This window comes from Poeciliopsis prolifica, unplaced genomic scaffold (genome assembly GCF_027474105.1).
Source record: "Poeciliopsis prolifica strain line A6 unplaced genomic scaffold, Auburn_PproV2 SCAFFOLD001, whole genome shotgun sequence".
Taxonomy (NCBI): Eukaryota; Metazoa; Chordata; class Actinopteri; order Cyprinodontiformes; family Poeciliidae; genus Poeciliopsis; species Poeciliopsis prolifica.
In genome coordinates, this window is record NW_026562376.1 from 18,710,549 (window position 1) to 18,998,906 (window position 288,358).

The following is a 288,358-nucleotide window of genomic DNA, read 5'->3' on the forward strand; positions in this document are numbered from 1 at the left end:
ACAACCGTTATGTCTTCCCTTGCAAAGCTGAAAGACCTCGCTGTCAGCAGCCTCCACTGGCAACTGGTTTATATCCATCCAAAGCAATACACACTAGAAAGCTGTCCAGAGTGATTCCTGTTGATTATCCCAGAGTACCATGAGATTGTCACTGGATAGACACAGGCTGACTCTGGAGTGTATTTTTCTATGCTAGTTATGAGAGGCTGTAAGCACGTGCAGCAAAATATCCGAGGTCATGACCTCAAGCTTGCAAGTGGAGAAAGTAGCACAAGGACCTGACATGGGGCTTTTACTCTGTTACTCCACGATCCAATAATAATCTTGACTAACCTATTGTATTCTAATGGGAACAAAAATGCATAATGATCATCAGGCTGTGAATAAAATCTTAGCTTATTCAAAAAGCTTTGTCTGCAGGCAAAACGTGAGGAATGGAAATAACTATATGTCAGTGGAACAGTATTTCATATGCACAATTCAATACCTGCATTAACCTTTTTTTATGCATCCAACATTTTGACATGAGGACAAAAAACATGTAGGATAAGTACAGTTATGAGAGCTCAATTTAAATCAACCTCTTTGGATTTGTTACAAAGCTTTGTGCTTATGCACACTGCTAACTGTAAAATTTACTGCTATGCTTACGTCTGTGAAGTTTGTATATATGTATCAGTATCTACAGCTTTCACATTTCCCTGTACTTGATAAGACTTCATTGGAGACGCTCTGAACAGGGAACAAAGTGGTGTAATGAAAGGGTTCGCAATAAGCAAAGCTTATGTCAAATGACATCAAACTACCTGGAAGGCAGCACTTTCAAACCTTTAATTTTCTCATACATTGAGTCGTCCAGCTCAGAATACAAAATACACACAAAAACTCACCCACACACGCACACATATAGCGCATAAATAATCATTTCCGAACAGACGAGCCTTCTGAACTTGCATAAGGCAGATCCTGGTCAGGAAAAACCCAAAAGGACAACACCCAGTGTAACAGATTGTAAATTTAGCTTGCTCGTTTTCTGTACACAGAGTGAAGAGTGAAGGTTCAGTTCCTATGGGATCCAAACAAGGTTTGTCCGAAACATATGGATCAACGCAATCTCTCAGTTTTAATTTGTCACACCAGATATTTATTTGTCTTGAATATCGTTCGCAGTTTTTTATTGTTTTCTAAATTCATCAAGCTTTCACACTGGATAGAGGAAAAATAAATATTTATATATATATTTACCGGACGCTGGCACCGCCAGCTGAATTGTGGAGGTTAAGTAAAAGCTATTACTTTTCATAATGAACGCGAGGCTTTATTGCTTGAAGTGACCTGGAAACGCCCCCACAGAAAGCTGAATCCGCTGTAGCACTTTGGGAGCCACAGCGCGGGGCTTGCCTTGCCTGCCTCCGTACCGCTGCCTTTCCCTACCCGCGGAACTATTTTCTATGTGCGCGTGTGTCGGCGAGCAGGAGACACAACTTGTAGCCTTCTCCCCGTTTCCTCCGCACACCATGCGGATTCGCCTTCAGCGTGCGTTGGAGTAAGTGAGAGGGAGGGGGGGGACACTTCTTTCCCCCGTTGTCGCCGTCGTCTGTTCTCGACCCCCCTGCGCGCGCTCCTCTCCAACCCTCCCAACCAACCAGCCTGTCCGCTTGGCTTCCTCCTCGTCCTCCCTCCGCTCTGTAGACCGCAAACCTCCCGGGCTCCGGAACGCGATGAGGGTCAGGACGAATGCGTGAGAGTCACATCCCACAGGTGTGTTGCCGCCTCTGCGAACCGTGCCTCTAGGCTCTGGTCCGAGGCGCGCGCGCGCATACCTGGAAATTACCATGTGACTCTGCACCTGGGCGTGGAGAAAGTCCTCTTATTCCAACCGGAGACTCTTTTGTTGAGGAGTTGACCGCGCCGTCTCCAAACGCAGCGACTGTTTGGTCAAACGGCTTGACCCGGGTTTTGGCTGCTCTTTCCCCCCACCTCTCCATTCCAGCGGAATAGTGCCTTTCCCCCCCCAGACCCACTCACAGGACGCGAGACGAGATGTAAAACTTCCTTTACGGACATTTCTCTAAATAAAAGTCGCCAGATTTCGTCGGAGGGATTCTTCGCTTGGCTCTCTGGACTGTTTGTGGAACTCCTCCGCTCTTTCACCTTCAAGGTGAGTTCCGAGAAAAGCTCGCCAGCGCTGTTGTTTTCATCCCCTCTTTGACTTCGTATGGATTTCGGTCTCTGTTAAGTGAGAGCGTGAACACAACTTCAATGCCAGTGAGCGTTAGGAGACAGGGAAGCCCAGGAATGTCGCTACACTTCAATGACCCCTTCGTTTTAGTGCTGTCTCAAAAGTGGCTGCGGATCAGTTCGCTCCTTCGCTGTTTCGTACCAGTGTGCGAACCGTGTTCTTGATCATTGCGTATCAATTACTTCTTATTGCTGGTAGTGTTTCTATTTATTCTTTTTGTGGAAATAAGTATTCACAAGTACTCAACTGTCTCATATAGTGAAATTAAATGCATGTTAGTTTCTGAAGATACTATCTCGGCATGATTCAAAAATAAAGAATCCCACCTTTCTCAAAGACCATAATTACAGGCTATAACAACATTAATGCGTTCCTACAACTATATTGCATCCATCTTCGCTGTCAGTCCCCAGAGTCTACCCCAAATGCTCTCTTGCAATTGACAGCTTTGGTCAGTGTTGCAAAAGTTTTAAAAGTAAGTTAGTTTATTGAGTCTTGTGGATTCTTTGCCAACTCTTGTCAGCCGAAATAAATGTTTTGATGAAGACGGGCAGCTGTGGGTAAGGGTTTGAAAAACAAAAAGTTGCAGATGCACACATATTCAGAGGATACATTCCAGACCTCAGCTCAGAAACTTCTTGACACAAAGGTTGAAGTCGCCAATAACTCTCTGAGGACATGTGCTGCTGCAGACAGGACTATATTGTGTCATGTACCCAGGGTTAAATAAGTTCAGTGAATGTTGTTCTGATGAATTTGCAGACAAAATAGAACGTAGAAAGCCAATAAAGCATTTTCAAAGATTGTTTTCCAGTCTACTGCTTACATCTGGGAGGTCTTTGATCAGGTCACTGGTTATGCTTCTAGCGCCGTTTTAGACCTTATGAAATACGAGATTACGACCTCTGAGCAAACTAAAATGACCCCCTGCATAGTATCCGTCATAGTCAAATAACTCCAGTTCTGTCCTGTTGATTATAAACAGATTATAAAGATTTATGAGCAATCACCAGTTGTCAAAGAGTGTATAAAATAGAACTGGGGTCTCACAAATTAGATATACCCACAAGCTGTCAAAAACTAAGGTATGAAAAGACCAAATCTGTAAGTGTGAAACAACTAAATGGGCAATATGACTATCATCCCTTCAAGGCTCAAATCCTACAGGCAGTAGTCTGTTTGATGAAGGCAAAAAACCTTGTGAAAACAAGCATGCCTTGTTCCCAACCTGAACACAATCCTTACCATGAAACACACCAGTAACGCTGTGCTGCATACCTAAATGTTTTTTTTTTTAAAAAGTCCTTTTGTACACAAGTAATGAGCTGTGTCATTGTAGTTCTTCACAGTTGCACTCATGACTGTCTGGGTGAAAACTTGTTCGACTGTTCTCAGACTCAACAGCTGATTGATGGTACAAGGGGAGGGAATAAAGGTCCCTGAAGACATGTGCTTCCCTAAAACCATTCATTTAACGTCAGATGCACTACAGCCACGGCATCTGCCCAGTCACCTCACAAGGGGCCATCTGTCCCTGCGCGATCGGCAATTTCGGTGAGAAATGGGCACGTGAGCCGCGTTCCTCACCTCTGGACAGGCGAGCCGTACATCAGCATCCGAGAGCACAGACGTAGTAGAGAGCCATGCCTCATGTTTGCTTTTTCTCTTTACTCTGTATCCGCTCTGTCTTGTCTCTCTTGTGGAGTACAAGGGAACAGAGGCACTATTGATGTCCCTGTTGAATCTCAAATGCTGTTCTTGCCAGTCTGTATCTCTCAGTCCCTGGTGCAGCCCTCAGAAAACCACTGTACTGCCTTGTTGCCCTGTTTAAATCGTCTTTTTTTTAATATCATCATCCAGACGTGCCGACTGTACGCGGGGTGATCTACCTCCTGGAGATTGTTCCAATTAAATAACTTCATGCAAACAGACTCATAGTGGGAATGGATTAGCGCAGGAAGGGGTTGTGTGGAAGCCGGAAAGGTGGCTGCCGGTGTCTGGAAGGGGGTTCAAGCAGGGGGTCAGCCTCCAGTTTCTTCCTCGCACCGGGAGAGACACCATCTGGTCACACAGAGATGAACGCAAGCAGTTTTGAAAAGTAACCCCCTCTTCCTCCTCCCCACCTCTGTTTAGTGTGTCTTTCTCTTTCTCCGTGCCCCACAATGCTTCATTCAGTGTTTATCTCTTCTGCTCTGAATAAATAGAGACACCTTATCTGTGCAGAGGAGAGTGTGATAAATGTCTTCTCCCGCTTCCCCACAAGGGTGAAGAAGACGGGCGTACCACACTGCTTCATCATAGATGCTCTTTTCAGGACAGGGGGATGAGAGACGTTTTTCATTCAGGTCATGCAAGGGGTTTCAGGAGTCTGCAAAACAATTCCCAAAGCACAGACTCATACCCTTTTAATGCAAGGGAAACGGGAAAACAAATCGAGCATTTCTGAGTTTTCTTCGCCTTCAACCTCTCTCCCTTTGGGTAAAAGGCTGCTGGATCTGGAATTAAACTTTCAGGTGAAATGTAGCATGGAGTAGCTTACAAAAGTTCTCGTGCCAGGTGTACATTTTCAGATTTGCTGCATTTTTATACTTTAGTGTGATGTAATGTAATGTTAAAGATCAAAGGAAAATGTTGCTTTATTTTGAAGCAACATTGTGTCTTTTGCCCATTTTTCCTCGCAAAGCATCTCCTGGTCAGTCAAATAAGGTCTGCAAATTGCAATTATCCCTTGACACAGATTCTGTGTTGCCACTCTTGAAAACAGCCCAGATTTGAGGAGAGCAGAACTAATAGTTGTAATATTAAGATATTGTCCTGATTTAGCAGTGGGTCCCTGCAGCTCCTCCAGAGTTACTAAGGGCCTCCTTGTTTGGCCCATCAGTATGCTATAGAGAGAGAGGTCTGGTCTAGGAAGGTTTGTTTTTTTGCCGCACTCCTCTTGTATTTCAGATGATAATGTTTACAAACCAATATTCAGTTACAAACCTCTTCGGATTCACAGAACAGCTGTATTTATACTGATTATGTGAGACACTGGAATCTACTCATAGGTGATTTAGAAAAAATATGAGGAGCATTCAGTTATGTTCAGTTTTATTTAGGATATCTGAGTAAAGAAGGCTCAGTGCAAATCACATCATACTGTTCAAGTTTTATTGTGAATAATCAGGAATATTATACATCCCCATGTATAATATTCCTTTCACTTGATTATCAAATGCTGCTCTGCGTTGAAGATTGTGGTTGTAATATGAGCAAAGTGTAAAATGTTTCAGGGGGTATGAAGACTTTTTTCCTAAGGCACTGTAACTACCTCTGGACTACTTATGAACAGATTTATTTATTTCTTTACATCAAAGGTTGCTTAGATGCTGTCTTTTCTTACGGGATTTGGAGTGGGCTAAAGTTTTAAATTCTTTCGTCTCTGTTTTTTCACAGAGCGTTGACTGTCTCCTGAATGCATGCGGCCTATTCTGGGACTTGGTAGCATTTTTTTTTGAGGTCAGATGCATTCATATTCATCCACTGTCTCTTTTGTTTCCTTTGCCACGGATTACAGACTCCTGTCATTTTCATTTGGAAAATAAAGCCTTAATCCTCATAAACAACGAGCAATCCCTTCTCTCTTGTCCATTGCACACAGGCAGGAACAAAGCACTGGACAAGCAGAGACATGACAAGCGTTTCCATCATTGTTGAGGGCCACTGGTTCTTTTTCAACTGGCAAATAAGCCTCCCTTTATGGTCCTTTCTAGACATCATAATCTAAATTATTACTGCATTGCTTTACCTCTTCAGATCTAATTCACGATATTGTGTGGTATTTCTCCCCTTTGTCGAGTCGACTTTCTACATTTACTGAGCATAAAACAGGTGTGGTGCAAACGGGATGTGCATGTGTGCTACATTGTTCCTCTTGCTTTCCTTATGTACACATTGCTTTCAGGGGAGTGTGGGCTGATGCTTGAAGGGTGTGTCAGCCTGGCATTAGGCTGCTGAAAGATGGGGGGGACTTCAGATTTCCTTTAAATTGGAGATAGACCTGTCTTTTCATGTTAAAGGATTATCCGGTGGTGAAGGAGGCGCCACGCTAAGGTGGATTTCTGATCTTATCTCCACTGGATTTTACTGCTGCCACCCTTGCCCTTGGAAATGAAGGTCTTGTCCTGAACTGTCCCTTAGGGTTTTTTTGTTTTTTTTTTTTTTACAGCTGCCTCTCATTCTGATGTGATGCATGCACTTCACACAACTAAACACCCGCTACCCTTTCCACTCAGCACGTTTCCTGTCCTCTCATGCACTTGAGATCAGAGTAAACAAAGCAGATGTACGACAGATCTAGGAGTTGTGATTGTGTTAATTCTCATCTCAAGTCCCCTAGCGCCAGACTGTGAATTTGGCATTGTGTCAGAGGAGCCTGGCACTTCTTTGCAACGTCAAACATCAGCAGCAGATGAAGTTCGCTTTAAGGCCCAGTAGCCTTTGCAGCTGAAGGGTCAAACGCAGCTCAATGTGTTTTACTTTTGCTGCTAAAACTACCAAGGCACTTTCACAATTCAAGCTGTTTTATCCCCATGTCTACCAGAAACCGCACAGCTCAGTCAACCCGTCATAGTTGTCAACTCACAGTGGTTTTTCTTGCTTCCCTGTTCCCCACCTTTGAGCTACAGTTACTCCCCCTTCCTCTGCTGGAGCATGAGTAAGAGAAACATAATGAATCTTGAAAATACCTTTCTGAAAAAGCCAAATGAATCACCTGGGGAAAGAGCTGCCTTAATTGCTGTTAGAGGGGAAAAAAACAAACTTCTTTAAAATGAAAGACTGAACAGGAGCATTTGTTTGGTGTGTTTATGACAAAATAATCTTAGAGACTTTTGAGTCGGGCTGTTTGTGGCTGATGCAGAGTTTTCCCTTTTGTGACGTCTGACCTGGCTCAATCACCAATTATTAAAAGAAAAATTGTCCAATTTGGGTCGCTGGCCAGTTGTTTGGGGCATCAGTCATTGTCATGGCTGTGAGAAGGACTCTTTGTGAACAGCAGTATGGACCGTCGCCAGCAGTGAAGACTGAAACCCAATGATAGAAACAGTAAACAAACATTTGCCTCAGTGCGCCTCCTCTGAGCCACTTTCCTTTGGCTGAAACAGACACTGGCTTTTGATGGTGCCTGTTTACTGGAGGCATGTCATCCAGCCCACCAACTCAGGCCATAAGCAACATTTCACACACACACACATAGTAAGCCATTTTGCCTGCTGCCACACATGGGTTTAAATGAAAACTCCTCTGCAAATGCAACCCAGTTCAGATCACCTCGTTTCCCCTATACGGAGACGGTTTCTTGTTTCGATTCCAGAAAAGACAAGAGCAGAAAGTTAATTTATCTGCTGCTTTTATAATTAAGCCTAGCATGATTCACTATCAAAACACTACCTGCTTAAACACTTCACAGGAAAGTCGGTTGCTTCATCTAGTCTAATGTGGCAGGCGATGTTTAGTCACCCTCTCTCCTTGGTTAGGATGAGAAGACGGTTCAGATCTCTCGAACTGAAACATACTGAAAATGAGTCAACGCTTCATTTCTGGGCAAATTGAGGGTGCTTGTGAAGGATTTGGCCGCTTGCTGATACATCTGCCTCAGAAGGCTTTGGGGCTGAAATGGACTTAGGCTTACACTCGCTGCAGAATAATGGAAACTGTGTAGAGCTACTTATTCCACCTGTAATGCTTTATCACTGCACTTTTTAAGTCTTCAACTAAGGGTTTCTCCACACTGAGTGACATTTAATCCCAGCAATGGCACCAGAGGATGCAATTCATTTTCATTCATGTGAGTCATTTCACAGTTAATCCTCCAAACTGACCAATTTACTCCCACCAAGATCATTTTTAATTATCACCTCTGCTTTACAGCTAATATGATGTCCAGCTGGTTGATGTTAATAGGCTAGTGGCTGTCGACTGTTGGCCCTCTGTTGCCTTTTCTCTCTTTTTCTTTCATGTACACTTGCTGATTAATTATGAACCACTGAAAATGAGGCTCAGCCAGAAATGGTAAGTGACAGATGCACGAAGGGGTCAGTTCAGTGGCAGCAGCTGGAGACGAAGGTCAAAATGTCAGATAGCAAAGAGATACGATAACATAAACTGTGGAAGAGAGACGGGGATGTCTTGTGCAAGTGAGTCTTTGAGAGCAAGCTTGTACAATAAAATTAGTGGTGCTGCAAAATAGTGACTGCTGTTGATTTTTAGTCCAATTCAGATTCTGGTTTCTAAGGATCGATACGCATAAAAGAGAAGAAAGATGTTGCAGAATGTTTAAAGTCTAATAGAGAATGAATTATTACCATCTTCATTTATGTATCAAAGCATTTTTTTGTTTGTTTTCCTTGTGTTTTTGTATTAAAAATGCATCAAGGTACTTACTATTGGCTCAGGTCTTTCATATAGACTGACTATTTTGTCATGTACACTGAATCTTAGTTTTAATACATTATAACAGTTTCTTTATTTGTATTGTTTGACCTTCCTCTCCCCAGGGAGAGCTGGTTAAGAGAATAAAATTGCTATTTGTAGTTTTTAGCTAAGTGTTTGGCATATCTTCATAATAAAATTAACCAATGCAGATCAATACTATCTTAGAGAATTTAGACACTATTTTTTGTCCTCTTGTCATGATTGTCTAAGGTTTTAATTTCAAATTGAAAAGATTCACCTGAAACAGAATTTTATATTTAGCGACATTTATTCTCCATGTATAGCTGTAGACGTCATGTTATTTTTGACAGACTTGGATGATCAGTTCAGAACTTTAGTTTGTAATTGTCCACATTCTGACTAAACTAGATTTTTTTTTTAGATTGCTAGTATTCAATTTTATTGACTGATGGTACGAATGGCATACACTGTGCAGTCCCCTGCAAAATCTATACATTTTGGAATTTTTATGTTTTCAATATTTAAACATAAAACTAATATTGGAACCGTGTAGCTATGTCTTTTTTGGCAAAAATCTGGATTATTTAAAAAAGTATTTTTACTTTTTGCTGAAATATCCTAGTAAAACTTCCGTAACACTATCAAAATTAAATATACAAAGGCAGTAATTGATTTAAAATAAAACTGGGTGAAACAGCAATTTTGCTGACCCGAGCTGTAGAAAAGCATCAGCAGTGTTGGATCATGAGACCATATGCTGTCCTTATTATTTCTGGCATGCACTTCTACCTGCTGGCAGGTGGAAGTGGTCATGGGGGAGGCGGGCAGCACTGCTGCAGGTTGGATGTCTGTCCCTTAGTCACTTCAGTCAAATTGTGAAGTTTGCTAAGGCTGCAGAAAGATGTTTTGTTCCACTTACTTGTGCTTATTTGTGCAAAACATGAAGTCTCCAGACCTTTCTGCCGTGCATCTCAATAGGATCTAATAATGAATACTAATATAGACAAGACAACACAGGGTTTCTAAGCATAGCACGGTCAGCAGCACTTTACACAAATCCAGGCTGTTTGGTAAATCTAATCTTTCCCTGAAATAAATCTACATCCTTTTATTATCAAGCTGGGATAATGGAGTATATAGATAAGGTTATGCTTTATTACATTTTATAATGAAATAGAATGAGGATTCTTTTTTTTTTTTTCCAGTATCATGTCCTTGTCTCTGTTAAATGAGGTGGGTATAGTGGCCTTTCGCTAGCCTGTGATCCAAGAGGGACCCATTAAAATCTGTTCATACAGCCATTGTTAAAGTTGCTGAGAATCTAGTTAAATGCCACTGGCTCTGTTGCTTCTCATCTGTAAACTGACAGACCGTTTTACTGTGGCTGCAGTCTCAGCAGCAGTAATAATACTGCCTAAGAAATAGCCTCAGCCTCAGAGACTGACATTTTGCCAGTGACCTGTCGGTCGCAAAAAATTAACTAGACTTTGCAATAATTTTTTAAGGGAATCTCTTTTTATTGATCCCCATGGAGAAATTGGCTCCTGGGAGCAGCCGGAGAGTGATTCAGCAGAAAAAAGTCGAGTACAATGCAAGCATAAATATAAATAAAAATGCACCAAAACAGCAAAACGTGGCCTGTGCGGAGGCCAGCTTTGTAGTATTTCATTGTGCATTTCATTTCACTGTGCAGATTTATAGCAGGCATTAGAGTGAGTCACATATTTTACCTCTGCATTGACCTTGACGTGTTGGGGCATGCCGGTGGGTTAAGAGCCCTGTTGGAGTGTATATAGTTGTAGTTTAATGATCATTAAATTACAGATCTACACAACAAATAACTACAAAGAGCAGCATTATTTGCAATGGCATTCAAAAGAACTGGCACTCTTTGTCATAATAGAACTACATATTTCATTCTTTACATTGAGATCTTTTTAAACTAGGACGTGGTAGTGCATCATTCTCAATAGAAGGAGAAGGATTCAGGTATTTGAAATTTTAACAAATAAAATATATATATACATCTATGTTCAGTTCTCTAGAATATAAACTTTTTAAAACAACTTCAACTACAGCTGCAAGTTTACAAGCTTCACAGTTCAAACTTTAGTGCTTCTTCTTTGCAAAGTTACTCCAGAATGTCAAGCAGACTGGACGGCGAGAGTGCCATTCTACATAAATATATTTTAAAAAAACTATTCTGTTATAGTTCTGACTGTTTGTTTAAGGTCAGTGACCTGAACATCTGCTCCAGTGTATTGAGTCTATCTTCCATTATCTGTTTAATGTCCCTGCTGAAGAAAACATGTCCCTTAGATAATGTGCTGCTTGTGGCAAACTGCAGATGGGACTTCGTATTGCTTTCTTTTTGCCATCACAGGCAGATTAGAGGAGTTGACGTCAACACTAGATTCCTCCAGATTTATTTCAAGTCTTTCTGTGAGTTCTACTGAAATTTGCAAAGATGGGGGAAAATGTTTTCTTTTTCATTCTATTTCTGTCATGCTCTTTTTTTGTGTTGGTCTATTTAAAAAAAATTGGTGGTTGTAACTCATAAAAAAAAAAAACGGGAAAAAATTCAAAGTACTGTTGGTGTTATCAGCCAACCATGAGTCTTGTGCTAAAACAGGGTGGAAGTATCCAAACAAATTTATGTCTAGAACTTCCCTGTAACATCGCCAACGCAGAATTCACCTGGCATTTCTTTATGAGACTTTCCTCTTTTGCTCCATTACTTTTTTTTTCTAAACTATTCTTCTTACTCAGTGTGTCTGTGCTCTAGGTGGACATCTTTCCTTGCGTTCTGAACCTGCCTGGAGCGTGAGGCTGTCTACTGAAATGTAGATCTGTGGAGGTGTCATCATTGCTCTATGTCTTAGGTGTCCGCGCTTGCCCCATAGCCTCACTACTCTATTCATGCAGCCATAACGACATGCATTATTCCTCACTGACTCATCTGGGCAGCCTTAAAGCTACCCAGTTTAGTTCCCCTCTCTCAACTTCTTTCAGCTGGAAAAAGGAAGCTTGTTCTGTGTTTCTGGTGGTGTCTGCATATTATCTAGACACAGATCTGTTTTTTTTTTCTTCTTCTGCTTTTCTTCTAAATGGTCTGATTTGCAAAGGTTATTATTCAGACTTGTTTAGTGTACTTTATTTTTATCCCGTAGCACATTGTTTCCAACTGTTCCCCTTTTTCACAGATCTGTTTACAGTTGCGCTGCCGTGGCTGTTCAGTCTCCAACTAAAGCAAATGGTAGTCTTGGGAGAAATGACATCAGAGTTGCAGCCACATGCCCTTGTAGGAATGCCTAAATATTTACAAGCTCTCATAACACATGCTACCCAGCACTCAGTCTTGGATATGTTCCGCCTGTTAGTTTTTTAAAACTCAGCCTTGTGGTCACTTCAATCTGGTGCGACTGCGTCTATCCTGCTTCTCGTCTGGGCCGAACCCACGTCACGTCCTTCTTTGAAGCCTAACTCTTTAATCACTGTCATTAGCCACAGTGGATGTGCTGCTGGGCTTACAGAACCTTATTACCAAGACTTTGTCTTGTTCTCTCTCTCTTTTTTTTTTTTGTGCCACACAGCAAATAGCCTGATGCCTTCTCTCTAGTGACTCCTTTGAAAACAAGTTGCTGTTACATTGTTTACGGAATACATTCTGCCAATTGCATCCCCAAATCACGCACAAGTCTCTCCAGGAGACATCCCCCCCCCAATCTACCCTCATCCTCTTTCAAATGGATATGGACAAGTGTGCAGTGTGCAGCAGCTTAATAACAGACTGTAGCAAACCCAGGGATGTTAGACAGCATGTTCACTTTAGCTTGTTTACTTGTTGACTGGTGCCAATTGGTGTTCCAACCAGACCCCGATAGCCATTTATCTTGCACTCTGGACCTCCATTAAGGTCTCTTTGTTGTTGTTCTTGTTGAGATCAACAGTACACTTACACTAACGTGTCAGTGCTTCTTCCTTAGCCAGCTTTTTTTTGTATTTTTTTTTTTTTATGTTTAACCAGGTTCTGCTCTACTTCATCTCAAGTCCCTGTCTTTGTCTGCTGTCAGGAATTCATCACACATTCCTCTGTGTCTGTTGTTTAATTAGTAATACAGAGTCACTTGCCTCTTTTGGGTAATGGAAAAAAACTTAGTCACATCTTGTTCCCAATAGGTTTCTATGCGTCTCTCCACCTTCCGACTTGAAAACAAAACATTATCCCCCTTGTGCAGCGTGCTAAAACCACACATCTGTTCTCCACAGAAGATGTAAACAAAGCAAATTCTAATTACTGAAAACCGGTGGGATTATTAAATATCGTCTAATTCTGTGCATAAAGTGTATTTTCTTCCTCTGTAGGAAATCTGATTAGACTAGATTGAGGCAGTGCACTTTTGCTACGACCTGGTCAGCACATTATGACAGGTGGTGTGAAGCTCAGCAGATTACAACATCCTGGCACCTTTTAGTGGGTGGGGTCTAGTTTGGCAGCAGCAGGTCAACACTTTGTGGGTGAAATGAATGTGGTTAGAAGGAGGAATGGCTAACCCACAAATATTCTATGGTCTGCAAGTCAAGTTTATTTGTGTAGCACATTTCAGCCATCAGGTGGTTCAAAGTGCTTACTTCATAAAAACATCACACAGCCAAGATTGATCTTTTCAAAAGTGTTTGAGGAATACACAAACGAGTGAAGGCTGGCCCATGTGGTTCTGATCCGATTGATGGGCGACTGTTGGTCTGGTAGGTTGTGAGGGAAAATTGCAGCAACACAGCGCATTTCAGTTTGCTTATCATCTGCCCCATATGGTTTTGGTCTCTTTGAGTGGGATAATGACTCTGCCATGTGCCAGAAATAGTTCTGGAGTGGTTTGAGGTGTTTACTTGTTATCCAGAATTCCCTGAGATCAATCCAGCGAGCTTCTATTGGATACACAAACATGTGACTCAATAGCGCCACCTCAAACTTTACATTGAAGCAATCCAGGCTTCAACGGGACAGGGTTATGTTTTTTCTCTAGCCAAGATTTTTATACTGTGGTCAGGAAGCATTAATCATTTAGGTTTTTAAGAACAATAAGATTTAATGTCTTTTTTTATGTGAAGAAATGTGGCAGTGTAGCAAAAATGTTTACTAGCTCAGAAGCACAATGCTGCCCCATCTTCTGCAATGACTTTGTTATACTGGAAAACACTTGATGACTTCATTTAGCAATTATTATATTTGCGCTTTGCTTTATGTATTAAGACTAAAATAAAAACTACAGAGGACCTTATTAATTCGCAGTAATCGACATCCTGCTGAATTTAAAATAATTTTCTTACTTTAAAATAAGTTGGATCGTTCTATTTATTATTGTGCTAAAATTGGTGTGAATTTTGTAAAACCAGTTTAGTTTTTGAGTGCTGGTATTGAGAAGCCAGTATTAGTCACATGTTTCTGGGTTCAAAGGCCCACATGACACGGTTCAGGAAATAATTGGTCACACTGTCCTCTTTTGTCATCCTGTCCAGGCTTTAGTAACTGTTGAAAGGCTAGGAGTGAGTGCCAGGTTTTAGACGCAGCATCCCTGTGAGAAACACAGCCCTACTTCAGTCTGGTGTTGCTGTGAACACCACAGTACTCGCTTAGCAGACTTTTTTTGTGTGTGTTTTTGCATTATCAGCAGCAACAGACTCAAATGCCGCTCCAAAATCATGCTTCTTCCATTTCAGTTGGTGGAATTAGGAGCTGAAGGTTGTGCTGTTGCCTGAGTGCTCAGGAAGAAGGAACTATTTGTGAGAAGTTAAAGCTCTTCCGTTACGGTTGAGTGAGACTGAGGCCTTCCTTCTGAATGAATCGCCTTAATCGGCCTGATCAATTCATGGTTTACTCCAAGTCGTCTAAGTGTGAGCTCATTCTGGCCTCTGGAAATAATTTGGACATTGACCGGGGCAGACTGCTTCCCCTGGCTACAGCCATGTGGACAAACACAGAATATATACATGGATAGAGATTCCAAACACGGCCTCGGAGCCTGAGGGAACTGGGTGGTCAAGACATGAATCCATGAATTTCTCATAACACAATCTGTTGGCTGATCAATAATTCAATTCTATCTGTGAGCAAGCATGTCTGGATCCAATCTCACCTGCACCTACTCTGGCCTTCTCTTAACAAGGTGGGTGTTGTCTCCTTGAGCTCTGCTCAGCTTATGCCGAGCAGTGTGGGTTTTTCTGTCCTTGTGTGAACTGATTAGTTGACTTCAGCTAGTTCGCAAGCAGTTGGTCCATCGCTGTTGGTACACTTTCCCTGTGCCTGTCTGAGCACACATGAGAGTCCTTGGTCACTCTGGATTTCGGTGTGTTCATTATTTCAACTGTATATGTCCCACTTTTTTTTTTGACTCCAACTTTGAAAGCCGTGGATGGACACATGTCGCTTTGAAGTAATTCTGATGTGTGTGTGTGACGAGGCTTATGCATGATCTGTCTCCCGCTGCAAGCGCTAAGACAAATCAAAGACAGAGAACTCATTAAAAGGTACAGAGCCTGTGGAGAGGTCACTGGCTAAGTTCTCTGATTTAGCCGGATCCAGCAGGGTATCAGGCTGCTGTGCATGCTTCGTTGGGGTAGGGAGGGGTATCCTCATCGACATGCCTCTCATCCCTCTCCAACCCACACCTGGCGGGTGTTGCGGCCAACAATCTTTTTCACTGCATGCCCTGGTCTTTTCTGACGAGGTCAAGGACGGCACACAGGGGTACGGATTTACCCCCAGCTGCCATGCGGCCTCCCCTTCCATCTCTTCTAATTTTTTGCTTCAGTCTTAATAGTTTTCTTACTTACAGTTCTGTTTTTAGCCCTCTTTGAGTGTTTTATCTGAAGCCACTATGAGTTTCCGTCCTCCTGCTGCACATCGAGCTACACCCGTCGCCTGATGAGCAGCTTTCTGGGTCGTTAGCAGCTTGTTCCAGGGCTCGGACTCCTATCAAAGCCAGTGACCATGAACCAGGGATGACTTTGAGCCAAGGGTAAACTGTGTATGTATGCTGGTGCATGCGTGTTACTGACTTGGTGAGATAGGATACATCTAAAGGCTCCCTGGCTTTGGACAGTTTCTCTTTCCTTTCCTCTGAATGGTCTTTTTCTTTACTCTGGCAGTCACGTCCCCTGTGTGCCTCTCGGTTTAATGCCCTACCAGATAAAACAACGCCAGTAAACTTCCTTTTTGTTTCCCTCCCTCTTTCTCTTACTGATAACCGCACTATCTGAGAGAAGGTCCGGGCAACATTCTGTCTATTCACTCCCCCTGCTCCACCTCCCTATCCTCTGTCTCAGTATGGTGGGATGCATTGTATGTAATCAGTAGATGGGATGGGGGTATTTTTTTTTTCTTCTTTTCTTTTCCTGGCTGCCAGAGAAGGCGGTGGGAGAAATTGCGGATTGAGCGGACTGGTGCGTATCTGCTGACTGTCACTTCCATTAAGTGCGCTGTCTCCGACTGCCTCCCTCATATGCCCAGCACCCTGTCTCGGAGTGCGCCTTTTGTTCCCTGTCTAGCCTCGCTAATTCACAAACCCTTCAACCTAAAACTTTCATACATAAGGATTTAAGTTACTTTCAAGATTTAATTTTGTTGTTGCAAAATCTGTTGGAGGTGCCACAAAGCCATAAAAATGTTATTGCCTTTTTGGCGGGAAGAGTAGGACTCTAAGAAATACTATTTGCTTGTAATCATCATTTTTTTTCTGGATTATCCTGTGGTTCGAGCCAGTAGGATCCAGTGGAACCTTAAAAAAAACATTTCTTAACATCAGTAAATGCATCTCGCCTGCAACTTGTTAATAATGGATAGACCCATATGGTGTGTGTGCAAGGTCACCAGTTTGGCCAAAGGTTTCTATAAATGCTTCTTTTTCCTTTGAAATCACTTTTTTTTCCTATCAAATAACATTTAAAAGTCCTCAGGATTCTGCCCTATTACTGTGTTGCCCCTAAATAAAATGTAATGCTTAGAGGAGAGAATATGTCAACAGAAAGCAATAGCAAGTCCTGACTTGTTCTGTCTGACCTGTACAACTAGAAAAATCAGCTCTGCATTTTACCTAAACACAATGTCTGTACAGCCAAATGTGGTGGCGGTACCATCATCATGCAGCTATACTGTACTGAACTTGAATAAAGGACAGGGAAGGTTGTCAAAGTTTGGGGGGAGTGAAATACAGGACATTCCTGAAAAAGAAATTGTTATATATAGTCAGATTGAGAGCATCTGTGAACATTGACTTGTAAAAGTATTGCCACAGATCCTATATTATATTTAGGTCTGAACTCAGTCATTCTAAAATATAAAATAGGTTTTTTTAAACCAGAGGACTCTAACAAAGTTATCTAAAAAATTATATATGTGTGTATATATATATATATATATATATATATATATATATATATATATATATATATATATATATATATATATATGTATAAATATATATATATATGTGTATATATATATATATAAATATATATATATGTGTGTGTGTGTAAAATGTGTTTATGAATGATCAGTGTGTCACCCTAAAGTGAAGGGATAATGAATGTCTACCTTTGTCGAGCTCTTGGTCCAAGTCGGTTAATGAAATTGGACAGTTGTTGCACGTACCAAATTGAAGTGCCTATTTTTAGCATTGATGGTATGAAATCCCCTGTCGTGTTTTTGTTTTCTGTTTACATGTCAGAGAATTCCCCGGACAACAACTCGCTCCCTAAACAATGTCTGTGAAGAAATTTAGTTCATCACCGTGCAAAGCATCTTCTCTAAAGGGCAGCGCTGCGCTTCTGGTTGTCAATGTCTGTTAAGCAGAATAATCAGTGCCTTAATTAACAAAAGTCAGTTCAGAATATCAATTATAGCATTACTTTATCTGCAGTCTTGTCACACCAACAAGCAATTATGACTGCTTGCGAGTTTCCATTGTCTCTCGCTGGTGATAATTGGTAATTTTTTTTGCTCATAAATAACTTTTTGTCCTCTTCGTACACAAGTTCCAGACGTGAGGATGAAGAGACATTGGTGTTACTCTGGAAGCCCAAGAGATTTACCAGCGTTCTCTCCGTCTCATCCAGGTCCAGTCACACTCTCTTCCTCTGGTATTACAAAGATTGCCAAGATGCTAGCTCAAAGCAGAACTGATCCTCAGTAGAACACATTCACCTCTGCTCCCATACACATTCAAATCCATTTTTTTCCCTTTTCTCTCTGTTTGTCTTTCTGTCACGTCACAGAAACACTCTCCTATCTGTCATGTTTTCTGAGCATTCTTAGCCATGGTGTTGCTCTTTGCCTCTGGCTGAGGTAATAACATGGTTGTGGGTCTCACTGTGGTGGTGTTGAAACAAGAGATCTGCTTCACTGTTGCACCTCTGTCCGCTTGTGTGACTTGATGAAGTGTGTGTTCTTATCGCAAAGCTTTCCATTGGTCCACAGTCAAGCTGTCATCACCTCCAGCCTTCCATAACAAATAAACATTGTTTTGGTTTCACCTCATGTTTTTTTTTCCTTTTTTTCGTTTCATACCTTATTCCTGTTGTCTGATTGAAAACAAAGCGTCTGTTTTCACTTCTGTGTTTGGAAATAATTTGCCATGCTTGATTGTCTCTGAGACATGACTGGGATATGGTTCTTTTCCAGTTTCTGTGGAATAGTTTGCATTTGCAGCCTGGGCTGTTCGGAGTCGGTGCAGGGTGCAGTGGAACCAATTATAGCAATGGGTTTTGTGAGCAGTAAGCGTAGCATGGTTGTAGTGGTTGTGATGGGTTTTTAATGGGACTGGGCCAGAGTCACAGATGTAAGGCCTTGTTGTTTTTGGTGATTGCAATGGTCAGCGTGCCATAGGTGAGCCAGCACAGCGCCACACACTCTACTTGAAACTGTGACTGATTTTTAGGCTCAAATTGCTCTCAAAGCCAGATGGTTTCTCAGTGGTATTTTACTTGTTTGTTCCACTAATTTTTAATTGAAATGTGACTCAACTTGCCAAGAAATCTTGCAAAAACTAAAAATGGAACAAAAGTCCTGTGATGCTGGGGTCATGTGGTTGTTCCTACCATCTGTTCATGATGTTTACTTTCGGCTTGCGCTTGGTAGTTTTTGTTGAGCAGTGAAGGACTAGTATGAAGTTTTTCAGTATTGATGAGGTGTAGCAAGATCAACTTGTAGAATAAATTTGATGTTAAAACATCACAATGTTTCTCATTGAGGTGAATAAATTCAGCTGTCAGAGAGGTTCTATTTTAATAGTTTTTTTATATATACAGGTCAGTTTAATAATGGATTTGTTTTCTGAAGTTGAGTTCAGCTTTCTAAAAAACCCCTCTAATCTCAGTTAATTCATCACATTTTATAATATATGCGCTGCTAAGATGTCTGATTGTTGTACCCTCAGACAGCATAATTTGGCATAATAACAAACATTGTTTGCCTGAGAAAATCTTAACAAACTTGCTGAAGCATAAACATGTAATATAGCTTTCCCTCTTCCTTGGATATGATCTTATTCAATTTGTGCTAAAATAGTGTCCCATATCTAAAATGTTGTTTGCTCTCTAACTCTAAGATTAACATTTCTGAAAGTTTGCTGGGATATGGCATCTGCCGACTGCAGGTGAGCAGAACTAAAACTGATATCTTCACAGATTCTTCCTTTAACAAACCTAACCTTTCTCTTTAGGTAGAGAAGGAGAATTAAATTGCCTAAATCTTTATTGCTTAAAGTCATAATCGATGTGCCAATTGTGTGCTTATTCAGAAAGGTAGTTTAACACAAAAACTCATCCCATTTAAAGTATCCCTAGGATGTTATCTTGTGAATAATGAAAGTGTTGCTTCATCCCCGTCGTTGGAGCCGCAGCGTGATCCTGTATCTGCAAAGGCCTGTGTGGTTAATGATATGGCCAAGGCCATTAGCTAGATCTTTGTCTTTTCATCCTGCTGGCTCTTCCTGATAGCTGAAGTGTTTCTCTTATTAACCATACTATCATAAGCTCTTTTGTAAGGATGCACATTAATCTAAATGCAGACTTCTACATTGAAATTCTTTCCACGCATTGATCCACCAGAGGTTTGATCAGCTAAGAAATGAGCGAGCGTGTGCCAGTTCACCAGTTTTTGCTTAGCTCAGTGTGGACCATCAAAGAAGTGATTTGTATTCGTGCTGCCTTACATTAGCCAGTCTGGACAGGGGGTTGTTATCAGAAGACCTGAATGAAACAGCTGCCTAGCACTGCTCACCGCCATACACTTGAGGTTCTTTTATGCTTTTGAAAATGCCATGTTCTGCCTGTTGTGTCAGGCACATTGCTTGCTAATGATTTCTGGCTCTTATCCAACCGTATCCCGCATTCTCATCCACAACACGGTCTTAGCGTTTGCATCGGGGCCTAGGCTCTGACAGCTAGAAGACTTACCTGGGAAATGTTTTTTTGCAGTGGTGGAGACATTTTGGCATAAACTCTAACCCACCGTCTCCTTTTGGAGCGGATGGCCAGCACCCGACTGTGCCAGCAGTCTAATATTTTTCAACGGAAGGGTTTTAGCAAAGCCCTTTGGGGAAGCCACAGTGAATTTTTCACTTCACAAACAAGCCCAGTTATATTGACATGGTTTCACCTGTTGGTTTTGGTCATGACCTCTTATCGCCCTTGATTCTGTGAGTTGCTATTAAAACCAAGAGCACGTACAAGGTTGTCAGCGCCATGCAACTACTACCTGCAATGTCTGTCACATCGCTTTTATTCGTGGTGCCACGTGTTGGCACTTTTTTCCCTCCCCTGTCCATGCTTGTCTGATCCAGGTCATAATCGCCCTCCCCTCCCCAACTGTAGACTTGTCTGTTTTGTTGTAATGCAGCCTGAGCCTTTGGTTGAGAAGGGCATTAGCCTACATTTGTAGGCACAAGCCCCTTTTTTTCCACAGATGAGACTAGCTGCACCAAATTAGTGATTTGTTTTTGTTTTTCACTACTTTTTGCTTATGCATCTTATGAAAGAACCGTGGTTGATGTGACCCTACATAGGTATGATTATGGCTGGATGCAACCAGCAGATGAAATGAAGATGGAACATAGAGGTTTGTGTTTTTTCTCCTGCTCTGCATCTCTGTACTTGTTTGTGTGCATCACCTAAAAGCACCATCACTTCCCCCCCACCCTTCCCAAAACGCATCCCCAGTGCAATCTCATCTCCAGCTTTGACTCTGCTAGGGGGGCTTCCATCAGCAATTTTGAGTTCAGCGCTCGTGCCTGTAGGCTGGTGTAATGATAGCTTTTGCAAAATAAAAATAAAAAACACAGGTGTTTGCTCACAACGTTTGAAGCTGAAAAGTAGGAAAAGGAAAGAGAGGAGGTTGATGAAAGCTCCATGAGCCCTCTATTGTAGGCTGCAGTGCCTCTCAGTACATGACAGACTCCCTTAACAAAAGCAACAACACGTGCATCTTGAAAGATTACTTGGCTGCTGTTAGCTCTACCTCATCACCTGCAGGATGGAAGGTCGGAAATCAAAAATGTCTGCTGGTTTTAGTGGGATAAGTAATTGGGGAGGGGAAAAAGGCAACTGCGCCAAGTTTCTGAAGTCAAATACTGCAACGTTGGAAACAGAGGCTGAGATCCTGTTGATTTTATGTTCTCCTTGTTGAGTTACCTGGGTGATGTCTCATCAGGTTGCAGTGATTACTTTGTGGTCGGGGTTAACAGCCCATCTAAAGGCTCCTTTTGTGAGTATGTGTGTGCAAGCATGCATAAAAGGGAACAATTGTGTAACATAGTGAGTGTGCAGTGTACCACTGTCCAGACGCATCTGCTTGGCTTTAATTAGTTTTGGCTGGCACAAGCACCCACCAGTCTCTCTTGTGTTTAATAACAGCCAAGACAGTGGGCATTTATCAAGGTCTGAATCCAGCTGAGGGGTTGCGTGTTCATTTGGTAAAATCGCTTTAAACTAATCGAGCTCTCTTTATTTTCTCGAGTCTGTTGCAAAAGAGGTTCCTGTCTTCTTGCCTCCATGCAAGTTCATCTGCGCCGTGCGTGTTTTGGCTGTCTTTCAGTCTTCTCTTCTCACCCTCCACCCCTCTCACCAGTCATTTTTATTAATGCGTTGTGCATCTGACCCAATTAATAAAGGCTCTGGAGTTCTTCCCGCGTTCTCCTTGGCCTTGCTTACTATTGTGATAGGAGTCATTATTTCTGCAGATACTGGTCACAGTGAGAGCGAATTGAAGGCTTTGTTTTGTTATTTCTCAGTCTAAATCAGTAGGCCGGACTCATTGGTTTCTGTCTTCTGAAAACAGTAATTTTTAATCAGGGTTAGGAATGTTTGTTGATAAACTGATGTAAGCTGACACACACTCTTCTCTCACCCTCCCCACCTCCTGCCTCTTCCTCCCTTGCCATCCCTTCACATCTGTGAATCTTACCTGACGGGACTCATTTGTCAGCCCTCCTCCCAGGTCTTCTCTTTCGTCTGCTTGCCTGAGCCACCTGATCCCTCCCTCCTGTTGTTCCGCCAGCGCCAACAGAGCCGAACAGGCTATTGCTTCTGAGAGTCGGAGGAGATGGAAACTAAACTGAGCAGAGATGAAGGGCACACAGGTGCAGCTCCTCTCGCTGCCTAAGGGAAATCTGTCAAAGTCTCTTCATTTTGTCCTTCTCTCTTAGTCGTTTTACCCACTAAGGGCTATGGCTTATTTTCCCCTGAAATCAAGCTCTGGTCTGGGTTGGTACACTTTGAGGACAGGGTGGTCCCAAGAGCCACAGTCCCTGCAGGGAACATCCCGACAGGCTGCCTGAAGAAACAGGAGGAGGAGGAGGAGGCAGGGGCTTGAGTGAGATTGTCACTGGAGGATAACCTGGAGTCAGAACACCACAGTATCACTTTGTCAACACACAAAAATGAAACCAAAATATCTGTTGTATTTAAAACAGAAAAACAACATTTCCTTGTTGCTTCTCAAATAAAATCAAACATTGGTTATTACCCTGCTCATGAGACGACACCAAATATGCGCTACGTAGTTGAGATTTCAATAATATTTCAAGTAAACCTGAAAATTTATCAATCTGCTTTATTTTCACAAATTTCTTGGAAAAGTTCTCAAATCAGTGTTTTACAGAATTGATGCTAATTCTAGTAATGCTAATTTTAGCATCAGAAGCTGCTAACGAGTGGCATTCTGAGTTTTCAGAAATTATTTGCATATTGTCTATCACAGTTTCTTTGTACTTCAGAGCAATCACACTGCTGCCTAACCAAAGATTTATATGTGATTTAGGATTTATCAGTACTTCTGCTAGGTGTTGGAGCCTTCTTATTTTGCTGGCAGTCCACAGCAGTAGGTGGGGGAAGGGCAGTTCTACACTTGTACATTCTCAGTAGTTTATAAGGACACATTAGCAAATACATTATGAACATTTTTAGTTGTTTTGAAACTGTTAACTATTTAAAACCCTAGCATGCTTCAGTTAATTGGCCAAAACTCATTATCCAGATCTTGATATTGATCAGTCTGAAATGTTTTTCCTCTGGTACTCAGAGATGCTTGAGATGCTTATATAAAAAGAGTAATGAAAATGTAATTATTTCATAATTGTCAACAGGGGTTGGTGCATCCATCATCCACGTCTATTTAAGAGGAAATATGACCACATTTTTAAAGTCATGCACCACCATGGAGCTGACTTTTTACTTTTCGTGAATGACTTTAGATTTCACCAGAAATAGGTTAGAACATCTAATTTTGCTCTGTATGTTTTGTAGTCAAGAGAAAATTGTGTTTTTTTTCTTTCAACAGCTGACCAGCAGAGTTCAGCAATAGGTGGGGGAGGAACAGTACTCCATTACTAAATGCAAGTAAGAGTAAGTGTAAAAGTGGGGGGGAAATACATTTGTAATGATGTGATAAAAGTTTAAAAGGTTTTAAGCTCCTAGTATTCTTTAACAGCAACAACCACCTTACGCTCATATGCAGGTGCTGAAATTGAGTAGCCTCAATCTTTCCCTCTGCCTTGCATAAGTCACATTATAAATGTTTTATTTGCTTTTTTTCTCATTTTGTGCAAAGAACAGTTCTAATAAAAATGGATTGATAAAAATGTCCACCACCACTTTGATATGTTGTGTACCTGAGGGCACCTAAGAAGGTAAAGTTGGAAAGAATCTGAAGTAAGGCTCAGTTTGGCTTCAATTTCTTCTAGCCTATTGAGATGAAGTTGTCTTGGGTTTCCCAGCTGTAATATTGCGCACGTTTTTACATAATGCTGTATGAACACAAATTGTCTCACTCAGCTCACCGGCTAAGTTCCTCTTAGCATGGAGTTGTCTAATTCTACTCAGCAGGGAGGAGGGTCCTCTGATTTCTTTTTTTTTTTTTTTTTTTTTGTGCGCAAACTTGACCAGATTAAATGGAGCCGGTCCAGGCCGGGTGGACGGGTGGCTGCCAGCCATCGTCTCATTTGTGTTTCTCATTGTCGGTTGCAACTCTCCTCCATTTTTGTTCTCTCCCCTCCCCTTTGTTTGCCTCGCGCTTCTGCTCAGGAGCTGGCCAACGATTGATAAGACCCAATCCCTGACAATGCCTGGCACACGGCACGGGATCAGTGGCTGCGGCGCTCGAGCATTGTGGAGCCCATGTGTCTGTTCTGGCTTTAGGAGAGAGGTGGAATGCAGCTCACGTCATTGTTTATCTACCTTTCCACTTCCAGATGGCACTCAGCAGAAAGAATGTGCTTCTTGACAAGCGCCGTCTTTATCTCTAGCTTTCCTCCATCCACCCATCCCTTTCTCCATCTCTCCTGTGGTTCTCTCTGGTCTGCGGATCTGCTTTCAGGTCCAGAATGTGCAGCATGAGGCGAGGCACAGGGAGCCAAGAAGGCAGATTGGAACGTGAGAGGGGAGCCCTTGAAAGTCAGGTGGTACTTTCTGATTGTTTGGAAAAAGTTGGTGGGGGAAAAATATATATCTGATATCCCCCTATAAAATTACGGCATTTGTTTAGTATCTAACGAATGTATGTACCTTTTTCACTTTTTTTCCCATCACAACCACAATTCTCTGTATATTTATCTTTGATAGGTTTTATGTGGAAAGAGGGGAAAAAAAGATGAATATTAAAATTTTTATAAATAAAAATATGAACATTTTGGCATTCCAACCTGTGAGATGTCAGCTAACATGTTTAGACTCTGATTTATTCTTATAAGTTGCAAATGCTGGCATTGAACTCATACAAAGTATCAGAAACACCTCTACTTGTTTTCTTTTGTCTCAGGTCAGTAAATCATAAAAATTGTGCCTCAGATAACAATCAAGCCGCCCAGCCCTAGTTGTCTTGGTCGCCTGGATTGATGGACGGTCAATTCCAGCAGCCAGAGATAATCACAGCGTGTCAGCCGCCACCGATCCAAACTCTTATCTGTGTCTGCCCACTGCCGGCATGCCACAAATGACCACAGGAACGTGCGTTTTCACGTCATTGTTTTAAATCCCCTGGGGAAGGAAGGGAACATCTTTGTGTGTGCTAAACTTTGTGGAAGTTTAGCACACTGTTTAAGTCTGATTCTCCTTCCTACAATGGAAAATCAACCCCTCTCCTTTTACATTGTAGGATATTCTCTTATCTGCATTATCTGGTGATTAGCTGTTTGCAGTGTCAATACCCTCAAATTGGATTGGAGCAATGTCCCATGGTACCGTGTGAGGCTTTTTAGCCCCTCTGCATTTACCATCAGGAATTGTAACAAATCAGATTATTTCTCTTGAATGTCTGTCTCAAAAGTGGACTTTGACGAAAAGTCTTGCTTCTCGCTTCCACTCTGCAGCCCAAAGGGCTTCGAAGGGCCTGCTTCCCCCCCCAAATGAGCTGCACTAATTGTGGCCTAATGGCGAGCTGTTATAGCGCAGAGTGGTAAAAAGCAGTCGGTCGGTGAGGCTCGCTGCTTTTCCTGTGCGGGCTGATTACGCTGTCCAGTTAATGCACCCTCCTCAGATACAAATGGAGGGTGGTTATTGCATGAGCAGAGACAGTCAGCCTGTCAAAATCACCCTCTCTGCCAGACAAGAGAGAGATAAAGAGAGAGGGAATATATTCTGGAGAGCCAATTTCACTGAGGGGACACAAGCACGGTGGTGCAATTATGAAATATAGCTTTTTGTCCCTATAATAACCTTCTATCCACAGTCCATATATATAACCAGTATAAATGGTCTGGTTACTGGTCCGGTGTCCAGCATAAATCTGAACCCATGAAAGAAGTCTACTGTGAAAGTTTGTGTCTTGCTGGCTCTGAAAATGTTGATTCTGACTATTTGAAACAGTAAAACACGTCGTCTTTGAGTTGTTTTTGCTCCTGTTAGCCATTTCCAGTTTGTGTGGGAGTACGCGCCTGTGTGCCTCCGCTCCAGTTCTTCAGAAGCAAATGGGGGGACTCTCATACAGGCTGTTTTTCCTCTTGCTATAATTAATCACCAGAGAACCACATGATTGTTTCAGCTTTAGATGCATTTTCTTTAAAAATATGTCCCCTCCTCAGCACAACATTTGTTGCAAGTCACAGACGAATGCCCTGCGAAACATGGCCTCAGCACTGCTGCCAGTTGTGTACAACACCCACAGTCGCTGCTGTACTGCTTACTATGCATCCGTCTGGGTAAACACTCTGAGACGCGTTGCCAGCCAGCTGTGTTATCAGCTCTTGAGCAAAAGTTTGAGGTGAAGTAAAAATACAGGGTCAGAAACTGATGAACTCCTGTCTTTGTGCTCTTGATTTTTGAAACAGATTTTTGTTGGAAGACCAACACCTCTAAACTTTGAAACATCCTGGAGCTAAATGCAAACAATTGTTTGAATTTCTTTCTTAGACAAGAATCCAGTTCCTCCATTATTATTATTATTATTATTATTATTATTATTATTATTATTATTATTATTATATCGTCATCATCGTCACAGTTCTGATTACAGACACTCTCAGTGAGTGCCGGTTGGAGACTTCCTCAAAGGAAGCGGATCCAAGTGGAAAACCATTTGGCCCGACCCATCTATATAATCTGCATCAGAGGAAGGCCTCAGGCTCCCTCTGTTTGCGTAAACGGCAAACTGGCTGCTGCTGTCGGCTTCTGAATTACAACTTTTGGCTAAATAAATAAATAAATAATCCTACTAGCTAAGTTTTTTTCTGCCTTTTTAAGTTATGTTTTTTCACCATCAGTGTTTAAAAGATTTTATTTTATTTGGTTTCTATCATAGAAACCATACCTGTAATTATGAAATGATAGTTTGGTAAAAGTGTGTTTTTAATCCAGTTGATGGCATCTGGGTTTTGTTTGCTTATAGGAGTTTTGATGTTAACAGGCTCCTTTGATTTTATTTAAAGGTATCGGATTTAAGGGAGCAGAGTAGAAATGGACTCTAGATGTTTTTTTTTTAATAACTTGCATTAATTAAAAAAGAAAATTTAATTCTTTCACTACACAAATATTCACATTTTGTAAAATCAGATAAGCACATTAAGTTTGTAGTTATTGTTTAAACTAAGGGGCAAAAAGGTTCAAATGTTATTTTACAAAATGTTGTATTTATGCAGAATCACTTGACATCTATTTCTCGTGCGAGTATAAATGACTAGACATCAAAACCACAAGTTATTACATGATTTTTGGAAATGTTCTGCATCCAGCAGAAATCCAGTTATAAGCAATCAATCTAAATTTGTGTAAAGTACGGTGGAACTCTTCTTTGCCCCACTGCACATGCAAACTCTGCAAATCTTGCATCATTAAATCTGAATGTAGCTAGCATCAAATTGCCCTGAATAATTCCATTATAAATCAATGCTTTAATTGCCAACTCGTATTTTATTGGCCATCTTTGCGGAAATGAGGCTTTTTCCGAGTCATTTCGCAGAAACCTGTTGTATTAAACTCAAGTACCGGGTTCCATTCTGTCCAATGTTAACTGTTTTTTTTTCTTTGTTCTTTTCTTAGTTGGTTTTCACACAAAGCAAATATGTTTTAATTACAAAGTTACAGAATTGTGTAACTGAAACATAATGAGCAGTAGGCTGGCAGTTTTATACCAAGAGTTGCAAAAGTGTTTACACAAGGTTTCCCACAGTGTATTATAAGCCTGGCAGGCCACCAGGCTTTACTTGTGCCCCCACTAGGCTTAGCATTGCTTATTTAAGCTTTTTAAATGTTTGCATTTTATCAGACTTTCTAGTTGGTGTTCAGATATTATTCCAATCTTCTAATAACACATAATTATCAAGTTATATTTTCAAATTTCCTGTGAACGTTAAAATTTTTTATCTCAAAAGCACGACGGGCCGCTGGATGAATGACGGTCACCAGGCTCAGCAAGTTTTCTGGGGGACATCTTTCTCCCACTGAGCATTTTCAAATCATCATGTTCCAAACACAAACTTCAATGTGCTTTTTACTGGGGGTTTGCCTGATGGACAAACACAACGTGGAGCTCAACAATGAAGGAGAAAAAGGAGGGTACATAGAACTATTTTTGTTAAGTATATATATAGTGGGCTACCTCTACTCTGATGCCCTTAAAAATGTCTATTATCTAATTAGTAAAGAGTGATTCTGTGTAAATTAATTTCAGGATAAATACTTTTGCAATGGTCTAACAGAGTGACCCAATTACTTACTTCTGTCAGAGATGTTCCCATATTTATCATTTGGAGCAAGTGCATCTCCAGGGTAAAACGGCTTTTATTTTAAGTTTGGATGAAGGAAGTCATTGAGCACACTGTGGCATCCAGCAGTTGGCGAAGGGAAGCCCTCATCCCTTTGGTACCGGCTCACAGCAATGCCTCAGTCCACTTCCCTATAAGCGTGATTGCCTGCAAAAAAAGAATAATTTTTTAAAAAGTGGCGGGACGCTGAGCGCATTCACTCTGCCAGACAGCTTCATAAAACGGCAACTGATGATTCCCGGCGGGGCCCTCATCAGCGGCAGAGCGCGGTGAAGCGCCCGAGCACTCAGCTCTCGGAAGTCGCTACATTGCTCCTGCCTACAGAGGTGCGATAGTGAGAGGGGAGGGTAGGAAAACAAGATGGCTGCTAAGCAATTGCATCTCTTCAATGGCTCGTGGGGAGGTCATCCAGGAAGTAATGAGGTGAAGCGCCGCAGTCGAGCAGGAACTGTCAATCACCTCGGAGATCGTTGGGTTATAATGAGCGCCTGTTGTGAGTAAGCACCTACATAACTTGGCAGCTCAGTTGAATGTAGACCACCTTTTAGCCTCTTTCAGCATCTGCCTCTCTTACTCTAATCCCTTTCATCCTTCATCCTCACCTCCCCCCCATCCCCCTGTCTTCACTGCTCATTGAGAACTAGACAAGTAAAGCTAGCCGTGGACCATTTCCCAAGCATAATCCAACATCTGTCTTCCTCATGTCTCCTACTTTGGCGTGAAAACATTCCCTCCCTCCCTGCATCTCATCTCCCTCCTCGCTCCCTCCCCTCTCGCTGGTAGCCGTCACAGCCTCTGAACGATTTCCTCTCACAGGGAGCTTTCTCAGAGTCATTGTGGCAGTGTCAAACCAGCCTCCTATTTAAGCTCATTAAATCTTTCCAAGAGAATGGGGAATCAATGGTCCGTACCGGTGCGCAAGAACTTTTCTCTTAATTTAATTTCTCCTCCCCCACATATCTTTTTGCATATCTTCTCTCGTTCTCCCGTCATTTATGTCTGCTCTCCCCATCTTGTCATTCTCTTTTAAGTGGTGGAGTGGAGAAGGCCAAAAATGGTTGCCTTCAGAAGCTATTTCAGAGCCCTGTTTGTGACGGGCACCATGGTGAGAGGCTGTCCAGACTGTTCACTGTTGTTTAGCGCCCACCAGACGCAGCAGAATTCACTTGAAAGTTTTCGGCATGTGGACCAGAGCCTTGGAGTTTGGTCTTTTGTTTCAGCCCGTGGTGTTAGGAAGCAGCTTCAGAGCAGCACAGAATGTACCGGGACAAACATGTGCGGCATGTAGCAGATTTCACACTTGAAAATATTCCCTCCTGCTTCCTTCCTTCCCATTTTGGGTTTTCACCCCATCTCTGTTGTTCCTATGGCTTCTAAAAGCTTTTTTTTTGTTTGTATTTCTTTCTTTCTTTTTTTTATTTTATTCCTTTATTTAACCTGGAAAACCCCGTTGAGATCTGGATCTCATTTTCAAGAGGGACCTGGGTCTGCAATACACAGCAACCTGATTACAAAATAAAGCCAATTAATACATATACACAAGTGTAAAACAATTTAAAAGCAGTGACACTCTTGTTGCCTAGTTTTAAGAACCGCTTGACATAAATCCAATGAAATAATTTCTGACATCTTGAGTTCACACTGGAGCTGATTCCAGGCTGCAGGAGCCAACACACTGAATGCTTGCTTCCCTTTTTCAGTTCGAACACGTGGAACATGCAGAAGAAAAATGTTGTCAGAGCGTAAAGAATGAGAACTAACGTTAGTTCTCATATGCTGGAAGAGCTTAAATATGCTGGAGTTAGGCCGAGTAGAGATTTATAAATCGGGCTCATCAGATGATTGTTTCTCTGAACGCTTAAAGGAGGCCATTCAACTTTTGCATACAACTCACAATGATGTTACCGGTTATAAATCTTAAAGCACAATGATACATTGATACATATTTGATTTGTATTTTAAGACTTTATGCCCTGTATCATTGCTTAAATGATCTTTTAGTACGTTTGGCTGGCCATCGGTATGTTCAGCAATCCATTTTTTTGTCACAATAACAAATTTTGCTGGACAATAAATTGTTCTAGAGCTTATTGCGAAAAACAATATTGTTTTGAGACCATTTTCAAGTAATAGTTAAAGTGGCAAGAACACATTCTCAGAGATCAATAAAATGTTAATTTTAATGAACATTTAAACACTGGAACTGGAAGACAAATAAAAAATTTATTTTCATTTATCATGCAATTGGTCGGTGCATTTCTTCCGAAATTGTACAAAACAACAATCATCAACAAAACATATAAGGAAATAATTTTGTTTACAGAGAATTCATTTGAAAAATGAATTCAAAAAACAACAAAATGAATTATGAAGTGTCTGCATACAAATTATCTTTCAAAAAAATTGACCTTTGAGATCAGAGGACCAGACTGACAACGTTTGTCATGCAGTTTTTGGTAAAAAGAGAAAAATGATCAGTCAAGCAAATAAAAATTGTTCCGTTTATTTTAACCTAACATGTAATTAATTGATTTGTTGTTTATTGTGACAGGCCTGCTACTCACACATCCAACTATTTGTTTGTCCATGTATCCTACCATGAGACCATCAATTTCAATCAATCAGTTCTTGCCTGTCTGTCCGTTCGTCTTTCAAATTGTTTGTCCATCCATTCATTCATTCATCTGATGGTCTGTGTTTAATGCACTTGATCACCATCTATCCATCCTTTCTGTTTTTTTCTTTCCTTAATACCCTTATTTAAACTCTGGCCTTTGTAGAGAAGGACACCTTAGCGTCATAGTAAACTTCTGTATATAAACTATAGGATTTTGGCATAAGAACGGTATATAAAGCCAGTATACATGTGTCTGTGTGTGTTTGCCTGTGAGTACATGTCTGGCAGGGCTTTGTGCTGTTTGAAACCATGCCTTGGGACGAGGCCCACACCTTCTCTGGAGCTCCTGTAATTGCTCTTTTGGGGCCCTGTCTCTGGCTCTGAGCCTGTCGCCATCACTCCTCCTGTCATCTTTTTTTTCCTGCCCTCCCTTTCTGTCTTCTTTCCCTGCATGGCTCATTATGGCTGATCCCCACCTGCCCAGTTGGGGAATTCTCCTTTATGCACATACACACTCGCGTTCACACATACATACAGTCAGAGCCACTCAGCGGTTTTCTGATCTGCCTGTCGCTCAGCTAGTTTATGTACTATCTGGTACAAAACAGCTTTGCTAATAGTGGAATGGAAACAATAGGGCCATAAAAAAAGTTCCCACCTCCTGCTGGTGCAAACGGAGAGTTTTTCATTTCGTTTGTGGCTGTTGGGGCACGATTTTTCATCAAACTCCAGCGCTTTAACTGCAGCTTTTGCCTTTGTAGGCATTAGCCTCAGCCACAAGCTTTTAACCACTGGCTTCTTTTCTATTTTGAATCCAGCCCTCCTTCTGCCATGTCACCCGGCAGCCCTTTCCATGCCTATTCCCAGGATAGTGGGAATAGGCATATGCATTATAAGCCTGGGGGGGAGGCATGATACTCCCCCTGTAGCTCTTCGTTTGAGCGATAATGGATGTGGCCAGTTGCAGCTGCTCAGCAAGCAGACACTATCACAGGACTTATCTAAGGACCTGAGAGTGGCCTGTGATGAATGGCTCGGAGCTGTGTGTCTTCTCCGATCAATAAGCCACTAGCACCCAGATGAGCTAGATCCCTCTTCGTTGGCGCTCTCTCCACTCCCCCCACCTCATCTACTCATACAGCCCCCCACCTCATAATCTTCCACCATGTTTGCAAACTTTTCCCTCCAATTCTTGCTCTGACTTGGACCATTGATCTATTATCCCTGGTTTGTTTTAAATAAAAGCCTGGTATCTCCTTCTCCAGAGCATAAAAACGTTCTGACAGTAGTTGCTATTGTGGTAGCCCACCTTATAAACATTTTTCTTTGGCTCGGTCGAAGCCCTGTAATCAGAAGGAACACTGGTAAGAAGCACCCCACTCCTCTCCGGCACCTCTGAGGTTTCCACAGTAAATGTGACGCAGGCACAAGTCCCATGTGGATTTCTGCTTTTATAAGGGAGAAAAACATTTGTATATGACTAACTGTTGCCAAGCCTTGCGTGTCCCATATAGCCACAAACTGCTCCACCTACTTTGAAATGACGCAAGATGTTTTGGCTTTTTATAAGTGTCGTGCAAACATGTGTTTGAGGTCTCCTCAGACCACTACCCTGTGTAAATTGATTCCTACTGCAGAAGGCCAAAGTGTACAATGTTGGTAAACTCACTTATTATTATTGATTTAAATGGGATATTAATGTGCTTTTCCGATCAATAAGCCACTAGCACCCATTTTACCTGTTTTGATTATGAAGAAATTATATGACTTGAACCATAAAATGTGTGTTGTCTGTTCCAACACAGGTTTGAAATCCCACAAAAAGGGGCAATAGTATGTGAAATCAATTTTTTTGAGCTTTAAATTGTGTTATGTTATTACCTCCTTAAAAACATAGCTGGAGTGTTGCCTTGATTCTTTAACATGTGTTTGAGAAATCCTTAAATCTCCTGTAGCAACCATTCAGATGTGCAAAACGTTTGGTGGAACGAAACTCCTCCTTGGTGCTGCAGCTTCTGAGCTTCCACCTCACAGAGCAGCATCCGTCACCCCACTGCTCCTAACTCAGCTCCTTCAGACTAACCAGAAGCAATTAGCACGCAGCTGGTGGAACTGTGCATCAGCAATATATGAGCTACATCTCAGTGCAAAGCTGGTACAAACGTTGTTAAAGGGTTAACAAAGGAGCCATGTTGTGATGTCTTCCTGAAAACAGAGTGTCGGAAAAGCAGGAGTTTCTTAAAAGGACTCAGTTTCAAGAGGTAAACTTATGAAATAAACTTTTTTTTTAAGTCCTATTCAGAATTTCTATTACTAAAATTAGATAACACTGCCCTTTAATAAATATATACACACAGATTATATTTCTAAGTAAACATAAGAGCTTGCTTATGGCTAGCTATAGCCATAAGCAAGATACTGATATACATGACTACTCTTTTAATCATAATTGGTGGAGCACATTTATATTTGCTTCATGTTCTGGCACTAAGCTTTTAAGCAAAGTCCATAAATTGTCAATACAGTTGAAGCTGGAGCCATTCCAGGAGTTTATCTGTATTCAATCCAAAACCAGTTTTAATGTGTGTTTGGCATTGTTGTCCTGATGGTGCCTATAATAATCTGGAAGATGCATCTGTCTGGTCGATGCACAGGAAAGTGACGATTAAATCATCATAGACTTGAGAGGTTGCTGACCATTACTCTAAAACTTACTCTAAAAGGCCAAATAAGAGAAAATGGTGACCAATTTGATCATAATAAGAGTCTTTGAAGATCAAAGTGAAGCTGTAAAACAGGGGTCCACAAAGTCGGTCCTAGAGGGCCGGCATCCTGCATGTTTTAGTTCCCTCCCTGATTTAATGCACCTGGATCAAACGATGGCTTGTTAGAGGCCTAAGAAAAACATTCCTGAAAAGGTTGTCACTACCACCGAGGAGAGAACCAAAACATGCAGGATGCTGGCCCTCGAGGACCGACTTTGGAGACTCCTGCTGTAACACATGAGCTCATTGTAGCAACTCTCAAACATGATGGTGGTGGTAGCATCATACTGCGCTGCTGTTTGCTTCCAGGGGTAAAAGTGAATTGCAATAGTGAAGTGGATGAGTTGAAGGCACCTAAAGTCAACAAACGAAAGGTTGATCCAAGTTGGCGTTTGCACAAGACGATGATCCTGAGGTCTGCTCCATGTTGGCCTCGACTGTAACTGTTCTGAAAATGCATGCCCAATGTTTAAAAGCCAAATATCTGGCAGGAATCCAACCGGTGTGATTGAGCTCTTCTATTTTGAAGTAAAACTATAGGCAGATATACAACGAGAATTGAGCCAGAGCCCAACTAAATATCAGTGAGCTGTAATTTATTTTAGTTTTTTATAATCGAGGAAAAAATAATTGAAAGTCCTCTAAAGGTCCAAACTAATCACCTTCATGCTGATGTGTGAAAGTGAACTTGTGATTGACAGCGTGGGGCTGGCTTTTGATCTGTATATTCTTCAGTTTCTGAGGACTTGCCGATCAAAAGAGCAGAACAGAAAGTCTTTTTCCTTCCATCCTCTAGGGACTCGTAGTAGAGCATCCCCCCCTCTTCCCTCTCATCTCGGTCTCCTCCCGTCCCGCTCCTCTTCTCTCCCCCTGTAGCTCTAATCTTCCCTCTGATCTGCTGTTGTCTCTGTCACAAAGAGCAGAATCTCAGCCTGATAATTGCATGTCTGCCGGCCACCACACCTGTTGCTGTCACTGCAGCTGTGTTTTAAGGTGGGGGTGTAGCGTTGCCCTCTGGCCTCTGTAGCTCCAACTCTCACCTCCACCACCTTTGCTACAGGTATAAACCCTCAGGGATGTGGAGATTATGATTTTTGGGGATGGTGGTACATGCAGAGCCGAGTGTTTCCACACTTGATTGTGTTCATTTGTAACCTTCAGTCCCACCTTAAGCACAAGGTGTAGACGCATCTTCTCAAACCGTCGCCAGTAATGACAGTCTCCCCTCTCACCTTCTAATCCTCCCCTCTTTCTTCCCCCTCCAGAGACCGAGCCCTTAATGAAGCCGGGGGTCAGCGGCAGTGTGTGGCTAATTGGCCAAGTTCGCCCGGGGCTGGGGCTACCTGTGATTGAAGTGTCCAGTGAGCACACACTGTGCAGCCGCCGCTGCACCCTACTCTGTTCCACTCCAGCAGCCAAGACGCACCCAGCACCCCCGTCGGCCTCTCTCTAGTGAGTAGCAACCCAAGGTCGTTTTATTTTCACTTATCCTCTCATTTACTTGCACCACTTTGCTGTGTTCCTTTATTATTTTTTCTGTACAAAGAAAAATTCATCGGGGCTTAGCTATTTTCTGAACCACCTGCTCTCTGAGTCACACTGTTTTTTCTTTCTTGTTTTTTGCTTTTTAATTTTTTTGTTCATAAAAACTTGTCACAATTTGTATACTCTTTCTTAAGCTGCATTTTTGCCGCTAGACTCTGTAGACGCGGTCCCTGCATTTCCTCACTTTCTCTGGCTCACACTCTGCTCACTCCCTTTGTCCGCACTAAACACAGTTGGATTTAAGTAATTTTTTATGGTCTCCCATTGGGTAGCAGCCAAGGTGGGAGGGAGAAGGAAAAAAAAGCATTTCAGCTCCTGTTTTGCTCCTGATGGGTGAATCAGTTTCAGGCCAGGCCTCGGTGTATCAAACTGCTTTGAGTAAACAGCAGGGTGTGGAGCTAATGGTGTGTAGGTGGTATAATTACAGGGTTCCTATGCTGTCTGAAAAGGTATTGAATTGGAAATGGCGATTTATTTTTTCTTTCTTTCGGGTCTGAATAAGGACGAAGAAAGAAAACTGAATTAAAAAATAGCACGTTCAGTACTTCATTTTATATCCCACAGTTTCAGGGGGAAAAGCTCCCCAGTTTTAGATGTTAAATTATAATTCTACATCAATACAACTTGAAAATGGTGACCATTAAACTAATACGTTTTAGCTGCCTTTATCCCTTTTCATGCCATTCTCAAGCTAAGCTGTACACCTTCCTTCCTTTCTTTAAAAAGAGCTTAACAGACAGAACTGTTGGAGTATGGTTATGTCTCTTGAAATGTGTATAGGATCCCAGTAATCAGTCGAGCCTCTTCTTTTCACTTCATAACTGTTTTACTCCCTGCTGTTTATCTGTATTAAAAGTTCTGGAGGAAAGAAACTGAACAGTGTCAAGAAGAGGAAGTAGTTCTGTTACACAGTGCTCTGTTTCAGGAAACTATGCCCCAATTACCAGCCACCCCTTGTCCTACAAGTTGAGGGAAGTTCTCAAAGTATTAACTCGGTCCGTTCTAGTGAAACTTTTCATGCGCTCTATTAAGATCTGTTTGTTTATTAAGGGATATGAGTAATTAAATCTGCTCTGATGCTCATTAGCTGAAGATCCCCAGTAATTAACTGCTGCTGTAATGGTTTTTATGGAGAGCGTTGTTAAAACTTTTACTTTACGCGTTTAATTGAAGAGGAGAAACGCTGCTCCACTCATCCAGTCAAAGAGATGAATTAAGGTGAAGAACGTCGCAACATAATTGTGACTGATGTATCAAGGTTTGTCAGATATTTCTCACTTTGTCACAAACAGTTTCTGTGGTGTTTAAGTCCCAAAGCTGTCAGAAAGCTTGAGGAGTTGCTGATTTCTCTGGATGCCTCTTACTCATATGTGGAGTGCTTAGCTTGACAGATGACTCCTTCTCCCCCCACTATGCATCTTCCTCATTATCAGCTGTTTGCTTTGGTCATTACTGTTGTGCTTCACTTTCCATCACATTTCCTGCAGTCCTCTGTGCCCACCAGCCAGCCCTCTGTTGTTACAGATAAATAAAATGCTGGATAATTTGAAATCTTGGCTTCCCCAGGTGCCAGCGCGCAGGCATCTCTCCATCCCCGTTCTATTAAGTGAGCACAGCCAGAGTGAAATATTTAAACTACACGTGTGACCCAAAAATGCATCCCATAAACATTCACACTCCTTATTTATGGAGTTTTCACTGTTTATCCCTTTTGTTGTTTACGCGCTTCATCTCATGTCCCAGAAGATGGTATAAATGTCATGGTAATGACATGCTTTTTGCTATCCATGAGGATTAAGAAGTGTCAATCATTTTTCCCAGGAGGTTTTGCATCAGTGCTACCCCAGAGCAAAGAGCTACATTGGGATGAATGAATTAGCATGCACTAAATCAAACAAATGTTTTTTGACCCTGGGGACAGGGTGGAGCCTGTAGCTTTCTATTGTCTTGTGCAACAGAATGTTGTACATTTTAGATAGATTTTTTTGATTAAAAAAAAAATCTTAATTTTCCCTGCTATTCGGTATAGCAAATGGTAATCAAAGCTGTTCATGGCGCAGTGTTGTCTAGTGAAACTTCACATTGAGCTGCACAGATCAAAATTATTTTGTCTGATTTTCCGATTGCTGGTTCTTTTTCTTTCTTTGACTTGGCTTGATACTCAGTTTAATTGATTTTGCTTTCTCTTTAGCCATAGTAACTTCAGTGATAGAAACAAATCTATTTATTTTAGGAGCCGTGTGTGTTTGATAGTGCAATCTGTGTAAAATAGGGATTTATGTATTAATGATTTTTGATTTGACCTTTTAAACTGCTGTTTCAAGTTAGTGTTGCACATAGTGCTAAAACAACACTCTGTCTTTTCCTCAAGGGAAGAGCCTTACCTCAATATTGAGATATATCAAAGGCTGCCAGCATGACGGACAGGTTTATAGTTTGAAGAGATGGAACAAAGCTCCTTTTCTGCTCTCCGTTCACCTTTTCTGTTATCTGCTTAACAAACTTCAGACGTGTCTCTATGTCCTACAAAAAGGTTTGCTTTTAAATATCTCTTTGCGTCTCTTTGTCCACTTTTTTTTTCTTCTTTGACTTTGATCCAAAAAACACTAAATTTTGAGTCTTCAGTCAGTAACATCAACCACACTAAGATGTTTGATTTTCTTGTTGGTGGTCAAAGCAGGTAAAACTGAAAATATTCCAATAACAAGCAGGTTTCTCATTGCATCACTTTTTAAAATTACATTTGGTTGTGAAAACCTCCTGCATGTCTTTAGGTTTAAGGGAAATCCCAAACTCTGACTCTTTGGAAGTGATGATGGATGATGATGATGGAAACAAGATAAGATTAAAAAAATTTGTCATGCTAAAAAAGTAATTGTTTTTCTTTGCAAGGCTACTCGTCATGCCTTTTAACTTTTATTCTTAGTTTTGTTATTCCTCCCATGAGCTACATGACCTCAGACCTGTTTATTTTTTTGTCTCAAGGATAATTACATAAACTAACTCCAGGCTTTAAAGATGCATCATCACCATGCAGGTTTTGACCATTGTAGCATATACAGACGCCTAATAAATGTCTGGAAATGGTTAAAAATGCTCATATGTCCTCCAGACACATGTGCTTTTGGATAAACTTGGCCCCCACAGAAATGGCACCTCCTTCACCCACCGCGGTTCGGTCTTGCTCATCAGACTTTGGAAATGTCATGTCCTTGTGGACCTAAAACAATAGAAACCACCTTGTTCCTGACTCATCACCGCCGGCCCACCTCCACCACCTCCAACACGGTGCTGTTCCAGTTTTCCATCGCCCCCTGCAAATATCCAAGCTGTCAAGTCGGACCGGGCTGATCGTTTTTGTGCCAGGGCACAGTTGGAACGGATACGGCCTCCAGGCCACATATACTGCTCCTCTCCAGGCCGTGCAAACAAGGCCTGCCCTGCGCAGCTGTCATCTACATGCTAAGAGCTTTGGATTTCTACAGTGCGCTCCTTTTTCGTAATTATGTTTCCATTTTTTATGCTTTTTTTTGTGATAGGTTATCTCTTTGGAACGTGTTAGCGCTGCATGCTTTACAGCTTTCTGAGCACGAATTTCCGTTTCAGCTCATTGTGTGAATCACTGAATTTGCACTGAATCATAGAGATCAACAAGGTGTGCAATTGCAGATGTCTGAATAGCTTGTGCAGATGCTTTTTTTTCTTTTTGTTTGCTCTGCCTCTTTTGCAGCTTCAACACACACGTGTTTTTTTTTTTTTTTTTAATCAGCAGGTGTAATAACGGTCGTCTTTCAGTGGATCGTACGAGCCATAAAATACCCCAAGATAATCGCCACATCTGCAGCTTTTGTTAGGCTGGGAACTGTGGCCTTCAGGAATTATAGGAACATAACATGAGCAGCGAGGGGAGGGTGAAGGGATGGCTGGTTGAAAGACGGATTCCAGACGAGCCTCTCAAACAGTTTCATGTCAAATCCACAGACATACAAATCTCCACAATGATCTGCCAAGTTTCCGGAGAAATCACTGGAGCAGGAATAGCCAAATTTCACACCCCCGCCCCGAGCCCTCTCCTTGCCTCCCTCCTGTCAGCCATCTCTGGACGCCGCTTGGCAGTCGGGGGTGATGGGGAACATCTGTGCAAATCAGTGTGGTTGAATACACTTAACCGATAAGAAGCTTATGTTTATTTCAATATTTTTGGAGACTGGTTTAAAATAGAAGCAGTTTCGTCACTTAATTTCTGCACATATCTAGTCGTGGAATGATTGAAATTTTAACTTCTAGTGGAGGAGTAGATAACGCACTTCCTATGTAGCTAAATTACTTCCTGTGGCTGACAAAAACAAACTCCCTGCAGTTTCCTTCTGGAACTGCAGGTTTTTGCATATATGTGCACCATCAGTTCACTGTTCGCCTGGTTACTAGCTTATCATCAGAAAAAAACAAAACAAAACAGTGAGAGTGATTCAGCAGGTCTCTGGACGCTCCTGCAGCTGCCAGAGATGTGAGCGCTCGGAGTAACTGAAGTCTCTTTTATTTGGTCGCTCCGTAGAATATAAATAATGAAATGAAGCTCGTAATTGGTGGTTCTCGGTAATTAGGACCAAGCTGTCAGCTAGTGAAGTTGCCTCAGTCTGATGGCGCAGCAGCCAGGGCAGTAATTACTATTATCTATGGGGGTTTGTTGACACAACAATAATCCCGTTCTCAACCAGGATAGTGGGGCTTATGTTTACTGTCGCAAGTGTTAAAAGGTTTGGGCAGAAAACTGTGATAAAGACGCGCCTATTTTTTTATGTATGAATCTGTCAAGTGGGCAACATCAACTCTCCGCTGTAAATGGAGCAAGAGGCTCCTGTCCTTGAATTTTACGCTCAATAACTGAGAAGAAGCTTGTCCATATTTTCATTAGTAAAACATTTTTTATTTATTTTTCTCTTTTGCCAGCGTGACTGCCAACCATAAACAGCATTATCAACCATTTCAGCAGGTTCCTGATGCCCCTGTAATCCTGTCATTTCACTCTTGGATACTGCAGGGGTTATCCTCGGTTTGGGGCATATCTGCCCACCTGTCTCTGCTCCTCAGTGTGAGAGATTGGATTTCCCCAACTTCTCATCTGCCTCCATCTCTATACATCTACACACACATTCAGACACACACACACACACACACACACACACACACACACACACCACACACACACACACACACACACACACACACACACACACACACACACACACACACACACACACACACACACACACACACCCCCCCACACACACACACATCCCATCACCTCTAGGATTTTGCTCGTCTCGTCCGCCTCATAGTGTAAATAGCCTGATCTGACCTTAGGATATATGTGTGTACATAAAAATATATGTGTATGGGATAATGGTGCTACAGTCCTTGTGTAGTTCAGGATTATTTGTTGTTGGTGGTATAAGTTCTTCTCTAAATGGAGATTTTGTCATTTTATTTCACAGATTTTAGTTGATACAAGCTTTCCTTCTTTCTGCATAAATTAGACATGTGAATTACCTGATATGACAATGAATATTCAAAAAGTTCAAAGTTGTTGAGCTTTTTCCGTATCCTCAAAAATCCACAAATGAAGTAAAAGCCTCCATGTTCTACTGTATTAGCATTTATAAATAACTTTATGGTAACTACACAGCTGTCTTGGGAAACCTTTTTTTTTTTGTTGCACAATTCCATTTTTAAAAGACTAGGGTTTCCCTATACACTGAACTTCAATCATAATCTCAGTAACAGAGTCTGCAAAATTATTATTGCAGAAAGAATGCTTGGATGCAGTTATTGATGGGGTGTTATATATTGAGCGACATGCATTCAAACTGCATACCAATGATAAATTTGGCCAGTCGCAGGGACTCTTGCTGCCCTTTATGTTCTCGTCAGATGCATATCTTACTGGATGAGAAGCTTGCAGAAAATATGAGAACATTGCAACGATGAAAAATAAAGAGAGGAGTCAAGAAAATGTAGATCAGTTGTAATTGTTATCACAAATATCAGCAATACTCTTGCTGCTACAGACTAGGGAGATGCCACTTTATGTATAGACTTGAATGTGATTTCATTTCAAATAAAGACAAAATGATAGTTGACCTTTTCAAAATGCTGTATATTTGTTTGCTATATCTACTTTTGCACTATTGGCACATTTAACATGAATAAAACTGCATTTTCTTTATATATTTTCTGTTGAGTTTGTGGTCCTTTACTTTTATTGAGATTTCCAAAAGGCTGCAAACATTTGTTTTTCCAGCGTGCTTCCTAGCAGGTGGAGTCAGACTGTCAAAATGTACAAAAACAGAGCAACTCTGCTGTAAGATGTTCGGCTTCCTGTTATCTGCTGATGTCTCGTTCCTTGTTGTAACAGCTTGACTGAACATCAGAGAACTGTTTTCTTTCTTGAAGCTGCTAAAGGTTCTTTCTGTTTCTCTAGTTTCAGTTTTCAACAAACCTTTGATAATAAAAATGTTTTCACACAGTAACAACTTCATCACTGAAGACTGACAATATTGGTGCAGCTTGTTTGGGCTTATGCTTTCTGCATTTGCAGATTAGAACATTTTTGCCAGACTTAAAGGGGTTTTAGCAGTCGATATTTTTCTAAAAGTTGCAAGACACTGGCCCTCGAGGACTGGATGTTGACACCCCTGCAGTACAGGAAGAAAATAGAGCCACTGCACGTGAGCTCGGCGTGAACGAATCCATGGTTCGGCGTTGGAGACGCAGGGCTTAATAAATCCATCAGATTCATTAAGGACGGAGCCCTCTGCTTCGTCTTTGTGGAAAACCGAGAGCGGTGGAGATACCAGCGGCTTATCTATGTACGTTTCCAATTTGTAGATGCGGCCTATAGTAAGGTGCGCTCTATAGTCTGGAAAATATGGTAGTCCTTTTAAACATTTATTTTCTGCTACTTTTAAAAGATTTATTTTGAAGTTTCCGTTTAAACTGACTTTAGTATTCTGTATTACTTTACTAAATGTAAACCTACCTTCCTGTGTATATTGGCTAAAGAAAGTAGATCTTTAGTTCTGGTTCCAAAAAAGCTGCCAACAAATTCCAAATCCAGCATATGTCCATGCCAAAGGCTGAAAACTCAAAAGGACTCTGCTACTTGGTTGTACTTTGGTCAAGCTTTCCTGTTATGTTAGTCTTTCTTTCTCTCACTTTCCTGCACCCGTAAGGAACTGCAGACATATTAAACTATTGTAAACAATCTCTGACCGGCTGCTGCTGAGATGTAAAATCACCTGAATTTGCACACCAGCTGATTTCTCATCACATGTCTATGTCTAACCCAGAAGATGAAGAAAATGAATGGGCAGAAAACCCAGGCGATAATTCTTTCCTCTGCTTTCAACCGAAGTAATGAGTCTCCGTGACCTCTTGTTAGAAGGTGCACTGGGATATTATTGGGTGAATAGAACGGAAAGTCAAAGGCGAGCAAAGGTTGGACGTGTTACTGTTTTCATCTATACAGTGACACACAAGCCGCAACTAGCTGTGACTCTGAATTAAACATGTAGCGCCTGATAGCCTGAGGCATGATGGACATCCAGACATATTGGGAGGCAGAGAAAATGTCTTTTTAAGTACGCTATTTATGGCGAAGATATTGTATTCATTTTATTATAATAAAACATCCATTACTTTTTGAGTGAATGGCATGGGGAGTGTGAGGCCGGCAGAGTGCAGCTCAGAGTAATAACAACAGCGCGTCTACTCTAAATGAGCCAAGGAAAAGAGCAGCTTCCTGTAGATATTAGTTTCCTTTGAAGGGGTGCTCAGGTCTGGTGATATGCTTTGTGAGGAGTAATAAAGAAATATATCTGTTTTTATTGTGCCTTGGCGACACAGTTATGTTTAGATCTGGCATAAGGAGCTGGAACATGGCGTAAAATGATATTATGGCCCATTAGGTGGGGGCCCGGGCTAAGCATCGCGAGCAGTAAGCGGGTATTGGGGGTAATGGGGCCGCGGCGCATTGTCTGTGATCTGCTCTTTCACTTCTCTCTGATTGAATCGTCTACATCACTGGCACTCCATCTCCTGGGGAACCGCAGCAGACAGGGTGATTTTGGCTGAAGACATCACTCTGTCAAACATGGGAGATAAGAGAATAGGGTGGGGGAATTGGAACAAGCACAACCTGAAATGTAAAGGAAGGATGACGTTTGGGGCTTTATAACCAGCTTGTTGTGCAAAAAGAGCCGACCTAAAATTGTGTAGATCTATTTGTCTTGAAATCAAAAGCAGCTTTCTCTGGGCTCTCTCAACAAAATGCAGAACACAGCATGGTTTACTGCAGTTGAAAAATAAAAAGCACATCTTCCAACTACTACTTTGTGGTTCGATTTTTTTTTTCCTGCGATAGCAGCAGTGGTGTCCAGTGCCAGTCGTCCCTAATGGCTCTTCTGCCCGTTAGTTTTTTTTTTCCTAGTTCAACACAACTTCAAAAAATAAATGGTTCATTATTACAGACCTTGGTGAGATGCTGCGAAAATAATTCACAGCATCGTGTGTTGGACAGATCTGAAACAGGCAGGACTCTGCCCCTTGAGTACTGTTCTGCTCTCCTACCTGAAAGGGATGCTTAATTGTTTTAAGTGAGGTTTTGTTAAGCTATCGGTAGCTGCTTTGTTACGTGTAATAATATAGATATAGTTAAGTGCAGCTCTGTTATCTCAGTCAAACAACTGTTATGAAATTACAGTGACTAAGGGTGACGTTGTGTAATTTCACTTTGTCAGCTGCAGCTCTAGGAAGAACACCTTTTAATATTTGGATGTAGCTTTTTTTTTTCTTCCTAATAGCGAGTTGGAAATACAAAAAAAACATCCTACAAATTGAAATTTGCGCAGTGAGAGTTGTTGACTAGTGCCAAATTTAGTAATCAATATGGCTCCCATGTCTATAAAATATGGTAAAAGTTGTAAATATAAATTTATTAGTACCACTCACAGCTTGTAAGTCATAAAACCAGTTATAAACTCTGCAGTGTACAATATCCATCAGCTGTTTCTCTCTATTTTAATGTGTCTGTTCACCAAGTCTGACTCGAGAGACATCTGGAAGGCAGCACAGTCACCAGAAACTGAGTAAAGTTTTTCATTTTGAACCAAGTGATCATTTCTGCAGTAGCATCAAAGACATTCTTTAAGTCTTCCTGGGCTTTTATTTCGAAAGTATCATGACAAGAGTCATACAGCCAGAAGACTCAGACAAAGTAATTTTTAATTGGTCAGATGGGCATTCAATGGTTGATAAAATAATGTCTCTTGCCATAATGTAGACGTTAATTACCTTCTCACTTACAGTTACATCCCACAGATTTGAACACTTTTTGTTTGAGTCTATTTGCATTCCTGGGATCAACTAACTTACTGACTGTTGGTTCTTTACAATTTAGATATTTCTCCTTTTTTTGTTTTTTCTTTTTCCTTTTCTACAAATCCACTGTGACATAACATCTTTCTACTAGTAAGAGAACTATAAATAACCTCATTTTAAAAACTGAATACTCTCTTTAGCCACTTGATGCCTTCCAGCTTATTTGTCCTTTGACTTGTGCATTTCAATCTCGCTGGTCTCAGTCTTCTCGCTGCTGCCCCTCTGCTGGTGGGAATTTCCTTAGTGGAAATAAGTGGGAGGGGTAAAGGTTTTTGCCCTGGCAAAATCTCAAACATGGCCTTTCTTTGGGATCTGCTCATGCAGCAGGTATGAAGGCATAAATCAGAGCGGCTTCCTGCTTACGGCTCATCCACACTGAGTGTAAACTCTGCGTAAACCCCTATCACTTGTCAGATTACACCTCCTCGGTTACACGCTGAAAAGCCAAGGCATTGTGTTTGGGGGGCATAGTTTATCTGTTGACCTGCACAGCCAGCATTCGAGCTCAGGAAGTAATATGAACCAAGCAGCAGAAGAATTCCTGGCATTTTGAACACAACCAGATGTTTCTGTGTTTTTGTTCTCACTGAGCCACACAATGTGAGCCATTACATTTTTTTTTTTAACCAGCATGTAAGGCTAAAAGGACCTGCATGGATTTGTTTCTAAATGAAAACTGGCACACATGCAGTACATACCATGAAAAAACCTGCAGGGAATACTGACTTTCATAACGGAACGAGATGATGCGATAAGAAATGCAATAAGCCAGAAATGGCTGCTGCTGGCTTGTTTATGGCTGCGTCGCATGCTGTCCAAGCCGCCCTCTGTCCAAGCCGCCCTCTGTCCTGACATAGATTACCATTCAGACTGCGAAGATGAGATGAGCAACATGCATATCTCCACATTTTTCCGCACTTTTGGTTGCCAAATCTTCTAAATCTCTCTTTCCGTTGATTTTGACAGCCTAAGAAAAGTTCTGCCAGAAGGACACTGCTTATTTTCTGAATAAATCAGACTTTTTAAACTCCAGTTCTTGAGGCTATGGTAAACTCATCCGTGCCAAGAGTTCTGAAATTAGAATAACTTAATGAAACATGATTAATTATACCTGAGTTTTAGTGCTGCTGTTTTTGTCTGCCAAGAAAATGTCTGGAGTTTGGCAGATGGAATAACAAAAACTGAGTATATGTTTGTCTTCTAATGCCTTTTGAGTAGAAACTGTTCTTTGCAGTGTAAAATGTCAGCCTTGTTTCTGGCATTACACCCACATTGCGTAAGAGCTGACCCCAAGGCGACAACTGAAAGACTTGGATGATTCTGCCGGGGCCACACAAAGGCTTTTCAAATTTATTCATTGTCCGAAAGCCTTGTTCCTCCTCCTCTTTTGGACCAACTGTACCATCAAAGGAAGTGGTGTTCACCGTCTGAGGATTTGCTAACAGGAATGTGTGACTAAGTGTGTGCGTGCAGGTTGCCTGAACATGCAGGCCAGTATCAGCCATCACCACAGGAAATGACCAGCCGTTTGCTTTGAAGTCCCAGCAGAGAGTTTTTCATTATTCCTGCTATCTCCAGAGACACGAGGCGACAGATTCTTCCTCCTCCTCCTCAACCCACAGATACGCTGTGCGCTCACCCCTCCGCTGTTCCGCGCTTCGAGCGGTGCCACCAAATGTCTGTTAAAACGCAGAACAAGCGTCTATTAGCATAGAAAATGGCAATGCAGGTTGCCATCGGGCACAATCCCCACCACTAACCTCTTGCGTCTACACACCATACTTGCCTGAAAAGCATGAGAGGGCATGTGTAATTGCATTTTCTTCACCTCTTGCAAGAAACGGGGAATTCTAAGATTCCCCAACCTTGGCTCATCCTTTCCTCTTCCTCTTTATTTTGCATTCCCACTTGCCTCACTGCACACCTCCACCTTATTGAAACCTCCACCTCCTCTCCTTAACGCTCCTAGCATGTTGAAATGTGTTGTGTGTGGAGATGAAATTAATTGGATCCAACCGTAAAAATGTTCAGCTTCCCCATGGTGTGCTGCTGTGTGAGGCAGGATTGGCACACTCATACCAGATCCTTTTGCAAAAGCCTGCTCTGCTGCCGCTTTGTGCCAATCTGAAGCCTTGCTTCCTACACACAGTCTTGCATGGTATCAAATGGTTTAGCATGACACCCCTCCAGAAAGTCTTTCCCTTGTTCCCATATAACAGATGCCTTTTAGCAGTGTCTTATAGAAGTTGTGTGTACAACTTTGAGAGCAGAGAAGCAGATGTTACTCTGCCAGCAGGGTGTATGCCAAGGCATCATGCCTGTGTTGGGTGTGGTTGAAATCTGGGTCAGGAAATCCCCGTTGACATTATTACATGAAGAAATGGTAATTGTTCCACCAACATCCGCGATAATGAAAACGCTGGTCTTCGTCTTCTGAATGTACATTGTAAATTAGAGTGACAGTCATAATGACAAAATAGCTAATCTGCTAATATTAGTGTAATCTAGATTGTTTGTATGATAATGGAGGCTTTTTAATTAGGAAGCATAACAGAAACCAGGGGCTTAAATTTGTGTTTAGGAGCTTTTTCCTTTTTTTTCCCCTTGAATTCTGGTTAATTTGTGTCACAAATGGCCATTTAAGGTATACAACTTAACATAGATTTTTATGTGACTAACCAGCCAGTAACCACCAAGTAGGGAAGAGCCACAAAATCAATAACATGATCAATATCAATAGAAAATACTTGGGATAGAATGTTTGATCATTTCACTGGATTTTAATCCAGAACAGCAGAGCATTCTGGGGGATGTAGGCAAATAAAAAGGCTGCCTTGAACAACATGTTGAGTAACTTGCGCAGCAGCAGTTTCAGGTGTTTCTTTAGACAAACAGTGTTGTGAAGTGACAAGAGAAAATAATTACAACAGATCAAGAGGACATTGTGGATAAAATAGGAAAAGTTACGTCACCAAGTTGATAGTGTTTTGGACATTTAAAGAAAAAATAAATCAATAATCAAGTCTTTGATTATTTAAAAATCAACAGATCAATGCTTTGAAGCAACTAAATTGTAGCGTCAATATATTTTAGTAAATCACACAGTCCGTAGGCACTCTATTGAACACAAGGTGCCGCTGTTGAGAAAATGATGCCACTGCACAACATAAATTGCAGGAGAAAACGAATAAACAAGAAGTATTCGTTGTATACAAAAACAAATGGCACACATTTAAACGTATATGTGTGTGATCAACACAAACAGAAGTGAACATACTAAAATAAACTCCACCCGCTAACTTGGACGATGTTTAGTTTGCATAAGAAATACAAACCAAATATAAACAGTTAAGGCTGTAATAGATTATAGGTTTAATATCCAGGTTTAATGTGTTGAGCTGTCGAAGTTTGCAGGTGCTCATTATTAATGCTTCATCTGTCCAGAGGTTGCTGTTTGTTTCTCCTCCCTGACACATCAGTGATGGGCGTCTGTTGTTTTTTTGGCCTTCTCGCTCGTCCTGCTGGCTGGCTTTGTCTGATTTATGACAGTCTGGAGCTAATGGCACAGAACCGGGATTTGTGTCCGTGGTGTTGTGACTGGGCTGGTGCCGGCTCATTGGCCTCCTTGCTTTGCTCTGTCCCTCTTCGTCTCTCTTCTTTTTTTCCTTTCCCGTTCCCTCTAGGTGTTGAGAGAAACAGAGGGAGATAGGCAATGAGTGACTGTGCTGCTGATCAGCATCCCCATTCGCCAGCCCATTCGTCTTCATTCCCTCCACATCTTTACGCCAGATGAGCCAGGATGAAGGCTGGCAGGGGAGCTGAGCTGACTCACCTTCAGACAAGGCCACCAGACCTTACCTCACCTTTCAACCCTTTTCATTTCTCTCACTCCCCCTGCGCTTCCCCCTCACACGACAACACAGCCTTCACTCTGTCCCTTCTTGTAGGAGCACAAGGCAGGGGCCAGCCTGTGAGGCCAGCAGGGGGCCTTGTATGTGGAACTGTGTTAATTAGCACAGCAGTCTGGAGACGGAAGCTACGTTATCTACTGCTACCACCCCCCTTCCTTCATACCTCCCGTTCCTCACTTCCTCTCCCTCTCTCTGAGCGTCTCTCGAGGTTGCTGCCATCATGCCGCTTGCGCCGCCAGGTTTATGAAGGGTGTCGCTGCCAGCTGTCATTTTATGGACGAGTGCCAACTTCTCTTGGTGTCTACCGTTTGCTGTCAGTTGTTCGTTTATTCCCATTTCTCATTCTGTTTTTCCTTACTACCCTCCGTTGTGTATCGGCTAATAAACTCTTTTGTCTTCAGTCTATTTTTGAATTTTCCTGCATCACCTTGGGGGGAAAGGGTGTTTGTGGAGCTCTCACAGCACATTTGTTTAGCTCTGGAAAGGTCGGGTAGGCCAGAGGTCACTCAGGTCGGCAGACTGTCTGCATCCACTGCTCCACACCGGCTATGCAATCTGTGAGCAGTGTGTTGAGAGCAAAATGGACTCAATTTCCTTCACACCCCAGTGCTGTTGGCTTTCTACAACATCAACGGTCAAGATGGCTCAAACAAACAACCAGGGCTTTTACACTCACCTGTCAGATATGCCTTTATTAATGTTTTTACAAATCAACCAATCACATGAGAGTAATTCAACTCTTTGTCATTCTGGGTAAATGCAACCAAAACAAACCCAAGAGTCTAATTCTTAATGGCTCTTGACCTTTCATCAAAGACAAAAGAAAAATTCCTACAATCACAAAAATCTGATGTCACTCCATTTTTGTTGAAGGAAGATGTCTTCTTCAGAGTTTTTTGTGCCGTTTACTTCAGTGGTTCTTGCTGCAGCACCACCACAGACAAGGGATTGAACAGGTTTTCCAATTGATCTGAAGCGTTGGACACAGTGCAGTGTGGAAGTGAACCACAGGTGAAAATATAACAAATGTTGCAATTTGTGTCACCAGTCAGTCAAACTCTACCAGATGATCAGGTATAAAAAGATCCTTAGAGGCTCCCTATGTACTGGGATGTTCTAGCACCATCTTCCAGTTTTACAGAGAAATATCCTCCACGAAATATCCTGGAGTGGCTGATGTGTGGATAGAAGTACCTTATTTATTTCATGTCATAGAGCTATGCTTATATTAAACTGGTGTCCCAAACATGACAAGTTCATTATGCTCCCAATGATCCTACATAGTCACCAGACTTTAGTCCAATAGAGCAGTGCTGCGATGTGACGGACCTGGAGATTCTCGTTGTGGACGTGCAGCTGACAAATAAGCAGCAACTATGAGATGCCATCATGTAAATATGAATCAAAATCTCTGAGGAATGTTTCAGACACCTAGTTGCATTTGTCACAAAGAATTAATGCAGTTCTGAAGGTAAAAGAAGATGTAGCCCGTAAACTGCCCCATGAGAGTGCATATCCGATCAGGACAATGAGATTCCCAGTAAGCTGGCTGCCTCTTTCCATGACCTTCCTCTCTTCCCAGCAGGCCGAGCAGGTCATTTTCTCCGTGCAAACGCTTCTTCCACTGTGTCTTCATTCCTGATTCAATTTTTTGCTCCATGGGTGAATTGTAGCAAATTTCATTCCTGAGTTTTAGACGGAGCGAGAGAGACAGAAGCAGGAGGTGAGTCGGTCCACTATTATACACGTGACTTATGAAAGTGAGCATTTGTTGCTCACACAGACCAGCTTCATTCAGTTAAAGAAAAGCAGGGTCTTCTGTCTGTCTTGAGACTTTGAGCTTGACTGTCTGTGGGAATTTTGGTGTGTCTGAGGGTGAAAGGGATTTGATTTATATAAATATTTGGGCTTTAGTTGTTGAGAATCCCAGTCTGGCATGTTGTGGGGGAGCTCTGAAGCACTGCACTTTGTTTGACCCTGGACTACTTATGAAGTGGTGTCTTGAGCCAATTTTAGCATACATCTATTCCAAATAAAGACATAAAACCCACCCTCTTGTGGAATTGAAGCCATGTCTTCTCCATCCACAAACACACATCGCTCACACAGGGATTTCAGCATTTGCTCCTGAGTATTTTAGCTTTGTAAATAAAGCTCTTTTTGTCTGTGATTGTTTCGAATAATCTGTTGGCTGTCTTTTTAAAGGACGCACTGGACGATGCTAATTACGCCTTTAAATAAGAACTTCTTTGTTTGAAGTAGCCTCCTTCCAAATCAGTTCTCTGTAAAACCACTTCCATTCATCTTTGTTGTTTTGTCTTTTTATTTTATCTGTCTGTTTCTCCGTCATCCACGCACAGAGAGCTTTCCGCTGTATTCCACACACGGTTCGGTTGGGCTTTTGAGATATTAAATTTTAAAATTCTCTCACTTATGAAGTACTTTGATACCCTTGCTAAAGTAAACCAATTCCACTGTCGGGGGAATTAGGCCCGCTTTTGTACCCTTAAACCCCCCTGGTGCTGTGCAGTACTGTGATATGGCTTTCTCTCAGAAAAATAGTGGAACAAGGACAGAGCTGGTGGGAGGGAGACTGTCTCTGATCTTCTGACTCTTTCTGAACCTTTTTGTGGTGCCGACCCAATGCATCAACACTCACAAACATATACATTTCTCACATCCAGAGCTTGACAGAAGTTGCACTGCTTTTTGAAAGAGAGGCTTATGAGTAGGAAAAGCAGACTGGAGCTGAAAAGAGGTCTGGGGATGATGCATTGTCCCCTCATTGGTAGCAGAGGTAAGAAGTCTGTGACCTCTGACCTATCGATCTCTTCAGTTCATCCAGAGAAAACATGGGGCTGTCTAGCTGCTTCTCTGATTGCTCAGCCTGTTAATTTAAATGGACGTCCATTGCTTGGTAGGTCTTTGGAAGATCATTTTTTCCACATTTTCAAGTCTTGAACAGACCTTGTTGAGATGCTGATGGTGCTATTAATTCAGCTTTATCTCTCCAAGGCCTTATGCCTAATCTGTTGTGTTTTATGTTCTTCACATTGCTGTTTGTTCCCCAATGTTCTCTAGTAAACCGCTTTTGAAAAGTTGAAGGGTTTAAGTGCTTTAAGATGGTACTGTATGTTTTGTTTCCTGTAGCTTATCGTATCATGCAACAGTCCATCCTAACACTGCCTGCATGGATATCAGTCTTACGCCTTTGCTGTTGGTCCCCTAAACCAAGGATTAGCAACAGGTTTTATCCTCTACCACTTAAGCTCTCTTGTAAAAACAAAGACTTTATTACCCAGCGTGAGCGTGCATAATAATGGTTTTTATTTTGATTCATCCCTTGTTTGTAAGATTGTTGCACCAAAAAATATGGTGTTGCTCTGTTGGTTGCAGATAGAGGTTTAAGAAGGTTTAGTTGGAAAGCAAAGTAGTATTCACGAATGCTAATAAGCTACATACAGTGTGAAGCTCTCGGTGTTGACTGTCAGCTAGGTAAGCCTCAGAGACGTACAGCAGGATGATTCGGTGTTAAGTCTGTCTTCTGCTTTTCCTTTTTTTTATTTTTATTTTTTTTTTTTTACTTTTTTTCCTGTTTCTGGAGATATCTTAGGGTGAGCAGCTTTTATCCATGGCTTCTATGTCTCCTTAGAAGCCAGTGACTGACTCCCCCGCCCCTCCTCCTCGGTTCCTCGCTGCTGTGAAATGGAATTGCTTTCTCGTTCGTTAAAGATTTTCTTGTCGCTGCCTCATACTACTTCAGGAGTGAGATCACTTGAAGTGGGTGAAAGTTCTCCAAAACCCCCTGGAAAATTATGGTGTGGTAGTAGGGGTGTGTGTTTGGGTGGGGAGTGTGGGTGTGGAAGCCCACATGAATAGGAAAATTGCTTTCTGCTTTTTCTTCTGCTTTTTTTTTTCTTCTTTTTTTTTAAGAATTGAATCTGTTCAGGGGATCTCTTTTTTTTTTTTTTTTACTGACAATGCACAAATTAATTCAGGCATGTTGTCGCTTTACATTAAAGCATGAAGCGGCCTGTTGGTGCAAGGGGAAAGCAATCCGTCTTCTGGTTGCCATGGAAGCAGGTGCGCTGTAGGATTTGGTACCAAGCATGCTCGTTCTGCCAAAAACTGCTGCCCACCTATATCACATAGGCTTTTCCAGGAAGTGAATGGGTTTCCTTTCAGACCATGAAGTGTTCTTTCTGAAAATCATTTGGATGCTGCTTGTATTTACTGCTCCCATGTGCGGCTTCCTTTAGTCTTTTCATGTGATCTCTTCCTCTCACTCCAAGAATGAAATGGGAGAGGATAATCTGCAAGCGTTTGAAATAATTCCACTTTTCTTACATGATGTTTCGCTAAACAGTTGTGTGCAGCAAATAGGCTTTGTGATCGTTCTCATAACTCGCCTCCCTCTTTCTCCTCCATTTGCTCCGTCCTCTTTCACTCAAACTCTCATCATCGTTTCCATCTGCCCCTTAACAACACAACTGTTCCCAGTGCCTCGCAGTCATGCCCCAGCACCCATGGTGTTGCCGTACCAGCGCGGCGTCACTCGGTGGGTGTGTAGCGCCAATCTTAATCACACTGGGCGAGCACACCTGTGAAAACAGATGTCCACCGGGGCTGGCGTGCTGTTCCTCTTTAGGTGGAGCGTCTGCGTGTGGCTCCGAGCCACTCGTCCTCCTCCCCTGCACACTTCTGTGCACAGATTTTCTCAGGTTTGCAATGAGCTGATCTGGATCCAAAATACCCAGACAGGAGGATGCCACAGCGGCATCAGGCGGGGAACAGGAAACCCCAGTCCTCAGGCTCTTATCACGAGTCCTGCTCAAAGATGATAATGAGGATCTGATCCAAAGCCGCAGACTTTCTCTGTTTACGAACAGGCAGACGTATTGATGTAATGCAAAATCAAATTTTGAGAATTTTGATGCCACTATAATCCAAAATCAATGTTTCAGCCGGTTTTTTATGAGAAAAATGAACAAACATCAGACATTGACCTTTTAGAAATGAATCTTGCTGATTTATGAAAAGATTTTCCATAAGAGCGGGTTTACACGGACTCTTGGCATATAGAAAGACATTAGCAAGAGCATGCTAATACCTCCTTTCATTTAAGCTGTTTAACTCTCCAGCAGTCAATACAATATTTAGCTTTGTATAATTAAATCCTTATCTGATAGAAGGCATCTTTTAATGCCAGAGCCACACAGCACTACTGTTGCCTACGGGTGTTTAGAATAATGTATGCTCTTAATTTGGTTTGCCAGATAGCGGCTGATGTTAATGAGTTACTGCTGAGTAGTCTATATTAGTGAATTCTAAAGAGCCAATAAACCCAATGTTAGCCTAAAAAAAAGATTATGTGATTTCTATCCACCAAAAGCATTGGCTGTTTTCCTTTGCTGAAACCTCAATCCATTTTTCTGCTGTCAAGTCTTCCTGTCTGAGCTTCATTTTATTGAGGTTCTCCTCTCATGCACTCGACCTATAGAGAAGCTGCCCATGCACATCTGAGCTAATGCTTTAAGCGGCCACTTCATCCATATTGCGTAAATATGGCAGATTAGGTTTCAAGTTAATAGTTTTTAGCCCTGTTCGTAAAATGTTTGCATTTTGAAATGCCAACCTTTTTAACGTCAATACTATGACATTGCAGCTTCTGAACATACAGTGGCTCTCAACACCTCTGTGTAAAACTCCAGGATTTGAAATAAATCATTTCAAAACCTTTTTCTCATATATTCTGACCTTTATTTTACACTGACCACGATGAAGCTATTTAGAGATATAAACAAACAGCTACAATAACTTGGTTGCACACATGAATCCCCTTAACTAATATCTTGCTAAAGCATCTTCTGACCAGTTTTTAGCATTCAGGCTTGTGGAGTTTTCACCTCGTGCAAATTATATCTAATCTAAAATTATGTTTAACTGTCCTTGTTAGATATAAAAAGCCCTGACTTTTTATATTTTTAACATTTATGTTAAAAAAATTGTTTGCAGATAGATGAGAAATGGATCTTATCATATAAAAGTATCAGTCAGGAGAAAGATTAAATTCCACATCATTATTTATACACCGTGGTACACTGAAGGTCATTAATGTTGGTAGAAAATTTTGGGATAACTATAACATTATAAAAGCTGGATGTTTCTCCAAAATTATATGTATAAAAATAAGGTAGACATTGGTCAGGGAGAGTGATAAGAGGCCAGAGGTACAACTAAGTGAGGTGAAGGAATTTCCAACAAAGACTGGTTGTGTTCTCCATGTGATAACAAGCTCCAGTATTGTTCGTGCGTCTGGAATAAGGAGTAGGCTTACAAGATTGAAGTCGTTTGCTCTGAAGAGCCAGGCCTGGCTTAAAGCTCTCACAAATTTATGGAAGAATGTCTTACAGTTTTGGGAAGGGATTTCAAGGCGCTTTCACAAAGTTTTAGTTCAAAGGTTCACACACACATTTGCAGGCAGGTTATTCCACCTTTCTTTGCAAACTGATTTTTCAGTTGAATTGTACGGGACAAACGTTATGTTTTTTGTTTTTTCTTTCAAAGATTAATCATTGGGGCACCGGGAGGCTCAGTTGTAAGAACAGGAGCAGAGACAGTAGTCCTCAGTGTGACTGTCCTGGGTTCGATTTCCGATCTTGGGGCATTTGCTTCATGTCTTCCCCTTGTCTCTCCTCTCTTTACTGTCTTAATTACTTTTCAATAAAGTTCACTGGGGCCCAAAAAAAAAAAAATACCTTCAAGATTTATCACAAGCTTATTTTTCTTTTAAAAGTCACAAACCCAGGATTTTAACACGTGTCTGTCTGACTTTTCAGGAATACTGTATCAAATCCACAGATTTCACTTTATATACTTACTGCTTGTACTTTCCATTATAAAAGTGAGTCCTGTATTTCAGCATTTGTGAGGAAGATTTATATCTCAGCCGACAGGTAGTACAATTTCAGAATTGCCAGCGCCGGGTTGTGATTTAATCCAGTCTGGAATCTATATGTCTGTGATATTTCTGTTCTGCCCCCATCTGAGAAAAGATTACAGAACGAGCTATTCTATCATAATTTAAATTATTTCCAGAGAACGAATTTGAACGTAGAGTCAGGTTTCCTTGGGTAGTGCTACCTTTGCTGTTAATGAGTTTCATCAGGTTTTTGTACATCAGGTTAGCTGAGGAAACTTAATAACTCTGCTGACCTTTTCGCTCTGGGTGTAGCAAGCTTGGCACAAGATTTTGTGATATTTAAATTTGATCGTCCTCATCACAAAGTCAAGTTCACCTCCCAAAGCACAATCTAGCTGATGTCAGTGTGACTTTTTAGCTGGTTGGCAAAAGAAGCAGTGGCAGTGACAAAAAGCAACTTTATCTCAAACTTGAGGTGGTTAACTGTAATATGACCAATGACATGTTTACTAGTGGTTATTATATCATGACAAATATGTCATTTTTTTATACATCAATATTTAAATCAGATAAATTCCAATTGCACTTCTGATTCCCTACCATGCAATCCACATAATGCATGGTAGCTTTAGCAAAATGCTCTGTCAGGCTCTCCAAAATAGGCTCAGTGTAAGATTTGTAATACAACCTTGAATAAAAAATTATCTCACAGTAGAGATGTGAAAAAGTGCCCACAAAAGACCTTCATTTATTCATATTATGAGAAATAATAGATCTCAATACTACTACTCCAATCTGAGGTATTGCCCTACTGCATTAAAAATATCAAACATGGAGTCTGTTAAATCTTAACAGCTTTGCTCAGATATGTCTTGATTGGGCTCCATCCTTTGCTCCACACAAAATGTAGGTAAAGTGGTCACTCCAAAACTTAGTCTGGCATCCAATTAAAACGACTGTAAAGTGGAGAACACGATCTGACACCTTAGTATGCTTTGGTCCTGGTAACCAGCTCATTGTTACCCCACAGCAGGAATGAGGGGGAGGCTCGGGATGGCTACTTGTTTAATTTCATATTTTCACTTTCACAATGGAATCAAAATATTTAATGACTGAACAGAATGAATGGCTTTTGGTTGCATCATTTCCTGCAGCTTGTCATTACCTACCCTCATTAATTTACCATTTGCTTAAATACTGTCTGGAGCTGTAGCTCTTAGTTGAGGAGAGAGTGGGGACTTTTTTTTTTTTTTATCACCCACAGTTCTACTTAACTGTCCTTACTAAACTGGCCTCATGGAGGCTTTCAACACCACAATTAATTGAAAGTGAAAAGTTCATTTTCCCATTAGGGATGTGGAAATTATTTCTGGTCAGCTTTAACCTGTAGCAGAAAGTGTCAGTGCTTTGTTTGGAGAAGCTTTGAGTGTTTTCTTGACACATGGACTAATTTACAGGATGTGTACGACATACCAAACGTCTGGTTTTAAATTAAAAAAAAGAATTTGAGCTGCACTGTGGTTCAAGCAAACACTATATAGTGTGGCTTTTTCCACTGTGCCAGCTTTGCATCATGGAGTCGCATGGGTCAAGTTTACAAATCATGGTTCACATCTTCATGCGATTTTGCACAGAGATTATATTGCAACACATACATTTTTCTGCGTAATTAACTTTCTGATACAAAAGTAATGGGGTGGAAAAATCCCCACGGTTTTGTTTGCTCAAACTGCTCTGAAATTTGTGAAGGTTGGAGTCGTTTTGGATTGCAGCAATTTGCTCCACGTCATCCAGCATGAGTCAGACGTCTCAAACCTTTAACCTGCTTCTGTCAGGGTATCGTAGATGTACAACTACATCTATTTAAAAGATAAAAAGGTGAATTTTATGCTATGTTAAACTTGGCTTAATTTCCAAGATGCTGCTGTGAGTTCACCATGCTCACATGCTCCATATGCCCCATTCTTGTTCTAGCATTGCATCCAAACGGCATCGATCCAACCTCTTATCTCCACTCTGATCCCTGTGTTATTTCAGGAGCATAGGGATAGCTTAATGATCTATTGACCTAATCTATCGATCTGTACAGTCGACCACAATGGACCATCTACTGAAGAGCAGCCTGTAGGGCACGAACTCCTCTCTGGCCTGCCTCCACTCAACTCACACCCTCCCACCTCTTCTGCTAACAATCTACACCACCCTGCGTTCACTGTGTAGCTCCATAGAGATTGGGTCTTAATGTGCTTTAAGCACGAGGCTGTAAAGTGGTTTACATATCTCGGCTCTGAAACCAGTGCAGTTTCTCACGTGACTGTAGATCTGTTGGCTCAAATAGCTGCTGGCTCTGTACGTTTGGTGCTTGAGGGATTTTGTGAGACACAAGGTAATGTGTTATGTTGATGCATAGTATCGATACAGAATGTAATGTGTAATACCCAAGATATTTCACAGAATTTCATCACATAGAAATCTGGAAAGTGTGACATTCAATTGCATTCAATATGATTCACCTAAGTGAAATCCAGTGTCAGCAGTTATTTGATCATTTATGGACATGTGGAAGAAGAGACTCAAAGTTTTTGGTGTAGATTGAAAACTGACATTGTAACTCAACCTAAATACAATTTTAATCAATGCTAAAACATAGTAGTGGCAGATTCATGCTGTGTGAGGCTTGTTTTTTCAGCAGATGTAGGAAAATTAATTACAGTTGATGGGAGAATGGAAAGAAGTCCCTACAATTGAATACAGAAAGAAACCAAATAAAATGGATACAAATACATTTAAATGCCACTCTTTTCAAAATCATTTGTCATTTTCCTTCCTTTTACTTTCTATAGCCAAGTTTGCGGTCATTGAATAAAATCCTACAGGTTGTGTTTGTAACCTTACGTAATTATAGGGATTCAAAGGAAAAGGAAAACACTTTGTCAGCCGCATATCTAGTTTGTTTTAAAGAGAATAAATTAGAAGATGGAGGTGGCCTTCAAATACAGCCCAGTTTGTATTTGAAACCAGTTTTACTTGCAGATAGTTGGAAATATACAATAAATATCATTGTATGTTTACCTTCAATTTGACAGGTTGAAGGTATCCTTTTCATAGAGCGCCAGGTGTGTATGCAAGTTAGCTTGGTGTAAGCTAACAATTGGGAAGAAACTAGTTGCACACCAGCAACACATCTGATTGGCTCCTGCTTTGTGTCTTGTTTGCACTGTGGCACCTTTGAGTGTGACTGCAGTTGTCGAGGTTGTCATGGGTGAGATCCTCTGGGATTTGCAAGATTCCTCTAAATGACTTTCCTGTGTTTAATACATTTCTGCCAGTGCTTTTGTGGGTTTATTTTTCCTCGCCGCCGATCCGCTTAAGGACGACGAGCCTTGTTGGTCAGTGTGCCCGCGAGCCCGTGACAGCTTCAGGCAATTTCCATTAAGTTTGATGGTGTTTTTATGCTGTTAAAAAAGAATAATTTATGAAATACCAGTCATGTTGTGCTGCCTGCTGGCAAGGATATATATATATATATATATATATATATATATATATATATATATATATATATATATATATATATATATATATATATATATATAATTTCAGTTTTGATACACTTTGTTTTTGAGACTGGCCATGCAAATTGTCCCCACAATGGGTACAACTAATAAATTTATTGATCATTCAAAAAATTGTGATAATAGGATTATTTGGCTTCCTTCAAGACATGCCCAATGGCATTACTTCATTCTAATTTTTTTTAACCTTTAATAATGAATCACTTGCTGTTGGACTGTAAGTGTTGGTTGTAAAATGACTTAAGAATCTGGTTCAGAGTAAACATACTCCAATCAAATTGGCTATTTTTTGCTTTATTGGCTCTGATCAGTGGTTGGTTATAGTTTGTTTTTCCTCATTCATTAAATAAATTTACCTTTTATTGAAGAGTACTTCCTCCATCAACAGATATGAAACACCTTTTCGCTATTAAGTGTTGTGGTGCCGCCCCTAGTTTTATTTATAATGACAAAACCTGTTACTCAAACCATTAACAGTTCCAAGAGGATATCACACTTCCACATCAGACTTGCTTGGTTAGATTGCTGAAATAAAAAGTTAAACTAATTTACTTGTCAGGTGTGAACAACACATTCTGCTATATTTTGATCTTTGATGATGCTGCTATCCTCCCAATTAGCAACTGCGACACACAAAAAGCACCAAATATGTTGCGTGCGACTCTCACATCAGACGCCCAAACATCACAAGCCAATAGGAAGTCAGTCACACTGATTGCAAGTCATGAACGGTGGCACAAGCAGTTGCACAGATTCCGTGATGCGATTGTGAACGGTGACCCACTGTATGTGACATTATGAAATTAATGTGGCTGCGATCGATATCGGATGACTTTCAAGCAGCTCAATTTTACACTTGCGGCAGGGAACAGATGGTACTCGCTGATAGTGTTTGCTGGAGGTGGATCTGTGGCGGAGGAGCTGCAGAGGGAGAGATAGAGTGAGGAGAGAATAGATCCTCCGGAGCTCAGGGGAAAAGAGTGGGGGGAAGAGGTTATGGTGCTATGTCGAAACATAAACTTGTAACCTGTGTGGAAGAATGATTCCCTAATCAGTTTTCTGTAATGAATTGTTAATTTCACATCATCTCCTACTGGTTGTGTACACAACACAGAACCCCTCGTAGATTCATTTACCCTCAAACAGCAGCAGCACAGTTGAACTGATGTCTGTACTTCTTGGATGTTGTCATTAACATCAGCGCTTCATATAGCCACAGGGTACAAATTTGCATTCCCACTGTCTTTTGCAGTCAAAAACATTCCAGAGGAAGTCAAATATTAACATGCACCCACATGGCACAGTTCTGTATTTCTGCTTTTTAGGGCTGCAACGTTTACCTGCTGGAGATTTTGTGGGTATAGAAGGTTCTGCCTTTGCATAATTGATAGGAGCAGGTATCTATGGAGAACACCTCTACCTTCTTCTTGTAAATCTGTTCTGTCATGTCCAATCTCCTAGAACTGCAGAGACATCCTGTGGGAAAGGGTGAATAAAACAAGCGTCCACTGTTGAAAAGCATGTTATTGAAACCCAGTCTGGCTGCGGCATTCCTTTTAGACCCTTGTGATTACAGGGCTTCGGTGAAAGTATGTTTTTGTGCGTCGTTATGTGTGTGTATGCTTGTGCGTTTCCTCGGCCTACTAAATTTGTTGTGCATCTGTTGTAACTCATGTGGCTCTCCTGCAGCTGAAAACAGGACGGAGTGAGGAGTCAAAATTCTTAAAACCAGTCTGGGCACATCTGGTTGTGATTGGCAGGAGAAAAAAGGGCTCTTGTGTTCTGGGAAACGAGAGCAAAAAAAAGAAAAAGCCTGACTGACCCAACCCAGCTCAGTACAGTACAGAACCAGCCAACACAGGGGTCGGGGGGAGAAATGGCACGGCTGATCTCCTTCACCCCTCCCTCCTATTCCTGACTCTGGGCCAATTCTCATAATCCCACAGTAAAGCCGCTGGCAGCATTTTTTTTTTATATAAACAGTGTTCAGGGTTCTCCCATTCCTTCCATTTCAATTTAAGAAAGTAAAAGCTGCCATGAGCCAGGTGGACCCAGAGCTCCATTACTTTTGGCGGCAACTCTTGTGTCTGGGATAATGATACCCTGGGGGGTGAGTGTGTGCTTGAATGTCTGTTTGCTCATCTTGCCACCTTACTCGACGAAGGAGGGAGGAAAATTACTATGGGCGGCCGGTATATTGAAAAGCTTTTCATGATGGAAGCTGAAGTGGGTTTATAGTTCCATTTGTTTGATTCTTCCACTCCAAGGTCTGTATGTCTCCTTTTTTAAGGCAAACAGAAAGCACAGCTGCATCCCCATCAACCAAGAGAACATTGACAATTAGAAATTGATGCTGGAGTTTACAATCGCTGCCTGAAGCTGTTGTTTGCCCTGCTGACTCTGATCAGGCTCATTATCTCGAGGGGCATTTTACCTGTGGAAAGTCACAGTGGTGCTGGTTTAGGAGATGGCCAGACTGGTTCTCCCCAGCAGCCAAGTCTGAAAACAAGACCCGTCCCCTCATGAATCCAGCTCTGACTCGAGTGAAGTGTTTGCATTAAGCTGTCTGAAACTGCAGCTCTGCACTTGGACACAGAGACAGTTAAACTCTTGTCTACGGGGAGAATATTATGGCTTGTGTTATTGTGCCGTTGGTGCTGAAGGGACCATTTGCAGTCCTTATTAAGCAGTCTGATTGGTGACTGGGCAACGAGCCTGAGTGTGTGGGCTTCCACAATGTTCATGACAATGTTCACTTAGGGATGTGCATGTATTTACTGCAGGCAAAGTAAGTTATCAAAAATGTCAACGTTTTTCTCTGTAAATGTATTGCTAAAGGGGCTACGGCTATGAAATTCACACCAGCTGTCAATAACGACCAAAGAAATCCACACGTGAAGACATCAAAACAATAAAAGCCATAAATATGTTATCTGTCTTGAAGAGGGGGAAGTATTGAACACATTAAAGAAGTTATAAGAAGCCCAGAAAGTAGTTTGGAGGATTCCTTTCTAAATACTGACATAATACAGATGATCAGTATTAAATATAACTCACTATTTCAGTCCCAACTCATTACATATTGAAAAGTTTCTCAATACCAAGATATCCTGCAAGAAAAATCTCATTAAGGGTAAAAGCAAAGAGCTGAAAATAATTTTGGGCGTAGATGCATTTTAAAACTTTTACGATTCCACGGAGAGTCATCAGGGCATTTATTCAATGGGGTCATACTTGGGAGCTCCTTGCAGAATTTCTAAAAGAGAGTTCAAAACAATGATTAGAGAAGCGATCCAAGGCAAAGAGTCTTGGTGTTAGCAGGGACAGATTTTCCGTGAAAGCAACAAGTAATGCTCTCAACCATCATGACCTCAATTCACACCCGCTGCCAGAGAATGACTAAAAGGCATCTTAAAGCCTGTTACTAAAGCTTCAAGACGCCTTGTAGAAGTTCAAGAAGCTCTTACTACTGATTGCAGCAGATTTTGGGCCAGACTACCATGTACTGGAAAAGAGTTTGGTCAGATGGGACAAAAGTTTGACTATTGGATTTGTTTTGCACAATTTTTAGAGGAGAAAAATTGTCAAGCTGCACATGACTCTTAAAACGCCATATGAACAGCATATGACAGATTTCATATGGTTGGAGAATTTCTTGAGAATCTTGATGAATGACAACGATCTCGAACACAGACAAAAAAAAGTCACTTTTAGTTTTAGAAAAGCAAAATAATGTCTGCTCCCAATCAGTCGTCAATCCAATCCAAAAGCAACTGAGATAAACCTTTTGTCGTATGTCATTCCACTTTATTAAACATGATGATTTATGGACCACCTTACGGAGGTTTCTTTGTATGTATAATGAAGTTGCATTGTTACCAATATGAATTTCATGTTAGTATCTGGATTATAAACTATATTTACTGATTAGGCTGCTGTGTGTGTTATGTGGCCTATTTAGGACCTTCTCTGGTAATTTCACTAACCTTCTAAGGACTGATGGGCCTTATGGGGGAAGAAAACCTGATTCTAGTGTGGTGGACTCCCTTTTTAGGGGTTAGGGGTTGAAACGAATGGTGGGTATTAAGTTTTGGTTAGGGATGGGGTGAATATGTGTTAACACAAAGTCCTAATATGGGTTGAAATCTGAGCTTGTGCCTGAGTAAAGGCATGCAGACAGGATGCCTGAAGCTGACAACTAAAGTCAGAGAACTGCTGGCGTTTCTACACATGCCATAGATTCACTGACCCTTAGCGGCATAATGACTGCGAGGTTAATTCCCCAGGAGCGTCTAGCACTCAGGGGGAAGAGAGGAGAAGAAATGCAGTGAGGGCTCAGCAGTGGGTCGCTCTCAACTATAGAATGTGCAGCAGCTCTTACACGTTATGCAATGCAGAGTAGCATGTCTTAACCCCATCATTCATGATGGGATTTAGCAAATCACCAATAATCCACTGCCATTGCAACAGACATTTTTCTTTCCCGCCTCTTTCTCTGTCTTTCAGTTCCTCATTTAGCATTTTTAAATCTAAAAATAATAGCAGCACAAATGGGTGAAAAGGTAGAATTTGGAAGAGACTGGTGAGCTTTTTTTTTTTCTTCTAATCCCTAAATCATGTCAGAAATGTTTTAAGGGAGGGCTGTGCTGCCAGAGAGCAAAACTGGAATTACACCCTGACAATCTTCTACTCCATCGCTAAAGAGCCGTTAGACCAGACAAAACCACCCATTTTCCCCACGGCATTAAGTGATTTGCTGGGCAGTGTTTGAGGAGCAATCATCCATTTGCATGGCATTTTGCCTCTCAGAAGGGAGGGTAATGGCTATTTTCCTCAACACAGTGATGTAAAAATGGTATATAGTGAGTAGATGTTTTGGGATGACACAGCAGTTACTATTTACCCAACAATGTTTCAGGAACACACCTACAAGACCCATTTGCCTTGCTGCTAGTTTAGTGTATTCACTTATTATTTCTGCTAATGTAGCCTGTCTGCGCTAACATTCCCCATTTGTATTCAGCGTGTACAATGATGAGATCGAAGTGGTTGAATTTATGGTTTGCGTGAGAGCCGTTTTGAGGATTTGTAGATCCTATTTATTGTACAGTTTCCAAAATACCAACTTCTCAGACGTGGCTTCAGTATACTTTGACGATGACAATTCCGGAAATTGATGAGGGTTGTCAGTTTTGACTGTAATCTGGCACAGAAATAGTTTCTTGTGCGAGTGTGGAGAGCAGTGGCTGCACTCCCTGTTGTTACATAATGATAAGATATTGACTGTGTGACCCGGTACCGCTTTATCGCGCTCTGCACAGATTGCATTCCATAATCTAATGAGACAGATATTCTTTAATGGAAATCCTCGACAGGGTCATGATTGCAGTGATAAAGCTTAAGGTCACACTTCACATTATACAAGGCTGCTGTGCATGTATGCGCAATAAGTAGGCGCTGATATTGCAATGGAGACCATATTGTAATCATGTCTTTTCATATTATTTTCTTTGCTTGTTAAAAAGCAAGCTGAGATTGTTTGTGTTGTGGTGCAATGTCACAAACTCTGACGCTGAGTAATTACCAATAAATCAGAGATCCGCAAATACGTCGCAGGAACGGCGAAGCGGGAATGTGCGATAACAAGAGTGATCTCCACAAAGTGGACGAGAGAGTATTAAAAATGGTCATGCAAATTTGGTCATTACAATGTCTGGCAGTGTCTGGTGTTACTTTTGAAATATGGGCAACAAATAAGTCAGATGATACACAGTCAACATACAAGCTGTGTTTGTGCACTGAACTGAAGACAAGAAGAAGCAACCATATGGAAAGTCTTGATAGACACAATTTTAAAGAAAAAAATCATCTTAATTTTAGACAATAACAATTATTGATAGTGGTTTTCTACAGTATATCAGAAACGTTTATTTAGTTGGGGGTTAATTTGTATTTTTATTCATTCATTTCCACTTAAATGTTTTGGTTGTATTCATTTATTCTGTATTTTGTAGTTCTGGCTGAGGAATTTGGGTGTCATTACATTCTGACACCCAAATTTTCCCATCATGCATTACGCAATAAGCTTGGTTAAATGGACATCCCCTTTCCCTGCAAACATGCAATGTTTTGCCAATTTAAATTAAAAAATGATGTTCTTTGGCTACTTCCAGCTCCTGAATCATGAGAAAGTGTGTATTTATTGATGATTTTGCTTTATTGTCAGGAAATGCTTAGACTGCTACTGTTTATTTGGGATTTACAAATACATACGTGCTCTGTTTTAAAAGAAACGTCTGACTGGTCCAATTTTGGAGCCTCATTGAAAAGAAAAATGCTACGTTAAAGCAAATTCAATTTGTACCAGGAGAAATGGACAAATTCAATTTGGTATAATAATAGGAACTACAACTGACAGATGTCATGTTCTACACATGACACTGAACTAGTTTGTAAAGGTAAGCTTTACAAAGATTAAGTTTGAATGCATTTATACAAAATAACTTTTTTGTCTGACTTTAATTCCCTTAAAATGTTAATATTTATACAAACCGAGCAATTACTTCGCAAAGCAAAAAACAATTAATCACCAGCATAAAGAGAAACTTGAACCTTTCTTTTATTGTAACTTTCTGAATAAAGTCTCGTCGCATTGTGCTAAATCTTTAAAGTGTGCTGATTGCTACAGAATGGAAGTGTCGTTGAGAAGCAGAGATCTATGGAGCAGAAGAGAAAAAACAGCATCATATGTTAAGTAAATGTCAGCGCAAACTGCTGCGTCAGTGCCGAATAAATTCCTCCAGCCTGAGCTGACACAACAGAGCCATCGAACAATAAAAAGTCATCTCGCCAGACGTTGACTTGTCTCAATTTATGATCACCATCAAAAAATAGAGGGCTTTAATTACGCCTGAATGAAAATGAATAGAGCACATGCAAGCGTTGCAGCTGGAGAAACAAAAGAGCAGGATTACCACAGAAATTTGCCTCGAATTCCTTTGGTGAATTGAGCGTGTTTGGTTTCAGATCGTTGTCGTTGACGCTGAGGGCAAGAGAAAGTTTGGATTTCCAAATATAGAGTCAGAAGCCGGAGTTGCCCCCACAAACATTCCTCTGTTTCATCTTTCTCTAACTAGTTCCCTCAGTCATTTTATTTCTCTGAACTTGTCTATCGGCCTCTAAACTTACGAGCTCCTCTTCGCTGAGGGGTTTCTCTGCATGATGCCACAGAGAGAGCCCAGCTGCACAGATGTGTTGCCTGGCTCACAGCTTTTTTTAGCATTTGCCTGGAGCGTCCAACCCTTCAGGACCCCCAGCCCTGATGAAGAAGCTCTATTTGGCAGCTTCTCATTCGAGATGGGGTTTCTGTCCCCAGACGTTCACCCTCCCTCGCACTGTTTCTCATCCTGACTGTTCTTTTGAAAACAAGGGAAGCTACCGGAATAGGGAATCCATCATTGTGTTTGGCCCAGGGCGCTACATTTAACGTTGGCGCCCAAATGGAAAAATGTGTATTGCACGACAAGCGTGCTATGATGTTGGGACCATCTCTTTCCTTTGTCAGCCACTGGAAAATCGGGAGCACTCAGCCCACCTTTTCGTTTTGATTATCCATCACCCCGGAGCTTGTTGAAAAAATCATTTACTGTACATGAAGGTGATTGACGACTCAAAAGGTGGCTATGCCTTAGTTCACCCCCACAGACATAATACTCTCTCTGAGGACAAAGGCACGTGCAAACATGTCACAGCAACAATCTCTGATTGTTTCCAGAGATGTGAAACTTAAAGTTCAAAGGAGGCCAGAGGGGTTTTGCTTGCAGAGAGCATCTCACTTCTCAACAGTTAACACCCCCAGCGAAATGTTTCACTCGTCTCTCTTCGCCGGCTTCTCTCTCAAAGTCACACTAACATGCAGAAGAAAAGTTGACCTGCTCGGTTCACTGTGAGAGTATCCATCACAGGAGAAGCAATGGAAACGAAGCTAAAGATAAATGGTTTATTTCTGTGTTTTTCAGAAGAGACGACCATTCTGTCCAGTGTTCAGTGACCTAATGGTGTGGAGTGATTTGGTGTTGGGTAGAAAAGCTTCTGCTTGATGTAGTGAGGGGCCTTAGCTCTGCTGAAGTCTAATCTGACCTTGGCACGGGGCTTCAGTTTGCTGTAACGTTTACTGGCGGGTTTTCTAAAAACGTTTTGGGGATTAACTAGAAACTTCTTCAGAATCCTTTCTAATCCACCATTCCTTCTGATCAAAGGAAGCCAGATAGCTCTGACTTAAGCTTAGTTTTCCTTCCCACCTTTTTTTTTCTTAGTGTCACAGCTCCTGTGTAGAGTCTTTCAAATATGTAGTTCACCCTTCCCTTGTCTGATTGCATTCTGAGGGAGCCAGAAAATGTGACTGGAAACATATTTTGTGTGGTAGGCGGCTTGTCTGTACCTCCAGCTCGCTGGTTATTAACCTGAATTGCTTAGTTGTAAGAGTGAGGTGGTAACCGATGATATTTTTGTTTGCACAGATATCTTTCAAAATTACACGGAGTATCAAAAATTACAAATAAATCTTAAAACGTTTAAACCTGAGACCATTCAGCGGTCTGTCAACCAGAAGCAACCACAACAAAGAGAAATGCAGTTTCTATCCATACTTCTTTACTTGGTAAGTCTATGGAAACAACAGTGTGGATAAGATCCAGCTTCTTAATTCATTTTCCCTTAAACGAGCTCTGAAAATGTACCATTACAGCAACCTGACCAGTTAAAAGATTTCTAGTCAATCAGTGTTTTGCTCTTCAAAGAAGCATGCTATTTTTTCAATCCATCTGAGATGGTGTTAGGCTAACTTAGTAATGAATGTTTATTTGATTAAATAAGTATATCTAAGTTTCTTGCACACGCTGCCGTCTTTAGCTGTCAAGATAAGAGCTGATCTCAAACTTTTTCTGGATTAAGCTACAGGAAGTTCTAATGAACTTCCTGTTCCTGTTCTGATGAACAGAAAGTCTTGATGATTGTGGTGAGAATCTAAATTTGTCAACTCAAGTATGTAGAAGGAAGTATAAATTCAAATAATTTACATGGCTTTATAAGCTTGTTTCGATTGGGTTGTTTTCTTAACATATTTCAAGATGACTTGTTTTGTGATATTTGTAAACTGTAGTTTTGCTTTAGCATCTCCTAAACTTAATAGTTCTGAGTACTTCTCCCATCGCAGCTGTTAAAAATTAATTACAGAGATTAATTCAAACTAAACACAGAAATCTGTTTGAGTTCTTTCTCCAAATGTGGTAACAAAGCCAAAAAAAAAAAACCATTACGTCCAACAAAAATGAAACAAACCCAGCCTATTTGAAGTGTGATATGTTGTTAGTTGGCCTACCATCTGCTTGTACTGATCAAAACAATTGACATGTTCATTATTTCTGTGATGTTTTAGTCAATGGGTTCAGTCTCTCAGCTTAGCAAACAGAAGGCACTGTGTTGCAATCGGCTTCTTGAGAAGCCCAGTCTTGCTTATTTCAAAACTGGAATGTGCTTTTTCGTCTGTGCCAGAAAGGAAGAGAGAGAGAAAGATAAATCCACAACAGTAGGATCTGTTGTGGATGAGAATGGGCCCGAGAAGCCCTCTTATTGTGATATGCTATCTTATGTGTGATAGGAGAACTGTTGCTGTGTTCAGGCTGAGTGAATGATTTCCTAAAAAAAACAAACAAACAAAAAAAAAGATGTCAGTACATTTTTGGACAGATAAAGTTGAGAAACTGAGATGTTCAAATGTTCGATCTGGTTGACCTTTGATATTAAATTCTTTAAAGATTTCAAAGGCCATTTTATGAGTTGAGGAAGCTTAAATTCTTTTCTAATTTAGTAAAAAATCCTCTTGTGTCAGGATGGGATGTTTTTCCAAGTCTTCCTTTTTGGGAAATGATATCAGAAATTGCCTGCACCACCTGTTAAGATATCACACCACATTTGGGTTGTGCCATAGGACCTTTGAGCTGCTCGTAGAGTATTTCTATTAAATTTTGATGAGAAATTGACATGAAGACAGAAGCTGAAATCTTGCTTGATTACACATTAAAGTATGATGTGACTTTGAGCAATATATTAGCTGCTGTTACTCGACAAAGCTGTTTGTTTTAAAACAAAAACATTACATGTATTACTGCTGTCACATTACACATTTTGTCAATATTTGTATGGAAAATAATTGTGTTTTATAGTTCTCAAGGGCTGAAATGCAGCAAAGATAACAGGATAAATAAAAAGCTAATCTACAATCTATTACAAAACTTCTGCAATTGTTTCTGCTGAAAACACATCATATATTGTTGCAAGTTTTAAATGCAGTAATGGGTCTTTCTAGTTGTTTTGCTTGATTAAAAACTCATAAGTGTGCAAAAGAAAATCAAGTTTATTGATATTTTAGCTTCAAAATTGACTGTAGAGCCAAATAGATGGTTCATAAGATCCTTTTCTCATCAATCTGAACTGTGGTAGAATCCTAAGAACCCTGTATCCTGCCATAAACCACCAAATACTACAAGTGGTTTGGATTCTTTGTTTTTCATTTTTGCCTTTAAGTTTAGTATAATGAAAAATGTGATGGCTCTCTAGCCAGCAACTTGAATCATTGATCCAAAGGAGGGTTGATTGTTGCCTTCATGTTTCATGATTGGACCAGAGTGGTCTTCTGCTGCTGTAGCACATCTGCTTCAATGTCATGCGTGCTGAGGTCGCATTCATGTGTTGCTTTTAACAAATGATTTATTTAAGCTATTGTTGACGCTCTATCTTGTCAAACCAGTTTGCCCACTCTTCTGACATCAACAAGGTGTTCCTGTTTCACAACTACAACGACATTAATTTCTTTTCACCACATTGTCCAAACCAGAATGAATGATGGCTGTGTAAAGATCCCAGTAGATGAGTAGTGTTTGGAATACTGACGCTGGAACCAACAAGGTAATTCTCCTTTATTCCCCCTCCACCCTGATGCTCGGTTTGAGCTTCAGCGGCTCGTCTTGTCTAGATGCTTAAATGCATTCAGTTGCTTCCATGTATTTAGCTGTCAATATTTGTGTTGGCAAACAATTGAAGAGGAAAGAGATGGCACGCTCCTTTCTGCTGTTTTCCCTTTTGTAATGTTATGTCGGAAGGCTGATAAACTGAGAGCTTATTTTTGTTTTGCCCAGCAATATGTCGTAGCAGTTAGCCCGGGGTATTTCTTTTATTTCACTGGTGCTAAACTTGCCAACTGTCATAATCACTGCCGTTTAGAGAGAAATAAATTACCTTTAAAATGAGCAGTGCATAACAATCCTCAGCAAACCTTGTGTTTTTAAACAGGCACACATTCAGGGGTTTTTCCCACTTTCACAAACAGAACTGGCTGCCAGCTTCCAGCAGAAGGTGGGTAGAGTGCATACTATAAAGCTTTATGACATGCACATCTAAAACCCTGCACTACTGTTTGCAATAAGTCCTAAGATTAGCTCAGACTGCCAAAGAACTGTATGGCAAAAAACCTTGGTGGTTTTGAAACATGACTTGTTAAAACTGTGGTGTAGACTTTAACGGAAAACCAGTCATAACTTAAACTTCAGCGATTGCTAAAAATAAATGAAGTGCATTAAAACAGTACCTTGTTTGTGCTATTTCTCAAATCAATTTCTCAACTATTTTTGTGCCGAAATTGCAACGATTGCATGTTAAGGTTCGACCTTTGACATGTTTCTTTGAATGATTTGTACAGCACAGCTTTGCCCGCCTCTAATTCTCAGTGCACTGCAGCAGAGCTATCTGGTTTATCAACATAACCTCTGGATCGCTAAGCCACGACTAAAATAGCAGAATGATCACAATCTCCTTCTGATTAGAAACCCATACGCCTACAATTTTGCTGATAAAGCCAAGTAAAGCAAGAAGATAATTGGATGTTGCTTTACAGTGGAACAACAACAGCGCTGCTTCACTTTCAGGCTGCTATGACTTGAGCTTTTGCTTTGAAGCAGAAATCCAGTCCAATGTTTGCTGCTGGAGCGAATGTGCAAATCAAAATGCTAACAGAATGAGTCAGAAGAACAAATTTTAAAGTTCACGCTTTTTCAGAATGCCACTTTATTGCATTTTAATAGGATTGGGCTATATTTAAGCAGTTATAGTTTACTTTTAAAGCTCTATGTTTGAAAATAGGGTAATTTATATGGATTTTATTTTCCCAGTCCCATCTTCTGAACCTGCATTGTAAGTGCTGATGATAAATGGTCCATGGAAACTGTCATTCCTCCTTTCATACTGCTGAAACTGGATAATTTATTTTCTCACAAGCAAATGTCTCCCACGCTGGCTGCACTGATAGGTCATTGAGAGCCACTAAATTCATTATAAATAACAGGAAAGTACAAAAACATTTTCTTTTTCTTTTTTAAAACAAGCCAAAAGCTATGCATCCTATAAGGTGCTTCTGTCTGCAGTGATTAATTTAAGAGAAATTCAGGCCACTAATATCAATTGTACTTTATTTGAAACCTTAGTTTTTTCTTTTTTGTATTTTCCCCTCTGAGAACGATTCCTATTATTATTTTTTTTTTTATAACGATGTGATTTTTTGCTTATTTCTTTTTTTCTAAGTGTTTTGTAGTGTTGCTTAGGTTGAAACATGCAGTTCAATAAAATAGTAATTTTCTATTGTAATCAAATGATGCTGATGCCTGTAATGTTGTTTTAGCACATTTAGCTAAGTTAACAATGCAAACTTAGCTTCAAGTATCTTTTGCAACAGTTTGAGATGGCTTTCACTGCTCTTTACTTGCTTACAGTATTGTTAAGCCATTTATTTTATACATTTGAGATCAATATGTTGTGGCTGGTGTTTAATTGGATCAACATTTTCTCCTGACAAATGGCCGACTGAGCCAGTTTCCCCACTGAAGAGTGTTCTTGCTCATGCAACCTAAACTAGACGACGAGACTCGAGTCTTGCCATCATCTGATTTCTCATTGTGTCTGTAAGGTTGGATAAATATCACAACGATGAATAAATTAAACATCTGGAACTCCATTTATCTGATTATTCTTTTCCTCTGGCAGTAGTAGAAGCAAAATTTTTACTTTCAGTGAACTCCTTCCCTCTGCCCCCCATTGTTTTCCTGTCTGACTTAAAAATCAAGGAAATGAATTTGTCTGTCTTGTGTTATCTCAGCGTTTCTACAGCAGTAGCTCTCCCAGGCAGCCATGACAGGATATTGATGGGTGGGAAATCTCTTCAATTTCCCACCCTTTGCTAAACTGCAGCCCCCCCACCCCCACCTCTCTCTCTCTCTCTCTATGCTATATCCCAGCTGACACGCCCATCGCTCCCCGCGGGACAAAAAGTTGAAATCTCTGACAGAGCGGAATCGTCTGGCTCAATGTCAACTGTCGTCTTCCCCCCACAGGAATGCAGAGTTCAGATGTTAGACGGGCTGATTGAAAATAAAACCAAACTCAAGCAGAGGGATGCTGCTCCGCTGTGTGCGCTGGCTGTTAACATAAGTGAGTGGCTGTCATGCATTTTGTTAGCATCAACACTTTTCTTTGGGCAGCCCTGCGGAGAAGGATTGCCTGTCGCAGGGAGGAGATGGTTGTCAGGGCCAGCTCCCAGAATGGAGAGTAGCAGAGGCCCCTTCCGCCTGCCTGCCTCATTTCTAAGAGCAAGATAGCAGGAGCTTGGAGAGTAGATGTTAGAGGAGGAGGATTGGGGTAGTGGGAGATACTGGAGCAGACTGGTTCCTGAAGATCTGAGCAGTGAAGTGGAAAAAAAAGAGGTGCTCGTTTTATCAAAGCTTGACTTCAAACGCTGCTTGGTGACCTGTTGGTTCTACAGAAGACCCTGTGGCCCCAGCAAGGGGAAAAAAAGGCACCATCAGTGTTCAGGCGCAGCAGAGTCAACCACCCCAGTGGGAAAACGGGACAAAGTAGAGTCTATCAGCTCTTTAGAAGATGTCTGTGTGTGCAGATGCATCCGAGCAGGACTCTTGCTCTAATTTGGCCGAAGGAAGAGAGTTTCTTTATTCAATTAATGCAGAGGGCAGTTTTTTTTTGTCAAAATACTGAATGTATTTTTTGATTTAGCATATTTGCACTGCCACGTTACAATAGGTTGTTCCTGACTGTTAACTTTAACAGAAAATATTTCCTACGATCCAAAAAGAAATTCAGCAACCCCCACCCACCCTCTCCTTTCAGCACAGGAAATATCCGCCTTAGGCTCAGACAGAATACCAACGGTGGGAGTTTGAGGAACGTTGGGACAGTAGCTGCAGAACCACCACCTGCAGAATGACTGGAGACTTTATGACTGCCTCTAAGTAGAGTTTAGAGTGGACGTGAAATTGTTTTGAAAATCAAATTTTGCAGTCGGTCAGTGGAAGCACACTTTTGCTAAGGATTGTTTCAGTATTTTCAGAGAAAATTGATCTTAAATTACTTGACTACACATGTACTCTAGGATTGTAAGGAGAAACATTCAAGGTGATGAACTGCATCATCACACTACAGATATTTGCTTCATGAATAGACCAGTTTAATATCTGTTTAGTAACAGAAAACACTGACACCTTTATCCACAGTGAGTACAGTCTTTGGTTTATGTTGTGGATAAGGAGTTTTAAAGGAGATCTTTAACAGTAAAAACAAGCTTCCATTTTTTTCTAATCGTATTATATAGATACTACTGATTTGAAAAACACCTGTAGGTTAATTTTAGAAATTAAAATTAACCTACAGGTGTTTTTTTCAAATGTTTTTCTCCATAAACTGATTGTTGTAGTTCTATCAATCACATTGCTGACAAAATTGCTTGAAAAACCAGACAGGATTCGACCCGCTGATCAGTGATGGAGGAAAAGAAAAAAATCTAACTTTGCCAATTTCCTCCTTGTATTAAAACCACAAAGACTAAAATTTCACACCATTTACCTTAAAAAACGCTTTAAACAGCATATACTTAGATGCACTTTTCCTATTGTCACAAGTTAGATTAACTTTACGGGATGTACTATTGACCATATGTATGGCAATATTTTGTAATATTTAACTATGTTTTTCTATTTTATGTGTTATTGTCTCATATTGGCCTGTGTGTGCAAATTCAACATGCAGCTGAATCTTCAAATAGCTATAAATAAATCCATTTCGTAGTCGTTTTAGAAATAATTGTTTTTAAAATCAAACTGAAACTAGGAAAACATCATGAATATCTTAAAGTACATAATTTCATTATAAAAACCTTATTCAGCATTTGCAGTGGCTGGTATCATAATGCATCTTGTGACACTTTTGGTATCGATTGGGAAATATCCTCTCGGCCTGCAGACTGAGTGTCAGCAAATCAGACTCTACTCAGAGTAAAAAAAGTAATCGTATGAACATTAACTTTTTTTTAACGTCTGCTCGCTTTCAAAGCCTAAAGTATGCGGCAATATATCATGTATAACATTATACAGTCTGCTTAGGCATACTTAAGTTTTTGATCTCTGTGGTCCTTTTCCAATGTTTTCTCTCAGAATTACAATTTTATTGACATTTTATATAACTGCACATTTCCTTCTGTTCACCTAATATCTTTATCTCTTGCATTTTGCGATGCTTCTCTCGTTATTTTTATGTCCCCTCTGCCTCGGTCCTTCATCTGTCTGAACTCTGTCCATTTCTGCTGCTGACCTCATCCAGATGAAAGTAAGAGGATTTCGGTGCTCCGCAGTGTCAGGCAAAAAAAATCACACTGCAGCCTTGTATAGGATAAAGAGCTTATATATTAACCATATTTCTGCTATAAAAAGCCCCCTCTGTGATGTCCACCCTGCACTCATACGCTGCCTCTTGATTTATGCTTTCCCAATACGTTGTCAGTGCGACTCTCAGCGAACACATAAAAGCTCATGCATCTCTGTCATATCAGTCTGTCAGATCATTTGTTTATTCATGAGGAATTACCGTACTTGTATGTGTCCTGCTTACCAAATCTTTAACATCTAAAAGGAGGACGCGGAGGTTTAAGATATTTGTCTTTTGTTTATGTTTTCTGATTTTCTTTAATGAAAACCAAAGGACCAGATCTGTAATTCCTTGAATTTTCCTCTCTACCCCTGGTTTGGGGTGTTGAGAATGCAAAGGCTGTAAAGAGATCTCGAGTGATCCACCATGGTAGCAAAATGTTAAACAATCTCTTTGAGTTGTGCAAGGTCATGGCCCTTCACAAAACGCAGTTGTACGAAGCATCGAAGTTCTCAACACTTCAGAGATTTTATCTGTTTTTGCATTTTTAGTGGTAGAAGTCAAAACAGGTTTTGTAGTATCTTGTATCTCTGATACCAAAACTTCAGATGATTACATTTACTCTGGGATAAAACTATTGTCCAAACCAGCCTCACCATTTATTTGTTCTCTTGACCTAATGGCAGCAGCTGCTATCGAGCTTCAGAAAAGACTCCCTTTAGTCTTTTAATTGCTGTGGAGTTTTTTGTTTCTTTTTTCTTTGTTGAGCTATTTAAATTCAGGAAGGTATTCAAACATGAACTGTCTGTTTAAGAGAAGTTCTGCAATGTAGACCAATTGCAAAACTTTTGTTGTTTAGAAGTGGGCTTACTGGTGTGCTTCGGTTCGTTTTTCACCCTGAAATGGACGTGTTTTCTTTTTATTTGACGGAGCTTTTCACCTCTACAGAATTATGTAATTCTGACATAATTAACATTTTTACCCTGTGTTTCTTGTTGTTGAATAATGAGGTTTTTGAGACTCTTATATGAATCAGTAATACACACTCTTGCAATAATTTTGGTAACTAGGCTATCAAAATTAGCCCAGCTGCATGCGGAAAGCCGGCATGTTTTGTGGCTTTCAGTTCCTCACTTTGGTTCACTGGAGTCTCAAAACCTGAGAAAGAGCGTTGTTACACTTTGCAGACTGAGTTGTGAGTAATTGCTTTTGAGATCTTTTATCCTAAATGATTTCATGATTTATTTTTGAAGCTTTCTTCACATGTCTGACGGTAACCAAGCACTGATTTGTCTAATGAAGTTGAATTCAGCTTTTCCCAACGTTAATCACAGTAAATGTGTCATTTGACAGGGGTAATTATTTTTCTCATATTGTGCTATGGAAATTCACATTATCTTTTGAAAACTTTATTTCATAATTAGTGAGGCTACCTTGGTCTGATATTATAATTTGCTTGAGGGGAAGCTGCTACTTCACCGCTCTGTGGTTCTTGCTCCCTCTTGTAAAGGCTAACCTTTCATTTACTTAGCAAGTGATCTAAATGGAAAAGTAATTTGGATCAGCATGAGAAGCTAAATTTGATAAGAGGGCACTTTTTCCCCCAGTTATCGATTTGAAGCGAAAACAAAATGTCTAATTTGTGCAGAGTGAAAGTGTAAGTCTGGTATTTTCTCTGATGTCGGGGAGTCATTGTAGCAGCGCGGAACTAGATTTAGCAGAAAACAATTCCTCTCTCTGCTAATGTGACCCTCGGGTGAACTGTGTCAGCTTTAAAAAAACTGCTTCTTCACAACAAGTGAACAGCAGAGATTATTTTCAGCGGCAGCAAATTCGTCGCAAGTTGGGTTTGATTTTGTTTCGCTAATGTTTCCCCTCAGCCCAGGAAACGTGACCTGCTGCCTCTCTTCTCTCTGCAATCTTAAAGGCTCGCTGTGCATCTGTCTCCCCAGAGGAGCACTATGTTGTCTGTTAGCGCTCTGCCACTCTGACTCTCTGGGAATCTGATACCCTTTAAGGATTGGCCTCAGCTACTCTGTCCACACTCCTGCATCCCTCACACACATTTACTCAGAGACAATCTCTCTCAGGCTGTCTTACATATAAATGAATCCCAGCCAATCTGCAATAACTGATTTCATGCAGTCTTGTCACCTGTCGACCCTATCCTCCCTTTGCACCTTAATTTCAACACTCTTCCTTTATCGCTCCTAATTGTTGATAGTTATTGTACTAGGGATTAACCGAGCTTAATCGACACAACCCGCTCACTCAAAGAAATTCTAAACAAATTAGGGTTGAAGAGTTAATCGTGATTAATCTGTTATTAAAATGATCAAATAATGTAATCAATGATTAATCCTTAACTGGAGCAAACAGGCTCTAAAAATGGCCATTTGCTGAAAGTACGAAACAAGTAATAAACCAAAACTGTGCAGAAAATGTACATACATTTTGCAACTAAGATGAAAACGCTTTCTTAAAATCTGCTTCATTAGGACTCCTCAAGTGAGGAGCAGATCAATTACTGCGAAAAATAAAACAACAAAAGAACTTCTATTAAGCACCTTTTGCTCTCCAAAAAAATAATCAACATGTTGGTGAAGATGCAGATAAGTCCTTTGAATTATTTACTTACTTCCATCTTCTAATGTATTTTTTAATATTGTGAAAAACGTATAAGTGGTTAAGTAACAAAATCTGCAGAATGTGCCAATTTATTAATCGATTAATCATCTTTGGTAGAATAACCAATTGCTTAAATAATTGATAGTTTAACAGTCAGACATGCCTGACTCTGCTAAGTGGCTTTTTATGAAAATTCACTCCGTAACGTTGATGAGGCAAGAGGCAACATGGGCAGAGAAATGAGACTTTATTTTAAAGCTGGCTGGCATTGATTTCATCCCAAATGCATGTTTACATAACTCTGGGAGCTACTGCCAGTTTACGTACCAGTTATTGATCGGGAAAGACAAAAACATAAGCAATGTCGGATTAACTGCGTGGCGGGTTGTGAAGATTCTCTTGTTAGATTCACACAAGCTGCTTTCTATAAGTTTCTCTCTCCTTTTTTTTTCTCCTGCTGAAAGTAGGAATCCACAGGATGTAGTGAAAGAAGATTGTCACTCATGGCAAAGATGCGGGAAGGATTTTAGGATTTCGCCGCCAGTTGGAAGCTTAGGCCAGATGAGTTTCCGAGACAGATTGGAGAAAATTCTTCTGAGCGCACACTTGCTTACTTGTGAATACTTGCATGTAAATACCCATGTGTGCACAGACCACTTGAGCTGCTGGTCGACGGTGATTATGAACCGCAGAAAATAACTCGGATGCACGCCCTCATGTAGCTGTCGCGGGCTGCTCGCCATGCAATCTAACCTTCTGATCCTTGGTCTGCAATTGCCATGGTAACAATCAGTTTTCCTGCCACCCAGCCACCACCGCTGCTGCCCCATCCCTCGCTCCAATCAGATGTGACTTGTCGGGTGCTATTCAGGATGTGGATTGCCAGGCCACAAGCCCAGCAGGTCCTCTGCAGAGCTAGAATAGAACCAATCAAGGAAATGGACCGGCCCGACCAGGTGCCACTTATGAACATTACCCCCTTTGCACACTCTCATGTTCATCTGTACGGCTACTTATTTATTTGTACCTGTTGTTATCGGTGCGCAAGTCTCGTTTTCGTCAAGTAAGATGCACAAGGTTGTCGTTCTTCCTATGGTTTCGACGATCGATGATGAGTCTCTTCTTTATGTTCTGTAAAATGTCGTGATGTTCTGAGACAGAAAGAGGAAATCATTTAAGTTCTCTTTTCAGATTATCTGGAAGAACTTATTTGTGGATTTGACAAGTCAGCGTTTCTCTCTCACTCTCTTTTTTTTCTCCATCTTCCTCAGAGTTTACATGGGTTTTCATGTTGTGACCGCAAAATCTTACAAGAAGAGGTTATTGTCCTGAATCATCAATGTGGTGGCAAAGTTGTGCAAGTTGATTTGACATCCAGCAGGGATCAGCGTTATTACCACAAGCAGAGAAATATATGGCTGGGAAAGAGTACATATATTTACATAAATCTACAAACGCATTAAAAAAAATCTTCTTTTTTGTGCTTTTACAAACTTAGTACTTAGTTCACTACAGACCTAGCCTATGTTGTCATTGTTTTTAAAAGTGAAAAGTTTCAATCTGAATGAGTAAAATGAAAAATGCGATCTGGTTAATGTATCAGAAGTAACACAAATTTGACTAATTTAAGAGGGGGGAACATAGTTTGGTTTGCATCCATGCCTGGAGCCAAGAACCGCCTGAAGAAATCAGCTGTGACCTGAAGTTCGCTTTGGACCAGACGACAGGAGTATGATTGCTGAGTATTTGGCTCACACTCTACATGCTAAACACATACCATTAAAAGCAATCACGGCAAAGCAATAAAATTGTTGCTGATTTGGTGTGCAGGTGCAAGTAGAGGGACCTGTGCTAACATTAATATCAGACAGCGAAAAGCACTGCAGGACTCCATTTAGTGGCAGCTAATTCAGTGATTCGCTCTACTTACTTTCTTTTATATGGATGAGAGTGATTGTGAAGAACAGTAGACCTGCAGTTGTTAACGACTAATAGAGAAACACGCTGATATGAAGCAAAAGATGCCTGTTCCTTTTACCTTAGAACCTCCCTGGAGACATTCATGAGCTCAAGTGTTTCAAGTTCGCACAGTAGACAGGAATAATCACAGCATAAATGCTTAAGTTTTTTTATGGGTCAAATGCCAAAGTTCTTTTTTTTTTGTTTTTATCTTTTATCCCAAGGCATAAGTACCTTCGGGTTTGAGAAATAGTTTTTTATGCTACAGTTTTTGCTGTGGACCTGGTTATTCAATTTCACCCACCGAGTTTAATGTTCAATCATTTCTTTGAGGAAAAAAAAAATCACTTGAACTCCTCCTTTTTTTAATCTGGTATCTTGACTCCCTTGGGCAACATGTTATCAGTTTATTAATATAGCTGCAACCAAAAGAGCAAACTCATGGTGTCGTTGGAACCCTTCAGACTAAAGGCTGCTGCTTTCCCCTCATCTCTTCCTCTTCCTTTAAGAGACAGCTGGTGGATCAGGCTCCATAGGCCATACTTTGCCAGCTTTAATCCACAAACTGTTTCATGAAGGCCACAGTTATTGGCAGTGTTTTTGAGCTGTTGTGATTGCATCAACATTTTTTTTTCTCCAAGCAATCATCATCAGCTAGCGAGCCAGAGAGATGGAGACACTGACAAGTCAAGCAGCCACTCACTCAAGCACTCACACAAGGAAATATATTTAATTAGTTTAAAGATGGCCGGCTGATCTCGGCACCAGCAGCTTAGGGAAGCTGAGTGCTGCCTTTACTTTTCTCTGTTGTTTGATGAATTCTGGGCAGGAACAAAGAGGGACAGATTCCTTCGTCTGAAAGTACCGTCCTTTTGATTTGGGTCTAATTGCGTGCATGTTAGCCTCTGGTATAACAGATACAACTAATTAGGCTCTTGTGTGTGTAATTAAAAGAGTCTTCCATGGCCAGGCTTCCAGCAGGGTGTGTGCTCTATAAAAACAATTAGGGAATTTATCACCTCGAAAGATCCTTTATCTATTTTTATCTGCATATCGGGCCCATCGCTCTCTCTCTCTCTTTGGACAACAAAGGGAAGCCTGTCCTTTGTGACAATCCTCTGCTGCTAATTGAGACAGTAAAGGTGTGGAGAGTTAGGTTTGGTTGCCTTAAAGGGACAGTTCAGGATTTTTGAAGGGCAGTTTTGTTCAAATATTGTATGACCATAAATCTATATTATTTATTTGCAGAGGTCAAAAAGTCAAAAAGTGCCTAACCTTCAAAGGTGTGTGAAGGTAAGGCACTCTGAAGAATTTAGGTTCCCACACTAAAATAAATACATGAAATAAATAAAAATCTCTAGTTTTTAGCATAATGCCTTTTATTGGCCAGTTAAATTGTCTACTACAACCAGAAGTAGATGAAACTCGTTTTGCCGATCGAGGACAACAGGAACAGCTGTTTATCTGACCATGTGGGAAAAATCTCTGCCCACCTCTAGTGTACAGGTTCATAAATTGGTGCTCTCATTCAACACAACAATTTAGAGATTGGAGCCGTTTTAAGATGGAAGAAGTCCACTTTAATCTTTTCCCCTCTCAGGCTATTTCGTCCTGAGCCTCCAGGACGAAATACTAAATGAACTAAAAGAAACCAAGAGAATTATCTGCTGCAAAAGTTCAGAACTATCCCTTTAATGTCTGCTGATATACAAGGAGTTCAGTAACTTCCTCTGAGATTCTTCTTTTTCCTATCGCTCCCCATATTCTTCTTTATTCCCATCTTCCCTCCCAAACCATTAGGCTCCATATTAAAGATTCATATGGCACCTAGACTGTATTCAGAATACACCACTCCCCTGCTGCTCGCTTCCTCCTTACTCATTCTACTCTCCGCTTTATCCACTCAACCTTTACCCCACCACCCACCCCAGCTCCCCTCATATCTGTACGTCCCTACTAATAAGGATACTTAGAGCAAATCCTCCCAGCTCTGGTTTCCACAGCGGATTAGCCGTCTCACCCTCTGTGAAGCCAACAATCAGCTGAAAGAAGCAAAAACAAAAGGCCTCCTTGTTGGTGATGTGCTGTTTTGGCTCCTTGAGCTTGTTTTCCCTTTTTCTCACTCTTTTTTATCCTTCCCATGACTTAGACTGAGGGTTACTCATCCGCTCTATTTCCTTTACCTCTTTTCCCTTTGCCTTGAGCTCCCATTTCTCATTAATACTTTCGCCATCGGCGCACATGTGCCTCGACGACTGTTTATGGATTTGTTTTCCAGTAGCTAATTCTGACCAAAGCCAGTGTCCTCCTTTTGGAAGATGGACTCAATCTAGCAACTGATACCCGTAATTTCTGATGGGTTAAACACAAGCTCCTTGGCGAAAGGGTATCTGAGCGAAGCTCTTGACACTTGGATTTTCCTCATTGCAAACCAGCAGATGAGACAACAGAGTTCACATAAATAATCCGGTGGTTTATCCCTCGCTGTCTCCAGCCGCTCTGTCACATATAGAGACGAGGCTTCTTACTCCTGCCCCACCGGAGTCTTCCAGCAATTAGGCAAGTGCCAGAAAAACACATTAATCTAGCTGTTATATCTAGCCTTGTTAATTTATGGTAGGGTTGGGGAAGCTTACTCATTAATTGGCTGTGTTGGATGACACACAGAGAAATTACATTTGCATAGATCATTTTTAAATTGCCACACAGCATCCTGCTGGGAGCAATGCTGAGAATAAACCTTTCGCTTTTAAAGCGTTTGATGGGAGTCTCGTTGATCAGAAGGAACATGCATGGAGAAAAGGTGTCTGAGAGAACTGTGTGGGAGCTGCAGGGCATTTCTTTTTTCTCTCCTAGACTGGGCGTTGAGGTAGCCATCTCACCCACGTCTCCATACAAGCCGAGAAATTGGCTGTACTCAGCAGACCAGGACAGAGATAGCGACTGGCGGGGGGCAGAAGAGCAGGCACCCAAGCAAAAGTAGAAAAAAACAGGATGGTGCGGGGGGAGGGAGAGTTGATTCCAAAAGGCTTCTTCAGTTTCATTCCAAAAATTTTATCGTCAATTTCTATTCAGCCCACCACTCTGCCAGATTGGAAATGAATGAGTGTCAAAGCGGTGGTTGTCCTGGAAATAAGGGGTTAGCCCTGGAGTGAAATTCAGTGGTGACAGCGTGGGCAGACTCGGAGAGAGAGGAGTGGATAAGTGGTAGAGGAGAAAGAAAGGTGGACTGGAATCAAAAGTGTAATTGAACAGAGGCCCTGACCTTGAGATGCTCCGTTTTGCGATGGCCGGAGATGATAATTTCCCCCTGGCTCAACATTCACAGGCCGAATGCTTTGTGGTGACAGAGTCCAAAAGAAGTTACAGATTTAATTAATTGAGAGTTTCAGGAGGTGTAGATGGAAATCTTGGCTTCAGCTGCAGACCTCAGACTTAAATTTATGTCCCCGCCTCGGCCATTGTGTTTGGCATGTTCACCTACACTGCCGGTCAGACATTTATGTAGAATCATTCTGGGCATGAGCTGATTAAACATAAACATGATAAATTATACAACTAACAATTGGATTTTGGTGTGAATTTTCTGAATCTATTGCCTTCTAAACACCTGAAAATGTGAAAGTCTAAATCATCTATTTAGTAATTTAATTTGTCTTCATTATGTTGACAGTAGCTCTGCTGGCTACCAAACCAACCCTAACTGGTTCTGATTCACATTGACACTGGTGTTCCAACATCTTCCAGTTTATACTGGGCTTCAGCCTTGGTGGTTCCTGCGTTGGTACTAAACATCCTGATGAATTTTATTTAATCTTCCATCACATTTTGGGTCAGAAGCTTTAAATTTGGAGGCAGCTAGGTGGTCTAAATAGACAGTGATCCTGGACATGCTTCATCATAGATTTTGGGAATGGATAGCAATACTGACAAGAAGAGGTTGAATCATGTATGTGTGATTTTCAATCTGCCTACATTGCAAAAAATCCACAACTCCTTCTAGCTTGTGTATCAAGCTCTTGATTTTCATTATATCCCCCTAAAACTCAACTGGTTTCAATGCATCATTAAAATCCCCAGATTAATGACAATCTCGCCCATGATGATTTATCTTCTGGTGGGAGCAGATGCCTGACCTCTGCCAGCAAGAGTCTGCTTCTTCCCTCCTCACCTGAGGGTCTACGTGACAAAATATCAAGACGGTCAAATGAAATGACAGGCACAGTGACCCCTTCAGAGATGAGGTACAGATGCTATCGCTGACGCCTCTCGATGTGCCGCACAAACTGGTCCCAACTGCCACAACGCCGCTTATCACTCAGACCATCTGCAACCTGATTAAAGCAGCTTATTTTTAGATGGTGAGACGCCCTCTGACCTTTGTGCATCTGCATTTGATTAGAAATGGATTGGGCAATTAATCAGAGGGGTGTACAGAAAATAAAACCTAATCATAGCCATTTATCAGCGGGAGAGTGTATACATATGCATGGCATTGTGGTTGAACTTCACCTGTGCATTATGAGGTGTACAGATCCCTTACTTCCACCAGCAGCTCACTACCTTTACATATAAATTAAATGGTAAATGGTCTGCTCCTATTAGTGCCTTCTAAAGCTTATCTGTACTCCCCAAAGCACTTTATAATGTGCTACTCAATTACTTTTGCATTGCCGGTATGTATGCATGCATTGAATTCTTGGATGAAAGTCGGGCTCATGTATTGCCTTTTTCTTTGAAATCTATTAGAAATGAGCAACAACTCCAACTTTTAGGTGGAGAAACAAATCCCTAATTGATTGGTTGTCTAAATTTGAACTAACACTTTCCCATTCCTCGTTTTTTTTCTCTTCTTCGCATATAATAACCTTCTATCTTATTCAGCCTTATGCAAACAAACACCCCCTGTACCTGTCAGACAAGCTGAACACCATGGTATTAACAGAGAGGGAGGATGGCAGCCCAAGTGGCAGCACCAGTGATCATCTTCACGATTTCAAACTTAATTAACCTGGGCATCACGCCACACGTCCTCCGGCCCGTCAGCGGCGAGTGCCGATCTCCTCTGAGATCTGTTGCGATGGCGGCGGGAAAAGAAATAAAAAAGGAAGAGAGGATAAGGGTGAGATGAGACAGATGGAAACTTGCCGCACCACTACCAACACACACCATAGCCTGCTATTATCAAATCATTCCTATTTGCCTCAATGAATTTAGTGAATTTAGTGGGATTTTTAAAAAATATATACCTTTAGAAGCCACTTTTTCTGCATTTAGCAACATTGCATTTCCCCAAATAACCACTGAAAAGGAGTCAGGGTTGGAAACATCGACACAAAACTCCTCACATGGATGTTAAAATGAAGGAAAGGAGAGTAATAATGAGTTATAATCCAGCCTCCTCAACCCCAGCACTGAGGAAGACCCCAGTCTGCAGGTCGGTGCTATCGTTTTAACAGCTTCTTGTTGTTTTCTCCCCAGACTGCTCTGACTAACTCTGATTATCTGAGTGCTCAAGCTTCACTAAATGTTAATTGATGAAAGGCTGTGGTGATATTTGTAGGTCATGTAAATTGCCGATTTCCATCCTTGATTAATCCAGCAGTTATTCTCTGAGTTTCTGAACTGGTCATTATGACTGTACCAGAATATCGTGTAGTTTGTCTCCCCTCAAGAGATTGAATTTGCTCAAGACTAACTAAGCAGGACATTTTTACTAATCACCAATTAATAAATAAGTTAAATGGCTACATATGTAAAGCACCTGTGAACAAAATCACGTACTGGTATGTTTAGCCTTTTTATTGCCTTAACAAATAAATCACAGTTGCTAAAGACACCAATGTTATGTGAAAACTAAAGAAAGCAGAAGAAAAGTATAAAAATCATAATTTTTACAGTGTTAATTATTGCTATAGTTTAAATACATTATGATTTTGATAAAATTTTTGTCTTTTGCATTAGTTAGGTCATGTTATGTCAAATTTCTGTTTAAATCCAGTGAAACTCTCTGAGATGTTCTCTTCAGTCTCATGAAGAAAACATCTCTGCTGGATCCTCAGGTGTTTTTTTTTTTTTTTTTTTTTTAAACTAGGTAAGGTCATTAACGATATATTCTCCAAGGAGTTGATGATATACAGAGTGCTGTGTGTTCACTGAACAACAAGCCTCGGGCAAGTACAGGAGTCCTCTGGAGGCTATTAATTCTGGAGTATTTTGAATACTCTCAAGGATTTTTATAATGGGGGGAACATTGCCCTTAACGGCTGGCGGTTCAGTAAACCTTCAGAGCAAAACTTTCTTGTCCTGTGCTCAACCCTTTCCCCCTGAGTCCTGACTCAGACTGTCTGCCATTCTGTCCTTCTTGAAATCCGGGAATGTGGAAGTGCAGACTCGACTGTCTGGTGTCAGATGGGGAGGTCGGTGTACACACGAAGGCTGTGAAAAAAATTCCCTCAACTCAACAAGGACTTGTAAAAATATCTTTTGCTGTTTCTCATGCAGAGAGGAAGAGAGAGGAGTCTTGACAGCAGATTGATTGGTGAAGGGATTCTTTCCTTCCCTCCTCCTTATGTATGGATGCTACTGTAAACCCCCTCTCATCCAAACAAAACATAATAAATCATGTTCTTACGTTTCCTTATTTTACTTATCCTCAATTGTTTCTTTCCCTTCTCTGCCCTCCCTCCTCCATCATCATCCTGTCTGTCTGGGCATCTCATTTAAGTCTGTGACATTTGATGTGAAGTGGCGCGAGCCCGAGAGCTTACAGCCACTGACTCATAAAAACACATGTGTGTGGAGGACTGGATGTGGAGGGAAAGGTCGGGCCTACTCTCCGAGGGCCTAATCACCCACTCTCATTGAGTGGCTGCTCGCTCAGTCACACTTGATTGAGTGTGTTTGTCTGTGCTTGTGTGCATGTGAAATGTTATGGCGGGTGTGATGGGTTTATGCAGGAAGGCGACGTCGAGTGCGAGTGGGATAGATTGCAAGCCCGAGAGCGCTGATTTGTGGGTGAAAGCATGTTCATCAGTAAATGTGCATTCCTGAGTTGGGGAACATACAATTAGCAAATGACCGCTTTAGGTCAAGTGGCGTCCCCTCTGGAAATGTGCATTCTAACGTACACACCAGCTCTCCTGTTTCCAGACACCTGGTGCAATCAGCCACCCCGTCGGGGGAGGTGTGGGGCTGAAACAGGCTCATTAACTTCTCCCTGAATGTTTTTTAATATATATATAGAGGGGAATTGGTCGAGACGAGTGAGCCACACTCGTCCTTAATACGGCCTTTTCACGCCTTAGTTTTCACACTAAGCGGTTGTGCCTGTGTGAGTCTAAATATGCGGCCCTTCCTTTTTAGTCCCACCTTATCCTTCCTTGCGTTTTCCTGGCTATTTCCTCATTAGGCAGCCTTCCGCGCTGCCCACAACTTTGAACAGCCGTAGCAAAGCAGGGTGGCAGGGATTAAGTATTAAAGAGCCTCAGCTGCTCTGGGGCTCCTGTAGCTCAGCGCTTGGCCACCAAGGCCTGATAATGGTATTTGTTTAGCCATTAGTCAGGCCCTGCTTAGCAGCTCTCTCCCCTCTGGCTACAGCAGCGCTGATAGATGATGGATGAAGATTGCAAGGATCGGCAGACTGAGGGATGAGAGCTGTGCAGGGATTTCACCAACCCACGGAGCTTTATTTATTTATTTATTTTTCTTTTTTATTGCGCTCAATTAAGAAGCAGGTAGTCTAAGCAAATGTGGTTTTTCATTAATATTTTAGAGTGGGTGAAAGTTAGAAGGCGCTCTTCTGTTATGAGTTTTGCATTGAGGCATGCAGACGTTTATCACAGTCCTCCCATCCTGTGATTAGTTTTCTTCGTCCAACTAATTAAAAAGAAGTCCAGTCTATTTCCTTCTGCTGCAGCGGTGGAAGGCACTTCAAGTTTAATTCTGCGAGGTATTTTTGCAGCTATTAGAGATTACCGTCTAAGTTCCGAATGTGACCTTTTCTCCATATGCTGATGAGAGCTGGCTCATTTTAGAGCCATTACTGATAGCTGTTAGTCATTACCAACAGCTGGAGTCTTACTGGGCATCAGTTAATATACCCATCACGACGATACGCTGTCACCAACCACAGTCTGAGTCATGTTGACAAGTGACAGGCAGCTGCCAGCTCGCACAATAAAGTTATTGAATTTCAGTCAGTAAAGTGTGATGGCCCGCCCTCTGCTTCTCTCCTCCCTCCTTCTCTGCTCTGTCCCACCTTTTCCTTGGATGTTTTGCGAAAGTATTCACACACCTTGAAAATGTGTTTTGTTTTATGACAGGCCGATACAGACTGGTGCATAGTTGTGAGGTGTGAAGAATCTGAAAAATAGTATTTGACTCTCCTGAGTGAATATTTTGCTGAAGCATCTTTTGCTGTAGTTTCAGTGACAAGTCTTGGTGTATGTTGGTGTCTCTTTGCTTGGTAACACTCCACCAAAAACTTTTGGTAGAATGTTACTTTTTTCTCACCATTTTTCTTTGCAAAGTAACTCGAGCTATCTCACATTGATGACATCTGACAATCAATTTTTAAAACATGCAAAAGATTCTCAATAATATGACTGTGATTATCACATGTGAATATGTTTTGATCTGATTGCTCAGTGACATTGTTTGGTATTTCTGCTCCCACTACTTTTCACAGTTAGGGCAATTTATTGAGGTAGATGTGCCCGGTCGGTTTTCCACTGCATATACAGTTACATTTTGCCTATGAACAAAAATGTTCATTGGTGGTATTTTACCAGGTGCCTTTTTCTCACTTGTTTGCTGTCCCCTATAATTAGCTTGAGGCAACATGTGTGAGATCCGTGTCTGCCAGTCCTTGTGACAGGTTTCCCACCTGAGCTGTTTCTCTCCACAGCTTTCCCAGAGGTACCATGGAAATCTTGGCTGGTTCTCTGATTAATGTTCTCATTACCTGGTTTGTCGGTTTACGTGGACAGTCATGTCTTGGTGCTTTGGCATACTCTGTACATTTTCAGGTAAGAGATTAAAAATAGCTCAGATAATCATAACCTTACATAACTTTTCTTTGAACCGATCCAAAATTTTCCCCCCAGTCTGTCTGTATGTTCCTTGGTCTTTAAGTAATATTCTCTCACAAATCTTTGAGGCTTTCTTAGAGCACCTGAATTTATACACTAGATTTTATTTTGTTTCAGATGATTAAAGGGGTATTAAAACGTCTATGGAAGTGTATATATGTAGATATTTTTCTAAAATTGTAAACCCTGCATCATTTTAGTTCATAAGTATGCACTGTTGAAGGTCGTAGAGGGACAAAACTAAAAAAAAGTTCACAATTTATAAAACCTGCAGATATTGGTTTGGATATGTTTGAATATTTGTTTTTAATCCTATTTTTAAAGATGACCAGAGTATTACAAACATGCCAAGGGAGGCAACAGAGCACCCTGCTAAAGCTCCAGTACTCCTTTAAGTACACAAATATTTGACTGTTCTCCAAACACCAAAACCAAGTCACGACCAGCAAGGCTTGCCTGATAGAAATATTTCTTGGCAAATGGAAGTGACCATACACAGCCAACTTTCTCCATTGTTTTGTTGTCATAAGCTGCTTTCCCACATACGACGTCCACTCTATCAGGTTCAGCCATTGTCCGAAGTCGCCTTTCGCACACAACAGGAGTTTATCTTTGTTGGACAGCAACTCATTACTGGAAATTTTCCATGTGCCAGTCTGTCACGAGAAGCTGGACCTGATAGAGGGGAAACAAAATTAATTAGCTATTAAAATCTTTTTTTCTTCTTCTAGTAGCATACTGGGAATGATTGACTCATAATGATTTTTCAGTTATGATATCAGCGCTGCCTGTATCTGAACTTGCCTCCATAAAAGTTACAAGCAGCATGGTTTCATGCAGAAGAGAGTTGGAAGTGGTAATTGTTTGGATTATAGCCTACTGTCGTTGGCAGAGCAAAGTCTCCTTAGATGCGGATCAGTCTTGGAACGATATATTTTGTCAAACTCTGCAGAATTATTATGTTCAGATTGTAACCTGTGGATGTGCCTGCGTGAGTTGGGAACTAGAAAGCAGTTTTGTGATAATGGCATTTATTGGAATTGGTTAGCAGAACTGGGTTTCTCTAGCTGAAATTTACAACAATATGTTAATCAGCCTTTTACAACCATCACAAACCTCAGAGAGGGGAAGTAGCAGAGCCCTAATAAAACACAGATCATTTCATAGGGTAATTTTAAATGGCTCCATCTGAAATCTGCCTGAATTTAAAATACCAGATACCTTCTATAAAACAAAAGCAATCCGTTTTCACAGCCCATCATGCGACTGTCAAATTCAGGTACATTAAACACCACAGGGCAAAACGGAGACATCTGACCAATCAGCATGTGTTCTCTACCAGAAAAAGTCTCCAAATACACACACTGAGGTTTTAAGATATTAAAGTTTCTGCTCACATTTTCAGTGTTATCCTCCCTGTGCTTTAAAGTGCTTACAGTAAAATACCACAAAGAGTCAGAGTTGTTGGTTTTCAGTTACTTCCAGTTAAGTAAAGCAGTTTAATGCAGAGCTGCTCCTTCCCCACAGTGGAGGTCAACAGGCTAAAAGAAAGCAAAGTTTTGTCTCGGTTATAGGAAGACAAGTTCATTGTTTGAAGATATTTCAGTCTTCCATTATGTAGGTTTAGAAACTAAAGGAACACCGCTTGCAACTCTTACAAAAGTAATGTTTTACCAATGATTGTTTTTAAAGCCAATCATGCTCCACATTATTGGAGACATTTTGATGTGTTTTCATCATCTCATTTATAACTTAAGATTTTTCTCTTATTTCATGACAAAAAGCAAATTTTTGGTGGCACTTGCATGCCACACGTTCGTCTAGCCCTCACAGCAAAATCTCCAGGCTTGCAATTAAATATAAATGTAAAGACGCCTGGGTGTGTCTGTGCTTCAAAATGTTTGGAGAGGTTGTCATAAGATTATTGTGCAGAGTTGTGGAGCATGAGACAACATCTTTGTTTTGGGGAATGCTGAAAAAAGAGTTTGCATCCCCGGGGCCCTCATTGCAGATGCGATTTTGATGGCTCTGAACATCAGCCTATCTCCACCGTTGCCAGATGACATCATGGCGTACAGAGGAAAAGCAAGGAGAAATGCAATATGGGTGAGTCAGCATGTGTGCTGCGAGTTGGATCACAGTATCTGTAACAAAGGAGAGGGTGGGGGAACAAAAATGTTGGTGATAATATAAAAATGAACAACATTTATAAATTTATGAGATTCAAATTTTTTTGCTGCACAGAATTTCTCCCTATTGTTCAAGCTCCTATGCTTGTGTCGAGAATAAAATGCATTCAAACGTGTTTATATTAGAGCAGCACAATTTATTGAATTGCAATGCTCATTGCAATGTCAGTGTGTGCAGTGTTTCATTTGCAACAGATTCTTGTGTGCAGCATTTGGTGGGGTATTATATTTCAAGTGTCAGGCGTTCACGCTCTGAATATTGATTTGGTCAGATAGATGGACTCTAACTGCCCTCAATCTTTAATGGTTTGGTGCTAAAGGCTCACAGAAAGTGGTGGGAGCATTACATTATGGAAAATGTGAGTGATTGCAGCATTGCAATTGATTTTATAGATATCTTATGCACTTTTCATAGTGTTTATTTGCTGTATGTCTTTGGATGTGTTTGAGTGTCATGTGATAATGTTGGTTTGTAAGTAACATAGATGTATATATGTATGATATGGGTGGGCAATATGTACTTGAAGTGTAATCGCAATATTCTGTGGTAGTATTGTGGTAACACTAAAACTGACTATAAGATCTATGTACTACTACTTTTTTATTAAAGTATCTGGCTATGACTGCATGACGCAACATTCATAGCCTTACAAACAAAATACTGCTCTTGAAAATGACACTACTCGTAAAATGTTTTTTTTATATCCACCCTCAATGTACGTACATGCTTTTGTGTAAATGTATCACCATCGTCAGCAGCAGTGTGGCCATTGAATATTCTCCACATATGATAAAGCCCAAGTTTATATTTCGAGGTTTTGCACTGTTTTTAATCAAGTTTATCGTCAAAACTTCAAAGCACAGCTAGTGGAGGAGACAGCCGATTTACAGATTTGTTTGCGACCCATTTGAAAGCATTTGCCAGATTACTGTATATATTCTGTGTTACATTACACACTTCGACTCCAGCTGTGCACTGACACAAGATTCATTTTGCTCCTCTCATGCTACGCTTGGAAGGAAAGCAAACAGCCATATTACCGAATCCCCTTCAAGTCGGAGCCACTAAAAAGACAGAGCAGTTGTATCTTAATGCCTAACATTGCATAGGTTTCATGTAAATATCTGCTGGAGAGGAGGCGAGCTATCCGTCACCATGAGATCAGTATTCCCCTTGGAACCAAAGGAAAGCTGGCCACTGAGACTAAACCACATTACAAGATACCTTCATGGCTCATTGGCGTTTATGCTCGTGAAGTGAAATCATTATAACCAATAAGGTGTGTAATGGATTCCTTCCCAGCAGTCAGTCTGCCGGCTTGACTTCTTAATTGTCACTGCATGAGTGTTGGAACATGAGTGTGTAGTGTGTAAGAGCAGGGTGATGAGCAGGGCTTCACCTCAGGGTGGTGTATGGATTAAGGGAGCTGCCTTCCGGCCGGTTGAAGCTCACAGTTTCAGTTTCTGTGTACAAGAGGGAACTTACAACTTTCTGAAATGCCCTTTAGCAAGACACTGAGTTATTACCTGTTCTCCTTTCTTTTTGTTTTAACTCTAACATGAGGAAGTGGAAAACGAAATAGCCTGCAGCCATCAGTCTTGTGTCAAATTGAGCTCAGGGAGAACGCATTAGTTGACGATTTGATTAGTGGACAAACAGAGAATTAATAGACACGTATTTTGCTAATCAGAGGTTTAAGTCATTCATCAAACAAAACATTGCAAGCTTGACATTTTGTGAACTAAAAAAACTTAATCCATGTATCAAAAAAAAAAATGAAAGTGTTGATTGATAGTGAAAATATGTATAACCAGACTCTTGGCCTGAGTGACAGTTTTCATATGCTGCTCCAGAGTTGGTTTTTCACATTCAGATCACTGAGTGAGTCAAGGAAATGAGCTTGTGCATGCATGGCCGCCTCCGACAACTGTTTGTGTGTATTACGGCGACCGTCTGGACGCGACGGCTATGTCGGGTGGAGGATGTATTGGCTCCTGAAAGTAGCTCTCCTCTGCCAGGCTGGGCCGTTTAATCAGGTTCCCCACGTCGGCCAGCTGTGTCCACACAGCGAACAGCCACTCTACACCACTGGAGAGCTGCAGCATCCAGCTGGGGAGACGCCGTTAGAGGGAGGAGGGGTGCAGGTGGTTTAGCGACGGGAGATTAACCGAATCTGCCCAGACAGACAGAGGTTGCATTTGCGTGTTTGCCTGAAAGACAAACAGAGATTGAAAAGATTACAAGAGACTGCTGAGAAAAGTATGTGGCTGGAAAAATTCAGGCACCGAAATTTCTGCGTGCATGCGCAGCGGTGCACACAAAGCACATTTAAAGGCGTGTGCGGCTCGAGTGGTTTGTGTGTCTGAGCCTGTGGTTTTGTGCTTTTGCTGCTCAAGTGTCCAGCTGGCAGAGGGGAGATAGCAGGAGCCTTAAAAAAATGGTGACGGAGCAGTAAACAGACACACAAACAGTCTATCAGCCTTAATGAGGAAAAGTGCTGTGCCTAAACGGATGGTGTGTGTGTGTGTGTGTGTGTGTGTGTGTGTGTGTGTGTGGGTGTGTGTGTGTGTGTGTGTGTGTGTGTGTGTGCGCGCACATGTTGGGCTCACACCTTCCTGACTCGTGGTCATACATCACAGCAGACAAATACACAACACACATAAGAGGACACAGAGACAAAGTAAATACTCAGGAAATTTGGGACACAGGCTAAAAAAAGTACCCTGGCGCGATCCACATACTCTTTAGGTCATGGCCCAACTTTAAAGATGTTAGCATATTTAGGCCAGAGCAGCTGGATCCCTCTGAAATGGACGGGGCTCATCAAACCCCCCCCTCTGCTTGGTGCCCTGAATACAATGGCCTGGCTGCCTGCTTTGGTGAGGGAGCTTCTCCCAGTCAGTCAAATTGAAATAAATGAACTGCCAGCCCTGACGGCAGGGTAATTGTTCATATGGAAATTGGATTGCCATCATCACGCAAGCCTCCCCGTTGCAACTTGTGAAACATCGCTGTAAGGATTGGACAAGAGTGTCTGCATGTCAAAATTGTTCTTTTTTTTTTAAAGGGCGAATAGAAGACGTGCAGATAAAGAAAGTGCTCTCCATAGTCTCCCTTTTCATGTGTCTCCTCTTTAACAATGCGTCTTGTTCTGCCCGTCCTGCTGGTAGTGGCAGGGAAATAAAAGATGGACACGCCCATTTTCCCAGTTTGTTGTCTTAGCTCCAGACCCATCTTACGCTCTCTACCTTGTTCATAAACTTGAGATCCTTGAGAAAAGCTGGTTTGCAAAAAAGTGCCATCATACATTGCTTTGAAAAAGTATTTATAATTCTGTCAAAACCAAATTAAATAAATAAAAAAAAAATGGTGCATCTCTCTTGCTGCCGCTGTGCCGTATATAATGAACAGACCCTTTTCACAATATCGATGTGGAAAAGTTGATACGGCAAAGCACTGCTTTTATGCAGAAATTGTTTGCTAATTTCTTCTATATTATTTTTAACCTCACCATTGCCTTCCTACACTTCTGCTAGATTCTAATTTCTTTCACTGCTCCAGCTAGACTTTCTCCCATTAAGCTGGATTACTAATGACATAACCATTATGTGATTTTTCTACTAGGATGCAGCCCACATCTCAACTAGCCTGGCACATTTGGACATTACAAGTTTTACCCACTTTTTGCAAAAATATCTTTAGCTCAGTCAGGTTGGCTTAAGAGTTTCTGAGAACATGTTAGGTTTTTACCCAAACTCTCAATTAGATTTAGCTCTGAACTTTTTGGTCCTGGTACAAGACTGCGTATCTGTGGCTGTATTTTAAGATATGTTGTCCTGCTGGAAGGCTGATCTTCACCTGGGCGTGGCTCCCTTCAGTAGGTTTTCTTTCTGCATTGTTGAATTGTTGCACAATCACATCCAATCACATTAAATGCATTGAAGCTTTATATTGTAGCATGCCAACATGTTCAAGTTGAAGGACTATTAACATTTTTTTAAGGCATAATGTCTAAATCCTCGGAGACCTCCCTTTTTCATCCCTCTCTGCACAAACGGAAACCTCTGGGGACCAGCCAGTAATTTAATTGCTCTCCCCCTTTTCTCTTTTTACATCAGTGAAAGTGCCTTGATTATAAAGATACCCAGCACATCACTGTCGGAGCTGGCATCTGTTGAAACCAGCTCATCTTTATAACTGTTGAATATGAACAATCCCATCATGGAATGATATATCCTATTATGTTTTCAGTGTGGCGCGCCTGTTATTTAGCCATTGCATCCGTTTTCTTTCCGTATCTGTTTTAGTGTGCAAGAGCAGCACTCCTGTCAGGGTAATACTTGCCAGGTCAGCAGTCTGAAGCGGTTTGTGCGGATGATAGAGTCACAACTGATTCTCCCCCTTCGAAGCTTTATCCTTTATGATCTTTGGCTCACTCTCGCAGCCAACGTTGGCATGTTTGCTTCATGGTGAGAGGATTGGACGACAGGCATGAGGGCTTCCATGTTGGGTTTTAGTGCCACTGTGTCAAAGAAACGCAGAATGGCAGTTTGAGGAGAGGAGTGTCTCTGTGTGGTCAGAGGGGGATTACTTCGTCAGCACTTCAGCCTGAGCCGGTGCACGGACGGATGTGTGAACATGTGGTTCAAAGCCTGTGCGAGGTTGTGTGCATGTTGCGTATACACCTACAATTTTTCAATTATCTGTCATTTCCTCTGCTGAGAGCTGCCTCTCTTGTCTAGACTAGCCTTAACTTGTAGCAAGTGACGAAAAGAAATTGTGCTATGTATGCCAACAAAAGGTGTGTGTAGAACTTGGCAAGCCAAGTTCTACACATCGTCTATGAAAGACATACTTTCATAATCCTTGTGCAGGTCTGTAAGTCGTTTCCTAAGAGTTTTTCTTGCAAGACGTATCTTCCCTGCATTCAAATTAATAAGCTTGATGTACAACCAAATGACCTCAAATCTATTGAGGTAATTTGTAAGACGTCAAGTCTTGCAAATTTTATATATACACCACCTTAAGTTATACATTTTTTTGTTGGCTGCTCAGTTGGCCTGGCAAGTGCAGACTTAAAAGCTCTGCTCACGGCTACATGTATTACGAAATTGCCCTGGATACATCAGAACTCAGTCCAAATGGCTGCCATATCTGTGGAACAGTTACAAGCAGAGGCATACATTAGTGGTGGATTTTTGCTCTTAGTATGTGGCCATTCAAATTTCCCTTTAACAACCCCATTTCTAAATTAATTCTAGCTTGTTTCCCATGAAAACTAATCATGGTATTGGAGCAGAGGTGACGTTACATCATATGTGTGAGAGAGGAGTCGCTGTCTAACTGGCTTCTGTCAGTCGAAATAAAACATTTTCTTCAACCTCTAGCAGTTCAAGAGTAAAACAGCTCAACTTTTTTTGCCTTATGTTCAGTTTTATTATTTGCTGGCGTCAGTTCCAGAGCAATTTGACTCAAAACTGGCTCACTGTTGGAACAAATTAATTTCCTGTGGCAAAACTGCCAAAGGGTAAAATGGCAAGCAAGATTACCAGCATTAGCCTTGCTTTCTGATACAGCTGCAAAAGAGCAACCAATAATATGCATCGACAGCAAATGATTCTTTCTCTAACTTAGCTCTATAACTCAGTATTAAAAATGGCAAGCATAGTTTTCTTCCCATTGCAATAGCTCTCGCACTACACATTTTATTGCAGCACTTGTGTACGCTGCATTCACTGAAGAGAAAATATTGAACTTTTGAGTTTCCAACACTCTGTCCAGCGTCAGTCAATCTGAGCTGATTTTTCTGTGCATCTCTGGTTATTGCACACAGTTTGTTTGTCCAGACATGATGTGCTGCTCTGTAAATCATTGAATGTCCTGTTGTGTATGCTACATTAACCCTAAGAAATGGCATATTTTAACACAAACCATCATTAAATCCTTTGCCCAACCAAGGAATTTTGTTGCCTTAGGCAACTGTAGCTCATTAGTAAAGTAGTCATGTCTGAGTGTCCTTGGGCAACCTCTGCAGCCCCGGGTTGCATCCGGATATGCTTATCGGTGTACGAGTGAACTTAAAGGACTGTATATGGTGTAAATACATAATAAAAAACTGTGGGAGTGTGTGGCTGTCTCAAAGAACAAACTATGGAACCCTTTTGAGGTCAAAAAGGCACTGTGCCTGCAATGTTTTCCCAGTGAGCAGGAAGTCAACAGAAACTGCTATTTAAGATGCGAGTCTACATGGGCTTGTCGTTGCCACACTTTCGTAACGCTCTTTCCGTCAAATATTACCACAGCTGGTACACCACAGCTCACACACAGGAACAGCTGGCGCATGGTATCTGAGACCATTTGACAAAATGGTGGTATTAACACCCAGACTATGGAGATTATATGGCAGTACCAAAATTGTACATCTAGCCTGCTGTGCAGCAATTAAATCGACATTCATAAAAATGTGTTTTTAAATCTTGCGTCAGAGAGGGGAGCTCTGCCATACTCCCTGATGAATTAATGATCTCAAGGAGTTTAAAACTAAAGCATTTCTTCTCTAAACTTTCACAATAACGTTGTATTTAACAACAAGTAGTTTGAATAAAGTATTACTTGACTATCTTCCATGTGGCACATGGAAAAACCGCGATGTATTTACATGAGTGGATCAGTTCTGCTTTATGGTCAATGATGGCACCCATGGAGGAAACAAGTCGAGAAATGTGAGCGCAGTGGAGCTGAAAATTTTTTTTGGTACCAATAGTAGTGGTGTGACAAAAAAAACTGTACTTTATTTGGCAACCATATTTAATTTGGCAACCATTTTTTTTATAGTTGTGTCTTTGGTTACGGCGTGAAATTAAATATTTCAGGAACTGGGGTGCTTCAGTTTTTCCTTCATCAGGTTTTCTTGTCTCCAAAGGCTAGAATTAATTTTGGCCAGAGTTTCAGTAAGAGACCACATATCAAGATTGTTTTTCACTTTCAGGTCACATTTCTTGTGTGTACGCCACCTTTTTAAGTGACCTCAGATGTGTTCATTTGTTTTAGTTCAACTGCTCTTCATTTGTAGGTCAAGCTGAAAATCGGCTAATTCTGACCAAAACCTGGTTGTTGATGCATCTTTAGTATTTGTTTAGGCATTGGTAAGGCAAGGCAAAGAGAATAAGAAAGACATTTAGGAGGTCTCGTAGGAATGTATGGATTCAAAAAAAACAAACCCAATGAAATTAGCAACTTATTCTTGAGTTTTTTTCACTAGATTGTGCATCATTAAACTGACCAATTCTCCTTCATCTGGGTTTGCACGTTTTAAGAGGACAGGATCCATTTACTCTGAACCTACGCTGGGGTAGGATTCATTGTTTAATACCGAGTTAGTCGGAAGATAACTGTCTTCTTAATTAAGAGTTTTACCTCTTCAATATGTTCTTTTGAATGTTGTGTAATGCAAAGATAAATTGGATCAGATGCCTTACTCAGGGTCACTTCAACACCCCCGTGAGGTTTGCAAGATTCAGCAACAACTTTTTTTTTTTTTTTTCACAAGATGACATTTTTCATATGTGCCACCTTTATTAGCGCCTGATGTGTTTCATTATATTTATTCCAGACCATTTGAAGCCATCATTAGCAGGAGGCTGATGTGGCACAAGGCCCTGCTAAATTGAACAGCTATTTATTTATCTTGAATGGCCACGTGTTGAATGATATGCCCAGTTGCCACGCTCCCTCATCAAAGCTTTTAAATATGTGGAGAAAAGAGACGTGGGCTCGTCTGAAGAGAAATGGGTCCTAATTCACCTGTACCACCCCTATTACGCAGCGGTCTGTCATCGGCTCTTTAAATCCTCTATAAATCTCATATTCAGAATTAAGCTGATGAAAACACAAGTGGGTTTCTGGAAATGTGTGTGTGGTTTGTGTGTGTGGATGAAATAGTGACCAGGTTGAGCAACAAGGACGCCTGGGTGGTTTGTTCATGAACAAAATCTAATTAGAGGCTTTGAACAACCTTTTTTTTTCTGTTTTTAACAGTTCAGATTAATTTTTTTTTGTTTTTTATAGCTAAAGTTTTATTCGACACAAACATTCTCAAAATATAGACTTTTCAGTATATCCTGCTAATTAATGTCTCAGTCCCGACTTTCTTCCTCATTGTAGTCAATTTCCTTAATTTGTCTTCCCTTTGCCTTATGCCTTTTCCTTCTCATTGATTTCCAGTCAAAATTATGTGGCAATCATTTTTTGTCTTATAAAGCCCAGTTTAATAATGATTGATCTCCGTCAAGTTTCAATCTGTCTTTCTTTCAATTGTTGACAATCTCATTGAGGTTGATTCAGATTTCTGTACAAGAATGGCGAGTAAAATGATGTAACCAGCGGCATTTTTTCTGCACTTTCTGCTGTGTACAGCTAATTATTTGTAGTAGAAGAAGAGGCGATATCGCACTGCGCGTGTGAGGAATCTGACTCTAAAGCCTTTATCAAAACGGACAATTAGAGTTTAGATCTTAAATATTTTAGCTTCTCTTAGCGTTGAGAGATGCTGTCATTGCCAAAGCAAGAAATTCCTCACTGGAACGTGTCCTTAGCATGAAGTATTTGCCTGTACTTGGGTTGTGCTCAATAATCAGAAAAATTAAGAAACATTTTTGCTTGTAGCCACGTGTACCAATCAATTTTTCAAGAAGCTAAACTTAACTGTCTGGTTTATGTCTGTGCCATTTCGATCGCTAATGAGTGCTTTCCAGTTTTGAACAAAACTTGTTGCACATTGCATGTTGAGGTCTACTCATTCAGTCCTATTAAATGTCTTATGGCACGTCAGGACACTTCCATTGCTCTTATGAAAGCAGCTTAAATATCAGCTTGTTGTGGAAGACTGGTGTGTTGTAAGAAAATGCAGCATTGCCAAATGTGTTTTGAATCTGCACTTACTTGCCTTTAAAAGCAAACATTACGCTAGAAGCAGCTCTCCGACATTTTCATTTAATTCTGCAGTCATTTTAAGGTTATTTTTTTAAGATATCTGTTTTTAATAATTTCCTCTATGGCACATCTCTTTGTCGGTACTATGTGCTACGTTTTGCTTATTTGTGGCAGAAACGCTGTTTTGCAGCTCTTGCAGTTTTTGTGGCGTTTCCTTGAAAACCTGAACATTAAAGTTTTCTTGCCATCTCTTCAAACTGAGACAGGCTCGTAATTGCTACTAGAAATGTCTTTGAAATTGAATTTTTGTCACTTTGAAATGAAATTATTGTTCACTTGTTTTTTTTTTTTTTTTTTTTTTTGTTTCCTTCTCGCCCCACTGCAGCATGTGTGTAACCTCAAGAAAGCTCTTTGACAGAACACCGACTGCCCCTTTCTTTTTAATTAAAACTGTAAGAAACAAAACAACCACACACTTTTCTGTACCAAATAAGCAAAGACAGGGATTTTACTGCACCATTTCAATTTCAATGTAAATATTTTAATCTGCGAAATGAAGGGAATGTGGCCAAGGTGGGAAGAAAGATTGTGGCAGTAACTCCAAAGTAAGTTAAAATTATTGAATCGATTTGTGGGCACTTAAATCCAAATGAATGTTTCTGGTGAAATCAACGTGCTTCCCCCACCCCTCTTTAGTCAAGTTTCTAATCAGTGGTCTCCCCACTTAGTGGAGTAAACAACGGCAGGTTAAGGCAATAAAACACAGCTTTGGCAAGTTTCATCTGGGGGCTTTCATTTGACAGAATGTGCCTGTGGATTTGACTGGCAAGGTGAAATAAGAAAGGAGGCTACTACCGAGTGTGAAAGCTCGAAACTGCATTCAGTCGCAGACACACATTTGTTGTGTGGGCAATAGCTGCTGCAAAACCACCTGCAGTTCCATATTTACCACAGCTTGGGCAAACAGCAGTGAGCGAAGGCTCCGCAGGCACCTGCTGTGTCCTGGTACATGATGCTGTCTGTACGCCGCGATGATATTGTGTGATCATGTTTTCCTGAGACAAAACGCTGTTCTTCCTCGGCACATTGTTTTCGGAGGTGTTTGTGTGTTGAGGGGACAAAGTGCATATGAAACTGGCAGAAAGCTAAGTACTTTAAATAAACCTTGTTCTTGGCCTCAATCTTTATTTACCCCCCATCTGAGCAGAACAGTGGTCGTTTTTTGATATTAAGTCAGTTAAATCCAAAATAGCACGGCCTTTTTATAACTGGAACACAGATCTGAGTCACACACAAACACCTACACTGCACATGGTCTTAGCTGGAGGCAGTTTTTTTTATTTTTTATGTTTTACCCCAATAGCTGAACTCCAGAAATACCTTGATATGTCTGAGATTATGAATCACAGTTCACTGTTAGAGTTGCTGATGCAATTGCCAATTTGTGAGCAATAGTGATACATGCAGCTCACAAGACAAAAAGACAATATTAGGTTCTCAATTTTTTGTTAAACATTTCACGATTAAAAGATATTCTTTGAGTAGATATTTTACCGATCATAAATACTTCCAGTAGGATTTGATTAGTGTGTTTACAGATTTTTTTCCCCTTTGAATTTCAGCTTGTCTTCAGATCCAAATGCAGCACAAATGCTCAATGCCATTGTATTCATAAGTAGAATAAAAGCTTAATAAAAATCAAACTGTTTTTCAAACATTCTTCAGTGTTTAATTAGCCAGCTCAGGGTTATCGTTAGATTTTCACTGGAAAATGGCTAAAAAGTCTAAAATGTAAGAATATTCTCAGTGTGGTTAAGTAAACTGAACCAAATATAATTATTTATTTCCTGCCTCATTGTCTTCATCCATTAAAACCCGGATAAAGTGAACTTGGATAAAATTTACATCATCACCACAGGTCAGCTCAGACTTAATTGTTCACACCAAAATAAAGACCTGAACACGTAAACATGGTTGCCAAGCTTACAGTGCTTTCATATTATGGGGTCATAGTTCAAAAATTGCTTCGCCAGATGAAGCATTGCTAATGTAGCCACTGGATCTGATTGTGTGGGAGCATTTTAATACCACAGGATCCCATGCTGGCACAATCATGGAATCACATTGAATAAATAGTTGATATCGCTGTCAGGACTGAGACGGCAGAATGGAAAATCTGAAAACCTGGGTACAATCGGTCATGGCATGTTTTACGCTACATTATAAATGTCTGTTGGCATCGTCTTGAAATGCTTAAACTGTGTTTAGAAGGTGCTGCTCTTTTTAGTGATTTATTCAAGTGTATAAAAGTTCATTTTTGAATGTTAGTTGGTTAGTGTCTGATGAATTTTTGTCAAAAATATAGTTTTTTATGCATATGTTTGAATTTTATACCACTTTTCATAATCACTGTAGAAAACCTTGGTGTTTGGACCCCCTATAGGCCCTGAGGCAACTAACCCAGATGGGGTTCTGGGAGCTGGGTGGGTCCGATTTTATGATTAATATGTAGTCGGGGACCACCAAGCTCCCACAGACATTTTTTCTCCCCAAAAATAATAAAAAGTCATGACATGGAGAGTTAAAATGTGATTCTCTCTGACAGCAGGCTGTGTATTAGAAACGTTCCTGACCCTGACCTTAACATAAATTCCTGGTTTATATGCACTATTGTGTTGGGGTTATGTTAACCACTCAAATGCTGTTGAGCTCCAGTGTTTGTGGCCTTTAGAGTGCACTGCTACATACATTTAACTTCATTAATAATGAAACACGTTCTCCTTTCCTGTTCCCAACAGAGATGGCAAGCTGGGTCTCCCTTCTTCTCGTCCTCTTATGCCGATCGATATCACAAGCCCAGGAGGAGAGCAGCAACGCCCCTCACCCGGTTTTCAACTCTGAGTCCACCATTAATAATGTGGTTCAAGACCCCCAGACGGGCCGTATTTATCTGGGAGCCAACAACTCCATCTACCAGCTCGGCCCTTCCCTCAAGCTGCAGGCCCGGGCCGAGACGGGCCCCAAAGAAGACTCGCCGACCTGCACACCGCCAGCGTCAGCCTGCCAGAAAACGAAGCCAATGCCCAATCTCAACAAGCTTCTGCTAATCCATCCATCTAATCAGTCACTTATAGCCTGTGGCAGTCGCTATCGAGGCATCTGCTCCCTCCTCAACCTGTCCAACGTGGAGCAGGAGATTTACTACTGTGACAGCAAAGGAGAGAGGACTTACGTTGCTAACGTAGAGGATAATGTCAATGTGGTGGGAGTCATGTCCTACTACAAAAAAGATGGCAAAACTTTCAACGTGTTTGTTGTGGGGAAGGACTACAGAAACTCTGACAGTTCAAAACTCATCAGCACCCGAATCCTCGATGAATACAAGGAATGGGTCGTGTTTGAGACCATCATTGAGGCTTCTACAATACAGCCGCCATTTAATATAAAGTACTCTCATGATTTCAGGTACACCTTCAAAGAGGACGGTCACATATTCTTTCTCCTGTCTCGAACTGATGGTGTGGATACCAAAAACCTGACCTTCGTGTCCCGTCTCTGCGAAGACGACCAACATTACTACTCCTACACAGAGCTTCAGCTAAAATGTGGAGCAGAAAATCAATACAACAAAGTCCAAGCGGCTTTTGTGGCTTCTCCTGGAAAAGAACTGGCCCGGGCCATGACTGAGTCCACTGTGTACGGGAAGGTAAGCCCATGGCATAAAGTCCTCTTCATGGTGGCAAGTTCGGATGACCTCGACGGTGAATCAGCTCTGTGCATGTATCCCATGAACTCCATCAATGAGAGGCTGGTGGACATAATCAGCGCTTGTTACAGCGACAACGGGAAGATTTCAGGGGTACCTGCTGTTTACATCCCCTACTCTTCCAAAGCTGGGGAATTTTGCACATCTAACATTGGGGTGAGTTCTCTATAAGCGTAACTTACGTAATGGATAAAATGCATATTTTATCAGTAAAAACAACTATTGAATACTTGTTTGTTTTTTTCTTTTTTTCTTTTTTGAATGTTCCTGGCACACCTACTATTGATGGTAGGCATTTGAAAAGCTTTCCTAGTCAGATACTATACATTAATGTATAAGGCCAGAGTTATTTATAGCCCTGACAGGTTTAGATTAGTGTGAATATGTGTGTGAATGACTGAATGTAGTGTGAGGCGCTGTGGGGTTCTCTGGATTTGATAAGGCGCTTCACAAGTACAGGGCATTTTAGTAACTTCAGGGGACCAAAAAATTTGTTTTTTATAGAAAATGACACCGGCACCTCCCATGCCTGAAGGTTACATACAAAATGAACATTCTCAGATAGCCCTGGTAAAGTGGAAAAGCCTTTATTTTTATTTAAGCAATCAAACCCAGCGGATGATTTTGCATGTCTTCAATGATATATTTGACTATGCAAGTCTTAGCTCCAGGTCTTTGAGGTTCCTCCCCTGTCCTCCAGTCTTTAGCTGCTTTGCCATAACTCCGTTACACCTGAGACATTCCAACATATGGCCCAGCCTCAAACATCTTAAATTCATGTATATAAAAATTAAGGCCTTAAAATTTCTTAAATTCCTTTTTTAAAAAGTAAGTTGGCCTTTCTGTTATTCCCAGGTCTTAAATTTTGTCGAGACTGGACTACTTAACCTCTTATATACTATATATAATTTAACACATGTTGACTGGATGAAGTTTGTGCATTTCTGTTGAGTTGTTGGTCTTAAGTTAAATTCATAAGGGTCTTAAATTTCAGTTGGTGAAACCTCCAGAAACCCTGAAAATAACAAGGTGGGTATTACATGAATTAGTCAACCGTAAGTGAAATATGCAATATTCAACACAAATTGCACATTTAAGTGTCCTTACTAATTTAAAATATCATCCATTCATCCATAAGCTATGTGTTTCTCTTGGCTGGGTGCTGGAGACTGAAAGGATTTCAAAATATACAACTGAAGAAACTCTTTTTTTATTCTTATTTGTCATAGAGGATCAAAATCACATCCAAAGTTGCTCCCAATCAAATTAAAAGTTTTCTATATTTAATTAAATTTTTTTTTTTTCTTGTCAGTTAATTTTTTATGTTATGAAGCCCACACTAAACTAATTCTTACTTGAAATGTCTGGCTTATTGTGCATAACCTGTTTTTTTAGTTTTTATTACTTTTACAATCAAAGAATGAGTTTGTTATATCATTTCACAATGTTGAAGGGGAAAAAGAAAAAGTAATCAGTCATCTCTGTTTACCTTTCACAGAAAGACTTGTTGAAAGACTTCAAGTGCGGTGCAGACTTTTTGCCATCCCCTCTGGCGAGCAGGCCAAAATTTGCCTTACAGGCCAGCGCAGCGTGGACCTCGACAAGCCTTCTGACCGCTGTGGCTGTTGCTGTGGAGAACGATCACACCATTGCGTTCTTGGGCAACAACAAGGGAGAGGTCTTCAAGGTGGTGTTATTTCATCTGTTTCTTCTTTCAGCTTTTCATTTTCTTCAACCTTTTGCCCAGAGGGAGCTTGTGTCAGGTTAATGACGAAGCTCATGTTGCTCTATTTTGTCCAGGTACATCTCACAGCCGCAGCGGATGAGTACGGTAAGGTTCCTGGTGACAACATCGGGGAGAAGGTCAACAAGAACCTCTTCTTTGACCTCCCTCAGAGCCACCTCTACATCACCACTGAGAAAAAGGTACGTTAGGCAGGAAGAGCACAACGTATCCATGCAGGTGAACAGCTTCATGGCAGCGCTTAAAGCCAAATTGAAAAGTACTATTTATAAGTGAAATAATCTGTCAGTGGATCAAGACTTTTTTCTCATATTATAAGTTAAAATGTCTTGTTCCACTGGCAGATTATTTCACTTATCACTTGTACTTTCATAACAAATACTTTTTCACCAATATTAAGGAATTATTCACTTAAAACAAGCTCCTTTGGTCACTTGCAAGTCAGTTTTGTCTCATTCCAAGTGTACTAATATATTTGCACTACAAACTAGACCAAAAACACTTGCTAAGGTTCTATTATTGCAGGACAAATGGAATAATCTGATTATTGAAGAGACAGTTATCTTTTATTTTGATGGAGAATCTCACCCAGACATGGATCTTTTTTTTTCTTTTTTGCAGGTTTTTGTCTCAAGTCATAGTTGTGCGTTTTAATACAAATATAACCTGTTCAGTTGTAAATCTCACCAATAACATTTAGTTTTTTAAGTCAGAACTGACTGTTAACCTATTAGTAACATTACACTGATTTTATACACAAATAATTTTTTCTACTAAGCAAAATGCAAAAAATCCTGATGTGAGCCCCAGGTTGAATACAAACTCACTTTTTAAAGTGAATATATGCAGATATGTTCTTAGTTAACATACAGCTGAATTTAAATCTCAAACGCTTTTGTATTTTGACAAAAACAACTGCACCATATGTAGACAGAAGACTGAAAACTGAACCCAACTTTGATTTTTTTCCCTTCGTTCTGTTTTTTTGAGCCAGTCTAACAGCAGGGAGACGCAGGGTTAAAAGGGTGACTTGTACTTGATCAAAACAGGTTTGAATGACACAATGTTCAGCTGCGTTGGAAGCGGTGAGCGTTCGCGTCTCTGCCAAGCTCAGTCAAAAGCAGAGTTGAGTGCCAACTTTCTTACAGATAGGCGAGATGTGAATCCTTTTAAAACATGAAAAATATTTTTAGACTGATTCTCCTGGAAGACGCTCATAGTGCTAAATAATTGTATCAGGGCTGGGATAAAGGAAGAAAAAATCTGTGCAGCTTTCTCCTAAAAACAGAGAGGCTATTCCAGATACATTTAGGGACTTTGTTTGAAGAATAGTGACAGCAAAATGTGGCGTCTAATGGAAGTGCATAGGGTAATTACATAGGTAGTTACGTTCTATTAGCCCAATACAGTAAACATTTACTGAATGCTCCGAGTAAATTGTTTCAGTAATTGAACATGACCATGTGCTGTGACAGGAGCTCTCCTCCAGCAAACCAGAAGGCGGATCGAGCTGAACACCTCGTTTCAGTGCAACGTCTCCGAGGTGCACTGTTTGATCGTACTCTGTTTTGTAATTCTCAAGATCACCAAGGTGCCGGTGCAGACGTGCCTCCAAAAGACAGACTGCAAATCATGCGTGGAGCTGAGGGATCCTTACTGTGGCTGGTGTGTCCTGGAGGGCAGGTGAGAGTCCTTGTCACAGAGACATGCACGTAGGCACAAAAACACACGAATGCAAACACCCGCGATTGCTATTCCATCTGTATCACACAGTGGGGTATTTGTTTGGTGTGTTTTATTGCACGCACGTTTATTACCCCTTAGTGTTTATATTCAGTCTTGTGCTGTCCACGGAACCGTAAGGAATTAAAGCTGTTTGTCAGCTTCATGCGGCGAAGCCAGACTGCAATTTACTCTGATCAGTCTATATTTATCAAGGTCTGAAAAGCAAAAAGAAAAAAGAAAGATGCAAATGTGTCATGTTTCACAGGGATATGGTCAGGAACTTTCTTTAGAAAGTTAGTATTGCTTTTATTATAAAATGTGTATTTTGGTCATAAGTTGGAGAGATAAACAGTTGTTCATTTTAGTTTAGCTTGTAGAGTCAGAAAATAAAATAATTTATTTTGCTTAAAGTTGTTTTCCCTCAAAAAGTACTTAAGTTCATTTTCCCAGAAATAATTTACCTTAAAAGTTAAAATGTAGTTTTCCAATGCCAAGCTCAAAGCCTCGCTGTTGGTGAAAGATGAATGAAACTTTTCGAATCATTAGTAGACAGGTTGAGTTTAGAAATGACTCGATGATTTTTTTATAATTTTGAGTCAAAATAACATTGTTTTTAAAATGTAATTAAAGTGTGATATAGTCAAATTGCTTTAATTTCAAACAGAAAAGCTGCAGTCCACACTGAGAACATAATGTACAATATAAAATCTGACTGAATAAGAATATGCGCATATATTTAGTATGCATATATAACATATTTATAAGATATTCATTTGTTTTGTTGTATTTATAAAATAACTCAATATAATCTGTTATTCCCTGCCTATTTAGTTTGGCTGTCTGTTCATTTATTACCTAAACTGGACAGCCTCCTTCGGGTTCTGCATGGCTGTCCATGTTTTGCCTGACCAGAAATACTTAAAATTTTTACTTTGCAAGTAAATGTAGCAGATTTCTTTCAACCATATGGTGGGCTGTGGAAAACAAAATGAGGCTTGTTCTTTTGATGATCATAAAAATTACTCTGAGTAATTTTAAAAAGAAAATAATAAATTTGCTTCTGTCAAATCTTAGGTAGAAGTCACTATTTTGGTCTCAAAATTTGGAAAAATTGTCTTTGCATTTCCAGTTTCCTCTTAGAGAGATAAAACATTCAGTTTTATAAAGTAGTTTTATGCATCATAAAGTTAAATAAACCTGCTATAAATGAGCCTGGAACGACTTTGTGCTTATGAAAGTTTGTTTTTTAGGTCACTTTAGTGTCAAACTATTGTTCACAAAGCCTATTGAGGTGCTGCTGGAGTCTGTGGCGTTGGGAGTGTTCACGGGATGTGGAGCAGACGCTGATGGCCGTTGTTCATCCTTCATTTGTAGGTGCACCAGGAGGTCTGAATGCCGCCGGGCAGAGGAGAGGAATGGCTGGCTGTGGAGCCCTGGGCAGCAATGTCTCAAGATTTTATCCTTCTACCCGCCGAACCTTTCCAACAAAAAAACAGATAAGGTAGTCACAGCTCCTCTAATTTGCTCTGGTCTTGTTTTTGTGTTTTTACTCTCTTGCTGGCTTCCAGTGCATGCTAAACTAACGTCTATGATCTGAGCTGTAAACTGTTTACTCTGAGTCAGCGACCGTAGACTCTGGGTCTTCCTGTTCTTTATTGATCCATCCAGAAAGCTCCAAACTTTCTTATTAATATCCAGGTTGGCTGATTGGGCCTTTCACTGTGAAGATTGAGAGCCCCTCTTATGTGCTTTGCTTCTAAAATGGTTTTTCTCATTCCTTTTGCTTTCTATTTTTCTGTCCCTCCCTTTCTGACTCACTGGAATTTCCATCAAAAGCTTGTCTCCTCTTTTCTTGCTCTCAATCAATCTCCTGTCTTTCAAAAGGAAATTGTTTCTTGTTTTCAGAGGTGTTTGTATCATTAACAGAGCAGAGAAATTAACTCAAATCTTTCCTTTTTTCTTTTTAATCAAAGCGTGTGATGAACAACATTGATTTTAGCAAGAATCAATTGGTTTTATATTTTCTGTGTGTGTGTTTTTTATTTTTATTTTCCCCCCAACCAGATCCAGATCAACATCCCGTCACTCCCGTCTATCGGACCCTCTGACCGTCTGAAGTGTAATGTTGGATCGTTCCAGAGTGAAGGCATCATGCTGGACTCCAGCCAGGTCTCCTGTGATCTGCCACAGCCTTCGGATATCCCGAAAACTCCCGAGAATCAAGGTCTGGCCCTTCCTTTTCTTGACCAATCCGATTTCGTTAAGGTGCCTCACTTAAAGCTTTCAAGCTTTTCCACGATGTTGCTATAATTTTCAATATATAGTATTGATATCCCATATGGTGAGCAAATGAAAATAAACATCCAATTTTAAAGTGACATAGCTTTTGAAATATATATACAGAAAGTCTGGATATATAGTCTTATTTCCACCCGTCTTTCTAAAATTGTTGAAATAATTAATGAGCTGCTTTGCATTGATATGTAACATAAAAGTGTAAAGTGTGCAAACAATTTGGCCAAATAATTTACCTCTCCACTTCAGCTAACTCTGTTCCATCAGTGTTTAATTCTGTAATTTGGCTGTTATGATATAACCATTATCTGCAAAGTGTTGGCATTATCTTAGTTGTGGTCACTTTCAAAACACATAAAAAAGTTACCAGCCAAGAAAATCAGCACAAAAAGTTATAGATTGGGTCATGATTTGTAAACAGTTTTGGATTGATTGAACAGAAATTCACTGAATGAATAATTTCTCTGGTCTTGATGAGCACACATAGCATTTGTGCTCGCACTGCCTTGCTTATCATTACAAAATACTTAAACAGTTCGCTCTCTCCTTAGATTTTGTGGCCGTCTCGGTGAGGATTTTTGTCAACGAGACCGTGGAGCTGGCTGAGAGGGAGTTCAAGTTCTACAACTGTGCAGCCACTGTGAGGAAATCAGAAAACACGCCGTGAGTGAGATTGTTACCTATCAGTTCTGCTCTGTCACTCACCAAAATCCACAGTGACACTGAACACAGCATCGCTTTGACAACCTTGATGTAAATTTATCACCACGCATGAATAGATGAGAGATCAAGGCTCTGTTTGTAAATTGTGATGCATGGCGGCTTTGAATGCACCTCTCGCATTTTTCTGTGCCTTTATTACCAAACCGAGGAAATTGCCTGTGTTCCCTTTTCATTAATCAAAAAATGAAAGTCGATCACACCAGTCCCCCCCTCATACCCCCACCCATATTTTCTCTTCATTTCTTTCTCACTGAGGCATTTGTGATGAACGAGCTTTGCTTATGTGAAGTTGCACAAATCCATTTCAATGTCAGCCGCATAGATTTTTGTGCCGGACAGCCTCTGATGAGTTTGCATGTTTTTAAAAAATTCTGTTCTTTACCGGGCTTTTGTTTGTGTGCGATAATGTAAATATGTTTGTCAGAATTCTCTGACATTTGATATTCCCATGTCTTTCAGGTGCACGGCATGCGTGACGAGTCCGTGGGGCTGCCAGTGGAATACGCAGTATCACACATGTAGTGACAAAGACAACAGCATAGTGGGCCCAAACATCATTGGACATCGTAAGGTCAGTCTCAGCAAAGAGATGAGTCGACGTTAAGCCAAGAGACCGTGTGTCTGTTTTACATTTTGCCACAATAGAACCACAGACGTCAATGTATTTTATTGGGATCTTATGCCACATACTTACACTAAAGAGAGGTTTTATTTCTGCATTTTTTGCCCTGAAAAGCATGGTGTGTATTTGTATTGAGCCCTCTTTATTCTGGTACACCAAACTAAAATCCAGTGTAACAAACCACCTTCAGATGTCACCTAAACGGTGTTAGTATAGAGTTCACCTATGTGTATTTTAACCCTATTCTGCAAAAACACAAAATCTTATCAAGAATATTTGATCCAGTTGATAGTGCAAATATCTTTGTACATTTAAAATGAGACAAAACTGACTTACAGGTAACTTTTCATGTTCCTTCAAGTAAATAATTCCTCAATATTGATGGAAAAAGTGCTAAATCCACTGGTAGATTATTTCACTTATGGAAAAAAAAGTCTTATAAGTGGGATAATCTGCCAGTGGAACTAGTACTTCTTGATTGATATTAATTACTTTCTTAAAACCAGCTCCTTTCTTTCTGAAAAGTTGTTAGGTTTTTTCTTGTTGCAAGGTTTTACACTAGAAACTACACCAAAAAGACAACACAAGATTCCGTGTTTTTGCAGTGTACAGACACATCGCCACCCTCCTGAGCGGACAAGACAAGAAAGGGGAAACATGGAAGAATGTGCTCTAGTCAGATGACCCCAAAATGTAACTTTCTGGACTATGTGCAAAATGCTATATATGGCAGAACACTTAACAGTGGATGCTGAAATATATTGTTAGAATTATGATGCTGTAAAAAATCTTCAGGAAAGCTGGTGAACTTAATACTATTATTGAAGAAAACCAAAAAATGACCCTGGTCCATTAGCTGTGTTTGCATGCATGCAGTTAATAATAGTCACACAACTGTTGCAAACTTAAGGTTTCCGTCACTATATTTAGTGAACTTTCAGACAAAAAAAAAACTCGATACTGGCCAAAATCAGAATCGATGGGTCAAGTTTTTTTTAAAGATTTGTGATTGGAAAAAAATTGTGGTGCAACCCAGGACATACAACCAGATCTGCAATGGAATCAAAATGAGAGTTGGAATTTGCTGTTATGCTTTCCCTTCAATCGGACCGAACCTGAACTATGTTGCAAAGACGAATGGGTAAAACATCAGTCTGTAGATGCAAAGCAGACAGAGCCACACTGCATCAAAAAGATATTCATTCAGAGGGATAAGACAATGTAGAAATTTCTTTTTAGAATCAAGAGTGTAAAATTATGCATTTGTCCCCTGTGTTGTAGTTCTGTAAAATGCAATTCCACTAAAATACATTAAGATTTGTGGTCGAAGTTTGATGAAACGTGAGAAGTGTAGGGGGTATGAACACTTTTGTAAGACCTATTTATTAATTATGACGCAGCAACTGACTGTACAGAGCCTTCCTGAAAATGAATAAAAAACACAAATCCCTCAATCATCCGCCAGTGATTGGAAGATTTCAATTTACAAGCCGGCAGATGTTCCAGCGATACACTTATCTGTTGCTGCAGATGAGGGTGTCTGTTTAGTAGCTTCCATGTTTGAAATGCAGATCATTAAAAGTGGGTGTGTCTGACTTGATTTGATGTGTTTTCAGCGACTGGAGTGTCCTCAGTTTGAGAATCCAGACCCAGTTCTGATCCCAGTGGGCTACGAGACCAGTATCAGTTTTGAAGGGATCAATTTGGATAACTACGAGGTAAAGGAGACTGTCTACACACCCAAAACATTCAGTGGTTTATTAGCAAACAAACAGATGTGGTATGTAAGTTGTAAAAGAATAAATGTGCAGCTTTTTCTTGATTAAAAAAAAGAAAAATTACTCCACCTCATAAGAAGGCAAAAAGAGGAAGCAGACGTTGGACGTGCTGAATTCCATTAATCACCTAAATCACAACAGGAAGTCATTACAGCGAAGCGAAATGGGAAATGCACTGTATTTATGTAGCACTCTGATAGTATTATTGACCACACAAAGTGCTTTAAAACACAAGCCACATTCATACAAATTTATGCTGTGTTTTTTTTTCTTCTTCCTGCCTTACATAAAGCACTTCTTCTATCACAGACGCACTTATACATCAGGGGAAACTGGGAGATTTACCAGTGTTGCTAAGAACACGTCGGCATGTGGACTAGACTGGCTGGGGATGAAGCACCTACCTTCTGATTAATGGTGGACTCTGCCTGCCTCTTTAGCCATCACTTCTGATTGAGGCTTTGAGTGTTGAAGCAAGTCTTAATCCAAGTTTTGAGACCAAACTTGCCACTTTTGTGTGCCTTCTTAAGACACTGTCTGAGGCTGACGGATCTATAAAGCTACCTGTAATTTACTAACGTATAATCATCTCAGTGTGAGAAGGCTGGAACAGTCTGCATGTATATTTTCTGCCATGCTAATGGAATAGGAGAACACGGATAAAAATAGCATGTACCTGCATGTGCGTCTGAAAAGAAATAGTCATTTTATTATGAAGTTTATCTCCATAATTAAAACTCATCCTGTAGATTAAACACAGTGCTTTTGTTTCTTTTAAGTTTTCATACAGAGTTGAAAACTTAATCCAAGCATTTTAGTGGATAGTTAAGTGGAAGGAAAAAATATATTAGGAAAAAGAGACATAATCAACAGGGATGAAGCATCCTTGAGAGGATTATGAATCAAGGTCCACTCAAGAGTTTGCAGGTGTCGTCTGTAGCTCTAGTGAGAGCTTAAAGACAAATTTATTGGTTAAAATATTAAAATAGGCAATTCCAAGTTTTTTGGAGGGAGTTTCAGGTATTTGCGGCTTTTAATTTTTTTTGGCTTATGCCTGTGTTGCAGACACTTCTGGACATAAAAGTTTTTTTTGGTCTGAAATTATATTCAAATTAAATAAGAAACTGAATATTAGGTTTTCATTTGCTGCTTTTACTTGGTGATTAGTTTCAATGTAGCTAAACACTTGAAATATGTCAAGATATCACTTAGTGAGTCTTGTCTTTGTTCTAATAGCCATTGCGTTCTGTATCAGTTTACCCGTTTCCCTCCTTGTCGTCATGCAGGATCGTGTTTTTACCATCGGCACCGAACTGATGAAAAACATGGAGGAACCGGTCAGAAAAGAGAGCGGCCGTTTCTACAGTTTTAACGGCTTCAGTGTGAGTACACCATAGCAGTAAATACTGCACTAGACTTTAGATCCTGTCCTCAGTGTTAGCAGAAATTATCCTCCACTGAACTGCAGCTTCTAAGCCACAGCTAAGGTGTTCAGTTATAGAGCTACATAAGTAACAGCATACACCGTAGCACAGCCTCAGTTCTTGTTGCAGCACATCCTTTTTATTGCCAAGCATGTTCTGTATGCTGCGTAATTATGAACGAATTTTCCCTTCAGCAGTTTTTTTTATAATCCTTTGATATTCTCTAGCTCCCTCTAATGGACAGGCTCCACTCGTTTGAGTTATTTTAGCTGCATCTCTCCACATTTTGAATTCCCTGATTGAGAAACTCGAACCGTATCTTGCCCCCAGCTATGTTCTTTCTCCTACATTGATTTCCTCTGCTGAAAATCTGCCAGACTGGGTATAGTTTTTATTTTTCTTCTTTTTTATTTTTTTCCCCCTTGGCACAGGGTGGCAGCAGCAGCCCACACTGTTTGTAGAGAACAGTTTAAATGTAATAAATCTCTGGATTTCATAGTATTTACCCATTCTGTTTTCAATTCCTTAGTTCTCCTACGATAAGTCACCGGAGACCAGCGTCCTGTTTTACATGAAGGACAAGAGGACTGGGAACAAAATGGACAGCACTCTAAATGGTGCATTTCTTAAGCTACCTTTAATTTCCAACCTAAAACAAAAAACAGAGATGGGAATATGGCTAATACTCTATAACTGTTCTTGTAACATCTCTTGCGATCCAGTCACCCTGTACAACTGCTCTGTGGGGAGGGAAGACTGCAGCCTCTGCAAGTACGCCGACTCAAAGTACAACTGTGTGTGGTGCAGCAAGCAGAAAGCGTGTGTGTTCAAAAAGCTCTGTAGTGATTCCCAAAACACAGAGTGCCCCAACCCTCAGATCACCAACGTAAGTACTGGCAAACCTCACATTTACATTTAAGATGTGAAACTGTGTCCGCCTCTAGGACGTTTGAGCAGAGAACACATTGATCTTTGGGATTGGATTATTGATTAGACCAGTGTATTGGCTGCGTATTGTCTGTCTCATCTGTGTGTTGACAGAAGATTTGGAAGTCTCCTTGTGAGCATGCTGCAATGTTCCTCCATTATGTCTAGATTGGATCAATATTTTGTTTGCTTACCTGGTTGTTGGTGTCTTTTTGTCATTGACAAAAGAAACGCCAACCAGTAATTGCGTTGATATAATTCAGACGGAGGATGTCGGCAGCCACAACACCGACAAACAGATATATCGGTTGATGGAAACACGGATAAATGGCATTGGCAGGATTGTTTATGGTGTCAGTGGGTTGATTTATTTTTTTTCCCCACCAATCATTGAGATTTTCAAGGATCCCAGAGGGTGAGTTCAATTTGTCTGCTGAACCTTTATTCTGCTTGTTCACAAAAACAGCCAGACTCTTAAATCTTCACCATCTTTTCTTAAAATCTTAATGTACTAAATTTGGATTTCATGTGACTGGTCAACAAAAAAAATGTTGACATGTTAACATTTATATTTACATTGGCATCCCTGAATAAAGTCCTGCGCAGAACAGTGACTTCACACATCGCTTTGCAGTCAACTTAATCAAAGTATAAATCCAGGTGTTTTTATTGCTTAAAAGCATAAATTTTGATGAATTGATTATGCAATTTTCAAAAAAATCAATCAAAAGATTCCTGCTGGAAGCCGGAAACCTGCAAGTTTTATTATTTCTTGAAAAAATAGTCAATAAGCTCCATATGTAAAGCTGTGAATCTTGCAGCTGTAATTGCAAATGAACAATTGATACAGGGAGGTGGGTTTCAAAGAGACACTACACTTTGAAAGAGGAAAAAATTGATTTTAAAGTTATGCACCGTATGTTAATCTGTCACAGAGTCAAAGTGCTTTATCATATAAATGGCACATTTCAGCCTTGATGCTGAAATGTGCCATACAAAATAAACTCAACTGATTGATCTCTCCAAACTTTCTCCCTCCAGATCGTCCCTCTTTTTGGGCCCATGAAGGGAGGCATCTCCATTACCATCCATGGATCCAACCTTGGTATTTACAAGGAGGACATTAAAAACATCACAGTAGCCGGAGAGCCCTGCATACATCAGGCGGAAAAGTATTCTGTCTCCACCAGGTAAAGTATGCTTGGTGTGAGCTGTACTACAAACACACATTTCATTGTCATTTTCCTAATTGTGTTTTTAAAGTATCTCTGCACATAGGCTTTTCTCTCTCCTCACTGTGTCGTGCCTGCATGCTTATTATACAACCGTATTGATCTGATGGTCTCCAGACACGGGCGGATTTAGTGAAAAGTCTTCTTAAAGGACACAGACACTGCATATTGTTTTTTTGAGTAAATTTAAAACAACAGATCACATTCAGCTCCCTCATTAAAATTCCTCTCAGGTGATCTGTTAGACCTGACCAAGGTGTCTGGAGTCCCAGGTTAAATATTTTTTAGAAAACTCTGACTGAAATGCATATAAAGGAGAACGCAGTCAGAATAGAATATAAGCGCCTCTAAAAATGTATTTCAACTTGAAACTACAATGAATCGCTAACTCTTATTTTCTCTCATCTGCTTTTCTTTTAAACATTTTGTTGGACAAAACTCCATACAACCCAAACCATAAGAGTCTGAAAATACATTTGATTGAACAGGCAAATGTACGGCTTATATAAACGATTATGAAACTGTTATGATTGTGTAGGAGGTATGCCGACTCTTCTTCTGCTTTGTTTTTCTGTAATTGTGTTTTATGTGAAGATTGGGGATGTTTTCAGCTGATCTACATAATCAATGATATCAGCATTGCTGTTTTTGTGAAAATATAAAGTTTAATAGATTTAATTAATTTTCTGAAACTTCACTGTTTTTCCTCAAATTAAACAGAAAAAAATTAATTCAAAGTTATAAAATAATTTCGCAGCTGCAGAAACAATACTCAGTTTCTGCTGATAAGAAGACAGTAAAGAGAGTTGCCGCAATATTATTTTTAATCTGCTGAATGCACTCAATAAAGTCCGCCATGTTGTCCATCTGCTACGTTTTTTCCTGAATAAGTGTTTGTGGAAGCACTTAGATGTCCATGTATATTTGTGCAGATGTTTGTTTTCATAAAGCACTACCACACCTGCAAACATGAAAGTCCAACAATATTCACCAAACTGCTACAAATGAATTGATCACCATGTTCCTTTTTTTTTTTGTTTACTCTGCATTCCCCTGATATTATTAATGATGCTTAAATAAAGTTTAAAATCTAGTCGAGCATTTTTGGTCACATTTTTGATAACATGACTACAAATTAAAAATTCTGCGGTTTCTTGGTTAATTGATCATTAGCTGGATGTTGATTGTTGAGTCTTTAGGGAAGGCTTTAAACTCCCCACTGACTGTGAATATGCACACTAATGTTATTGTAGACAGTGAAAGTCCTTGAATATAAATGGTGCAGGTCTTAATTGCTCCACTTTTAAGCCAAAAAGTAGCACAACCTGAAGCAATGTTTAAAACTTAAAAAAGGTTTTACAGAGGTTTATTCTGATACAGACACCTAGAAAGAATTAAACCCTTAGATTGTTCTGCTTTAAATATCTACAGCATGCAGCTAGATCTCTGACTTTTTTTTTTTACTCGCATAATAAAATATTTTCATTTGCAGTGAATCCCAGGCTGTGCTTACTAACAGCAATTTAAAGATGCTTAAAAATGAGCAGAATAAAAGTATTTAGTTATGTCCTTTGTAATATGGTTAAATAATTTTTAGTATAAGTTGATAATTATTATCTGCATCTAAACATGTGGTTGGAAAAGTCTGAGGAATAAATTATCCTTGTCAAATAATGTAAAGAAATTTAACAAGAAGCAGAAATGGTCATTAGAAAACATTTTTAATTCTGACCTTTGCTTTTTTTTAAACCTTCCTCATACAGGGCAAGTGTTCCCAAGCTAGTCTTAATTATGACATTATTTCAGTCCTGAAAAGATCTTAAATGTTCTGGACAGATTTTCAATGATTTATTCCCTTCATCTTGGAGGCATTTTATTTGGCAGGGCATAGTTAGGAAGATAATTGCATTAACCAAGTCCACCAGATTCACTTCAGTCACAGCTGGGTCTAAAAGAGCTCACTTCATACAAATGGTCTATAAAACAGAAAACAGCCTCTTGCCAGAGCAGTTGACACCTGGCAAGATGGAGCTACATTTACGACAAATCCTCGCCCCACCATCTGCATGATGAGACATAAACTGGGATTTATGTGACCAGATGGAAGTCTTCTGGTCTTAAATCATTCACTTTTGTTCCTACGACCGCACTCCTCTCCTCTTGTTGCTAGCTGCCACACATTTGTTGTTGTTGTTGTTTGTTTTTCAGGTTGAAGTGTGCTTGGTTTGAGCTCCTCATTCTGATATCGGGGCCCGCTCATTTGCCTGAATGAGCCTTGCTGTATTAACTTTAATCAGCTGCAACACGCTTCCTCTAAAATCTGCTGAAGATGTGGACATGGTTTTCCACTAATGTCCAGATGCCAATATAATAAGCAGCCACACATCAAAAGTTGGCTCGTCCAACTAAAGACACTGAAATATTTTTTTTGTAATTATTCAGTGTTACTGAAATATTTACTTGTTGTGTTGAAACAGTCATTTTCCTTTTGCCTTTTTGTTATTTAACTTACAGTTTTTCTCACAATGTGATGGAGGCTTTATTCTATTTTTTTTCTTTTTTACAAACTATTTCTTTATGTATATCTCACATAGGTCAATGCTTAAAATAATTTCTGCCATCTGAACCTTTCTTATTGAATTTGTCCAGTGTCGTGTGTGAGATTGGCCGTATAGGCCCTAATAAAAGCCTCTCGGGTCCAGTGGAGATATGGGTGAATGGGGGAAAGAGAGGAAAGTCCCGCATCAACTTCACCTACAGGGTAAGTACCAAACTTCACTCTGCGTCTGACTATAAACAAGTCTCAAATGTTTTAAGGAAAAGAGATAAAAACTTAAGATTTTTATCTTGATTAATATTTTAGAGATAATGCTTGTACGTTAAGTACTGAAATCTTCACCTCAAAACACACAGTGCCATACAAAAGTTTTAATTCCCATATTTTGTAAATCTCTATAGTTTGGGGATGTTTGTCTGTGAAAGTAGCGGTTCAATGTTGTAATTCAAAAGTGTTGTTTTGTTTGTTTGTTTGTTTGCCATATATTTCAAACTAAACTGGATGCTGAGCACTTGTAAAAAATCAGTTTTGAAGACTTCCTGTATATTGTGGTTTTAAGTCTGGACGTTGACTGGGTCATTTTAACACATGAGATGCACATAATGCATAATTGTTCTATATAATTGTTCCCATCAAGTAAATATTTCATTTGCCCACTGAAAGATAAGTATTCATAAAGCATGTCACTGCTACAACCGTGTGTCAGGGATATGAAAGACAAAAAAAAATTATAAAAACGTTTGAAAACTATATACTTTTTCTTGCCCTTCATAATTTTGCATTTTTTGTGTACGTTGGTTTTTCCCAAAAAGCAGAGAATTTCTGTGGTTGAAATTTGATAAATCAGAAAAAGCCATATGAAAACTTTTGCAAGCCACAACACTCTCCTTAAAACTTAAACTAGGCCATAAATTTTATTTCTAGATATGCATTTCTTTGTTAAAATTTTCTAAATAGGGGTAGAGTTTAATTTTCATGATTGAAGTGCTAAACAGCAGTTTAACTTCAGTAGTAACTTTTTAAATGCTTTATAAGATCACAGCTTATCTTTTTTTTTTCATATCGTCGCCTTTTCCCCCCACAAGGGAATTGCTTCCGCCTAACTGTTTATGCGGCATTTTGAGGCAGATGTGGCGCTTGTATGGGTTTGTGGCACAATGCTTGTGATAGAGCGAGTGGGGGTTGTTCAAGGAGCCTGAGAGAAAGTGTGCATGTTTATGGCACAACACTGTTATCTCTGTGTGTGAAGCTCCTCTGGTTGTATGAGCCTGAGGGTTGACGCTTGTGTGTTTGAGTCCTTGCAAGATAGATACGTGCACTTATTCAAGCAGTACTTGGTGACAAACAACCTGACTGATTTTTTTCCCCTTCTCCTTTCCTCCCCCTTTGCTAGGACCCAGTGCCACAAGGTGTGCACCCTACTAGAGGGCCTAAAGCAGGAGGCACAAACATTACAATAACTGGGCAGTTTCTGAAGACCAGCAGCAAGGAGGATGTCCAGGTTAAAGTTGGAGACGTGAACTGTGCTGTGTAAGGATTGCATCTAGATTTGTATTGATGCCATTAATCTCTCCAATGAAATAGCCAGCTGCTATCCAGTCCTACAACTTGTAGATTTTGCACAAAATGTAAAACTTTAATTGATCTTAGCTGCAGAAATGCATTTCCCCTCTATTTCACTTTTTTGTCTGCCAAATCCGTAGCGATATTTAAAAATAACTACCAAGAGAAGCGGTTGAACCAGGACTGTCGGGTGGCAGCCACCATGCTACCTTTTGTAGCATGGTGGAGATCCGCCGTGCTACACCCACCCACCCTTCAGACAGCCTGTACTGAGCTTTGTCCTTGTCTCGGCAGGAAGGAATTCGGGGAAGCTATTGTCTGCAAGACAGGTGAATATCAACAGGAGAAGTTGCCTCTGGAGAAGCTCCCCGTCACAATTCACTACGGAAAGTCAACCACAACATCCGTCCAAAGTGCCTTCCAGTACATGGAAAACCCAACAGTGTCGGACCATCAGCCCAGAGAAAGCTTTGTCTGGTCAGTTTAACTAAAGCATCCACCTGATATAATCTGGTTCTGTTTGCCATGTTGTTGTTTTTTTGAGCCTGGACAAAATTTCATAGAAAGTTAGGATTTGCATATTGAGCCGTTCTGGTTCTTGATCATGTTAGTGATCTATTCATCTCTTCCAGGGTTTCCCCCAGTGTATTATAAGCCTGGCGGGCCACCAGGCTTTACTTGTGCCCCCATCAGGCTGAGCATTGCTTATTTTTTTGTCATTTTAAAGATGTTTGTATTTTTAAGGCTTTATTGTTGGTGTTCAAATATTAATCTCTCAATCTTTCAATAACACATAATTATCAAGTGATATATTTTCACATTTTCTGTCCACTATAATAAATTTTTAACTCAAAAACAAAATCAGCCGCTGGATGAATGACTTCCCTGAAACCCCAACCAGGGGACTTAGCAAGTTTTGTGGGGGAATCCTTGTCTTCCAGTGGAGAGATATCTAAAATATGTTTTCAAGGGACTTGTATGGACTCGGGAGCAAGTTTCAGTATTTTAACCATAAACTTTGTACAGTTATTGAAGTCCTTTAAATCTGTGGCATTTGCTCTGCTGTGGGCCAAATATCACAAATAGTTGTTTCAGGTTTTCAAATTTCAAATGTTTTCAGTTTACCTTAAAATGGGGAAAAAATGTGTTTCCACCTTTTTTTTACATTATAATCACCGTCTTTACTGTCTTTTATGGAGATTTTATGCGATTGGCTAAGTAAATTTGAGAAAGAACACATTGCTTTACTTTTTTGTTAATAAAAAAGCTCCACCCATTTTTTTTAAAAGTGAAGTTGTAGATTGGAGGAAAAAGCCCAAAGGCAATGGATTTTGATCCAACGATGTTGCTTTACAGAATCTGAGGAAAAAAGCATGAAAAACATAAACTTTCTATAAATTATTTAAAAAGGCTACAGATAACTGCAACAGTTGCCCCTCCACTAGAAACATCTGAAATCAAACATCGAACTGGAGCATAACCCTGAAAGTCATATGAAAAAAAAACGAAGGAATCACAAGAGTCAGACTTCTACACTTTCAGCCCGAGGGCTTGTCTTCGAGCTGAAGGAATTTACCCAGGACAACACGTACTAACATTTTAGATAATTAAAGGACACACTGTCACCCACAGACTGGCAAAACACACACAAGTTGCATTCAGCGCTGTGTACCTGTCAGAGAAAGCCTTGAGCACCTTGTAACTATAAACAGGCTATTGCAGACATCACCCCTGACATCGCTTTTCTCGAAAGGCAAAGAGAACTCAGGCTGCTCATATGGAAACAAATTGTTCTGAAACTGGTTTTAAGTTATACATTTTACAATTGATTTTGTTTGCCTAAGAGGTAAACACACCTATTTTGCTAAGCACTTTGATGTTTTGCAAAAAGATAAACTGCTGCTTATCGGCTTTGTGATCCCCAAGGTGATGAATCCTGAAGACGACCACAAACGATAACAACATTTGTGCTCACTTAGCCCGTAAAGTACATCTGTATATCTGCTGGATGGCAAAGCACATTTTTATGAATAAATACATGCACTTTAACAAATGGCTGCTTTTCTCAGATAGTGAATATCATCTACATTATTTTATAAGCAAAATCAATATGTTGGCGCTCCGCTCCCAGTGCTTTTCTGCAACAACTGACAGCCTCTCTGTAAAGTGTTGTCTTGTTTTGAAGGCTTTAGGAGATCCAATTTTCTGGCCCCAATAGTCATCATCCTGCCAGAGCTGCTGACGTCTAGATCGCTGCAATGGAAGTGGTGTAGAAAATGTCACAAAAGACCATTAGAAGTGAGGAAAAAAATTAGAGAACAGGACTCGGACTCGTTGCACCTTTTGAACTCTAAGAAGTAAAACAGACTTTAAAATGGAATAAGAAAGACTAGAAAATGTGCTGTGAAATAAAGTGTTTGATCATTTCCTAACTGGTTGGTGGGTTTTTTTTTCTCCAATGTCTGTTTTTCCTCTATTATGTATTGAAACAATTCGCTGTAAAATTACGTTAGCTTCTATTGGAAATGCTTGTTTTCTTACAAGTCGCTCTTTTTCTTTAGGTTTAATCTGAACTCTGCGTGTCGAAGGAATTCACATGCCTAATTTCTGTTTGATTTGTGTTTTAGTGGTGGGAGGACCATTGTGGTCACAGGCTCTGGTTTTGATCTAATCCAGACCGCTGTGATGAGGGTCCAGGGAGACAACTCATCATCTGTCGAGGTCTCTACTACATTTCTTCATCACTGTTTCTCTTCTTTGATCTGGTCCGTCATCGAGTGTTTGTCTTTTCCCAATCACTTGTCTTTGGCGGCCCTGCTCTGCTCTGTTCCTTTGTTAATAATTAATTCAAAATTAGCTTTGCTGTTGTTAAAATTAACTGCAGATTTCCATCCCTCTTTTTTCTCTCCCCACTAATTAGGAACACTCTTTAAATCTATTAAACCTGTTAAGCTCAAGGTAAAGCACATATTGTTTCAGTCTCGCCACAAAGTAACTAATTCTTGACCGGCTTCATTAGGTTGATCCGAGCCAGAAGGTTTTCACGCAGCTTGCTGCTGTTTACTAATCTGTGTCCTGGGCAGCGCTTTTCTGGAGAGATTCAGTCCATTTTATCTAAAGACCTCAATGTAATAGCAGATTTAAAGTTTCACAACGGTGCTAAACTTTACCACTTTGTTCTCGAGCCAAGGTTTGGGAAGCACTTCTAGCCGGCAGCCCAGAACGAGATGGAGAGTGTCATCTTAGAGGCTTAAGCTGCTCTATTTGATAAACTCCTCTTGGTTTAACTCCATCCAACTAAGCCCAAATATGCTCACACATTATTGCTGCTGGCGTGTGGTAAACCAATGTTTATATGTAGGTCAGGTTGGTGGTTAGCCACCAAGTGGTTTTCTGTTTTTGAAAGACACTCTGTACTTTTCATTTTGAAACACAGCCCTCTGAAGTCTGCATATCAGTTATCATAAGCATGCATACTTTAAGAGCCAATTTCCTTAATATGATAAAGAGTAGAATGGTTCTTGTGGTTGGCTATAAAGACGTCTATATTACCATGTTGAAATATGAGGGCAATGTTGTACTGCTCTATATTTCCAGATAACCTTATGCTAGATTTAGATAAACTGTAACATGTAAAATTGTTTGATGTGTAATGTTTTTATTGGTAAAATCTAAACATTGCATGTAGTCCTGTTGGTAATAATAGCAGTGCGGTAAAAAAAAAAAATAGGTTAACACTTTATTTGAAAGCATGTGCATAAGATTGACACACCTGTCATGAACATGAAAAGGTCTTTATGAATCTGATCATGAATTGTCATTCGGTAAATAATAACACTTTTAATGCAAAGTTTCATTGAAACATGCATTAAAAGTTCATTAAAAGCATCAGCTTTGCGTTATAGTGCAGTTATTCACCAAATAATGCAAAGTTGACATTTTTATTGGAGTTTTATTGCAGCTTGTAGTACGACTTTAAATTAAAAATGTCATTTTTTACCTAATGACACGTCATGACAGCAGACATAAACATTCATGACAGGTGCTATGTCATGGTTACGACAGTGTCATGCTGGTCTTATGTGCACCCCGACAAATAAAGTGTTACCCAGAAATGTAAGTTAAGCTTGAATTTCATGCTTTTATTTCTGTTTTCTAAATCAAAACGATCTTTAAAACTACATTACATTTTCCCTATCTACAATATTAAGAATAACACTTAATATTGTCTGCATTTATCTTAAACTAATTTACTGAAATATTCTTGGAAGATTTAGCTTCCCTGTAAGCCAGTGAACGAGCATTTAGTTGTTTAGGAGAATTGCTTTAGGAACTCAACGATTCCTTTGCATTTCTTGGTTTTGCCTCAGAAAAGGCATCGCTGTTGTTACTCCTGCTGTCTGACAAACTGTCTGCAGCCCCTAAGACCCTCTAAAAAGAACAACCTTGCTGTCATCAGTCCACAAAATGTTGCATAATTTCTCTTCAGACAAGGAAAATTTTGGTTTTTGGTCAACTTTAGCATCTTTTAATCCTCAGCTTGTTCTTCTGGGGCTCTCATGTATCTTATAAAGACAGATTTAAATATTCTTGCATGTTGTTCTAGTTTGGTTTTCCCTTTGAAAGTATTTGAGGTTATTTTAGCTAAGCAGCTTTATTACCACTGTGTTTTCCCCTTTCCGATTAGCTTCTTAATCAAAACATGCTTCTGTTTTAAAAAGTATGAGGGACAACGTACTTCATTCAGGTTATCATATTGGAATGCACCGTAGCCAACATTTGCTGAATGTCCTTTCTGCTGGATCTGTTTTTTTTTTTAAGTTATTTGTCGTGTCTGCTTAGCTACGCAGGACTGATCTTATTTTAAACAAAAGCTTATGTCATGTCAGCTTTCAAACAAAAGGACTTAGCTGATTAGCATTCTTGAACTAAACATTTTCTCTGCATTTTGTTTCATATCAAACTAGACCTGAATATAAAATATACAGACTTATGTAATGAATAGAAAACATACATGAAAGTTACATGGTGAAAAAAAGATGCTCTGTTTTTTTTTCTTTTCACAAATCAATGCAAAAGTATGAGTTTTTAAAAAAAACTGCAAATGTACTTGTTTTTTGGAAATTAGTCAGACAAATTAACGCTTTAAGGCAAACGACTTATAAGTCACACAAATGAACCTGAAGAAAAATGTAAGTGTTTGAATTCATGTGAATTACAGCACACCTTTGCCTTGTAAAGGTAAACTGTGATGAAGATTGCTGGGGGGTTTTCAGTCTGCTATCAAAACAATCAGTGAGTGACAAAGTATTAAAAAAAAACACAAACTAAAAGAAGTTTAATAAAGCCCTGAAATGCTGTTGGAGGAGTGACTGATTTGTGACTCATCAGAGGGAGATGCTGCTCTCTGTGGCAGATTGGAGTCTGGAAGATTTCAAAGACGTGCATAATTTTATCCTCTTTGTTGTACAAAAAAACTGCAAAAAAAACCCCAGCAACAATAAAACAAAGGCCTTTCAACACCTACTATTTGCTTTTTGAATCTCTAATCCCAGTCGATAGCTTTCTGTGCTCGTACTGGTGTGTTTTCACTCGTGTCTTTTCTTCCTCACTAATTTTGTTCACATCTTTTTTTTTTTTTTTTCAAAAAACTGTCACTCTGACACAACTCAGGAAGCCCACGAGAAGAACGACACGGTCGTCCAGTTTCGTTCTCCAACGGTAAGCGGCTCTCAGAGCCAGGACTTCAGAACCTACATCCAGCTGGACAACTGGGTAAAGGAGCTCAAGTCCTTCAAATACTACGCCAACCCCGTCTTCGAGAACGTGACGAAGAAGGTCATCACCGAGACCAGCATCATCATCGTCAAGGTTAGCACTCGCTGCACCGACTTCCGTTGCTCGAAACAATTAAGAGAAGTTGCTTTATCTGACATGAGAATTAAAATGAAAAGGGGGGGGGGAATTGCTGAGTTGCACTTCTGACACATTAACATTACTTAGCTGCTCATAGCCTTCTCGGCTCTGTTGCGCATAAAAGCTATGCAAATAACAGAGCACTTGTTATCTTTAAGTGTTGGTTGGAAATAATGAATGCAAATTAGTGTTGCAGTTAGCAGACCTTATAGAAATATAAGAGAATAGCTTAGGAAAAAAAAGGTTTGGGCCTCTTTGTGGTATTCTGTTAGGGATTACAATATTAAATAAAAATTAATGTTTTTTGTGGTTTAGATTAAGTCATTCTTTAAATCTACACAAATGTTCATGTCTTCAGATTTTTTCCACATAATTAAAAAGACACTTTGGACCTCCTAGTTGAATATTTCCACATATCTTATTCCAATTTCAAAATTGGAATAAGCCTCACTCTTGTTTACTGTTGAAGTATGACAGAGAAACCAATTGCACTTATTTGTTAACCTGCTTTTTTCCCCCTTAAATTGGAAGTTTGAAACAGAAAAAAAACTGAATTGTCATTGTTGTATTGATTGTGCACATTGTTCAATTTACATTTTCTTACTCCAATAAAATTATGACAAAGCTAACAGTCTGAGTTAATGTTTTGAGCTCAGATCAGAATAAACATGGGAGCTTTTCCGTTATTTTGTTGTGGTTTACGTAAACCTCCCTTGTATTAAAATTATAGGAAGTTTGACTTGTCGACTCCTAAGTGATTTGATTTGACAGAAATGTAAAGTTGATTTTCTTAAGTGAACAACTGCTTGTAATTATGCCTGCAGCAAGTATAATCTTAAGAATTTAAATGACTTCTAATTACTTTTCAACCCTTAAACAGAAAGGGACTGTTAAGCGTTTGCTCTTTTCACCCATTTCTAATTAAAAAGCCTAGAATAATGCTCGCTCTGCTCTTTTCATCATTTATCTCATTTTGTTTTTTTCTTCTCCCATCCTGTTCGGTCTCAACACGGTGAGCGTTTCTGTTGCTCTTCTCATGCAGGGTCGAGGGTTCTCCAGGGCCATGACCGCCAAGGAAGCCCAAGCGTTTGTGGGGGACATTCAGTATCAAGTCAACACGCTTCAGGACGACAAGCTGTTCCTGGACCCACCTTCCAGTAAGCCCCGGCAGCGCCGAGACACCCGCCCTGAGCTGCTGGACCTGATGGTAAGAACAGATAAAGACCAAGAGCTGAAGCATGGAGGAAAAGTCCAGCATAATGTAAAACTACTGTCCAATATTTTAATTTGCAAACAAATATTTAAATAAATAAATGGGACAAATTCAAATTGTTGTTTGAGAGTTAAATATGGTCTGAAACGCTTCTTTTTTGGACTTAAATTATTTGAAGGAATGAACGAGTTAATACGTGAATATAAATATCCAAAATCTAGTTTGGAGGTCAAATAAGCAAAAATGCCCCCAACTGTTTGGTGTGATTATACTTGTAGTATAGTTACAACATAACAAGCAAACAGTTTCTTGCAAAATTACTCATACCACTTGAACTTTTCCATGTTTTTTCACATCACAACCACAAACATCAATATATTTCTGCACAAAAGACCAACACATAGTGGTTATACAATTGTGAAGTAGAAAGAAAATGACACGTTTGACAAATAAAAAACTGAGAGTTGAACTGTATGTACTGTGATCTCTGTAGAAAACAGCTGCTCTGTGACGACATCAGAGGTTGAAGAAAACATAAAGGAACAAAGAGTATCATGAAGCAGACAGGTCAGGGATAAAGTTGTGAAGTTTAAAGCAGGCCATTTTGCCATTTTGCTGTGTACAAATTCACCCTAACTCATACAAAATGACACATTTTCACTTGCTGTGCCGGTTTAATATTTGAACCTGACAATTATTTGAAAACAAATTGAAATGCACTTAAATAAATAAATGTACACTCTTTGTTCCTGTATGAACTTGACACAGGCTCTCTGTGCAGCCTTTGCAGCTACAAACTTTAAAACGGAGAAATGTTCTTGGTCGTGGAGTGGAAGTGTAAATGAGAAGAAAATCAAAAAGTACATGTCCCTCAAATCTGCACTGAGAAACATTATTACTTGAGTAAATGTTCTTTGCAAAACTCCAGACCCTTATGCAGATGTATAGAAGAGAACAGCTATTCGTTATGAGTGTCTGTCGGCTGTGGTTCTCCGCATGTCCTCTATACGTCTTGAGACTTTTTCTTTTTTCCTTTTCTCCAGCTGAAGAATTTCTCTGTTGCTACAGGCCCCTTTAATTACATTTAATTATATCCAACCCACAATTGTGATGAATAGAGTAATCTCTCCCATGGGTAGTACCTAAAAGTGAGCTATTGTTTCATTTCTGCGGCTGTTCTGTGCTGCATAGTTAAGGAACATGACTGGACTATCAATAGTACAAGATGCGCGCAGTAAAGAAAGGAGAGTACACTGGAATCAGGCATAACATTATGATCACTGACAGGTGAAGCTGCACCACTGATCACTTGTTCATAGTGGTACCTGTTACTGAGTGGGACATTTTATCCTCAAAGTTATGTTATAAAGAGAGAAATAGACAAGAGTAAGTATTAGTTATGTTCTCTTCGGAAGGTGTCAGAAGATACTGTGCATCCCAGTTTATAGTGCTGCTGTTTTGGCAGCAAATGGAGACCATAATGTCACCCTGAACAATTTTATGTGTAAACATTTGTCTGCTTTAAAAGGAAACGGTGGCCTCTTCACAGCAGCAGTTTTGCATATGCTTTGTATGTCTGTTGCTGATTGTACAAAGGATGGGCAATATGGACTGAAATTCTCATGTTCTCATGTTTTTTGGCATTTTTTATGATAAAAATTACACTAAAATGTTCTCATGGAAATATATGTTTACAATCATAAGCAACCCCTACTTCTCTAAAAGTAAAACTTACATTATTGGATGGGCCATTTACATTAGAACCACCAAACACCACATAATAATTATGTTCAAGCATCTATTCAAATATATTGATATTAGTTGATGGTCTTCTTGTACCAACAGTAAAGAAAGTTACTTTAACAATCCCAACTGTCAGTTTTTGGGGTTTAAAGTAGGAACTTGCATTTCAACAATATTTTTTGTCTCTTCATTGTAATCAACAAAGCAATAATTGTTTCTTCCCGGTTTGCACTGCAGGCTTTTTACGGATTGGTCACAGCAGTTTTGTGTAATTGCAATTAGATTTTGGAAGAGTCACCTTCAGTTATTAAAATAAAATGTATTAATTTACGTGATGCATTTAGTTAAATATACTTTGTTGAAGGCCAGTATGTAGAACACACTGGCTTTCTGCTGGAGTGAAGCCGATCTTGTTCATTTTTTCACCACTAAAATGGATTTCAGCTGAAGTAGGAGCAGATTCACGTTTGTATATTTGTGTGTTGCTTTGCACGCTTTCCGCCACTGACTGTTTCTGGGTAAAACGTGCGTCATTCTATACATTACAAGAGTTTTCCACTGTGTTTCTCCACAGATCAAGTTTGGAAAGGGAGAGTGGGTAATCGGCTCTGTGCAGTATGAAAAGAAGAACGATTTGTCTCTCTACATAATCATCCCTGCAGTTATTGTGCCCATGCTGCTCATCATCATCATTTCAGTCTACTGCTACAGGTGAATTATTCTCACTCCCATGTGGTAAAATGCAGTGGCTGGGATTCAGACTAATGCTGATTTAATTACAAATCAGAATTTTTAAAAAAACAGTCTCAGTGTTCACACATGCACAAAACGATTCACAAATCCAATGCAAGATTCACAGTTTTAATGGCAAGGCAAATGTATCTTGAGTTTCCAGCTTCTTCTGGTCTGTAAATTTTGCTTCATTCGTGTGCGAGTGAAGAGACTCTCCTGACTTGACTCAACCCACAGATGTCATCTTCTTAACAGCGAATCAGTTATCTTCCTTATTTCAGCCAATCATAAGAACACACCCCACGTGGAGGGTGCAACTTGTGCATAAGCCAATCATATTAACCCATTTCAACAGCGCTTGCAGCCATGTTGAAGTTCAGACAGTTTACAACTCAACATGTCTCAAAGGCAGCAACAGTGAAGCAGCAAGATATTTAGCTATTTATCCACGTTATGAGAAGATTTTAATTATGAATGTTAATTGGTTTAATTGTGCAAACCAGCAAGCTGTGTAAGAGGGGCTACAGTACCAAGCTATGCTAACCACAAAATTGAATTTCTTGAAATGAAGCCAAAGCAAGGTAACAGATTGGGGTTTTGTGAAATTACTGGCCCTAGAGCTTTCCTCAGCCCCAAGATAATAATAGCGTTGGTTTTAAAGTTCTGGTCTTTAGATGATCAGTTATTAGAGCAAGGTAATTATTCATTTAAATTACACTTTTCAAAAACACAAAGTGATTATTTTACCTATCCTACAAGGCTGAGCATGCTGCCTGCCAAAATATGTGCCCCTTCTAAAATACAGGAAGATGTGAACACTGGTGTGAGCATTGGGGTAAAAATTGTACGTTGGTGTTAATGACAAGGTGGCAGCAAGGTGGCAGTGCCGGAGCTCCCACAGTCGCCACGAGTTTGGAATAACGCAGAGCTGCAAGTTGTGTTTGCATCAGAAATACACATATGAATCTTGCTCTGTGCATTTGTGAACACTGACACTGTTTTACCGCCATGGTGCAGCGCAGGTGAAATGTTTTATCGGACCTAATGGTCAATGCATTTACATCTTACCTCTCCTCTTTGTATGCGTTTAGGAGAAAGAGTCAACAGGCCGAAAGAGAATATGAGAAAGTCAAGCATCAGCTGGAGAACCTGGAGGAGAGCGTTAGAGACCGCTGCAAGAAGGAGTTCACAGGTAATACGAAACCAGCTGCTAATTCTCAGCAATGTGATTAATGTCTGACGAAGAGTGTTTCATTGCTGTGATTTTTTTTCCCACTGCAATTAATTCAGCTCTCCCTCTTAGTATTGTTCTGTCATCAGAATGAGAAGTGGTTTAGCAAAAACGGTTATGTAAAGCGGTCTTTTTATGTGGAATTGATTTTTCCTGGAAGGTTTTTTTTTCTGTCTCTAACAACATAATTTAGACAGCTCAGCAGTGCACAAAGGAAACAGAAAACAAATCCAACAGCTTATTAGGTAAAAATACAGTAATTTTCATTTTTTGTTGCATTTTGCAGACCTGATGATTGAAATGGAAGACCACACGAACGAGTTGAGCGAGGGACGAATACCCTTCCTGGACTATAAGACCTACACCGACAGGGTCTTCTTCCTGCCGTCTAAAGATGGAGCCAATGACGTGATGATCACAGGGAAGCTGGACATCCCACAGACTCGGAGGGCGACCGTGTCTCAGGCGCTCAACCAGTTCTCCAACCTTTTGAACTCCAAAACGTTTCTGATTAATGTAATTACACCAAAAATTACTTTCCAACAGGCTTTTTCCATGATATTTTTATACTTAAATAAACTTGGCGAGAAACCGACATGTTAGATGGATCAAGACTAGGAAAATTAGACTTATTACCTTGGATTATTCCAACATTATAATCTCAAACTAAGTTCTCACTCCTGATAATGTTTGCTATGTTGAATATTAAGTCTTTTAGCATTTGTGAAATTTAGGACTAACTCTTTGTTGTTTTTGTGTCGTTCTATCAACACACACTGTCTGCACTGTACACTTTAGAATGTTACAGCACCGTTTGACTCGTGTTCATGAGAAAGGATAAAAATCAACAGTCCATATTTAAATCTGCCTCTCTTGCTCAGTTTCATAAATTTAATTTCAAAGGACAGGCAGTGGTTATGCCACCTCTGTGGCAGTACAAACTTGCAGCAAGCACAGCTGAAGACGTGCATTTATCATGCAGTTGTTTATGCGCAGACAGCTGCAGAAACACTCACCATTTGTTCCTGTGACAGTTTTCATTTGGAAGATCCCTTACGTGCATTTATCTCTGGTGTTATTTTACGGGCGTGTCGGATAATATCTGCAACTTTTTCTTTTCAGTTGTGTTTTCACTTGAAGCCCCTGAACACTTTCAGTTCTGTGTTTGAATTTATGATTTATGACATAGAATGTAAAATTAAAGGCGTTATGTTGCCTGCAGAACACTGAACTTTGGGTTTCAATGTATACAACGATGACAAAATGATTATCGGCAGTGTCAATAGGTGACATCAGAAAGATCAGAGGAAGAAATCAGGATTGTTGTTTGGAGTTTAATGCCCAGGCTCTGTAAATTTCATCACAGTGGTGAATTTCCTCTGGCACCAAAAACTAATTAAAGAGCTTTTTGGTCAATGTTATATATTGCTATTTATAAGCATAAATCATTTAAGTATCACTTTTCACAATACCTTTTGTGCCATGAAGCTAATATTTATATTAAACTTTGATTCAGTTTGGTTTTGAAAATCCAACTTAATTCCTGTCACTGTGTAGAGAGTGAATATAGAGTCTATTTTAAAGTCAGACTGCTGGCCTTTAAATTGAGGCCTGTCATGTTGGTGATGCGGCATCAGAATAGCTGAAGACTGAGCTGGGAGATACGTGTGAAGCTTCCTATTAATCCAATATTGCTGGCACAGGAACAACCTCTGAAGTGTTAATGGTGTGTGTGTGTGTAGGGGGATTCTTCTCCCACTAATTGGGATCATTTCTAAGCCACAATGTTTTTACAGGGCAAAACTAAAATTACCTTGATGATTATAATTTTCACTGGCATTAGTCATTTGATAATTTAAAAGCATATCATGGCAGGATTTGCTTCAGCGTGAGTAAACCTCATCGCGATCGCTAATTCACTTCATCCTCCGCCTGTGTCTGCGTGTTGCAGTTTATCCGCACCTTAGAGCGCAGTCACGACTTCAACGCCAGGGCCAAGGTGTACTTTGCCTCCTTGCTTACCGTGGCCCTGCATGGGAAGCTGGAGTACTACACGGACATTATGAGGACATTGCTGCTGGAGCTGATGGAGGAGTATGTCCACAGTAAGAACCCCAAGCTGATGCTGCGTAGGTGAGTGAGAACCAACTTCACGCGCTGCTTTTCCTCAAATTTCAAAGCTGACTTTTCAATTTGTGCTTCCAGCAGCTCAAATTTTACATAAGTAAGGTATCTTTTTTGTTTGACTAGATTGCTTGCCACCACATTTATTGAATATTTTTTTTGTAGTATTCTCCTGTTTTTTGGCTCTGCAGGGTCAGGAGAAAAGCGAATAGGTGGATATTAGCTGTTCTCCTGCTTAGTCAAACTTTTTCACAGGTCGCTAAAGGTCTTCGTGCTGAAGCTCTGCAAGGCGTCTCTCCATTTCTAGACTTTGGCATTGATCTCACCAGACAGTTGAGGCGGACTGGGAATGGGCTCAAGATGCATCGGACTGTTTCATTCTGGTGCCATATTTTCGGTTGAATTTTGCACTCACTACTGTAGTCCTATTTGAACGAGCCAGACTGCAGCTCAGTCTATTCCAGTCCTCCTCCTTCTGTTCTTCCTTCTGTTTTTTCTTTTTCGTCCTTGGAGCCCACCGCGATCCCCACAGATGACTGCCGTTCATTTTTAGCATCTTTGATAACGTCTAAAATTTTATGTCTGACAGACTCTTAAAACTCGAAATACATCTACAAATAACATTCATCTTTTACCAAGAGTTGTGCTTTAAAATCTTTAATTAGAAAATGAATGATGTATAATTGAAACAGTTTGAAGGTGAGAATACACACAGTTCTGGCCAGAAATTTACTGTAGTCGTCATTGATAGAAATATCTGGTGTAGATTCTCATTCATTAAGGACAGGACAATCCTAAGCGCTTAATTAGAAGTCAGTAGAATTGCTTCTATTTTTATGTTTTTGGAAGATGTTCAGCCGTCATCCAAAAAGTTTCTTCAGTTCTCCAACATGGCTTATGAATTTTTTCAGAACAATCACACTAAAGTAGCAATTTGACCATGTAAGTCACTCGCTCCAGGTTTATGTTGTTGTTTAACGATATAAAAAGATGAGTCAGATTTCATCTTTCTAACACCTACTCTGTAACACTTTCTTTTTCTTCAGTCACTTTTTCTTCTTTAGCAATTTTTCACCTGCGAAAAAAAACAACTCGCATAGTTTGGGATATGTTTCGATGGTTGAACAAAAATGTGAATATTATGCTGAATAAAGGGTCGGACCTGCAGTGACTTGCTTGTCCTAATTGCCCCTTTAGTGACTTAAAAGGCCTTATTAATGTTATTGTTCAAACTACAATTTATTATCTTGATACTTCCAGAATATTCAGAACTGAAGAAGCCTTTTGGATGAGAGGCGAAACATCTGAAAGGATGAAAGGATGTGAAGTCCCCTTGTACTGGAGCACTTGTCAGGGATGACTGAGTATCTACAGCAGACATTTAATGTAAATGTCATGTCAATTACAATAAACTTTGAAAACAATAATAGGCTTTGCAAGAGTGACTTTTTCTCCAGCCTTGAGTCTGTATATATTGGAGAAAAATTCTACAGTAAATACAAACTCTCATTCTTATTTCTGAATTTCACCTTTGCAAAAGGATCATATTAAAATGCTCAAATAAAAAGTAATGTGACGCACTCGCCCGTGATGATTTGACGTAAACCTGGGACCAGAACTATCTCATTTGCATTAAAACATTCCCAAATACTGTTTTTATTTAAAAATTTTGACTTTAAAATCCTAATGTTTTTCCCTTTTTTTGACTTTGCCAACTGGATTAGTCTTTTAAAATATACTGCTCAAAAAAATAAAGGGAACACTCAAACAACTCCAAGTAAATCAAACTTCTGTGAAATCAAACTGTCCACTTAGAAAGCAACACTGATTGACAATCAATATCACCTGCTGTTGTGCAAATGGAATAGACAACAGGTGGAAATTATTTTCATAATTATTTCATTAATTCAGATCTAGGATGTGTTATTTGAGTGTTCCCTTTATTTTTTTGAGCAGTGTATTTCTGTTGTTTCAAAAAAAAAAAAAGGGACCTAACAGATTTCTTTGAAATGCATCATCCTCCCTGCAGTCCAGGCTGTTTGTTTGTTTGGTGTAACGATGCCATCAGTGTCAAATCGTCTCCTGATTACACAACAGTCGCTCATCGCCTCTGAGACGGGGTTATGTGATCCGAACTATCTGCTGTTCTGAGGCAGGCTGCGACTAGCTGCAAGCAGCAAGCACACATCCTAATTATTCCCCAGTGGAGAAGCTCATTATGTTGATTAGGCCATTGTACAAACACAGGCCCCTCTTATACGCGAGACATCTAATTAGGTATGCCACAAGTTAACAATGGGTGTCACCCGCCCGTCAAGTGACCGCTGACACGAGATTTTGATTAAAATATCTTGACGCTGATTAGCTGTTCAGAAAACGCTGAAGGGTTTTGGCATTTCCAGGAGCACATAATGGAGATGTTTGCTGTTCCGTTTTATTTATCCTTGATGTTGCTTTCAGTGGTGGTGATTTATTTATTAATTAATTTTTTTAAGCTGATCCATCTGGAACTCGCATAACATGCAGAATGACCCTTATGTAAATAATTGAATCTGTCCATGAAATTTCTGCTCTGATCTGCCATCCATCCCAATGCATATATTCAGTTGTCTGCTCATGCATTTCAAATTAAAACTGATATTATTTACATGTTTGATGTTTTCATCTCATCTCCTTTTCAGATCAGAGACGGTGGTGGAAAGGATGCTTTGTAACTGGATGTCCATCTGCCTTTACCAGTTTCTGAAGGTAACAGGATTTATTGTTTGGCACCTTAGAATCCATTAAATCGGTTTTGATGACTGAGCAGGTGAAGGCATATTAATTGGTCTTCGCATCATCAGGACAAAAAAAAAAGAAAAACCCACAGTATTAAAAATCAACTTTCAGTCACTCCTCTGCAGCACGACAGGAGCAAAAACAGCAATAAATTAGCACCGCCTGCTGCTATATGAGCAGGAGGGATGGAGGATAAGTTACAACAATTTTTCATATGTGTGCTTATTAAACGAGGCATAGATCTGAGGTTACATCTTTTTCAAGACATAGTGAAGATTTTTGTTATAAATGTTAACCAACATAAGCAACTATGATTAACATGGGATCATTCTGGGGATGTAATTAATACCCTAGGAGCAGTAACTTAGTGATTTTGCTTCAAAATGAAATGTGTTCCTTTTTGATCAGCTTACATGGTGTTTTGCTCTCTTTTTATGAAAATAAAAACACATATTGGTGATGAACTTTCTTACTAAATATTAACAACAAAAAAGATACTCACTTTGACATTTGAAATAAATCTTATGGATTCTCTCAGTGTTGTAGTCAAGACCACCTAACCCGAGATCAAGACAAGACCAAGACCAGCGCCCTGTGCTACATCACCCAATAAAAAGATTGGGTGATAAAAAAGATATGGGCATTTGCCCATATCATTCATGTCAGAAATCAGCAATCATTGAGGCTCCAGTCCAGGGCCGGCCCAAGCCTCCGTGGGCCGGCCCTGGACTAGAAATTTGGTTGTAGGGCCCTCTAATTCTGCTAATAATGTATCAGCAGTGCGATCATTAGCTCATTCACACACCTGCTATAAACTTATTGCATCTCTGACAGTGCTGCTTACATTATATACATGTATAACATAGGATACATTTATCGGCCAACTGATTTATCTACCTGTTGATTTCTGGGCGTCGATTTCCTTAATTTTGGGAGATCGTGATTGGCCGATACTTACACGTGAAGCTTATCTTGTCCCTTAATCTTATTGGTGTCTATTAACTCTTTAGAGAGCCTCTTTGTTGTGACACTACTCATGTACAAAAAAAATTGCAATATGTGTAGCATTTAAGCTTTTTATCGTTATTTTACATGTGAAAATCTGTCATTTAAAAAAGTCTTGTACATTTAAAAATCAGTCTCTGTCTTCTTCTGCTCTATGGTGAGAGGTTTGACTGACAGACTGACCCACTGGGTCAGGTCTGAAAATTTACAGTTAACAATATTAACTCCGCTGTTACCAACTCACCGACTTTCTTGCTATATTCAGCAACATTTCAGACAAAAAAAAAATTTTAATATCAACTAAAAACTGCAGTCGGTGCAGCTGACATTCTTTGATTAAATAAATTTCTCTTAAGCCTTACTCCAATAGCTAAAACTGTAATTTATACCTGGTGAGTCTTTCTCTGCTGAGAATGAAGATCGGTACTGGACTGATTATATGAATTCAAATTATTTAAACAGAAGTTTCACATAACTTAGAAGTTGATGGAAAAATAAAGATTGTTTGAGCCACAAAATGTTTATGCTCAGCAGCAAACCGCATATCCCCAACTATTAATTGAACTAAAGCAGTGACGTAAAACCGGATTCTTTCAAAATAAAACTCATGCTGAAGCTACAAAATGACATTATCAATTTTTTATTGATCGTAAAACGAGGCTCCACATTACTAACGGATCCAAGCCATTCTTGAAAAAATGATTATTAACCTTTCAGTTGAAGTTTCCTGATACTTGTCAAAATAAAAGTCATGCTTTTTCATGTTTGAGTTATTACCAGGGTAAAATCCAGCTTAATAATGAACTTTTTAAAGAAAACAACAAGACATTCTCTGCTTTGATGTTTGTGTGAATGTTGCGAATTAATCTTGAGTCGTCTGACAACGATTAACTTCCTGATAATAACAGAGAAAACCTCCCTTAAGTGTCGTTTTATTCCTGTGCATGTGTGTGTGTGTGTGTGTATGTGTGTGTACTAGGACACCGCAGGCGAACCCTTATACAAACTGTTCCGAGCCATCAAGCACCAGATTGAAAAGGGGCCAGTGGACGCCAGAGTGAAGAAAGCCAAGTACACGCTCAACGACACCGGCCTGTTGGGCGACGATGTCGAGTATTCTGTCCTGGTGAGATAAACTCACACGCACACGTTTCCGCATACATATTCGGAAACCCTGTCACAAAAACTGCACACACACTGCTTTCTGATTACACAGTGTTTTATGCGTGATGGGCTACAGAAACATGCTCACACAAATGCTCTGTGGTGTTGCCATAGTAGCCATACACAGGAAGAAATCTTAAGGCGACAAGCCTGCTTTCATGTGACATCCATTTCCCGTTGCCAGTGTTCTCATTCTTAAAAGAGAGAGGGGAAAAAAAAAACATCACTGGCGACTCATTCCAGGATAGCAGAAAAATGTGTGGTTGAGTACAAGTCGGAACAAGAATGGAGTACAAGCCCCCTCGGCGACCTTTCCTTGACCTTGCCACCTGCGCGTGCTCTGCATCCATTTGGGCAGCTTTCAGGAGTGGGAGGGGGAAGCCTGCACCTTTCATTTTAGTATTGTGTTTCAATAATGGACGCTAATCTGAGCACAGCTGTTTTCTGTTAAAGTCAGCACAAACAAAAAGACCCATGGGTAATGGCGTCGTCGAGGACAATTATCAAATTAGGCTGAATTACACATCTCCCGTTGTGATGGATCGCCTTCTGTGATTAAATTTCATGGGGAAGGGAGAATAGAGGGGGAGCAAAGACGAAACCAGTTGGATTTCGCATGCAGATGCCCACTATCTGCCTGTGAAATCTTTACCTCTGCCTTCCGTCCACAGCATGTTCACGTCAAATACAGATCAGTTATATGAGCTTTCAGCTGTGAATTTCTTTGCTGCCTGTCCACTGAGTGGTCAGTTTTCTCTAATAACTGGCAGAGTATAGTAGGTGACGTGGGTCAGGGTTTTCTCCAGCTGAGTCCTGGTCATTAGCCAGCCAAGGTGACAAAAGTCATGTCAGGTGTCAGTGCAGCATGCATGTGTGTGTGTGTGTGTGTGTGTGTGTGTGTGTGTGTGTGTGTGTGTGTGTGTGTGTGTGTGTGTGTGTGTGTGTGTGTGTGTTGAAATGCCCTGTTGCCATAACGGCAGCCTCCCAATTGGCTCCAGATGTGGACATTTGTCTGCATGCTTTTAATTCTCAGTACTCCATGCTGGTACACATGCTGTCTCCGACTCGGTAACGATGTGCATGTATCTGTGTGTTTACCTGTCAGACCCTGCAGGTGCTGGTTCAAGGTGAGGGTCCAGATGTGACACCCGTCAAGGTGCTGAGTTGTGACACCGTCTCGCAGGTGAAGGAGAAGATCATAGAGCAAGTATACAGGAACCTGCCTTACTCCCAGAGACCCAAGGTTGACAGCGTCACTCTGGGTAAGTATAGAAGAGGCACTAATGAGTCCTGTAACATGGTGAACTCTTGAGCTTTTGCACATTGGTCATGTCACAACCGCAAACCTTGACCAACACACAGTAGCTCATGGCCGTGAAAAAGAAAATGGTTCCTGATTTTCTTTTTTTCTGTAGAAATAAAACTCTCAAGCATTTCAGACATTTATATTCAGCCCCATAAAGAAAATTACAATTACCGTAATGAGTCATCTAAAGAGTCAATAATGTCCACCTGTTGTTTATTAGAGAACATTAGTGAACAAACTTTATCATGCAGACAGGTCACAATTGTGGAGAAATTTAAAGCAGGTTAATAATAACAACTAATAATCCAGGAAATATAATAATAATTCAAAAATTTAAGATTGAGACAGGGGAAAAGGTTCAACAACATGAAAGCCAGAGCAGCAATTTTGTATTTTTAAATCAAATCAAATTTGGTAGAATGGTCTAGTCAAAGCCCAAAGTTTAATTTGAATGAGAATTATGACAAGATTTGAATATTGCAATTCAGGACGTCTTTGTTAAATGTGGTTAAATGTAGACTAGTTTACAAAAAAATGAGCAAAAAACAGTCTCTGGAAGTACAAAGTTTGTGAAGAAAAGAACAAAGTGTTGATTCCCGCGTACAAGTGCGTGCCACATTTTAAAGATCATTTTAGAAAAAAAAAGAAAAAAAAAGACAAGATCAAGTTTGAAAAGCCATCTATGCTTTTCTGTCTACTTCAGTCGTGTGCTGCTTTGTGCTTCCCGCCAGTAAAATCCCAGTGAAGTGTGATCTACTCTGAAGCTGCAATGTGACACCAATTGTAAAGGTTTCAAAGTATGAACACTTTTACCAGGCACTTCAGATAAGTGGTTGCAAAATTATAAAAATCCAAAATATTTTCATTAAGATTAAATAAAGGCTTAATTTGGTGAAGGTCTGACTTTTATTTCCGCAACACGAAGCAATCCTTCATCCTTTAACAGAGTTATCTCTCCAGTGTAGACAGAAACCGTTGGGACCGACTTGAAAGGCTAAAGCTCCACAGATACCACATAACATCAAAGCCACTCGCATCACTCTGTAGATCTAATTTCTCCAGACGTTTTAGATAGAGAGCCATCTTTGTTCACAATTAATAAAAAGATGGCTCCCGAATATTTGCCGAAATCGTAAGTGAATCATCCAGACCATCACGTGTGTTGTCAAGTCTGCAGCGATGCAGAAAATGTTGGGGTGCAAAACACAGATTTTAATTAGTTCTAAATTATTCATAAGACTGATGTCTTTTCTTCACTTCCAACTTCCTCATGTGTGCTCTTAAAACCCCTGCAGAAAGCTGGTTGCCTGCCATGAATAAAATAACTAATTTAAATCTGTGTACTTACCTAAAATAAAAACATACATTTGTGGACATTTTCCAAAGTGTTTCAGTATACCTTCCATCCTCTTGCCGTTGACAGAGTGGCGGCCCGGCTCAACAGGACAGATTTTATCCGATCTGGATCTGACCTCCCAGAAAGAAGGCAGATGGAAGCGCATCAACACTCTGGCACACTACAATGTGAGTACCGGCAAAATATTTAATCCTAACTTTAAATGCGGTATCTTAACAATCACTGCTGCTGCAAAAAAAAAAGAAACACTTTGGATTTGATAAGAATGTAGGGAGATGAGTAGATAAACGTGGGTGTGTAGAAGCAAATGGAGCCTAATATTTTCACTTCATCTCAGTCACTCAGTCTGAGTTGCATATTGGAGCGATTTGCATGAAATCTGTCTGCAGCAGATTTTCTGACCTGAATACATTAGCACATATTGAGTTATTGTTTGTTCTTATCGCAAAACTGCCAAAGGTTTGAATTTTACACCATTTCTTGCTATTGCATGTACGACTGGAAATAATGAAAGAAAAGAAAGAAGAACACATCTGTTCTTCAATTCACAATCTGTCATCTCTAATATGAAGTATTTAGGGCAAAATAAATCTCTCCACCTCTTAGCTAAATAGCTACAAAATCTACATACAAAGTTGACGTGTGACACACAACACAGTGGCTGTGACTCTTTGCCATACTTTATGTCTGTCAAGTCACTTATTGGGGGAAAGGAATTACCATAATGAGGGGAAGAGGGGGATTCATGACAAGGACATTTCTCTTCACTTCTGCTTATGACCCCCACAGAGCATTGTGTTGTAAATTTAATGTAAAAATTCTGCCGCCATGAATATCCTACACATGTATTCAGAATATGCAGGGACTTTTGTGGCATATATAACAGGATGGCAGTCAGTGGATATGATTAATGGTTGAGAAAATGTGTGCATCATCAAGAAGCTTGGGAGTTTTTCTCCATGTACATCGCTCCCTGGCTAACTTACTTTCTAGTTAGGATATTATTATCAAACTCATTCTCAAGTCACCACTTTTCTTTAGACTTTTTCCCTGACCCTGCCTGCTTGCCAGTTTTGGTTCCCAACTGAATGTCACTAAATCTTCTTGCCACTGTATCGATTGTGAGACAATAAAGGTCACGCGGTAATATCCCCTACTTGCCGTGCTTTTCGGCTACTTAAATCCTGATCTTTCAGAGCGGCTTGGCCTCCTTTGAGCCTGCCTGCCTCTCCTTTGTTCTTAGACCTCAGCCTAACCGCCATGGATTCATCGCCCGTGTCAGAGTGCCGCTAATCACAGTGCATGTGCGGTCAATAACGGGGTGTGCCGCAGAAACCGGCCTCTAAATATCACAGTTAAGACCCACTGTTCATGTCTGCTCAGTCGCATTGATTGGAAATAAATTCTGGGGAAAACAAATGGGATTGAGAAACACAGTTGATATACAGCACAGGGCCTTGTTACAACTACCAAATCCAATGTATCTTACTGGGATTTTATGTGACAGACCAGCATAAAGTAGTTCATACGTTTTCTGAAAGAAATAAAATTCTAATTATTTTTCAAAAATATGCATAGACATTGCTGTTCACCAAAACTGTAATTCTGGAGCTCAAGTAGAAGAATCAGTACAACTATTAGTCTTGAATTCTACAAATTTTCTATTGTTTTTCTGGAAATGTGTCAAGAAAAGGAAGCTGTTTCTGCTATTAGCATTTCATAACAAGCCATGTAGGGCCACAGTGGGGGACTTTTTTGTTTGTGTGGACGTGGGCCTAATGGGGCTGAACATAAATATGTATCATATTTTTTATGCTTGATAAAAATGTTTTGTCTATGAAATTGAATCACAATGAAGTGCTGCTATTGGCTGTGTTTGAGTGTTGTTACAAGCCAATGCATTTATCAAATTCAAGTGATATTTTCTGACATCTGTGCCGTCGTAGGTACGAGATAATGCCACGTTGGTTTTGTCCAGAGTGCTTCACACACAGCAAAACTACGACCAGAACCAGGAAAACCACGAAGAACGTAAGTATCCAGCAGCACACATAATGAACATCTACAAGTACAATCCAAAAGATCAAACATAACATGGCATACAGATTATAGTACATTTCTTTGTCTTGTTTTCTTTGGGCTCCTAAAAAATCCCCACTCTCATTAAACATGCTAATATATCTTCTATGTATTCCACGCTCTTATATTATGCTGAAACTGTATGCATTTTTTCTTTATTCTTTTTTTTTGGGACACATTTGATGAGAGCTGTTTATCTTGTGTTTGCTTTCTTTCAAATCTGTCTGAAAATTCCCCCCTCATGTTTACTCATCAGAAATGCACATGGGTAATGAAACTGATCTAAAGTAAAGCCTGAACTTTTTTTGTTGTCTTTCCGCAACAGGAAACGCTCTGTTGGACGACGATAAAGTTTTCCATCTGGTGAGGCCACAAGACGAGCTGGATGAGATCAAATCCAAACGAGGGAGCATAAAGGACAAGTCGATGACCAAAGCCATTACAGAGATCTACCTGACTCGACTTTTGTCTGTAAAGGTAAAACACAAACACAAAACCGTATATATACAGTACCTCCTGACATTGGAGCATTTTGGGGGTCCAAATGGGATTAGGTGACGCCTCAGAAAGAACAGAAACGCTCAAAGCTTAAACCCAATATTTTTCTCCCAGGTTCGTCTCAGAGCTTTAACTTCAATAACTGTCAGCTAAACACTTTCACATTCTGTCTGTTCACTTTCAGGGAACACTGCAGCAGTTTGTGGACGACTTCTTCCGCAGCGTGTTGTGCTCCGGGGCCGTGGTCCCACCAGCTGTCAAATATTTTTTTGACTTCCTGGATGAACAAGCGCTGAAACACAACAATGTTGATGAGGAGACCATCCACATCTGGAAGACTAATAGGTAAAAAGATTGGAAACAGGAAACATATTGTACTTCAACCAGGTTCTATGCTGCTGTTCTGTTCTGATCTGATCAGGTAAAATAACATCAACTGAAAAGAAATGATACATAATTTTTCTAGTTTTTAATAAAACTGTTACTGGAATTTTTGATGCTTCAAATATAGCAGATACTCCAGGCTTATAAGTCTTGATTATGGTTAAGAAAGCATTAACATTGTCAAATTACATTTGATTGCTAAGAGAAAACATATCAGTCAGGCTTTTTTTTCCCACAGACATTCTGTATCCAATAAAAGCCTGTGCTTGCTTTATTGCTCAATACTTACCCGGACTAGAGGCAGACTGACTTGCAATATCAAAAATCATTTTTTCCCCGCATTCCCTGCAACCGAAGATTAAAGCACAAATGAACAATGAGATCCACCGAATACCTGTTGCCTAGATTTTACTGTTCCATCAAATACTTATTTTTGTAGTTTTCCACTCAGTCGTACACTAACAGCATATCCCCAAAGCTGCATCTTCTAAACCAAACGCTTGTTATAATTAGACTCTTTTTCACAGAAAAGAAGCTGGTGTATAAATCACAAAGACCTTTCAAGCTTTTACTTGGCTCATTTATCATCCTTGAAGTTTGCAGAACATTGTCCACTTGACAGTAGAAGAGGGTCCAGCTCCGTTCTGTGAGATTGCTTCAGAAATGTAACTTTACCTTGTAAACCACTGTAGCCACTTTCTCCCACTTATCTCGGCTCAATGTCCATTTCTACCCGGACCTGCTTGGTCTCATAGTGGGACTCCTTGTGAAAAGATTTATTGCAAAGTTTTTCACACATGACATTCGGTTTCCCAGGAGTAATAATATGGCGTGACACAGAGGCCTATTTCATTAAGCCACTGACCCCAGGGTGAACCACGTTGCCATGGCAACCACTAGACAGTACCTATATGTGTTTTGAACTCGTGCCTTTCTTCTCTGACCATCACAAACATAAACATGTGGAGCGGACCTGGATCAGGTTTCTGTCAGCAGTCACTCCAGGTGGAGTTGTACCGCTGCTGATTGCGTGACAAAAAGATGTACTCGGATTGATACGCATCTTTTAATCTTTCTTTAGGCGTGCATGTTTTTTCTCAGTAATAAAATAGCAACTTGCAGCATCACCTAATAAAACACAGTACAGTTCAGGCATTCGCCCACATTTCAGACCTTCTTTGACTAACAAAATCACAGCTTTAAATCTGCCCAGCAGCAATCTGATTTCTTTCTTTTTTTTTTTTTTTACATTTTTTCTTCTCTCTCTCTGATACAATAACTCTCAAAGAAAGAAAACTTACTTGTTCTGGGAAGCGCTGAATGCAAATGCACGATTTCGGCGTACTTGGTTTGCATTTGCAATCTCTGCGCTCCCATGTGCCATTTTAGTGCATAAATTAGTGCCACGTCGGCTGAGGCTCAAGCGCACAAGACGCTGTGTTGCATGTAGATGGTCGTGATTGACGCGCTTGCTGGCTGGAGAGCAGCCGCACAAGGACACGAGATGAGCGATTTAATTACTTACTATACTCTACGCCCAATTCTGCATCGACCCGTTCTGTTTATCAAATCAACCGAGGGGCATGTATTTAATATGAATGTGTGTATGAAGCATAACAAACAAACAAACATGGTAATTATTTCCCAAGCTAAATTAATTCTGTGATTATAGTAACAGCTATTTTTATGCTCCTATTGTGTTCTAACCGAAGCCTTCCCAGAAGATATTACCGAATCAGGATGAATTTTACACGCCGCACGTCTCCTCTCCCAGATGTCGGGGATGTTCGCGGTGATCTGGGAGGGCGGGAGGGGCTGAGGGAACTGCTGTATTTTTGGGCGTTTTTCATGAATTCATAAGCTGAGAGGGAGAGCAGAAAGAAGAGCACTGAGCGTGTTTTTTCCTTTTCAGGAGGGAAATTAGCACAAGCGCCGGGGCGTTACATTATATAGTCTGGTCTTTACGTTAAGCTGCGCAGGAGCTGAAAAGGTCAACGTGCTGCAGCTACTTCGGCTTTCTTAATCTCTGTTTGTTAGCGTGGACGGAGTGTGGACTTACAGGGAGGTCAGCTTTGAGCAAAACGCTGAAATAAACAGCAACGGCTATTGTTCTGAATAACACTAACACATACAAAGCAGGCTTTTCTCTACCCCTGCTATTACCTTCTATTGTAGTCGGTTCAAACCACAGACAAGTGCTCTTTCCCACGGCAAGCCTCCTCGACTTACATCAGTTCACTGTTGAGATTTCCCTCAAGTTTTAAAGCATTAATGGTGATAATCACAGCGATTTTAAAAAAAAAAATTTAATTTGTTGTTGTTGCCTCCTTCCCTTCCAGCCTGCCGCTGAGGTTCTGGGTGAACATCCTCAAGAATCCCCACTTCATCTTCGACGTCCACGTGTCTGAAGTGGTGGATGCGTCTCTGTCAGTCATAGCCCAGACATTCATGGATGCTTGCACCAAGAGCGAGCACAAACTCAGCCGGGTGAGTAGAGCCAAATCAAAGGAGTGGGAATGAGGTGCAAGAGAAGGTGAAGGAATATACAGGAGCGGCTCATTACACCAAGACGAATATTTGAAATACTATTTTCAAATATTCTAATTTGAGATGTAGATGTATGTCCTTTTACTCATGCTTTCATTTTTCTTTTTTCATCTACAGGACTCTCCAAGTAACAAACTACTCTATGCAAAGGAGATCTCCACCTACAAGAAGATGGTGGATGAGTAAGTGTGGTGTCCCATCTGTTTTCATGTCAAGTTTAAAATCCTCCAGATTTCCCTGAGACCATTATTTTTTTTAATAGCTGTTGCATAACTGAGTCTGTTCTTTATGTGTGTGTAGCTACTACAAGGGCATCAGGCAGATGGTCTCTGTCAGCGATCAGGACATGAACACTCATTTGGCGGAAGTGTCACGGGTGAGAGACGCAGCTGTCATTATCTTTGGCTTGTAGTCGACCTTGCTTTAAATGTTTTAAGCCCAGAACGAGGCGGCAATACCACTATGTGCAAAAGAGAAAATGTTATGCGGTGCATAAACGTTATGAAGGAAGGCATTACATTTCTCTATCAATTTAATCTTCAGAGTTTTTTTTTTTCGCAACGGTTGTTGCCTTATTTTAAAGCATACAATTTTCTTGCAAAATGCACCCTGACAGTTTTGTTTAATCCTGTTGTGATGTGTTCACATCCACATCCCTCAAGTTATTTTCAAAATTACTGGTGCAGACAAATTTCTTGGCACCCCTTGAAAGGACGTGTCAAAAGACTTGCGGCATAGTCTTGCAGTGATTTATATTGATAAGTTCAACTTTAAATTTGAGTGAGTTTCTTCAGTGACTGGTTGCTGCCACTAACATTAACTTTGTAATAAATATTACTGAAGTGTTTGTTTCTTACTTAAGCTGTTCAGTTTCTATGAACTTTTTCATTTGACTTAACTTACAAAAATACCACAAAAAATAATTACAAAACAACCTTATTTTTTTTGCTGTTGAGGCCTGAGTTTGTGTTTATGTTGCATTTGCTGCAATAATCACAATCAAGTAGTTTGGTGTAGATTAGCACCCTGATTTTATGACTGCTTCCAGAGAGAAGTTGTGATGTAATATTGGTCAGATGACTTTAACCCATATTCCATGTTGGTTCTTTCCTGTCTCATCCTCTCGTCCACAGAGCATAAAGACTTTTCTTTGCATGGTGTTATGATTTCTCTCTCTTTTTTTTGAAAAGTTGAAATAAAAATCTGGTAGCATTTTAAGCAGGCTCTCATTAATGTCTCCAGGACTTGAGCTGTTCAACAATCTCAATTGAAATTGTTGGTGTTACAAACAGGCACAGATCATTTTCTTTTCAACAGGTTTTCTGCTGATTGCAAATAGTTTTGAAGAAAGCCAGAAAAACATATTGGAATCTGAAAACGTGGTTTTTATGTTGCATTTATTTTAATATTTTGATTGAAACTGTTTGAATCCTCTCTTAAAATAGGAAACATTTTCTTGAGCAATTATGAGTCAATTTATGTCTGATTGTTAAATGGAATCAAGTATTTCAAATTGCTGTGGTTATAGTATCTTGATTCTTGGATTATGTTTTTTTTTTTTGTTGCACAGACCACTTTTTAAGTTGCCTGTACAGGTAGACATTATCTACACTGGGGGGAAGGGTAATTGTTGTGCGCAATTTATTTCTTTCATTTTGTCGAATCTCTTACTTTTAAACTGTCTGTTTATGTTCTGCAGTCTCACACCGACAAACTGAACACCCAAGTGGCTCTCCACCAGCTTTACCAGTACGCCAGCAAATACTACGACGGGGTAAGAACCTCCCAGCTCTCCTATCGCACCCACGGAGGGCTATTCCACTGCATGCACTGCTGCCCACTCTATTTCTTTTTCTCCTCCTTCACTCTTGATATGCCAGAAAAGAGATTGTGTGAAATTTTAATTGAAAGCATTTCTGTGGGATGTGAATTGGAAAATTGCTTTGGGAATTGATTTTTTTTTTTTTTTTACCTTTTTTTTTTTTTTTTTAAAGTGTGTCGCCACTTGAGGTCACAAAAAGGAGGAGATAAACAAAACCTAATGAACAAGTCGGATAAACAAATGGGGCTTTCAGTCTCCCCTAAGAGGGGCTCACAAACAATAACCACTAATGTGACGTGACTGTTGATGGGGAATAACACCCGTCTTCCCTCCACACTTGTCACCCCTTTCCGATTTTTTTTTTTTTTTAACTACTCCAGCGCTACCCTTCCCCTGTCCTTCATCCAAATCCTCCTCCCCTCCCTCTTCTCTTGATATTTGCGACTGCTCCGTCGATCATTTCAATGACCGTCCTTCCGTCGTCCCTTTCAGATCATCGCATCCCTGGATGAGGATCCCGCCGCTCAGAGTAAACAGCTGACCCTGCGGCTGCAGCAGATTGCGGCCGCCCTGGAAAACAAAATGACTGATCTCTAACCCACCAAGAGGGACAAAAGTCAAGACATAGAGGGAGATCGCCAGTGACTACAGGGGCTAATTTCTTTTTCTCCTTTTTTTTTTTGTCAGAGCATAAAGTATGGAAATGCAAAAATCTGAGAGGGGGGATTCGTTTTGATGTGTGCTTCCCCCGGAGCGTGTATTTTTTATTTTTTTTTCTGGTTCTGTGGAGTAAACCAAGACTAATTAATTGCACACAGACATCAAAAAAAAAAAAAAAAAAGAAAGATTGGGGGAAAAATGATGGGTTCCGCTGTCATAGGTACGCCTTAAATCTCACTTGCCAAACCTTAAAGGTCTGAGCCCTTACTCATGCTCCACTGAATATTGCTCCCAGGATGCAGTATGAGAAAAGTCTTTGTGAGAATAAAGCCCCACTGTGGAGCACTGGTACCGCAGATAATCAGATGTTTGAATTTCTCTCTCTGTATGTGTGGAAAAAAGGGTTAAAGAGTTGTATTATATATTTTTTTTATTGTGCAGTCTTTATGCAGAAAGCTTTATAAGAAACAAAAAAAAATATCTTTTTAATTGGAATCACTTTGTGGTGCGGACAGTGTTTTTATCAGCCTGTGTGCGTAGATGCGTGCGTAGATGCGTGAATGGTAGCGTGTGCGTTGTGAGCGAGCGTGGGGGGTTGTGTGGGGGAACATGCGTGCGCACACAGGACGCCTAGGCGTGAGGGCGAAGCGACGCCCGCGTTCTCTCGTTCTTAAGTCCCCACCCCGCCGGAGCCTGTGCTCTCACTGAGCTTTACGACAGAGACCAAAGGGTCCGGACAGGGACGCCGGCTTCGTGTGACTGACGGCTTACCAGAGGTTTTGCAAACATTTCCTTTTGTTTTTTTTTTTTTGCTTTAAGCTTGATTGCCAACTCGTGCTCATGGAAATCGATAACAGCACAGCCTGACTCCCTTTATTGTACAGTGCCATGAAACATTCCACTTTGACTAAAGCACAGAAGGACATTTCTGAGTTTTCTTTAAGACATTTCAGTTGATTCATTTTTTTTTCTTCTTCTTGTATTACTTTTTTCTTTAGCTGTCAGCAAAGAGAAGCAGTTGCATTATGCCATGGCACCATGCGACTCATATTAGCCCTGCAATAACGTTGGTGTACTACGAGCTACAATAAAGTAGATTCTTGCTTTTTCTTACTCAATGTATTTGCCATAGCGTAGCAGTTGAGCAATATGTTAAAAAAAACAATTCAAAATTGATTTATGCATTTTTTTAGTTTGTCTTTTTATTGTGCCATTTCTCTATTACCATAGTAATGTTCCAAATAATCATTAATATCTCTGCCTCTTTTGCTATGAAATAGCCTAATGCTGATGGTAATGATCTGCCAGAGATGCAGTTGGTACTGCAGCGGCTTGTTGCGAACAAAACGTTGTTGTTTTACATTTTCTTTTTGTGGTTGTTGTTTCTTTAATGATGTCAGGGTGCTTGGGTTCAGTCGTGTATATAATTGCTTATGATAACTGAAATCAATGTCAGAGTGTGGCCTGAGTCGCAACGAGGATTTGATATTTCTTTGTCCATTAAACACCGTCCCCAAATTGTAGGTCTGGCCGTCGGCCGACCTTTTTAATTGTCCTCCCTTCGTAATCTGATGGGTGGACGCGCTTGGCCGACACGCGGCAACAAGCTCCAGAGACCCCAGAATGTTAACGATTCCTGCCTTGGCTAGAGTGACGTTTGCACAGACCTCAAGCCTGCCCGCCTGCCGTCTCAGCATGGCGCTCCGGCTTCCTGACTAACAGCATTTGGCACTGCCCACTCAGTGCGATGCGGAGTGGCACTCTGTGTAATGAAATCAGCAGGGGAGGCTTTTGATCTTAATTGCATGCCGACTGCAGACTCTCCATCCTCGTCTCTGCTGTTGTTTACTGGTGACTCCGTTCTCGCTGACTAGAGTCGATGCAAGAAGCTTCTTCTTTCAGAGCCTTTCTTTAACCAAAAATGTGCCTTATCGGATAGGATGACACCTATATATTGTTTCTAAATTATTCTGTTGGTAACGTAGGAATATGATGATAGTACTATAGACACAGCAATGTACTTGGACTTGTGATCTTATGTGTGCTGTCTAAAACCGCTAGATGCGCCGTTGCAGCCGTTGGCGTGCCGTGAGGCTGAGGACATTTCAGTACAACTTCTTTTTCCTGGCTGCAGCTTTGACGTGTGCATTTCATTTGGATGTCTTTGGTGTGTGCTTACTAGGATTTTGGTGGCAAAAAGAGAAAAAAAAAAAAAAAGAAGAAAAAAAGTCAAAGATTAAATGTTGAAGAATGACCAGTTGGGTTTCCCTTGAAAATGTCTCACATTCCAAAATTAGACAAAAAGGGTATCCATGTGTACAATTGAACATCGCGCAAAAATTGTTCCAATGGTGTTGATCCTTTTGACCTGTGTTTCTAAGCTATCCTACAGTGTGTACGATAAATGACTATCTATACTCGACAATTGACTTTTCTTACTGCTGTGCAGTTATTTTTATTTCTCGTTTCCTATACATATGAATCTTTGTAAAACAAGTTGAAATACTGTATTCTATCTGTATACCCCTATGCATTGGATCCTACGATGAAAATAACAAAAGAGTGAAAAAAATTGTTTGTGCTGTTGTCGAGACCTGTTTGGTTTTTTTTGTTGGGTTTTTTTTTTTGTTGTCCCTCACTCCCCATTTTGAAACTTGTGAATGTGCTGTATTGAAAAAGAAACTGGGACACTTCACTTTTGGTACAGGACCAGTAATGGAAGCCAATGTTTTGTTTTTTTTCCTCCCCGTACGAGGCAGCTTCGAATATTCTCGATCTTGTACCTGATCCGGTCGTGCTGGATGAACATAATTTTAAAAAGTCGTATGTGTGGACGGAGCGATTATCCACATGTTTCATCATGCACTCCTCCATGAATAAACTCAGAGACATATATACCCTTCATATTGGCTGTGTTCCTTTCACTTGGACAATATTGATTTGCTTTGACTGAAACCGCTCTCATGCTTTATTCATCAGGAGTAACAATCACCTTGGGTGATAGAGTTGCCACAAGCAACTGATTTTTCTCTTTGGAGTGAATTGTGTGTTCTTCAAAATCTCTGCCACTTACAGCACCTTGCATAAGTATTCAGACACTTTGAACCTTTCCACGTTTTGTCCTGTCACCGCCATGGACTTCAGTGCATTTTAATGGGATTTTATGTGACAAAGTAACACAGTGCAGCAAAATCACAAGGTACAAAGATGGTACTATATGAATATGCTTTTCAACTTGAATATGAACATATTAGCTGTTTTGTGTTAAACAGTGAGTAAGGGAGCAAAGGCTAATGGATATTTTTAAAATTACCTTTAACCTCTGACAATAAATGATTCTAAACCCAATATGTTCCAAATGTAAGTCTGCAAACCAGTGGTATTTGAGTTGGAGTGCTTTATGACCAGGCAATACAAGCTAATAATGTATTACTTTTCATTTTGTAAGCTGCACTACAAAAGGAGGTTGCATAGTGCTATACGTCACTAATTCAATTAGATATAAATCATCTTCCATTTGAAAATCATTAGGCTGCATTTCAAGGCAGCCATGTGTAATTTTCAGGCTAGGGTTGTTGAGAAACCAGATGTTACCACTCATAATTGTTGCTTTAAAGATCCCTTCAACTTTAAATATAGAAAATTTAGATTAATAGAATTAATCATGCAGTGCTAGTTTATATGAAGGTTGTTGTGAGCGACCTTTAAAGGTTCAAGTCCTTTTTAATAAAGACGTAGGTGTCTGGAAATTTCTTTCTCCATTTCTTTTTTGAGTTGGTACTTGAGCTTAGAAGTTTAAGAATTGTGTAAAGTAAATCCAGTTACTTCGTAAAAGAAAATGCTCTCACACAAGTTACGTTTTTCCAACACAAATATTCTGTCATGTTATGATTTGAAAAGTTTTTAAAATCAGTCTCCATATGTGGCTCACCCTATGATGGTCTTCATCTAATTCCCACATCGGGATCCGATCACACTGCGCTGAATACAAACTTAAAGTTCTGCCATGAAATGACTTGTAAATGGCAGTGCAGGATCTCTGTCAGAAGCACAGAAGTGAATAAAATTGTGCTGAAAATATTCAGTGCTACCGACAGCTATAAAAGAAGTTGAGGGAACAAAAAGGAATTGCTGCAGTTGATGCACGTGAGACGGATCGCAGGCCTGCGTTTACTTAGGCTTTGTTGAAAGTGAGCAAATCACTGATTCAGCGAGAGATAAAGTAACTTCCGGGGTTTTCTGAGTAAACTTGATTATTGAAAGTACAGCATCAAGTATAACATCCCCAATCCACTTGCCGTAAATCAAAGACAGAGCTCTTTATACCTCTACCAGGACATGCTGCTTAAATCAACATTATTTGCACTTGTAAGATTAAACTTGGGGAGGGATGGGGACTGTGTCCTTCACACTGTAGAAATCAATACTGCTCGCTGACAATTATTATTTAAAGTCGGCATCTGTGCTGGAAATGCTCAAAGAAAATGGGTTAAAATCTGCATGTTGCTGGCTTCTGTTCTCCTTCCCAGGACGCTTCCCTGCACACAGCTGCCAGCCTCTCCTTCAGCAGGAGATCTTTGTATTTCCCAATAGGTTGCTTTTCACCTCCACGTTTCAAAGTTCCTAATGAGATTTGGCTTTGATTCACACCTCCTCAAGGAGAAGGAGGAGGGGGAGAACTTGGGAGAAATATAAACAATTATTGCGCTGTACAATTTTTTTGCACACTGCTCATGAATAATTGAAAACCACCGAGAGTGATTCTACAACTGCGTAAACACATATATCCAACAGCATTTTACTAGAAGATGCTATCGTGTCTTTTTTCTTGAACGCACGGCTATTATAAAGTCGAGGTGATCTAGAGTAGTCCAGCTAAAAGCTGACAAGACGTTTGAGACAAAACAATATTGTAAATTGCTTAAAATTCCAAGAATAATCCCTCTTCTAAATGTATGTTAACATATTTAAGAAGTAAATCGCAGCAAATAACTTTTACTGAAAATGAGGAGTGGGGGGCATTTCTGCTTCTGATTCCTTCATAGTGATTTGTTTTACGGAGCTGTAAGTACTCATAAATGTTGAACTTTTTCTCAGTTTTGTCGCTGTCCACCACAGCCTTTGAGGAGATACAGAAAACCACAGGTCAGGTGTTGTTGTGGAGTCTTTATTCAGAGGCCTTTTCAGATTCGCTGCAAGTTTGACTGCTACCAGGGGACCTTCCTACCCACTGCATCACCAAACACACTGACTCTGAAGATATGATGGCTACTTTGTTAGCAGGTATGTATGCATTTAGATTAACCCTAGCCAAAGAAAATGTAAGAAAATATTGTGGTTTGAATCCTTTATCCTTACTGGAAGTGGAATCTTCGTTTACCTGCGAAGGTGACATCCTTTCTCTTTTCCCATTGTTCACAAGACAAATCCATTTTTAAAAAATTTGGATGACAAAATGCACAAAGATAATTCTGTCTTGACTTCTTTAAAAGACATAGCTTCAGTAATTCATTGTGATGCCCTCCTCCACTGAAAAAGATTTACAACCACTGTTCTTTATCACCCATGCTGCTTTCAAATTAAAATTGGATATTTTTTCTGTGAGGATACATTCCCAAAATGAACATCTGTGGGCTGCTTTTACTGGGTTTCTGTTTTCTCTTGTGCAGTCCCACAGAGCCATGGGATTAAGTGGTCTGTGTTTTGAGCTTCTGCTTGACATTACAGTTTCTTTGGCTGAGTTATGAAAAATTGACTTAACACACACACAAAAAATCTTTAAAAATAACATTAAAAGAATACATTTTGAAAAGAAAATAGATGTGAGCCGGCTACAAAGAAAACAAAATCCACATGGGGACAGAGCTCACTAAAACCCAAAATGCCATCAAAGGGGTGCAAATCAACAATAAAGAGATTTAAACTGCTAAACAGAGACAAAGGGAACTGCAAAAGGAGGCAAAACCAGGGCCAAGGCAAAAATGAAAATAAACGTAGAGATATTCTGAAAATAGAGCAGACTATAAAAAGAAATGTAAATGACTTTAAAGATATATATTATAGCCAACAGGCAAAAACATGTAGCCAACTATAAATTCTTTGTAACTGGAGATTAAATGTCCAGGGAGGGGCAGAAAACCCATTATAAAATAAATGGGGTGGGCTCTTCACAAGTGTGTCCCCAATGCTTGATGATGCTCTGTGCACGGTTGTAGTGTCTTAGTGCTCCGATTTTATCAGGGTAAAAAAAAAAGACAATTATATGGTTGAAGCAGGTGAGTATATTAATCCATATTCCACATTATGTAAAGCACTATGGGAAAGATTGCTTGTGATTTATCTCATCAGTTGACAGACCATTTAACTATAACATTATACTACCTGGACTAGTTTGTAAAAATAATCATAGCCCTTAAGCTTTGTCACATTCTGAAATGTTACCAGTGCAATTTCAGATTTTAAATGGCAAACCAATACAAAGCTCACCATAGTGGGTGAGCTTTGTATTGGTTGGTGAGGTAGGAAAAAATGGCAAGAAAAAGAGAGAAAAAAATCTGTACCTTTCTTGACACTGTTTAAGAATAACGCCCCAAAGAACTGTACTGTGAAAACTGTAGTAAGAAATGCGACTTTCCTTCCCGTTGGAGAAATCTGGGCTAGTGGCTACTTAGAGCAATGACTGACAATAAACAAGAATTTTAAGTTTGTTTTTCTTTTGGTTGTTTGTTTTTAATAAATGCTACAGTTGTATCAAAACGTGACTACCTATAAATGCTATAGATTTGTAATCCGATTTGAAACTGTGAAATGTGATGCGCATTGCCTTTTTCCGAGCATCAATTGAATGCACCACAGTTGATTGACAGACAGGTCTGGCCAAACATCGTGACTGACAATCTAGCGTAGAGAGACGTTGAGCCAAAATCATCCAATCACGTTGAAGTGGGTGGGTTCCACGGAATTGCTTGTAGCCCGCGTTTGATGCTAGAATATGAATGAGATAGAGAGCTTGAAATTTCGCTACTCAGTGTTACTTTGACAAATATGAGCTGATTTATGCTGAGTAAAATCCGGGGAGAACGGCTAATATAGACATTCTGAGCTGGATCAATTGCCTTTTTGAGTTTTTCATTTTTACCGCATAAAGGACACTGGGAAAGGAAACCAGCGCACCAGCCTTTTGCTAATAAACATTAGCAAAGATGGGGAAACAGTTACTTTGCTTGGATGGGATGTTGAAATTCACAGGAAAATGGTGTAAACGGACCACATGAGGAGGACTAACAACAACCTTTTATCTTGGTAAGGAAACTGGGGTTTACAAAACTAATATGCTGTTCGTAGCAGGAAGCGACGGTTGGCATTGCTAACACGTAGCTAGCAGCGGCTAGCTGCAGCCTGAACTACCAAGAAGCTTTCCATGTATTTACAGTTTTCCTTGTGAGCAAGTTAAACATGTAAGACTGTTTTTGGGTTGTCCTGTGTTTGAACGTAGTGACAATACATTATACTCTTGTTTTTCCATTTTGACCGTCAGAGCAGCATGTGTGAGATGTTGCTGTGCTTAACTCACCTGATTCATACGATTGCAGCTCTGCAAAAGCCTGATAATCAGTATGCAATTAAATTTAGGTGTGCTGAGCCAGGAATAAACATCTGAAACACGCAGGACAGCGTGCCTTTAGCACTAGGATAAATAACCCTCCCCTCACTGCATTGAACAGAGTTTATCAGATGCTTACGTCTACTAATTGTGAATATGAATATCATGCTTGGCTTGACTAAAAATTGTTATGGTCAGAGCTGATTGGCCATGCAAAGTTTAAGGGGACGAGTTAAGATGAGCCTCTTCGATCTAAGAGCAGTCTTAAGCATAGGGTGGCAGCATTATGCTGTGGGTCTGTTTCACTTGCCAATGATATTGACATATTGTACAAAGTGGTCGGAGTACTGAAGACCTAATGTCACCTCAAATAAGCTCTACCAATTCTGATAAGAGTAGTCACACATTCAGACAGATGCATATCGATGGCTGTGAGACACTTTATGTCACTTTTATACAAACAATGGCTCAAATACATCGTTACAAGCCAAACTATTGTGACATGTGACAAGTCTGTAAACTTCCAGTGGCTGACATTACCTGCTATAGAACTTGCATATCCAACAACTTTATGTTAGAAATATTTGGGCCTGTTGCATGTTGTGCTCGTTGCAATTCAGTTATGCTCCTGAAAGTGAGCCAACTGTTCGTCTAAAGTACAAACGACTTGTGAAAGTTTCTATGAACATGCTATGACAAATATAGGTAGTGATCTATTGTGCTTTGCACTTCAAAGATTTATTTTCCACAAAATAACAAATATGTTTTGTTTCCCCCACCCCTCCAAGCGTCTAAGACAGCAGTGCCATCATGTATTCGAGTTCAAACAATCCCTCAAAGGCCAACTCCAGCAGCAGCAGCATCACAGAGCTCCTGAGCGCCCTGTGTGACTGCAGCCTCTCTGGGGTCTCTTGGAAGCGTCGGGCCCTCGGAGGCGTTTCCAGAGAGGGCTTCCACCGAGCCCTTAAAAAGCGGGCCTACGGCGCTTTGCTGTCTAAGCTTTTTCAAGATGGCACCAAAGGGTCTGCCTCAAGACCCAGTGCCGCGGCCAGAACCCCACCCAGGAACAAAGTCCTGATGATGTGCTTTGACTTGCGAGTGGCCGGCTGCCGGGAAGAAGCAGAGGCCCTGGAGGATCTACTGGGGCGGCTGCGTGAAGGAGCGTCCTCCGGGCTGAAAGAAGTAGACTCCGTCCTGGAGCTCCTAGTGTGCCTCGCCGGCTCCGCGCCGCCGCCTCCCACCTCTTTCAGCAGGGACTACATGAGACGAGAGAGGGCTGTGCTACGGAGGCCGCAACCCTGGAGCTACCAGAGCGAGGAGCTGCAGCGGCTGGAGGCCAGGGCGTGGGGTCTGATGTGCGCGGAGGAGTGGGGGACTCTGGAGACTCTGTGTGGAACTCAGAGGCTGATGGACTCCCTGCCAAGGACAGGGTTGCTGGCTTTGAGGATGAAAATGGAAGCAGAAGAGAGATTTGAGAAGGAGACGAGGATGTCGTTGTTTGGAGCGCTGCAGCACACTCGAACATCAGATTTGGACATCAGACTGGACCTCCCGCCTATTCCCAGTAATATTGATGTCACTGGACTGGCTATCAGGGTAGGTGACCCACAGTTAAACTCAACTTTTGAGCGGTTTCCATATAACACACCTGCTTTACACATATTTTATGTCACCAGGTTCAAATTTGCACCCTTTTAACTTGGGATTCACTGACCCGATTTTAATATCTGAATTATATTATATATATTAAAAAAAAATTTGTTCAGGTATCTGTGACAATGAGACTGATCCATAAGGGCACATCTATTCACTCTAATTTTATGACTTGTGTTCTGAGCCACATAAACTTTTGTTTATTTTACATTATATTGTAGAATTCCTAATAGGACTTTCTGAACCATTTATCAAAAGTTTTGTTGCAGTTTCTTTACATTTCCTGTTATACTCCTGATTACGCTAACTGGACAAATGAAAGTTGTTGGTTTTACCTTTTTGACAAAGCTTGTGAAACTATTAGTGGTTTTATATGTGTAGTACTGGTGAAGAGTTGTCAAATAAATTAGTAATTCAGTACATTTATGTCTGTTTAAAAAAAAAATTTGTTTAGTCACTTCAGTACCGTTTTTCTGGTTTGCATTGTTATCTACGATACTAAACCTCAGATATCTGTATCGGAAGTGAAAATGGTACATCTCCAAAAATGGAGATGCACCATGCATTTTACTGACTATCTGCTGTGTGTCCTGCGCAGGTTCCTCACTACTTGGATCAATCTGAGGACGAGGGCTTCCAGTCAGCCTCCAACCTGACCCCAGACTCTCAGTCAGAGGCGAGCCCCGTTCCAGATGTTGACATCTGGGAGGCTGTCCGCACATTTGAGCCCAAAAGACGCCGCTGCTGGGAGTCTGTTGGCTGGTAAATGATCCGTTTACTAATTATACAAGTACATCTCAATAAATTAGATTCTCATTTGAAAAGGTAAGGTATTTCAGTAATTCAGGCAGTGAAACTCTGAAGGAGTGATGGATTTCTCTCATTTTTCTTTTAGTTTTCCTTCCTTCACACATTCATTTCTGTCAAGTTTGATGGATATGGTTTATTGCTAATACCCAGCTCAAAATTCACTTTGTAGAAATATTAGAATATAAGACTGATATATTTTTTCAGATTTTTAATATAAAAAATGTGAACCTGCTTATGCCTCTGTACTGTACGTCATAAGTTCTGTGACTCTTAGGAGTTCAGAAAGCCCAGGTTGCTTTTCCAACAATCACTATTGAGGCCTCCTGCAGCCGAGCGATCAGCTCAGTTCATGCATGTGAAATATTGAGTTTGTATATGTAGACATGCAGACGTCGACTAGCGGCGCAACACAAGAAAGAGGACAATGTTCAACATTTGTCACTGGGGTCGCTATGACAACCCTGGGTGGTGGTGGCTTTGGCCCGTCGTTTGTCGTTCCCTGTGTGTTGTATTCAAGGAGAAGTGAACTCTCACATCAGTTACTTGGCAGATTCGTGGTTTCCTACCACAGAGCGAAGCATGAAAACCTCGTGAGGATCAGTGGCCCAGAGAACAGCGGTTTAAAAGCCAAAAGTGACAGCTGCAGTCTGGGAGCAATTTGGATTCAAACCTAATGACCGTGGTGCACCACATCACCTGCATGTTGTTAAACAGTTGCAACAACAACAACAAAAAAATGCATCTGCACCTAAAGCCTAATCATCTGATGCAGGTTTTCCAGCTTGGAGGGAGAAAAACAAATCCATTACCTATGGGCTGTTTCTGTCTTACTGACTGATAAATCAGTGTACTCTATAACTAATATATTTTGAAAGGCAAGTTTGTTTATGCCTTCAAAGAGACATTATCATTTATTGCAATAATTTCTCGGCCATTTTATCATCTGGCAAAGTTTATTGTGACAGGACTACTTGTCTAAAGTTATATTCTTATTTTCTGAGAAAAGAAAATGTGGGTTTTAATCCACTGTAAACTGTTTTGTTTTTGAAAAAAAAAATTATGTTAGTTGGAAAAAAACACTTTAATTTAAAAAAAATAATTGACAATGTTTGTCCCACTAGTCCACCAGGAAAAAGGGAGTCCTTCTATCTGACTGAGGGAGGCAGAGAGACGTTTGACCAGCTCTATCGGCTGTGGGAGGGAGAGATGAGGGTCGTGAGCTCCGGCGACTCCACTCCTATCCTCATGCTGCCCCTGGACTCCCAGACGCAATTAGTCTCCGACCTCCTGAACGTTCTGATAGGAGTGGCGTCCACCACCTTCCCTCTCAACCAGGTGCAATTCATCACCATTTGTTCGTCTCTCGGAGATCCACTTAAATGCAATCATTTCCTTTTTCACACTCTGCCAGTGCACAGCTCACACACAAAAAAGAATCAATGTGCAATTAGTCTATGAGATATAAACAAACACAGTTCCTTTAAAAAAAAAAAAAAAAAAAGCCCATTACAACGACTTCCGGAGAACCGAGCCAAATCGTATCAAGGCATTAACTTGATTAAATGATGAAGTAAATTGCAGTGTTCCTCATGTTAAAACCTAAACCACAGGAGAGAGCAGCAGTTGCTTTATTGTGCCCCATTAAGTTCTTTTTTTCTGTTTTAGGAAGGTTGTAGACTTGTCTTACAATATAAATTACATCACGATTCTCCTGATTTCCCCCGGCCCCGTCCTTATCCTGTTACTGCAGGAGATACTTGACACTGACATACAGTGATGTGAAAAGGCTGAAAGCACTTCACGTTTGGCTTCAGAAGAATCAGAATCAGAATGTTGTTTTTAGCAGATTTTTAAAGCATTTTATTAGATATTGCTTAGATGAGCTTTTAAAGTAGTAAGAGACATGAAGATAAATGATCATAAAAATATGAAATAAATAATAACTGAACAAACTGATAAGATAAACTGTGAGCACATTGAGCTTATCTTATTAGTTTGTTTAGTTATAATTTTTTTCATATTTTGTGTATTTTTTCCATAAGGAAAGCCTGCAACCTATTAAAAATGGGTTAATGTCCATCTTTTGGGTTGTAATTCACTATTAAAGAGTAATTTTTTTTAATAAGTGATTTTAACATTAGCGGGAAAAAAAGTAACAGTAAAATGGCTTCATCATTCTCAATATAATGAAGTATTTTCCTGTTTTGCATCCCTGTTCAAGTTCAAAGATTTTGTGGAGGTGGGATGCTAACTCTTAAAGTTAAATGTTTGAAAAGTCAACATTAAAGTTGGTCTTTTTATAGGCAAAATTTAAAGAAATGAAATACGACTCAAGAACCCTCTTCAGAAAACTAACATGGCACAGTGTGGCCAACAGTAATATTAGACCTTACTTTAATATCTGGAGTTAATGTGTAATCTTTCTTATTTATTTTTTGCTTTGGTGACCACTTGTTTTTTATAACAGCAGTGGCCTTTGTGATTGCAAAATATTGTCCGTGTTGATTTTGTTTTCCCCAGAAGACTGCTGCTTAGAGACGCAATTTCTAGTTCTCATAAAACTTCTCCTTATATAACCTAATAAAAGAACCTCACCGATTGTTCCTTCAGAAGTCATGCAGGAGGTGACTCCTCCTTCACCCCTGAGTTTAATTTTCTGTGTGCTACAAGTATGGCTGATTTTTATTAGGCTATCCTGCGCTTTTAAAGGCCTTTTCTAAATGTGTGTTTTCTACTCCAGAGCGTTCAGTTTGACGTCAGGCCTAGCGTGTGCGTGTCGGGAGCTTCTCCAGAGAGCGTGTCTCGTCTTCTGGGGGAGTTGGCCCAGTATGGCACCCACTACCTGAGGCTGAGTCGCTTTTCTCTCCAGAGTGCTGACAAGAAGGGCCTAGTCTTCCAGGTATGTTGGTATAATTACCATTAATTAATGCCTCTGGGGCCACATGTTTGCCTCCTCTCATATTTTGCACTAATGTCAGTGTTGCACCCCGTTGTGTTCATCAATTTGGAAAGTTTTAATCGTCCCTTAAGGGACAATTAAGGACAAGCAAGCACAAATAGACACAGTCTATTAATGACAATAGAAAACTCTCTAAAAATGCAAAGGAGAAAAGCAGAGGAGCAACAGAATTCATTAAAAGCACAAAAATACACAAAAGTTCAAGCGTTATCATTTATCATCAGTCGAGGTTGATTTATCATTTCATCTGCAGGCAAGAGTGTGCACAGTGGTAAATCATTTCACATTTCAAGAAGAAAGCCATCGTTGAAAGGCAAAATAAGTTCTATTTTCAACTTACCATGTTGGGGATTCGGCGAACAAAATGTCCTCTGGTCAAATTAGAATTACATTTAACCAGTTTTCCGACATGCAAAACGCGATGTCGACCGGAAATGTGATGTGCGCATCAAGCTGAACTCATAAAACATGGTGCTGGCAGCATCATGCTGTGTGGATGGTTTTCTATAGAAGATGAAAGGAGACAATCCTGGAAGAAAACTTGTTGGTAGCAGTAAAAGCAAAAGGGGGTTCCACAGAGGTTTGACTTAAAACGCTCAATACCAATTCTGCTAAATTTGTTACATTTTTATTTGTAAAAAAAAAAAAAAAATCTTGGGCTCTTTATCATGTTAACTATTTATGTTGTTTTTGGTTTGTTTTTTTTTTTTGATAAAATAAATTAACACAATGGCTAATTTGAAAAGTGTTCCTCCGTGTTGCTGTATCTCACTTCCACTTGCTCAGTCAATGAATAAAAAAAAAAAAACTATTGAATTTCACTTTATATTCTATATCTGGTTTCAAAACAAAGCAGAAATGGTCTGTTAGAACAAAACAATAAAAGTCCCTATTTTATAATAAAGATGGATTCAGTCTTCAATTAACTCTTGAATATAGGTTTCCTTGAAACATGATTAATTGTGACTAATTAGTTAATTTTTACCAATCAATTAACAGGCATAAAAAATAAGATTATTTCTCTCCACTTTGCAAACATCCTCTACTTATTACTTAAAATCCCAATACAATACCTCAACATTTCTTGTGATGTGAAGAATGATATCCATGGGTATAATTACCTTTGGAAGTCGCTGCATGTGACTAATAATTTTTCTCGCCCAAGGCGTTCACCGGTGGTCTGAGGAAGTATCTGCATTACTTCAGAGCTTGCGTTCTCAGCACTCCCCCCACTCTCAGCCTGTTGACCATCGGCTTCCTCTTCCGCAAAGTGGGCCGCCAGCTCAGGTCAGACCACACCTCCTTTTTTGATCTTCTGTTTTCTACTGATGTTTTTTTTTTTTTTTTTAACTGCTTTTGACTTCAACCTCACGCTGGCAGAGAGTTCTGAGAGCAAGCAGCTCACCACAGACGTCACCACATCACAAACTCCCTTCCCTCACTCTCTCTTTTTGTCCAAAGGTACCTGTCGGAGCTGTGCTGTGTGGACGGACCGTCGGGCTCAGGCCAGGCCGCCTTCCCTGTGGTGAGGGCTCTTTTATGTGCACACTGCAATTTGTCATCCATCAGGGCAGTGTTTAACCTTCCAGATGAGATGTCAGATTGCTTCATGTCGCTCTCCTCAGGGTGTTAAGCTGCTGTCCTACCTCTACAATGAAGCCCAGAGTAACTGCAGCAACGAGAACTATCCCATCCTGCTGTCCTTGTTGAAGAGCTGCTGTGAACCTTACACACGGTTCGTGACTGAGACGCGCTCGAATCCAAAGACGCGCAGGAGTCGTTTGAACTAACAGGGTCTTGGCTCTGCTTCGTTCAGGTTTGTGTCCGACTGGGTGTACAGCGGCGATTTTCGAGACGTTTGTGGAGAATTCATGATCCAGGTCAACGAGGATTACCTCGGTTTCAGGGGTGAGATATCTCGCATGTATAAAAACAGAAGCACTCACACACACGCACACACACATAGCAGAACGGCAGACTGTCTATAGTAGCAGAAAAACAGAAATTCAATTTTATCCTTTATTGCCTAGTTGGATTTGTCCTTGTATCTATGAAGGATGCCATGAAGTTATTGGAAAATAATAAGCAGGAAACAGAATGAGTCCCAGCTGCGGTGGGGACCGGAATCATCTCCGCTCAGAAAACGGCAGGAACAAACACTAATAAATATTATTGCCTTATTCTTTTTATTTAGCACACCATGCTGATTGGAGAGAGAAAAAAACCCCGAAACGCTTCGTAAGTGGATTTGTCTCAGATTTACTCTTGAAAGCTGGACTTGGTGAAGTATTTTCATTTGGTCTAATTAATGGGTTCCATGAGGAGAAAAGGGGCAGAGTTAAGACAGGAAGAGAGGAAGGAAGAATAAACCCATCTGTGCTCTGCAGAAACTTCCACTCTTATCTTTGTAGGTCTTCATTCTGTGATTCAACTCAAGCTGTTTTTTCAATGCCAAGTCCTCTGTCTTTATTTGTCTTTTACATTTCAGTCATTGAGACTGAATTCTGAAATGGAGCTGATATTTTCTGCAATTAAGGAAAATGGTAGTAATTTGTTCTTCTTGAGAAGGCTAATTTGAGCCAGTCAACTGTTTCTGAACAGTCTGAACTGTATAGTATTTAAATATCAGGAAAGGGGGTTCTTGCTGTTCTAATTTCTGCTTTAGTTTGTGCAACATGGATCAAAATAAAAACTTATTGCTTTTGCAAAATCCGACACTGAACAATTAAGAAAAGTCCAGTCTTTGCTTTGAATACATTTTATTCAGCAGAGTAAAAATTCAAAGTTCAGGTAATTGTTTTTCGCACAAGCACAAGCTCCTCAATCAGAGTCACTTCTAATAATGAATATAATAAAACCTTTTTTATTTAAATTGATTGTAGCGATTGGCAGCGTCTAGGAGTTCATGTAGTAACGTGTGAATATGTTGCACAGAGGCCCATTTCTGATAGTTATTTTTCAAAGTAGGAAAGATGAGAACATAAAGTAAGACTGATGTGTCTTGATCCTCATTACTTGTTGTAAAACTTTTTTTGACACTTTCCATTCTCCTCAATCAGAGTGCTGATTTAGAATTAAAATAAACTGGTATTTCTATGGAGTCCGGAGAAATTTGGGAATTAGTTGAAGTCCTTTCTGGGTCTGATTTAAGTCTGGAAACCGAAAACAAAGAACAGGAAACTATTAATATTTTCAGACTTTATTATCTGTCCAATTAACTAGATGTTGAATCCAACAATCCATCTGTCCAATATTCTGCTGTCTGTTCATTTGTTTGTCCAATATCCATCCATCTATTTAATATCTGCCTGTCCATCCGTCCATCTGTTCAGTACCCACCCATCTGTTTGTCCAGTAACCCATCACTCTGTCATTCTGTCAATGATTTTTCAGATTCTTTATTTAAACACCGTATAAAAATCTGACATTCGTTCAAACAGGAGAATTGGAGTTTAAAAAACATGTCTGACGTGAACTGAGAAGACTGGAAAGTAGAGTCTGAAGTAGTATAGTATTCTGACTTGGAAAATATGAAGGAACCCTGTCTGCTACTGCATTAAAGGTGTATATAGCGGATTCCTTACCGTGCTTTGAAGTTCTGTTTTTGCCGCAAGCAGAGACACTAAAGGATCTTGATGTCTTGGTTGTGAATGATGGTAAGAAGGAGCAAGAGACGGCAAGTGAGCTTCACTTGCTCAAAAGTGAATTTTCTTCATTCAGACTCTCCCTTATAGTTATGAAATATAGCTCCTTTCTAGGGCAGCAGCTTAAGATTATTTTAGTGATTGGTTATTTATTGATTATTCTAACAATTGATGAATTAATCGGATAAAACAAATTTTCACATTCTACAGATTTTTTATTCAACCTTCTAAGCTTATTTTATGCAGTCTTAGAAATACATTAAAAGATTCAAATAATTCAATAACTTATTAAATTAAGAAAATAAACGTTTTATTGCCTAAGATACATAACTGTTGCATTCCTTTCATAAATCTGAAACAGTTAAAGGTAAAAATGTACCACTTGGCTAAAATATGTTTACATCTGTGCAGGTGTTTTGGCTTAATTATTGCTCTGAATACCTTATTTTTTTCACCAAATTACATTTTTGAGTCCATTTGATTCAATTAAAGATTAATCGATTGCTAAATTAGTTAACAATTGTATCAGTAATTGGTTATAAAGGATTAACCCGGTCAATCGTTTCAGTCCTACATCCGTCTCAAACTTACCTAAACCTCCAGTCAGAACATTTAAAAGAATTAATTTCCATTCAGGCCGAAATGTTTACCTGATCATTTATAGCCAGAAGAGACGTCAGCATGTTTCCCTGTCAATGAAAACCTGGCATTAATATTCATAAACTTCAAACTCCAAGCCACAAATATACAAGCTGTTTCTTTTTAATGTTGACACCAGCTAATAAATACAGTGAAGTATGAGTGATTACAGCCTGTCCAAACATTGCATGTAATGTAACATCCCATTCAAGGTCACACCATCATGCTGGCTTTGTCTGGCTAACCGTTTCATTTGCTCATCGGCTACACCTCATCAATTTCAGCCGCGAACCTCCACAGTTCTCGCTCCCGCCGCTTGAAGGACACGCAGATGTCATTGTTCTCTTCGAAACTCTGCCGGCCCAGGAAGCGATCAGCAGCAGCAAAGCTTTCTTGGCAAGCTGCAGGCTTTGTGAAAAGCGCTCGGGAAACTCGTGCATTCATGTCCTCTTATGCTTTTTGCTTTGGATCGCTGAACTAAGTGCTAACTGTTACAGGTGCTAGTCAAAGCAGACAGTTTTGTTGCGCCCTGTGAGTCATAGTAAAAAGGAGAAAGTTTAAGGCTAAGAATAACTCCACCACTGGTAGTTTCAGGTATTTCATTCCACAAGAGAAAACTTTTTTTTTTTTTTTTTTTAGCACACGCAGACATCAATTGGTATGTTTGATTTTCTGCAGACAAACACTTCTGGGTTCAAGGCTACACTCTGATCTCGAAAGATGTGGAGGACTGTGTGCCAGTCTTCCTGAGACACTTTGCCAACGACGTCTATGTCTGTGGGAAGACTATAAACCTTCTCCGAATCTGCTGTCCACAGGTTTGTTTTGCACATTCATAGCCAACCGTGCAAATGTGGAGGAGGAACAATTTAATTCACTTGAATTCTGTGTAAAAATAATATTGGCTTAATTAGTATTTATAAATTGTCTCTTCAAACAGGAACTTCATTTTCTTGTTTGCAATGAATTCATTAAGCATTTAAATGATCTGTTATTATTACTGATTGCGTTTATTTTCTTGCTTCCAACAAGGATTCAGTTGTTTGTATTTGCTAATAAATGCACAGACAGGTTCTGCTTACTTAAGGCACTTGTCCATCTGTCGCAATTATGAATTTATGTCTTATTTTATACTTAGAAAATGGCCCTTTAAACACATAGTTAATATTTTAATATGGATGAGGAAGTTTCAATCAGCAGAAAGTGCTTCAATATACAGGAAGAATTGAGATTACATTTGCTGAGAGAAAATATCAGAAATGATAAAACATTTTTTGTTTTTTGAAGTGATTCTCGCACAGAAGAGTGATATGGACATACTGCATGATTCACTTGATGAATCTGTTGTTGATCAAAAAAAATGTTTGAAGAATTAAAAATGTATACATTCTGAAAGGTTAACTTTCAATAATGTTGAGAATTTCTGAGACATTTTGCTTATTTAGACATACCGGTAAACGACAGCAAGTTAATATGAAATGTATCAATGTGACCTCATGCAAGTCACGTTTAAAGTAGAAAGATGAGACATTGATTGTAAATTTGATTGAGTCAAATTATTTCTTTAATTCAAAGGAATCCAACAACACCATATGAAAGTATTCACACCCATTCAACTTTTCCACACTGGTAGACCATAAACCTGTCCTTGCTAAATAAAGGCATCGCAGAGTAAAGCAGCCAAACACATATTCACATTTTAACTTTGTGTTGGCCTGTTGCATAAAAACAAAATGTGGGGATGTTCAAGAGGTGGGAACACGTTGTACTTCCAAGAAATTTCAGGTTATTCTCTAGTTGTTTGTGTCCAAATCCCTCCCATATGTCATCCCAGATTCTTCGCTAGTTTACTTTTGGATCGAGCGACGAAAAAGGAGTTGTACTTTCCGACAGCTGGTGCAACATATTTTGTTTATGAAATGAACTTTGAGGTTGTAAAACACAATGTCAACATGATGAGTCATCTAAATTTAACACTCGAAGCAGCATGTCTCCTCTTTTTTTTTGGTAGCAATAATTTCTCACCAAATCTGTTCCTCCACCAGCACTACATCTGCTGGTCGGAGCTGCCGGTGCCTCGCATCGCCGTCACCTTCTCCCTGCAGGAGGTGGAGGAGATTGAGCGGGAATGCGCGGTGTATCGCGGCCGCATGGAGAGGATCGCCAAACACAGCGCCGTCAGCAGGGAGGAGCAGGTAAGGAAACGTTTGAGCTTTATTTTTCAGAGCTTTAGTGTTTCTCTTTGCACAATCTGATGCTCGTGTTTTGCTTTTAAAGGCATCAAGCTAGTTTGTATGGCCTGCAGCTGGCAGCTGTGACAGGCAGAGAGGGGAGGAGAGGTGAGCTCTGGAGCAGGGGGATAAATCTTTGTTAATGATGATTTCTTGCCTGTCTATTGTTAGGCCCTGCGAGCAGAGCGAGCGCGCCAGGAGCTGATCAATCAGGTCAGGGAGTCGGCGGCTAAAACCCTGGAGAGTATCCGAGGTTAGCGTCACGCTTAAACACGGAGAAGAACTGCTTCTTCTACCGTTCACGAAGCAGCTGAATATACCTTAGACATGTGACATTGAATACACTTCAGGTGAAATTATACTAATCAGACTTTGCCGCTGTGTGATGACGCATCTTCCATTACCGTAAGAGTGTGAAATTTAAGTCACAGAGTTCACCAAAGTCCTCAACTCCATTTTTTTCTTTTCCTCCACAAGATGTAAAGGATTGTTGGCAAAGGAGGATGATTGGCTTGGGGAATGCCTGCTCAGTTGCTCTATGCACATCTCGGCTTATTTGAGTGCGAGGCACATGGCGGTGTTGTTTTGTGCTGCGGCGCGTAGTTAGAGGGATGCGGATGTTGAGTTGCTTTTCGACCAGGAGGGGTAAACAGCCCACTGTTATCTCCCCCACCTCCTGCAGGGCGCCAGGTGTCACAGCGTCTAGCTGAGGAGGCCAAGAAAAGGGAACGCTTTGAGGAGCTGAAGCAGCACCTGGAACAGGAGCAGGAGGTAGTTCAAGTGGAAATGCATGTATTTTTTTCTTTCAAAAAGTAGTTTGAACTGTGTTTCTATGTCTGAACGAATGTTCAAGAGAAATTCTAAGAAATATGAAATCTGTATAGTTTTTTTTTGAGAATCTGTAGACTAGTATTAGGTCAAACAGGATGTTGCTTGCATTTCTCTGAGCATAATATGTTCTTAGTTTGGCCAGAAAATTATCTCAAAAACAAAAATATGTCTTTGTTTGAAACTACCCAAACACAGCAGTCTGTTTCCAACCATCTTTGTTTGCAGCTTTGCAGTGGCTTAAAATGTTTTGACACCTTGAACTTTCTTCACATTATATCACTCTACATCCTAAATTTTTGTTCACCAAGGTGCCCTCAGAAGTCAGGCAATGTTACTTGTGGGAAATGTATTCTGAATAATAATAATATTTGGAGCTTTTGCTTGAAGGCTTTCAAGAATCTTTAAATAGAAGATTAATAAACAAATTGCAGAACATTCCTAATGAGTGGAACAAAGCCGAGACTTGGCCATCTTCTTAAACAGATGAATAAGGAGACCATGAATCAAAGATCATGCAAATTAGTGTTCATAGACATTCTTCTGCTGGTCTTTCTTGTTTTATTTGGAATATTGGGCAAACATTCAATATCTGGATGTGCAAAGCTGGTTGCAGTTTGCACCCAGTGACTCTCTGCTGTAATTGTAGTAAAAGGTGGTTGACTCAGAACCCAAATATTTGTAAAAATATTTGGAAACTAGTTTTGCTTTTCCATTCACTTCATCAAGACGTCAATACTTTTGCAAGACTCTTAAAAAAATGTTAAATTTGCATTGATCTGAGCTTTGGGAGCTAATGTTCTTTACACACTTTCTTCAGTGCAATCACTCTGTTGGTCAGGATGAAGATAAGACAAATTAAATACACGAATAGGGTAATTATACCTCCTTTCGAGTCCATCAGTTATCCAGGCTCAAGTCCCTGCTGTGATAAATACGGTGCCGGCTTCCCTCGTCCACATTAGCTCGACATTTGCTCATCTTAAAACATGCTGGAGGTACAATTTTTTTTTCTTCCTTTTTTCAGACCCTATCTTTATTTCTCAAACACCACATAGAATCTAACCCACTGGTTGCCCTCTTTGGTACCATCTGAAAGATTTGACACTCCTCTGACCTTCTGTAAAATACCATGCATTATTTTTCACTTCTCTCCCAGCTACGTACGGCTTTGCTAAAATGGAGGGACACGACCCCGTTCACCCACGCTCAGTGGTCCAGTTTAAGCCTAAAAAAGATCTCTGCCTTGGTTAGCGACTCCAGAGAAAAGTTTCACAAGATGTGCAGACCTTTATCCGAGGAATTTTTCTTCACGGTTCATACTCAGAACCTAACTTTCAACACCCTCAAGTACGATCCTTTATAGAAATAATGACGCTAGTTTCTAAAGGGGGTCAGATTAAGGAGAATGTGACTTTATTAGTTCTTTGAAGTACAGCACCTTAAATGATTCTGTTCAATTTGTACCTCAACATAATACACATTCTTTACATTTTAAAAGTATTAATTTGAATAATACTGTCTAAGGGGTATATTTAACTCTTCAAAATTTTGTAAGGACTTCCATTAGGTTTTAAGATTGTGTGACTTTGTTTGCAATAGAAATGTTTTCTTTGTTAAAAAAAAAACCCACAAACGTCTTTGCGGTGTTCACTGAAACTACAGTGATTTATTTTATTTTTCACATTGTTGTTCTTTTGGGGCCAGTATAGGGATCAGTAAACTTGGCTCATCTCTTGTCACAAATACTTTCCAAACTGACAGCATGCTGACAGCTGAGGTGAGACTCTGGCTGTGGATTTTCTCTATACAATGTCAGAATAATCTAAAGGGAAGCGTAGGAGATTAAAACATGGGCTCAAAAATGTACAGATAAACATTTCCACCTTAAAGAAACAACGCATGCATGCGCTTGTTTGTCTTTGTGCGACCAGTGGCGAAATGCAGCCAAGAAGAAGCAGGAGGACGACGACTTTGGCTTTGCCAGAGAGCTGAGAGACAGAGAAAAGAGACTGCAAGCCCTGGAGGAGCAGCTGGAGCAGAGAGCCAGGTTTGACAGCTTTTGCTCTGCCTATTCCAGCTAACCGATCCGTCCATGTTGGGCATGAACATAAACACTGTATGTTTACCATGCTGAAACGTCACCTTCGCGAGGATTGCATATGCGAGCGGCTAGACTTGCGCAGCATTCCCGCACAGTTGGGATAACTGTCTAATGCCACAGCGTGAGCAAATGCTATCAGAGCTGTCATTCAGCTCGACGACATGTTGGAAATCAGAGCGTGCCAACGCTGAAGGAAGGAAGCACCTGCCATCTGCAGCCTTTTAAGCAGCCAGTTTGCATCTTTCTACTCCTCTACCCTTCAGGAAGGATTTGTAAAATTAAAAAAAATTTTACACACCGAATATTTTTGGGATATGGACAAAAAAGAAAAGCATTTGGGTTTTATAAAGGCAAAGATTTCTATTTCTGTGGATTGTAAATGTTCCTGACTCCAGGTAAATGGCATTTCTACCCTCCGTCCTTTGAAATATTGCAAACTTGAGTTGACCTTCATAAAAAAAAAAAAAAACATTTAAAATATAATAAATTTAAATGTTTTTATTCTGTAAACTACTACTTATTGCTAGACTTATTTTTAGTGCCACCCCAGGCAGGTGCCCATATCAAAAACCACCACTAGGGACACCTTTTGTGCATGACCATCTCTGCTTGTCTTCCACATTGCTCAACTCTTTTTTTTTTTTTTCCTAAATATTTTCCCATCAAGCTGTAAAGCATGATGGGAAACTCCAGGTTAATATGATGCTAAACACGGTTTCTTGACCTAGCTGTTGCCTTTTATCTGAAAGGATGTCCCTCCATCGCATGTTATAGAAAGGAGCTGATTGCTCAGTACAGCCGTCTGTCGGAGGAAGCGGCTCGCAGAGAGAGACGGGCCATGTGGAGAGTGCAGCGAATGAGACTCCACGAAGCCAGGGAACAGTTCTTCACGCTCGACAGGCAGAAAATTCAGGTTGGTGACAAATAAATGCACAGAAGAATGGAAAAATGTGGATTTCTAATGAGGCAGATAAAAAATTATGTAACAGTTTCTCAAGGTTTTCACCGTTTTATTGAATTTTTTCAATTCAAAGCTTTTGTGTCCACCTTTCAGGTATTGCTGGATAAATACCCCTTAGGCCAGCAGAGCCCTCCCGTGGCTGCATTGCCATCTGGTCCTTCATTAACGCCACAACAAACTCACGTAATAGCTCCCTCATTATAGCAATCATTTTCCCGTTGTCTCTGCTTTGTTAGAAACTCACTTAACATCCTTGCTTACAGGAATTTTCCACTCAGGAGGAGCAGTTAGCAGACATTCGAACATCAGAAGCTGCATTCCTGCCACTTAATCCGTCAGCAGCAGACCCTCCTCCCATCTCAGAGGACTTCGACATCAGTGACCTTCTCACTAAATCGCTGAAGCCTGACAGTCAGCAAGTGGATAACGCCTTGGAGGAAATTGGCTCTGACCTACCTGATGCCCGTCCTGCTCTCCAACTCATTGACTATGATTTTAGTGCCCCCTTTAGCCCACTCGAGGGTATCGCTGGCCAATCTTCTTCTCAGTCCAGGCCTCGGTGGGGACCTGCAGTCCACCCTGAGTTGACGCAGCTCTCGGAAGATTCCAGCTCGGGTACAGACCAGGGTCAGACTGAGGCAGTACCAGAACAAGAGGCAAGTGATGAGCAGAAAAAAGATCAAACTATTACTGCGGGAGTTGAGGCAGACACTAAAGACCAAGACTCAGAGAGTGGAGATACACCTGGTGGAGGTGTTCCTCTCCCAGACCCTCAGCGTTCTCTCTCCATTGCCAACATAAAGGTTCCAGACAGAAGCTCTCATGGCCATTCATCTGATGCTCACATAAAGGTTGGACAGAATGTCTCCAAGGTAACTGCTCACATCCCCTCCCCCAACATTCACGGCCATGCTTCAGACTCGCACATCAAGGTGGGCGAACACGTGTCCGAAGTTGGCGCTCCCACACCGTCCTCCGGTGCTCACGGTCACTCCTCTGACGCTCACATCAAAATCGGGAAATATGTTCCTGAGTGTGTCCCTCCTCTTCCTGTCCGTAACATCCATGGTCATGTCTCGCATGCCCACATCAAGGTTGGCGAACACGTTTCCGAAATAGATGCGCCGTTACCGTCGCCAGGCGTTCACGGCCACAGCTCTGACGCTCATATAAAGATTGGGGAAAATGTTTCAGACATTGTGACGCCGCAGTCTGCGCGTAATATTCATGGCCACAGCTCTGACGCTCATATAAAGGTCGGGGAAAATGTTTCAGACTTTGTGGCGCCGCAGCCTGCGCGTAATATTCATGGCCACAGCTCTGACGCTCATATAAAGGTTGGGGAAAATGTTTCAGATGTTGTGGCGCCGCAGCCTGCACCCAGTGTTCACGGACATTCCTCTGACGCCAATATAAGAGTGGGGGAGTTTGTGTCTAATGTAGCAGAAGGAAGACCTCGTTGGAGCAAACACGGGCACACCTCGGATTGTGTCCTCCAGCCGGGTTGTGTGGTCTCTGGAGAAGAACCCCCATCAGCCCCTCTGCCTGGCAGCTCTTATGGTCACTCCTCGGACTCAGCTTTAGGTATCGGGTGCGTGGTCCAGGGAGAGGAGCCCAAACGAGCAGCCTTACCTGGCAGCGCACACGGACATTCGTCAGACTCTGCTTTGGGGATCGGATGCGTTGTCTCAAAAGCCGACCCACTTCCATCGCCACTACCAGGCAGTGCCTACGGTCACTCCTCTGATTCAACGCTGGGCATTGGCTGCGTGGTGCAGGGGTCAGAGCCGCCACCTGCTGCACTGCCAGGCAGTGCCTACGGTCACTCCTCTGATTCAACACTGGGCATTGGCTGCGTGGTGCAGGGGTCAGAGCCACCACCCACTGCACTTCCAGGCAGTGCCTACGGTCACTCATCAGACTCTACTTTGGGGGTTGGATGTGTAGTGAAAGGAAAAGATAAGAACCTGCAAAAGACAAAGGATGAGGAAGACAAAGGTATTAAAACATAGAGGAAATATTGAACTCCATGTAGGCATCGGTTTGTTACGGTTCAATTTTTATTTCTGTGAATCAATAAGAGAATAATTTAGTCGAAAATCAAGATGTACCTTTGTTTTTGATCCGTCACTTTTAAATCCAGCACATAATGTTTATGTCTCAGAGTTCTCAGATAAATTCAACAGATAAAAATAGCGAAAGTATCGATCAATCATTAAATAACCGTTGCGCAGCTTTTCACTGAAAACATTTATTTTTGATTGCAGTCACTATCCATCTATTTTTAAAGATGTTTGTTAAATGAGACCTCTAACGAGACGGAAAGAAAGAAATAACACTTTAAAGTCTGATCTGCTGTAAGGGTCCTTTTTAAAGTAATACATTTCAGGTGAGCAGCTAAGAGTTTCTTAAATCCAAATTGTTTGGATGTCATAAAATGGGGCTTTTCAGTTGAAAAGGTAAATATAATCATAGATTTCAACCTGTTACTGCCTTTTCCTCTGAAGGTCAAATTAAAACATTTTTTTTTTTTGCAGCAAAATGTTATTTACTTATTCTTTGGAGAATGATCTCTAAATTTCTTCAGTTTCTCCTTCAGGCAGCCCCACAGATGACAGGATGGTGTGTTGGACGACTGGTTTGTGGTTATCCCCTGGAGAGAAGACCCAGCAGGAATACCTCATGGCCCTGTCCGCTCAGTACCAGGTGGAACATTACGAGGACTGCTACAACTTACTGGGTTAGTGCAGAACACGGCTGAAAATAAAGTTCATATTTCTTTCAGTTGAGGCATTGCGTGCTTGGACAGCTATTCCCTCTGGCTTTGGAGGATGTGCAGCTGAAATGATTTTTCACTCACTTTTTTTTTATGATGTGAAACTTTGCCAACAAGGTGTTGTTTTTACAAGGGGGTGCAATTGATTTTAAATTTCTGGTATCAGTTGTCGCATATCGTCTTTGTGTTGAGCATTTATTTGACTTGCGGAAATGACGGTCATTTCTGAAGACGGTCATATGTTTAGCTTTGGGGGAAGATCGTGGCTTGTTGAAGTCATATCCTCTCTTTTTCACTCTGTTTGTTGTTTATTCACGCTGTAAGCATTCACGCCAAACTCAATCAGCATCTTTTCCAGCAAATTCCTCTTCCACGTCGCCGATCGAAGCCAGCAAACATAATTATTAGGGCCGGGTTTCCATAAATGCAGGGATGGAATCGACTGAGCAGGTGAAGCAACTTGCTTCTGGGTGATTACTGCTGTAATCAGTCTGAAACTCGCCTCACTACAGCCTCGATTGAAAAAAATCCAAAGAAAAAAAAAATCCAGACATCTTGTTTTAGTTATGTAACCTGCAGCTGTGAGAAAGACGTTTCCTCACCAGCACGCCTGTCTTCTCCCCTTCACAGCTTCGTCCCCCGAGTCCCAGCTGCTGAAGCAGGTAACGCGGGGGCCCTGGGGCCTTCCCATGGACCCAACGCTCCGCAAAGCCACAGACACCACAGCTGTCCAGCTCAGTGAGATGGTTTCCCTGCCGGTGCTGATAAAGCACTCTGTCACCGCCCCGCTCATCACGCAGTAAGTTCCCCTTCTGGAAGAGCACATCATGAGGAGAGGCTCTCTTTGCGTTAGCAAATTAATGGTTTAAATTAAAGGTTTATCATTATGCATGAAAAGTCTGGTGTCATGTTGACATCAGTTGTAAATGAATCCAGTCTTATTTAATTTAAACCTGTTACGATGCAGTTAAGAGCATAATTGACCCTGCAAGAATGTCAGAGATGCTTGTCGTTCCAGAATAACACAGCTGTATGAATGCAGACTTTCTAAAAGTGATGAGAAAGAGGACATATTTCTATAAACTACATATTAACACTAATATAGTTCACTGTGGTATCGGCCTACTTCATGCTTGGCCGAATTTTCTGCACTTGTATTCTGCAATGCAAATGCTTCTCTACATGATATGTCAACTCTGTTCTCAGTGTCTCCTTGGTGAATAAGGCTATAGTGGACTACTTCTTTGTGGAGCTAGGGGTGGAAAGGCACTTTGAGGCGCTGCGCCACTTCCTGCTGATGGAGGATGGCGAGTTCGCCCAGTCTCTCAGCGATCTGATCTTTGAAAAGGTGACGCTCTTTTGCTTGTACTTATTTCTGCGTTGCAAGATTTCTTTCTTTTTCTCCACCTTTCCTACAGTCAGATTTGAAGGAGCCGTTACAGCTGTTAGCCTCTCTGTTGGTGATTTGGGAGAGTAGATTTGCCATGTTTAAAAATGTGGACTCACAGGTTTAAGGACCGTTTTTGCTCACCCTGGGAGCACTTTAGCTAATGGTTTTAATTTTCTCCTGCTAACTATAATTAAATGCTGTTAGACTAGTTTCATAGATTACTATGTAGAAGAAAACAGCATTTAGATCAGCAGTCTGTAAGTTTTATGAAGAAAACATGCTTTTTATTTATTTGTTAAATCTGTCACTGTTTGTGCTGTCTGTCTAACCAGGGTTCCTGCAATTCAGTTTCACTTTTTTCCAAAAAAAACAACAACAAAATAAAATGGATGAATTCCTTCCTTGCTTTCTCTTTTTTTTTTGTCTTGCTGTCTTTCCTGCTTACCACCCACTGTTTTCCCTGTGATCCCGGTCTCTTGTTTCTCCACATTTAAAGCCTGACCTCTGTCGAAATCTCTAGCAGAAACTCGTAGTGAACTCTGAAGTATAAACAGCCCTTGAGAAACCCTGTTTCCATCTGGAAAAGTGAAGAATTTCTCCATGAAAAAGGTGCTGGAACCCTGTCTGTCTGATTCCACTGCTGTCTTTTAAGCTTCCTGTCGTGAGATAACAAGCGCAGCCGTCGCTCACACCTCAGGTCTGTTCTACAGGAACATTCATGTACATCTGTCTCCTGGGGCCCATCAGACAGAAGGTGTTGTTTATTCAGCCAAAGCTCTAATTCTACTGATTGGCACACCTTCAACCACACAGGAAGCGGAGCCTTTAATGAGTTGTGTGTTTGTAAAACAAGAACTTGTTCTAAAAGTGTTAATCTAAAGATTAGGAATATTTAAGTTGTCAAATGTTTGCTTTGTGACCTTCCAGATGGCCAGCGGCCAGACTCCGGGCGAGCTGCTGACCCCGCTGGTCCTAAACTCCATCCTCAGTAAGGCCCTGCAGTATAGCCTCCACGGAGACACTCCATTAGCTCCTAACTTCACCTTCGCCCTGCGCTTCCTGCCCGAAACCTTCCACCCCCACGCGCCAGACTCCCTCAACTGCTTGGAGCTGCGCTACAAGGTGAGCTGCCTTGATGGAGCGGGTACCGCGGCGACGACCCTGACATGGGCGTGTTCGTCCCGGCGTGAATGTGACGGCCTGTCATGTTTTGACAAACCGCTCAGAGTGTAGAAAACGAGCTTTATCTCTCGCCGAAATAGGTGAGCATCATAGAGGAATTAGAGTCATGTCATGCTCAGAAACTAATGGTGCACATATGGGCCCCAGCTCTCCTCTCTCATGTTTCCTGAAGCTGCTGACTCTCCATCTTGTTCCTCCTCCTGCTTATCTTTACCTCTTTCTTCACATGTTCTGCCTCTTTATGTTGCCGTGTTTCTCTCACCCCCTTCACAATTCTCTCGCCTACTTTATCAGCGGCTTCATATTCACACCTTTCTCTCCTGTCATCCATCACTCTGCCTTTACCTGTTTTTTTTTTTTTTTTTCCTCAACTCTCATTTCACCTCCTTGTTATTTCCTTCCAACCTCTCTTAGCTTTTCTGTCTGACATGGATCTATCTCCTCCAGGTGGACTGGCCGTTGAACATCATCATCACCGACAGCTGCATGAACAAGTACAACCGCTTATTTTCGTTCCTGCTGCAGCTCAAGCACATGGTGTGGAGCCTCAGGGATGTCTGGTTTCACCTCAAGAGGACAGGTGAGGGAAAGGCAGCTGCCGATGCAGCGCTAGTTCAAACTTCATCTTGCAGAAAGGAGGGATATGATCCTGCTTTATACCAGGATCTCCAAAGTTTATAGAAAGAAATGTTTGAGTTTTTGTATGATTTATTTATTCAAAGCAGAGGTCAAAGCCTCTGCTTGGAATAAAAGATGAACAAGGAATGTTGTTTTTCTGTTTTCTGCATAGGGTTTGATTATATTGATCTGCAGCACTTTGTGCGCAAATCTCAAATGGATAAACTAAAAGGAGAAAAACAAAGTCTTAAGATAGAAACGGATGATATTGAAAATATTTGCACAGAGCTAAAAAAACGTGGCCATATATCAGACATCTATTGTAAAAACTATGGTAATAATCGATTTAACACTAATTAATTTTTACAACTTTTGAATCTTTTCACATTTTGTCCCATTTCAGCCACAAACTCTTGTGTAAACTAGGATTTTATGACAGAGTGACACAAAGTACTGCATATTTATCGAGTGGAAGGAAAAGGATGCATTCATCCATCAGACTGGATAGAGAACATCTGTGAGCATCAATTTCAAGACTTACCACAGATTCTCAACTGGATTTCATTATAAATATGCTGAAAAGTACTTACAGACCAAAAAAAATTAAATACATTCTTAAAACCTAAAATCACCAAAAACGTTGTTTTTTTCCCCCCACATTCAAAACTATAAACTAATTATGAACTGTTTTAATTATACAAATAATGTGATTTGTGATTGTACATCCAAAACTTTAATTGGTTTTGCATGCTTCCCCTATAAAACTGAAGTCATCCAGTTTTCTTATTATTTTGGACTCAATTGAAGAAAACTAAAGAAATATTTTGTCTTTCCTCACCAATAACAGCAGCACCTAGGTCACTCTGCATTGAAAACACTTTCTATATTTAGCCAAGTTGTAATACAGCTACCAAAAGCAGATTTGTGAGCACCAAGATGTAACTTAAAGCGCAAGCCAATGAGTGAAGTCAAAGAGCATTAATAACTTTCCAAGGCACTGAATTTGCATTTATTGTTCCAAGAGTCCCCCGGGGGTCCATCCTGGGGCCGCTTCTTTTCAATATCTATATGCTTCCATTAATTCAAATTATACGAAATAATAACAGAATGCCACAACTATGCCAACGACACACAACTGTACATTAGTCTTTCACCAGGAGATTAAAGTCAGGTTCAAATACTCACTAAATGTATTGAGCAGATTATTTTCTGGGTGAGCCATTACTTTCTCCCACTCAATCAAAACAGAACTGAAATATCAGTGTTTGGACCTAAAGAGCATAGATTAAAAATAATCACCTGCCTTCAATCTGTTGGTTTAAAATGCTCTGACTAATTTTGTGTATTATATGTTGCTATTTTTTTGTCGCATGACTTTTCTGTCAGGCAAAAGTTTGAGTCGCACGTCAGGCGGTTGAGGCAGAGCTGCTAATGTACCCTGGTAGAGAGCCATATGCATAAAGCTGCTGCCAAGAACCACAAACAGGCCCTAGAAAGGTCACAGTTGTGATACTGGTGTTAAATTGAATTCGCAGTGGTCTTAAAGCAGTCCTAAAAGTTGTTATATTCAAGTTGGTGAAACCTGCAGAAACCCTGTCATGTCTTGCAGCGCTGGTGAAAGGCGCGGGCCGCTCGGTGCAGTTCCGTCAGCTGCAGCTCTACAGGCACGAGATGCAGCATTTTGTCAAAGTCATACAGGGTTACATCGCCAACCAGATCCTGCAGGTGTCCTGGACTGAGTTCACGGCGAAGCTGGCCACTGCCGGTGACCTGGACGGCATCCACCGCACACACGCCGACTACCTCAACAGAGCCATCTTCAGGTGACATCTGGAACTGCAAATGTATAATCCACAACATTACAGCACTGCAGAAATGAGGTTATATTCGATATTTGAAGTTTGTTCTAGACGCCCTGAGGCAATAGTTTGTCATGGGATTTTTAATTATTTATTATGTTTTTTTTATTTAGGCACAGTAAGTTAAGTCCTACTTTTTGGTTTTCTTGTATTTGCTCATTTTATTCTCCTCATAACACACTCATTCACATTCCAGTTGGACGACGAGGCTAACTTGCGAACCCGATGAATGATTTAATCTGCGTATGAATAATTCAGGAGAGGTTGTTACTATCACACCGAGGTGTTTCGTGGTTGTGTCTCGACTTCGAAGGTCATTAAAAAGTTAACTTTATTCTTTCTGTGACCTTTCTCTCCTTTCGCCCTCTCCAGGGGTTTGCTGACGGAGAAAGCGGCTCCGGTCATGAACATCATCCACAGCATTTTCAGCCTGATCCTCAAATTTCGGGCTCAGCTCATCGCGCAACCCTGGGACAGCCAGCAGGGGGAGGCAGTGCACCCGAGCTTCATTGCTATGCAGCAGTCGTACAACACTTTTAAGTATTACTCCCACTTCCTTTTCAAAGGTAAGACCAGAGAATATTGTTTCACCTCTGGCTGAATGTAATTTGGCTTCTGTAGTTACAGTCAAGGCAAGACAGGAAATATTTAAAAAAAAAAGGGTTTTATGTCCAGAAAAAAATGTCTAGTGGACTTTTACGAATCATAGTAACAGTTTCTGATCTTCCTGATAGATTTTAAAGTCTTCTGGCTTTATGGACTAATACTTGTTTCTTCCCCCTCCCCCCAGTGGTGACTAAACTGGTGAACCGAGGCTATCAGCCCCATTTAGAGGATTTCCTCCTTCGCATCAACTTCAACAACTACTACAAGGACTCTTAAGGTGCTCTCTAGTTTTCTGTTGTACATCATTTAATTGGCTGAACCCTCCCTGTGGGCCGCTTCGCGAAGATATGTTGGATTTATGATGGTGTTCAAACGTCCTTGAAATCCCACCTCTGCTGTCCTCCATTTAGGAACCAAACAGTAATTAATGTTGAGCCCTTAATGGTTTCCATGCACTTAAACAATCAAGGCGGCATGCGTGAGCTGGAGCTCATGACTGTTGTGATGCATCTCGTATACATGCGGGCGTTCATCAATGTACATTTAAAGCTAATATAAACGAAGCGTTCATGTGTGAATACAAAGTTGACATGTGTTCTGAGTCTGTTTTTATGTCAAATTTCTAAAGTAATGTGTTAAAAAAAAAAAAACTCCAAGCAATAACTCTGTTAAGAAATTACATATTTATTAAAGACTGAATGTTAACATTAATGGTTTTAGAAAACCGGGTTTAATTGAGTGCAAAGCATTTCAGGTAATAAATGTAGCCGTTTATAAAAAAGACAGAGTGAAGAAACACGTTCCTGCTAATATTATGGTAATGTACCTCCTTCACTGTGAGTACCAAGAATTTTTCTAATGATAAATGACTTACAAAGCAAAAAATATATCAAGGCTGTAGCTCTGCAGCAGGTCGCATACAGAAGGAAAGTTTGTTTCCAGATGGAATATTAAAAAGTTGAAACTAATTTCTTCAAGCCAGTAGTTTGCTAAAGAGAAAACACAAACAGCAGCTTTGTCATCACACTAAAAAAAAAACCTTCTTCATGGGAAACAGTAATCACCTTAGTTTGCATTACTCATGACTCTGGAGGAGTGGAAGTTTGCTTTACAACATCAGACACACTGCAAATAAAGATCAAGCAACAGAAAAAGGGAGCGGCTGATACTTGAGAAGGTTCAGTAAGTGGCTTGTGGTTTCTGGAGTCTTCAGAGTCTCATCTATTGATGTCTCTACCTTTTCACCTTCCACTGATATTGTGAATTCATTCACACAAAATAGTCCCAGATCAGGCATTACCTCGTACTTTTTTTCTTTGCAGTCGTACATGTACGGTAACTAAATAAATTTAATAAATTTAATAAATTCTAATTCCTCTTATTATACATTTAACAAAGTCAGTTTTTTTTATTTTTATAATCCATGTTGGCTGATTCGCTATAATTTCTCCTTGCCTTGCATTTGTCTGTCCGTCACCTGATAAAGAGCTAAACTTTAATAGGCCTTATGAAAACTGATATGCACATTTTCCAAAATGAACTTCGTCATGAATGTCTGGTTAATTTGGAACCTTTAAGGATGCATTTGGATGGTTCTTCACCTGGGGGGTTGAAGGATTTACAAATTGTATTTGAAAAACAAGAGTCGACTTTCAATTTCTTTGAACCCCAATGGGTTCAAACTATACATAGAGGATGAAATATTAACCCTCCTGGATGCTTGTATTTGATCTTTATTTTGGGAGGAGAAAACAGCACCCGGTCCTGGTCTATGCCGCCTCCCACATCAACAAGGTAAATGTTTTTTTTTTTTAATTAAGGATTTATGGCTAGGCTGGACAAAAAAAATTCTGAATGGTTCTTGTTTTAAAATGAACCGATGAAAAAGAACAACTCAAATGCATCACTTAAGGCCAAAACTTGTTGTTAAATTCATCCGTGAAGTGAGTGTTTGCTAACTTTTCACCTTTACGCTAACTGGTATAGCAGGAAAACCAGTCCTAAATCAAATAGTGTCTCTAATCCTCTTACATTGTTGGTAACATAAGCTAAACAAAACCATTTAATGTAACATTCACGGTCAGGTTCTGTTCTTATCTGTACAAAATCTCCATCGTTTACAGTTTATGTGCTGAAATAAGTTCAGACAGCAAGAAACATCCAACATTCCCACAGATAAGTACGCTTTCAGCTCTTGTGCTTTGAAACATGGGAAGCGGCCATTTCTGGGTCGTCTTTCATGCATTAATGGAGAAACTTTGAGTGGCGTTTCCTCTTGTACTGCTCGGTACTCAGAACAGAGGCTTTAATCTTCTACAAGTGGAGACGGTGCCATTTATTCATGAACCACAACAGTCCCTCAACACACACACGCAGATTAAACAGCAAATAGACACTGACAAATCATATTTACACACGACTCAGAGGAATGGAGCGTAGAGTTGTTTTTTTTTGGAAGGGGTTCTCAATGAGGATGTTGCAGACAGATTATCCTCACATTTGTTTTTATACAGAGAGTGGGAAACTACTTTGAGCCTGATGTTCATAAAGCTCACCAGGAATGCTTAAGATGGAAATGTTAAAGTTTGTGGAGAGAGAGGAAAACATTTTCTTTCCTGCCCCATATTTTATTGTTGATTGTGATAAACTGTTATAGTCACTGCGAGCAAAAGCAACCAACATTGTCTAAACTTTCATTTTTTCACTCATTTAGCTTCTTTTGCTGTATTAATTAGTGCTTAACCTTAAAAGTGCAATATTTGTTTCATTCAGGAAAGAAAAAAATTGCCGAAAGAGATTAATTACTTACAGGTTTACAAGATTTTTCATACACAAACACCCTCACACTATGAGAAGCTGAAACAAATGTAAACCAAAGCTGAAGTGAATAATTCATCACCAGGAACCAATCAGGGCGCAGGACCTTAGAGCGTGCATGCTGTGTAAAATAGTGCACAAGGAAATTAAGAACTTAAAGGAACCATACTAATGTAAGCATGGAACAGATGATATTGAACACCAAAGAGATGGATTTGACTTTTGCTTTTGGTCAAATGCCATGTCTTAATCTGGAGATGTGGCTGCACATGTGCAGCCACATCTCAATGGAAATGAACCCTGGAAATGAACCCTGCGCTCTTGGGATGGTTTTACAGTACTAGAGTTCGGGGCGGGGAGGTCGTAATGAAACCTGGTTTTTGTTTAGTTTTCTTTTCTGGAGAAAAAGAAATGTTCTAACGACGACTAGGCCTCAGACTCCAGGTCTTCTTGGTTCTCTCCGCTGTTCGAGTCGCCCGTCTCGGGCTCCAGAAGAAGGAACTTGCCGTCGTTGGTCAGAGGCATGTTCTTCATCAGCTCTGCCAGGGCCTCTGGATCCTTCAACAGAATCAGACCGATTTACTTCACCTGCTTTGTATTGATACTGTGCGAGTGATTCTATGGTGTAAATACATTGACTTACAAAACTCAAGTTTTCACATTTTGTCACGATACAGTCAGACATCAATATATTTTTTCTTTTGTTTGCTTTTATTTTTTTTTGCCTCCTTTACTCTGATATCCATAAATAAAATCCAATGCAACCAGCTCTGGCTTTGGAAGTTGTCCAGTTATGAAGTTTCTCAGTGGACAAGCAGAGTCATGAAGTCTTAAGGGACACAAGTCAGGGAGAAAATATGTGGAGACGTTTAAAGCAGGGTTACGGTTGGGTTCTAAAACTATATCTCCAACCTTCGAGGTTCTCAAATAGCACTGCTTGGTTCATCAGAAAACTGGAAGAGTATGGTGCAGTAGAGGACAGAAATCTGAGTCTCTAGGTGTCCAACGCCAGTAGATGGTTAGAGAGTTCTACATGACATTGGCTTAGAGTCTTGATTGCATTTATTTTCATGTCAACTATGCACTGCAAATGAGTTTGGTTTTGAAAATGTGAAAAAGTTCCAAGAAAATTTTCTTTCACTCTAGTTTACGTTCCAGGTGCGCCCTCTAGTGGAAACATTTAGTCTTCTCTTTATTCAAATTATCATTCACTTCAAACTAGATTATTTTTCATGCTGAAAATCTAAACATAATGGAGTCGTATCAGTCCTGACATGGCTATGAAACTGTCGCCTCCCTTTATGCTTTTACATAAAAAATAGAATTAATCAAACGAATCAAGCATGACATCCTGGATTTCGATTTGTCGGCTGTTTCCCATAATAACATATTTACCTTCTTTGCTTCTGTAATCTCCTTTGCCAAGTTTATGGTGTAGCATATCTGTGAATGAAAGGAAGAGGGCAGAACTAATTACACACTTTCAGCATGGGTGAGCATGAGTCTGCGCTCGAGCAGAAAAACAAAAACACGTATTTTGGATGGAAGAGGGAAGCCAAACCTTTTCGCCCTCCGTGTTGCTCTCGAAGACGAAGGCGCTGAACGACGGCTCTCCCTCCTCGTTCCCGTCACTCCAGTCTCTCCCCTCGACCACAAACCCCATCAGCCTCCCGTTCTCCTGATGGGCTGCGAACTGGCACACCTCTTCGAGCTGGAACTGAGGAAATAAAAGGTTTTAAGGTGGTGCAGACAGCATGACGGGGGCCTTTAATTAAAAGCAATGACCCGATTTTTAGGGCGTGCTTACGCTTATTCTTGTTACTTGAGTTTGTGGGTCAATCAACCTGTGAAGGAGAAAAGAAAATGCTTTTCTTTTAGGAAGTTTTTTCCTTTTTTTCTCCCACTTTCAATCGTAACCATGTTTTTATCGGTCATTTTTAAGAATGATACAGTCAGAGGCATCAAGACAAAAATAGCTTGATAAGTCAAAGTTTTACAAAACCCTGTGTTACATAAAGAAAGAAAACAACACCAGCTTGTGCTACTTAATGCTGTTCAACTGTAAAGTTTTTGTCAAAACCAGACAAAAACTATATTCACCTAAACTTTAATGCTAGAAAAGTGATTATAGGAAGGATTATATTGGGGGAGGCAAGAGCGCTTCAGGGAAAAGAAAAGGAAACTCATCAGTTGTTTGCACTCAAGTTTGTACTTTATTTTATAAAATTCATATGCCCAGTAAGCAATGGGTACATCTAGAAGCTCCTTCATTTTTGCCTGTTTTGATATTCTGCATTTTAAATGATTTTTAAAATGAAAAACTGCCAAAAACAGGGCATAAAGCATCTTGGTTTTGTTGTTGTTTTTTTTTATGCATTTATGATGTAATTCTTCACTCAGAACTACAAATTACATTGTAAATGGATCCTAAAAGAGCTAATAAATCAACTAATAAAAGAGCAAAACACAAACAAAAAGAACAAACAAATACCTGAGGCTGCTGCTCGTGACCATGAGGTGGGCCTCGGTGGTCCTGAAGATGTTGTGGATGGCGCGGGCCGCCAGCACCTGCCTCATGGCCTCGTAGATCACCTCCTGGTTGTTTCCGCACCGAACGGCCATGGAGCCCAGGAAGCGCACGGCGAACACCTGCTGCAGGAGGGAGTCTGCAGAGGGAAACAGACATCATTTACAACAGCTTATCATCAACAGAGTTGTAATGGGGCACGTGGAACAAGACTAAGGTTACCGTCACTCTCTGCTGTACACTCTTCTGTTTCCCCAAAAGGGTTCGTCCGCCTGTAACGATGCAAGCGCATGCATCAGCAAAACAAAGAAGCAGTTAACCCCCTGCATCGGTCATTATGAAGAGCTCAGTTTCCTGGAAATGATGTAATCAGCTCAGTGAGACCAGTGTTTGGGGAAAATTAGCAGCGCCTGGCCCCCCCCGCCTGGATATGGACAAACAAGCCCTGCCTCACCTCCCCCCGGCTCTGTTCTGGTCCTGGAACTCGGACGCCGGCAGCATGATGTCGAACTGAATGGGCGTCCCCGGAGCGATCAGGTCCTCTGGTTCTGGAGCGGCCTCTGTTTTCTGGGAATCTCTTCCAGCAGGTTGAGCTCCTCCCGGCTTGGCTCTGAATGGACAGGACAAGGGACGACTGACCTTAGGGAATGAATTCACTCACTTTTATTTCTAGGACTTCCTGTGTTGACTTAAATGTTCAACTAAGCATGGCCGATACTGACTTCATCCTGTTCAACAGAAAAACTTCTTATTGGAGAACTATGTCAGTTTGCAACAGTTTTGCATTAATAACAACAGGTTGTACTGAGCAGTTCTCGAAATATAGCAGTGTGTTTTTACAGTGTGATGCTGACCTGTCGGGGTTGGGTGAACCTTCTTGTCTCTTCTCAAAGCTGGTGATCGGAGTGACTGCCTGTATGGCGGTTTGGTTCAATCTGATAGCGACGGCCTAAAGAGGAGCAAAGCTTTTCAATAATAATCAGGATTAGAGTGTAGAGAGCAGAATACAGAAGATAAATGAGACAAAACGGGCTGTGTTGAGAGGCTGAAGCTGTGAAGCTTTATTAAATTAGTTGATTCTAAATTTATTCTCCATCTGCTGCTTAGCTCACCATGTTTAAGCTCCTCCAAACTGTCTCATTTCTATTTATTGCTCTCAATCTGATCAATTTGCTACCAATTTGTGCTGGGAATTGGGCCGATGAGATGTGATTCTGAGAAATGTAGGACTACTATTATTAGTGACACACTGATGGTGTCTAAAATCTGACTTTACCAAAGTATTTTTTAGAAACTTTGATGTATTTTACAGATATTCTATGTGGAAGACTTAACACAAAGGAGCAGAACTGTAAAGCAGGGAGAAAATTACATCATTATTGAATTAAAAAAAGTGAAAAAACTCAAGAGCGTTACCAGCATTGTTTTCTACAAACAGGTATGGTGGGATAATTGCTGCTCTTTTTAACATTTTTAAAATTCAAATTGTGCATTTACCTCTGGGTTATCCGTCAGGTAGATCTGCCTGGAGATGTTGTTCACAGTGCAAATCCACTAAGAAACAAACACACATATTAGACCTCCCTCTGTTTCCATCACGACTTCCCCTAAAATAACTCGACTGATACCAGCTGTCAGACACCACTCAGATGCGTCTGAGCAAAAACAACGATGAAAACCACACAAACGACGCCTGACAGCATCTGCATTGTCCCGTGACGGATACCCGTAACAGCACATCTCTCTGCGATGAAGATCAAACAAACCGACGTTTACGCTGCCTCTTCTTTCACACTGACCTCCTCGTACTCCTTTTTGCTCTCAGCTTGTAGAATCATCGACCTGGGGGGCGTGAACGATAACCGAGGCAATTAAACCAAGTTTGATCATATTTTTGGCTTGCTTGTGATTGTCCGAAGGGTTCGGCGCGCGTACGCACGTCTTTCCTGAAGGGGAGGTGATCTGAAAGCAGTAACGTCTGTCCTCGCACTCCACCGCCATGACGGAGCTGTTGTCCAGGTCCAGCACCATGCCCCCCGCCACGGCCCCTCGAGGCTGGCACATGAGGTTCCCTCCTTGTGTGAAGAAGAAGAGTCGATCCCAGGCTGTGGTCACCAGGCCTGTTTTACTGAGAGACGGGAAGAACGACGACAGTACGAGTGTATATATATATATATATATATATATTATATATATATATATATATAAACAGGATATCTACAGAATGACTATAATCACGTCGTCCATCCATTTCTTTTATTTACATTTCAGCAGTTGCTTAACACTGACTAAAACTTTCTGGATTCTGACAAATATGAAATACGATTCGGAAATGAGAAGAATGAAATGATACGTTTTTTAAAATCACATGTAGAAAATATCTTAATTCGCAATTGCATGAAAACTAACATTAGTTCGAGTTTCCAGCAGTGATTCACCCAGTCTGGTTAATATTTGTTACGCGAACACAACTAATGATGTGCTTTGTCATTATAAAGAGCCTTACTGGATATGAATGAAGCATTAAGCAATAAAGCTTCAGCCATGACAAACAGGAAGTCGTTAAGATCCGCCATGCAGGATAATAAACACCTGTTTGGCTTTCTAAAACTAGGTTTGAGACACTTGATGCAAAAGTCAATTATCTTGATCACTTAGCTGCCAGCAATTTCCACATGGAAACTGAAATATTAATCACAGTGAATGGCTGGTAAATTTCAGGAATATAAATTATGATTAGCTCAGCGCTAATCTCAGTTGTGATGCACAACTGACTCAGGAATGCTTAAAATGGCTTCAGTCTTTGATCAAGCAGAATGTCTTCCAGGTTGAACACTCACTTTATTGTTTGCCTCACAATTAGCAAGATAAATACTCTGGCAGCACACACAAGTTAGCCACCAGATTCTGATATATTTTATTCATCAAAATACATTTGACTTTTGGTCAAAAATGCATTAATAAAAGTTGACTAGCAATTGAACTGATTCTGCCTCTTCCTGGTAAGATGGGACTCAGCAGTTTTAAACTCGATGTAGCAGTTTGACCAACAAAACTAAAATCTAAAAAGTAAGCTATGTTCTTCTTGAATAACTCTACATCAGTGCAAGTTTGCCCTACAAATAAAATTCAAAATGATGCTTTTCCCATCTAACAGACACCTTAACTCCACACTGATAACATGGTGCCACTTTGTAGCACAATCAAGTAACTGTTACCTTCACTTATAAAAATGCTGTACATCTCAAACATGACTTCACAATTTGATGCCAGGAAATTGGCCTCTGTGTTTTCAAGAAGTGTCAACTTTTTCCGACACTCTGCCTTCAACACATAATCTCTCCTCCATTATCTCGTTTACCGACGTTCTTAGGAGCTTTACACAGAGAAGTAGTTTGTATCAAGAGATGAGCAGACACACAGTTCCTTCTGGTGTTTGCTAATTGCTGCTGCCGCTAGCCTGGAGGAACTCCAGGTATAGTTTTGATGAGGGGACACATAACAAAAGGTCATTTTTACATAATACTCTCCCCCTTGTTGCAGAGAACTTGAATTACCGAAATGAACTTTTCATTAATGCTGTAATTTATAAAATGGATTCTCATCTACATGTTTATGAAATCCATTAATCTGTGGATTTCATAAACTATGGGTGTGTGATTCACATGGATTAGTCATCGGTGTTCCTTTTTTCTCCTTCCATGTCCTGTTTGCAATATAACTAGAAATGCTGAGATAATCTTGGATAAATACTGAGGTGTGTGGCTCCCAGTGGACTCTGTGTCTCAAACACTAAATACTAAAAAACCATTACAAATGGCTGACTTCATTTACCCTCAGTTCCATCAAAGAATTTTGAGGCTGAACTTGATGTACAGAGTGACTGGTGTTCTGGAAAACCTTTTTCCTTTGGAGACACAGACATTTGTCAGAACGCTTTGATGTATATGAGGGAGCGACGGGGTTTGACAGTGCTGGCATTTCACTAAATCACAACGCACCGCGGTCTTATCCTCTCTGGCCATTAAGGAAGTTTCCCTTCTCATACATCTGCTCTACAACAAGCTGGCAGGGCACGCTGTCACCATGTTACCAGACCCACCTCGTCTTCTTTGACACTTATTGTTTCTCTCCTTTATCTTTTCTGCATATTAATGGGAAAAAAACGTCCCAAGAAATGCTGCCTTTATAGCCAAGCCAACAGAAAACCATCAGTCACAAATAACAAGAAAATGTCCCTGGAGCTCAGATGGGGTCAAAATTATGGTAATTAATCTTACAGGGTATCTGCAGGTTTCAGCAAGTCACATTTCTAAGTCCACAGAATGCCACCTTGAATTACATTTTTTTGTACATAACGCACCTTATATTGGTTGGTTATAGAAATAAGTCTGTGGCAAAAACAAACGTCCTGCGAACTGGAAATAAATCTGCACTTACCCATAATAAACAGCTAGCTAGACAGGCTATATTAGCAGCTAGTTAGCAGTAGCTTCAACCACCTGCAGTCACAGAGTGCAGTGAAGATGTTTATGTGTGACTCAAAGTTTTTCCTGACAAAAACGTACATTTGAGATTAAATAGTCCCTCCACAATAAAAATGTAACACGTGGTTAATGCATTTTTGACCAACTTGCTTTTTTTATGAGTCTAAGACATTTTAAGATCTTCATTTTAGATAGATGAATTTAAGACCATTTAAGGGTGGCATACACCCTGTCTTACTTCCTAATGTTGAGGTAGCCAGCCTTCTGGATAAGAGTGCGATTGACGGTTTCAGTTTCTTTATCTGGCATATACACGGTGTCTTCCACGGACAGAAGCTCCTTCTGCGCCATGCGCATGGTCTCGGCCTCGGCGTCCAGCTGCTTCTGGATACTGGACAGAAAAGTTACATTTGTAAAGGGAAGACATCTCAACTTAATTCTAAATCCAAAATGTTCACGCCATTGAATTTTTCCACTTGGTGTCACTTTGCAACTATAAGCTTTCCGGGATTTTTTTTTTTTTTGGGGGGGGGAGTTAAAATAGAAGTGTATCATTGTGAGGATGTGAGACTGATTTACGTGGTTTTCAAATGAAAATCTGAAAAGTGCGGCAGCCGTTCGCATCTCTTAAAATCTAATATATACGATGAAGGTTTGTGGTTGTGATGTGAAGATAAGTGGAAAGATTCAATGATTTTTCAAACATTTTCAAGATATTAAGAGCCAAATTTGGGCTTCATCAGCTGCACACATCGAATATGAAAATTAATTACTTTTGGGCCATGTTGGACACCGAGGAGAGAAAGCTTTCCATCTTCTTTGACACAAGCTCTAGGCCCTTCTTGAAAAAGCTGATCTGTGAGTGAACACATAACAAAGTCACAGTTAGCTATTACGCCACATTTTCTGTGCGGGTCTGCAATTAAAAGATCTTTATACTCACTTTTTTCTTCTTGCCAATAAGACAGTTTCTTGCTGCAGAACCCTTCATCCCTTAAATCATTTATTGCTCTATGATACTATGTTGTAAAAATTGTGAAATCATCAACAATTATTTTAATTTAAGTAGATTACAGCTACTCATTGGGGCGGCAGAAAGAGCATTAATGTTAAAGGTTAACTTTATAAAAATTATTTTAGGTTAATCAGAGGGCCAAAGAACTGACTTCCTGCTTCCGTGGGTATGAATATCATGTGACACAAAGGTAGATTTAAGAACATGCTTTCTATAGTCTACTGTACTCTTCATCCCCAGAACCAAACATGGTGATTGAGCATTCAGTTTCTAATTTGGAACAAACTTCCACAAAGCTGCTGAAACACTGACTTCCTTTAGGTCAATGCAACAAGCTCACTTGTTTAGAGCTGCTTTTGACTCAAAAATGTAAATGTAACGTTTAAATGCTTGCTTCGTAATTGGACACTGTAAGGGGTTTTTCTGGCATAAAGCACTTGGCACTCGCTGAAATGGGGGCTTGCAAATAAACTTAGGAACTTAGACAACGACAACATTTCTGCCTCTTATTGCAAATACATGCAAGATCACCAAAATGTCCTCCGATACAGTTCAAAGGTCAGTACCTGCGCCTGAGTGTACCCCAGCATGGGCTCGAGCATTGCGACTCTCTTGCGGTACTGCAGGGCGTTGAGGGCGCAGTAGTACTGCAGCGAGGCCTGGTGCTGCTTCCTCCTGGTGTAGGCCACCTCCTTCACCATGTCTGCCTTCAGCTGTCCAAACAGAATCGGCCTGAGCATGCAAAAGAACCCCTTGCACAGGTATAGCTATCGAGATTTGCACTCCTCTACGTATTGTATGCAAACACCCATCACGCTCTTAAAAATGCAAATGAGCGAGCTCCCATTTCCTTGTCCATTCAAAACGACAGGCTCTCATGTTTAACAGCTGCAGCGTCTGCTCTTCAACGTGAAGTGTTACAGTTTTAGGGCGCATTTAGCTCTGCAGCAGGTCGCTCTTTGCTCATATCACACAGTTTCAAATGGCCATCGAACACTTGCACTGCATTAACAGCAGCGGTAGTGCAGTGGAAAGCTCTGGAAGGCTTTTTGCAGCTTGTTAAATCAACACTCTGCGACCACTCTACCTTTTCGTTCTCCTTCTTTTTGGGCAGTCGGCTATACTTGACCATAGCCGCCTCATGCTCTGATCAGCAGGAAAGACAGAGAGAGAGAGTTAGAAAAGGGGGTTGGGGACATTAGATCTGCAAATAAGGCCTGCAATTTGCTTCTGAAAGCACCAAACGTTGCCACTTACCATCAGTGGCGATACCGAATATTTCCTTCAGAGTGCTTATCTCTGCAAAGTTTAAAAGTTTAGTAAAATAATCCAAGATGAATGTGGGAAAACGTTTTTTTTTTTTTTTTCCGTTTTATATTTAGCTACCTGTGAGGTCTTTCTCTCTGAACTGGATCAGGGGGAACACCATGCTGTCGGCCATCTGGTTGGCCAGCTCGGAGTGGAGCGAGTTTAGCTGGAAAAATGAAAAGAAAAATTATTACACATTATAGCTCAGCAGAAGGACAGGAAGTGGGACCTCAGCAGACATCTTGGAGGATTCCCATTTATTTATTTATTTTTTTTTTTATTGAAGGTTACATTTTCAAGCTAGGAAAGGTCATTTTCAATCACAAAGTGGGTTTCACTGCAGAGAAAAGCCTTCACTCTGGAACAGAGGATCATGTGATGGATAATAATAAAAAAAACCTTCTGTTTACTCTGAAAAGGGAAACAGGATCTCACAGCTGAGCAAATCCTCCTTTTACTCTCTGCACTTATCAACAAGCTCCACGCCAACGGCTAACAAGTCTGAAGGATGAAGCTGGTGGATTTGGTTTGATTTGGTGGGAGCGGATCAGCTGGATGAGATTCAGAACCGAACCTCGTTTCTTCGGTGTGAATGATGGAGAAGAAGGTCAACGCCTCGCATCTTTGACGACGCGAGTCCTCGGCAGGTTCCTGAACCCCTACGGCTGACAGGGACAAGTCCATCTGCTCTGCCTGCACACACACTCCTGATTCAGTTCCGCATTCATCCATCGACCCGCTACTCTGCTCCGCTCTGTTCATCCATCCAGCCTGACACACATCACATCCGCCTCCCCACTTAGCCACTCAGTTCTGGTCTCACAGGACTGATAGCCTGTCTGTCTTTTTATTAGGCTCTTTTTTTCTTTTTTCCTTCCCTGCAGGATGCAGAGGGGAGCACAGGTGCAAAATCTCCCGTAATGAGATAAAGAGCCCAACTAATAAGTTTGGAGCAGTTTATTATCGCTCAGTTAGTGCACGGATTTATGGAGAACTGCCACAGAATGACACCAAGAAGGACGGGGCCTTACCTCTCCAACGGTTTTTGCAAAACTCTGTAGTGTAGTTATGACCTCTTCGTCACCTTTCCCGAGGGCAAAATTCTAGACAGAAGGAGAAAAGGTTTGAGTTGTTTAACTCTGGAAACCGAAAGTGTAGGGAAGTCAGGCGTTAGTTCCTGTCAGAATACCTCGAATTGAATCTCTAGTTTTTCTCTTTTGAAAACGTTTTTCCTGTGTGACTCTGTACTTAATCTACAAAATGAGCTATGAGGAAATCCATGGTTACAAGACAGCTTTCTGTTTGTTTTGTTGTTTTTATGCTAGTATAGGGATAATTGAAGCATATTTCATATCACACCCACACTAGATGATAGCCTGGTCACAATACTGGGCTTCTGTCTGGAATACAGAGACGTAATATAAGCCATTTCTACAATATTCTGGACCAGACTTTGATAAGGGCTTACAGGGGCAATAGCCCAGTGCGCCAATTTTTGGGGAGGCCCCACAGATTTTTATTGATTTTATTTATTTTAATGAATGCCTGTTTTGCAAATATTGTACTTTAGATAGGCATCGAAGGCCCATATCAGGTGAGTTGTATTAATATTTTGGGATTTTTGTGAATATAAACAACTAAAATATTAGATTTTTTTGTTTGTTTTTATTTGCAAAGGGATGTATTAAAAAATTCAACCATCTTCAGTTGATGGCATCAGTTCATACCTGGTTCACGCAAATGTAAGTTGCATTAGTGAAGTAACTTTTCTTTTGTGGATAGGGCACCAAACAGTTTGCAGCCCAGGGGCCCACATCTTTGTAAATTCGGCCCTGGTGACAGGGGCGTTCCACGTTCAGCTGCCTAGTGAGAATTTAGCCTGTGACCTTTCACCTTCACAACAGCAATGGGCAGCATTCAAACTATCACATGACTGATTTCAATCATGCTGGGTTTAAAAAAAAAAAAAAAAGACACTCTGTTATTCAAAACAAAAACACAATTCACATATTAAACTTAGTTTTGACAAATTCACATTTCTGAATGAAATATTTTCCTCATAAACTAGTTATTAGAAATATTTAGGGTTTATTTGAAAATATTTTTCAGTTGTTGGTTCAGAAACAAATAATGTTTTTGCATCACAGCCAACATTTAAAGTCACTTCCAACCCAACTTATTCATAGTCATATTTACTTGTCCCCATCTCACTTGCAGCATATTTGAAATTGCAACTTTTCCCTTTTACAGGGGAGTGTCACAGAAATATCACCCAGTTGAAGCCTGAAGAACATTTTCTATTATCGCCACCTGCTAGTTCCAACCTCACAAGAGTTTCCACGAGACTTTAATGTGCCCAATTGGTTCGAAAGAATCCTGTCTTCTGAGAAGCAGCAGCAGGCCCAGTGGTTGGGCGTGTGAACCTCAGTCTTTCACTCGTCAAAACCAAACCACACCCAGCCCGTCTGTGTGAACACCTTGTCTGTTTCAAAACCTGCGCTGTCAAAGTCCCGTAGCCTGTGCCCAGTTTTAGAAACTTTTAATTAAACCTGGGTTGTTTGTTTCTGTCCAGCTTTGCCTGGGTCGACTAATTAGCGTTACTTTGTAGATTAACTTTTTGATGTTTATGCTTAGATGTCTGCAAACTTACTTTTTTTTCATAGTCGAGAAGCTGCTGTGAAAGCTGCTCTGTGGCCAGTCCCATTTCACTCTGCAAAGACAGGAGGAGGACGAGGCATTGCTTATTATGAAAGGTTAATTACAAGAGATCAGCATGCAGCTTCCCCTTGTCTGTCATAAAGGAATTAACAAAATGAAGAGATAAGGGAGGAATCAAAGTTCACATAAGATCTCATTTGAAGAGACAAAAGGACGACAGGTTAAAGAAAGTCCGACTGCGGCGGCGAGACGTTATTCTAAGCTGTTCAACTGTAAAGTTAATAATCGATACAGGATGTCTCAGCTTGCCGCGTTAGTGTCATTAAAATGCATTCCAAACAAACACTGAACTTAGTTTTTTAACACAGCGTGTGTGCGCGTGCTTTGCTACCTGTGCTCCAAACACCCTCTGCATGGCCTGCAGCAGCTGGTTGGTGTACTCCGTCAGATTCCCTGCATCTTCCTCAAACACACTCAGCAAGGAGCGGGTCTGCGGGACAACACGGAGCACGTCAGAGGGCCAACGTGGAACAATTCCCTGCATCTCTTTCCCACCTGACTCGCAGTAAGGGAGAGGATTAGTTTCAAGATCTGAACTTAAGAAATTTCAGGATGTATTTTCAAAAGAAATCCAACCAGTGATCATATATTGTTTTTTTTTTTATATATATAACTCAACATAAATCAGATTTATTTTGTAAAAATATAAACGAGAGAAACTTCAATGGTTAAACTTTACAAGAGAAGAAAAAAAAATCTGGTTTACATTTTTATGCGGTAAATGAAAAAATCCAAAAATTGTAGTTTATGAATGGAGAGAATATATGAATAGCAATTTTCAACTCTTTTTGCAGTCATTCTAAGACATGGATGTGTCTTAATCTAATCCATATGGAAACTGTTTATTATCCCCTCAGCATGACGTGACCACCACTGTGTTTTATAATATGGTCAGTGTGACATGCTCGCTGAACACAACACTTAATGATGAAGTTGCTAATTCGAGGTCCTTTGCTGGTCAGAATTGTGTTTCGGAATATCATATAAAGGAGAGGGGGAAGTAGAAATGAATACCAGACTTTTTAGATTTCATCCATAAAAATGTGGAAAAAGTTGTGCGATATTAATATGCTTGCAAATTCAAAGAGGGGATAAGAGACCAAATTGAGGGTATTTCATTAGGAACTGAGTTAAGGTGAAAATAAAGACATGAAGATTTTCCTACAGGCCGTCTATGCAAACTAAGAAAAATCAAATCAAGACGGAGCCAAGTCATTGTAGCAGACAGGTGCAGCAAGGAAGTGCAGAGAGCAGAGAGGTACACGCCCATATGGGTTAGGTCTTGTTTACATTTCTTAGCATTTGACTTTTGGCACTCAAAGAAAGATAAGACTTTTGTATTAAAAAGGCATTATTAGCATTGTCAGCCAGGGCTTTTCTTTTTTTCTTCTTTTTTTTCTTAGATTTTAGGCCCCATTTTAGAAAAGGCAACTTCCTGAAAAGGGAGGAAAATGAACATGTATATATGTCTCTTTGCATGGGTTGCACTTAAAGTGGAATCCTTTAGAGATGACAACACTGTTTGAAACAAGACTGATGCAACAAGCAGTCAGACGAAAACAGCCCGGGGAGTAAATCCAGGGTCTCCAGAGCTGATTTTAACTCTTGCTATGCACTGAAATCCTGCAAACGTAGCGATGTTAGTCAGTGACACAGCCCTGCTGCAGACTATGATGGAAACCGTTCCCACACCCTCGGTTGTCCATATGAAAACCGAGCTCTACATGTCGCAGAAGAAAATAAAACTGTACAGAGAGCGGTATTCACACTGAGCTATATGATTGAGATAGAGGCTTTGGGATGTACACTGCTATATACATGAAGACAATCCTATGACGAGAGGTAGCATTGTAAATATAATACACGCCACGAAATGCGCGATATTTACACATGAGGTTGTGTTTGCGGTAGAGAAGTGTTTCTCCCAATCACCGGCACATTACACCCTAATAACAATGTGTCAACTGGACGCTTTCATCATCGACCAGTGGAAACAGCCCACAGTGGGCGCTGGGTACTGGCTAGGCTAAAGTAAAGCTAACCGCTGCGCTCGTAACGCACTAAATGGGATAACTGTGTCCCCGCACACGAAAAAAAAAAACACAAAAAATAAAACACGCAGGCGTACCTGAGGACTGTCTTGCAAGGCGTCCTCAAGGAGCAGTTTGTGATGTACGGCCGGCATCTTGTTAGCTGTACCAGGAGACGGGAATGAGGGGCTGGAAATACTATGAATGAGAACTCAATTTCCCAGAAGTCTCAGCGTGGCAACGTAACTTTGGGGGCAGTGTGCTGGTCGCGTCTCACCTATCCACAGAAAATAAACGAATAAAAACGACCGCATTCAATCTTTGAGAGGATAGTTTTTATGATTTTGATGTTATTCTGTGAAGCTTAATATTTATTGTGATTTAAAGTGTAAGCTAGCTAAATAGGAGCTAGCTTAGAAATGAACAAGGATCAAATATTAATAGTGCCCCCTTGTGTCACTAAGAGGATTTACAGCAGCTTGACAGCAAATTTAGAGATTCTTGTGAAGAACATTTAAAAATCATTTAAAAGATATTTAAATCACACACACACACACACACACACACACACACACACACACACACACACACTATATATATATATATATAATATATATATTATATATATATATATATATATATATATATATATATATATATTATTATATATATATATATAATATATATATATATTTGCAACCACAAACTTCAATATATTACATTGCTTTTAAGTAACCCAAGAAGTCCCATCTAAAGATACTGTAAACATGTGGAAATTCAAGTCAAATATTGCAACTGGTCTCAACAAAATAAAACAAAAAATCTAAACACAAAAACACTATTAAACAGAAATGAACTACTATATAAAATATTGAAACAGTAAAATATTTTACTGTTTAAGTCTCCATTAAAAGCCAATGAGTGAATATGTTTTATGACGATGGTCAAAAACATTGAGAGTTGGAGCCTGTATGATTTTTTGGTGACCCTCGAAGTCTTTAAAAGATAAAAGCCTTATTTTCCTAAAAAAAACATATTTGGTGTACAAGTTTAAAAAATACCTATGTTTTTTGTATTAAAATTTTAATAATCAACCCTTAGATATTTAATGTCTTATTTTCTAAAGAAAGAATATTTTGGCATACATACAAAACACTGTGTGACAGAAAGCTAACACTGTACACCACACCAAACACACAGAGTGAAAAAGTTGACCCTTCAGTGCACCTATCCACAATCCACTGATATTTTAATTATTTGATCTGATGCTCTGCAGTGGCTGAACCCAAAATAAACAGTCTTTCTTGTGTCTGTTTATTGGAAAACATCAAAGACCTACTCTTGGCTTTTGGCTATCAAGTAAGAAAAAGCCCATTAAAGCTTTTTGAAGGTCTGAATAACACTCTAACTGATCAAGGCGGCTCATTGTGCTGCATATGGATAGTCTAAACAAGCAGGTCAAAATGCTCCAGGGCAGAGCAGAAGACTTCCCTTGTTCTTCCCAATGGACTTGTATTGCTTTATTGTCCAAATTAGACAGTGCATTTCCACTTTCACTATATTAACTTGCTAAACTTGAAGGCATCACTAAGTCTGCTATTAATTATAGGTGCTCTTCTTCAGTACACCCAGCATAGGAGGGAGATCCAGCTGAACAAGAGAAAAAGAAAACATGGGGTGTCATTCTAGGAAAGAAAATTAATGCTGATACAGATTTCCTCCTTGGGGATCATAAAAATTGTTGAGATTAATCTCAAACTGATGCAAAACAAGTAACCACATGCTAGAAGCAGAGAGGTAGTCAAGGAATCTCAAAGAAAATCCCAATTCATATGGTTTTTTGTAAGAAAATTATTATAAATCTTTCAAGAAATTCATGTTCTGTGGTGAGAATATTTTGGGCACAACGAGGCTATAAATCTTTGACGCGGTGACACTTTTCCCCATAAATTGGTTAAACCAGTCCCACTGTGACGTCAGAACTGTACCTGTATGCCAATCCAGGACCATTTAGCTCCATAGATTCATAGAACGATCCGGTAAAGCACTGCTGTCCACATGATCTGTGGGATGGAGTTGGAGAACTACAGATGGAAGCATCACAAAATGTTTCTGTTTGTTCATTTTACACAAATCGACTTACAAATGAGAATGTAGAAACACAATTTTCATCATGAACCAGCTCAGAAGGAAGTCCTAGCCCTAGGACTGCTAGAGGCACAATAAGTGATGTCTGCTGACACCAAGAGTTCAAACTTAAGTCCACATCACCAAAGAAAATGTATTTGAAGTTCAAGAACAGAGTATACTGATCCAGATTTGCTGAGAAAGCTGCAAATTTATTGACTGACAGTGCAAGGATAAAAGAAAGCAAAATATAATCTGGAAACTTAGAAACCATTTTCTCTGTGTGTCTTTTTGTGTTCCTTAGTTGTGCTGACAGATTGTTATAATTAAATTTGTGCATCATTAAGATCCCTGCCAACTCATTTCCTTTTCATTTAGAAAAGTAAAGAATACTTTTGTTGTTTCTTTTGAAAGGGAAAGTCTAGCAACTGAGGGACAAGGCTAACTTGTTGTTCTTCACATGAAACATTAGAAAATGTGAACACATTTGACCACAATCAATTAAGAGTAATGCATTTACATCATCCTACAGCTTTCAACATATATTATTATATTGTCACATTAAACTGAACTATTTTCTGTTTTGTCAGTTACCAAAATTTGCAGTATTTGCTAAATGTCAAAACTAATGAGAGAGATAAATAGTTAGAAGTGTACACTGCGCTGGACTTTAACAGGGTCATTGTTTATTTGAAAGATCCATTTTTGCCCCAGTTCGACCTTTCCTCTGAATATCTCCAGATGTTGCTACAATATTTCTGCACAATGTTCCTTCCTCATGACGCCTTTCATATTGTGAACATCACCAGTGTTTTTCTGCAGCATCATGCTTCCACCCTCTGTACTTTACAGTCAGGCTTGGTCAGATAACAGTACAAACATTACTGTGTTTTCCACTGACTGCATTTTCAAACTGTAATCTGACTTTTACTGTAGCTAGTGGAGAACTGACTTCTTCTTTTCTGTGGATAGAAACACATGCCAGCAAAGGATTATTCTTTGCCTATTTCTCTAATTGTTAAGACAAATTTTGAGTGATTCAAAACTTAATAGTACTCCAATTCTCAATAAACTGGGACAGATTGTTGGTTAACTTGAATTTTGAGGGCTCCAGATATCAAAGATGCGCTCAAAAGTTTAATAAAATCTTAACAGTTTCATGAAATGTTGGGAAAAAAATCCTGAATGAGGTTGACATTATCAATTAATGTAAGGATCACCATAGAATGAAACAACAACAAACTATGTCTGTCCTGCAAGAGCTCCAAAAAGCATGACTGACTGGAACAAATCAAAATACCCTGAGAACAGCCGGGGGCCAAGACATGACCCTTGTGTGGCACTTGCGGTTTCCTATGCCGGGTGTTTGCCGTTCGCCTGTAGCTGGACTGTTTTTAGAAGAGTCGTCTTTTCGCTGCGAGCCTCACAAAGATCCTCTGTTTTCACCACACAACAAGCAAATTAGGAATTTCACCGTGAGCATTTCTCTCCCACAGGCGGCTGTATTGATGCCCTTTAGTACAGTGAATTTTTTACACCTTCATGTAAAACGGAAGCTCCCCATTGGTTAAAGTCACACTCCACCCTCCGCCTTCTTTACTCTGGTTTCCCGGGCAACCATGTCAGGGTGGAGAAAAAGAGCAAATCATGTGAGGGCAAAGCATCTTTCTCTCCATCTCTCCCCTTCTGTCTCTCTTCCTTTCTCTCTCTCTCTCTCTTGCTGTCATTCTCTCCGTCTCGGTGTGTGTACGTATAAAAGCGTCTCAGAGCTTTCACCTCAATCTGAGCTCTCTGTGGCTTTGCGGGGCAGGCGGGTGCAGGACTCAGGCACGCTACCAAAGGGCATCCCTCTGAGCCATTTCCTTGACCTTCCCTCTCTGCTTTCCCCGCCGCCACCCCCCACAGTTCCTTCTCCTCCCTCCGATGTGTCGTGGGTTTCCCCCCTCTCCTCCTCACCCTTCCTCTCACTGAACGTCTCCGCTCTGCCTAGACGGTGGCTGCATCGATGCAAAATGGGTTGTGGCAATTCCTCAGCCACCAGCACCTCAGGAGGGGGTGAGTGTTTCAGGAATCTCCGTGTGGATGTGTCAGTCAGGGGTGTGATGGCTGGTTGGTGGGTGAGAGTCTGTCACCGTCTGTGTGGGAAGGAGGAGAAGGCGTTTTGGGGGTACATGAAGTCTGTCGGGGTAATGCTCACGCTCAGGAGAGCATCTTTGTGGGTGCATGCTGGTTACTTGACTTCATTCATGAAAACATCTTCTGCCCTATCTAGTAATCTTTCTTTCTCCATGTTAATGAAAGGAAATTTGCAGAATCCTTCTTGCATTTTACAATAATGTTCAAATTTAAGAGTTAATACGCTAAAGATGCAGATGCTAAGTCCAGTTTGGCAAAATCCCTAATCTAAGACTCGACTGCATCTCTAAAAACCTCTTGACTTTCACACAGTTTCAACATCTGGCCATTTCTTTTTAGTTTCTCTGTTTTATCCATTGCTGTAAACAGTCTGTTTTGTCCAAGGCAAATTGACATTCACTCATCCTTGTCTCCCCACTTGGCAGATACCGAGTGTGTCCTGAACGCAGGCACCTCTGAAATACCAAATCAACTCCTGACTTTGATTCGTAAAAGCTGGACGACATGTGTGAACGGTGGATATTCTCTTATCAAATTGTTTTTTTAACCCTCACCCATCTTATCTCCTCCTAGCACATCTCACTCACTTGGCGCAAACTGTTTTAAATTACACCTGAGAAAATCTCAAGGGTCGCATCCGCACACGCGCACACACGCTTGTACACACACACACCAGCAATATTGTCTAGGTAATAATTAGTTTGAAGTATCTGCAGAGTTACCTCACCAGCACCACTGTCCATTAAAGCAGCGTAATGGGTGTGTTTGTGCTTCTGCAAACGTGCGTGTGCTTGCAGGTACCTAATCAGTGCTCGCCAGGCATGTTGACGTAGCAGCCTGGTCCAAATGTGATCCACGCTCAGGTTCCACGGCCTGTAAACAACACCTAAGTGCCTCCCTGCGGGCTGGACCCCGATTGTCCGTGACAGGCGGACGTCTTCAGTCGGCCTCATCCATTTTTTATTGACTTAGTCTCAGAGGTCAGCGATCAGAAGAGTGTCAAGGACGTGTGTCATCCTGTCACTCTGACAAATTGGGAATAGCAGTGGCTCTCATTTGTCCACGCCAGCTGACACCAGGCCTGTGTCATAGGACAAAATTAAAGCAACTAGCCGGATATTTCTGTCAGACCAATCAAACTCACTTTAGATATTGGCTTTATTGTTCTAGAAGATTGTTGCATAATCAAGAAAAAAAAAAAAAAAACACCCATACAAAACTTTACTTTTGGTTTGGTTTTGGGCAGTACTAAGTCACTTCGTAAACAATCAAAGCTCTTTTGGCTACATTTTCTTGCTGTTTGTGTCAGTGAAGGCTAATGATAAAATTCCTCCTTCAGTTTTGTTCTCTGCACAGCTGCAGCAATATGTCTGAGCTTCACTTAAAAACCCTCCATGCATTTCACAAAATAATAAAACTGAGGCAGTTTGTGAGGAAGACCAGGGAAGGGTTATGAGAAAACATTCAAGAGCATCTCAGGGATTACAATACCAACAACAACAACAACAAAAAAACATTATTTCTGTAACTTATTTCAAAAAGTGAAGCTCATTCATTTCAAACTATTTTCATTCAGTCAAGAATTTCACAAAAGACAAGACAACTTAAAATGTCAGTTTTGGAAAAAAAAAAAAAAAGCATTTATTTTTATGTAGTTAATAATTGCATGTGGAAAGTTGTTTACACTAGTAAACTCTAATAACAAGTGGAAAAATATTCCTGGGAATGACAGCATATGGTCCTCATAATTGGTGATCAGCTTTTGATTCATTTCCACAAGTATTTTTGCAATTGTTGAGACTATTGGCCTACTTGGCATCTCCCTAATCTTCAACCCAGATTATTCAGTCTGAAGAAACAAGCTTGTGATGTCATCACCCTAAATACTCAGCTGGCAGAATTAGAAAAACTTTTTGACATTTAATTTTTTATTTTATTTTTTTTAATTTGTAAAATTCTGCTGTGGAAAGCCACGCTTCATGACCTACCCTTTGTTTTGTTTTTTTTATTCTCAGCGTATATTTATCTTCTTAAAAACTTAAAATCAGCACATTAACTTAAAATATGATGTGCAACCTGTCAATATCCCCATTGTTTTGCCAGTAAAAATCCAAATCCTAACCACTGCTGAGGTCATTGAAGAAGCTGTGAGAGTCAAGTTGGACAAGGTCATCATGAATTCAAGCCTGGCCCTTATTGAGTTCATTCAAATGGCCGCACTATATGTCACATTGTTCAAGCCAAGCCTTGTGCACGCAGATGCGCAGCCTCGGATATGAATGAGCTTTTGTAGAGGGCACTGAAAAGGCCTCTTTGTCGCCTTAGAGACACAGATCTCTACACGGATAGAGATATTTTCCATATTTTTCTGCTTCGTTTTCTATGATTTCATGTTAGTTTGATGCTTCCAGGATTAGTTTCGCACAAGTACAGATAAAACTTGACTGAAGGACAACCCTGTGCATATCTTTCGCCACTGTTGTTGGTTGGAACTATGCGTACAGTAGGATTTATCCTCCAGCTTAACTTCATCACTGTAGAGCCTGTGCTTCAGGAATGAAGACATGCTAATTGGCTCATGTAGGAGCTAAACAGCCTTGAGTTTTCCACTGGTGACATTGGAACTGAAGCTTCTTGTGCTGCTCTCCATACTGTAGGTTCTTTGACAGTGGAGCTGAAACCCAAAAGCAATTTTAAGCTTCTTAAGCAACATCAAGACTCTAAGCTGAATTGAGTAAAAGTTTCAACGGCTTAAAATGCCAAAGACAAAAAAAAAAAAAGAAGAATGATCACACTGTTCAATTCAATATTTGCTTATTAGCAACAAAATCATGAAAAGCCACTTAATAAGACAAATATGTCCAGTTCATATCAATCATATAGTTGAATTTGGATCCAATTGGATTCAATTCAGTTGAAATGCAGTACTTATGCAATACTGTCATAATAGGTTAATTATTTAATTGGTGATATTATGAAGACACCTCTAGCAGCTCATCATTAGCAGTTCTCTGTGCTGACCAGAGGACTAGAAGGAGACACACACATGGTAAAAATGAAGCACAGAAAAACTGAGTCAGGAGTTCTTTCCAGGGAAAAGAGGGAAAAAAGAGACAAGATGTGGTTTATAGTTGCAATATCAGTAGCACTCTCCAGGAAAGAAATGCAGTTGAAGTAAGTGGCACTGTGACAAAATAATTTCTATAGAAGAAAAGCAAACAAAATGAGCAAACATATTTAATGTAAGCAATTTTTTTAAGTTGCTCTCCGCTGTAAAGAGATGCCAAAAGCACTGAAATACAAGCACTTTTAAAAGGAAGACAAAGTAAGTACAAATGACAGCATTATCTTCTTCACTCGGTCCATTCAGAAGGAAGAGACAGGTAAAACTAAAATACCACCAGAACATGTTTTCCATGCAGAAGAAAAGAAGAGAGCGCACATATTTAATGTTTGCAAGATTTCTTTCAAATACACTGACTGGGAGAGTCACACACAACATAAAATGTGAGTGTGTGCATGTTTTGTTTGTTCGTTTGCTGAGTCCCACCTCAGCTGAAGGACTGAGGTGGGACTACTTTCTATGGAAGGAAAACACAGAGAATCCAAATCCTGTTCTTAAAAGAAACAATATATCTGTATATGGCTCCAACCAAAACAGTTCTTTAGTCTGTGTTTTGTCCTGAATGTCATTAGAACGTAATATACTTGTTTCTGTAAAAAATAGAATAAGAACAGCCGTTCTGAGCAGAGTTGCTGTGGCTCTTTGTGTCTGCTGAAATGCTGAGCAAAACTTAGTTGCAAAACCACTCATTAACTTCAGTTTTAATAACTGTAGCCTTAAGACGCACCGTCACATTATCTAATCAAAGTCCTAATTCATGTGAAATCTGTCGCTTGATTTCGACAGGTTTCACATGAAGCTGTCTTAATGATTGAGGTCTTGATGGCTTTTGCTCAGCGACGGCGCATCGTCACGATGCTTGATGTAACTTTTAGAAGATGGCGTATAGTGTGGCAGTAAAGACTGGGGATGGTCAGTGAAGATGCTCAACTGAGACATTTAATGATTTTTATTGATCATTTCTTTGTTCATGAGAATGACAAGGATTTCTACAGATAACTAAAATCTAGACATCTCCTAGAATAAAAAGTCTTGTCCAGCTCTGTGTGGTTTTTGTCTGCATTTCAATGAAACTTCACAACCCAGAGGTTTTAACAACAGAATAAAAAGGCTTACATTCACCCTTAATAAAATTAGTCTACTGCCAGCATCCTATTCTTGTCTGTCCTTGAGTCAGTGATTCCAAACACAGAAATTAGAAGTTGGTATTAAAACATTCTTCCTTCATTAGATATGATGGTTGGATTAAATCTTGTTCTTTTGTTTTCTGTTCTCAGGGCCAGCAGAAGCCTCCAAAGATTTGTAAGTATACATCAGCCATTTTTAAGAATTAGAGAAATTCATGAAGCTCTGCAAGACATAAGTCAAAGCTAAAATCAAGTTTCTGGTAAAATAGTCAGACATAGTTCATAGTTAAGATAGTTGCCTTCAAGTCTTTAACATTTTATCAAATTACAAATGTCAACTTTTAGTGTTTCACTGGACACTAAAAGTTGATACACAATACATCAACACCAAGAAGTGTAATAATTGTGAAATAGAATGTAAATTATGCATGGTTTTCAAAAAGAAGGTTTCTGTTGAAAGAAAGGAGTAACTAGTTGCATTCAAAATCTGATGTAAAATACAGGTGCATTTCAATAAATTACAATATTATTGAAAAGTTTATTTCAGTAACTCATTTTACAAAGTGAAGCACATTTTATAGGCTACTTGCAAACTGCAAACCTCCATTTCTATTAATTAAGATTATTTTAGTAGTACTTAATTAAATAATTTAATTTTGTGTCAGGGGGCCCAAGAGTCCTGGTGGCGCTCCTGTGTAGACCACACTCATTTTGTCACATACATACAAACTCTTTCTCTATCTATCTACTACAATGCCCATCAAAAGACTTTCCTGACTCATTTCTCCTTACCTTGATTTCATCATTTACCAATCAAGCAGAGTAAGCATGCTAGGTCAAGTCTGTAGGGACCCACAAAGTGTTCGAATCCCAGCGGTCCACCTTAGTGCCTACTTAGTTCCTTCCAAGATGAAACAAACAAACGAACAAACAAAACATGCACACACTCGCATTTTATGTTCAAAAGAAAAGAATCTGCAGACAGATCATCCTCCACGCTGAGTATTTTTGTTGTTTTGTGAACTCTGCGACAACAACATGCTGCAAGCAGCTGATTGTTCAATAAGCTCAGCTGAAACGATAATTGCCAATTCCATGTGCCGCATCATCAGCTGCTGTCACCGGGGAATGAGCCACACTCCCTGCAGCTCACCGTAAATGTTCCGCAGCGCAGCTGAAACAAAACATACCCTGGAGGCCAGCGGCTGCTTCTTCTCAGAGCTTCAGATGTTTCTGTGTGAGGCTCTGAACGCTGACCTGACCTGTGATTCTTCTCTCAATCAGGACAGAAGATCCCTCGGCAGACGATGAGAAAAGAAGGTATTCTCTTGACCCTTCTGAGGTTTTCGGTTGCCATGTGGCTTTTTGTCAAACAATCAGTACTTTGCAAGAACAGTAACCAGCAACATCTGCTAGTAAGGTAGAAAAAAAAAACAGTCTTGCTATCCCTTGAACCTCCTTTTATTTTGTCTCATTTCAACCTGTTAGCTTTGACCAGCGTCTTTGTTTTTGCCAATTAAAAGCTTCTAAACAGCATGATGCTGCCACCACCATGTTTCACAATGGGTGTGTGGTGTGTTCAGCGTTCCAAATAATGTCAACAACATATAGGCAAAAAAGTTGAATGAAAGTTTTGCATGTGAACAGAGCATATCCTTCCACATGGTTGCCATGTCTGCAAACAGGACTTCTTCTGACTCTGTTTATAGATTCAAGGATTTTGAACTCAATTTGTTTCACATAACCTCATTTAAATGAACATAGTAGAGATTTAATTACTGCTCTCTTTGCTACATTTTTCATTTTAAGTGGACAATCTTTTCTTGGTAGGTTTGCCACCATGTTATACTTTTTCTACCTCCAGATGACGGATTGAACAGAGCTCTGTAAAACGTTTAAAGCTCGGAAAATTGTTTTGTAACCCAACTCTGCTTTGAAAGGCTCAATGACATCTTCTCTGACTATAAAATAAACTGAAGACAAAAGTGTGCAATATTCTCAAGTTTGTTGAAATGGTTTTGGTTCTAAAACAAAATCTGAAAAAAGTCAGTATTTTGCAAGAGACTGAAATTTCTTTAGAGTTGAAACCCGAAGAAAATAAATTCTACGAACATATTATTATTAGCCAAATTAATTTTATTGTTTCTACTCAAAATCTAACTGACAAATTATGTTGCACTAACATAATTTCTCCTGTCCTCTCAGGAACTACGGCGGTGTGTATGTGGGTCTGCCTGCGGACCTGACCACAGTAGCTGCTAGTCAGTCTAAATCCACACGGAAAGGTGAACATCTGCTGTTCTAATTTTAAAACAACTTTGACATTGAATTGTATTTTTGAGGCACATCTGAACATGGATGGTTGATAAGCTCCATCATATGAGCAACAGCAACATGCAAAGCAGCCACTCACCTCATTGTCCGGGTCCAAAACTGGATCCGTTCAAAGAAAAATATGTCAACCTTGAAAATGTTCCTGCTATGCATAAGCTCTGTTTGCAAAGTGGACAGCGAAACTGATTCAATTCAAGAAGCATTGATGTACTGCTAAATCATAATGCAGAATTTAATGAGGGTATTTTTCTTCTTTATTTTACATTTTTTTATGCCATTTTACTTGTCCTTGCTGAAGTTTAGTAAAACCGAGCGTATTTTGAGACGTATCATTTCCTATTTTAACTGATCTCTATCAGTTTTGACAGAGATACAGAAAGATCAAAGATGGTAAGAGATTCAAAATATCAAACAACGTCCCTACAAATAACTTGTTGCTGTGTATTTTTCTTCTTCCTCTTACAGACTAGCAGCTACAGAATGGAGTTCAAAACAGGTACCTGAAAAACAATAATGCAGCTTTTTTATTTCTTTTTCTTTTTTTTTCAAAATGACCCAGAACCAAAAGGACTTGTTGATTAACCAATCAGATATCACTGTGTTTAATGAGCCACAGTGACAACTGAAACAATAATGCTAGAACAATTATCTGTCATGTTCTAGCATTAAGTATTTAATCACAGATTTAAATATTTAGTTATTTATTCAATTAATTATCTACCAGGTATTGTATTTAATGTAATCATGAGAGTTTAATCATGTGCAGAAATAGTTCTTTAATCATGTGCCGTGTCAGTTCTTGGTAAGACTGACTTGGCAGAACACTTGTTATGAACACGAAGGAGTCTTTATGAATGTCTACTGTTGTCATGAAGTGTCATTCGGAAAATTATGACACTTAATGAGTCGAATTAAAAGTGCCATCTTTGCATTAAAAGAGTCATTATTTACCGAATGAGACGTCAGGACAACAGTCAGACATTCATAAAGACTCCATGTTTTTAACAGTGTCATGCACACCCTTCAAATAAAGTGTTACCAAATTATTTCAGTGGATTGTGTTCATTTTTGCTCTTAAAAAAAAAAAAACCTCAAAGACTGTTGACCTTTATATTGTTTGGTCTCAACAGGACCCTGCAGCCGAGTCACCCAGAGACGGTCACGTTACAAGCACAGAGCATCTCGCCGCTCTGATTCTGGTAGAAAATGGACTAAATAAGGACTTTCAGAGTCACACTGAGCAAAAGACAGGACCTAGCAGAAGGTGGAGTGATGTTTGGATGTGTACGGCATCAGTCACCGCCCTTTATCCTTGAGAGCAAAAGACGAAAGAGGAATGCCAGATAGGCGACGCACGCTATGAGGAGCAGCTGAAGGTGGCATCAATGGACACCCCCCCTCTCAGGAAATGGAGGATACAGCCAACTTCACAACTGAATGTGTGGAAATCACGCAATCTCCCCAAACTCCCTTGGCAATAATATTTTATGCTAATTATATCACTATAGTGCATAAATGCTTAATTGCAAAGTAGACTGAACGTGTCACTGGTGATGAAAATTTAATTTTTTGCAGTCAAAGACCTGCTGTTGCATCAGGAAAGTGACATATTCTCAATAATTGCTCTCAGAGCAGAAATGAAGCTCGTTTTACACAATGTTCTGGGTGTGGCCACCTGATCCAATCGAGGCAACAATTTTATGTATCCGTCGTGCTTATTCTCCCTTCAGCACTATTTTTTTTTGCTCAAAATAGCTCAGAATATGGTACCTTAAAAGCCACAAATGGGAGATTTTCTTAAAGTTTTCATAAGCTTAACTGTCAACTTCTTTTCTCACATCACAGCATAAATATAGATTTGCAAAAACAGCATATTCTTGGAAGAGATTGAAAGGAAGCAGCTCAAAAACATAGAAATCGTTCTTCAATCCTCCCCACATGCTATATAACTGAACTCGATGTTTAGCCAGTGTGTAATCTTTGAAAGAAAGTGTTTTGAATTGTGCAGTTTTCCGTCGACAACCACCACAAGAAAAGATGAAAATGAAGTTTTTATTGAAGCTTATATTGTGATATTTACTGTGCCTTGCGGAGAATTTCTCACCCCTTAAACTTCACATTTTGTCACGTTGCCACAAACACCAGTAGATTTTGTTGAGATTTTCTGTGATTATCCAACACAAAATGGTGCACTGTTACAAAAAAATAAAGTAATGCATGGTTTAGATCTTTTTATAGGTCAAAACTGGAAAATTCTGTTGATCCATCACATAAAATCTAATAAACATCAAATTTTGTGGTTACATCATGAGAAATGTTCAAGAGACAGGCATACTTTATCAAAGCTTTTTAAACTCTTTGTACCCTTTATATTTGCAAATTGACTACTGAATCAAATCTTGTTTCATTCTGTTAAGCAGCATGTCGAAAATGTGCAAAGATGATTGATCAGTACTGGGGATTAAAAAAAAAAAAGAAAAAATCTGGAAATGGTCTCAAGAATCTAAAAAAAATAATAAAAAATCTATTTTGACTTGCTAACAGCACAAATGAGTAAAGTTTTTCAATGAGGAAAGTTGGAAATCCATCTAGTTTGGACTGTCTGTACGGGTTCTTTGTATCCCGCTCTTTGCTTAATGGGATTTTCTCCAACACGTCAGCAAACCCTGAACAAGGATATTAAAACCTGAATGAATTTTGAATGCTTCTCTGTGGCTTTAGGACAGTATCCCGAGCTGAATGCTAAGTCAAGAATAAATGTTTTGCAGACATCTTGTAGCTTTTGAAATGACCAAAAGCTACAAGACATAACTGAATTTGGTTTTATACTTAATTAGCTTGTGTCCAAAGATGCAACTGATGCAAATTAATTACGCTGCTGCAATACTGCATAAAATCTTAGGTTTTATAAACTAGTTTCACACAAAGTATAAAAAATAAATGTGCAGAATGTGTAGGAGAAATGGATATTATAAGCATTTCTCTGTTTAGCTCTTTTGTGTTCCATTCCTGCTTCAGCTGGCCTCTCTGCAGAGGCCTCTTCTGCAGGCGTTTCCAGCATGTCATGCTGCCTGTCTGTCCCTCTTTTATCAGTCTCACGATGCCCTTTACAGTTGCTCCTCCTGTATGCGATGAATTTCACTTCCTTTGCCCTATCGGTTTAGTTTTACCAGGCTGCAGGGAAGACTAAACAGTCTGATGTAATCTACTGTAGAAATCCCATCCAGATGTTGCGTTAATGTAGGAGGCGTAGGCGTAGCTGAGAGGTAGCATGTTGATAAGGTGTAATGTAGGATTGATTCTAATGATGGGCTGAGGTGGTTTCTTTTGGGCAGATCCTTTTTAATTCTCCACACAATTAAGATTACAAACCATCTGAATTTGGTAACAGTGGTGACAAAAACCATGAAATATATTAAAGAACAGGTGACTGGGCGTTTTTCCAGTCATTTACAGTGCTACCAGCACATAATCTTTCAAATTTCCCAATGTCACATTTAGGTAGGAGCAGATGTTAAACTTACTGATAGAAAGGGAATGGCAGGCAGGACTTGGACAGATTAAACTCTTTATTTTGAAGAAACAAATTTATCTTTAGAGACCAAAATTTTCCTTTTATTTTGATGCACTGACCAGACGCACCACAGATGCCAGATTTAACCTTTCACACACATTTACCTGTTCCTGCAAGTATGTTGAAATTGTCTTTGCAAGACATTTAGTCAAAAGCCTTTTACTCCAAATATATCCTCACACGGATATATTTTATGTGTCTGAGGTGCTATGATTGAAATATACCATCCTGCATGTCTGTCTGTACCATCAAGTGTCATTTAATTACAAACAATTTTATTTTTATGACTTTCACAAAAGCTTGAATTTCACTTTAAATAATGATTCATTTGTAAAATTTTGAAAGTGAGACTTTTCGTTCTCGCTGTCCATAAATTGCATGCAATAAAATTTATTGGGGGGAAAAGTATTGCACACATAACAAAGGGAGGTGCTTGGAGGAATGGAAAGTCATGACATCACCTTAAATCTATCAGTAATTGGAAAGCAACCCTGCTACTTAATGCAAATTAATACCGGCTGGTTCAGTACCAAGTGACGCCGCATAAAAAGGTTTCTCATTAGCAAAGTGTTGCACAGAGAACATGTCAAGAACTTCTATGCCTTTTTGTTGCATAAAATACTGATTATCATTTGATGTTGTAGAGGTACAGGTAAAGATAATTTTATTGATATTGCACATTTTCAGCAACAAGGCAATACAAAGTGCTTGTATCATCTCTGCAGGACCCAACTGCAGAGAAAATACAGCTTTTAATTTAAAAACAATTTACAGATATCTGTGATTGGATTTCTTTGCATGTGGGGACAGAAATAGTTCCTAGTGACATCTGGACATCTCTCATGTCATTTGCACACTTGGGAGTAAATTTTCTGAAAGCAAACTGATGTGATTCATGTATTTGTCTGCATTCATTATTCCTAAAAACCCCAAAGTAGTCCTGAAAAATTTAGATCTGTTGTTATTCTCAGTGAACCGAGAAACTTGCGTCCGCAATGGCATTTTCTAATTTATACCCTCCTCATTGATCAGTGGGAAAATCACTACTGGCACTACAGCAACAAACTTTCTTGTAATTGATGAGCAGCTTTTTGAATGTCCAGGGATTTTGATGATTAGTCTTCAGTGAAGAGCTCTCAGTCTTTGAGGTTGGAAGCCCTCTATGCTGTATTGTGGTGTGCTACAGCTTCTTTATCCCAGAAGGGTTAAAAAATGTTATTTCGTACACTATGCATGTGACAAATCTTACTGAAATACTCCCAGTGAGCTAAATAGTCCACACTGAATTAGATGGGGAAAAAAAATTAATGTCTTGCTTTCCAAATTAGATTATTTTTTCAGAAGTGGGTAGTGAAACTGTTTCCCTTCTAAAAAGTTATAATTACAAGGAGAACAGAATGTGCTTAGATGGGAACCAATTTCCATGAGCTACTCTGTTACTTTTCAACGAATTTGATCAGATGCCCTATTTATAAAAACAAGTTATTGGTCATTTAAGTAAAGTACACATTAATAATGAATAATGCACAGTTTGAAAATTGACCCTCAACCACTGCAATATTAATAACTACTCTTAAATTATTTATGGTACGATACTCATTAACTGGTTTATGTGAGGCTGAACTACTGTTTCATATCACTCAGCTGTTGTATTAATATGTAGCCATTGTAAATGCACCTTTTAAACTTAATATTTTATTTTGAAGTGTGGTCTTTTACTTTATTAATGATGTGAATGCCTAAATAATGAAAAGCTATTGAAAAGCACTGATAAAAAAGGATAAATTTATTCTACTGAAATTGTCTGCATCGCTACAATTAAAAAAAAAAAAAAAAAGATTTCATTGGAATTGTTGATGATAAATCTTAACCACAGGAACACACTTTTCCAACAGAACAGACAAGCAGAGGAGAAAGAGACTTTACAAAGAAGTTAAATTATTATGCAGACGTTCCATTTTTTCCCTCTCCAAGTCTTTAAGTAGTTGGGTTATCCAGGCTTTTCTCGAGCCAAGAGAACTCCTGCAGATGGTCGAGCAGTAACTTACAGCCTGGATTGTACCAGTTCCACAAAAGCTAGTCGTGAATCAGTCGCAGCTCGCTGTGATGACCCAGCTCCCTTTGGGGCCTTACAGAGAAAGAGGAAGAGAAAAGGAACAGGGATTATGGCGTCAAATGCAGCAGAGAGATCAAGAGGATGAGGAGACGAACAGGTCCAGAGTCTGCAGCCGTGAGCACATACCGTAACTGTACAGAGGGGATTCTCTGCATAATCTCCTTGTATGGTGTGAAGTAATCAGTTGCTAGTTTTTTTTTTTAAATCAAAACACCAACAAAAAGAAAAAAAATTGTTTCTCATTTATTTTAAACACCAGAAAAATGCACTCCCTGAAAAACGACTATTCATTATTTAAGAAGTGTTATTTACCATTAGGATTTGCATCGCAGTTGTCAATAAATTGTAATTCTGCAATTAGTCCTTGGTGACAGTGTTCCTCACCAGCTCCTATCTAAACTAACGCTGCTCTCCTAATTACAAAGTATGATTACTGTGTAAACACCGCAGCTCCAAGCAAACCGAGAAAAATGGAAAAGTCACAATCTTAGATTCATGTTCCAAATATATGTGAATTCTTTTAAACATAATTACCTTTTGCATTTCACACATGGTAAATTGACTATGACAACTCCAGCTTTATTACCCAAACCAGTAACACCTGTAATTAGTATCTGGCTGTTCGCCAAGATATGGATTTAAGTCGTTTAACACAATGGTTGCAGTCCCTTTCAGGTGATTGATTTATTGATTAATTTTTTGGTACTCACCATTCAGTGAATGAAGTAAAATAATAAATTTAAATTGAAACTATCATGGGAGCACAGTTTTTCTTTTTGAAAAAACCCCGATTTGATCATCTTCACCTCATTTCTTGCTTAAATTTATATATATACAGATATCGATAGATAGATAGATAGATAGATAGATAGATAGATAGATAGATAGATAGATAGATAGATAGATAGATAGATAGATAGATAGATAGATAGATAGATAGATAGATAGATAGATAGATAGATAGATAGATAGATAGATAGATAGATAGATAGATAGATAGATAGATAGATAGATAGATAGATAGATAGATAGATAGATAGATAGATAGATAGATAGATAGATAGATAGATAGCATAAAGCTAAATTCTAAAATCAAACAAAAAGTTACACAGATTGTGTTTTAGAACTTTTACACTCTGATATTTAATGTGTTTTGACAACAACATGGACAAATTGACATTTCATTAGTTATGGTATTAAAAAAAAGCATCACAGACAAATTCTTTAATTCCTACATATACGAACATGTTAAAATGCAACCAGCTGCTGTTAGATTGAGCCTGTTTTCTCTGAATTAAACCTAAAATGATCCCATTCTATGATGTTCATGTATTCTAAAACACCTAAGAGCAATTATTGACAAGGAACAAACAGAAGATTGATTAAGAACAACCGTTTATGATGAAAGACTTTCGAATCCTTCATGTGCAAAACTGTGGGTATTGATTGTGGTCTTTGCTGAAACATATCTGCCTTTCTAAAAGCCGCTGATCTTGAACTTGTTCCTCTCAGTTGCCGTAGATGAACAGCCTGACAAAATAAAGTGAGGATTGCCGAAAAGACAGAACATTTGTCATTTTTGAGCCAAAAACCTTTGTGCAGTCCTCGTACAGAGCGATCAATCACAGCTCTATCTTTGCAATTGACTGTCGGCTGTGGGTTGAGGGAAGGGGGAAGTCAGGTCAGCTTTTCATTGCACATTTCTTGCAAGTCTGCTGCAAGAAGTCACTCGAGGTTTTCAAATTCAGTGCAATGTAACAAAATTTAACTTTTAGATCAGGTTCATTTCACACTCCCTCTGTGTGAATGGAGTTGTAAGTCAGCAACAAATATGTCATCTGAATGTAAATAAAACATCTTTACATTTAGTGTCATTTTTACATAAAACAAAATTTTCATCCACATCTAATAATGCTGATTTTTTTTATTGTTGATGAAATCCAGCACTAGCTCCACTGCTGAATTATTTCACTTAGAAAAAAAAAGAACTATTTTAGGAGTGAAAGGCCAGTTTAATTAGTACTTTTTAAATCAATATTGAGAAATTGTTGACTTAAAACGAGCCTTTACATCTCGCTGAAAAGTTATTTAAGTTAGTTTAATCTTAATTCAAGCGTACTCAGATATTTGTACTAGAAACTAGACCAAAACTTATTAATTTTTTGTATTTTTACAGTGTTCTCTGATGTTCTTTAACAGACCTGAACAGAACAGCCATATTTATATACATATTTAAATGACACACAGGCTATCTCAGACTCACTAATTAGGTGAATTTTGACGGCGTCTTGTTATGTTGTAATTTATTTGGGGGTAACATGGTGAATACAATTGCAAAAGCCACTTTTCAAGTATTTATTTGCAAAAGTTTTGAAAATCATGCTCCCCTTTCCTCTGTTTAAAAGATATGTACCAGTTTGACCTGAACTATCACATCAAATCAGATAAAAAACTTTGTGGTTTGTAGTTGAAACAAGGCAAAATCTGAGAAGGTGCACCAGGCATGGATACTTTTGCCAGGCATTGCATGCTGCGTTCAATAAGGAGCAGCGCTATTTAAAAGAAGCTTTTAGAAGGTTGATTGTATCTTATTGCAAATCTTTTTCCACAAAAGCCTAACTAAAATTAAGCTGAAACTGGAATTTTATAGATAGTAGAACCATCAAACTAAGTCAACGCTCTCTACGACATCAGCCTAGACAGGAGGATAGACATGTTTAATAGCCCAGCACAAGCTTTTAATGTTATTATCCATGTTTTCGCTTTAGAAGTTCCAGACAGCAATGCTTTGTGCCACTTTAGCTCAATGCAAACCTTTTGACATCAGCTCATATAAAGCAGAGTTTCCATAACATATACCTCCTCTCACATATGCACTGTGTGTTTTACGTCAGATAGAGATCTCAGAATGTGTGAACTGTTGGCGCTACGTGATGAAGAACACGTCCTTAATTGCATCACCGGTGCATCTGGCCCATTAGGACTGTTCTGTCTCCGGCTGAAATTTGGTCCCCTGATCTGCTCCTCGCTGTTGTCGTCTCTGCTTAATTCATTCCAAACTGCAACTGTACTACCAGACTGTGTTGAGCAAAATGAAATGCCAACTGCTTTATTGTTAACTTTTTTTAAAAAAAATTATATTTAGTTGTTAACCATGTCATGACTAATGCCCATAATTAAAGCACCTGATCAGAAATATTATAAAAAGAGTCAGAAACATAAAAACAGTCCTTCATTTTATAATACATCACTGGTTATTGGTGCATGTGCAGCAGTAAATTTGCTGCTTTCATATGGCTGTCTACGTAAAGCCACTTTCTACCAGCAGGTGGCACTGTAGTAACGGCCAAACTCCAACTCTATGAAGGCCTGCATGGCCTTTTTGTTGTTGTTGGTTGTTTTTGTTTTCTTGCTGCTTTTGAGGACAGTAGGACAATAAAGTTAGCCAAACAAAAACCAGACAAGCCAACAATACATAAAAAAGTCCCAAGAGCTTTTTAGTTGTTTGTGAGACGGGAGAGATGGCATCATCTTCGACGCTGCAGATGGTTTTCTAGTTCAATGACTGTAACTGTCTGTTCATTAATATTTTGGAGAGGAATGAGTGATTGGCTTTTGCTGATTGGCCAGCAAGCCCTCATGAGTCATTTTTGAGAAATGAGCAGCTGCTTGTTAAACACAATCAAGGATAATGCTTGGTGATTTTTAGAATAATGAGTCTGAAGGCAGATAATTGTTTCGAAAGCAAAAAAATTCCCAGTGATTCTGAACTTTTAGTCTTCCGCCGAGGATAAATAAACTGCAGACTGGAAGAAGAAGAAGAAGAAAAAGTACATTTTGTTTAGTTTTAGAGAAAACAAACATTTCTATAAAGGGAGCTTTATCTGCTGGCAAATGCTACTGTGTGAGTTGAGGAGCACATGGTGTAAAATCATTAACTCAGTCTTGTTCAGAGTGGAATCCACCATTTTCAATTAATCTAAATTACATACAAATAAGACACCTCAAATCTGCAATAAGCAAATGAACATCTACCTAAATAGAACACGTGGAAACAGTGGGAACATGAAATTTGCTCTTTATTTTAATATGTGGTTTTGTGTTGCTATATATTGTTGCATTCATTTTCTGAAGAATTTTGAAAGAGTAAAACATAATTGTCTTACAGTTTATTTCCCATACAGACCAATTTGCAGAATTGCTTTTGAAATCCATCAAAGATGCTGTAACATCAAGAATTAGTTTTCTTAAAAATGACCCTATGTGTCAAATAGACTTGTGGTCCTTTATCTGATTTTTTTTTTTTTTTTTTTTTTTGCCATATGAACCCACATTTGAGCTGCAGAATTTCTTCCCACTGCTTTCCTTGTGGGTGGCTTTTGTGTTATTTATTGAAGTTCATGGATATTTATCACTCTTCAGCAACTTGTGCTCGACTTATTCTTTTATTCCTGTTTGGACGCACCTCTCAGTCTTGGACACGGAGTGCAACTTATGCGAGCTACAAGCCTGAACGCAATTTAAAAGGAAAAGCAGTCAAAATGATGGCTGCGCCCTTTACGACATTGAGCTTAAGTTTGAATTGGCTTTGTTTTGGTTTGTTTGGGATTTTGAAATTGAGTTAACTTTACCAGACATCTGTTACCAGCGCAAAGAGAGACTGAACAATAAATCCCTTTTCCTGACTTTTGACACAGATTTCCCTGCGTCCTTACGAGGCATGGTAAATGAAAATTACTAATTAAGAAATGCCATGCATTCCTTCCTCATGTAATTCTGTTTCTGTAAAATACTCATTTAGAAGTGGCTGTTTTCTCTGTGTTCAGACATCACAGACTGCAGATAATTAGGCATGCAGTACAACTTGCATTCTTAAAACATGCCAGGCTCTTTGTCCGAGCCTTCTTCCTTAGTTGACTCTTGTCTGTCTCTCACATTTAACTGTGAGGACCTGAAAGATTCACAAGAACACAGTACAGCCATCCCACCGAACTCAATTTGACATGTTGCGCCAGGTCGATAAATGATATGAGGTTCTGCACTGTGTCCCCGACCTAAACGTGGCTCCCCAAATCTCAGAGGGGACAAAAAAAAAAAAAAAAAAAAAAGAGCAGGAAGAGGAGAGAATGCCTGTTCTGCTTTACAGTGTCCTGTTTAACATGTGGATCCATTTAGAGCAGGTGAAGCAATGTTGGAAAGTAGATCCGTCTTCTGTTGCATTCCAGGGGCCACTGAAAAACATAAAAGTTAATCCAGGGTGAAGCGGGTGGGTTAAATAACGCCTGTCACAAGCCATCTAACACTGCGCATCACCCCGAACGCTACATACTTACCATGAAACATGGGAAGAAAGGCTGACATGCTATTCAAGTTTCTATGTATGAAAAGGCAGAGGGCCAATTTTGACATATATGCAACTTGGAGAAATTCTTGAAATATGTGATTCCTCACTTTAGAACTGAAGGCAGAAACACTTGGAAACTTAAATCAACATTTCATTCCTTCGACAGTGCGCTAAATTTGAGTACCAAATAGTATTTTTTTTATTTCTTACAACAAACAAACAAACAATAAAATAAAATCCATGTCAAGCTAAAAAAAAACTGTTTACATGATTTCTTTTACACACTGCAAAGCCAGTACTTTTGGTCTAATTTCTTTGCACTTGGATTAAGATGAAACTAATTTACAAGTAACTTTTCAGCAAGACATAGGTGATTATTTTAAGTCAATTCGACTGCTTTCAGTTTAGTTCACTCATAACGTGAGGAAAATGTCTTGTTATAAGTTATTTGCAGTATTTTCAATGTGAAGTAATTAGTCCTATATCTTGCTGAAAAGTCATAAGTCTCTTTATGTGTACTGAGATATTTGCAACACAAACTGGATCAAAAATACCTGGTAAGATTTTGAAAAGGGCTGGGGGTCAGGATATTATTGCAACCCTCGTTGTCAATTTCGTTTTTGTTTGACACCTTTATGCATCTCAGTTTCCCTCACAGTGTTCATGCTATGCAGACGGCACGCAGCTGATCACCGCAAGAAGAAAACGTGCTCACCAATAGTAACCACGACAGACCAGCACTTCCTCCAGGAACCCAGAGCCGGCCTGGAACGGAATCGTGCAGGTACAATTCTCTTCTCACCTCACGATTAACCCAGCAATAAATCATTTCACAGCTGCACCATTACATGCGGTCCATTATCCTCTGCAGGCCCTCACTCCGAGATAGGGGTCGACGAAAGAAGGCATGGGGCGACAGCTGGAGCGTTTGAAGTCTGAAGGGTAATGCTTACGGACCCTCTAAAGAGGTTGTTTGGGGTTCGGGTTGAGAGACTCGCACATTGTTTTACATCAGGCTTCTAATCCCTCTAATGAAGGCCAACTTCAGGGCTCCACTGTTGTGTAAACTCTCGTGCTTTTAATGCCCGTGCGGCGGTGACGGAACCAGCTCCCTTTCTTTCATCAGCGCAGCAGTTACACACACAAACAGTTGTTAATCAAGTCAAACCCGGTGGTGGAAAATCGTGCCGCGCGTATAAACATACATTCTCGAACGCAATTAGCTCGCAGTGTGCAGAAGTGAGTTGGGGAGCGTGCACGTTCAGCTGCATGTGTTTAATCTGCTCTTAGCAAGCAAACCGTAGCGCACTAAATCTGGAGACGGAATGGTTTTCGTTTCAAGTGGAAAATGATTTTGTCATTCACGGCCTAATTATTGTAAATGTTAATTTCCTGCTTCCTGAACGCAGCCTTGATGTGTTTGTAGGTTTTAACCGCATTCTGATTCTGGGGCTACTAAATGACCCGGGTGTTTAGTTAAAGCCTGATTTTCAATCAGAGCCGTTGGGGAATTGTTTAGAAAAAGTTTACTTTTTCCTCTATTTAAAAAGTCAGAAAAAGTGATATCACGGACCTTACTGCATATTCAAAATGTCTGTCTTCTCTTCTTTTGGAGGAGTTACTTTTCAAAGTAATAAGACGATCAAAAATAATTTCACATGTGCTACTTCTCATGTAAATAGGTTAATTTCCTCATTCTCTATTCAAGACGGATTCAAAAATGTGTCCTTTTCCAGGCTATTTTTAACAAATCTATTTGTAGAAACACCACTTCCCACGATGTTTTGCAATATTTGTCATTTTACAACCAAAGCTTTCAGTTTTTAGGATTTCACATATCATAGAGAAAAACGATAGTTTTCATAAATAATAAAGCAATATCTTTGAGCTCCACAGAGTCAGCTTTTTCCACAACCAAGTTTTGCTGTATTTACAGCTTTAACTTTTCTTGTATCTCCATCAGCTCCATCATCTAGAGACGGAAATTGTTGCTCATTCGTCTTTGCACAATAGTTAAAGCTGAGTTAGATTAGAATGGTAGCATCTACGAATGTCAGTTTTAATTATTTTTTTTGCCTCATTTTCTTCTTTCGGCTTAGACCTGTGCTTTGACTGGGCCATTCTAACACATGAATGTTCCATCATGACTCTGGGGTGTTCAGACATGTTGCAAGGTGAACCTCCACTCTTGTCCTTCTCAGTAGTGGACGTCTCAGCTGCTGCCCAGCAACTGCAACTTGTCAGCAACTCAGGTGAGTCTCCAATTGTTCAAGCACATATCCGATCCAAAACTCAAACCACACCACAGGAAAGGTTTACGTGGATAATCTCACTCTGAATGAGAGCAGAGCAGGATAAGGAGCAGCAGGGTAAGGGAGAGGCTCTGAGCAGATGAGCAAATAAAGATCTTTCATGTAATCAACTTAAAATCTATGTATTAACAAGCTGATGCCACAAGGTGGAGCTGTGGTGAAGAAAGTCAGAATGTGCAGAGGATAACATTTAAAGCGAAGCACATAAGAGATTTCTTTCTGAAATTGAGATGAAATGAAAAACATACAAAATGTTGTTTTTTGACAAATGTTCTAAAGTAAAAATACATGAATAAATATGCTATTTACATTCAAGTATTTCTCTCATGCTTGACTTGTGTCTGGCCCAGACAGTGTGAACCGCTCATGTTTACCTTCACCACGGAGATTTCTGCAGTCAAGGTATAATATGTCTTTTCTTTCCACTCAGACAGGAAGCTTATTATAGCATCCGGTGGAAATAAAAAGAATGGCAGACACTGGAGATTGATCTGATTCTGGCTGGATTATTCTTCATAGACAATCTCAACATTAAAGAGCGTTTTCATAACATTCAACGTGAGAAATGCACAGGTTATGCAATCCTTCTGAAACTGAACGAACATATAACACACATTTTATGTGTTTGGTCAAAGATGCTGAAAAGGTCAGCTTTTTACAGTTTAACATTTCATGTAACATTTCAGTAAAGATTGCACTAATATTTACTGTATTTTCACAGAAAGCAAAAATGCACTAAACACTGTCATGATTTGATACTTTTGCTTGACTGGATAGATGGATGCATGGACTTCACTGAAATGCAGAGAACCACTATTGTTGGTCACTTGTTTTACGCTTTGTTTAAAACTAAGGGTCCTCGACCTTAGAAACTGAGATGAACAACTATTCAGTATTCGGAAGCGGACTGAACTGCTTTGTTCACTTTCTTTGCTGCAATTGTCAAAACTACTGGAGTATAACATTTAACGCTTTCTACGTTACTTTACAATTCTAAAATAGCGTAGAAAATTGGTATTATTGTTCACAACTTCGTCTGTTCACTGACTGGTGGAAAAATCCACATCAATGGGAGAAATCCCAGACGGAGCAGTAAAGGCTGATAGAGCAGGATTGCGTAGGAAGGCAATGGCCAGGCTAATCAAAACAAAGATGTGGCTCTGCAGACTTTCAGACACGTACCTGGGCAAAATACTGCAGGGGAAACTGAAGAGACCGGCACATAAATAAATTCCTGACGCGTTGTGAGTAGTTGTCGGATAATCCTCTAATAATAATGGTATTAAGTAACACATCCTGTTAGTTCTATGATTTACTGAATCATGTGGTTTTCTGTCTCTGCATCTGAGTTTATGCAATGACGACCAGGCTGAATATGTCATGCCTTCTTAAAATAAAAGAATGCACTTTCCTTTTATCTAAACAGTGCAGGTATCATTTGCCTCGTTTCTTAAAAAAATAAAGCAGCAGTATCTTAATGATGTGCATTCAACACAATGATTTATAATTGCCATCCGCTCTTTTCTCATGCACTTCGTGTCGGTGTAACAAAGCAGGGAGGTGAGAATCGGTGATTCCTCTCCTCTCTCCCCGGCCTGTCTCTGCGCTCAGACATCACAGACGGCAAAGAATGAAAAGTCCACTTCAGCCTGTGTTCTCAAAGCATGTCAAAGTCATTGTCAAGGCCTCCTTCCACAGCAAACTCCAGACTGTCGTTCTCATTTAGCTGTAAGCACTTGAAAGTGTTGCGGGACACATGATACAGTCATGCTATCGAACTGAATTTGACATGTTGTGCCAGATCAATAAATGATCTCAGGTTCTGCACTGTGGCCTTCGACTTGGCCCGGACCAGAATGCGGCACCCCGAGTCTGGGGCGGTTAGAGGAAAACGGGGAGTGGGGGGAGGCCTGTCAGTCGTGCCGGCCTCGGCCTGCTTTTGCCTTTGCCGTGCATGCTCTTCCAATTACAGACAAAGGAGAGGCAGTCCCGTCCAACATGTGGTTCCATTTAGAGCAGGTGAAACAATGTAGGAAAGTAGATCCGTCTTCCGTCGCATTCCAGGGGCCAGTGAGAAGCAGCTCTAAATCACAGCAGAGTTAATCCTGAGGAGAACTGGTAGGGTAAAAGGTGGCCGAGGGTCCTGGAGGCTTCCTCAGCAGGGGCCTGAAACCCCGGGGCGAAGTATACAGCATTTCAAAGGATTATGGGAAGCTGATAGGAGTATCACCTTCCCCTTTACCTTTTGTTATACTTTAGACTTCTACTTCCAACGCCATCACTCTTCTACTACATTTAAGATCTTTAGTATTGCTTTGGATGTTGCTTTCAAGCAGGGAGAGACTTTGACCTACATTGAACCATCCTAACTGCTCAGTTACATGGTTTGCCTGCAAGACAAACTTTTTTTTATAGCATATTTATTGCATAACCCTGAATTGTTAGTAGTCAAATATGATCAGATCTCATTTCCTAGGGATTCCCCAGTGTCCTGGCACTTAATTCGGGTAATTGTTAAAATATTCCACGGGAAAATTATACACTCTTTCAAGAAACTGATACATCCTCAAGTTCCATGATTCATTATGCCTGAATGCTGATATCAGTTCTGCAGCAGCATTATTTTTCTTTAAGGAAAAAACATGTAATGCCAAATGTACCTAGTAAAAACCAGGACTACTTTGATGTATTTATATATTTTTGATAATGTATTTCCAATAAAATAACAACAAACTATCCAACATGGTATATACACATTTAATATACTAAATGCATTTAAACTAGGTCAATGCCTCAGCATACATCACATTAGACATTTCAGTATTTTTTTATGCTTTTGCTCTTGCAGGCAAATATTTTGAACTGAAATGTAAAATAATGGTTTGTTGGATGGTTAACAAAGCACTGACTTGCGCTAGCAGTCGAAAGGCTGATGTTATGTTACGTGAAAAAACTTTTTTTCTGATCATTGACGGCATTAACACAACCCATTAACATTACCATAGAGCTGACATTTTCCCCATTCTTATCAAATGTGACGCAGGAGTTTCAGTGAAGTCTGATCATGTTGTAATTTTGTCTAAATTGGGCATTTGTGATGACTGAGGAGACACCATTTTAGGCTCTCCAAACCCAAACGGACTTGTTTGGCTGAAACATCCCAAGCTTCAGTTTCTAGACAGCATAAACCCAGCATTCGGGTTAAACAGATGTCTGTATTTGGTCATGAATGGGTACTCGACATTATATGATAGAAACTAAAAGAAGAAAAAAAAAACTCGTATGGTCCAGATGGCTGGAAATGCAAAAGCATTTAAGTCCAGACGGTACTGTGGCTGCAGTGTGGTGTATGAGAGAAGGCTGCTCTCTACAGTATGCAGCAGAAGGTCAGCAGCTGATTTTATCAGAGCCTTTCCTTCATTTGGCCTTCACGTGAGTGCTCTGTTGGGGTTTGGCAGGTTTGTCTCTTTTCAGCATGTGGTTATATTGGGTTCTTGTAGCCACTTTACTCTACTGGAAAGAATGTAGGTTAATATAGCAAGTGGGATCTGGACATCATGCTCTCGTTTGGCATTTACAGACCATAGGAGAGAGAGCATAGCGTGTGCTTTGAGCTGTAAATCAGAGGATGTTTGGCGTCACACTATTTTACCAGAGGGGGGAGTTTAGGCCTCGTGTTGGGCCATGGACCAGCAGCACCCAGTAAAGCTCAGACATGCAGAATGAGGGAGGAAAGATGAAAGTAAAGGAGGCATATTTTTACACTGGACAGGAGCCCAGAAAGTTTCAACTAGACACCGAGTTAACAAGGACGTTTTTTGGGGATGACTTCACAGCGAAAAGTTTCTAAGGGATATCTTTTGCGATTTGCTTCCGCCAGCGCCAATATTATGGGAAATAGTAAAGGTACAGAACCGACCACGGAGTCACAGACGAAATACTTTGGCAGCAGAGAAGTGACTCAAATCAACATTGAGATTTCATAGGCTGGTCAAGGATTTTGTGTGTTAAAAGCAAATATTAAAGCTGGCATTTATTTCTGTTTCCAGTTTCATTGTAGGCTAATAGTATGAATGCAATTTTTTTTCTTGCCCACAAAGCCAACATCTTAGTTTAATGGAAATAAAAGATGCACAATTTTAAAACAGGAAGCACATAACTGTTTCTGTTCTAAATGTGTTTTCATAAGGCAACAGATTGCTGTGTAGGTTGATTGCTGATTGCAGCTAATATCAGGAAACCAAAGATTTCAGCCCATTAGCTTTTACCCTCTTGATTTTTACGCCATCATTCATTCAGCTCCCTAAAGCTGATTCCTGTCAGGTTTTACTCTTTTTATTATTCCACTTGATTTTGGTTCGACAAAAACTGTCATATTCTGTTCAGCCTATTCTGTTTGAATGTTGGCAAAAAAAAAGAAGTATAGATGTTCTTTTTAAATGGATAATACTTTTCTTTAATATGCAATTTTTTGTAACAAGACCCAAAGAATTGGCTTTGAATTCAAAACAGTGGCAAATTAAATTTGTACACTTAGATACAAAACAACTTTTACAGAATACAGCAGCTTTAAAGCATCTGTTTTTCTTAACATAGAAAAGATGTACGTGGAGCTTATGGGATGTTTATCAAGTATCACCATGCTGCTTTCAAGTGTACACAGAATAATTGGTAATCTCTGATAGGCTACTTTCCAAAATCGATGAGGCACTGATTTGCTTTGTGCTATTTAGGGGTACAACTCTGGGATATTTGTAAGACATCATTTGTAGTTACTTGTTATCCTTACTGGATAACCATAATGTACTGGCACTTTTTCAGCAACTCAAGGTATAATTACTGGTTAACTACAGTATATTAACTTGGGTAGTCAAAGCACTTACTGGCTCCCTGAAACTTTCAGAGGCACTGCAAACCACTTAGTCCATAACTATATAAACTTCCATTTATGAAGGGCAAAATACGTAATGAGAAAAAACTCCCAGGTAGCCAGACCAACATGCAATGATTTAAAAAGCACAACAGAAACCAATGAAGGGTAACCGGAGGGAGGAAATGATTTCTGACACAAGGCAGGTGTGATTTTGAATCCGGGACATGGCGGGCATGGAAGTGAAAGGCAAAACAAATTGAGACAAACCAGAGCGCAGACCAAGGAAATAGAATACAGGTGCAACAAACCAAACTAATGGAATCCAAACCACCACACAAAATCATGGAAAAAGAACAAAAATACTCCCCAAAAAACTGGTCATCTCTCACGATCGTCTCTTAATTTAATTAGATCTAGCTTAGACAGAATAAATAGCTACACGCCATATATGACCGACACCATTTATTTACTAACTCTGGACAGAAGGCATGAAAAATGTCGTATACTGATTAAAAACAGTGAAACGTCCCCTGAAAGGGCAAAAATCGAAGTTCACCAGAAGTCACCAAAGCTTCAATATCTTCTTATCTCTCTGGATTTATAAATAAAACTAACTGTGAACTAAATACCTGATGTACACCAGAACGTTCCTCCATGCATAAGCGAAGAGGCTGATGACGGAGAACCACTGTGCAGCTTGCCAGCACAGGAAGAAAACAATAAACCTCTGCTAGTTGGAAAAATAGGACTATATACTTAATTTTCTGGAGTCCGAGTGCTTTCTCTGTTGTCTTACTTGTCCTTGTAAAGGGTCAGAAGGAAACGCAGACCCCATTAACCTGATAATTAACTGCACATAATATCGGATGGCAGGCGAACCCGTAATCGTACCTGGAGCAAACAGCCTGTGGGGACAATTTTCTTCTCCCCCAACAATTAACCTACCAATAAATCCTTCCACAGCTGCTCCATTACATGAGGTTCTTCTCCCTCTGCAGACCCCATTTTCACGACAGGGTTGATGGCAGAGAAGATACGTCTGGGTTATATGTGAGGCGCTTGAACTCAGGTGTTGCACTGTGTGCAGAGAGAAAAACGCTGCTTGGGGTTTGTGATCCACATTGTTTCAGCTCAGGCTTTTAATCCTTATAATGAAGGCCAGCTTTAGGGCTCCACTGCTGTAAACCCCTTTGCCTGCAGTCGCCAAGCTGCAGTGACTGAAGCAGCTCAGTTTGTTTCATCACTTATACACATAAACAGTTAATCAAGTCAGACTGATGTTGGAAAATAGCGTGGGTATGAGCACACAGATCCATGGATCCAGTTAGCTCACAGTGTATAAAAGTGGATTTGGATGTGCGCACGTTCAGCTGCTTGCGTTAAATTTGCTCCTTGTTAGCAGACGTAAATCTGGAAACAAAGTGACGATGCTTTTTCTTTTCCCGGAGTGGAAAGTGATTATGTTGTTCACAGCTTAATTATTGTAAATGATCGCTTCCTGCTTCCTGAGCACAGCCTTGATGTGTGTGCGTGTTCGTTTAACCACTCGCTGATTTTTAAGATGTGATGATACGCTACTGCGCAACCCTGCTGTTTAGTTAAAAGATGAGTTTTAATCAGGATGTTTGGGAGTCGTTCATTAAATGCTTCCTGCATTTGTAAGATCAGATACGGTGACGTCGGAGATCTCAGTATGTCTTTATCAGGCGTTCAGACAGAGAAGTGCTCCTCTGTATCCCGTCTTTCCTGAAACTAATGAACATTTTAAACTGGAAGCTTCTCCAAAGCCTATAAAAAGCACGGCAAAATCTGGTCAGGCAGGTGAGAAGGAGGCGGACAGAGACACTGAAGGACCCACGGGGAGTTTTGTGTGATTTTGTGTCGAAAATCAAACTTGTTTTTGTGTCGAGAGGGATGAACATGATGAAAACTTCTTAATAACAGCAGGTTTTGTTTAACCCACATTATACAGATTTTCACAAGACAGTTGAAGATGAGCCGGGATTTAAACCTGACTCAGTGACAGAAAAATTCAAGTCTTAAATTTAAATCAAAATTTAGTTCAGACCTTATTCCTAAACTTTACAAACAGTTGTCCTTACAATGCATCAAACTCAAGGCCACACACACACATGAACACGCACGCACACACAATAAACCTTTCTCTCTAATTTTCTTTCTAAATATGCTATTCCAGGAGCTATAATGATCACTCTGTCCTCTCTTCACTTTCACTCTATAAAAACCCTCCAGTGTTTTGCTAAATGGCACAAAGTTCTCCATTATCCAGCCAGCAATGATCAACCCTCGCACACAGTTTTGGTGCCAAGCCACTACTGTCCTCCCCACATCCTCTCAGCTTCCTCCACCTCCTTCTACCACCCATAACTTCCTCAGAGCAAGTCAATACAAAGACAACTGCCTGCTGTTACCAACTTGGCTCAAAATAAGAGAAGAGGCTGCATGGACAAAGCCTACCTTGTTAAATTAGTTTATTGAACAAAGACTTAAAAAAAAAAGCAAAAAAAGCAAAGTGAGTTATGATACTCACAAGGTTTGTCAAATATGTTGTAAAAAGATGTATGAGACAAAAATATTTGCCAGGTTGGCGAGCAGCCTTCCAGAGAGAGAGGCGTTTTGCACGAGCTTGCTTTATAGACTCCTGTCACTCCCACCTCTCAGGTGCAGCTTGCTCTTTAACGACCTAACTCTGGGCTGCAGGAAAGAAAAAAAAAAAACAAAACACAAGAAACAAATCAGTGCTAGCAGGCCATCACGCTCCCACCCTTTTAAAAATATGGCTTAGCTAGTCATCTAAAAAGTCGCTTTAAACCTTTGAACTTCCTCTGACTTAACCCTTACTTTTACGCATTAATAATTGGTGCATAAAGGAGAGAAAGCGTCTAACATTTTGCCAAGAAGTTATAAGGCTATGTTACCAGCCACTGGGAATGAATATGCCTAAATATTCAACAATGAAATGACTGAAGACAAACGAAAAAGGTGCAGCTACCATGGAAAGGTTATTACAGAACTCTCTGTAAACAACTGACTGTTCTCCCGAGTGTTATACTTCACTTAGGCTTCATAAACATCTATATTATAACATAAATAAAAGGAATTGATAGCAAGTGACTGGTATGTCACCAATGCTAACTTGTTGGTCATGGAAGCTAAAACCAATGGCAAATCCTAGCAGAGCAAAACCAAAGTGGACTTCAACCTTCCTACACCTTCTATAGTTTCAAAACATCATAGTCGTTTATGCCACATTAACATATAATCACATTTGCATAGCAAGTGTATAAACGGTCATTATTTAAACATTAAAGTTGAGGTCAAATGAAACATGTTGGTCCACAAAGTAACTCGTATGTCACTTAGGAATTGTACAAATCACAAAGACATCATTCACTACTTCTTTTTACACCACTTTGTTAATAAGTCGGTCCATGTTTCATACAGGAATATTGGTGATGGCGCACCACCTCCTCGCTTCCTTTTTTGATGTGTCATCGTCTCATGCGAACGCGCAATGGCTTAAAGTTACAGTGGCTCATATGAACTTCTTGAGATCAGAGTTGCTTTAACATTGCGGAAATACGCCACAACATCTGGAATTATTCTAAATGAAGATGCAGAGATAGTCATTTCATTTATGTTAGGTAATTTTTGGTGTATTTTGTTTGTTACCAACTCAGCAACAACGCCAAGATCTTTTTTTTTTTTTTTTTTTAGAAAGACTTAAAACACAAGTGCTACCGGAAAGGAATAAAATGAAACGCGAAAGAGCCGTGGGATGCTGATTTGACTGGAATCAGGTGGCTTTTCATGATAACAGTCACACGGTTTGTCAACTACGATCAAACATTGTTTCTACACCAACTTTTATGTCATGGACCTGCTTCCTGTCAGAACCTGAAGGAGTGCGCTGATGATCGTCAGGGACAAGGAAGGACAGGTCCTGCACTCGTACCCTCACACAGAGGCCTCTGTAAGTTCGGCATCTCAACCCTTTCGCTGACACACCGCTAAATAAACTGTGACAGGGTCTATAATCAGGAGCCATTTGTGAAATGTGAGTGAGACCAGGAGCTACACGGTTTGACCCCCTCGGGTGTGCTTGTCCTGACCCGGGGTCACGCAGACATATCACATAGCTGGTTTAAACTTTGCTCCAAATGGGAAATGACAGCGCTTAAGGTAGAATCCAGTGATGAAGGTTTTTTTTTTTTTTTTTTTTTTTTTTTTGATGACATCTTGGCCCAGCACTTGTGCATGGAAAGTTTCATAGAACTCACAACATCACAATGAGAAAAACTTGACAGGAAAAAAAAAGGAGAAGGTTTTAAAAAGTTCCATGTGTTTGTGTATAAATAGTTTCTCATAGTTATATAATTATTTGGATGTTTTTATTATGTTAGTTTATCCATCCATTTTTCATAATCCATCTTTTTTATGAAGGCTTTTAAAGAGGAGATAAAATGCAGGGTACATGCAAAATTTTCTTTTGTCTTAAAGGGTCAGTATTATGTAAAATTTACTTTTTTGAGCTTCTCATCACGTTTTAGTTTTATATCATCATCTCTAGCAGCAATTAGAAAACACCGGATGCATCCATTGAATTTATTATATGACCCATTTCTCAGTCCAGTGCTCATAGAGGGATGTTGATGTGATGACGGGCTGAAGGTGAAGCGTGGCAAAGGGCAGAAACTTTTTAAAGAGACAGAGACCCAATCGACATGACGCAGGGGATGATCGTAAAGCCATCATCCTCCAATCATTCCAAGCCATTTGTCATCGCAAGTACACTCCTCTCCTCTAGAAGAACTGACCTCTGGCAGTATTGACAGTGTTTATCATAGAAAACGCTGCGGTCAGAGAGGATTTGAGGAAAATAATTGAGAGTCCAAGTTGTCAGTGGGGAATATGCAATTACGTTACCCAGAATGTTCAGAGGCCGGAATACAATTTAATACTTTTCCAAAACCAAAAAGGAGTCTGGAATAACGCAAGAAATGGATCATGGCCTGCAGCTGACCTCATGTTTAGTTGAATAAAACTGATTGGTAACCGGTGCTGTAAACCAGTAATTTGTCATGAATGCTGCTTTAACCTGAACAATATAACATATTATCTGGAAGTAATCTGGTTAACGGCTTAAGCTCACCGCTCTGTGCTAACCTTTCATGGCTCACAGCTCTGCGCTATCGGCTAACGGCTAGTTTAATTATGCTAGATTGTATGCGTAGATTACTGTACATGTATTTAACCGGCAAAGATGACTCCAGACAATCAATCAATCAATCAATCAAATTTTATTTGTATAGCACATTTCAGCTACAAGGCATTTCAAAGTGCTTTACATCATAAACACAAAACACAAAGACAAAGAAATTCAGTGAAACTATGATGATATTAGTTAGTTTCTCAACTTAAACAGTAATGGGTATGTTTCTGTCCTCTCTTCTGAACTCCTGACTGACCTTTAACTTGATCTCAGTGTTTATCGTTCGCCGGATCTGCAGACAGGTGGAGCACTACTGTTGTAACAGCTGTTTTTTTGAACTTCTCGTGAATGCGCTGACCTGTGAGTCAAAGTGGCTGAAAGATCCAAGCAGAGGTGTGGAAATAGCTTAGGGGTCAGCAGTGACAGACACACAGATGGAGGCCATGCAAAAAGACTGAAAGACAAAATGCTGTGACTAAGTCTTCAGTTCGACTCTTTGCGTGCAAACGTGTGCCTTTTGAGTTATGACCGCATATGTTTCTGTGTGAGTGTGAGTGAATGTGTGTAGAGTTTTCTGACAGCAGCACCCTGTCATTACCACTCTCCGTCGCTTATTACTGGAAGTACATGGCCTGTGGAAGTGCACCTGGGAAACTCACACCTGTCCCAGCACTCCTCAGGTTAAGAATCGCTGCAAGGGCCTGTTTTTCGATTCCCTGTCCAAGTCCCGTTCAGCACACTACTCATTTTCATGTTTTTATAATGTTTTTTCACACTTGTAAATCAACATGTAAGAATGTTCTGGCCTGGTCGGATGGCTCTTATGTAATGCCAGGACAGCTTGTATTGCCTCCCACACAAGCAACACCTGCTCCAACATGTGTTGATTGCATTTGCATGCACAGATGTTTGTCAAAGGTAGCTAGCATTACATCAAACTTAGTTGGGTGATAACACGTGTCAATGCCTGATAACATATTGGCATATAAAGCAACCTTTCTGATGCATTTCATTGCATATAGAAAAGTTTATACTAGATGACATTAGTGCTAACATGGCAATATTAGCTGTTCTAATTAGCAGCTTCATAGCCAAAAATGTTTTTTAATGTTGAGTTTGTGAACACACACATTTGCTGGTGTAGCAGTGTTATGCCACAGTTAAAGACTTGGCTAAAGGTGAATATCTTAACATCTTCTCAGCACACTTGACCTGCCTGATGGATTGAGCTTTCCATTTTCTTTAATGGAAAGGGTCCATTCCCTTCTTCTGTCAAAATTAGTGCATTCTATAATATTCCTCCTAAAAAACTTTGATTTTGACTCTGTGTGCTACAATGGAGGGTTCTGCTTCCACTTTTTGACTAAGATAAGGTTGATCTTCGATGTTGAACAGAGGATGATGGATGTCTGAAGGCCGACTGATGAGACGTAGCCCAGCTGGTCAAACTGACCGAGTGAAACAGCTGAGCTTTAAAATTCAGCCTTTAATCCGATGGTGCTTGAAACAGACATGAAGGAAACAACAGTCACTGTTGCTATATTATAATTATTACTTTATTGGATAAGAGGTTGCCCATAAACCAGTGGGCAAACATTATTGTTGACCGATGTGCCTCCAGAGTAAATCTAGTTCTAAATTACATAAAACCTCATTTCAGTCCGGTTCTGTTGTCAGCTGTCATCTGAAACAAGTACACATCTGTTGCTTTTGACATATGATTGAAAAGGTTAAAGGTGAACACCACAAGAGGAAAACCTTCAGGCCTACACCTCAGAGTGACTAAACAATAGATGATCCCTGAGGCACTGCTGAATGGTCACATACATAACTTTTTTCCCCCCCAATTTTTGTTTTTTCTTCTGCAGAGCTGATTAGTCCGGCTTATGATATTTTAAATGTTTTCTTAATATTCCCTGTGGATTCATCAAGGCCTCCGTATTCTGTCTGCCTTCCGGACTTGTGAGCTGAATATTTTATATCTTCAACATATTTCCACTCAAGTGGGAATTCAAACCATTACCATGAATTCAGTTTTCTCATTTTTTTTCTGGAGTTTTGATTGGCATTGTTTTTGCAGAAAGGCCATATCGATTTTTATCTTCTTTTCCACAAAGACAAGAACAGCGTGGAGAAGAGGTGAATGGCGGTGTCGTGTATTTTCACAGAGGTGTGTTCGATGTCGGATTCCGTGTTTTGCTCCCACCATCGGGTTAGTCCTGAACTCGCTCCACATATCATCTGTGCAGCACTGCAAAAAGTAGGTCAGCAAAAGAAAGTTTTGACTGCGGTTCTCAGAAAGTAAAACAGGACAAAGTCTCAGCAGTAGCAGAGGATGTAATGTACCGGTGAGAATGATTGGGTTTCCTGCAGTAATCATTTTTCCAGGACAGGCTTTGCATGAACAAAAAAGGAAATATAACTTCTTGATTCAAATGTACACACTATAAATTTTTATGGAAATACCCACAAATTTAGTCACACAAGCATTTCACTTTATTGCCAATTTAGCTGAGGGGTTAAAACAATATCAGAATTTAAATTAGAGAAACATTACCGATTAAACACTGTGTATATCTTTGTGGATATGATTTCCATATAAGCTTATTTACATTTGTTTTCATAATACACTGGAAAATAGGAGTGGAAACACAAACCTTATACTACTCCCTTTAAAACAAACAAAACAAACTTTTGCATAGAAGAATTTGTATTTTTTTACACATATTTAAGTATGTTAAAGTTGCAACATGTGGTTCTCCTTCACAATCCACAGTGTCAAACAAATCAAACCCTGTTCACCCCCTTCGCCTGTGGTGGCTTTGCACCAAGAACCACTGAAAGAAACATGAAAACCTCTGAAGAAGATATGAGCGCAACTTCCTTCGTCATAAAATGTCAACCAAAATGATGTACAGCATCAGATTTTAGCGGTTGTTTGTATTTTCACCAAAATGCGCTGCTCTATAGTTTGCTCCCTGCTTTTGGAGCGATCTCCAGTCAGCTTGACATTCACACTTGCATTAAACTTCGGCCAAATCAAGACCGAGGCTTTTAGACGGGGAGGAGATCGGTTTTCCCTTCCCCACGTCAACTTGAGTTTGAGATAAATAAACGTTTTATTAAAGTGGACTAGAGGAGGTTGGTGTGAAAGATAAGAAACTCATATTTTATTGCTGTTTTTCCAGCAGGATATGAACAAAAAAAAAAAAAAAAGACTGGACAAAACAACTTGTAACAAAATTTATAAGATACAAAATTGTGACATCTGATCCTGAAACATAAACATGAAACAAAATGGTGGCTGTTAGTTTCCTGAAAAAGATATATATCACTATTACAAATGAATAATTATCAAAGTTCTTGTTTAAGTATTACTATGTGCATTCCAGGCTTATGGTGGGCAGAAGTTTTGTTGATGCAGAAAGTGGGGCTCTTTTATGAAAAACATTAGAGCCCATTGGTATAGAAATGGCTGTTCACCACTGCCGTAAGCAGCTAAGTTGCCAGTTGCTGTGGAGATTTGTGGCAAATAAGGTGCAGGCAATAAGACAATATTCCTGATCAGTTTAGGGGTAGTAAATGTGTACATGCGCAAGGTGAGGTGAGTTCAATATTGTTTTTTAGACGCCCACTTCACGTCGGTACAGAAATAATCGGTCTTGTCTACGCACTGGGCCTGGAAATGTAATCATAACAAAGACTGGTAATCTAGAAAATGTTATAGCAACAGTAACAGAGACTAGCTTGATGTCAAGTGATCCGACCACAGACATAAAGGAGCCTTTGAGAAATAGTTTTATTTCATCTTTTATATAGTCATATTAGAGTCTAGATTAAATAAGTTCGTCTTTTTCATCATTCTTGTTTCTGTTAACGGTAATGAGTGACAAAAGATCTTCTAATTCTTCTTCCCTTGATGATTTCCACAACCTACAGTAGCACAGAATCATGAATATGAATTTAGATATAAATATACATATAGTAGCTCGGCTGAACTGCCAGATTGCTCCCTCCTTGTTTCAGAGAAGTTGCTTCTTCTTCAATTGCCGCCACTTCTTTGGCATGCACTCGCTAAGATGACAACCGAGCCGCACGCTCACACAAAGAAGCCAGTATGTGCACAGGACCACAGCCATTAAGCGATCTAACAGAGTGACAAGAAGGTAGATCGAGTTTCGTTTGCAGTTTCCAGGGGACTACCTCCTGTTTACCCCCATTATGACTCAAATTGTAAGGTATGCAAAAGGCTGCAGCAGCTTACAAGCTCCCTCAAGAGCTTGGCTTCCCACCTGGTGCTATCTGGTGAGGGGAGAACCGGTTTACAAGACATGTAGTGTAGAACTACATGTCAAAACAGAGAGCATGGAAAAACTAAATCACTGCATGTTTTTGGCCTCAAAAAAACGTTGCACATTAGCTGAACATTACTAACCTGTTTATTGTGCTTCTTTACTACCTGGAACTTGAATTAATTATTGTTTTTGAGGCAAATCACGTTTTGGAGATGCTGGTCTTGCAGCTGGAAATACCAGCACAGCTGCAGCCAAAAAATAGACAAATCCCAGGACGCTAAAGAAGAAATACACTCTGGGATTAACTGTAATTTTATTTATTTTGAGGGGACAATGCACTAACATTTTTCTAAATATGCCACGATTGGCTAAATCTTATTTTTGATATGCTGTCCTTTGACAACAGGTAGTTTGTCTTTCTAAAAGCAAAAGTTAAACAAACAAGGTTTACGACTTGACTACACCAATTTTAAGAAACGCAATCAATCCAAACAGTGATGCAAAATGAGGAAACAACAATACAATTATTATAAAAAGTAGCAGTACTGACAATGTCTTTTAGAACAGAGGACAGCTGGTATATGCAGTCTGTGCACTATTGTAATTTTTAAGAAAAGCCGCTATGAAGATATTACAGTTGACAGGGGAGGCAGATTTTTGCTTCTGCCTTTTTCAGTCACACCTGCCAACCTTGCAGAGCATATCTGGAAAATTTCAGAGCTCCGGCGGATGTGGGAACTCAGCTAAAGGAAGATGAAGAACCACCAAGGGGGAACAACGTGAACACGAGTAAACATAAACCAAACTATTTCCTTGGAACTGCTGAATGCACACATAACTCTTTCCTTCACATTTGATCAGAAGTTTACATGTGCTCTAATACAACGTTTGGGGTTTTGGCGATCAGTTCTGCTTCTTTTTTTTTTTTTGTTAACCTGACGTTTTATGCATGTCTGATGTAATGGATTTGACAAATGAAAATTGGGTGCATTTACTTGACTTTGTGTTATTATTGTAATCTGCACTAAGATGTGTGTTCATCACACCGTCTCTGTAGCAATTTGCATGCTTTTGGCACAATTCCACTTAGATATTTGATTACTTTTCTTATGAAATTTGATGTACTTAATTTAAACTAACTTTTTCTAACATCTTCTAATATGTTTTTGGTTTTTCACCCGTCTGTCTGTTGATTGGCGGTTGGAGGTAAAGTTGACAGATTTACAGTTACATTTGTTTTTAGATTCATTTCTTGAAATGCAATATGACTCTTCCAAACATAAATAGCTTCATTTTTTTTGCCTTATTGTGAAACTTTTCTTCTTCTTCTTCCAAAAACCTTGTGGCTCCAAGGTGTTGATTTTGTGCCAGCCACTGTGTACAGGCTGGGACTTCCTTAGTCCATAAAATTCACAATGACTTTGATTTTGATCAGTTTCCAAATTCTGTAAATTCAAAACATATTTTTCTTAGATCATCACTGAGCCCAACAAATGCAGAGCAATATTTTTATTTACTTGTTTATTTTGCTGATGAGAACCAGGTTAGTGTGTCAACAGCAATCATAATGGTCACCCAAAGGAAGCTAATTGACCTTAGCCATGTTGGGTTCAGGCATCAGACTCTTCAGGTCCATTTATCAAAAGATTTGAATTAATTTATGTCTATTTATGCTTCTGAAAAAATAAAATAGTGATTTCTAGACTAATCAGACTGGCTCAATGTAAAAATGATTTTAACCCCGGATAAAATATAATTTAAAGAAAAAGCTAAATCTAAAAATGAGACTATACGTTTAGCCAAAATGATCATTTCAATAAAAGTTATACCAGGTTTCTGACCCAAATGAATGAACCCAATTAAAACACACTAGGGTTTTTTTTGTTGTTGTTTTTTAAAGAAAGGTTTTTATGGATTTAAGAAATTGATCTTTCAGAGTTCAGGGATTCAACTTGTATGATTTAACCCTCCAAGTCTCCATTTGGCTCTGCTAACTGTGAACTTATTTCAAAGCCTCCCAGCCTCAGAGGAATGCACCATGAGCTCTCACATGTCAAGATGCGGAGGGTCAGATGCCTCGGAAGACGGGAATCAAAACAAAAAATTAGGGGATGAAAGGAAGGAAGAACATTAGAAGGTGAGGCTGAGACGCATGTTGACTTCAGACATGTATATGTGCTTCCACCCATGAATTCCTGTTAAATGAAGGTTGCCAAGCATGAGAGCTCGGATCACGCTGTCTGTCTGTTGTTCTTTGGCGCAGGTTTAAAAAAGCACAAGTGGATCTGCTTTTACTAGAACAGGAAATATATCAAGTTACTCTGCCACCCCCGTTTGCTCCTGGGTCTGTTTAGTAAGTCAGGTCCGACCGTAATAGCATTTAGTTGAACTGATCTAATAAAGTCAGAAAGTGAGAAAAATAGAACAAAAAAGAAAAAAAAGAAAAACGGATGATGTTGTTGCTGAACTTCAAAAAAATGGCATTTCAGAATGAGGGGTACGTTTAATGGGAAGCACATTTAAAGTTCAAATTATTTTATAAAACATAAGGGGAATTAATGGTGACCTTTGTGTGAACAGTGTTCAGTTAAAAATGCATCTGGCATGTTTGAAAGAGAAATGTTTGAAGAACGAAGGCCAACCTGCAAACCTTAAGCATGCTCACTAATGAAGGATATAACAAAAGCAAGAAGAAGTATGGAGGGAAGGAGGTCGAAGGAGAAAAGGGCGTCCCAGTGGATTTCATGTTTTAAAAACACCTAGCATCTGGGTCTCATTCAGCTCAAGAACCTGAGTATCATCTCTGTTATGCAACGTAGTTAAACCAGTAACGTCTTCATATGAATCGATCCTGCTTAAGACAATCGCTGGAAAGGTTTTGAGGATACGTAAGGTTTAAGCATCCAGGTTTTCTCCTGGACTTTTCTTTTAAACGTCTATGAAATGAAATGCGTGGAGAAAGCTACCTTTTTTTTTTTTTTTTATGTTTGCTGAAAAGTGCATGTTTACAAGCCAGAGACGATGCTTCGCATTTGGAGGCTAACTCCGAGCCTAAAACCAACTGTGGGATCTCTCTCGGCACCAGGAAGCAGAGAAGGCAGCCGTGTTTTCCGGATCTGAAATGAGCTCTTCCTCACTGCCCTGAGTTTGTTGTTGCAACGAAAGCGGAGAGGATTGATGCCTATAGGTAGCAAGGGAGCGGCTTGTGCAGCCAGAGTGTCTGGAATGCATTACATATCCCTCTCCCAGTCGAAAAATACCTCACCTCTCAACATCGCGCTCCCCATGTGGTCCAAGTCGCTACACAGGCTTCATGTTACAGAAGGATCAGGGAATCGCTCGCTAACGGACAGTGGGATAAACGTGTTTGGGTTTCACTCTCACATGAGCTCATGTGAAAGGTTGAACAAATGAACAATTTAAAAGGTCAAATATTTAAACCAAAACAATACAGTTTTTGGCATCAAATAACTCAATTCACTTGAAAACAAAAGTTGGGTAATGTTAAAGTTTTACACAAATGCGATCGAGGTGGCCAGCTGTTGTCAATTCGCAAAGATTTGGATTTATTAGACGAAATAGTTAAATGATAACATCATAACAAGGTTTATTTTCTGATTTCATGTCAGCGACAAACCGACTCGGTGCTGCTATTAAACAGGCCCGACTCGTGATAAGTGATAACTGATTCCAGGCCATTCACAAGCAGAGAGTGGATTGATTACATTGTGTGTGTTCTGTTGAGTGGTGCTTTTTGATATGGGCCAGACACACTTTCCCAAGGCTGACTTAAACACCGGTTACAAAAAGAATACATTGTATTTGTTTTGGTATACCTTGAATAAATGTTCTACCGCTTTGGTGCATTTGCAGTCAAAAGGAAGTCAGCGCCTGTCGCTTGCTGCTGGTGATACAGAGACAATTTTACCTGTTTCAGACAGAACTGCAGTGTGTTATATTCAGCCCCCAAATTTGGAAGATTTCATGCATTTTGACTGGTAGGGGGCAGCAGAAGGAGAGATTTGCCCAAAGAACCATTCATGTAAGACCCGTTGCCGTTTCTGTATGTTTATTTTCTCAAGTACTTGTTGGACTCCAGATAGAGACTAAGACTCTTTTCAGGAGTTTGTACAGTATTGATCAGCAGTAATTTTTTTGATAATCATCATACATCAAAGTGTTACTCCAACTGGACAAGGGCTCTTGGTCTGAATGATCTCACCTCAAATCTTCCTCAGGTTGTTGCTGTAATAAAGTGGTGAAAATACTTGTTTTCTTTCTCCAGACTGAGTTGCCTCTTTGGAAAATGTTGCAAAACATTGCTTTAATTATTTGTGGACCGGTGATGAGTTCCAAACATGATCCTTACTGGTATCTTGTAGTGCTCACCCCCAAAAAAACAAACAAACAAAAAAAAACAAGCATCTGGGTGGAAATTCTACAAACGTTACTGACAAAAGCATCTTAATGAGGCCAGTCTTCACCTCCTATATCCTTAAAATTCCCAAATTAATATTAAACGGTGAGTGTTCTCTGCACACAAGCACTTTATCCAAAGTCACACGTTTACCATTGCTTGCCTTTCTATATGAATTTCATCGAAGGCCTCTGAGGCTTTCTCTCATCAAAGGCCGATGATTACAGTTGAGCACTTGAGCCAATGGCTCTAATTCTACTATTTGCACATGCTGCCTAACACATGGCGTGTGTCCAGTGTTGCTGTACCGTAAGGATTGGACTTTGCTGGATCACATACGTTCAAATCCCATCTGGGTAACGCATAGGCTTGCTCTAATCCAAACATCTTCTTAGCAGCTTAGTCAATCCTCATGCTGCATCCCAGTCTATTCAAAAATGTGAGGCCCAACATGATCTAAAGGCAACCATCTTCCTTTTATTTGATAGTGCATGATTAAACCCAAATACACCCCCCTCGCCTCCCTTACAAACACAGACACGCTATGACTAATGTTTTTATGCAATTATATATTTGCCTCATCGGAGAAGTTCTCAAATGAATTCATCAGTTGTTGGTAATCAGGAGATCTACGTTTTGCCTCCAAAGCCCCAGCAATCTGGCTTGCGTTAGCCTGTCCCGGGGTAATATTTAGAGGGACATACCTTAGAAGTAATATGTCTGCTTCGTCCACATGTTGGCTGGAAGTCTGTCAAACAAAAGACAAAGGCCCTTTTCTGTTGTCTCTTGAAAGGCAGCCCCCTCTTTGGATTGACCATGGGCCATGTTAGGGAGACTATTTGAAGAGCAACCAGATGTCCGCAGGCTCAAGTCGGAGCAGGCTGCCATCAAGTGGGGCATTGCATGTGGAGAGTCATTACGCAGCTTTGGAAATTGCTCTGTTATTAAATCTGCTGGCTTATTTTGGGGTTCACCAGAGCTCTTTGTCTCTGAAACAACCGAGGAGAGAGTGGAGGGTGGGGGGGGGGGGTTAGGGAAGGCAGGGTCATCAAATGAAGGGCAAGGGGTCCTCAGAGTTCACTGTATCAATAGGTAAACGTGTGAAGATGCTTGGTGATCACAAAGACATACTGAATATGAACATTTAATAGCAATTTAATAGCAAACATTTCAGTAGCAAAACTGTGTGTTCATTCTCTGTCTTTTGACCCTAAATGTTGCAAACCTATTGCTGATTTACACTGGCTCATTGGTTCAGTGAACCTATGGATTCTTTGGTCTTTTGTTTTGTTTTTTGTCTTGACTGTGCAAAAGAGAGCTGTGGGACCGAATCCAGCTTGTGTTATTATTCAAGACACTTTCCTCTAGCGACTGCACACGTGAAAGTTCAAGGCCTGCTGATAGCTTTGCTTCAGTTGTATAGCCAGTTGAGAAGGTCTGGAGTTTAGTCTGATGTAAAGTGAAACTCCTCAATCAAGATGACCTTGCCACTCAATAAAAGCTTTTGGTGAAATCAGTTTTTGGTACCATGAACATGTGTTTGTATTTTAAGTTTCAGGTGACCAGCACTGGTCTTGTTCAGGTCCATTTTAAATTCAAATATCCAGTGTGTCTTCAGTTTGCCGTGGCGAAAAGGAGCTGAGATGAAAAGCAATACGTGATAAATATGGATTGTAGGAAGCGGCCACAGCGACGAGCAGCTTCCCGTTCAGATGTTCAGGCTCAGCCTCCTCACTATCACAAGACTCATCAAAGCATTAAAAAGAATAAAACTGGAATCAACAAAAATATAAGCAGGAAACACTCAACCAGTAAAGACAAAAAACAAATAAAAACTGGAACATGTAATGCCCTTTGTACAGTATGAAAACAATTAGCAATCATATCATTTTTTTTATACCATACCAAACAAGGTCTATACAAAAATAAAAGGAACAAATGATGCATGTACTGATATATATATATTTTTTAACTTATTTATTACTTATGCTGCGGTATGTTGAAGGGAGTGTTGGTAACACAGCCTAACAGCTGCTGGGAGGAATGATCCACAGCTTCATTCTTGCAATATCTGATAATTCTGTGATACTTTTATGGTTTGTTTCAACAATAGTTGACCATTAACTCACACGAGCCCCTCGAATGTTGTCATTTCCTTCTTACAACTTTCCCATTTTTTTTTGGTCACACACGTGTAAAACATCAACTGATTACAGCAGAGGATATTTATTAACGGTAAATATTTAATGGAGGATCTCGAAACCGTTTGTTTTCCTGTACATGCAAATCTTTATAGCTTCAGCTTTGTGGAAATACAAAAACAATCTATATAAATCACTCGTCTGCCTGAGCAGTAAAACTGACAACATATGAGTCATTATTGTACATTAGAGCTGAAACCACAGTTGGACTCGCACACCTTAAACATTTCATCATGACAGCAAGAACATTTTGTTCCCTCTGTTTGAAAGATATGTGAACTTCTATCAGCGTTGGGTCTGTAGAACCTGTCTTTAGGTAGTGTGTTAACCAACACTCTGGAAACGTTTCTAAACCCAAACACATGAGGAGATATAATACCAATGTGACATCCACGGTCACCACCATGAACATACACAATAACAAAATGACAGCATGTTGGCAGTAATACAGAGCAAGAATAAGACATATTTGGCAAACATGTGAAACTGGCTTTCAGACAGAGGAACACTGAAACCTACCGCTCACATGTGATTAGAGCGGCTGAGCTGTTCTCGCTGCACAGGAATTGACGAGAGAAGAAAACACAGTTCTTCTCAAAACTATTCACATCGTTTAAAGAGGGGGTGGTATGTAAAAAATCGATTTAAGTAAGTAATTTTTGCTGTTCGTTTAACTTGAATGATATGTGCTGCTTTATTTTTGGTTTATTACCCAACATAATAAAACATAACAAAATCTTAAAGGCGCGGTGTTATGTAAAATCAAAGTTTTTTGAGCTTTACATCATGTGATAGTTATTTTCTCATTAAACAGATCCTTGGAGTGCTGCTTTGTTTCTTTCATGCATGTTTGAGAAATCCTTTACTCTCCCCTGCGAGCCATTCTGTTTCAGAAACGCTTGGTCTCACTATGCGTTGTCTTTCCCATTAAGCTCCTCCACTAAGCTTCCACCTCATAGCACAACTCCCCCATTCAGCTCCTATAGACTAGCCAGCAGCAATTAGCAAACGCCTGGTGGAACTGCAAGTCTGCTGAGCTCATCATGCGAACTACTTCTCTCAATTTAAGGTGTTCAATTCCAAAGTTATGTTTTATGTAGAAAGCATTTTATTTTTTAATGGCCTTCATTTGATAGTGAATTGACAGGAAATGTGGGTGATGAGAGAAGGGGGAAATCATGTGACAAAAGTTACCAGGCCGGGAACCGAACCTGCAACTGTCGCATAGAGGACTAAGGCCTCCTTATGTGAGTTGTGCTTAACCCCAAAATTTTTATAGCAGCTAAAAGTAACATAGTTACTTGATTGTGTTATAAAATGTCTGGGAAACATATAATGCTTGAAATAAAGCCTGATGATGTTCTAAAAGTATCAATAATTTTCAGAGGCACTGCATGTAAAAATCTCTCACTCAGGCTTCATCTTTTGCTAGATTTTTTACTAAAAGCAGTGCAACCACATCTTAACCATCTTAAACCCATCTGCCACATTGTGATTCACAGCTGCCCAGCATTCCTTCACACGTTCCTTCATCCTGCACCTTCACTTTGGCTTTATTGTGGACCTGGAATGCCTGGTATGTCCACAGGCACACCTGTCCTTTTTATCCACCCCCCCCCCCCCCCCCCCCCCCCCCCACACACACACACACAGACCCACACAGACAATGCAAAGGCATGCCTTTCCTTGTACTGATGATTTTCCACAGCAAAGCATCATCTTCTGGCAATTCTGGCATGGACAAAAATCAGGCATAGTTAAACCCAAAACCCCAAGACGCATCCCCGGCTTCAGGGCCTCATCTGCATGTCCGTCCCATTGACCAGGTGCTGCCTTCAAGCTTTGCAGTTTGCAATTTCACCTCCGGTCACTCCATGCCTGAACTCACTCAGGGACTTCTCTTTTGTGTCGGGTGGCACAGAGGAATCTTGTTGCCGCTTTGAAATATGCATGCAGCGCCATTCTTGATCAAAAGACACATTTCTTCTGACTCAGGAAATGTTAAAGAGGGCATAAACAAATAGAGGTGCTGTTAAAGTGAGCAAGGAACTCAGAGTCAGGTATCCAAAAGAGAGAGAGAGAGAAAGGATAGAAAAAGGCACTCATACACTCCTAGTCATGCTTTATTTGCTAGAAAATGATGGATGATGAGAATTAAATTTCTCACCACTTTGCTGAACCTTACCTCTCCTACATCCTTTTCTCCCTCGGAGGGAATGCTTGAAGGTCCTCTTACATTTTAGTTGTCCCACGGGAAATGTAAAGGGGGAAGAAGAAAAAAAACAAGGCCCTACATGTGGTGTACATAATGACTCCTTTTGGAAGTTTACTGTCTTAATGACATAACTTCACACATGCCAAGTAAAACAAAGACCTCTGGTTTGAAAGACAAACAAAAGTCGCACACATGCTGTTTTGTTCTTATTGTTCTGTGGACGGAGAGTAAACAGCGTAAAACTCAGAATAGCTGCCGAATGTAGCATGCTAAAGGCTGCACTGCTTCGTAAAATGTTTCATTTGAACTTTTCCACATTTTTTCACATTTCAACCACAAACATCGATGTGTTTTAGGAGGAATTTGGTGTGACTGACAGACAAATAATGAAATAATATTTGGGTTTTCAAAATTATTTCACAAATAAGATATAACAAGTGTGATATGCATATTTATTCAGCTATTATTTACTCTCTGTCTTTTAGGAAGGTTCATTGTAAGCTGTCGCCTGCGCATTGGCCTACATCCTACTATCTCAGTGAAACATAGTGACAAAAATTATTTGTCAAAATAAACAAAAACAATGCATCATATTTATTCTACTGTGCAATCATACTGTATGTATTTTGTGCTGGTCTACCATATAAAACTCCATTAAAATGAATTAAAGTTTATGCTTTTAATATCAGAGAATGATATAAAACGTCCAAGCGTTATGAATTCTTCTGCAACTTCTGCATGTGGACGACTGCGTCTCAAACCACCTGGAATTCACTGAAAATAATCTAAAGAGAACACAGATTAATGCTCGCAAACGTGAAATGGCAGAAATACAAGCACTAATGATAATACATGCTGATGAGGTGAAATGTAATCCAGGCAGGAAGCTGATAGCACTTGAGAGCGTAATCTAAAGGTTCTTTGACAAATGGCTTTAAGGTAACGGCATTAACAGAGCTTTCAGCCCAGACTCATTAGTCACCTTGTAAATCCATGTAAGCAGAAGATGTGTTTGTCTTACAGCTTTATGTGACTATTTGTTAATACATGTCTGCATTCCTGTGCATGCAGACAGTGTCCTCACAGAACCTCAGTTGTTTTGGGAGGTGCTCGCAGTGCTCTTTGTGTGCTGTTGACTCTGAAAAGCGCCACTTCAGTGGAATAAGCCTAGCCTGTCATTAGCGAGCATGGCATGGGCATGCTTTTTAACCATTAGTGAGGAGTGCAGTTCCAGCATCAGGCTCTTCCAAGAACAGCACCGCTGTGCCACGAGGGCAGAAGGGAGGAGAGAAGATTTCTGCAGACGCTTTTGTATTTGAGAGAGTTCTGCTGTGTGAGTTTGTGTGGGAACTGATTTTACACTCATTGTTTTTTGATTTTGGGAATTTTTATGGTTGCCTCACAAAAAAAAAAAAAAAAAAAAAACAGTCAAACTGTATTTTTTTTGTTTTTGTTTCCCCCATAACTATTTCTCACTCTCCCAATCTTCCAGCATTTCTAAACCACACAGTTCACATTGATTGACAGCCTGGAGGACCCCAGTCTCCTCCCGCAGCTTTTCAGCATGTTTCACAGAGCTGCGGGCGATGTGGGGAACTCAGACGGACGTACTAGTGACGCAGGCTGGCCTGGAGAGCCATGGAGTTGATGTCTCTGAATTACAGAGTACATTTGGAGGCATGCTGCTGCAGCTAAACCACCTCATTAGATTGCGGCGACTGCATTTAGCCGGCATTTCCCCCATCACACATCCAGAGAAGCCGCATCAGACATGGTGATTAACGGCAGAGTAAACACGTCCATCTCCAAGGTCTCAGGTCTCTGCTGTGCAGCACGGAGGCCATCCCAGCTCCCTATAACTACTAACCAAGAAGCATTGGAGGCCCCCCATGAGTGACAAACCTGAAACTGCTTTGACACATACAGCTCACCACAAAAACGCTCTAGACATTACGTGGAAATGCCTGACGAATTATGCATCTTATATTTAGACCAGACTCTGCTGGGTCTTGCTGGACCTGTATAGTTTCTCTCTCAAGTTCAACATGTTGTGATAGCAAGGTGGTTTTTATAATATTTTTGTTGGGTGGGTGGAAACAAAGCTTAAAGATTGATTTGTCACTAACTATGTATTTGCAGTCATCATTCTCAGTTTAAACCTTCTGCCATTCTTAGTATCTTAATCGTGACGTTCAGTCCTAAATTTACGAACAATCCAACTGTATAAGCCAAACATCCAGCTGTTTGTCTATACCTGCTTGTCCTTTCAGAGTCAGAGGTGAACTGATGCACATCTCCAGTGGCCAGAGGCAGATTGGAGAGGTCACCAAGCCATCACAGGGCTTCATATATGCTGAGGAGACAGACAACCATGCACACAAGCACACACACCCAAAGGCATGACAAGAAAGCCCTAGCCATTTTATGGGTAGGACATGCAAACTGCATTCAAAAAGGCACTAGTCTGGGATTCAAACCCATGACCTTCTTATTGCAAGGCAACAGTGCAGACCTCCCTGTATAAGTGGAGTTATAATAGTTAAGTGGACTGAATTTGTATACTACTTTTCTCGTCATACTGGCCACTTGAAAAGCTTTTTAAAGTTTACAAATCAATGTTGCTTCCTAAAGCTTCTCTCTGCTGCACTGCCAAACTTCAACATTTGTCTTTGATGTCCAGGGTGTGGAGGTCTGCAGGATTTGACTGGTGAGTCGGGCACCTTCACCAGCTGGAACTACCCCAGCAGCTACGACAATGGCATTAGCTGCACATGGAGCATCACTGTGGACCCTGATAAGGTCAGAGCCACTTGTCCCAGAAAATCCAAAAGAAAAAAATGTTACAGCCAAGAAAATATGACATGGAATTAGGCCTGTCACAATAACAGATTTTGCTGAGCGATTAATTGTCTCAAAAATTATTGCGATAAACGATAATATTATTTGAAGACCTTTTTACACTGATTTAATGGAAATTACGTAATAATACATGCAATTTCCTGCCAAAGACAGATACACTTTACCGCTCTGATCTAAATCAAGGGTTTTCCCTGACTGGAAGCGTTAACACAGCCTGTTGAATGTGACAGGTAGCCAATCAGAAAGCGCGGATTCTCCTTGGGAGGAGTTACAATCATAACCTGATCTAAATCTAAGACGGACAGACAGACGGACGGACGGACAAAGGATCTGACAGCACATATTATGCTGTGACTGTTCTGGCAATCTTCTGGAAGCATCTGTATCAAGAAAGAATTGCATCATCACAGTTGATTATTTCATAAAGCAGTGACCTGAATTGCTTTCAATAATTCTGCGTGAAGCATTTCATTCATAACAGATGTAGGATATTTGGTGGGAGTCTTTTTTTTGTGGTAATTTGCTTAAATGCTTGGGAAAACTCACGGGTTTGGGGTCCGATGACAAAGAATCTTCATGTCCAGCAGAAACAACATGCAAAAATACAACATAAGACGACATCTTGACCTAGTTTTTTGCCCACTAACCTGAACGTGTGAGACCAGCAATGACACACACACAAAAAAGGTTTTGCACGACGTTGCTCCAGGAGTTGTTGTTATTCATTCAAACTACTTGTGTTATTTCTGAGTTGCAGTGTCTGTGTAATTATCCTGAAACTCAGGGAAAAACACAGCTATGTAAACCTTTCAGATAATTATTTCAAAAATAATGACTCAGTTTATAATGCAATGTAAAACAGCATGATCCCATGCTCACGATGAACCCATTTTGAAGGTTGTTCAAGTCTCTTGTTTGGAATCCATGTGGACAAAAAGGCAGAATACAACAGCAGAAAAGTATGTAAGAGGTGGATTAATCTTTGGAATATCTACAGGAAAGCAGCGCTCAGTTTTTACACACTTCATTTATTTACTACCGCTTTTCTCATGGGCTGTAAATGAAGTTTACCTTACTCTTGCCACGTTTTTGTTTTACTGATTTATTTGTGGAATTATGGAGATGCTGCCAAAGCTACACTTTTGCTATATGGATGAGAAAAAAATAAAAAAGAGAAGGAGGCGGGGGAGTGTTTATTTGCCTGTAAACATTACACACTTAAAGCTATTTCTAATTTTATAGCACTCCAAAAAGTGCAGAATGCATTTTTCTTTGGTGTGTGTGTTTCTATTCTGCACATTTTAATGTGCTTGAACCAACCCAGCACAAATGCGGTATGCATGTGGGTGGCTCGACAGAAAACATGTAGTTATGGTATCGGTGTCACGCTCAGGTCATGATGGATGCAGCGAAGAAAAGGAGACAGAGGTGTTGGGAAAGAGGTCCGTGCTGCAGGCTACGTGACCCACCTCTGACGTTGCAACCCAGCTTTTGCACCGACAGCTGCAGACACCCTGTCTGGATGAGCAGCTGGCCAAGACGTCTGAGAGAAAAAGGAGGGGCAGGAAGAAAATCCAAGACCGAGAAAAGGAGAAAGGTGGATGATAAATAGGCACAAAAAGTAGAAGAAGGAATGTGAAACAGGAAAAAGGGGGAGACGGGAGAGGTAGGCCGAGGTGACAAAAAGAGTACTGGACTAGATATAATACATCCAGAAGCTCCGGAGAGGGGCCTCTGTGTGGGAAAAGACTTGTGGAGGCTCATAAATCTGACCGGGCTTTGCTTGTCCTGGTTGCCTGGTTCCACACTGGGTTTATTCAGGTGGCCCTTTCCATCAGGCTGCTGCTGCATCCTCAGAGTGCTGCAAAAAAATAAAAAAAAGGAAAATAAAAAAAAAAAGCACCGCTTATAGAGAAATTTGTTGGAGGACAGGAAGAGAAAGCCCTTTATGGTTTTATGGTTTCCTTGTCTCTGCAGGCACTCTTACAGTCTGAGGAAAACAGGCTAAGTGGCATGACCGGTCTGGACGAGAGTTATGAGGCTGAACTTTACTCTGCGGACTTTTTAAATCTTTGACTTTCCAGGGAAAAGTTTGCCATTGGTTCTCTGAAATCTCAGCTGCAATTAATGCTTCAGGTTTGTCAACGTCTTCTAATGTTACTAAAAAAAAATGTGCATTTGAGTCACGGCCTTCCGCTGAAGCAGTATTGGTGAACTGCACCAATCAAAGAAGAGCATCCATGATGTAATTTCATTAGGGATGGACCGATTGCAGAGTTTTCTGGCCAAACGCAGAGTACCGATCTTTAAACAGCCTAACCTGCTGATTTTGATTTTCACAAATATTTTTTTTTTTTAAATCTTAAAAGTTGGAAATATAGCAAGAAAGTGGCTGAGTTAGTAACAGTGGGGTGACGATTGCTGACTGCAAATGTGCTGAAATGACCCGGTGGGCCGACCTGTCAGTCAAACCTCTCTGACAGCAGAGGAAAAGAGGAGAGTGGTTGTTTTTCAGTCCTTTACCGAGGTAAATAAGACTGGTGTGTAGGATCGGCTTCACATGGAAGAATTGGCCAATCATCAAAATCCCAAAAGAAGTCGTGGCCAATTTATCCCAAAACACATTTAATAACTGAAAATTTTGCCCATTTTAAAAAAAACCATCAAGCTCATTCAAAACATCACCGTCTAAATGTCAGTGATGTGATTTACATTTGAAAAGAAAAAAAAAAGTATTTATTTATTTATTTTTTAATTCCCATATCTGAGGCTCCCCAAACAACCAGTAAGAACCGGCCAAAAATGCTTTGACTGAACATGATCGGCCAAACCTTAAGAAAATCTTGGAAGGACCTTCAGATGGCCTGGAGAGCTTTTGATCAAGATATGAAGAAATGAGGAATGACTGAAGACTGAAAAGACCATATGTGTATAATATGTGTTTGTGATTAGGGCCACTTTTTAAAAGACTTCAATCAATCAGTACAGGGAATCAATCCTGCAACCACCAGCCAGAAGCTGGATACTTATTGGGTCTCTGGGTCAGTTGAGTTCAAGCGGGGATTTTTCAGCTCACACCACTGGAGCCAGAAAATGGCCTCTCCATGGCAGAAGTCCAGAAACACTGGCCTAGTGGGCAGACTGACAATGGGACGAGATGCGAAGAACCAGTGGAGTCAAGGATGAGGAGGGGGCTGGATGGAAAATAAGAGAGAAAGGCAGAGAGAAAAAATAAGACATGCAACTCAAGCACATAAAACGGCACTACAAGTTGTTGCTCGGTTTATCTGAGTCACTTTCGTCAAGACATAAAACACGGCATGAATGTTTTAATTATAACTGAATGGACTGAAGAAATGCAGATGAAACCCAAAACATGCCACAAACTTTCCCTCTTCGTCTAACTTCCTGGCAAGAGGGAGCGTGAGTGGGATGTGAGGAAGGGCCCCATTTTTCTCCTTTTTTGTGTGACTGGGGATTTATTTTCACAACCCTCCAGAGGGAGAACACTGTATTTGCTGAATCTGAAACATTTAAAGTAACTGAGGCCCTTCGTCCCTGTTTCACATTAGAGAAACGCTCCATTCATTTGGACCTGTCAGGCTGCATAATGGCTCTTAGATCATGTCTGCTTACAACTCGTCAAGCCGGGTCACACAAACACTCCAGCCCTTGATCTCATTATGTAATTTACCTCTTGTACTTGCACAGGCTCCGTAAAGGTTAGATCTTCCCTCCGCAGAAAGTGTGAGTGATCCATGGGGAGATTAGGGTAATGAAAAACGGCCATGCTGAGATACAGTATGTGTTTGCGTTTGGAAGGGGTTTCTCATTTCAAATAAACCTTGGTGTTGGGAAGGGGGGATATTACCTCTAACTGCTCTGTTTGGCACATGGCTGTCTTTACTTCTTTCAGCTCCTACAGGAAGTAATTTCATCTAATGGCCATTGAAAGATCTGTCTCAAACTGAAAGGGCGGTTTTCCTCAATTGTCTGTCAAAGCGGGGCAATGTATATGAGTTCAAAGTGAAATGCAAGTCCTGCACCCAGAAATTGGGTCATTGACAGTCGGTGATTATTTGCTATATGCAGCGTCTTTTCTCTGGCAAGTTACACACCCTGCTGATGGCTTCTTCTGTCTGCAGAGGGCTTCCTCTCCCGCTGCTCCTGTGCTCACATTACACAGGAGTTCAGCACAGAGGGTTTTTCAAGTTGACAGCGGTCCAACATGAAACACGCTCATTCGTTTTGGATTTGATCCCCTTAAGGTAATTAAATTTGACTCAAGCATTTTTCCCCATTACCGGCTGCCTGGCTGCAACTTCCTTCATTTCAAAATTGAATTGGGAAGAAGCAAGCGACCTATCTAATATCTGTTTCAAAGTCACGTGGAGAACTCCCAGGCTGCATACACACAGTCTTGAACAAACACAAATATCAAGGTCAGCTGTCCCTCAGTGAAATGCTCCAGTTGAGGAAGGTCTAACTAAGAACTAGGACAGATATTTTCAGTCTTACCATGGATACTATTTCTCTGATCTTAGTTGGGTTTTTTTATGTGTACTTGAATGCCCTCTATGAAGCAAAGATTGCTTAGTTCATTTTAAGATGAATATGATCCTCCCTAGAGCTCCTTGATAAGGTCTTTGACAGAATGGTTGACCCAGACACAGTGAACCTTGACAAGACATCTCTTTGATTAATTGCTATACGTTTCCATGTCTTGCAGAACGATCACAGGTTTGCCAGCTGCAGCTACTGTTCTGCTCAGAAATGTATACACACCCACCATCTTGATTATGTTTGTCCTTCCAGTAAACCATTTTAAGTATTTCCATGTCAGTTTTTAATGATGTTGCAATGTATGATTTCAATAAGAATGGGGAGAGCATGTTTGACTCTATTGTAGATTTTTCTTAGTCAATATGAATACCCCACTAAACTTTGGTTTAATTTCTCTCAAACGCTTGCACTTGTTATTGTTGCCACTATCAAGTCTCTATTTGTGTCAGGGTTGTTCACAAGTCATTTTTTCCAAGTCTGAGTCAAGTCTCAACTCTTTAGGGCACACATAAAAGCTGAAGTCTTTTATTTTTTGTGGTTTAAGTGCGACTCGCGTCGGAATCCTGAATTCAAGTTGCTATCTCTGGTATTGGTGATCACTACTCTTTTCTCAGAATAGGTAAAGCTAATTTTAACTGGTTGGTTTCCCAGTAAAGACTTTGCTTTTTAGGGTAGGTTGTAAAAATCTTCAGAAGGTTGCAAAGTCATTCCAGAAGCTTGATCTATCTATGTATCTATACTATATGGGATTGTTTTTCATTTCAACCATGTTCTTGTTCTGCCGTCCTTTTATGATGCACAAGACCTTCTGGCAGCAATGACCCACTGTCATTCATGTCAAGGCAAGAAAGTCAAGAGCTTATTTCCATTATGACTCGTATTTTCCGCTGCTGACTGGTTTTGGAAATAACAACTTAACTTTAATGACTGGATTCAAAAAGGTCTAATCTTTATTGTGAAACTAATGGCGAAAAATGTTCAAATCCACAATTTTTTTTTTCTTTGCGATTTTTATCTCCCTCTTGTGAGAGTTAGGTTATATAAAATGTGCTTATTATGAAGAACAGTTCTTGGCCATGTTCAAACTGTGAAGTGATACCTTTCTAACTTTTCTTATTACATTTGTCTGAAACGAAAAGCTTTTTATGGACACTTTCAATGTTTTTACCTTGGTATTTCTCTTAGGTACGTTCATCTAACATCAACGTTGACATTGTCCTTTTTCTGTTTAACGCAGCCCTAAAACAGTCACACTGACAGTTCAGCTAAAAATACCAGCAAAATAACAACATGCTTTTGTCTTCATAATATGTGCATCAATGTCTCTTCTTGGTGCATTTACAAGACAACTCTTGCACTGCCAGAACGCCTCATTTGCCTCAGTCATAGTTACAAAGTCCAATATTAGTCATCTGAGGTTTTATTTGACCTAAAGTGGCCAATTAACGGCACACTAAGTGCGGTAGTGTTTTTTTAAGAGCTCTTCCTGAGTTGAGACCCTCTTTTATGAGAGCCAGTGTTGCATCTGAATGCTCCTCAGGCTTCATCCAGGCAACACAACCAAACAGACATTGACTGATGGAGGTGTGATATGCACAGACCCACTCAAACGCCATGTTCATAACAAGATCTGCTTCATGTGTGAAAGCTCACCTGAACTCAGGGTTTTAGTCTGCTTGTAAGTGAAACCCTGGTGGAGTTCATGGAGGGAACGCATCTAGACCGTCCAGTGAATGAAATTGAGAAAGTGAACAGCAGGCAGAAAATAACATTTCTTAAAGCTGCTCACACACACAGGCCACATTAGAAAAAGAGGCCAATGAGCATCTGATATGAACGTTTAACTTATCTGCCATTTACACCTTGACCAAGTTTTCTTTTGCTTTTTGCATGTGTAGTCAATGGCGACATGCCAACCTGTGTGTGCTACTGAGAACAGAGGGACTATTTTATGTGCTTTGTAAAGGTTTGCGCAGCATTTCATCCTGCCCAGAACTGAGAAGATTTCCTGCTTTAAGATTGGCTGGAGGGCAGAAGACGGGGCTCCAACAGGCCACCTTTAATCCGACTGAGCTGATACTGAGCAGCTTGAAAAAGCAGCTCAGGATAGAGATGATTGTAAGCCTCTGAACTGGTAGCCTCTACACTGGAAACCACACTGAAAGTTTAGATTTTTTTATGGACTACTCTGTGTGTAAGCTGCAGCGTTTTCCTAGTGAAAAACGCTGCAGCTTACACATGTTGGGATACAAAACGTGAAGGTTTAAGAGCCAAGAACACTCTGCAGAGGCAGTATGTGTCAGGACACGAGTTCTGTGTGAATCACCTGTTTTTCTCCGTAACCGTGCAGAGCTCTGTCACTCACCGTCTATTGCATGTGGTTTGTGTTTGTCTGTGTTTATGTACGACCGTGGTATATATTTGGATTTACGTTTTCATTCACACACACTAAAGGGGCTCACGTAATGACATATAGCTTTTGCATATACTTGGCTACTTTTCATGGCTTGTTACGGCACATTAAAGTTCCCCTCGTCAGTCAGCATGTATGTTTGTCTTTTTTTTTTTTTCTTAAACATGGGGTAAGCCTGTGTGTAAAAAGAAAGTCACTATGCCCACATGCACACGCTTAGATTATGCATGTGGGCTCCCTCCCTCATGTGTGCTCTCTGGCTTTATTAATTTTCCAAGTCAAGCTGCTTATCTGTGGGAACAAACCATTTCAACACTGGTATGATCGCAGGGTTTGACCATCATATTTCAGTGGCGAAAGACAAAGAGCGAAGGTATGTGGACTTGACAGCGTACAGCAGATTGAGCAGTCCGGTGAAAGCTGTGCGAGGTTACTGTTGTGATTCACCTGTCAGAGACGCCAGACACCAAGTGCCGACGTTAAGGAGGGGCGGCTACCGCATGAACGCCACTCCATCACTTAAATCAAGGCTGCGATCAAAGTCTGTAATCGCCGCTCCTACATTGGAGAGGCAATGCCGAACGGCTTCACATCAAAGATCAAATGACCTTATGTCTCCTCCCTGACTGGTGGCCAAATCAGGGAGGAGAGGACAAGCCAAGGACACAGAGGAGAGGAGGCTAGGGGGTCAAAGTTGGAAAATGAGAGACAGTGCCGAGATCAGATATTACCAGTTTTTATTTAATATTTTTTCTGTTATTTTTAGAGTGAGTGAAGCACACTATCAACAAACAAATTTAAACTCTGTTCTGCAATGGCATGGGAAAAAAGTATGCCAGAGTTCAAAACAACTGAGCAAATATTGCAGAAGTTTCCCTGACTTGCATGAGATGTGAAATGGAGAAAGGTAGCCTCTGTCAGTGTGTTTGGCAGTGCACCGAGTCACTGGGGAGTTTATGTATTTAAAATATTTTTTCAAATTCAGTTACCTTTCACCCCAAGCTTAACTATGTGAGGCTTTATCCTGAAAAATATTGAGTGAAAAGATCAACAAATATTTATTTACCGAGGCAACCTATTGTCAAAGAAAAGAAAAATGTAGAAGACCAAAGGGAGTAGATGACTTCTTTAGAAAAATAACTTTAAAAAAATAACATAAATTTGGTCAAATTTGGGAGCATTATATTGTTAATACAAAAAGGGCTGATTTATGATGGAGGTGCCAGCTGATGGGCCATTTGTCATATTATAAGAAAACAAAAATTCTGAATTTAAGTTTAACTTTAATGTGAATTCCCAACTTAGGATATAAATAAATTGGAAAAGATTAAAGGGGGAGGTTGATGACAGGTTTTGATTTAATAAATATGTTTTTACTAGTTTTGGTCTTTTGAGGCATGTTTTGTGTTTTGGTTCTGTTCTAAGTTATAACGTCAAGAACTTAAAGTGATAGGAACTCCTGTAAAAAAAATAAATGATTAGTCAAATTTAGAATACCAACAGGAAATGTCACCTATCTTCAACAATCAATTCAGATCTCTAATTATTCGAATAGTCAAACAGGTTAGAAATATGCTTCTCGTCTTTCGTTCTTCCTTTAATCTCCAGGTCGCCATCCTTTTCTCTTTTCTCCCTTCCTCAAACAGGTTAGGACAACAAGCTGTAAAGTCAATACATAAATAGCACGGGAGCAAAATGACCCGACCAGAGAGGTCATCTGCATGATCTACACAGCAGCATGTGCAGAGTGGGTGCAGGTGATTCAGTGAGCCAGTAAGAGACCATTAAATAAAATCTTTTCACATTTAAAAAGTTATGGCAGTGAATACTTTTCCCAGTCAGTTTGACTTAATGAACTCATTGGGAACCAGCGGCTTTGACATGCTTTCACTGACTTCCTTAGTTCTTTCTGACTCAGGCCTGTAATTGTGCTTAAAACATTCCTTTGAGATCTTCTGCCCATAATGACACGATGGGACTTTTTTTTTTTTTTTCTGAACCACGTCAAGCATGGCGATTTGAGTGAATCTTCATCAGTGCAGACAGAGTGTCTGCATGGGATTAAGTAATCATTGTCAGGTCATTGCTTTGACATTTCAGGAGCTCTTGGGTACACTCTGTGACAGTGATGCATAAGTGTGGTATGGCCTCTCTAAAGTGCTTAAAATAACCTCTCTATATGCATGGGTCGCTTGGACCTCTGTGACAAGCATGTGGCTCTAGTCATGCTATTGTTAGCCTAGCTGAGCTATGTCACACAGACTTTGAAAATTCAAACCTCTGACTCCGTAAAGCTGCCTATGAGGTATGAATTAGACTTAATTATGTCACTGATTATTTAAAAAAAAAAAGAAAAATATATCTCTTTGAAGGATTGTAAGAAATAATTTTCAGTCCTGCATATATTGTTTTTCTTACTGATGATTCATCTCTTGTCTCTTTCTTTTATTTTACTCAGAAAACCAAATGTTACTCAGCTCTGTTATTAAATTTGTTGTCTTACTTCCAAGAAAACACATTTTGTTGCCTCTTAAGGGTTGGTTTGGCCCATTTCTTCTCTTGTACTGGCACACTACATTTGCATTATGGAGACAAGTCTGTTAATGTGAGACCAGTGTGAGTCTGACTTAATGGTGCAGCCACCGCAGAGCACTCTCATTCCGAACTCTTAACTAACTCCACATTAAATTGCTTCGGCATCTGTTTTCTTTTCCCACTCTTACACAGCCTAAACAAGGGAGCGGATTTGTGTGGAAAAAGATATGAGATCACTCTTTCCTTTTGTTCTCCCTGGGGTGTCGCATCATCATGTTATTGAATGTGAGACGCGAAACACTCCCCGATCCTGCTATACTCATCTGCTACTTATGAAGGACTTTGGGGGGCATCTGAAAAAAGAAAAGGCCACACGACAACACGCAGATCCGACCGCAGATGAACATGGGTGAGGAACTCGTGCGTTTGGAAGAGGATGAAACATGTAGGAAAAGGAAGGCAGTATATCACTACAAAAAAAGAAAAATGACAAGGGTCACATATGCTTGTGGAGAAGGAAGAATGCAGCCACGAAGATCACAAGCTGAGAAATAATTTATCACTGCTCCCTCTATCGTTTCTTCTGGCAGAGACAGATGGCCTGGAATCCTGTTGGATTCCTTCTGGTTTGGCTTGAAAGTTTCGCCGGTTATGTGTCTTATGCACATGCACAGATTAACTTGCTCACACACAGAGAAGGAGGCTGGTTTTTATCCAGTTGTGACAGAACTAAAGTGTATATTTATCCCACCACTTTATAAGCTAAAGCAGTGGTTCCCAAAGTGTGGGGCACGCCCCCTAGAGGGGGTGCAGTGCCGTTGCAGAGGGGGGATGAGGAGGAGTGCGAGAAGCAGTACAGATGAAACCCCCCCCCAAAAAAAAGACAGTTACACAAAAGTGTTTCACTGTAAAGATGGTCTGGAGTGTGTTTTGTTGAAACCTGAAGTGTGAAACAAGGTGTGTGCCCGGTTGATTTTTGTTTTCTTTTTGGGGGTGACTTCATTGTAATCCAAAGGGGGGCCCTGAAATTCTTTGGGAACCACTGAGCTAAAGAAACATGTGCATGTCTGAGCTACACGTGTTATGGTGAATTTACACTAATAATTTCTTTTGAATTGCTGATATGAAGGCTGGCCGTAAAGGTCACGCGCTACGAGCAAAAATCTCAATTTCTTGGTACTTTAAACTTAACAAATTTACATAAAAACCACATCTTCATCAGTCTGATAAACTATATTATAAAACAATATGATGGAGAGACTGTACATTGGCGTTTTTTTGAACAGAAAACATTATAAACATGTAGAAAATAAACATGACCAAGTTCTCTCCTGAATGAAAGCATTTATTAAGTAACACTCAAACACTGATAACTAATAAAATAACAATGCACGGATATCACTTGATGGGAATATGTACATTTAAGATCTAAGGTTTGATTGACGGGGAACAAATTGTGTTCAAACAACCAGTCCACAATGCAAGGCAGAAGGGAAAATTTAACATTATTTTTAAAATAATGTATCCAAAAGAATTTACTAAATTAGAAATGAATCAATTGGGGAATTTATTCTTAACGTTGTGTTAATTAGCCATCGTGGTGACAGATGATGTTACGTGGTGAACAAGCAGTTCAGCCACCAACAATGAGAAACATCGGCTTTAAAACAAGACAGACTGCACCATAAACAATGCAGAACTAATGGTGGCAATCATGTTAGCATTAGCAGCTGGGATACCAGAAACAACATTTTAAATGTTTATTGACATGATGTAGACATATTGTTTTGCGGGGTAGAACATGAGAGGAAGGGAAAACATATAAAATGGCACCAGCTTATGTTACTGGAGTAAAATATGACTGTTGGCAAATCAACTTTCCAAAACAACATGCAGCACTGATAGCTTTGGACAGTTTGCCTAAGGGCCTGAATAATTAAATGCTTTTAAATTAAAGGCTTGAATAAAAAAAAAAAAAGAAAGCACAACAAAACAAAGCAACACACACAGAAATAAGATTGTTTCAAGCTAAATCATGAAGTAAGTGACGCTGCCCAGACACAACCTTCCGCTGTGAATTGTTCTAACAAACGGTCTTGGGTTCAGCACATCCAAGGAGCCTGGAGTTGACTAGCACTAGTACATTTGTTCAGAGCTGCAGCTTCAATGACTCCTTCATGCGGCAGGAGGGAAAACTGCCTCATCAACAGAACCAGAGGCGCCATCTGTTCTTGAGGAATCTATAATACGATTCTTTGTGCAGGAGTTAAGTGAGTTTCAGGCAGCTTGTGCTGCCCTTAAGACATTTCTCTACATAAATCAGCTCAGAGGTTTGAGGAAAAATATTTCTATGCAATTAAAAAGGATTGCAAGTTGTTTAGATGATCAGTTCATGCTCTATCTATGTTTTTGCTTCAAAATATCACCCGTAAATTGTGCTTCCGGTTTTGGTCGTGCACTTCCGGTTTCTGCCAGGAGTCAAGTATGGGAATGTAATCAGATGCCATCCAGGCCAAATTAACAAACAGGAAGGCCGTTAGTTGAATTATTTGACAGTTCATACTGACGGGTTTGGATATTATTGCTTATTATTGCTGCTGAGTGTGATGGACTTTATTTATGTAAACATCTCTCCGTGTGTTGTGACAGAGTGTATTTTCCATCGTTTCAGTTTTCACCATATGTTTGTGAAGACAAACTAATCCCCAGGGTCTTTATTTTGGGTCAACATCCTTGTTTAAGACACTACATGGCTAATCGTTTTGTTTTCTTGGGGGGTTTTTTCAGCCGGGGTAGTGTCACAACAGGTTATACTTCAGATTTGGAGTTTCTGCAGAGATGAATGTCTTTTATTTGGCTAGGGATATCGAGATGTTTCTGCCCATGTGCTTATTTCCTCCTAACGGCGTTCAGCAACAAGACGCTCATTGTGTCTCGTTAGGATATAATTACTGTGCTCATATGTTCTGTTGTACTTTAGCTTTATTTGATTGGATTAGATTCATTACCGCTTGCTTACGTCTTTCCTTAGTTTGTCCCTGTTCTAGATAACTTTGTCCTGGTCTCATTTCACATCCTGCCACCGAGTCTCACCTGATTTGTGTCTCAGTTTGTCACACCTGCTTTACATTTAGTCTTTATTTCCATCCATACACAGAATGCTGTCCCAGTTTCCTTCTGTTTAGTGTGAGAGCCTTGCCACTGATCGCTTCAGTTGTGCCAAGCTAAGTTTTGTTTACTCCCCTCTCTCCCTCCCTACCCTCTTTTCTTTCCTGGGTTTGTAATTTAGAATAACATGCCGTGGCAGTGCGTTTGGTTAGTTTCAAAATAAAGCTAAATTTGTTCCTTTCTTGTCTTTGCTGCCAAGTCCTGCATTTGGGTACTCATTACATATGTAACATTTTATGTGCACATAAATAACTTTGGTTGTAGAGGCTTCTGATTCAGTTCGGTAAATAGAGAGTATGCCAATAAATGTGCTCCTAGATGGGGTCCAATTGCAAAAGCTCACATCTGGGGACTGTGGATTCTCTTCCACTGACTCACAGCAAAGCCCATCAAAGCTTGTGGACGGTGGGGCTGTGATGCTTTGCCAAGCTAATATTAACTTTTCCAGCCAAAAAATATGCTGCTGCCATATTTTTTCCAACACCAAACACAGGTGTAACTAATCCCAGGACTTAGGATTCGATTCAGATATTCCAGTGCCAAGACTTCATACTGTACTGTTGCCTGAATGGAAATAGTTAAAGTAATAGTTACACCTGCAGCATGTGAAAGGCATGTGTGAAAAATTGTTAATGGTTGAAGCTTGTTTTATTTCCCGGGCACTCGGCACCAGTGTTTGGAAAAGAAAGGGGAAGCTTTCAGAGGAAAGCAGAGCTTGACACGCGTGTTGTTTCAGTAATGAAGGAGCTTCTTTGATTGCAAGCAGCGAATTTGATGTTTATGGCCCAAATCCTGCCACTTGTCACACCAATAAAACGGCACCGTGACGGCCACATGTTTTAAATCTTGTACTGCTGCCCATTTCTGTTTTTATTTACTGCCAACCTTAATCAAGTTGGTACATAATTCTAGCATAGTATATAAGATGTGTGAACAAACAATGCTGAAAGGAAACACTGAACGGAAAAAAAATAATCCACGAATGAAAGGCTCTTGGTCCTAATGTAGACCTTGGAAGCACAGATTTCAGTCTCACCCAATGAGCGTCCTCAAAAGCTACTTTTTCTCCTTGGATGTGTGACTGTATGCATGACCCCCCGACAGCAAGAATATAAAGATATACCGGACGCTTTTAGATACAATATTCCCACTTTGGCACAGACTCACTGTAAATGTTATGAGTGTATGTTGCACAGAAAGCAGCAGTTGCATAATATTTGACAGTAAATCGTTTTCCATGCTGCAGGGTAGAGCTGTTGTTGGCAGTGTTGCCTTGCAACTCGAAGGTCCTGGATTCTAATCAGAGCTATCGGCTTCCTGCGTCGTCAAGTTTGCGTGTTTTTTTTCCCACAGTCCTGGTTCACATGGCAAGATTTAAAAATTGTAGATTTTCAAAACTTGAGAGATGTGATAATAAAAAAAAAAAATTGTAGGTAAATCAGTTTGGGTCATGTGGTGTGTGATGCGTCTATGCACCAAGTTTCAGATTTCTACGATGGACGGTTTGGATTATCTCAGTTTAGGGAGTGTTGAATATCAGTTTTCCACGGCCACTTTCGATCCCATTAAAATCCGGTAATTTCCTAAGGTAGAGGGTTTTTGGTGAAGTTTGACGAGTTTATGAAAACAATTAAGGCCTCCGATACGCTGCGTAAAGTGGTAGGATAGTAATATGAAATCTTGTAATTGCAATAGGCCTTCGCCTCAGTTTGGCCGCTCGGCGACCACTGTGAGTCATGTGTGGTTGAGCCACACATGAGCAGATTTCGCTCATGAGCGTTTAAAAGTCAGATGGCGAATCTTGTAAAACCTTGCGAGAAGTAAATAAACACGACAGACGAGGACAAACCAACGGCGATCACTGTGGTCTCCTTTTAGCAGAGAAAAAAAAACACAATACATAAAGAAGAGGCGTTGGTTAAATCAAACCTTTTTATCCAGACACATACATGGTCCATAAGAAACCAAAACAGGCAGAACAACAACTTGAAGAGACAATAAAAATCAAATGAACATCCACTGGCATATAAACTAAGGCGCCAATGATTCCACAAACTAGAGAGGAGAAGCTAACTGAGCTTTGAACAGAAAATTGGTCAAAGTGGTTTAAGGAGAGGAGACACGCGAGCAGGCATCTGCTTAATTTTTCCTTGACTTCTTCTTTTCTTTTTAGCTCAGGCATTATTGTCTTGAAATCCGCTCTGGCTTCCAGTCACCTCGCTTTCTGATTGGCTACACTTCACATCCGACAGGTGCATGTTCTTTGAGGGACACACACACACGCTGAGATATCGGGCCATGGCCGTCCAAAGTGTTGATTTTCCACAATTCGGGGTCGCAACATCCTGGCGCAGTAGATCTCTCTCGACACAAAGCAGCGATTATTTTTACGACAATCCATAAGATTGTTGGAAACTAAAGATCAGGTGAAAAATGGACATTAAAATCTTGCCGTGTGAACCAGGCATTACATTGTGATCACTCTGACCTGCTTTTGTTGCTTTTTCCTTGCAGAATTTACAGAAAGTAAATGGAATGATGATACCAGAGTAAGAACTTAATTTTATATTTCCTTGCATCTATTCTCTGTAGACTGTTGCGTTTGTTGTTGGAATCTGGTGAATTTCCTGAATTAGGCTATGGAGGGTATGACTTATCTACTAACAAATAAAACAGAAAAAAATCATCATGCTCCGAAATTCACATGGAAGACGAACTGACGATTTATGTAACAATCATAAAAAATTATTTAAATAATAATAAAAAAGATAAAATAGTTTTTTTTCTAAGGTGTTTTGGCTGCTGTTTTTTTTTTAGATCTTAAAGTTGCTGCTTTCCATTTCCTTCAAGTTATTTGAAGGAAATGGATATTTGTTTGCCTAGTAAACTCATATTAACGTACGTCTAGGACTTATTCAAATTTAAAAATACTTTATTAATCTCAAAGTCAAATTAAACCAACTCTCACTGAAAGCACTGAGCTATTCCAACATGCTGCCACATTCAACGCCTCGATTCATGTCAGAGTTCTGGATTATCATCACTTTTTCACCAACTTTTGGCCGAAAACTGTTTCTTTCTTTGCATCTTTGATTGTTTGGATATAGCAATTGGAAAGGTGAAGGTTGTAATAGAATTGATACACGCACTTTAATGTAGCTCTGGCTCAGTTTGTTTCAGTTGGAAAACATACTTCATGTGTGGGTGTGTGTGTGTGTGTGTGTCTGCTCGCAGAAAACGAAAAGGAAAAACTCTCTGCCGTCATGTATTTTTAATCCAATGAGTGATCACAGCCACTATCTCGCAAACACACACTTGTAAACATGTAAACACTGCGGGGCATGAACACTCACAAGGTCAGTTTCACCCACATTATCATGGCAAAAACATGCAAACAAAGACGGTCTGCTGCGGCGGGACGGTGGGGGGTGGAGGGTTGACCATTACGCAAGTTAAATTAAACCAGGAGGAAGATGATGCCAAAGCAAAGGAATGAGCTAATTGCTCATTTGTGTTACATCAAAAGTTAAAACTGCATTGCACCTGACTTACCTCTTTGATGTCAATGAGATTCTGCTGGGTAACTTGGTTTGTTTCCTCAAAAGGGGCACAGCAGCCCGGTTATAAAATGAAAAGAGTATGTTGATTTTTTTTTGTTTTCTTCTTCTTTTAGACGATCAAAGTGAGCAAAGATTAGGAGACATTTTACTATCCTTGTCCTTTGCCCTCTCCACTTTGCACACACACACACACGCCTTTATAATTTTATGCTGTTTGGGGAAAAGTGGAAATGTTTGGAATTTTTTCCCCTCCTCCACACAACCAACTTGGTGTGAAGATAGTCATGCCTTGCGTTCCTCCCCTCGCAGGTGTTCCCGTCAATATTCCCCAGCCAGCTTATCTGTTAGATGAATCGCTGATTTGGTGAGTGACCTTGCATTGGACTTGCCCAGGATGTTCGGGAGTACCACAGGGCCTTGTTTTCATCCCGCATCCATTTGAGGCACTGCGTGCCGTGCCGTAACTCAAGCAGAGGGAGTAAAGCGTGAGCGGGAACGACGGCCGGGAGCGAAGATAGTGACTGGAGTCGAACCCCCACAGGACAGAGCCACGCTTATTTGAACTCGAATTGTCATATGCCTCATTTAAAACCTCAAACTCCCACATGTTGCGGTGCCCCTGCGAGCGTCATTCCTCAAAATGCAATGTGCATCATCGCACCAAAGATGGGGATAATAAAATAAAGATCAAAGAGAATATGCATAAAAATTGCACAGGGTTAAACACTTCACCAAGTCTCTGACACACGCATTCATCCTCCAATCGGAGACGGAACGATGTGACCCCACATCTAAGTGATGATAAATTCCATGCAAGATCCTCCCCCACCTCCTGAACTTTATAATTACAGTTATCACACATGACTGTAATTCTCACTTAGCACACTAACTTTAACACTTCTCAGTCTCGCTGGCTGGCACAGACACGCCACGCCAATAAAAGTGCATTCCCTCTCTTAAGCGTGCAAAGATTAAGGCAGAGTTCACTGTATTAATTTCTCTTAGGATGACTTGAAAGTGTCTGCTTTCAACAGCATTTGCTGTTTTTCTACAGTAAAATCTCCAGAAGAGACGTCTCTGTGTGATGTTCGCTGACAAAGTGATAAATTTAGTGACGCCAACACCTATTGCCAAGTGGCATGAAGGAGTAGAAAGACATGATTCATAATCACCCTGAGCTTTTTCACAACACAAATGACTGAACATATCAGAGAAGCAGAAAAACAGCGGTACTGTGTGATGCCTCTCATGTACTGCCAGTTAATCACAACACTAGATGGTGATTTGTCTGAAATTGTGCAAAGGATCAGCATCTGCTTTTATGATTTACATATGCAGAAAATCCATCCATTCATCAAAACCTATATTTCCAAACTAACACTGTCATTTGTATTGCATGCTACAAACAAATGAACTTCAGTGACATCAAATTCTTAGTAAAAAGACTTTAAAGTGATATCAGCCCATTAGCTTTAACAGCTTTTTTTTCTGATGGCTTTTCCACAAGGTTCTGGTGTGTTAATACAAATTGTGGATCAATTGATTTTGAAGCACATTCATGAGGTCAGACTCTGATGTGGGATGAGAAGGTCATCTTCTCATAGGTCTGTAGCTGTTCCCCACATAATCTTGTTGACTTCATCACACTGTAGACCTAAGCAAGATTTTTCCAATGCCACCTTGCTGAGTTAAGATAATACCCTTAGCATTTGACTGTGGAATATTTAGCATGAAGGAAATTGAACACATGCTCCTGAATTCAATGCTTTGCACCAGGCAACAGCAATTGTCAAGTAGCATTGCGCCTCAGTAGTTCTACTTCCCAAACTGCATTTCTTTTTGAATATTTTTGTAAAAACAATCTGTCAATAACTGAGTCACGTTCCACAAAATAATCTATGAATATGTGAATCTATGAATACTGAACCACTCAAACTGAAGGTTTTCTAAAGATTTTAGGAAAGGACTATGACACCAAAATACAAGATGAATTTCAGGGCTTTCTACACATTTCTTCCAGAAACGTCACTACCTGCTAAGAGGTCTGCTTCTGAATACGTTTAGCATCTATCAGTTGAGGAGAAGCTGTTTGACTTAATTTGGGCTTACGAAGTTTTGCACTTCACTTAGTAGATATTTGGTCTTAAAGTTATGATTGCATTTTCTAAAAGCATTTATTGTTCTTCTAAGGTTTTTTTTTTGTTGTTGTTGAAGGAATTACATGTGAATGCATGTTTTTTGAGGTGTGGAGTATTTATTTTCCGATGGCGCAGTAGTCTATCACCTATCTGTGATTGTTGAACATGTACAGAACATACTCTGTAAAGATCAGTGAAACGTTACAGAGTAGCTCTAAATATCAGGCTGAGAGACGGTGAATTAAAACTTTTTTAATTGTCAGAACACAGTGCAAATATCCAAGCCTGCGTGGTAGAGTAACGTCAAATAAACATTCAATATGATCAAGCCAGGCTGTAAATGGGTCCTTACATATTTATGAACTTTTTTTTCTAATCTCTTTTGATCTTGGATAATTTCTCCACATCATGGTCTGACTCTTTGAAGCAAGAATCTGATGTTTTCATCAGGCGCAAAGGGGCAAATATCAGTCAGGTACATCTTATCAGATGCACTTCATTAACTGATCATCAGTGAGTCTGACCATAAAAGCAGAAGCTGTAACAATTTGCTGGTTTTTAAACATTCAGTAAATTAAGCAGCACAAGGTCAAAGCAAACAGGCGAGCTTTCACTGCAGTCGTTATGTAGACAGTGCTATGATACAACATCCAAGTACAGGGAAATTATCCACAAGTGGAAAACATTCAGCAAAGTTGCCAAAGAGAAACCATCTGTAGTTGGCAGCGCAACCCTGGCCTTTCCTTACTTAACCCTGCAATGCTCCTAATTTGTTTATTTGCGTAATAGTCTCAATATAAGCATATCTGGCATGTAATGTAAAAGTCTTTTGGATTTTAAGGGGTTATATAAAGAAACTTTAATTTCATGAGCACAGTAAACAGTGCGCGGTCTGAAACAAAAAAAAACATTTGCTCTACCACCGAGATAAGCGGCGGCCCAGGCGACTCCTGTTTGAACCCAGAACGGTTTGAAACTAAACAACCAAAACTCCAAAAGTAGAAACTACCAAAAGGGTGAGAGGACCAACATCCATTGTGGTGGGACAGTAAGAAAGATGGACATAATCAAAACCAAAGACACCTCAATGAGGAAGCTTCTGAAACAAATATTAACTTCACATTTCATTCAACATGAGGAAGTTCTTTGGTCCTGTGCATCCTCCTGAAAGCATTAGGCCCAAGTGGACCCTCTGGGACAACGACTGGTACTTTAAGTAGTCTTAATTGTTTTTGAATCCCCACCCCACCTAAAGTGCCCCCCACCGCCCTCCAAACTTCTCTGGATTGTTTTGTTATCATAGACATCCAAGAAGCTTCCCCAAAACAATCCAGCATTCCAGTGCATTCCGCTCCATCCACTACCCACAAACCTTATCTGCAAAGTAAATAAGGGCTCCCATCCTGTCTGCAGGGGTTATGTCTCTTTCTACACTAGGCTGTGTCTGCCAACGGTCAGTAAGACATGGACAGACGGAACAAAAGAGGAGGGCTTGAGAGTGAAGACAAGCCAAACAGGTAGTGTCCCCATGCTGCTTCGGAATATTTCCGTCTTTTATTTTGGAAAAGGGTGAATATTTGGAAAAGATCCCACTTAGGTTTCATTTGGAAATATTTATTCCATGTCAAGAAGTAATTATTTTAATCTGCGCTGTATACTATTAAGTTATTTGTGCTAGCTTTTGTTCTCGCACAAAAATATCAGGAGTGGAAACGAGTTTATTTCGAGTAAAAATAAACCCTTTTACTGTTGAGACACGCAACAACATTTTATGCCTTATTTGTTCCCCCCCTTTCTTCCTTTATTGAGATTGTTAGGACAGTTTCACTTGCAAGCTGAATAAAATGGACTTTAAATACCTAAATTCTTCAGAGTAATTTTCTGTTTTGAGCATGAAAGCCAGAAAACAGCAACAGAAAATTGTTCCTTGGCAAACTACAGGATAACTATGCTTTGTACGGGATAAACACACACACACACACACACACACACACACACGCACGCACACGCACGCACGCACGCACACACACACACACACACACACACACACACACACACACACACACACACACACACACACACACACACACACACCGACAGGAGAGATGTGTTCAAAGATATAAACATAGTAGTGGCATTGAAAGCCACCCATACATGCTGACAAGTCCATCGCACAAATAGCTGTACCAGCATCACAAGCTGTGGGAAACCAGTCGTAAACTGTCATTCAGCAGAAACACATGAAGGATCAACAAGTGGGTGCAGACATGCAGTATTTACTGTACATACAGTGCCTTAGAAAAATATTCACAACCTTGAACTTTTTCACATTTTGTGCCACAATCCTTGGCTGTTTTGCTTTTCTTGTTCTTGTTTTGATTGTATTCAGTTCATTTATTTTCTCTATGATTGCTATAAATATGTTGCCATATTCGCTCATTTATTTGTGACTAGTAGCTCTTAGATTTGTGTCAGTTGTTTCTTCTTGGATTGTTGTTCTTTTAAGTCTTACTTCAATGGATTTTGCATTAATGAAGCCCTTATCTCCATTAGGTCTCACTCTACCTGGTTAACATCTGACTAGGTCTTTGCCAAGTTGTGTGTGTCTCCACTGGGAGTGTGTTCCTCGCTGTCTGGGCGCAAATATGGGCGAGAACGTGGCCTGAGACGCCTCTGCCCCCGTATTCCTGGACTCTTGCGTTACACAGCCTCCACTCTGCCTCGCAAAACTTCAACAAAATAGTTTGCTAGAACAATGACAATAGTGAACAAACACTATTGTGCAGACCAAGAACCACAGCAGACAAGGCAGGGACTAAGCTGTATAGTAATATTAAAGCATTAAAAGTTTGGTTAATAAGACCAAACTTTGAACACAAAGAATAAAAAATATTTCTATTCTGTTTAGTAAAATAAATAAGAGGAAATAGCTTATGGAACAACTTCAGCGCTGCTGAGAGCTTTGATGAGAAAAACTGAGTGGTATGTAGTTGCTGTAGTCAGATGAGACCAAAGCCAAAGCTTGTGGCCTTCAAGCAACAGGCTACGAACTCCAGAATCCCCATGGTGAGACTCGGTGGTGGCAGCATCAGGCTGCAGGAATGCAAAACAATCGATCGCAGATCACTAGATCTTGTTTTCCCTTTTTGTTGTTTAAAATAGTTTAATAACCACTACAGTGGCAGCATCAGGCTGTAGGAATGCTTTCATTAGCAGCGGCTGGGAAGCTGGGAAAGTTTGGTGGTGAGATGGGCTGAGATAAATGTTAAGCAGACTTGGACCTGAACCAATTAGAGGATTCAAAAGTCTCCTTTCTGCAGGACAACAACCCTAAACATAATGCAACGGCTTCGGTCGAAGCATATTAATGTGTTGGAATTACCTCGAAAAAGTTCATCCATAATCTGTGGCGAGACGTTGAAGAATTGATGCTCACAGTTGCTCTCTATCAAAATGCTGCTGCTTGCCATATTTTGAAAAGAAAAATGGGCAAAATCCTGCATCTGTCAAAGATGCTGCAAACCATGCATCATTTGTCCCACTTCACAGCTACACACTACATTAACTTCCAAACACACTGAAGCGAAATCTTACAATGTGACAAACTGGGAGTGTAATTTTAAAAGGCTCTGTGAGAATGTGAAGGCTAGGTAGCAATTAGGCAAACAATTGTGCTTTCAACACATATAAATCTGCATCTTTTATCCAAATTTGGTACAATTAGTAAGTATTACAGGGATGCTTTGGTCGTGTTTAATTTTTTTTTTCTGTTATTTGTATGGCCTCGCATATCTTCTTTACTGTTTATTTACTATATCGTAAAATTATTTGATCACCACATCTTAGCAAGCTTGGATTGTAAACCAAAATGAGCAGCAGCTCTCATAACTCGAAACCCTCAGCCCTCTATAAACGTTTTGTAGGTTGCACGCAAAGTGCGGCGGCCATCTATAAACTAATGCCTCAAGAGGCTCCTGTGGTCGAGCTGTTACGTGTTCAAACATAATGTTGTTACTTGGCGCCATGGAAATAAATGGAGGTAAAAATAGCCACAGTAAAAATAACACATTCCTGCGCTGTGACAGATTGACATTTGCCTATTCTGCTCGAATGTTGCCGCTGCACTCCTGAGACCGCAAGGAGAAATATTTGAGGGAGGCACGTTCCCAGAAAAAGGGCCTTTTTTTTTTTCATTTTTTAAGATGTTTTTTCTCACCTCCTGTGAATTGAAAAGGATAATTGCTCATCTGAGCTTACAGAAGATGACTCCGTCCCGTTTCCAAAGGCAACACACCGGTCCAGTTTTGTCATTCTGGAGCGAGGAGTAGGGTTGACCCTCCGCTCCGTCTCCGGGCGCAGGGGGGGTAGGGGGAAGACTGACTGCACGTGCGTGAGTTGAAGGCACGTCTGCGCTCGCGCACGCTTGCAGTACGGTCAGTAGGACCCGTGCGTGAGAGAGAAAGAAGTGCACGGCACAAGGCCGGTGATTATAAAAACAGACGGACCTTTTCTGCAGTGGTTTCGTAGAAGGAAAAGAGTTTGCGGCCACAACGGCTGAAGGAAAATATTTTGGGGAGGCAAAGAGGGTGAGGGTGAAGGGAACGGAGGGGGGGGCCAAACAGAACTGTTTAGATGTTTTGTGAGTCAGACTTTAGCAATGAGGGAGTAACGGAGGCCATGAATGAGAGTGCCTGTTTATGCGGTTCACTGTTCTACTGTTTAACCCTTCAGTTTAACTACTTCTGCAGAGGAGTTTGTTCAACTTTGAGCCCCGACTGAAAGGACACATTGTGTTACATCTGAAAACTCTGGTGTACATTCGCTGCAGTTGCAACATGTTTAGGGTGCATTCACACCAGCCCTGCTCAGTCCCATTTAATCAAACTCGAGTTTGTTTGTCTGGATATGTGAATGCGCAGTCAAACTCTGATGCATTCCAAAGGAGCAAACTCAGACCTGGGCTTCGGTTAGGTGGAATTGAACCTAACCACCACATTCGCATAAGCATGAATACTGATACGAATGCAAGTGGACCAGAGACCGCTCTGGAAGCAGGAAGCAAACTATATTGCAGAGCATTCTGGGTAAATAGAACCAAAACAATCGCAAGAGTCAAATGCCAGAGGGAGAGATAGGTCGTGGTCTTTTCCCAAAGACAAAGGAGAAATTTTACAACCGCTAAAACTCGATGCCTCTATTTTTGCTTACATTTTTGTGGAGAATGAAGTTGCGCTCGTTAGGCCTGTCACGACATACAAAACTGGATTTATTATTTTGTGCCTATTGTTGGACACCACACGATTCGATCAAATGTTACACCTAGGATTTCTGTCGGCTAATGTGTGGTCGCTCAGGTTTTGAACCTGAGTTGCTAGATTTCACTTCAGAGCCTCGGTCTAAACGAGGCAGACTACAAAAATGTGAAAAAGCACAAGAGGTTGAATGGGTTTACTTTAAAATCCTTCTGATGTCGTTCATCACAAAAGCGTGTGTGCTACAAACCTCATGGGTTTTCCATTGTTAGCAGGTTTTTGTGTTGCCATGCTCATGGCAACACAAAAGCTGCAATCTGCATCGACAGACGAATTAGCTCAAGCTTGTCTTCTTATAGAAAGCCTCGAATTAAACAACTCAAGAACAGAGCGCTAACCTGTCGCTGACATTTCCCTCAGAGCCAAATGTGTCGATGGAAGCTGCGGCACTCAGCGTCACATGCACACAAATTACTTTTCCTGTTTATACAGCTGCTTTATTCGGGGGGAGAATCCAGATAAATCAGCCTTCTCAGGATGTAAATTAAATGAAGGAAAATACCAAGGCTAAATGCTGTAGTTGCACCTGGTGGAGCGTAATCAAAGTCCTGTGAGGGCCAAACCTGTGGCACAAATGTCAAGAAGGGATGGGAGGGGTGGCATGTTAAAAAAAACCATAAGAAAATGGGATTGAGTAGCTACTTATTGACGTGGCAGAGTTGCAATAATGTTTGCAGCTGAGAAATAGAAGCTTTTCTAACCTAATCGCAAAAGCTGCTAAATTTAAAACAACTTTTCATTATTACAACTCCACGACGATTCAAGGTGAATTTCAGAACAGTGTTAAAAAATTCAGAGAAAGTAAGCTAATCTCACTGTGATGATATGAATGATGTTTAAAAGAAGCATCAAGAAGTTTAGGCTTTAGTCAATTTCAGGCTTAATAACTACTAAACATCATATTTGATAAAAAAAAAAAAGTAAGTAAAACATATAAAAAATGTTAAACATCATCACCAAATACTAATATAATGTCACAGTAACCTTACTGAGTTATAATAAGGCAGTCTTTATTTTCACAGTCTCATGAACAGCTGTGAACACACAGCATAAGTACAACCAGTAAATTGGTGCTGAAACCAGACTTGGATGAGGGTTTCAAATGCGGACTCTGATTTGTTCATGGAGGAACTACGTCTGTGTTTGTTGGCGCACCTGGGTCTTTATTTCAATAAAGCACGACTCAGAGAAAGCCATTTAAACAGCCATTTTCTCACAAGATTCAATTTGTAGAAAACAGGAATGACTGAACAAGTGAAGCCTGAGCGTGGCAGCTGTATGAAGCTGGATGAAGCATACGTCTGTAATTTCAATTCAGACTGTTTTTAAATTTTAACCAACGACTTCTTCCCTCCCTAATGTAGAAAAGGTATACAGCATATTGTGCTTTATTTTTTGAATATCAGGACAATAATTAATAAAAAATTGCATGCTACAATTCATATTTTTGTGTACAAAAATATGGAGATCAATTTTATATCTTTCTACTACCTTACAGTTGGTCGTTAACCTCTAATCCCAGGAACACTGGAAGAATCTTCTGCCTTTAAAAGAGTAAAATATGAAGAAGTAAATCAACGCGACTAAAGATAAACGCATGAATAAGTTTCTCTAGATCTGGTTGAGACATTAGTCCTCTAATCCTTGAGATGTTCTTCAGGTGATAGAAGGCCGACTTTGTAACTGTCTTTATGTGGCTCGCAAGGTTCCAGTCCGAGTCCATCACTACTCCCAGGTTTCGGGCCTGATCGCTAGTTTTTAATTGCAATAACTGAAGCTGTGCATTGACTCTAGATCGTTCCTCTTTAGGTCCAAAAGTAATAACTTCAGTTTTGTTTCTGTTCAGCTGGAGAAAGTTTTGGCACATCCACACATTTATCTGCTCTAAGGGTTATCTGCTCTAAGGGTTACGATGTCACCTGGTGACATCGTAATGTAGAGCTGTGTGTCATCCGCATAGTTATGGTAGCTAATATTATTTCCTGATGTCTGGTTTACTGTGACTCATGACCTATGAGACAGAATCAGAGCTGTTACGAACACCTGAAAGAGTGTTACCTCATCTCCACGCTTGATTAGCCGCTGTGTGGTGAGTAAGCAGCAGGAGCAAAGTCTGCTGATGAACTTGTAGGTGCTGACTGTAATATAACCTTCTTAAGTAGATCATTTGTGAGGACAGACACTGATGTTGGGTGAGAAGGTCGTTCTAATTTCGTCCTGTCCTATCTATTAGACAGGACGCCATGCAAGTTAGTCAAATTATTCCACATCAAACTGGGACCCTAGTTTTATGTCATGTACAGGAGAGGGGAATCGTTTGTTGTTCCCACAGAGTCAGGAATGTGAACCTATCCAAATTTTCTCGGTGTGCTGAAGTGTTTAGAGTAAAATTCATTTCCATTGCACTGACTTGTAGTTTTGCAGCTCGTGGTCAAAGAGCTGAATCTGATGAGGTGTTTTAATAGGGAGTAGCACAGAAAATCCTCCATTGTTCTCACCAAGAAAACATACAATAGTCATCACGTTGCGTCAAAATGGGATATTTCTGTTCTAATTAGCTTTTTAAAAGGCAGTATTTTTTGTCATGTTTATGCTTTAAGCCAGGCAGAGAATCCGAGTCCGGGATTTGATCCTCACCCATTATGATGAATGGAAAAGATGGTTTGAACTTCCTCCTTCTCTCTCTGATCTGAAACATGAAGTTTCCTTTTGAACTCCTCTGGGATTCGGGGTTGTAGTTCAGGTATTATTCGAGCTTTTGAGATGCTAATCGGCTGCTCAGAGTTGTAGAAACAATGCCTTTATTACGCATCATAATAATCCTCCAAAGGTAGAAAAGCAAGAGCAAGGATCCTTAAAGCTGCACAGCATCAAAAACCTGAGCGTTGGGTTTTTTTTTTTTTTTTTTTTTTTTTTTACTTTCTTATTCCATAAAATATGATGACATTTTGGTTTAATTTCTACAGTGTTAGCAATTCAATTGAACTACTTGTGACTTTTAAGTAAACACGTACCAATAACTCTGCTGATGATGATTTATTGTCTTACATTTGTAGCTACATTTGGAGGCAAAAATCCCACACCAACATTAAGAATGTTTGAAGACTTCACCAATAAGTATAACTGGATTTAAGTTGCTGAACTAAGGCTATTATTTTATTTTTATTTTTACGTTTTTTTTGTTTTTATTTTTACTTCATGAGTTTGAGCTCTGGTCTTTCGTTCAGCCAACTTGACCTCAAAACCACAAGCAGCAAACCCTGTGAGGGGAAGAGTTTTGTTTTGTTTGTTTTGTTTTTTTCCCCTGGTCTTAACACTGGACTCTAAATAAACTTTAAACTTTAAATAGATGAGCTTCTGAGGGAATCACAGTGTGTGACTCACAAGAGTTCAAATCCCAGTAAATCTGGGCTAAGTTGAAAAGAACAGTGATTTAAAGACTATTGTCTAAGAATGTACTTTGCTCACTCTTCTTTTTTTTTCTTTCTTCTCTTTTTCTTTACCACACAGGTTGTGTGAGGGACATCTGTCCTCTGTAATCTCAGTAGGACATCCCTGTCTACGGGAGGAACCCTTGGAATGTGCCCTTATGGTCAGCAAGCCCCGTAAACCAGTTATGTTGGCTAGTTTACTTTTAGAATCGGTGATAAAGGCCTCCAAGTGCATCTCTCACCTCTGCGAGATCCCGCCTGAGCCGGTCCTGAGAAAATTTCTACCTCGGGAGTTATGATTCTGACCCCCGGGGTCAAGCAGTTGGGGACCACCCTTGTCCAAACATATCATCTCTCACGTTGTCCAAGGAATCCTTACGTTGTCCTAGAATGTTTTGTCATTGCGAGATGACATAATTCGTGAGGAATGTCTATCAGCTCACTGATCTTTCTCACCACGGCTCGGTGGATGGCCCGCTATTGGAGTGTGTCATCTGAGAGTAGAAGATGTGTGTTGTGAGAGGAGGGCTTTGGGGAGGGTGAATGCCTTAATGCTGTCTTTGATGTTTTAAAGTGCTGAGTGTTTTTCAGAGGGAAACGGTTTCATTGATCACTGGAACAATTGTCTGCAACTCCCTCATAAACACAAAAATACTTACTTTGAAATAGTGTTGGCATTAAAGCGCCATGTGGAATTATCTGCTTAAAAACGCCTGGCTTGCTGTTGTTGCACAGCATGTGGGGGAATTTTGCACACATAAAATAATATATTAGAGCCAATCGGACTATTGCTTCTTTTTTTTTTCAATCGGTGCATCAAAGATTTTATTGGTACATTTTTTGCGACACAAAATCACTTCTTTAGTAGCTACAAGGTGCTGCTTTATTATGTTGTGAATGAAACAGTGCAAGATGAAGATTAATAAGATACACTGCTTAAATTGTTTGTTTTTTTTTTGTCTAAAATTTGTAGTCTTAACATAGTTCCCGTATTCCCCTGTGATGAGTCCAAGTTTTAGTTTGTAATTTGTTTCAAGTGTTTTTATATATTCCTTTGCACTCATGTGTTTTTGTTGACTTGCTCTTCAGACAGATTGTCCCGTCCCTCTCATTATTTTACCCCTTTTGACCACGAGACACGTTTTTTTTTTTCTTTCCATTTAGTGTTGTGGTAAACCACTGCTTTGCTCTTCAAAGCTCCTCCACCCATTTCCTCTTGCATGAAAGTCCAATCTTTTGAACCCCGTTTTAAACCATCTGTCCGAAACGAGAACTCTCGCCCTTTCTCCTTGTTGTTCTTTGCTTCATGTAACTTCTGCATTCACTCACTCAGTTCAGTCTCGCTATCTGCTTCCCAGCTGTTCTACATTTTCTATCAGCAGGCTTCACAGATAAATGTTCTTTCAACCACCACTTTCTTCTAGTGTTATTTACTCATCCTCCCTTTTGTTTTTTCCCCCCCTCAGCATTTTAGCCGTCGCACTCAAATCCTTGTTGCGTGCAGCGAAAGGTGGGACGGTTTCCTTTCTGGTCAAGCCTGCACATGTGGATGGAAGAAGAGGGTCAAAAATAAAAAAGAAAAAAAAAAAGGGAAGTGAAAGAACACTGCTGGGACTGATCCACTTTCAAAGCACTATCTTTTCATTTGTTTTCCTTCTTCATATCATTGCTATTTGGGGTTAAAGGAGTGGGGAGAGAGAAAAAAAAGAAGAAAGGAAGAAGGGAAAGTATACACATAATTTCACGTGGAAAGGAATGTCCCAGATGGTCACCACTCATAAAAAGAATCTTCGGGAGACGACTCTTCGGTCTGACTTCAATGAAAGACACCCTCAGCAAACCCCCAGCCAACTAAACCGCAGCTGCCAGAGGGAGATTAGTATCTCTGCCTGAGAGAAAAAGCACAGAGCCGTCCAAATGTCACCTTCAGTGAGCATCAAACAGAACTCACCTGTAGCTACAAAACACTTGGTTTTACTTGAAACTCAACTCCTTCCCAAAAGAATTTCCTCGCCGACATCTTGGCAGGCAGCACAGGCGCTAATATCTGCCTGGGTTGCTCCTCTTTTCCTAAACCAATCCAATTTATTCACGCCCCGGAGGGAGCTTTTAATCCCTTTATCATGAGAAGAGAACCACAAAATCGCCTCATATAGTTGTCTTCAATCTCGCAAGCACACCGGGGGATGAAAAGGCGCTTTATTTGTCTGCTGGAATCTCTTGTCATTCTTGCAAAAGCAGGCGGGGAGAGCAGAACGAACAAGAAGGAACCCTGGTGTCAGGATGAGAAGGGAAAGGGGAAAGGGTCACTGCTTCAAGAATGATTACCTCAGTGCTTAGCACTTCATTACCTTCTGTCTCGTGTTGTTTTATGTGCACTGCCATGTCTTAGGTGGGCTGTAATGGGATAGCAAATGTCAGGCCACACATACGTCTGGGAAGTTTTTCCTTCCTCCTTCCTGTTACAAAGAGGACGACGTTAGAAAGACCACCCTGATGAAGTTGTTGTAGTAGTGGAAGTTCTTTGGTTTAATTACCAATTTAGGGAAGTGTTGTGAAGGTCAGCTCAGAAAAATATCACAAACGATCTAAGATCAAATGTAAATGTATCTTTCCGAACACGCCGCCGGGTTGAGTCACAGTCTAGATAAGCAAGCTTAAAATGACAACAGAAAACCCTAACTTGTTCACAGCCATGATGGGATTGTAGACACTATTTATTTGACCACAACGTTTCTTTCAATTTAAACAGCATAAACAGCAGGGAAAAGATGTGTGAGACACGTCAGGTCATAATGATACCCTTTTATTTTTCATGCTAGAGTTCTGATCCAATCTCATGTCTCATATGTGCCAATTGATGACTGACACTGGAACAGCTGACTGCACCCAACCTCTGGTCAGAGTACAAACTCAAGTTGTCATAAAATATCCTAACCAGGGTTGTTAGTTGTTCACCCAACTAACTTTGGACAAAAAAAAGGACAAAAAAAAAACTTCAATCTTTTGGACTTTTGTACCTAGAATATCAGTGATATTTCTTTAAAATGTCATTGAAATATAATATCAGAAGATCAATGAAAGAATATAATAGGCCAAGTTCAGGAAATCCATACCAAGCTGCTAACATGAAGGCATACACTTCAGCAGATGTCAGTGGTTAATGAATATAATAATAATCACAATTAACAAAAACAAATGCTTCAGAACAGCATTTTGTATGTAATTAATCCATATATGTCAGGAAAATGAAGAATTTACTTTTCAATAATATACAATATAGCACAGAAGTACTACAATGTTTCATTATTCTCTTTTTTTGGTATATATTTATATAAAGGTGAACTGATGTATTTGTGCAATATTTGATGGATTAAAGTCCCATTGAAATGAACTGCTGACCTATATTTCAATTGAGTTTCATAGTTAACTTTGGGTTAAAATAGAAAATAATTAAAGGCTTCCCTGTGCTTTGCAAAAGGTTACCTAAGCAAGTTGAAGAAACTGTTGATCTCTCTGTGGTTGGATTGTTGTGGGTTGAGTTGAGGCTTTCATTTGGCAAATGGAAAACTTTTCAAGCCTTTGAACATAATCCACAGTCTTTAACATCCTAGTGTGAATTTACTGCCTTGGTAAACTTTCCAACCAATTAAGGACTTTTGAGTCGTGCCAGTGTATATGCTATCTGAAGAAAATAAGACGATGGGATTAGGATTGCTGGAAGACGATCTTCAGCCTACAAAACAACTTGGCTCTCTTCAAGATTCAATTTTCTTGAACCTCATGAAGAATCTGTGGAGGGAAACCGAAGAACAAACTGATGGTAACAGAGTCCTTCAGTCTCACGGAAATGGAGACCAATCCAAGAGGAACACCGTAAACAACGAAGGAAACATAAAATACTTCTTAGAAATCATATTAACTAATTAAGAGCTACACTGAAAAGTAAAGGTAGTACCATAAGTTACACAGAAAGGTAAAGAGGAACATACTTTTTTAGATAGTTGTATATAGTCCATATTTTTCATCTCTTATTCGACTCTCGGTCAGTTAAGATTTATCCATACAGAAGTCCAGTCTGGTACTTCAGTCTTTCATTTTTCTAGACATACGGACATTTTGTCTCAGCAGTTCAGCTGTAATATTGATCTGACATAATGTTTGTTAGATTAAGGAAGCTCCTCTACTGCTTGGAAATAGGTTTCACAAACTGCAGTCACTGCACCTCCTAATACAATTAGCTTCAAATCAAGGCTGTACTTAAAACCACAGTGTGCATCATCATGCATTGAAATTGGAATAAAATGAAAGTAAAGTATTAAGTATTATTATTATTGCCAAAATAAAACGGCAGTCATTTTTATTCTTACCGCACCTTATTATGTTATATACTGATGTTCAGCTCTGTGAAGGACCAATATGAGACTGATAAATGTTCGTCAAAAGCCTAACATGATTTAAAAATCAAAAATCCATTTTTATTTATTCTTTGGCACATCTTTGAAAAGACAATTTCACATGGGAATCTCGTGAAGCGCCAACTTCATGTGAAACAGCTACTTCTGGAGTGCATCAAAGCAAGAGGAGGCAGGATAAGGACACACCAACCGCGCTCATATCAATCACTGTTAAGTCACTTTGAGGATGGCCAGTCAGCTGGGATGATGATAAAGCCATGGGAAGAGTTAAAAGGCAGCAGACTGTGAGAAAGTTTGAAGTCACAACATTGTGCTGGTGGTGCAAGATCGCCACACCCCGCACCACAATATTGTTAAAGACGTGTCAGAGAAGAATTGCAAGAAAATACAGCACACTCGCACACGTGACTGTAGGCCAAAACTGGATGGGAGTTTCCCTGGTAAAAAATTCTGGGGCAATTTAAATTCACATAAAAATTGCATAGGCAAAAATGTTTAAGAGGAAACAACTATGAATGGAAAGACGGCTTAACGTCGAAAGGAGGGGCGGGGGCGGGTGGGATTTAATCACAGAAACACTGACCCCGCAAAGTAAAAGAAGCAGACACAAGTGGAAACCAGAGGAATGTAGGCCAGCTGGAGGATACATCCATCCATCCATGCGGCCCTTTCTGCTGCATTTCTACTTAAAGTTTTGGGAGAATTGTATTCGGGTGGGGGGGTTGGTAAAATAAAATATCGCTCAGACAAAAGCCAAATTGAAGGCTGCATTAAACCAGCAGCGCTAAACCAGTGGAACTGAGTCGTGGAGCAGCCAGGCCGCACATCTCTGAGCGTCAGCCAAGAATGACTTTGCTCTCCAGCTCTGGCTTCAGCCTTTAGCGAAGACAAAGTTCTCATGCAGTCTTTTAATTGCTTGAGTGGCCGATGAACGGGACAGCTCGGCTATGGTTTCTTATGGGCTTCCTTGTGGTTTCAGGTTTTTTTTTTCTTTTTTTTTTTTTGCCTCTGCACAGCCTTGACTGTGTCCCCTACCAAACTCGAGTTAAACCCACATCCCCTTATTTAGAAGTCAGAGCAGTAAGATATGTTCACGATCACACAGATGATACCTCAGTTTTACATGCTTGTGTACAGCCTGCAGCTAGAAGAAACGAGGTCAAGGAAGTTCTTACTGGTAGCTTAGGGTTTAGCACTGTCCTCACTGATTTACAATAAAATATTTGCATACCATTAAGTCAGTTCCTCTACCTGCTTCCCCAAAGGGCCTAAAATTCCTGTCCAAGCACTAATCTCTTCGACTCAAGGAAGCCTTCGTTGCCATTTGGAGCGACGTGGTATTTTGTTTTTTAAGTGTTTTACTGAAAATCCTGTGGATTCAAATTTTGACCTAAGGGTAAAAAACCCGCCTAAGCATCTGGGATTTACTGCACTGACAGGCAGCAGGTCTTCTACATATTTCTGTCATGTTTGGGTGATAAAGAGGGGTGTACATGACTGCTGATTGTTTACCTTCCTCTGCTCGACAGGTTAGGCATGCCTGAAATGTGTATATATCAGCGCAAGACATTGTCTCTACTTGGGTAGCCTTGAGGAATGAATAGACCAGTCTACTTTATTGATGCCTCTAAGTGGCACTGGCTGGCCTGTCACTCGACAAGGATCTCTGCAGGCATGAACAACAGGTGGGTTTGTACTGGAGTCCCTTCACTGAAAACAATTTTGCTTAGAAACCCCCTTAAGCCTGATTCAAGACAGGAAAAACTTCCCATTAGTCGTGCTTATTTTCTCTTCCTGGACCACACACACAAGCGCACACACACAAATGTCTAAGTAAGGCAGCGTTGCCTAGTTTTTCCTCAATCCCTGGAGATTCAGCCAGACTAAGCAACTAACCGACTTAACCTTAAGGGAAGAGAGAAAAGCTCAACGATTTGGGAGGACAGTTTTTTTTCCCCCCTCTTGTGGCTATGATTTTTGTTTCCGTCCATTAAATCTGAGGTTTCTGAAACCAGCCAGCTTTTCTTAGCATGGCAGCATAAAAATGAGGGGAGCAAGTCAATCTGGACCAGACTAACTTTCTAATAAAGTAGTCAATAAATAATGTCAGACATCACCTAGGTACCAGGATTCAGATTTTGTTATGGTAAATATTTCTAAAGTTGTACACATATTTATAACATCTTTTGATGGGGAGGGATTACAAGACAAGGATGACGATGTATATATTTTACAAGTATATAAATAATTTAGTGACCAGTCAGAAACATAATTTTTTGAGACCACAACAGCAGCAGTGGGAGGAGTTAGATTTTTTTTAAAGCAGATTATTTGTCTCGTATTACACTGTCACAACATTGTGACAGTTTTCACAAATGCTTAACTGAGAATAAGCATAGAGAGACGTATTTCAAGGTCCTTAAACAACAAAACCGTATCATCTTTGATTAAAATTATTAGTAAAAAGAAATGAATTTTAACTGTCATTCTTACTTAAAACCGCAGCATGTCCACAGGAGTGATTGACAGCGCTAAGACCCTCTGCCGTTCTCTGATTGGTTTTTTTCTAATTCACTAAGGCAGAACTGGGAGAAGGCCGAGGACCTCTGTCTTTTCACAGGTTTTCTGTCTCATACCAAACTGTCACAGCATTGTGACAATTTGAACAAATATGTGGAAAAAAAAAAAAAAGCTATTTTTTACTAAAGCTACAAACTGCAGCTTTAAAGATCCCACAAACCCCATTTTGAATGCTCCACTTGCATAACAAATTTTACAGGGGGAACTGGCATCAGCGGGTCAAAGCTTCCACCTAAATCAATTACTGGAAACCAGCCACAAAATCCTTATACCTGTGCGACGCATCTCTGTGTTTTACTGGCACGGAAATAAAACAATGTCTTCTCCTGTTTCAGCTTTGCGAGGGAGAATGAGCTTCAGCCACAGTGGGCTTGAAGCTGTAATCAGAGCCCCGGGCCATCCTCCCTGCTCTGGGACTCTGGAGTGGTTTTGAGACGAGGCCAGACATTCCTGAAGAGATCGCCGCCCAGACACCCAGCAGCAGCAGCAGCAGCAGCAGCCAGTCAGCAACAAATTCCAGAATAGCAGTGCCGCCGCTAAAAATAGTCCTCTGGACAGGAGAGGGGTCCACTGGATGGAGGTCGAATGATGGAGGGAGTGGAAAGCTGGGCAGGAAAGGGGGGCGGTTTACTCCATCCCACATCCAGTCACAATGTTATCACAGCGGCGCAGAGGAGAGGAGAAGGAGCCCTGCAGGCTCCACAGTTAAATAACAGTGAAAGAAATTCTGCGTGCGTCAGAAAGAATAAAAGCACAAAAAACTGAAATAAAATATGCGCTTGTGTACACAAAACCGTACACACGGCCTCTCAAGCTGTTCTTCCTAAAGCGGTGTGTCAGCTACAACAGACACGATTTTCACTGTATTCAGGAATTTCTTCGTGGCCGCCGTTTGTTTTTTTCAGCAACGAAAGTGTAGCTCAGCTTGCAACAGACACCCTAAACCTTCACAGTGAAACCTCCCGCCAGCAGCAGCGCTCAGACACCAAAAACGCAGGTCTTGCCAAATCCTTCACAACTTTCTTTTCCATTTTTTTCCCCTTCGTTTGCATCCGTGACGAGAGAAAAGGACTTGTAAACTGATTTGGATTGCATGTAAGTTCTTCAGCGTTCACATTCCAAGCCCCTCTGTGCGTGTTGTCTTTTTTCTTTCCCCTTTTCTTTTCATTTTGTCTTTTTGAAGCTGGAGGGAAGTTGTAGAGAAAGGGAACGAGAGAGAGGCCTCTTTTGAAGTCACTCCTTCAGGTCAAAAGCAAAGAATAGGTTGTATCCTTCGACATCACGCGGACTTCCATGTCTGGAGGGCATGGAGAAAGGGTCACACCAAAACAGGGGGACAGAATATTTGGCGGATCGGGGCCTTGTAACAGCCCTCGCCTCCAGGGTCAAACGTGCTCACCTTCTGGAGATGGGAGGAAGGAGAGCGAAGGGGGGAAATAGTTCAGAGGGTCCAGCAGCTGGACTTTATTTAAGGGTCAAAAAGTGTAGCAGAAATTGTTCCGAAGGCATTAAAAATCCCTTTGAAACCAAGATCATATCAGCATCAAGGGTGCAGCAGCTGAAATTTCAAAATAGGCTTTATATATATATATATATATATATATATATATATATATATATATATATATATATATATATATACATGTTTATCTGTGTTGTTTTGAAGACTTATTGGTTCTTGGGATGGGTTTTGCTCTTGTCTGGTCTGCTCGGCCCGCGGATGCTTTCCCCCACTCATCCAAACCGAAATCTTGAAAAACTCACAGACCTTCCAGCCCGCTGCTCCCCGTCCTCCCCCTCCTGCACAAATGTGGATCAAATTAACCCGGCAGCGGCAATGTTCTCCCTCGACAATCAGTTGACTCTCCAAACTCCTAAAAACAGACACTCTTGTTTCTTCCCGGAGCCAGACGCTCATGTTGTCTGCTGCTGTTTGTTTGAGTCTGTCCATTTTCTAATTACCACTAAATTGCATTTCTCCGGAGAACAGAAAATACTCATACAGTATGTTTGTTTTGCTTTCAGGTAATTACCAGCAGGTGGGATGAATACAATTTAAAAGAAAGAAAAAAATCAACCTACTTTTAGAGTTAGTATCACGATTTTCACATTTTTTGTCCATAGAATCCAGTTTTTCAAATGGGAGTCAAGTCAAGTTTATTTGTGTGGCACATTTCAGCAACAAGGCAGTTCAAGGTGCTTTTATATGATGTTTTTGTGATGTACAGAAACATCATATAGTCATCAATTATGAAAGAAGCAATAGACATTACGTCTGGTCAAGTGTCTGCACCAAAATAATCGATAAACTTCAAGTGTGTTGATCAATGTTCCAATCACTGCGAATCAAAGCCGACTCTGAAGATGAGAGTTTTAAGTGTTGATTTAAATGAACTCTGTGTTTCAGCTGTTTTACAGATTTCTGGAAGTTTGTTTGTAGTGAGTATAAGCCCCTGGTTCTGCAACCCCTGGTTCTGCAACCCCTGGTTCTGGGGTTGCAGAACCAGAACCAGTCAGAGGGGGTCATTGTACAAACCAAGGCTTGATAGATTTTTGAATGGGAATTGGTTAAATAAATATAAAGTAAAAACAATCAAAATTCTGTTGTGCAAATAGACACATATAATTGATACACAAACCTAAATTACACTTATTTTTCATTTGTCATAATCCGCTGCCAAGTGCTGTAAATGGCTTTACTGTTCTGCATGCAATAGGAAAACGGTGTGCTGTAATCAACAGTAATGTGCTAAACATGTTTGGAAAGCCTGAGAAATGACTGATCAAAACCTCTTCATGTAGATTACAGAAAGCTCTTCTCCTCCAAGTATCAACAAATAAGGGATCACTTAAGATTTGTACGACTAGAACTGCATACATCACTCAAATCCAACTAATGTGATTTTCTACACAGGGACAGACTCAGCTGACCTTTATGGAAGTAGTAGCAAAAAATATGGGACGTCAATGAAAGTAATGCAACTACACATGCACTTTTTAATGCCATTTAGCAAATAAATAACATTTTGCCAACACTACCTGATCTAAACAGAAAACGTTTGGTCAGATTCACTACCAGAAAAAAAAAAAAAAAAGTTGAACCCTTATACCCGGTAAGCTGGTTTCAAGTTTATGTATGCTGGACTCTGTTGGATAAATGTAGGGAGTGATTATGTTCACATATTTCTATTTTACACCTACGTACCTTGATATACCACAGAAACAGTGCAGTTATGAAAGGGCGTAATACATTCTGCACATATGATTAAAACAATATTTATTTTTCATCCCCTGTTTTCACGTGTTCACAATGTGGTTAACTCTTTTATTATTATTATTATTATTATTATTATTATTATTAATTATTACGGCTCTAGTAGTTGTAATTAAAAATCGATATTCTTACAATCTTTATTTTTTAACTGGTGAAAGACCGGGAGAAATGTAAAATACAAACATTGAGTTAATGAGTAAACAACATTGTAAGAATGTGGAAAATATTTTTTTTTTAAGATAAGCAAAAAATACTTGTTCGCCAGCGCGTTTTATTCCCACCTCCGGCTTGAGTTGTTTTGATTCATGTTTCCTCTGTATAAATCGGTTATAACTGGAATTCACTGTAAATTGATGCTGACCATAACCACTGAGCTATTTCACAGCCACCTTTCAAGGCCACACTTGTAAATACTTAAATAAAACAGAATGTGGGTGGAGTATCACTTTAACATCCATCAAGTTAATTTCACTTTAACTACATTGGCTAAAGCTGCGTGGAAAAACTGACTATTTCAGCCCCAAAACCAGACCGGTTTTCATTGGTTGGTCCTTTTTGGACAAGCTGGCAGTCTGCTTTTTAACAAACCCAGACATTCAAATAAATTTTTGAAAACGCATCAAACTGACATGCTCTCAGATGGAAACCTTTTTGCCCCTCGAATGCAAATTTTACACTTTGAACTAAGGATGAAACAAGGACGCCACTGTGGACCTCCTCTAAGATTTAGTGAGCTTCTGGGTCACTTGCTCTTAATATAGAAAGGAAACCAGGGCATCTGTCTAACTATGGCTTACCCATATGTGGTGGAACTTCTGGGGTCTGTTTAACACACATCCGCCACTGGATAAAACCAAATATCTATTCTTAAATAACAAGTTTCATAGAATTCAGCCTCTTATTGAGAATAATCAGGTTAGCCTTGTAAAAGCCAGTCCTTCTGTCTGACAGTATCTGCTTCTCACTGGGTGTGGGATTTCGGCTGCTGAAAAATGATTGCTTCCTGAAGGCGTGGACAGGGTTGAGGTTTTAAATTTTACCCAATCACTAAAGTTTGTCCGTGACGCATGCAATTTGATGCCATGAAGCGTTGTTCACTTCCTTCCGTTGCCGTTGCTGAAACTACAGGAAGGCTGTAAAAAAATCGAAAACACCAAAAAAAACAACAAAAAACACAGAAGATGTTGAGATCCTTTTATTTGGATTGATACAGTACTGCAGGGGCATTGTGTTGACCTGAATAATGTATTAAGACGTTTCCAGATTCCCAGAAACAATTTATTCTCCGATTGAGATGAAACTACTCTCTTTGAATGCAGTATGTCTAGATCTTAACACACTGTCTGAAATGGCTTGATCAATAAATATAAGTACAAAAAAAGACAATAATTTTCATTATCAAAACAAAAAAGGAAGAAAAATCATAAAATAAACCTCGGCAGTCCAGGATTACCCACAAACAAAATCATTAAAACATAAAAAAGTAATGAGCAGTAACAAAAATAATACTTAAATAACATAATAATACTAAATTTATTATTATTGTCATAACAATATCCAGTCAAGTTTTCCTATGATTAGATTTTCAAACTAACTAATATGCACCAGTTATTTCCAGTTTGGCAGAGTTAAGCTTTTATAATCAAATCATTTTTATTGCTTTATGTTCTTGCTCTATTTTGGATCTCCCACACTTTGGCAAATTAAAGAAGTTAGATTTTTCTTCCCCCACCTTTTTCCAAATAGGTATATATATATATATATATATATATATATATATATATATATATATATATATATATATATATATATATATAAAATTTATTGCTACTCTGACATTTTGGTGTGCCAAAACAGCGGAAAATGAAATTACAACACCAATTTCACGTCGGATTAGTGCGTCTACTTCAGAGAAATTCTAATACTTCGAGGAAGGAAGTATTTGTTCTTCTGCCGTACATAAAGCAATACAACATTCCTTACATTTTGGAAAATCAAAAACAGAAGCGTAATAAACCAAAATACTAACATAGTATAAGTTTTTCACTGTAAATCCAGTTGACATTAAAATGCAATACAAAAGGCAATAAAGAACAATATAGTAAGCAGTGGGTCGTTCATTAAACTCAGTACCCCGGGATCTTTCCTTCACGCGAGCTGACCACTGAAAACATTCAACGTGTTCCTTTTTTTATTCGGGGTCACCGACTGCGTGTTTTTCCCTCTACGTCATCCGACGCTGTGAATTCTCCAGTTCTTTTGTTGCTGTTTTAAAAAAGTATCATATTTTCTAAGGTTATACAGAAGAAATGTCATGCAAGGAACCTCCAGACAAGCTGTATCGACAGCCTCTACCATCTCAGCCAACAATAAATGAACACAAATAAAACATACGTGAGGTTCAGCCATTGTGGAGATGGATTCGCTCACCAATGGGGGATTCCCCAAGTCAAAGCAACTCATTAAAGCCCATTGAATCCAGTCAAAGCCTCATTAGATCTTTGGTACAAAACAATAAAAAAAAACAACAACAACTTTCCATCTACTCTTTCTACTCACTTTCTTTGTTCCCGCTATGCTACGTTGCAAATCCGTCAAAAAAATACCTCTAGAACTTTGACCCTTCCTGCTTTCCGCAAGAACGTCCACTCCTGTCTTCTGCACCACATCTCTCTCTTTCACACACTTTTCTTCAGCCTGCAGCTAGAACTCTCTACGCACTGCCTCCTTCTCACGCTCGCATAAAAACAACGACGGGCTAATTGTGCTCAGTGGACACAATGAAGAAGTGTACACAGCTGGGAGGCTGAGCACAGACCGCAGATTCCACCTGTGCTGAGTCGGGTTTGGGGCTGGGGGTCGGGGTGATAAGGGATCTCTAGAACCAACACATCTCCAGCATTTTGCCTCAGGAATTTGCTGTGTCATCGGCAGAAATAAAACAAAAGAACTTGACTCAGCTCTTTGAAAAAAGCTGCGGGTGAAGCATTAATCAGTCTCCCAATGGAAAACACCTGAAATGTCTTTGGTAAAACATGAAATAAAGTAAAACCACATCGGTCAAACGGCGATCCTAAGATATACAGGGACGTTTTGGGACTAGAGGACGACTAAGACCAGTAAATCTGAGAATTTCAGCTGCATCGGACCTGACCAGTGACCGACTGGTCAAAAATCCAATCTTTTTTCAGTTCGTCAAAGTGCTATGATTCCACTAACCTCAATGTTCTTCAGTGCCG

The 288,358-nt window shown here is 40.1% G+C and overlaps 5 protein-coding genes across 11 annotated transcripts in view; 3 read left to right on the plus strand and 2 right to left on the minus strand.

Annotated features, from left to right (window-relative positions):
* The first annotated feature begins 887 nt into the window (after positions 1–887).
* Positions 888–151,579, plus strand: plxnb2b (plexin b2b). Of its 4 annotated transcripts, XM_055029003.1 has the most exons (38): positions 888–2,161; positions 5,681–5,743; positions 35,076–35,262; positions 102,559–103,682; positions 105,025–105,213; positions 105,327–105,452; positions 106,853–106,953; positions 108,370–108,496; positions 109,060–109,219; positions 109,842–109,953; positions 110,473–110,584; positions 112,252–112,353; positions 113,700–113,795; positions 114,367–114,454; positions 114,560–114,723; positions 115,806–115,954; positions 118,646–118,757; positions 119,947–120,083; positions 120,411–120,593; positions 122,744–122,837; positions 125,790–125,987; positions 127,075–127,239; positions 129,563–129,699; positions 130,812–130,912; positions 131,238–131,467; positions 132,903–133,084; positions 135,757–135,823; positions 137,838–137,984; positions 139,128–139,284; positions 140,752–140,852; positions 142,632–142,716; positions 143,090–143,241; positions 143,447–143,607; positions 145,986–146,133; positions 146,311–146,375; positions 146,494–146,569; positions 147,893–147,967; positions 148,508–151,579. In XM_055029003.1, the coding sequence occupies exons 4-38, from the start codon at positions 102,561–102,563 to the stop codon at positions 148,610–148,612; spliced, it is 5,526 nt and encodes a 1,841-aa protein (XP_054884978.1). In that variant the 5' UTR covers positions 888–2,161; positions 5,681–5,743; positions 35,076–35,262; positions 102,559–102,560; the 3' UTR covers positions 148,613–151,579. The 4 variants fall into 4 exon arrangements, with proteins under 4 accessions (XP_054884978.1, XP_054884997.1, XP_054884970.1 ...); XM_055029022.1 differs by lacking the exon at positions 5,681–5,743 and having other exon boundaries at positions 35,076–35,279; XM_055028995.1 differs by lacking the exon at positions 5,681–5,743.
* Positions 151,580–155,635: 4,056 nt separating this feature from the next.
* Positions 155,636–181,215, plus strand: tubgcp6 (tubulin, gamma complex associated protein 6). Of its 2 annotated transcripts, none has more exons than XM_055028972.1 (25): positions 155,636–155,977; positions 157,067–157,874; positions 158,530–158,693; positions 159,863–160,076; positions 161,482–161,640; positions 162,866–162,987; positions 163,162–163,225; positions 163,326–163,435; positions 163,517–163,608; positions 166,662–166,801; positions 168,029–168,178; positions 168,386–168,467; positions 168,897–168,985; positions 170,977–171,092; positions 171,921–172,059; positions 172,201–172,290; positions 172,371–174,105; positions 174,695–174,847; positions 175,514–175,682; positions 176,090–176,231; positions 177,201–177,395; positions 177,903–178,035; positions 179,683–179,896; positions 180,305–180,498; positions 180,723–181,215. In XM_055028972.1, the coding sequence occupies exons 2-25, from the start codon at positions 157,089–157,091 to the stop codon at positions 180,812–180,814; spliced, it is 5,544 nt and encodes a 1,847-aa protein (XP_054884947.1). In that variant the 5' UTR covers positions 155,636–155,977; positions 157,067–157,088; the 3' UTR covers positions 180,815–181,215. The 2 variants fall into 2 exon arrangements, with proteins under 2 accessions (XP_054884947.1, XP_054884957.1); XM_055028982.1 differs by having other exon boundaries at positions 174,707–174,847.
* appl2 (adaptor protein, phosphotyrosine interaction, PH domain and leucine zipper containing 2) lies at positions 181,203–197,656 on the minus strand. 2 transcript variants are annotated; one of them, XM_055029034.1, is made up of 21 exons: positions 197,539–197,656; positions 195,742–195,840; positions 195,343–195,402; positions 193,724–193,795; positions 192,771–192,858; positions 192,642–192,683; positions 192,472–192,530; positions 191,951–192,097; positions 191,143–191,225; positions 190,608–190,760; positions 187,822–188,010; positions 187,682–187,724; positions 187,380–187,436; positions 186,737–186,831; positions 186,337–186,492; positions 186,105–186,154; positions 185,847–186,021; positions 185,163–185,199; positions 184,917–185,072; positions 184,751–184,798; positions 181,203–183,913 (listed from the first exon to the last, which is right to left on the minus strand). In XM_055029034.1, the coding sequence occupies exons 1-21, from the start codon at positions 197,593–197,595 to the stop codon at positions 183,782–183,784; spliced, it is 1,998 nt and encodes a 665-aa protein (XP_054885009.1). In that variant the 5' UTR covers positions 197,596–197,656; the 3' UTR covers positions 181,203–183,781. The 2 variants fall into 2 exon arrangements, with proteins under 2 accessions (XP_054885009.1, XP_054885018.1); XM_055029043.1 differs by having other exon boundaries at positions 195,742–195,905; positions 197,539–197,627.
* A 3,601-nt stretch (positions 197,657–201,257) lies between these two features.
* On the plus strand, positions 201,258–210,591 carry LOC129359446 (overexpressed in colon carcinoma 1 protein homolog). The gene is made up of 6 exons (XM_055029081.1): positions 201,258–201,622; positions 206,105–206,129; positions 207,239–207,274; positions 208,160–208,239; positions 208,754–208,784; positions 209,419–210,591. Exons 1-5 carry the CDS (start codon positions 201,580–201,582, stop codon positions 208,756–208,758), a joined length of 189 nt encoding a protein of 62 aa, XP_054885056.1. The 5' UTR covers positions 201,258–201,579; the 3' UTR covers positions 208,759–208,784; positions 209,419–210,591.
* A 76,356-nt stretch (positions 210,592–286,947) lies between these two features.
* nuak1b (NUAK family, SNF1-like kinase, 1b) overlaps positions 286,948–288,358 on the minus strand; it is a 21,926-nt gene continuing 20,515 nt past the window's right edge. For both annotated transcript variants that reach the window (XM_055058544.1, XM_055059272.1), the window contains exon 7: positions 286,948–288,358. This exon is cut by the window's right edge and continues 2,408 nt beyond it. The gene's annotated coding sequence lies outside the window, so the exon portion shown is untranslated.

Excerpts from the sequence above, each read along its gene's own strand:
- plxnb2b (XM_055029003.1), top strand. The coding sequence starts at position 102,561 with ATGGCAAGCTGGGTCTCCCTTCTTCTCGTCCTCTTATGCCGATCGATA. Across the intron at positions 120,594-122,743 it reads CCCAGAGAAAGCTTTGTCTG|TGGTGGGAGGACCATTGTGG; the intron begins GTCAGTTTAACT and ends TTTGTGTTTTAG. Across the intron at positions 143,242-143,446 it reads CTCGACTTTTGTCTGTAAAG|GGAACACTGCAGCAGTTTGT; the intron begins GTAAAACACAAA and ends GTTCACTTTCAG.
- appl2 (XM_055029034.1), bottom strand. The coding sequence starts at position 197,595 with ATGCCGGCCGTACATCACAAACTGCTCCTTGAGGACGCCTTGCAAGAC. Across the intron at positions 191,226-191,950 it reads TGGGGTACACTCAGGCGCAG|ATCAGCTTTTTCAAGAAGGG; the intron begins GTACTGACCTTT and ends GTTCACTCACAG. Across the intron at positions 186,493-186,736 it reads GGTTCACCCAACCCCGACAG|AGCCAAGCCGGGAGGAGCTC; the intron begins GTCAGCATCACA and ends CTGTCCATTCAG.
- LOC129359446 (XM_055029081.1), top strand. The coding sequence starts at position 201,580 with ATGGGTTGTGGCAATTCCTCAGCCACCAGCACCTCAGGAGGGG. Across the intron at positions 201,623-206,104 it reads CACCAGCACCTCAGGAGGGG|GGCCAGCAGAAGCCTCCAAA; the intron begins GTGAGTGTTTCA and ends TTCTGTTCTCAG. Across the intron at positions 206,130-207,238 it reads GCAGAAGCCTCCAAAGATTT|GACAGAAGATCCCTCGGCAG; the intron begins GTAAGTATACAT and ends TCTCTCAATCAG.
- tubgcp6 (XM_055028972.1), top strand. The coding sequence starts at position 157,089 with ATGTATTCGAGTTCAAACAATCCCTCAAAGGCCAACTCCAGCAGCAGC. Across the intron at positions 160,077-161,481 it reads CCACCTTCCCTCTCAACCAG|AGCGTTCAGTTTGACGTCAG; the intron begins GTGCAATTCATC and ends TTTCTACTCCAG. Across the intron at positions 180,499-180,722 it reads CTCCCACTTCCTTTTCAAAG|TGGTGACTAAACTGGTGAAC; the intron begins GTAAGACCAGAG and ends CCCTCCCCCCAG.